Source organism: Pleurodeles waltl, chromosome 1_2 (assembly GCF_031143425.1).
Source record: "Pleurodeles waltl isolate 20211129_DDA chromosome 1_2, aPleWal1.hap1.20221129, whole genome shotgun sequence".
Taxonomy (NCBI): Eukaryota; Metazoa; Chordata; class Amphibia; order Caudata; family Salamandridae; genus Pleurodeles; species Pleurodeles waltl.
The window spans coordinates 489,678,928-489,967,285 of record NC_090437.1 but is presented as its reverse complement, the minus strand read 5'-3'; the positions used below and the strand labels follow the sequence as shown (position 1 = coordinate 489,967,285).

General features: G+C 44.1%; 1 protein-coding gene across 2 annotated transcripts; it reads left to right on the top strand.

The window, feature by feature from the left end:
- The first annotated feature begins 75,071 nt into the window (after positions 1-75,071).
- NPNT (nephronectin) lies at positions 75,072-287,026 on the top strand. 2 transcript variants are annotated; one of them, XM_069241273.1, is made up of 13 exons: positions 75,072-75,472; positions 87,365-87,465; positions 114,051-114,098; positions 174,612-174,704; positions 197,749-197,868; positions 200,619-200,738; positions 211,988-212,122; positions 213,214-213,336; positions 214,458-214,931; positions 265,784-265,879; positions 269,025-269,123; positions 272,896-273,155; positions 282,659-287,026. In XM_069241273.1, the coding sequence occupies exons 1-13, from the start codon at positions 75,405-75,407 to the stop codon at positions 282,752-282,754; spliced, it is 1,833 nt and encodes a 610-aa protein (XP_069097374.1). In that variant the 5' UTR covers positions 75,072-75,404; the 3' UTR covers positions 282,755-287,026. The 2 variants fall into 2 exon arrangements, with proteins under 2 accessions (XP_069097374.1, XP_069097383.1); XM_069241282.1 differs by lacking the exon at positions 114,051-114,098.
- The last annotated feature ends 1,332 nt before the right edge of the window (positions 287,027-288,358 follow it).

The window sequence follows — 288,358 nt, the reverse complement described above, 5'->3', positions numbered from 1 at the left end:
CCATTGAAATAAACTTCCTCTTTACATCCGCTCCTGCTCTGATTTCCAGATCTTTAAAAAGAGAAGAAATCCTGGCTGTTTTGATTTGCCTGTCTGTGCCTGGCATCGCAAGCACCGAGATACTCCCTTAGTAGTGAGTTGGTGCGCTATACCAAGTACGGAAAAAAATAAAAAAATAAATAAACATTGGCTCCTATGTCTTTGTGAGAAACACTTGGGCAGTTTGAAGGCAGTGGGCATGCATTCGGCCTGAGGGTCTGCAAAATGTATAAAGATATCTGGCCTTGTATCCAGTGCTTAATGTGAACCGGTGGTTTCCAGTGAGGGGCACCAGCACTTACTTTAGATGGCTGGCACTTATTCCTCTTCCTCAAGTATTTCATGCAAGCAAAAGGCACATATGGAAAAGACTGAAGAAGAGAAAAAGAGTCCCAAAGGGAGAAAACAGAAAGCTGCAAGAGTGAGCTAAAGGGACAAGGAGTTGCTGTAAATGAATTAAAGAGGCCCGAGATGACTTCAGGATTAGGCTTCCTCAATATTCCGTGCTCACACATTTAATTGCAGCAGCCGCGAGTTTCAGATCAGGGTTTTGGGGCCTGGCACATTTTTATTTACAAATTAAGCACTGCTTGAATCCCAATCTGCCCTCCCGTGTATCAAATTCCAATTTCTATATTAGCATACTTGACTGTGTACATCTGAAGATGCATACCCACCAAGTGCTTTTTGTGACTCACTATATTATACAAATCTTGCAATTTACTCTTGCTTTTGCGCAAATGTATGTATGTGATATTTCCATGTGCAAACCTATCCAAAAGGCAACAGAGTGCTGTACAGGGTCAAAGAAAACATAAACTCAGTGAGTGATGGAAGAGGTAGCTGGTTTAAGGACAGTTAATGCAAATTGTTATATGCATGCAAAAAAATGAAATGTGTTCTTTACGATGCAGGTACGAAGTGTATTATTCATATTTGGCCAATTTTACTATAGCCCTAAGACCACATGCAGTTCCTTCACACTTACATAGTTACAGCTGTCAGCTGTATGGTTTAATGCCAGAGCCCATACCTTTCATTTCCGAGAGGCTCTTCCCTGTCCTCCCTCTGCTTTCACACGTTACACTGGCTTTTCATTTGTGGGTTTCTGCATCAACAGTATCATAATGATCTTGTTCCTCAAGCCTTAGTCATTGAAATAGTTTTAAAACGTTTATGTTCCAAGTCAAACATTTTAGAGCTTCTAAGGTGTATTTTGAATCACTCTGTTTGCTTCTCTTGATCTCTGACTCTCTTTTCTTGGCTGTAAAACGTCTTAGGACTGGAATGCGGTTGTTTGCTTTTGTACATTCACAGTTAACTTAATTATTTTTATTACTTTGATATGAAAGGAATGTTTGTGAAAACGTTTACCTTGAACTAAAATCATTTTGTGATATCTCAAGTCAAGCCAGTTTGTCAGAGAGTGAGGGGGCATGGGCTGTCCTAGGAATTGTCTCCAGTAAGAAGTATGTGGTGTGGGAAGCACCTGTAGACCTTTTGCTTCAACCTGGTGAGTAATCAAGGAGACTTTTATAGGGTACGTTACACAATAAACAGTTTAAAGAAATGCTTCACTGATTCTGTTTGTATACCAGACCTAGATGAAGATGAAAAGGCAGACGTATGTGCAGCTAACGTCCTAGAGGCTAGCCTGTCTCTAAGATTAGGCACATTCTGTGCTCTCCGACATCGACAGAGTTACAGGGAGATAAAAGATATTCCGACATTGCCTCAACAGAGCCACAGGGAGATAAAGAGTTTATGTTAAAATCAGGAGAGTGAGGGAAGTGGGAAACGGAGGTTGTGACTCACCCTCCTCGTAAACAGTGTCACAATGAAGAGAGAGTCAACTTCGAGTCATCAAGGGTGGTCCTTCTGGATGTAGGGGAAAGACCTTTTTCTTAAAGGAACTCTCACTCACTGAATGTTATCCAGGGACATGCTTCACCTTCGGGTCTTCCAGGCCCTCTGAGAGACCGGCATGCTGTGACCTCTTTTGTTACAAGGTAGCACATTTTAAGGAAAAGAGTGTGGGATCTATATGAGGTCATCTTTAAAATTGCCTAGGTGGTTACCAAATCAGTACTTATTCACAGGTCCGTCTGGCAAGGTTAAAAACTGGGGGAATCCGGCTAGTTGGAGTTACTATCACTCCTTGACCCTTAAGTGTGATCATCTAGTTTCTGCCATGTACTCCAATCCAGTGGCTTTCGTCTGGATGAGTATGTTCCTATTAATACCCTTTTGAGAAAGGGTGGCTAGTTGTTTATTTAGTCATTCATACCATGCCACGCACATACACAATCCACTACTGTAAAGATCTTTCTTAGAAATGGGTTCACCTGAGGATAAAGAACACATTTAGTCACAGAAGGGGACCAAGATTATGGTCCAAAACATGGTTCTGGTATGACCTGTATCAGCTGAGAAAACAGAAAGTTACTGTGTGTACTGTGAGGCCGCAAAGATAAAATAGAAGCTGGTACATGTGTCAATGTGTTTGTGCCTATACAAACATGGTGAAAACACTGTAAACGGGCAACATGTGAAAGGTTCAGTGCATACTACAGACAAATACCTGTGGATAGTTAAATTAAATGGCTACTTATTTAGTGGATGTCTAGTGCCCCATAGGGATCTCCAGAGGGTACTGTGCCCAGTAGTCACACTGTAGGGAGAATTGCTATTTTAAATAGTGTGCCATAGTTGGTAGTGCTGGTACTACACTGCCGCTTCCTCGGGTCAGTTGCCATGTACTCACGTTATCGTGAGCCCCCACTCGACCCAAGATCTATTCACCACCTCCAGAGCCTGTATGTTACCGATTGCAGGACTGAGCAGGGATTAAATGCACCCTCATGTTTCCCAACCAGTCAAATCCCCACCCTGGAATTGTTCAGCACCCTACTAATGGACCCTCCAAGTGAGAGACTGACAATATGGCATCGAGGCTTCCCAGATTATGACCAAACTGGTAAACAGCTTGATGAGTGGCTGGAGGGAGTTCTAATGGGAAACGTTGGGGGCAGGAGGGCAGGTGAGGCTTAGGAGTTCACCTATTGGTGATATGTCAGTGGAATTTTTTTTCATGACTGCATGTAGTGAAAATCATAATAAATAAGCATTGTAAAAAAGATTCAACTTGTTTTCCTTCCTGTCCTGGGCATCCACTTCCTTAGTCAACAGAACACTGCAGAATCTACACTGAGTCTACCCCCAACATAGAAATCCCCCCTCATTGCTCCAAAATGATCCTAGTCCTAAAAGACATTAATGAAAGATTGGCTACTAGTTTTGAGGGCCTAGAGCTTCCTGTTTGCATGTGGAACACCCAAGAGCTTTTCTGTCATCATTTGCAAGAGCCCCACCAGGAGAGCCGCTGGATCAGGAACAAGTAGCAGAGACTGGTAAGGATGATGCGAAAGAGTAGATGAGTAGCCCCTGTCCCTTCTATGATGCCAAGTATGGATACCTTCGTGTCTATGATTTATGGGTGAATGTGGCTAGAATAGGAGATGGAACATCCTTGAAAGGTGTCTTTCAATTTGTGATGTGAACCCAAAGCCTGAGAATTAGACATGGTCAACACATACACAGAACCTTCTGTCCAGCACACATAGAGACATAAGTGGGCTTCTTTTTCCACTCTAGAAGCATTTGGCAGGCTAATAAATGGACTGTCATCCATCCTAGAACCTAAAACTGCATTCCTTCTCAGCCACCTACTGGGTGGGACATGCATAGCGTGGATAAACCTACTAACATCAAGGTCTCAGACATCCGTCCTGTGTGCTCTTTCCTGGTGAATCACCTGATTGTCACTGCACCTGCTTAAGTAGGGCTTCTTTCACCTATCCAAGTGGACCACAACTCACATTACCACATTCTATAGAAGCTGGCTTTCAGAGACAGAAAACCAGAGGACCCTGTAAGGCATAGCCACATTTAGTCTTTTTGTGGAGGAGTTATTCAAACATTAAAGAGGTAAATGGTTGTAAACAATGGAGTGCTGTGTATTGTATTGTTTTAACCTCATATGATATAAAAGTTTAATGGGGATAAGTAGTCCTGGTGGTAATGGTGGGATATATTGTCTACTCTGAGTTTTCACTTCCAACGTTTTTGTGCTCCCTCAATAGATAAGTAATATCCTTGCTCATTTTTTTTTTACCACACCTAGTATTGAGACAGCTTCAAAACAGCTTTACATTTTCATCTCCACATTGCTAACAGGAATGTTACACTAACTCAAGGAACCCTCCACCACCAACTAAGCACAGATGTAGTGTCTCACGTACAATGCCGTTAATCAAACCACTTCAGCTTGCGGCTCTTTCCTATGTCCCAAGTTATCAGAAATTAAGGACCTGATTTAGAGTTTGGCAGAGGGGATTACTCTGTCACAAATCTGATGGATATTCCATCTGCCATATTACAATTCCATTACAGTCTATGGAACTTGTAATACGGCGGACACAATATCCATTGCGTTTGTGATGGAGTAACCCCTCCATCAAACTCTAGATCAGACCCTGTGTCATTTGGCAGAAAGAATCTTTTATGATTGATACATCTTCTTGCAGACATATTACCTTAGGAATATGCTTCCAGGAATCAGGCTGATATCAAAGGCTTTTCCCCAGGTGGTGACAGTTCATGTTTTCTGTGGTTCCTGTTCACTTTCAGTGCTTCATGGACTTAGATTCCACTGCATTTTCGCAGCAGCCAGGTAAAATGTGTCCTCCAAATATCTGAGGGTTAAACCATGCCGCAAGTAAGTGCCCTAGTTGGACACACAACATATGCATGTCATGTTTTGGGCTCAGAAACAATTTCTGTACTTCGATGAACCTTATAACCATCAGGGATCAGGAGGCAACTTATTCTTAGCTAAGGCCCACGGGTATGTGCCAAAGTAATACCCTTTGCCTTTAGGTAAACTTCTTGACAGGAAACCGTTTCTGAAAAAAAAAGTTGTTTAAAAAAACAAAAATGCTCCATACGAAGAAGAAATTCTCCTCTTCCTCAAGGAACTGGTTAGCTACTGCGATCACTCACTCTTAATGCAGTTCCCCAATGCTAGACTTCTTCATCGTCAAAAAGATCCCAAAGTCGAAAAAGATGAGCCGCGAGTTCTTGATTCCATCTGCTTACACTGTTCAGTTCGAGGCCTTCGGCTGTGATGCTGGACTAGTTCAGGACGGCACCAGTACCCTCTGGGCAACACCTCAAAGGTGAGCACGATCCTGTGGAGTTGGGTTTGGTAACTTTGGCAACTTCAACTCTTACACCTCTGAACACAGTGCCTTTATCGTCTCCAGCCCCAGTGCCAAAGAATAAGTTGAAGCCTGCCAAGGTGCCATTCCCCAGTCGATTAGAGCCTCCTTTGGTGGCAGCTGAGAAGCCATTATCAAGGCTGATAACGCTGACATCGCCTTGGCAAAGCCTTGAAGTCAGCTGCGATTATCCATGTAGCAAATGAGAAATTAAACACATCTTTTATGAAAATCCTTTAGTGTAACATATTTCCAGTGATCAGCGATTTGCCTGGGTGAAAGAATTGGTTGGCTCTGACCTTTAGAATGCCTAATGAGGATTCAGCCTACCAAAAAGATGATGATTAAAGGTTTAGCACCTTTTTACCCCACTATAACACTGATGCTGGCTTTTACCTGGACATACAAGATGTCCCCTTCTGGACACTTCGCCAGAAGGGGGCATCCCTTACTCCTAGTCCTCTTTCAGTGTAAGTATCCTCAATAACCACTGTGGTTCAAATAATTCTATATTTGACCCTGCCTATTGCTGATGAAGCCTTAACATTTTGGCAGATATCTCACAACCCTTCTCAGTAGTGGAGAATCTGCTTCCATTTAACAAGCCTCTTGTGGAACCTGTCATTGTTGCATGCTAAAAAATCTTTCCAAACCCAGCAGTCCACAGTCAAATAGCCATACATCACAGACCTGCCCTTCGTAACTCACAGTTTTTGATCCATCATCCTTCACTGGAAAGTCTGGTAGTTCCAGAAACCAAACCCAAATGCCTTTCCCACAGAACTTCTAAAAAGGAAGGTGAAAAAGCTGGACCCAACCTTGCTGGGCTTGGGTGCACATTTAGGTAACATGACAGTATGATCTCTCTGGTCCACACTGGAGCAATGTCTGCAGATAAACGTGTTGGAGCTTCTGGAGGTCCACCTTGCTAACAAGCAATTTCTCCCTTTTATTTCAGGGAATGTCATTGAGGTTCTGTTTGACAACACCTCTACAATCCATTTTATCAACAGCTAAGTTCCATGTGGAGCCATGAATCCTGTGTTGGAAGCCAATTTACCTTCAGCAGCGGGTGCACCTATGGGCTATTTTCCCTGTAGCGGCTAACCTTGCAAGTTCACCTAACTTCAGAGATGACGCTCTCAGTGGCATCTCACATGATGATCACACATGGGAATTAACCCCCAAAGTGACATTGGAGATCTTCTCCATAGTGGGATCTTCCTATGTGGATCTGTTACCATGGCCAGAAACTGGAAGTGTTATCCATTTTGTGTCACACACTACTCCCTGAATCCTACTCTGGGAATGCCTTTAGGTTTGGCTGATACCCTGGCCTCCAGTACATGTTTCTGCCAATTTCACTTCGGCCAAGAGTCTAGGGAATTTTGTGAGAGGATTGACCACAGCTGACTGTGATTGCCTCAGACTGGGCTGATAGGATCTAGCACACCGATATGTTGGAACTCAGCATTTAGTCACCTCTTCCCCTCCCTCCCACTTAGGGTTGACCTGCTCTCACAGCAGGATGGTCAGTTCTTCTAACACAATCCTCAAAGGCTGTGGCTGCATATATGGAGATTGGGTGGTGCCATCTAAAAGTGCTTTAGCATTCCTAATTAAGTTGTCAATGTCATCTTCACAGCCAGGAAAACTGGCTATGAAATTCATCAGCACAGGTCACTGTAACAAATTTGTTCTGCAGCGTGAGTTCTTAGGCCCGAATTCCCTGCCTTTCTGACACATGAAATTCCTGTTTTATCTTGGACAACAGGGTTGTGGAAGGCCACAGTCAAGAGCTATTTGGATGTCTTGTCCATCTATCCATGCCTACCTAATTGCTTCCTGAATTAAACTGTTGCACAAGTCCCCAGTTTGACTCTTACTCTAAAGACAGTATTGTTGGTGGAAATTACTTTCAGCCCATAGAGAGCTTCAGGTCACTCTCCCCTTGTCCACCTTCCACTGTTTCTACCCTGATTGTTGGTCCATTGAACCTGCCAATCCTTTCTATCTATAGTTGTTTTTTCCTTTCACTTGGGCCAATCTGTTACCCTTTATTCTTTTCTCTCCTCTGAGTCCCACCAAAAAGAAAGACGGGCTCACAGGTGTGCTGTATCCTATCACAGTGATCACACTCAACTGGACATAGTGGATGATCAGTTCTTTGTGTGCTTTGCCTGAGCTAAAAATGACAAGTTAGTGAGTGACCAAACACACCATTTCTCATCAGGTAATCTTCTGAATTAAGATCTCCTAGCATTGATCAAGAAACATCCTAAGGAGGGTATTTGTTCCTTCCCCACTAGAGCTGTAGCTGCTTCCGTGTCTCTTTCCAGGTCATCCTGTGACTGACATCTACTAGGCAGCCATGTTGCATACTTTTACCAACCATCTCTGCTTCACATCTCAGGCATACCTTGGTGGGTTATTTGGTAGAACTGTGATGCATGACTTTCTTGGTTAAGCAGCACTACTCATTCCCACCTCCCTGGCAGGTATGTCTTTTGGGACTTAATCATAAGGTGAGGAGTCTGTGAGGAGATGTTTCCATTAGAAGAAAAAGTTGCTTATCTTTAGTTCAGGAACAATTTTTGTTCTTACAGATTCCTTGCTGCTCGCTCACCTTCCTGATGAGCTAGTGCCATGATTAATAAGAGCCCATTGTTTGCAAAGAGTAACTGGAAGTGATGCCATTGTATTGGTTGGTGCTTAATATATTCCAGTGATGTCACTTCCGGGTGCAGGGGCATGGCTGGAGCTGTGTGGTGCCCCTTGGCAGCTCTAGAGAGTCATTGCTGAGAAAACAACTTCTGGACTGGCCTAAAACTAGACAGGGATACTCATAAGTTAAGGATCCTGCATGAAGATTATTTCAAACCGAAATATCACTACCAAAGCTAAGTAATGTTTTTAGAACCAATGTGGTAGCAAATGAGGAGGAAAGGGAACAGTGATTTCACCAAGGAGAATGCCTTTAAATAGTGCAGTTTAAATGTTACCATGTCTGTATAAGAGTCACAAGTCACCCCTCTGCCCCCTCTTAAAATATAAAATTAGCACTATTTTGAAATTGGTCAACCAGCACCCTATAACCCTTGAACACCCCTATAGATACAGTCCAGCTAAACGACACCATAAAAGTTATAAAACTGTAACTTAAGCACAAGTTAGATACCAAAGAAAGCACCCACTGCCAACGTGTATGAGTAGGATTCTGGAGCATTATGCTAACAATTTCCACAGATTCTTAACTGCCCTCCATCCTCCCCTAATGAGTTAGTACCTGTAATAAGAAGAACTCAGTGTATGCAAACTTGGGCCTTAATTGCTGCTGACACTCTGGGTTCCTCTCCACGTATCTTGACCGGGTGTGGAAAAAACACAAGGAACTGAAATTAGCACAGCTGTTGTAGTCAGAAAGATTGTTATGTGGGTGGTGTTCAGAGTCACAAGAAAAGCTGCACAGCCCTGCCTCGTGCTACGGGAGAGCTGTTGCTGGGGGAATATTTTCTGGTTCTTTTTGACACCTGTAAAGATATTCATAAGGTGAAGAATCGGCAGGAAGATTATGTATCCATCAAAAATATTGTTACCAACTGTGAGTAACGTTTTCTATTCTAGCATTTGAAACAATAAAATACTGTGTGGAGTACATTCAAAGGTGGCGGTGGCTACAACCATATGGGAGGCAATTTAAGCAATCGGGTATACACTATGTGGAGTCTAGTTAGATGTGTCAGAGTCACCAACCCGCTAGACTTACAGTTAAACAATACACTATGCTATGTATGGCGTCCATCCGTAAGCAGTAAAGGTCCCAACCCTACTGGAGGCACTGCTTAGCTTACATTTTTAAATACCCTTTATTATTTATGAACATGATTATTTTTCTCTTAAACACGTACAATTACATTTTTAAAGAATAGTTTCTCAGTTTTCCATGTTTTTTTTATATGACAAGTTGTCTGTTTTTTTAGGTATTGTCTGAGACAGTGTATGCACTGTCGCTTGCAATGCATGTTATTTACTTATAAGGGGCTTACAGGCCATCATAGCTTGCCATTGGTTGACTTCATCTTCACTCTCATTTGCTTGCTTCTCTTTGGTCAGAGCATGCTGGCTTTTCTTTGTCTTTTTCCAAGTGCTTCTTTGTTCAATGTCCTTCCACTGCTCGTGCTTACGGAGCCACGTTTTTGCTTGTTGTGGAAGCATTCATAAACGTGCATGTGTTTGCCCTGTTTGTCATGATGCTTGCCCCTTCCCACCATTCTCCAGCTGATCTTCGTGTTGCTTGCCCTCTTTCGCAGTACTCCCACTGTAGGTTGTGTTGCTTGCCCAGTTCTGCTCTCTGATATGTTGCTTACACCCTCCTGTCATCCTCCCACTGTCTGATGTGATGCTTGCCTCCTCCCTCTATCTGCCAAGTTGCTTGTCCCCTTCCGCACCCTTCTCACTTTCCATTGTGTTCTTTGCCACCTCCCATCTTCCTCCTGGTGTCCATCGTGTTTCTTGCCCCCTCTCACAGTCCTCCCACTACCCTTGTTAGCCTTGTCCCCACCCGCCATAACAAAATAAAATCGCTATGACACAGCCAGCTCTTCTTGCATCATAGCGCTTTTTTCCCTAAGCTTCATATTTTTTTTGCCTTCAGCTACAGTGCCTTGCTTGCCCCCTCCACTCTCCTGTCCCATGAAACATTGGCAAAGCTGATAGCCCTCACCTACATGAGAGCTGTAGGCTCTCTTGCGTTTTATTTGCCATGATGCCTGAGAGTTAAAAAAACAGTGCTCTGATGCGGCCAGCGCTGATTGCAGGTGCGCCGCTGTACAACATGGCTAAAAAACATTGACAAAACCAATTCTTCTCAGGTAGGTGAAACCTGTTGGCTTTGAAAATGTTTGTTTATTTTTTACCAGTGCCATTCTTTTACCATTGTTCAGTTGGTGTGTCTTGTTTTCTAGTTGTTTCAGTGTTACGGTTAAAGATGGTGTTATCCTACTGTTTTGGACAGGTAGAAATTTTAACTCTTATTATAACAACACTTAGGGGGTCATTCCTACCCTGGCGGTCATGGACCGCCAGGGCAGGGGACGGAGGAAGCACCGCCAACAGGCTGGCGGTGCTTCAGGGGCCATTCTGACCGCGGCGGTAAAGCCGCGGTCAGAAAAGGGAAACCGGCGGTTTTTCCGCCGGTTTTCCCCTGCCCCAGGGAATCCTCCACGGCGGCGCTGCAAGCAGCGCCGCCATGGGGATTCCGACCCCCTTCCCGCCATCCGGTTTCTGGCGGTTTTCACCGCCAGAAACAGGATGGCAGGAACGGGTGTCATGGGGCCCCATTGAGATTTTCAGTGTCTGCAAAGCAGACACTGAAAATCGCGACGGGTGCAACTGCACCCGTCGCACACCAGCAACTCCGCCGGCTCCATTCGGAGCCGGCTTCATCGTTGCTGGGGCTTTCCCGCTGGGCTGGCGGGTGGCCTGTTGGCGGTCGCCCGCCAGCCCAGCGGGAAAGTCAAAATGACCGCCGCGGTCTTTTGACCGCGGTACGGTCTTCTGGCAGCTTCCGCCGCCCGCGGGGGTCAGAATGACCCCCTTAGTGCCTCAATATGAGTGTGGCGGTCCGTGGACCTCCATACTCTGGTTGACGGCCCGACTGCCGCACTCCAGGTGGTCTGACAGCCCAATTACAACCCTGTTAGGCAGACCCTCCAGGGGACTGCTGTTCCTGCCGGGAACATTGTTCCCGACGGCATGACGGCGGTCAGAGTTGTACTCAGCCAGGATGGCGGTGAACTCAGTGCCACCTTGACTGATTACAATTCCTCTCACCGCCATTCTTTCCAAGGCGCTCTGACTGGCATGGAAAGGCTGGTGGTGAGGGTGTGCTGGAGACCAGAGGGGGGCTTCCCGCACTCCCCATACTCATGGCCCCCTCCCCAGCACCATTGGCAGACAGTGCTCATTCTGAGGGTGCTAGTCGGCCCCCTCTGTGCTAAGAGATTGAGCCGAGTGCTATCTCGTAGCACTGTTCCTTTCGGTCTGATCGGGGGAATGCTCTATTGCAATGTTCCCACCGGTCAGACTGGCGGGAACGTTGTAATGGGGGGGGGGGGAACGTCACCACCGTGGCGGTGGCGTCCTCCTCGCAAGTTTGGCGGTCCCGCAATGGGACCGCCAAACTCAAAATGAGGCCCTTACAATGTGTACTCTTGTTGTAGGGGAAGTGTAAGGGTTGTCAGTTTTGTTAGTAAATGTTGTAGGATACATGATTTGTATGTCATTTTAAAACTTTTACCCCATGTGGGTTATCTGAGCATGTCCTGGGTGGGACATGTTACATTTTTTCTCAAGTGTGTTTAAAAAAAAACACAAAAATTAGTAGACGGTATGGTTATTTTTCTATACCTCTCAACTCTACTTTCTATTTTTTGACTTTTTTATGTGTTGGGTTATTATTGGTGCAATGGCAGTATTAGTAACTATAGAGCTAGCTACTACGTGGTTTGGCCTTGATTGTAGAAGGGTGCTGAGAGCAAATATTGACTCAAATTCCTCTGCACTATCCTTCCTCCATTACTAATGGGCATTTTTTAATGTAATTTTTGAGCAACTATTAGTTTTTAAAATCTTGATGGGCTTTTTTGTGGATGCTGTTTTGAAGGATTACCCACATTTTCTTCCAAATCTAAAACATCTGATGTGCGCTCATAGCTAACTTAAAACAGAGCGTTGTGTTTAAATTAAGGCTTTGGTCGATATTACTGGAACATTTTTTCTTTTGGAAGATACAATTACTCAATGTTTTGTGTCTGTAAGGTGTTTCCAATGGAATGTGGATTTGTGATTTGAAATTCCTTGGAGTGGGGGTGGAAGTATGGAAACATTCTATGATTTCAAAGAAGAAAGAACATTCCAGGTAGGATTTCTAAAAGAAAATGATTCTGTATTGTTGTGAGGAATGTCGTATGCAGTTGTTTTTACTTAGGGGTAAGTGCAGAGAAAATTGGTATTTTTAGTTTTGGGCAAGACAAGAGAGTAAAATAAGTTAGTTAGGGTATGTATTTGTTACTAGTATGCAGTTTGGTGGTAATACTGGAGAATGTATGCAGTGTTTACCAGATAGCCTCTTCCCCCAAATGTTCCAGATTATGAAACCTTCGAAAGGAGGGGTTAATTTGTTTCCTTTTTTTTATTTATTTTTTACTAACTTTGGGTTCCATACTACCATGATTGTGCTTGATGCGTTTCCTGGAAACCCTACTTCTTTTTCAAAATTTCCAGGAAATTTAAGAAAGTAGAGTGTGCTTTTTAAATAGATGAGTAGAAGGAGGTATGCTGTCCTTCAATGCCATTCTTATTTTTTGCTTACCTCCCTAAAAAGGTTGAGTAGAAGGGCAACCAGTCAACGTGGAAACATGGTATTCTTTTGTAACCCCGCCTATTTAGATGGCCAGTCCAAGTTTCCTCAGAATAATTAGCCAAGGCACCAGTTTTCCTCATTTTATGAAACATATTCTGATTCATTTATTGCAATGTAGAAGCCAGCTACCTGCTATAGGAAAACTAAGCTAACACAGATGTCTTTTTTTATTTTTTTATTTCAAATTGAAATTTACTATCAGTCATGAAGTCTCTAGCCAAGGATTTGTTTTAGTATTCACACCAAAAGCCTGAGGAAAAGAATCCCTGAATTTGAGTGTCAAGATGAGCTTTTCTGATCACTCTGATCATTGCCAGTTCAAAGTCAAGAAATATTTTACTGGGCTTTCAGGTGGTTGTTTTTTCTTCACTTCCAATAAAAACTCATTGTAGGTAAAGACTGCTTGTCTAGTAGTAAAGAGCAGAAGGGAAGCATCTCAGTATTTTTTTTTATTTAAGAATGTGTAGTGTAAATAGGGGTGCAATGCTGGGGAGTGGTTTTAAAAGTACCATCCATTATCCAAATTTAATAATTCCTACTGTAACTGTGTTATGGAGAGTGTAAAAAATTATATTAGTATGGATCTTAGAAGATTATTATTATTGTAAAGTAGAAAGGGTTCATTGTTAAAGGTCTGTGTTAGTTCAAAACGAATTTCAATGTCAATAGATGGGTTGAGGTAGAAGTTCCTTGCTTACCTGTCTTTGTATGGAAATAACTATTTTCAAATTTGAGATGGTAGGTGTTTGTCCAGCAATATGTATAGGGACTTTGTATGTTGCCTCTGTTAAGGCTGCAACATAGAGCTCATTGGAATTGTTAGCTAGCTTCTTAAATTATTAAACAGTTTCCATAGTCGCTACTTCAGTAGCCATGGCAGGGTGGTTATGCTTAAGGTTCTTTCAACAAAGTCCGCTAGAGTAACTGCTCTGCCCCTATAGTACCTAAAGAAATAGATGACACACTTCCAATGAGCCCTAGTTTCAGTGTGTCTTTCCCTACTATAAATCTATCCATTGTGCTTCACGAGTTGGTTTTCCATTTTTGACAGCAAATACTTGGTTGGTGACGTTTTCCCATTGTTTAGTTACTAATTTCAACATATTTTAAAAAGAAGAGAAAATTATGTTTTAGAATTTGTTGATAGCTTTCTATGTCTGGATTGTGATTGTTTTTACTTTGTACATTAATTACCTTGCTTAACAATGAAAATGTGTTATAAAATTTGGTTCTGTATATTTTCAAAGAATCTTCCTAAAATATGAAAAATTAGATTAAGCCGTTTTAATCAACTTTATTTATTTGCAACAGTTTCCTGTTATTTAAAATAATTAAACCTATGTATTGAATATATTTTAGATAATTTGCATGAAAAACAAAAACATACTTATTACATTTCCAATCTGTTTTGACATTTTCACATTTTCCTCAAAAATCACTATTGTTGAAGGTAGAATAGTGTATATAAATGGCATTTAGTGCTTATTTTGAGTTAAAAAAAAAAAAGTTTGTTTAATTGGCTCAACTTGCTGCTTTGTTTGGTAGAAGTAGGTAGAATAAACACAATTCTAAATTAGCTGCTTTTCAGCTATGTTTAACACTGTAAGTAAATCTTTTGACAAATAATTTTATAGATGTTCCCTGAAGAAAATTGGTTATTAATGTATTTTTATGTATTTGCCTTTTCCTTAGTTATTTTTCACATAGTCATATGTAATAGTTATACAGCTTTCCAATGTTCCACATTTTCTATATACCAAAAAGTTCCTGATTTGATAGTTTTTTTAGCTGTAATATCAATTTTAAATCGGACACGGGTTGTCAATGCCAGCCTCAGTGCACTCTGACAAGAAAATAAAAGTAGAAGAAGATAATTTAATGTATATTCTAATATTTATACATACTAGTGATAATTGTTTTAATAAATACTTGTTTTTAATACCCGTGCTTACCAAATCAGGATGATAGGAGGCAATGTTGTCTGAGGCTATCGCAGCTTTTCGCAGTCAGGTCTTGTCCCTTTAAAGATCCTCAGACGAGTGATCAAAAAACTGATGTGTCAGTGTTATGTAGGGCTTATTGGTACCACTGTTTGTTTTATTACTTTTTTGTTAGATGTCTTCATATTCTGGCTAAAATATATTTTTAAATTGGAGTTTTAAATACAGAGGCTTTGTCGTGTGTTTATTTTAAGGCTCCATATCAGTTGGGGACATTTTAGTCTGTAATGCATGAAAGCTTTTAATGTTTCAATGTATGTTTTCTATAGATAGTGTTCAAAACGTTATGTTATTATAAGCAATGTAAAACATGGTTGTAATGTATTAACATGCATTGAGTGGTAAATTACATACAGGTACATTACAACATGTTGCAAAGCCATGTGTGATTAGAAACGCAATGTCAAGTACCACAATGTAATATACCATTGTGTAATAACTGACATTCTAAGGGTTGAAGTATAAGGTAGGAAAAAAGAGGAGGTGAGTAGAAAAGGCGCAATAGAGCCAAAAAGGGGAGATGCCTCATGAAATAGTCCAAATGCTTAACAGTAATGTGTGTTGCTCATTCAGAACCATTGGAGATGGTGCAAATTAGAACAATCAAAAGTATGAGTCCTCCAATTTACCATAAATGATACACATGTTTATAAGACGTTACTGGTACCTGCACATTTTCTGGCTTCTGTACTAATCTCTTTTTAGCATTTTAATATATTTGAAAATGCATCTCAACACACCCTTCAGTACGTTCTGACATTTTTTATTTTATATAGCAATCATATGTGATTGTTTGCTAATTTTGTGCACAAATATTAAATTATGCTAGTATAATATGGAACCCTAATTTGTCAAGAATAAACAATCAATTCCCCACCAAAGTACTATTATCACATTCTGGCCCTTCTATATTACTGTAATACTTCAATGTAGTTAAAATGCAGGGCCTGTAATTCAAATTGTACACACAGTACGTAATTGTTACAATTATCAAGATGTTGCCTAGGGTGCCCTCACTTGTGCTAGACACTTTGTGCCAAATAATCAGTAGTTCTTTTGGTTGTCAACTAACAGTTAATGAACCCTATTGTCTGTTCAATAGATAATGTATTTTTAGGTGTTCAATAGAGGTATGTTCCGATTTTTATATTTCTCATTATTCTGACTATGCCTTGCATTTAGACCTATGACTGGGGAAAACGTAATTGTCGGCTAAAGGTGGGACCTCAACAACAGTTTAGACGGCCATTACAAGATGGATGCCACCCCTCCTAGGAAGCCCAGTGGTTCCAATTTAGAACAGACAGAAAGGCATAACCAGAAAAAAAGATTAAATCCCATACTAGATAGTACAATCTACAAAACGCCTGTACAGATTTTGCAATTTTGCACAGTGTTGCTGACAGGGGTTTGCAGAGGAGGCCTAGGACTGGCAGTTACCTCCTGGACACCTCTTGCTGACAGCACAGGGCTCCTGGGAAGGACTTACCAGCTCCACCCATTGATTTATCAGCCAGTTTGATAAAGGATACTACCTAGCCTGCCACAATCAGTGCACACAGATGGGCTTACCTTTGATTTACCTTCAGTATGTTCGCTGCCTATATTTGGAAGCCTTCCTCTCATGTACTGATTCCTCTGCTCAGCTAGCTGTGGGACGAGACATGGACTACATTAGGAGGGCATATGTCAGGAGTCAGGATTTCAGTGCTGCAAGTGGGGCTTGCTTTTTACTCGACTGCTGTCATCTTATGGTAAAATGGAGATGCCCAAATTAGCCACTCATAGCACCACAGTCAGCATTTCCTCCTTCTTAATAAGTCCAGAGATTGAGCATAGGGCCTAATATGTCACAGAAGATGGTTGTGAGACACTCCGATCACACCATACTTGAAGAGGTATCACATACCTCAGTGGAGAGTTCTTCCTATTATAGTCTTATAGGCCACCGTAGCGGGCTATACTAGCCATTAAAAGCCCACTCCAGCATTAAATGCCTGAGCCAAAGTTAAGGGCCTTTAACAAGGGAGCAGGACTTTAATGGCAGTATAGCTCAGCTACGGAGGGCTCGAAGGCTATTAGAGCATTCTGCCCCTAGGGGGCAGAATGTTCTAATAAATACAACACAGGTCTCATGGAGCCCAAGGGGATTGAAATCCCCTTGGGCTCCTTGACGCTCTTGTTCACAGTAACAGCTCTGATCAAAAACATTGAGATGTTGAAGCTCCAGCCATTAGAAGCCCAGAGCACTCCATTGTTTTCAATAGAGCTCCCAACATTCCAATGTTCTAATAAATGAGGAGGCGTCCACTAAGAACCCAGTGTGATTGGTCATCAGAAGACAAAACAAACACTGATGAAAAGCTCTCCTCACTAGAAAAAAAGCATAGAAGAGATCCAAGCAACAAGTTTGATCTTAAATGGTGGACTGGCTCACAGCTCCCTCCGTGATGGTAATGTTCCAATCCAATCCATTACTAGCTGCAGCATCTAGACTCTTCGAACGTGAAATCACCAACTAACCGACGTTACCCCCTTTCAAAATGACCCGGGGGAAGGAAAATGTTAGGTGTGTAAAAATAGGGGTCAGTCACCTGCCACCATCCGTATCATTGTCAAGATTGTCCAACTCCTTCAGGTCTTCTGCATGTTTGATCGTTGGCTGTGGGGCTGGCATTGGTTACACTGGAACAGCAAAGTGGAGCTCATTGGATGGATGCACCCAGCTGGCAGGAAACCTTCTGTCCTTTCCTTCTTAGTTACTGGAGAAGAAGACAACATGAAAGTTCCCTGATCAAAATTAGAAACTAAAAGCGGATGCCTGGTAGACTCCTACCTTGGCTAAAGCAGTTAACAAGGCAGAGCAAACGTTGTTATTTCTACAAATGTGTGTGATGATATTCGTAGAGCGCAAACTTAGCTTGAGAACAATAGCACGCTGAACAAGAGGTATGGCTGCTGAGAAGATGCAGTAATTGAAAGAAGCTCAAGGGTAATCTGTCAAGTCAAGGGGAGTGCGCCTTGAAAAGCTGTGTCCTCAGCTTTTTTCTGAACTGTAGGAGAATCGGTGCTGATCTGATGTCAGCGGGATGCTGTTTCAGTGTCTAGGAGTATGAAGGGAGATGTTTGCCTTCTGTTTTTTACCTTTTTGCAAAGTTTGGTTTCCTATTTGGCAATATCCAGGCTCCAGGTGTTGCCATTGTTCCCCAGGCATGGCTAGTGTTTTTTTGCAGGTAAGCTGGGCTTTTGTTTTGGAAGGCTTTCTAACTGATACAGCTGGTTTTGAAGATGATCCAACCCGGAAGAGGGAGCCAGTGCAGGTTTTTTAAAGTGGGTTGATGTGGTTGAATTTCTTTTATCGTTTGATGAGCTGTGTCACTGAATAGGATACCTTTAATTGGTGCCATGGTGCCATCAAGGGCTCCGCTCAGTAAGGCATTGCCCCCATCCGGATAGGAAATGACCAAGGCTTGTATGTTTGTTCTGAAGTTGTCTTCTGGGAGAAACAACGTCACTTTCTTCAAGTGGGGAGTTCAAACCAAGTTCTCTTGGTTTTCCTGGTGATGTGTTACTTGAATGGAAGGTCTTTGTCTGGGAATCCCAGAGATTTTGCATGGTCTGACAACTGAGGGGTGAAGCCTGTTAGTAGGTATATACCAAGTACTTCCAAAACTGCCAATTCTAGAACTGAAAAGAAATACAAACCTTCACATGAACAGCGGCAGCTCCTCCGCTATGGCGGAGGAGCATCTCCCCCCTCTCGCCAGCAGCAGCTGCTGCAAACCTTTTACAACAAAGTGATAATAAACCATGTTTATTATTAGTTCATTGTTAAAGGCGTGGGACATTGGGGATTAGGGCAGTGCATAGAGCACTCCCCTCAGGGCACATTTATGTTTAGCCAGCCATCTCGGGCTGGCCAAACACACATGCGCACTGTGCTCTTTCCAGCCAGGCACTGTGTTGCCGGATTGGAGAGAGCAAGCCCAGGCTCCCAGTCTGCCATGGACCACCCAGCCAGGGCGCTCCAGCCAATCCTAATGCTACTTTCAGCAGTGTCAGGATTGGTTGCAGGGCAGGCTGGGAGCATGTGCCTCCTGTCAGGAAGAAGGAGCGACGAAGCGAGGCAGGTAAGTTTTTAATTTAAAAAAAAAAAAATATATATGTTTATCTCCTACCCACCCCCTGCGTGCCTCCCCGACCCTTCACCGTGCAGCGAACCGCGACTGCACATGAAGGCTCCATTTATATTAATAAGTGTCATGAATGCTGTTGACTCAATACGGCATGCCACAATGCCAGTCTTGAGCAGCTTTATGGCTAGATTACAAGTCATTCTTGGTAGCAGGCTTGAGTGCCCACTGACATCTCTTCCACAGCTTCCTTCCCGTAATCTTGAGGATCGCCACGTCACTCAGCAAGGATGTGCCTGCAGTGGCTTGGTTTAGACAACTGGAGCAAAGAATCAAGGTCCATATTCTTCCCACAAAGCTCTCGCTGATGGTACAAAATGTATAGAGCAGAACAATATATATATTTTTTTCTTCTGAGATATAGCAGCTAAAACAATACAAAGCACAATTAATTACTCCAGTAGAAAATAAACAAATTAAATAAGAAATTCATTAAATACAAGTCAGCCCCTTTCCATAATCAGAATATTACTAATACATTTTCCTCCCCACCCTTCTCATATAAAATGTACTCGTACTTTAACGGCAGAAACAGCAACATAATAATTTATGGGGTATAAAAGATTTTGTAAGAAAAATAAGTTGTGCATCAATTAATTAATTAATTGTGCTGGGATATGAGGCAGTGTGCTCCCAACCCCCTTCCTGTTTAAAAGGCTCCCTTGAGCCAGTGAGCTGACGAGCTTTGGAGATGCACCTTTGTGCATGTGAGTGGTACTTGACCTGAGAGGATTTTGGCAGCATTTCCAGCAACCCCAGATTAATTTTCTTTGTTTTCTGCTCTCTGCTGATGAAGGGCTAAACCCGAAAACACGTGCCTAGAGATATACAGCAATGTCTGCACCAACTTTGGTGAAAACTACAGATAATTTCCAAGTAAGCACTAACTGTGAACTGCATTTACCAGGATGCAAAGGGGCGAACTGTGCTGGGATGTGAGGCAGTGTGCTCCCAACCCCCCTTCGTGTTTAAAAGGCTCCCTTGAGCCAGTGAGCTGACGACCTTTGGAGATGCACCTGTGTGCCTGTGAGTGGTACTTGACCTGAGAGGATTTCGGCAGCATTTCCAGCAACCTCAGATTAATTTTCTTTGTTCTGTACTCTCTACTGATGAAGGGTTAGCCCAGAAACACGTGTCTAGAGATATACAGCAATGTCTGCACCAACTTTGGTGAAAAACTACAGATAATTTCTAAGTAAGCGCTAACTGTGAACTGCATTTACTAGGATGCAAAGGGGTGAACTGTGCTGGGATGTGAGGCAGTGTGCTCCCAACCCCGCTTCCTGCATCAATTAATTAATGTAAGCTGATATTTCCTAACCATTCCCAATTCTTCCATAATCTATTTCCTTTGACTGTGGTACCCAATCTTTTTGCATATAAAACTTCACGAATATGGATCCTATGCATCTTCAGAATCCATTCGGAGACTAAGGAAATTTTATCCAACCTCCAATGTGGTAAAATCAAAGAACTACCTAGTACGGTAGAGATAAAACACCAGTTGCCACTTCCCAATGGACATCTCGGCCACAGACGCCGTGATTCCAAACAGAGCAGCATATGCATCAGGAGAGAGACTGAGTGGCAGTTTTTGACCAACTTCACCAAAAAGTAGAATTTTATAAGAGAAGAGCATGTAAACATTGTCTGAAGCCAATTGCCATTGGCCTGATTACATCTAAAGCAACTTGACTCTACCCATGAAGACATTTTATGACATTTTGCTGGGGTATGGTACAGCATCCATTTGCTAAAAAGGCTATTCTCCTCAAATTATCCGGACTAACAGCCTTATAATTAAATTGATTGAAAAACTGCCAAAGGGAGATATCTAAACAACATCCTGTGGAATTTTCTATAAACTGAAGTGACCCGAGACAAAGGCCTTGCTTTTCTTTGAGTGGAGTAGTCTATACTAATTTCCTATACCCTGCATTTTGGAAATGAAATAAGCCTTTTCAAGTTTTTCAGCGACTGTCACATGACCCACTGCATACTCCGAGCAAAATTGCTCAATCAGAACAAAACTGAAAAAGAAGGAGGCATTGAGATTGGAATTTAAATTCACCAGCCTCTGCCATTGTGGGAATTGGCTGTTGTAAAAGAAATCTTTCAGCCTGCAGAATCACATGTATGATCACCAGGTACACAAATGAGTGGACAAGTGTAGACCCAGAAGAATGCAATCCGTTAGTTTCAGATGAATATGAAACTCAGGGATTTGAGATTCTTCCCAGATCTTATGAAAATGATCCAGGATGACACGGGGAGTCTTATACCCCATACCTTGTTTTTTTGGGTAGCCTGGGAATTTTTAAAAAGGGGAATAAACCAATCTCTGAATCTTTTATCATATGTTTTAGATAGGAATTTGCTTTGTTTGGGCTTGTGGAGGAGGACCTAGTTAACCAATCAAGTAATGACGCCTGGTAGTACATTTTTTAATTAGGTAGAGCTAAGCCTCCTTCTTCAGGGTTAAGCTGTAAGGCTTGAATTTTAAGTCTTGGTGTTTTACCTTTCCACACAAAATATCGAATTTTCATGTTAACTGTATTGAAAAAGGATTGTGGAATCTTCTTTATAATATTTGCAAACAAAAGCAGAAATATTGGAAGAATGGACATTTTAATAAGCGCCACCCAACCCATAGTTGACAACTGGAGATTTTGCCAATGATTTAGGAGATTAAGGGGGTCATTCTGACCCTGGCAGTAGACTACCGCCAGGGCCAACGACCGCGGATGCACCGCCAACAGGCTGGCGGTGCATCCCAGGGCATTCTGACCGCAGCGGTACAGCCGCGGTCAGAAACGGAAAACCGGCGGTGTCCCGCCGGTTTCCCGCTGCCCTGAGGAATCCTCCATGGCAGCGCCACCATGGGGATTCCGACCCCCTTACCGCCAGCCTCGTTCTGGTGGTTTTGACTGCCAGAACCTGGCTGGCGGTAACGGGTGTCGTGGGGCCCCCTAACAGGGCCCCACTAAGATTTTCAGTGTCTGCATAGCAGACACTGAAAATCGCGACTGGTGCAACTGCACCCGTCGCACCCTTCCCACTCCGCCGGCTCCATTCGGAGCCGGCATCCTCATGGGAAGGGGTTTCCCACTGGGCGGGCGGGCGGCCTTCTGGCGGTCGCCCTCCCGCCCAGCGGGAAACTCAGAATAACCGCGGCGGTCTTTTGACCGTGCAGCGGTATTCTGGCGGTTCCCGTTTGGCTGGTGGCGCCCGCCGCCAGCCAAAGTTGGAATCACCCCCTAAGTATCTATGTAGAGTTACCTTAAAGTTAAGTTCAAACAAATCCTCTAACTTTGAAGAAACAAGGATCCTTAGTATCTTATTGGTTAAATCAGAGATAAATGAGCCTGCATTAATGATGGTAATAACTCTGAAGAACAGTTAAAGAGTATGGCCTCTGATTTCAAATGATTTATCTTATAGCCTCCTATCTCCGTGTACGCACTCATTTTTGGAGAAAACATGTTTTATATTTGTCTTAACAGCAGCCAGGTGAAGAAGCATATTGTTGGTAAATAACTTCAGTTTAGCCGGATCTGCTACAGGAGCCTGGACATTATTGTCCTGGCCAAGGGCACGAGCCAGGGGATCCAAAAACAATGCAAATAAAATAGGGGAGAGAGGGCAGCCCTGGCGTGTCCCATGGCTTTTAGAAGTCCACCCTCCTGAAGTTCCATTAATGATTATGGATGCCTTAGCATTAAGGTGCAAGTTTTTAAACTACCTGTGAGAATTTGGACAGGAAGGCAAACTTTGTAAGCACAGAGAAGAGAACATTCCATTGGACCTGATCGAACGCCTTCTCTGTGTGTAGCATTATGATTGCTACTTTAGTTTTGTGTATGGTAAAATAGTCAATAGCTTGGATCAAATAGTGAGTATTTGTTGCCATGCTCCTGTCTTGAAGAATATCATTGTGATCACCATGAATAATCGAGGAAACGACGGAAGTAAGATGATTAGCCATAATCTTCATAAAAATGTTATAATCACAGTTAAGTAAACTTATGGGACAAAAGGAGTTCGCATCTTTCTCTGACTTGCCTTTCTTCAAAAAACTGACCACTACCAATTGAGTAAATTAATCCGGAATCTCTCAACCCTTCAAAATACTGTTAAATAGAACAACGAGAAATTTGTTAAGATGGGGTGAGAATAGCTTATATATTTCCTCAGAGATCCCATCAATCCTGCAAGGTTTTGCAGTGGGAGATGCGTTCACAGCCTGTGCTACTTCGGCTCAGGTAATTGGGCTAACTAAGGCTGCTCCCTACTCCAAAGTTATTGAGGGAATATCTAATCCTTCCAACCATTTTTCGACCATCTTCATAGGTGAATTATGTGGGACTGAATATAGTTCTGTATCGTGATGAAGAAAAATGCCTGATATCTCTTGTGGACACAAGTCTAACAAGCACTAGATTGTATATCTGTTTAATACAATTAAGATTAAATCTGCGCATCACTGACCAGGGCAAGTATTTCCCTCGACGTCTTCATAACTTTTCTGTAGGACTGAGTTATGATTTGATATCTCTCGAGAAGTAAAGTAACACTTATGATTAAGTTTAGCATGAGCCAGTTTGGACTTATTCTTTCACAGGGGATGCTAGGTATACTGCAGTTGCCTGATTAGGTGCTGATTGCAATTGCTGGGCTTCAGTTTTTTCAACCTGCCTCAGGTTTGACTGAAAGGCAATCACCTCTCCCCTAAAAAAAAAAAGCCTTTAAAGTGCCTCAAACTGAAAACTCTTGTAGTGTGTTTATGTTATGCTCTAGGAACTCCTCTAAGGCTTGCGACATCTGAGTGACCCATTGTTCATTGACTACTGAAGATTTGTTGAAAACCCATCTAGCCTGGTTGCGTCGCTGGTCATGAAAGAAAACATTAACAGTAATTACAGCATGATCTGAAAAAAGATTTATTATTATTTCTGACGGTGCTCTTGCAAGAGAATGTGAAATCGGAAAAAAATCAGTGGAAGAAGAGTAATGACATTGTTTTGAGTGGCAGGTATACATCCTGTCCTCAGGATGATCACTCTGCCAGGTATCTATCAAGACAAAATCCCGTGTTAAGGTATGCAAAAGCTTGCTAGATTGAGGTTTCTTCTGCAGTTTGTTAACCAGAGAAGAGTCTAAAACTGTGTCAGAAAGAATATTAAAATCTCCCCATATCACAAGAGGATACAGCTCCTCTTTAGCATAGTTATAAAGGGATTGAAGAGTCTGAGTCAAATTTTCAATGGGGCCATAAAAGCTCACAAGATTTATCAATTGACTTGAAATTCTCATTTGGACCCAGATCCATCTTGCACCCAAATCACTATGGACCTTGATTACTTCACATCGAAGCTCCTTAACAACTAGAATAGCAACTCCCCTAAGAACTGCATTCGAAGAAGCCTACATTTCTTGCTGAATATACCCATGGAATTTTAGAGGAAGTGCCTCAGATTTCAAATGCGTCTCTTGCAGCAAGATTATATTCACCTGAAGCGATTTAAACCAAGCAAGCATTGCCCAATACTTCAATTTATTATTAAAGCCATTAGCGTTGCAGGAAAGAATTTTCAAACGTCTAATGGCCATGACCTAGACTGAAAAAAAGGAGGAAAAAATGTTATTCCTTCATCTTGCTGACTGACACAATATAAATATCCTACTAGTTAGACTGATACATCTTTTTTTATCCTCACACCCAGGGCTGGCTTTAGTGTTTGTGGAGCCCTGTGTGACAGTCTATTTTTGGCACACCCCCGCCACCCCATGAACACCTCCTCAGATCCCTCACTACCACCCGGCAAATGTGCCACTCATCTCTCCATAGCCCCCCTTTCACATACATTCATTTGTTTTAAAGCACTTGTAAAGGCTGGCTTTACTAAACCACTCAGCTATCCCCACAAAATATAATTCTGTTCTTTGCAGCAGGCATATTAACCCTCTACACTACTTTATGGAGAGTCAAAGCTGCCGCTAGACTAAACTCCCATCTCTCTCCCTAGCAGGGACATTAATCACAAGAGGTATCTTGATATTTTAATTGCTTCCCTGAAGGCTGAACGCACACAGAACTTTTAAGCAGGTGCTTTTAAATCACAAGTTTCGTACCTGATTGCTAAACACAGCGCCCCCCTGAGATCAGCACCTAGGGGATGCCACACCGCTTGCACCTCCCTAAAGCCAGCCCTGCTCACACCCCCACACATCTCCTCCCCCCAAACTTCCAATCCCTTTATCCCCATCTCTCCTCCCTTGAAGCAGTGCATCTCTGAGCTCCCCACCCTAGTCCTCAGATGGAGTCTGCAGGCCTCCTTGCACACCCATCCTTCCCTTTTAGCGAGTGACTTGGAGTGGTGCCCAGAAGCCCTCCTCCAGGGATAGCCGCCAAAAAATCAGTGCAACATTAGCAGAGAGTTCCCCAACAATCATGTCTATGACATTTCAAACTGAAATTATATTCAAACAGCCGGGTTTAACATTGTATCCCAACCGCTCCTTTATTTAGAACATCCTTTTATCTGTTGCAGAAGTTCATAACTTGCTCGATTGATCCCAGAACATGAAACTGACCCTCTTCCAGGAGAACAGAGTGCTATCTGTACACCAAAAGCACTTCAGCATCTCGTCAGAGGTAAGAAATACAATGTAAATGCAATTGCAAATTAATTGCTTAAATAACTAACACAGAGGAAAGGACCCTAAGAAGGGTCAGTGAGTGATGCATAGGTAGGACCAAAGAAGTGGCTGCAACAGATGGAGTCAAAACCCAGAATAAGGAATGGTGCTAGATAAAGGTAAATCATGGAAAATAACCTCCAGCTCTCACTATCGAGCTCCCTAACCCTTCTCTGTCTGTGTACAAAGTCAGAAAAGTCTGTGCCCAAATTAATTCTATATAAGTCCCTAAATGCAAAACGCTGTTAGCCTAAAGGTCTGGCTGAAGGTGACTTGGATCCATTTGACAACTAGGTCATTGTATAGTTAAAATGATTACTGTGCAGGTCAGAATACTGACCCAATCCCTTAGTCCGTGAAGCAGTCAAGTAGAGCACCAGCCAGCAGGTCATACAATTAGAGGAAAAATATTTTATATATAATTACATTATATATAAAATATATTTCCCATATATATATATATAAATAATTAATTCTGAGGTAACAGCAAAATACCACTTTCCTGATGGTGCTGAAAATAAATGCACCAGCTGTTGTGCCTGCATTGTCATCACACAAAAGCAACACTGGACTCTACCTGCTTCTGTACTGCCTAGTGCCTTGTGTTCTAACCTCCTGTGCCATCTTTTGTATGTATCTATAGGGTATTTCTATAGCATAAACCTAAGTAAAATGCAGCGGACAACTGTACAGGTTCAAAGACAAACATAAAGTCAATGAATGATAGGAGAGATAGCTGGGATGTTGATGGGTAACATGTTGTGATGTAGTGTTCTTAAACAGTTAAAGCTTGGTGATGTGTTTTGAACGAGCTTACAAAAAACCTTAGATTTATGGGTTTCGTTCCATCAAAAGGAAAGATGAAAGGAGTTAGCTCTCAACCAGATCAACATTAAATAACATTGTAACTAATTCAGCCACACAATGAGGACTCAAATCTGAAATGAAGTTGAGGATTTTATTACAAATGAACAGTCAAGTTGATATATGAACACATCTGAAACACATGGTGTAGGGATACAGAATAACAGGATAATCAAGGCTCCTGGAGACACTTAGGTGAATTAGCATAAGAAAAAACAAAAATTCAGTTACAGCAATACAGAAAATTAGCACTAAGATTTGGTGTTCAGAGAACAATATTCACTTTTCTGTCCTAAACATGAGTAATGTCTAAAGTCATCTGTCATGGAACCTAAATTAATCGGGATTTCTAACTCTAAGAAAAAAATTCAAAACATTGGGGAAAAGCTAGCAAAAAAAGGAAAATATGGTCATGCATGTAGAGAAGGTGTCAGCATTTCAGAAGCTCGATCAAGAGTCTTCTTAGGATCAGAAGATAAGTGTTAGCCAAAGCTACACTCAGCGTGCATAGGTATAATGGAAAAAGTCTGAGTTCTGTACCTCTCAAAGTTTAAACAAAAGGAGAAACGTCCAACAACCTGTGCGAGCACTAGTTAATATCACACAAATTATTCTAAGCAACGCCCCTTGTTCGCACCATCAGGGGCTCCATTGTCCTTTTCCATCCTCACGTTGTGAGCTGCAACATCTAAAGTTTCCCCCACAGCAGTCCTGAGAACGATATCGACCTTGGTCATTTGGACATCACTGGTAACAAATTCTGAATAAGGGGCTGTCAGCTCACATTCGGTCTTTCCAAGTCCTTCTATCAAGGTTTTTTTCACACATTCTATTACTAAAACAATATTACATGTATTTCAAACTAAAATTCATATGGATGCACCTGCAAAGAAAAGACAATCAAGCAGCAATAGAAAACAGCTTCTCATGCTGAAAAAATACAGGCCTAGTCAGGTCATCTTAAAATATTATTCACAAATGCACATTTAGTTTCGTGTTATTTATGCAGATTTTAATTTCAAATAAATGTAAATGTCAGTTACACGATCTCAAAGCTTCATGTTACAGTTAGAGTAAATGTAATACATTTTTAAATACACAGGCATAAGTGTCATTAAGAACTACATTTTAACATTGAACTGTAAAACATTAGTACACAATTCACATAAATTGCTCTCCATTCCAATGCAATTACGCTTTGTTAATGTAAGGATGGTTTCTAATTCATTTCAAATGATTACATTTCATTTAATAAGGTTAAGGCACACAGTGTATATGATTCCCTAGTTCTACAGTGAATGTGCTTCATTACTGAATTCAAGTGCAACATTTTACATTAATAACGTTAGAACACACTTTATATGAAATGTTATGTATACATTAAGGTTGAAGTTGTGACGTTGGGGTGAAGAAAAATTCATGCTGCACCAGTCCTCAACTCTTTCTTAAACTGAAGCAGCATTGTGTTGTTCCCGATGGATATGAGAATGTTGTTTCAGATCTTGAGTGCATAGATGGAAAGGCCTGCTGCTTTGTTTTTCTTTTTTACACTTCTGAGACTGTAGTCTGACGGTGCCATAGCTGTGGGTGTGCAGAGAGTCACCAGAGATGGTGAGCTTGTCTTCTAAGCAGAACAGGGTTCTGATTGTGATAGCTTTGTAAATGATACAGCTGGTTTTGAAGATTGTGCAAGCCTGCAAAAGTAGCCAGTGAAGTTCCATCAGGTTAGGTGTTATCGATCACATTTCCTCAGGCCTTGGATGAGACGTGCTGTGGTGTGTAGGATGCCATTAAGAGGTGCCAATGTAGAGGCTGGGGTGCCAGGGAGTAAGGCATTAACACTAACCAGATGGGTGAGTACAAGGTACATTTATGTTTTATGTTAGTGTCATATTGTTCTTATGTTAGTATGCTGCTGCCACTATTTATTATGCTTGTGATTAATAGAGTATTCTTATATCGTTCTTAAATTTGTGTATATTGTCTTTTGTTTGTGCATTACGCTTTTGTTTGCTCAGTTTTGGTTTTGTGTGTTTTGAAGATTGTCATGAAATTGTACATTACACATATTTTCTGTTCAATTATAGTCTTTCATTTGATTTCTACTTGTACCATATTTCCTTATTTGAATTTCGGGAGATGATGTTTTTGCTGTGTGTTTGTTGCCGGTGTGATCTCCTTTGTATACTTCACCAGTGCTCTTGATTTGTCCTCTGTGCTACTTAGGCATGTGTGTTTTCATTGTTTTTTTGCATTCAAATTTATACATTGCACTCTTGTTGGACTAAGTTTGCGGGTTTGTATAGCAGATGTCAGTGTACTTTACAGTGATGAGTAAAGTGTAATAGAATATAATACGACACTGCAACAGCAAAATTGTAAGACAACATGCAGAAGAATTTTTGAGATACTTGTGTTGATGTATATATAAAACAATGCTACACACTTTCATAAGTATCCAAATACACATTGCATTTGTCATAACACAGTTTTGTTAGTCCCTGTAAACATAAACCTGCGTGGAATCTTCCCTGACTTCCCAGATCCCCAAGAGTAGGAGGCATAGAACATAAGTCTCCAGATACTGACTAATACATCTTATATTACAAATAATATCAGATTGCAGTGGATAGAGCAAAGCAGGAGCCGATATCTTCAGTTTACACTTCAAGCTGTGGACCCCATAACAAATAGATTGGCTTTGATGTTCTAGGTCAGAAAGCCTTATGGAAGCACTTCTCAAATAATCAATATATTTCATATTGATTCAACTTGTGTCTAACACTTTGCAGTTCCCAAGCCATTTCCGTAGCCATTACAGATTATACAATTATACATTCATAGAGTTTTCAATAGGCTGCAATTATTTGTTTGGCTGCTCGTAGCAAACATGTCATTTTTGGTCATCACTTTTATATCGGGTGGTTTCAATCCCAGAATCACAATAACGTGGTCAAGTGGGGCTGGGTATTCCAAAGTCCTTTTAATGAGGCTCGGCACCTATTTTCAGTGGGTTTGTAATACTGGATGTCCTACTGGTGTTTCCTCGAACATTTGCTATCTATAGTAGTATACATATATTTTCCGTTTATTTAGGGTTGAATACCAATTAAATATTGACTTGTATGTTGTCTTCCTATTTTGAGCATCTTCAGGTATGTTTGGGATATTCATCCAAACCTTTGGCATTAGGGTTGCATAATATCTTTACCTGTTAATTCCCCCACCTATTCTTATAGGGTCAGGAAGTTGAACATCCACCACTTACAATAAAGCTAATACAGCCTTTAGTTGCATCAAACATGTTAAAGGCCTTTATAAATGGTGATAGTCTTTCAGCTAGCCTCTCTAATGTCTATGGACGAATCCGATGTCTAAACTGGCAGTACAGTAGCCTCTCCGTCTCACCTACTGAGATGTCTTTCCTGGAAGTCTCAAATGTGTTAATTTTCTCTATCCAAAAAAGATCTCTTAAAGGCCTGCAAACTCCTCCTTTTTATGTGTAAAAGAGGTCACACACTTGTGCTGTTGTAAAATCAGAGTTAGGTTTATAGCCCTGGGTTATGTAGCATTTATTTTTTAATTTCCATCTATATTTATCCAAATGTATTTTGTTGGCAATCTTTTTTTAAACCTATTTTTATGAATGATTAATTACACATTAATCATTCAGGAAATTATTTATAGAAGTTACATCCAGTGAGGCCATTGCATTACAGTGTCAGTCCGTGGTGTATCACACATATAATAAGTGTCCCTGCGGACAGCCTTTATAGGTAACATATATAGTTGAGTACAGAATTAGGTGTCACAACAATATCTACCACCCTCAGTGCTTAGGTCTGCTCTACCTATAATGTTGTGAGGGTTCGTGCTATCTGTGGTCTGTACATGCCTGCTGTGCTGCCATGGTACAGGTCAGTTGTTCCCCATGACTATTTGGGTCTCTGCTTGATGTTGATTGCTTCTATTAGTTTATAAGTGTGTACATTCAAACCTTCTATGTTAATGGTAAGGGAATTTTTAGTGGCCAAAATATGAAAATTCTCAAAACTAAGATAAGAACAAATTTAATCAAATTGTCCCAGGGGTCTACATGCCAAGCTCATGCACTCACATTAGGGTGTTTTATAATAAAAGATTCAGGGCATCTATCTCCATCTCCCACAAAGAGAGGGGGTGATGTGGGTTAGGGCCCTTACTCTGTCTCTGTCCAGTCCCCTCTTGTGAAGGAGGGAGGGGGGGATCTGACCGGGAGGTAAGGGAGAGCAAAGCCTCCCTCTTCCCTCAATCCTGTGGCCCTGGGAGAAGACACCTCCACTTTCGGAGGTCACTACTATCCCCACCGATTAGTGCATTAGTGCACATCATCTACTCCGTCCACGTTTCCCAAGAGATCACTACCGGCCTCCTCAGTTGATGTATCTTGTTCCCCTCCTCTCTCCGGGAAACTCCCTCTGGGTGTTCCCAGGCCGCTAGTACTTCTGCCCACATCCCTGCTATTGGAGGTTCATCACACTCCCTGGGCATCCTCTCTGAGCAGAGCTCTCTCTTCAGCCCTAGCCCAAGTCAAAATATATGTTACCCATGTTCTCACCACTGGGCCTCTCCCCGACTTCCATGTCAGTGCTGTTCATCACTTGGCCAATACCACAGCCAAATCCAGGAATCTAGTGCACACCTTCCATCCTGGGAGCCTAAGAAAGAGTCCTAACAAGCAGGTTTCCGCTGTGCAGGCAAGTGTGTGACCCAGGGTGGTATTAAGTGTACGAATCACCGTGTCCCAGAACAGATGCAAGTTAGGGCAACTCCATGTCATGTTGCCAAAATCTGTGACTAAGAATGAGCATCTGGGGTAGGTTTGTTGCTCCCCAACATAGATGTCCTGTAATCTATGGGGAGTCAAGTAGGTCATATGAACTTAGTTGAATTGGGTGTATTTCAGCTTCATGTTTCCAGAAATACCTTTGGGGTATGCCAAGACCTTTCTCCATTTGGAGTCTGTGAGTTCCTGACCCAACTCTGCCAGATCCCCAGTAGTGGTTTCTGGACCAATAGTGATATTGATTGGTATAGCCATTTCACCAAATGTCTTGCAGTGCCATGGTCACCACTAGTTGGAGCACCGCATTTGTCTCTGGTTCATCTCGGCTACTGGGACAAAGGTCTCCGAATGTGCATATCAATGCTTTGTACGTTAGAAATTAGCCTGGAGGCAAATAGTAGTAGATGGACACAAAGGCATCTGGTGGGATCAGTGTCCCAAGTTGGTAGCAGTCCATCACTGTCACAAGGCCACTGTCCATCAAGGCGGACAATTGTGCCGGGTCACCGTGGGAAAACCGCACCAGAGACAGCACCGGGGCATTTAGGGGGGTCCCAGCAGTCCTCTGCAAGCTCCGATGTCAACATTTCAAGGCTATTGGCAGTAGAACTCCCGGTCGGGGAATCATCACTGTGGGCATAGTAGCTTTGCCAACAGAGTGCCTTGATGATCAGATAGACCTGTGGGTCCCACTTCCTGTTGGAGTGCTCCATCAAGCCACTGAGTGATCTACTGGAGCTGTGCCACTAGAAAATACAATTCGTAATTTGTGGGACCCAAGCCTCCCTCATCCATGGGTCATCTTAATGCCTCCAGGGAGACTTTGTGGCATCCTCCATCCCAAATCAATTCCCTGAGAAGCGTATCCAATTGACAGAACCAAGAGCAATGTATCTTGACCGGTAGGTTAACAAAATAATCTAATAGTCTCTGTGGCATGACCATTTTGGGCACATAGATACAAGCCATGATGGGCAGTTTCAGAGATTGCCAGAAGGGGGCATATGTCTTTGAGGGATCTGAGCACTTTTCCCAAATTTACCTCCTGTAGGTCCTCCAGTGAGTGTAACACTTGTATCCATAGGTACCAAAATGTCACTGGGGACCAAGTCAAGCCCTGGGTATATTCCATAGTCTTTGTGTGCTTGATGTCATCGGGCAACAAATGTGTCTTGGCCTTGTTGACTCGGAGTCCAGAAAGGGCTGCAAATTCTTCCAACAGGACCATTGCATTCATGGCTCCTGTGGGCCCATCAATAAAATAGAGCAGCCTGTCATCAGCATATAGGGAGATGACATGCTCTGTGCCCCTCACCTCGTCGCCTGCTCCCTCCTGATGAAAAAGCTCCACCAATGGCTCAATGAGCAAGGCAAACAGGGGAGAGGATAAAGGGCATCTCTGTATGGTGCCTCTGTGGGTGTCATGTTGGGTGGAGATGGTGGGATCCATTTTGACACGCACTGTGGATGTATACAGCAGTCTGACCCTCTTAACACAATTTTCACCCAACTCCATCCTGAGCATTACCTCAAAATAAAAAGTCCCACCTGACAGAGTTGAAGACTTTTTTGAAGTCCAGCAACATAACAGTAGCATTGGGGCGGAGCTGTACGTCAGGGTGATAAAGGATATGATATATCCTATGGAGGTGCAGAGAGGTGTTCCAGTGCGGGATAAACCCGTTTTGATTGCTATGAATCAGAGCAGTCATATGTGGTAGCAGGCAGAGGGCCAAGACCTTAGTAAGAATTTTAAAGTCCATGTTTAACATGGACAAGGGGGTGAAATGCAATAGTGGGTGCGCCCAGGACCTTGGACTTGGGAAGTGGAATCACCAGCACATCCCTAATAGATTCATGTAGGAAACCCAATCACAGCGATTCTGCATACATGATCTGTAGTCGAGAGGCCAGGGTTCCAGCGAAAATGATGTAGATCACTACTGGTAGGCCTTCTGGGCTCAGGGTTTCCCAGAGGCCATTTCCTTAAAGACATGTTTGATCTCCTGAGCTGACCAAGGGTCTAAACTGACTCCAGGGTCTAATCCTCGCAAAGGGAGGCTGTCCAAGAAAGAGGTTAGGGCATCCGGTGTGAGGGGAGCTCTGGGTGCTTGTAGAGCATTTCATAGTATTCCTTGAAAGATGTGTTAATTGCTCTGGGGGAGTGGAGCAGTGTGCCCACGTGTGGCAGAATCTGCGTAGTGGGTGTCCCCCAGAATTCTGGTCTAACAAGCCAGACCAATAGTCTGCCTGGCTTAGCCTCCTCATCATATGCCCTAGCCTTATCATTTTTGTAATCATGGCAGTGGAGACGTTCAAGTGTAGTGTTGTGCTGTTCCTTGGTTTCCCAGATTGTGTAACCTACCATCAAGTCCTCTAAGTTCCTCATTGAGCTCCCAATCTCACCCCCACCGACTGCCTTAGACAGTGACTATGTATCACCACTTTGAATGCATCCCACTCAAGAAGGGCAGTGGTCACCGTGCCTTGGTGATGATCAAAGTATTCAGAGATAGCTGTATGTAACTAGTCCCTGAAGCATGCATCTTCCAAGGTCAGGAGATTAAGTCGACATGTGGGTATGTCTGAGCGCTCTTCAACTGGGGGAAGTTCAACAGTAATGGGCTGTGGTTGGACAGTGTGCGTCCCAGGTGTTCTGTATATGTTATGTATGGGGTAAGCTTGTATGAACACACAAACATGTCTAGCCTGGGGTGTAGTCAGTAGATGTGGGATTAGTATGAGTAGTCCTGTGTCTGCCCATGTTGGACCCTCCAGATATCTGATAGTTCCCAGTGCCCAACCAGTCCCAGAAGCCCTCAGACATCATAGGTGCCGAAGCCCCAGGTGGGGGCGGGAGGGTAGAGCTGTCTAGTATAACATCCGCTATGCAGTTAAAGTCCCCTCCGAATATAAGGTTGTCAGCTACTAGGGAGGCCATTGGGGCAGCAAGCGCCTGAAAGAAGGCTAACTGATCTCGATTCAGGGCATAAACAATCCTCAGAGTGACGTCTCTACCTAGCAGTGCCCCTTGGCATAGGCCAAGTAGGAGGTGGCATATAATTACCCTTGCTATCTGTACCGCAGGCGCTCCACTTCTCCTCCCATGAGGTGGGTTTCCTGTAGCAGGTTTACCTGCACATCCCGCCTCTTTAAGTATTGGTGTATGTTATGCTATTTGGAAGTGGACCTCATCCCTCTAATGTTCCAGCACATAAAGGTTAAGGTGTATGTAAGATCTGCCATGGGAGCAAACAGTGTATTTGTGTTGTACAACCCCCTCCCCAATTCCCCCACTAACTCCCACTAGAAGTGTCCAGCGCCTCATCCCCTGGGACGGACAAACAAAACCCCAATTACAAACTCTCCAACCCAAAAGCAGTCCGGCAACAACCGGCCATCCATACCTGAAACATAAAAGCATTGTTAGTGGAAAGCTGTCACCAGAGCCCTGGCAGGGGCAAATCCCTGTGGGGTGGGCTAAGTAGGACAAGATCCCGGAATTCCGCGCCATCCTTGTGTTCTGTGGATATCTGAGCATAGGCGCCAGAACCCAATGGACTGCCAGAGGGTCCCCCGGGCCAAGTTCACTGTGGGACTTGTGAATGCAGCCTCATGCTCACAGTCCCAGACGGGAGACGCATAGTCATGGTGCTCCCTTGTTCCAAAGCTACTCAGTCTCAGTTCTTTGGAGATCCTGCAGTGGGTGCAGTGCCATCCTGTCATATCAGATCCTCTGTAGTTTGGGAAGTCACTTTAGGCAGACCTTCCTCACTAATGATAGATGTGTCTGATTTGGGGCCAGTGATCGTTGTTCTGAAGGAGTTTCAGTCTCAGCGTCCATCTGTTGCATCACCGATATTTCAACTATTGTGAGCAGTGCTGTGGCTCGTTCTCGTGTGGTTTGGGATGAGCAAGGCTTCTTCATGGATCTTTCTCTAGAAGAGGCACCCCTGGTCCTATTCTTGGGTCTTTGTCTAGGAGCTCTTGGCCTGAGCCGGGCTTTGGGGAGCGGCATCCCAGCACGCAATACACCTCCTGCCATATCCACGCTGCGTCCGGAGTATCACAGAAGTGATTAGAGCCTAAGTTTGGCAGGAAATATCAGCGAGTATTGCAGTCCTTCTTCACAAAGGCCCATTTTGACCTCCAGGAACGATGCATGCTGTGCCTGGAAATGTGCCGTAAATATTGGGAACACCACCACTTTTCCATTTTTCACAACATAAGGGCAACTAGTGCGTGCTCTCTAGAGAATAATGTCTCTATCCCTGGTGTGCAGAAGCCTAGCCACCACCGGGTGGGGTGGATGTCCAAGTGCCAGCTGCCACACCGGCACATTGTGGACTCTTTCCAGTGAAAAGAAAGGCATAGGATAGTTTGGCACAACTTCCGTATGGAGACTGTTCTCCAAAAAAAGCACCATATCAGCCCCTTCAACTCCCTCACGGAGTCCCACCACTTGGATATTGTTGCGGTTGTTATGGCCTTCCGCATCCTGGGCCCTTCGTTCAAATAAGCATACCTTTTCTGATAGGTCCTCCACTTTATGGGTCAGTGTCTTCTGTTCAGGCTTTAATTCCCCTGTTGAAGTGTCCATGCCTTTAATGCGGTCAGCCATTTGCGATGTTCAGCCTGCAGTAAACCCAGACCCACTGACACTGCACTGATATCCTGTTGGAGGGTAAACTTGGTGTCCGCTATAGCAGCAAGGACTTTATCTAGATGTGAGTGTATGGAGGCTTCTGGGGGTGTGGGGCTTTGAGGTCTTAAAAGTTGTTAACCCAGTTGTTTTGGGCAACCTAATGTCTGCATGTCATAGCCCCAGGAGTCTGGTTATTGACCATTTGGTTTCCTCTCTAATGCCTCCTAATCTGTGGTCATCAGTGGGGAAGCAGGTGAATAGAGACAGTTTATTTTTCTTGCCGGTCCCCTGCACAGTAACCATACCTGGTGGCCAGACTCTCCTGTGCCCCTCTAGCCCCCACGGTCCAGAAGATCAGGCAGCAAAGTACAGAGGGGTGGGGTATGGAAGCCAGACAGAGCCAGAAAGGGGTGTATCCAGTAGGGTTTGTGGGAGCAGTCCACACCAGGCCCTAACCTAGGTGCCAAAATATCTCACCCTGTCACTCATGGTGCCATGCGCCAGTGATCAATCATAGGATTTATAAAGCGCACGACATACCCGTGAGGGTTTCAAGGCGCTGGGGGGGATGGTGGGGGGAGATACTGGTTGAAGAGCCAGGTCTTGAGGAGTCTTCTGAAGGTGAGTAGGTCTTGGGTCTGTCGCAGGTTGGTGGGGAGGGTGTTCCAGGTTTTGGCGGCGAGGTATGAGAAGGATCTGCCGCCGGAGGTCTTTCTTTGGATACGGGGGACGACGGCGAGGGCGAGGTTAGAGGAGCAGAGCTGATGGGTGGGGGTGTAGAAGCTGAGTCTGTTGTTTAGGTAGGCTGGTCCGGTGTCGTGGAGCGCTTTGTGAGCGTGGGTAAGAAGCTTGTCATCCACCTGTTGGTGCTCCTGTGTTTCTGTGGGCCAGGGTCACCAATTTCCCTAGGAGTTTCACCATCTGCCACCACTTCACAGCTGGCAGGGCTGCAGTCATCCCAGGGGCATGACACTGAAGGCCGCAGCCCACAGTTTGCAGGCACGTGCCTGCAATCAGGGATCTGTGGAGCTCGCAGAGGGTGCCCACTCCTATGCAGGTCAAACAGGCATGGACATCATCCAGGGCTAGAGTGCCCTGTATTTTAGCGCTCTCTTCTACCCTCAACTCTTGGCACCAACACTGGGCTCCAAAGTCGTCTGCGAGACCTGCAGCCACAGTCCAAGTCACAGGAGGCAGGTGGGTCTGATCACTCAGCATCAGCTGTCAAGCACCAACTCCCCTCTCCTGCCTACCAGTTAACAGCGGGGTTGCAGGCCTTCTCTCACAGGGCTCTGCTTCCAAGGGATGCCTCAATGCTTCTGAGGAGTGTCTGTATCATGGCGGAAGCGGCTCACTCTAGTTTGAGTGCGCCACCTTATGGGGGCTCAGCGGCGAGCTCCTCCTCTGCAGCCGCAGTTATTAACACTCCCTGGGGGTCTCTAGTCCTCATGTATGCATTCGGGGGGACTGTTTCACCTCCGTGCCAGGGGCCTGTTTATGACAGGCCCCCATGCTCTGAAGGTGCAGGATAGATGTTGGGCTGTCCATCCGCCATCTTCGGTTTCCAGGCCGTGCCCCTATTTTTTGGCCATCTTATTGGTATTTATCCATACTTATTTTGTATTTTGAGAATAGATTAAGTTGTAAAATTATAGATTTCCACATTTATTTAACTGGCAAACATGCACTCTTTCTCTGATGTCTGTCATGTTTTGACTAATTAAGTAGCCAAATATATGAAAACTCTAAACCCACGGGTTAATATTGGCATTATAATACAAATATATGTTTATATATGCCTGTAATTAAGGAAAACTCATCCTGTTTTTAGATCCCTATGGTGTCTTTCTTCTCAGCTGATGGACTGGCATTTGTGAAAGACAGCATGGAGAGTCCATCACAAAAAGCCCACTTTTTTTGTATTTTTCCACTTTTGAAAATACACACAGGAAACATATTGTTTTCTGTTTGTATTTATCTGTAAAAATCAGTAAAAACGAGAAACTGGAAAAACTTGTTATGATGTAGTGGTGTATAAGGTGAATGAAAGGTAGGTATTGCTGGGCCCCTAGTTATAGTAACCCAAGTTGCCAGGGTTGTATGAAACATAAGCCACCACAGCTCTAGAATGTTTGGGGAGCCAGACCAAATCCCACAACAACCTACCCAACAAAACAAAATCCTTATGACTCCATTACTTTCCATTTCTCTTCTATACCATTCAAAAGACAATCTTAATTGTGACACTTTTTAACAGCTTGCTAGGTCTGTAAGTCGTAGTTCCACATGTGCGTCTGAATGCCCTCATTACTATCCTAGAAACCTTGGGTTTCTTAACCCTCTGATGGAACTACCACACACATATTGTCAAAGGTCCATATCCTTCTGAGGTATCAACAAAAGGCAGAGTGAATATGGTAAAACAATCATATTTAAAGTAGCATCCTTCCGTAATCAAGAAATAAAAAGGAGACACCACCTCTCAAACTCCGCTAAGGCACCACGGGATAGGCAGAGGTTACAGGGCCTCCCCAGCCAGATGCAGAGAGGCACTTTGTCACGCCAGTTACATCCACCTGACTGGATCTTCAGCTAGCGTGCATTTTTGGGCCTTGGGCCTCAGGGCCTGATAGCCTGGCTGAGGTGGCTTGTGTTACTTCTCAAAGGGGACCTGGCCTGGCAGTTCAGGCTGAACTGTTCCTGTTGTAACACAACCAAGGGTGAATTGGGTATGTCTGTGGTGGCAAGTTGGCAAAAAGAAAACGGAGTGTATTGTGGTGGCTGAGATCAAATAATTTATCCAGTACTTTTTTGTTGTCTACTGAGCTGATCAGGGCTGCTGTATCGGCGGTGACAAGTGGCCTTGAGCTTCGATATCAGGCAGTAGCAGCACCAGTCTCTTGGGCACAAGGTTGAGTGCCAGAAGACAGGTCGCCTCGGAGAGAAGGGGGCCTATCACAGCACAAGTCACTCCTCTCTATGTTCAAATAATTCTCAGTGCAGTGTTCAACAAAAACACTGCGGAGACTGGAAGACTGCAAACAACAGGAGTCATTCCTGCCTTTGCTCCTTCTCTCAGTCAGCTTCCTCTGGGTGCTTTTCGCTCTGGAAACATACCGGAATTCTCCTCCTGCACAGTCTCTACTCCTGCAGGCCAGGTACTCCAATTCACTCCCAGGAAGCAGGCAGGCTTGTGGGTGCTAGGCACCCCTCAGTTCTTCTATCAAGAAGTACAGACTTGAGGTGATGTCCTTTCACCTCTGAGAGGCTAGCTATCATGGGGGAACCATTCATGGTCACCTAGCAGTCATTTGAGTACTCTGCGGAGCTTTCCATTCCCAGGTCATGAAGAATTAGGAACTGGAGCAAAGTGGAGTGTTTTGGGTCTGCTTTTGTACTCATTTTCCAGGCAGTGGATGTGGGTTCTCTGTCTAGGGTTTCAGGACAGGTTTGAGTTGGTTCCCTTTCAGGCTGTCTCTCTGACTCAGCCTTTGTACAAGCTGATTGCTCTCACAGCAGGAAGCAATGATGCTGACTCCAAGCAGGAGTGTCCACAGCAAGGGTGCAATTAAGTATGAGATCTTTGCACCTGGATGTCATCGGCCTTTCTGAAGCAGTAAACAGTGGTAGACAAGGACAGTGTGAACAACGGACACTGCAGACCTGCCCATATCAACCACCAAATGGTAGTGCTCTAGAAGAAGTATCAACAGCCCTTTGCTAACAAGGTCCTCATAGAATTTCTAAGGATAGTCATGTCTTCATCCTCCCTCACTTGAGTGCCTGGGTCTTCACCTTTCAAACACAGGAATGCAGTCAATGCAATCCCACTGTCAGAAGTCTGTCACAGAGTCTTACTATACCACACACATACACACTGCACATTGTACACACAGAATGTTAGTGCAAGAACCTGGGGTTCATATATATGGAGAACGTTACATAGAGGGGTCAAGTGTCTGCACTTTCCTTTGATACACAAAAAAGATCTGGAGATACTATTGATTTATAAAAATAAGTACACTAACACCACTGCTTAAAGTGATTTCACCCAGGGAGTGGACAATAGGCCTGTGCCACCTATGAAAGCACTCTTGTTGGGCCCATTCAGGCCAAATAACAGGATTCTGGACCTCTCCTTGCCATGGACAGGCCTAGGCATCTGTGTACTGCTAACATGTTACTGGGGCCAAACAAAAAGCCAGGATAATAGTTATACATGCTATCGGGCACCCAGGCTAGGGTTAAATGTCTGTTTACCATGCAGGGCATTTACCTGTTTAACACCACAGAATCAGATTCCTCTTAATTTCAGCTAGGGTAGTCAAATAGCTAACTTTATATAGACCCTTTATCACAGATGTAATATTAATTCCCAAGCCTTTTATCTAATCTTTAGCCCACGTGAATGGTGACAACACCTACACTAATTTCCTTACCTCGTGTTCCATCCCCACATTCAGCAGTTCAGATTTATTCAGGTTGACTTTGAATACCGTGATCTCTCCACATAACTCTATATTTTCTAAAAATTTGTGGTTCTTGAGAGTCAACATAACAATGTCCCTAAACACACGCATTTGTGCCCTAAATTGTGAACCCTTAATCCTAATCTCTCTCCTATTCTTTAAGACTATTGTCCCCACCACCAGGGCAAAGAGAAGAGGTGACAGGGGGCACCACTCTCTTGTTTCCCAATTCAAGCGGTTCTCTTCTTCCACCATTCACTACTACTCTTGATGTGGGTGATACAGAGTTTGCCCTTACAAAGAGAACTATCCCTATCTTCTGTAAAACATAAGTAAGAAAGATCAATCCACCCAGTTAAAACGCTAATTTTCTCCTATCTCTTTTTCCACCGATTGTTCTACCCCCCCAACATTATCAAACATCTGTTGCTGCTTAAGAAAGCCCAGCTGATCAAAATTGATTAAAACTAACCTAATATCTTCTATGAAATTAGCAAAGACTTTTGAAAAAATCATGGAGTCTGTATTCAAAAGAGAAATAGACCATAAAGAGGTGCGGTTGTCAGTTGGCTTTCCTGCCTTATGCAACAGTGTATCATCTCTATCATGCTAGGAGTAGTACGTCTTGTCTCCAGAAACACCTGGAATGTTTAGTCATTCTGGTTGGCAAGAGACAGCAAACATGTTTATAAAATGAGATAAAAAGCCAATCTGGGCCTGTGGCATTGTTATCTGCAATTTCTTATTCACCTGAGAATCAGAGATGGTCATCTCCATAGCATCAATTCACTTCTTTCCCCAGCTTAGATCTGGTGATATTCAAAAAAAGTAAATGCCCAAAAACACTTATATGTTGATTTGTTCTCCTTTATCAAGGGTGCTACAAAAAATCCCAAAGACATTCTGTTTATTCTTCTCTAATGTGGTAAACTTGTTATTAGAATCCTTTACAAATGAGCTTTTCACATCCTGAGAATAGTTGCCAACATGTCTTCTGCCTTGTTAGCTCCTTTGCAAAACTTCTGCTTTAAACTCAACAACACCCTTTCTGACCTTTTGGTATGTAATATGTTTACTTGTCCTACTTGTCCTATCCAGGCCATAGTTTTTTCTTAGAGAAGTGAATGACTGGTTTGCTATGCAATTCTGATGTCATAAGATTCTGTTCCAATCTTCCCCTCATGACCATCCAGTTACTTTTTTGTCCATCTAATCCAAATGCATTTCTGCCTAACTACATCCCGGAAGGTTTTAGAGAGAGCTTCTGATCACACCTCCTTATTGACATTCAGTGAAAAATATTCTCGTCATTTAGCACCTAAATTCTGAGCACATGCTCTAACGTTTAAGAGAGTTGTGGGAAGCTGCCAAGCTCTTCTCCTTCTTGGTAGAATCCCCACATCCACGTCCCACAACACTAATGAAGTGTACAACCGTGCAATAGAACCTACATTAACCTATGTGGTTGTGTCTTCCTCCATAGCTCTTTCTAGTTGTACCAAAATTGGAGTTGGGTAATGTGTATAAGACATCAACCTCATAAACATCCCTGGTCGTCAGAGGTGTTTCATGTGAGCATATTATTGCGGAGGACTCAGAGGTAAGGGATTTCCAGATACTATGACGTTTTACAAAGGAATTAAGTCCCCTGACATTCCATGTAATCAAACAAACTGTTATTGCTCGAGTACAAAAAAAAGATTAGCTCAGTATTACACCTTTAGAATATAAGTAATCTCTATAAGTCCATCTAACCATTGTGCACAAGGCTGCCAGATAAATTCTGCCCTATGTAACTCTCCATAAATAAAATACTGAAGTGAAATCAAAATTGCAAAAAAAAAAATTTTTTTAATGAACTCAGTAGTGGGGAGAAGAACCTCTCCAGTTGTGGTGATGAAGTCACACCCATGGCCAACTGATTCCGCAAGCCCTTATCAGACCATTAATCGTATCATTTAAATCCTTCTAGATTCCCATTACTTTCCTAGCTCGATATACTTACAGATATCAGAACTGCCAAATACACTTGAGCAGTCATTGACTGTTAAACAAAACAAAATGAGCATATGCCAAAATTATTATATTTCCAAACATGGATTTTCAATCATGGTAATGAACACCCTGGTATTTTTCGTTCATCTTTCTCCTTGACCCTCAAGCCCTCCACTACCTGCCTCCATCTTCTTGGGAATAGCCTGATTTTTGTGGGTTGGTTATTGACGATTTATCTTCACACATCTCCAGAACAAACTGCCCCTCCTCCAAAGTTCGGATCATAAGAGATTTTGAGTGCAGTAGAAATCAGAGAGCAAATGGGAATCCACAGTAAAAATGGACCTGTGTCTTCCTCAGTTTCCTGGTGATAGATAACAGAGGCTGGTACTTTGAGAGAGGTCTTGAAATACTTCAATATCATTGTCTCAGCATGTAACTGACTCTGAACCTCTTGCCTCTTGAAGAATATTGTCTTTCGCTGATGCAGAAGCTTCACTAGGATGTTCCTTTGGGGTCTTCCCAATGACCTGAAGAGTGCCACCACTTTGTGAGTCCTCAATATGTCCAAAGGGAAAATCTTTTCCTGCTTGAAGTTTTCTGAAGTGGTATGCGCAGAAGACTTCCATAATGGCTGCTCCTAAGTTTACCTCACATTTTTCAGTCTGATTTTATCTTGCCTCAAGCTATCTTCAAGATCGTCACACTTGTCCCTGAAGCTCCTTATGTCCTCCTCCAGATGGGGCACTGTTGATTGCATGTTTCCACGAAGTTGAAAAATTTTCTTCATTTGTGTTGACCCTATCGCCTTGACCCTGTATATTTTTTCCAAGTTCTCCTGTGGCTGCGGTCCATTCAGATGGGACCACCTGAAGTTGAGATGTAAAGGAGTCGGTCAATTTAACTTGAAAGTCTGAAGGCATGATAAAAGATCATCCTTGGTGAGTGGGGGAAGGGTACCTTTTTTAGCTGCCATCGTTGACATAGGGCAGCCTTGAGAGGTACTCCAAGAGTCCAGCTTGGGGCCCTGTCCTGCTCAACCTTACCAAGATCTCGTGTTTCTTTATGGCCTGCAGGATTTTGCTCTTCATATCAAGAGGCCATGATACAACACTTGGGACGATTGACCAGTGGTGGCCTCATGGCTCGCCCTTTCCCATCGCCTCTCCATCTCTTCTGACTAGGCCCCCTTACCGCTAGACTCCGCACCAAACTTAGTTACCTCACATGGTTTCCCTCTGCAAGTACTTCATTTCTCTAACGCTGAGTGGACTCCCCTTCTCACACTCGCTGTTTCGGTAGTTTTGCACTGTTTTGGGGATCTTCTTATGGTAGCAAAGGGGCGCACCGAAGGGAGCTCATTGTCAGGGCTCCCTCCAACTTCCATACAAACGATTTTTGCGGAATATTGCATGTATTTGGAAAAAAGTGGTATAATCAGAAACTGTACAAGAATAACATACACAATTGGTATTATACAGTCAGGTGTTCACCACGTATACCTCATAAATAGGGGTACAGACACAGAGTAAGTGCAGTTTTGCAGCAGACAACGTGCCTAGGACCAGAGCGCGCACCATGTACACTAAAATCTTGGGGCTCTGGCATTTCTCTTATTTGGTTCTTTATGAATTTTCTGCGTGTGTTTTGAGATTGCACGTGCGTGCTATTTTATTTAGCGTGCTGCACGTGTGTGCACGAGCGCCGTTGCTGCTTTTCCTGTTGCCCTTGTCGGCGCCTGCAGTCCATGTGTTGGCACCTTGTACTAGACGAGTCTTTTGAGAACGAGTCCTCGAAAAGCCAGACAGGATCGTATTGCAAAACTGTCCTGTAGAACAGTAAATCTTTCGTGTGATTGGAAGGTTTGCTTTTTGCTAATTTGTTGCCCTTTCTAATGTGTTAATGTGTCAGCTGTGAGAGTTTATGTGTTGGACTTTTGGCCTCTTTTCGCTACACTGTAGCTCCGCGCAGGCTCCAGCACTTGCTTTCTGTCTCGGTCACGTTTGTAGCACGTTAACACGCATACCACGCATACTTTACAATGCTCAGTCTGAGTACTTGCCACAGGGCTTCCATGCCAAAAAAAAGTTGTTGTCGTGTAAATAGCAGCGCTTTTAAGTTTTCGGTGCATTTTATGTTCTGTATTTTAGCATAATTAACGCATTCTAGGGTTGTGGGAGCGATCAGATTCTCACACACTTGCTGGTAAAGTGCCAATGTGAGGTGAAAGCTGAGGATATTTGCTAACGATAATTGGCTGCTGAGAAAACATGGTTTCCCATTGTACTTCAGCCCGCTGTTGCTCAGGAATTTTCCCTTAGTCTTCTTTCGAGGTTTGTCTATGTAGTTCACTCCAGTCTCAGCAAGTGGGAATAGCACCCTTACAGCTTGTACTTTCATATTGGCTCGTCCCCCCAACATTGGAGCACCCCTAAGGGGCCCATCCTATCTCCTCTGTTATGCAGTCTCTATCTAACGCTCTTACCGGACCTGGCTAAATCATTCAACCGCATCTGTTAGAACTCTACAGATTACACCAAATTCCTCCAGCAGGTAGATGTAGTAGGAGATATCTATAACTCAAAACTTAACTTCTTCTTTTGCGCCATAAATACATGGATGTTGCATAACCACCTAATGCTCAAAGACAGGGATCATGACCTGCGGACAGTGGCAGAGATACTGCCCACTGCCATATGTCCCAAGGAACTAGAGGCCCCTCCAACAATAGAGGTCAGAAATGGAATAACCATAGATTCAGACCTATTTTTGATACCATATGCCAATAGTGTCACAAAGAGTGCCTTCTCCACAGTGAGAAACCATATCACATCTTCCCATACCTTCAAGTATTAATAAAATTGCAAGCTATCCTCACACTTTTAATCTCTGAGCTTGATTGTGCCAATAAGAATAACTTGGCACGCCTAGTTTTATCATGCGCAAACTACAAGTTCAAAATGCTTCCAGACGACTCCTTTTGTGCCTTCACCCAAGGGAATGCATGATCCAAGTCTTGCAATTGCTCCACTTGCTACTATAGCTATAACAGCAATGTTAACCACACTTTGAATTGTCCACAGAGGTTCCCAAGGAAAAGGACCTCTGTACTTACATGTTAAATTCAAGCAATACAAACCAAACAGGACATTGTGCTCCAGGCTTGAACCAAGGAACATCATATCATCTTACTATAAGAACGCCAGAGGAGGCTCTGCTTTGTCCATGCAACCAGCCAAGCTTGTTAAGTAATTACCCGCCAGGATTCAAAGCATCAGGAAGCATACACTTCAGAGAGAGTTGAAAACCTGGCTATTTCCAAGATACCTACATCATCCTACTACCCTGGGATAAAACCTTAGTGATAATTGCACTTTCCAGTACAATCTGCACATTACAGCCCACAGATATGGAACAGCGCAATCCACACATTACTTTCAATATTCAGGTAGGTTATAAAAAAGCTGGCCGAAGGCTACCGTGGCTATTATATACTGATGCCAATCCACATATAACCCTCCTCCCCCACACTGCACCTAACAACACCGGCAGTAGACAGTTGATTGCAGTCCGTGCCTCTCCCATAATAACTCCCTTGTTCTGCTTAATCCTCTATCACATAAGACAGATCTGCTGCGGCTCTTGTCCGTCGCCCTGTGACTGTAATAGCACATGCACCAGATAGTGAACTGAACGGGCACAGAATAACTGTAGAGATATGCCCCACACTGCTGGACCATTTTGAAAACTAATCTAGACCATCACTGCAGGTTCCAAGTAGCCACAGACTATGACCGCTTCTCTACATCTCACAATGACAATCAACTATGGGATGAAAGTAACCAAGTGCATCGCAGCAGATCTCTCACCCATTTCTCCGTCCAACCACACCGGCTCAGGACCATTCACTTTTAGATAAAATATCCCGGAATGGACAACTCAGTGCAGTAATCGGACAAGTGGGTTATGACTATAAGAAATGTACACGCTTTTGCTCTGCTTCTGTATGCCCCAGCCTTCTGTTTTCTTCTGCCATGCAATATATTTGTCAAGTCTGAGACCTTTGGCCAGTTTTAGCTTTACAGGCTCGGATTTCTAAGCCCATGCACTTTCCATGTAGGGTTTGGTTTACACATTCATACAATGTTAAAAGCCAAACTACAAGTATCAGGATGCAACTTTATGTTGGTTGAAATGTCAGGTGTGGCAGAAGGTCTGGAACATGAAATTGACTCTCTTGACAGGTATGCTTACTAGAATTGTATTTCTGCTGTCAAAGATGTTAATATTCATTAGCCAGTTTTGAAGAGAATTTCAGATTGAGAAGTAATGTTACGCAAAATGTTCAGGGACAAGTGTGGGGTTACCGGTTAATCCCATATCATATGTTTTCCTGTTCATTGTTTTTGTTATGTCATGTGCGGCCAATCTGTGTGAGGTCGCTCCCCTGCCTCCACAGCGCCACCAGATCCTCTGTGCCGGCCTCTCTATTGTGCTGCTTGTCCCCCTGAGTGCTGTCTGATTGTTGTGTGATCGCGCTCCCCCTTGCATTCTGTACCCCTGAGTGCCTGCTTCCCCCTTGTCTGAGTGTTGTGTGATCGCGCTCCCCCTTGCATTCTGTACCCCTGAGCGCCTGCTTCCCGTGTATTCGCGCTCCCCTTCTCTCTCCCGTGTATCCCGAGTGCCTGCTGTCCCTCTTGCCCCCGCCGTCCCCCTCCGTCCTTCCGCCGCTTTTTGTCGTTTTTACTTGTTTTTCTGGCCTTTTTGTACCCTTCTAGGTACTCTTCGTTTTTCTGGGCCTCCTCGCCTTCCCGAGGCCAATCGCCGCTTTTTCCCGGTCTTTTTCCCCCTACCCGCCCTCCTCCCGCCTCCCAGCTGTCCCCGGCTACCCTTAAATGGCGGCCACTGCGAGGCAGTGGTAGCGACCCTTGACCCCAGGGTAGGTCGCTCCCCTGCCTCCACAGCGCCACCAGATCCTCTGTGCCGGCCTCTCTATTGTGCTGCTTGTCCCCCTGAGTGCTGTCTGATTGTCTGATTGTTGTGTGATCGCGCTCCCCCTTGCATTCTGTACCCCTGAGTGCCTGCTTCCCCGTTGTCTGAGTGTTGTGTGATCGCGCTCCCCCTTGCATTCTGTACCCCTGAGCGCCTGCTTCCCGTGTATTCGCGCTCCCCTTCTCTCTCCCGTGTATCCCGAGTGCCTGCTGTCCCTCTTGCCCCCGCCGTCCCCCTCCGTCCTTCTGCCGCTTTTTGTCGTTTTTACTCGTTTTTCTGGCCTTTTTGTACCCTTCGAGGTACTCTTCGTTTTTCTGGGCCTCCTCGCCTTCCCGAGGCCAATCGCCGCTTTTTCCTGCTCTTTTTCCCCCTACCCGCCCTCCTCCCGCCTCCCAGCTGTCCCCGCCTCCCCGGCTACCCTTAAATGGCGGCCGCTGCGAGGCAGTGGTAGCGACCCTTGACCCCAGGGTAGGTCGCTCCCCTGCCTCCACAGCGCCACCAGATCCTCTGTGCCGGCCTCTCTATTGTGCTGCTTGTCCCCCTGAGTGCTGTCTGATTGTCTGATTGTTGTGTGATCGCGCTCCCCCTTGCATTCTGTACCCCTGAGTGCCTGCTTCCCCGTTGTCTGAGTGTTGTGTGATCGCGCTCCCCCTTGCATTCTGTACCCCTGAGCGCCTGCTTCCCGTGTATTCGCGCTCCCCTTCTCTCTCCCGTGTATCCCGAGTGCCTGCTGTCCCTCTTGCCCCCGCCGTCCCCCTCCGTCCTTCTGCCGCTTTTTGTCGTTTTTACTCGTTTTTCTGGCCTTTTTGTACCCTTCTAGGTACTCTTCGTTTTTCTGGGCCTCCTCGCCTTCCCGAGGCCAATCGCCGCTTTTTCCCGCTCTTTTTCCCCCTACCCGCCCTCCTCCCGCCTCCCAGCTGTCCCCGCCTCCCCGGCTACCCTTAAATGGCGGCCGCTGCGAGGCAGTGGTAGCGACCCTTGACCCCAGGGTAGGTCGCTCCCCTGCCTCCACAGCGCCACCAGATCCTCTGTGCCGGCCTCTCTATTGTGCTGCTTGTCCCCCTGAGTGCTGTCTGATTGTCTGATTGTTGTGTGATCGCGCTCCCCCTTGCATTCTGTACCCCTGAGTGCCTGCTTCCTCGTTGTCTGAGTGTTGTGTGATCGCGCTCCCCCTTGCATTCTGTACCCCTGAGCGCCTGCTTCCCGTGTATTTGCGCTCCCCTTCTCTCTCCCGTGTATCCCGAGTGCCTGCTGTCCCTCTTGCCCCCGCCGTCCCCCTCCGTCCTTCCGCCGCTTTTTGTCGTTTTTACTCGTTTTTCTGGCCTTTTTGTACCCTTCTAGGTACTCTTCGTTTTTCTGGGCCTCCTCGCCTTCCCGAGGCCAATCGCCGCTTTTTCCCACTCTTTTTCCCCCTACCCGCCCTCCTCCCGCCTCCCAGCTGTCCCCGCCTCCCCGGCTACCCTTAAATGGCGGCCGCTGCGAGGCCGCGCTGCGAGGCCACGCAGCGGGCGCGCCGCTGGCGCGCCGAAGGCAAGCCCGTCTGCGCCCGTCCGCGCCAGGACCGCGCCCAGCGCCCGAACCCCTGGCCCCCGCGCCTCCCGCCTTACTGACGACTCCGCCACCCTCGCCAACTTCAACCCCGGCCGCACACCAGGCTGCTACCGCGCCACCCCGAATCGAACCCACGGACCCTTCACCTGCAGCAACTGCCGCCTCACCTGCCTTCGGACCCCCACCGCTCCCGCCAAGAACAACTCCCCCGGAAGCAATCTCCACTGCATCCTGGTCAACACCCGATCCGTCCACAGGCACGCCATCGAACTGTGGAACCTCATCACCTCAACAAACCCGGACATCGCCTTCCTCACCGAGACCTGGATGAACCCCTCCTCGGCACCCGACACCGCCATAGCCATCCCCGACGGCTACAAAATCATCCGGAAAGACTGCACCAACCGCATCGGAGGAGGCATCGCCATCGCACACAAGAACTCCATCCGCATCTCGACCCACACCGACGACTCACTCCCCGACGCCGAACATCTCCACTTCACGATCCACAGCGACCCCAAGACCACCCTCAGAGGCACCCTCATATACAGACCACCAGGACCTCGCACCAAGTTCAGCGAAGACATCGCAGACTTCGTCAACCCTCACGCACTCTCGTCCACCGACTACATCCTCCTAGGAGACCTCAACTTTCACCTGGAGAACCTCACCGACAACAACACCACCACCTTACTGGACAACCTCGCCAACCTGGGACTGAAACAGCTAGTCAACACCCCCACCCACTTCGCCGGACACACGCTCGACCCCATCTTCTCCTCCAGCAAACACATCACCTTCAACCACGCCACCGAACTCACCTGGTCGGACCACAGCTGTGTCCACTTCAGCTTCAAGAAGACCACTGTGCATCACCACACCCAGCAACCACCAAGAAGACACTGGAATCGAATCACCACAGAACAGCTCGCATCTACCCTCTCCCAGAACCAACCCACCAGCACCACCGACCCCAATGAAGCCGCCAACAACCTCACAAGCTGGATCTCCGACTGCGCCAACCTCCTGGCCCCCCTGAAGACTCAAGCTATGACCAACAACCACAAGAAAAACTCCTGGTTCACCCCCAACCTCAAGGACTCCAAGAAAGAATGCCGCGCCCGCGAGAAGACGTGGCGCCTCAACCAGACCAAAGAGAACATGTCAGCTCTCAAGGACGCCACCCGCCAACACCACCAACACCTCCGCGCCGCACGAAAAACAGCCTACCGGAACAGACTTGGCAACAACGCCCACAACAGCAAGGAACTATTTGGCATCATCAAAGAGCTCTCCAACCCGGACGCAGAAAACAACTCCATCCCTCCCTCACAGGACCTCTGCGACTCCCTCGCAACCTTCTTCCACCACAAGATCACCGATATATACAACAGCTTCACGACCGCCCCCGGAACCCGCCACCGACATCACCACCATCCTCACCTGGAGCCCAACCACCACCGAGGAGACCACCCGCATCATGAACTCGATCCACTCCGGATCCCCATCGGACCCCTGCCCGCACCACATCTACAACAAGGCCGACAACATCATCGCACCGCAACTCCGAGACGTCATCAACGCCTCCCTCACCACCGCCACCTTCCCGGAGAGCTGGAAACACGCAGAGCTCAACGCCCTCTTAAAGAAACCTACAGCAGACCCCACCGAACTCAAAAACTTCCGACCCATCTCTCTCCTACCGTTCCCCGCCAAAGTGATTGAGAAAATCGTCAACGCTCAACTCACCACCGCCCTGGAAACCAACGACTCCCTCGACCCCACACAGTTCGGTTTCAGGGCCAACCACAGCACCGAAACCGCCCTCATCGCAGCCACGGACGACATCCGAGCCCTGACCGACAAGGGAGAAACCGTGGCCCTCATACTCCTGGACCTCTCTGCAGCCTTCGACACGGTCTGCCACCGCACCCTGATACGCCGCCTCAGCAACGCCGGCATCAGAGGCAAGGCCCTGGAATGGCTCGTCTCCTTCCTCTCCGGAAGGACTCAGAGAGTCCGCCTACCCCCCTTCAGATCCACAGCCACGGAGATCATCTGCGGCGTACCCCAAGGATCCTCCCTCAGCCCCACTCTTTTCAACGTCTACATGACCCCCCTGGTGAACATTGCACGCAAATACGGACTCGACCTCATATCCTACGCCGACGACACCCAGCTCATCTTATCCCTCACCAACAACCCCACCTCAGCTAGGACCAGACTACATGAAGGAATGAAGGAAGTAGCAAACTGGATGACAGACAGCCGGCTGAAACTGAACACAGATAAGACAGAGGTCCTCATCCTCGGCCCTACTCCCACCGCATGGGACGACTCCTGGTGGCCACCCGCCCTAGGCAGCACTCCCCAAGCCACCGACCACGCACGCAACCTCGGCTTCATCCTGGACTCATCCCTCTCCATGACCAGACAGGTTAACTCGGTGACCTCGGCATGCTTCAACACCCTCCGCATGCTCCGCAAGATCTTCCGCTGGATCCCCACCGACACCAGGAAGACCGTCACCCACGCCCTCGTCACCAGCCGCTTGGACTACGGGAACACTCTGTACGCTGGCATCACCACCAAGCTGCAGAGGAAACTTCAACGGATCCAGAACGCTGCCGCACGTCTCATCCTGGACATACCCCTCCACCACCACATCTCCGGACACCTGAAGAAACTTCATTAGCTCCCAGTCAGCAAGAGGATCACCTTCCGACTCCTCACCCACGCACACAAAGCCCTCCACAACCTCGGACCCAAACTCATCAACAACCGCGTCTCCTTCTACACTCCTCCGCGCACTCTACGCTCTACCGGACAGGCCCTGGCAGCCGTACCCCGCATCCGCAAAGCCACCGCCGGAGGAAGATCCTTCTCTTTCCTGGCAGCGAAGACCTGGAACTCTCTGCCCAGCCACCTTCGCGCCATACCTGATCACCTCACCTTCAGAAGGCAGCTCAAGACCTGGCTCTTCGAGCACTGACCCCCCCCTACCCCCCCCCCCCCCCACCCCCGAGCTCCTTGAGACCCTTTATGGGTGAGTAGCGCGCTTTATAAATGCAAATGATTGATTGATTGATTGATGCTTTATTTACTTGGGGTGGACTGGATAGACTGAAGTGCTGCAAGTGTTTCATTCCTGGGAGCTGGGATGGACTCAAACCCCTCGGGCATCCTGGTCTGTCCTGGGGTGAATGCAGCACTTAATTTGTAATAGAATAAGTCCTGGGGCACAAAGGTTTGCTGAGAAGCTATTGCCAGTGCTATAAAAGCTCAGGCGTGCTGAATACCAGGGGTGCATAGTCTTGATTCCACGTCATGCACTTTTAATTCATCACCAGACACTCTCTGCCCCTTTATCTCATTTTATCAGGTTCTTTTTCATCCATGCTTTCTTTATCATTAGTTTTCCCTTTTCTCTTTATTTTTTTTCGCTTTAGTGTCTGTTTTTCTCTCTCTTGTTGTGGGCTGGAGGCTGATGAAAAAACATAGGTGTCACTCTCCAGAAATGAGTGCCAGTGGGCCCCACCTGCAACCACCATCTTAAAATTAAGCATTGGATAGATGTCCCTTGGATGCTCTGTACCCTGTGAAGGTGAGTTGTGCGGAGGTGCCAGTGAGGGCTCAGTTTATGCTTTCAAGGTAAAGAGGAGGGTCTGAAACATAAAGAATAAAGTGCCATATGTTAGTACATCTGCACATGTGGACCTTCTTGAATGTAGTATTGACCACAGGTTGAGCCAGAGGACAAGCGTACTACAAGGAAATTAATCTGATGTCAGAGCCAGAAGATGTTTCTCTCCCTTCCCAACCATGTCACTGGTAACCATTATGAAATCCTCTCAAGGAGGAGAGGATGCTGCTGTGTATTGGATTGTGTCATCTGTATGGTGTTTTGAAAATGGAGGCTGCTTTGCATGAGTAGATGAGTAGGCAGATGGATGGCTTCAGTCCTACCAGCATATGCTCGGCAGCTAGAGACGAGATAACTCTAGTGTGTAAACTGTGTAGAGGGCAAGAAGTTGTCCAGGAGAAATGTCCATTGTGGGACATTCTTTTTTTTATCAAAAGAGGGACATCGAGCCTAAGGGGTGCTGGATGGCATCCTTGCAGTTTCCAGCGTGGGATGAGATAGAAATAAGTAGCTAAATGCTGTGGAACCTAGAGGGAGCCGAGAGCACATGACAAGGTATGACAGTGTGAGCTTGTCCAATGAAAGACCACGTGCAGGAGAAGCTGAGGAGCTTGTCACTACTGCATGCCTATGGAAGGACAAGCTCATGGATACGCACTGGCAAGAGGTTGCCAAAGGGAGAAGCCAAAGTAGACATTCTTCACTCCAAAAGCGACTTAATACAGTTTAAATCAGTGACTTTAAAAAGAAACTCACGTACCAGTGCAGATCAGTTTGGTCCAGCAGGTGACGGGCTGGGGAGCTACTACTCCTGAACTAGTGATTCTATCCGTGATGAAGTTGCATGGTTCTTTCGTTGAAGGACTGCAATCAAAGAGGCACTTTTGTGTGAATCAGTGTAAAGTTAGAGAGCAGTGTCCATCTCTCTAGTGAAGTTATAGCATTGTAAATCTGCCATGGACACAAAAGTTGTAAAACTTAGAATAGTTTAGCAAACGGGAGCTGTTTACTTTGGCCAGAGGTCTGAGTCTAGCATGAAGAAGCGCAGCTGCGAAATGTATACAGTATATACCTACTCGGAGAGGCTTGAGACCTACTGTGATGTTTGTCGTTGGCACAGTCCATGGTGTTTGGGGTTGTTTGTCATGGGTACAGTGCACAGTGTGTTGGTGACAGTCAACGCTTTCACCTGAGCTTAGGACATTGGCACATAAAATAAAAGAAAAGGAAATGTTTGATAAAGCTGTCATAACGGGATCCAGATATTCTAGCACGGTGTCTGGGAGTTGGGAGAAAGGTTTTGCTGATTTTTAATCTTGGTGCTGTGCATATATTTAGTTTGTGAATACAATGGTTTAACTCTCTGTCTGGAGATCGAGGCCAGGCACCACCTACTTGACCTCTCTGTTTTTTTTTTTAATTGTAATAAACTAGTAAGGACCGTTTGATGTTGATTATTAATTTATTTACAGATTATTTCATCTCATAATTTCTTGCGATCTGATTTACTGGTTGTTTTTATATTACATCCAGCTTTATGAAATATTCCCAGTGCTTTTCAAGCTGATAGTTCTTTGTCAGGGGAAACACTCAAACACATCAAATCTACAGAAAAAAACAATTACTTTGTTTACTGAAGAAGATATTTTGGATCTGTATTATTAATGATAAACTTTCACCAAAGTCAAAGTACATTTGCACCCAGTGGCCACCACATTATTCGTGGGAGTTAAGGAAGCAATCTAAAGGGTAGGCCAAATACATCCCTGAAAACTCAAATTAGGACTATTCTGTTACCAGGGCTTCACGCCAATTTCAGTGAAAAGCAGTGCTCCCATCACCTGCATCAACCACCTTTTGATACATCTGACGACAATGTTACTCTTAGTTGTTGCTAGAGGTACAAGCTTTACTAAGATTTTATGGAATTTTAGCTAAAGAAATACGGTGAAAATCAGAACACAACTATGAATGAAATATGTGGTGCAAGTGCCTCCTCCATGCTATTCTCACGGTAAGCTTACCAGCCTGTCACTTTTAAGAAGTGCTGCCTGCCAGGTGATTCACCTTGGTATCAACTGAGCTGCCTGTTAAATCTCTGCTGTTGAATCTTCTGTGCCTGCCAGCCGAGAAGACACCCGGGTAGTGGAAACACAGTGATCTTTCTGGCATAGTGTCCTTAAACGTGCCCTGTGATCTATGTGTGGTGGTGTAGTCCCATCAGCTGCCCTTATTAATTTCCACCATGCTAAATTAGTATGTCTCGATGTTATTATCCCAGCCTGCATGTTCTAGTAGAGCTTGTCTCTTCATGGAGCAATACATTTTTTTTTTATAACTACCCATATTTCGACGAGGAACATGTTTACCTATGTTGTGTCTACATTACTTACAAAGCTATACTTTTTCTTCAAAAAATGAAAGAATTCTCCAATGCAAACGCTTGACCTTGGGAGAACAAATCCCAAAACAAATACCGTTAATTAGAATGAAAAATACAAAAGATGAAGACATTCAATCTATAATGGTTTGTTCATTGTTAATATGTTCACTATCTCTCATTCTTTTCATGCCCCACATTCGGACCAATCTCCAAAATTTGAGATGCACTGTGTTATTTTTCAATGAAATGTGCAATAATCCTCTTTTAGGATCTTAGTTTCCAATAGTGCTTTTATGTTGATTTATTGAAGCCTTGATCTTATGTTCAGCCTTTCCATGCATCCTAACCCACATAGTGTTTAATCATATTTACATAAAAATTGTGTCATAAGGTTGCTGTCATTCTTAACATGATTTTTTGGTCTGTCAATGACTGCCACATGCTTAGTGTGGGGATGGATACGTTCCTTTGCATGGCTCAACTAAGTGTACCCCCCTCCCTAAGATCCTCTGGCAATATGTCTCTGTAGAGTTTTGATTTTTCTCTTCTGCATGCATGGCAGTCAGGCGTATGCACTGAGGACCCCCGTGAAATGATATGCGACACATAGAGGAACTCTGATGTGTATGCTTTTTCTTGTGAGTGTTTACTGTCAAATCTCTGGGATGGGGAAAACTGGAAGCAGGGGCAGCAACTCGTTACAGAAGATGGGACAGGCTTTGTCTTTAGCGTGAAAGTTCTAAACCTGCCTCTCCGGCTAACACTTCTTCAATTCCTTTTCAAACCGGGTTCTTCGCTCCATATATATGGGGTATGGTTGTGCAAGTATATTTGATCTGCATGCATCAGCATGGTGTATGCACAAGAAGCTTATTGTGTGTCAGCAGGGATCGATTTGGGGATTCCTGTAGAAAGATGGTTAACCAACAGGGATGTAAATTTATAGAAAACTAAGGAACATTACTAGGCCCTTTGAAAATAGCCAAGCTCACATGACTGAGGTTGGAGGACAGAAGCTCCCTTTGATGTGCAGGAACAGCCACTGCCACACTCCTGCTTTATTCTTTCCCAGAGGTGACAGTTTTGTGTATCAGTTGGCATGGAGAAAGCCTCTCATGTGGGACATTGTTTTACATTCCTTCACAGGGACCAGTGAGCCCCATCCCCTTGTGTGAAAAAAATATGGCTAAACAGCCTGTGAGAGAAGGGTCCACCATCCTGAATATAGCTCTGACAAGAAAGAGAACTTGACTCTGAAATAAACATCTGTGTCTGGAAAAAATAAGCTAAATACTGAGGATAAATCCCAGGATTTCTCAGTGACTGGTGTCAGGAGTCACACACTTGTGGAGACAATGGAAGACTTCTGAGCTCCAGGTTTCGGTCCTTGACAGGTTTGAGAACTGAAAACTGGAATGTCTTAATTTCGTGGGGAAGGAAACACTTTGAACTACCTTAAATAAGGAGTCTGCTGTCTCCTGTTGAGTGCCACTGGCACAAAGTAAACCGACACAGAAGTTTGGAATGAACTGTGTAGGACGATCTGGGATGTACAGGCTGTGTGGGGAGATCTTGTGATCCTGGTCCCTTGCACTGTGTCCAGCAGCAGAGTAACTTGCTTCCAGAACTTGTGTTTGAGTTTGGACACTGAATTTGCTGACTAGAGAAGGCGCAGGTTGCTATTAAGCACAGACCAGAAAAAGAAGTGCCTCTTTATGGTTTTGTGCAAGGACACATTGTATCCACATTGGCAGTTTCATCCCCCAGAACAGAAGGGCCTTTGGCTACTTGGCATGTTGAAGAATTCAAGATGCATTCAGCAGTTTCTTTCAAACAGTCACCGTGATCCATGTGGGCTACTCATTTGTTTGGGTTGTGGACTTGAACTTTGGTGCTGGACAAGGTCTGGAGAAAATGTCCCCTCCCCCTACTCTGCATGTTAGTAGCCCTTCTTTATGGGGACAGGAGTAGGGTGACTAGACGTCCCGGATTTCCCCAGTCAGTCTCGATTTTCAAAGGGCTGTCCTGGTGTCCTGGCGCTTTTCTTAATTTTAAAGACATGTCCCGGTTTTTGCTACACAGGTCAGGTCATCCTGCAAAGCAGAATTAAAAAGTATACTTTCTTTTCATATGCACATCCGAACTCTGAAACAATTTAAGTAATGTATTTGTTTCTTTCAGGCAGCACAAGATAAGGTCTACTGCCTTCTCCCAGCACAGAGACAGACTGGAGAGGAAGGGGCAGAGGGGGCACAAGGTGGCGGTCCTGTCAAATCTATATTATGCAAATGTCGTTTTGTAAATGTGTATATATATATATATACACACACAAACACACATACGTAAATGCTCACATTTACAAAACTACGTTTACACAATGCATATATTTACAAGACACCTAGCATATATAGGACACACATTTACAAGGAACCACAAAAACCGGGACAGGCCAGATAGTCCTGCGGCTAAAGGCTTTAGTCCTACTTTTATGTCTGGCCTGTCCCAGTGTTTGCTTCTCAAAATATGGTCACCCTAAACAGGAGGTGTGCACCTGTGCACAAACTCACAGCTGGAGGGCATCATTGAAGTTGTGTACTATGATTATTGTACTTTTAATTTTAATGTAAAAGCAATGGCTATGCAAGGATGTATTAATTATGTTTACACACTTGATAGAATCTGAGTTTCTGTCTCACACCACCTTCCCGGGAAAGCCATGGACCACTTTGAATAGCTACCCTGAGAGTCATGCGCTAAAAGGGCGTTTAAGTGTTCAGTTTTGGATTCAATAGCACGTAGACCACCCTAGGTACAAGGCTCTCATTGTTAAAATTGATGTAGTGTTTGTTACTTAAATAGTGGCATAGTTCCACGGCGTAAGAGGTGTCCCGGTGCAAAAGGAGACTGCTGGAGCTGTTGTGATCTTAGCATGTTGAGATTCTGGCAGGAAATTGTGCTACTATGAATATGTGTGTAAGGGGGAGGCAGGGTGTACCTGCTCTTCAATAGGTTTGCGGGTGTGCAGACCTTGGCCTGTGAGAGAACAATAATTTTTGTTACTGTATTTCATTTTGTCGTTCATTTTCTTGCCTGATAGACAGCGGTATGATTATGGAAGCGATTTTGGGGTTTGAGAGCAAGTAGGTAAATGTGAAGCTTATAGGTTAATTTATTAGATCTTCGGTGTTTGATTATGTTTACTATTTTTGTGGACAGGACGATGCGTAGTATCTGCTTTCGTTCAGCTATGTCTGTTGATGTTGCATCTGGTGAGAAAGGGTAGAAGTGTTTTGTGTTAGTGTGCTGTGTGTATCAACAATGTATGTGCTCCAAGTGTTCCATCCCTGGGAGCATTCCAGCTGTGAAAGTTGGGGGATGTCTGTGTGGAAGGATAGAAATGCTCCTTTTGTGGTGTGTTACTAAGAGCCTGTCTACTTAGTGCCTCTATTCTGAAGCTTGAAGAGTAAAGTAAGCTGTGTTTGCACCTAAAGGGTGGAAGTACAGGGCTTCAAGTGGAGTGTCCAAGGAATCTTCTTGTAACCAGAACCCTGAAGTGGGAGATGCAACTTCGTTTTGAGCAGAGCTTGAGAAAGGCTAGAAAGGCTATTGAAATAGAAGTGTATCTACTTGTTGGTGAAATTGATCAATAACACTACAGTTAACGTTTACTAAGCACACTTCCCCGACCACTATAATTGGCTATGATGGCTAAATCCTGTTTAGAATTGAGTTTCTTGACCTCAAATTATCATCGCTTCTCTTTAAGTGTAATTTTCGTTTCGTTTTATTTTACTTACTGCATTTTCAGACAATGCTCGAAGCCCTGACTTTTACTCGTCAGCATATTGCATTCTCATGGTAGTGTGCTGGTTCTAGCCAACTGAGCCACTTGGCCTCAGCCCATTCAATGACTAGGTTCCAGTGGTGGGAGAGCCAGTCTTCAAGGCTGGTTCCACAACCAGCACCTATAGTTGAGCTGATCCGAGATCCAACATCAGGGTCAGTCCCAGCGATTTCTGCAGTCATTGCCTAGGGACACCTGGGCGTAGCACATCAAAGGCACCAGCCACATTCTCTGTGTGTTTCGCGGCAAATAGTCTCTGGAGTCCACTAGGATAATGCACATTTCTTTACTGATGGCCAATCAACTGTTTTTGCCCTATCTGGGAGCAGCTGGAAGTCATACCGAGCAATGTCTGCACATCAGGTGAAACTGAGATACACCAGGATGTTACTTCACAAGGTACAAAAAGGTAAGGTGAGGGCTGAAAGTTTTTTTTCAGATGTTCTTAAACTCAGTATGCCTGCAGGTTGATGCACGCTCTGAGACAGGGCCAAGTACATATTTCTATGTGTGTAAGTAAAGCTATGAATAAAGCACACTATGTAAACTGTATTTGTTACAACCTACTAATGTTTAGCACTACACATCGGAGCCCATTTTATCATTCTCTGAATAATGACACATTGAAACCTACAGTATTTCAAACGTGTGCCTTGCAGATTGCCTGGAGCTTTTTGAAGCTGCCACATTACTCGTTCAACTATTTTACTATGTTGCACCCTTGTGACCTGCAGATAACACAAGTATCTCTGCTACAAGCTAATTGAGCTACTGACCTTATCTTGTGTAACACAAATCTGTGACCCATCTTTCGAACTTAAGCCTTCACATCAACCATCAGTGATGCATCAAACCTATGGCCAGAGATGGGGCATACATCTCTTCAGAAGGAATATTAACCAGTAGATACCTTACCTCGGTTATACCACGTAGATACACATAGACTTTTACAGGAGCTGTCTTGCCCCTAGTGTTTTCAGTAAGCAGGTTTTAAGGAAATGGCTCCCTGTTGCAATTACCCCCCACTTTTTGCCTGATACTGATGCTGACTTGATTGAGAAGTGTGCTGTGACCCTGCTAACCAGGCCCCAGCACCAGTGTTCTTTCGCCTAAAATGTACCATTGTTTCCACAATTGGCACACCCCTGGCACACATATAAGTCCCTTTTAAAAGGTACCAGTGGTACCAAGGGCCCTGTGACCAGGGAAGGTCCCTAAGGGCTGCTGCATATGTTGTGCCACCCTAAGGGACCCCTCACCTAACACATGCACACTGCCGGCAAAGTCGTGCACTTGCCATGCACACAAAATGCTGCCTGTAGTATAGGTAAGTCACCCCTCTAGCAGGCCTTACAGCCCTAAGGCAGGGTGCACTATACCACAGGTGAGGGCATAGCTGCATGAGCAATATGCCCCTACAGTGTCTAAGTCTATTCTTAGACATTGTAAGCACAGTGTGGCCATATTAAGTATATGGTCTGGGAGTTTGTCAAAAACGAACTCCACAGCTCCATAATGGCTACACTGAATACTGGGAAGTTTGGTATCAAACTTCTCAGAATAATAAACCCACACTGGAGGGCATCTTAGAGATGCCCCCTGTATTTTACCCAATCCTTCAGTGCAGGACTGACTGGTCTGTGCCAGCCTGCTGCTGAGAGACGAGTTTCTGACCCCCTGGGGTGAGTGCCTTTGTGCTCTTTGAGGACAGAAACAAAAGCCTGCTCTGGGTGGAGGTGCTTAACACCTCCCCCCTGCAGGAACTGTAACACCTAGCAGTGAGCCCCAAAGGCTCAGGCTTCGTGTTACAATGCCCCAGGGCACTCCAGCTAGTGGAGATGCCCGCCCCCTGGACACAGCCCCCACTTTTGGCGGCAAGACCAGGGGAGATAATGAGAAAAACAAGGAGGAGTCACCCACCAGTCAGGACAGCCCCTAAGGTGCCCTGAGCTGAGGTGACCCCTGCCTTTAGAAATCCTCCATCTTGGTTTTGGAGGATTCCCCCAAAAGGAATAGGGATGTGCCTCTCTCCCCTCAGGGAGGAGGCACAAAGAGGGTGTAGCCACCCTCAAGGACAGTAGCCATTGGCTACTGCCCTCCCAGACGTAAACAGACCCCTAAATTCAATATTTAGGGGCTCCCCAGATCCCAAGAATTCAAATTTCTGCAACCTAAAGAAGAAGAAGGACTGCTGACCTTAAGCCCTGCAGTGAAGACGGAGATGACAACTGCTTTGGCCCCTACCCTACTGGCCTGTCTCCTAACTTCGAAGAAAACTGCAACAGCGACGCAGCCAAAAGGGACCAGTGACCTCTGAAGCCTCAGAGGACTGCCATGCACCCAAGGACCAAGAAACTCCCGTGAACAGCGGCTCTGTTAAAAAACCTGCAACTTCTTTGCAACAAAGAAGCAACTTTAAAGACTTCACGTTTCCCACCGGAAGCGTGAGACTTCCCACTCTACACCCGACGACCCCCGGCTCGACCTGCAGAAAACAAACACCTCAGGGAGGACTCTCCGGTGACTGCGAGCCCGTGAGTAGCCAGTGACGACCCCCTTGAGCCCACACAGTGACGCCTGCAGAGGAAATCCAGAGGCTCCCCCTGACCGCGACTGCCTGTAACAAGGGACCCGACACCTGGAACCAACACTGCACCCGCAGCCCCCAGGACCTGAAGGAACCGAACTCCAGTGCAGGAGCGACCCTCAGGCAACCCTCTGCCCAGCCCAGGTGGTGGCTACCCCGAGGAGCCCCCCCTGTGCCTGCCTGCATCATTGAAGAGACCCCCGGGTCTCCCCATTGCTTTCAATACAAAACCCGACGCCTGTTTGCACTCTGTACCCGGCTGCCCTTGTGCTGCTGAGGGTGTACTTTCTGCGCCTGCTTGTGTCCCCCCCCGGTGCCCTACAAAAACCCCCTGGTCTGCCCCCACGAGGACGCGGGTACTTACCTGCTGGCAGACTGGAACCGGGGCACCCCTGTTCTCCATTGAAGCCTATGTGTATTGGGCACCTCTTTGACCTCTGCACCTGACCGGCCCTGAGCTGCTGGTGTGGTAACTTTGGGGTTGCCTTGAACCCCCAACGGTGGGCTACTTGGGACCCAACTTTGAACCCTGTAAGTGTTTTACTTACCTGTGAACTTAACAATGACTTACCTCCCCCAGGAACTGTTGATGTTTGCACTGTGTCCACTTTTAAAATAGCTTATTGCCATTTTTGTCAAAACTGCACATGCTATTGTGATTATTCAAAGTTCCTAGAATACCTGAGTGAAATACCTTTCATTTGAAGTATTACTTGTAAATCTGGAACCTGTGGTTCTTCAAATAAACTAAGAAAAGATATTTTTCTGTATAAAAACCTATTAGCCTGGAGTAAGTCTTTGTGTGTGTTCCTCATTTATTGCCTGTGTGTGTACAACAAATGCTTAACACTACCCTCTGATAAGCCTACTGCTCGACCACACTACCACAAAATAGAGCATTAGAATTATCTTGTTTTGCCACTATCTTACCTCTAAAGGGCACCCTTGGACTCTGTGCACACTATTTCTTACTTTGAAATGGTATATACAGAGCCAACTTCCTACACAGGTTCTGATGATGTTTGCTGACAACGTGTTGAGATGAGTTCCTAACTGGCTTAATTTTTCTGTACTTTATTTTTAAAAATCTGAAGGCCCTAACAAAAAGAAAAACAAAAACCTGAGTGACAGGTTTTAAGGCTGTATCTGATTGTGCTAGGAGGAGGAGCGGATGAGGAAGAGAGCGAGCATTGCTAGCAGGACCAGGACCATTAAAGATAGCCAGAGTACAAGGAGAACTCAGGGAAAAAATATAAGGGTCAGATGGGCAAGCAGGACAAGGAGAACCAGAACCAGAAGGATCAAGGCCAGGAGAACCAGTAGGATCAAAGCCAGGGAGACCTGAAGGACCAGCAGCATGCAGACCCCAGGAGGCCTAGGACGATTAGGACAAAGAGGAGAAGGTGGACTAGAGTCAGGTAGACTAGTGGATGACCAGGAGGACCAAGACAAGGGAGACCTGCACTAGGAGGAACAGCCTCAGGAGGAAAAGAGAATAGGCCTCAGGTGGGTAAAGACAGAACCAGGGTTTGAATGGACCGAGAATATGACAGAGAGCTGGATGAGGATATATATATATATGAGGATCTAGATCAGGAGACCAATGACCAGTTGTGTCACGATGACGAAGTTCAAGACAACCACAACTTGGAGGACCAAGGAGACCATGACAAGGGAGACAGTGAATATGAGAGCTAAGAAGGCCAGAATGATGCAGGGCCATTAGGGCTAATAACAGAGCTAGGACCTGGAGGAAGACCAAAACCAGAAGGTCAAGGACGAAGAAGACCTACATGGCCAGAATTAAGAAGACCAGAATGATCAGGACCTGAGTAATCAGGAATAGGAGAGCACGCAGGACGAGGACCAGCAGGACCAAAATAATAATGGCCACGAAGGTCAAAATGACCATGCCTAGAGAGACAAGGACATCAGGGTACCAGGAAAAGGAAGATGAGATTAACCAGTGGTGGGAGGGCCCAAACCCAGGAGACATGGCCATAGAGACCAGGACCATGAGGACCAGAGTCTGAAGGATTAGGAGAAAGAGTTTCAAGAGGAGCTAGAGTAGCAGGGACAAGACCAAGCCTAGAAGAGCCAGTTACAGGACCAGGACAACCATGATCAAAAGGATCAAAACCCTGTGGACCAAGACCTTAATAATGAAGAAGATCATGGCTAGGGGGTTCAGAGCCAGGAAATCTAGGGCCGGAAGACCAGAGACACCAGGGGCAGGGTAAGGTGGGGTTAGGGTCTGAAGGAATAGAACCAAGAGGAGGAGGAGGAGTCAGGACCTAAAGTGACGAGAACAAATGCAGGGCCTATGGGAGGATGGGGATTATGAGGATGGACAGGGCAATGAGGATCAGCACAGTGTCAAGACTGAGCAGAGGACTAAGACCAGGTGGAAGGGCAGGAGCAATAGGAGGAGGAAGACGAGCCAGAAGTAGCAGGATGAGGAAGGCCAGAAGGATTATGATCACGAGCAAGAAAAGAATAAGAAGAGGGAAGGATGCGATGGGCAGAAAGGAGGAGATTCTAGTTCCCACAAATAAAGAAATGCCCTTAATTACAGAGATCAAACCTTCTATAAATAATTCTTAGTTTCTCTTCTTAAGCCACAACTGCTTTGGAGACCTTCCTACATTTCAGCCCAATTCGACAAATGTTATCTGCATTAGCTGCCTTACAATTAGTCTTTGACCAATTAAGTTAACCAGAACAGATTCATTATGAAACGTATCCTTGCTGCCAGTACTTTGGGAAGAGAGTTTGCTAAAAAAAAATAATGTAAAGACTGACTGTAATGCTGTACATACATGACTGACGTGGCTTGTTCTCCATTCAATGCTCTGCTCTAGCTTTGTCTCAATTGGCTGATTAGTACAGATAGTTGTGTCGTGGACTCTGGTGCAGCATTTCCTCATGCTCCCTCTATGATCGTTTTGCTTCACTAAACCACTGGTGTGCGTCTCTTCACTCTAATGCTGCATTGCTTCATACAATCATCTGGGGGTCTTCTGCCCTGTGCAGGCATTCACATTAAAGGATATATCTGGATTGTGTCGCCGGTATTTTTTACCTACCTGCTGCTCGTATTTTGCTAATTTGCTGCTCCAGTCAGGCGGCGTCAACTGATCTTCAGCTCCACGTATATGATGCACACTTCTGGACATGTCAAAGCTGTTTCCTCTCTCTGATGTTCCTTGTCCATTGGAGTTAAGATAGAAATCAGCATGCAGCCACTGATGCTGTCTAACTACCCTGAACATGTCCAATATTTCCTCCTCCTCTGTCTTGTGAGTAGTGGCACTTTTCATGAGGCTGGGTTTCACAGAAAATCGAGAAATTGTGTGAAAAATATGACAAGGATAGAGAACGCTCATCGACTGTTGTGTTCCATCAACTGTAGTCCTTTGGGTGTGTTGGTTTGTCTGTACTGTTCTGAGCACATTGCCTCTGCTCTGAAGCAGTCCTGTGTGATAGTCTTTGCCTTCCTTCGGCCATGAGTGTCGCCAGATTATTTTGTTTGGTAGTGGTGGTGGTGGGGCTACGTCTCTCACCCTAATCAGCTACATTAATGGAGATAACACAGATCTCCCTGGGGAGTTCTTGGTCTTCTATGAATGAATGCCCCCTGGCTTTGTGTTTAGTACATCCAGCTCTTGGATTGTGGCAATAGGGTGTATTGTGGGATTTGTGGTCAAGGAGTAATCCTGTGTGTGACTTTAATTAGATAATGTACATGGAGAAATACTTTGTTCTGTTGGACCTTGTGTGGTTCACCAGTAGAAGTGTCAAGTAAAGTGTTACTTGGGGAGGAAGGGCTATTATTGGAAGGAGTGCTTCACCAGTAGAAGTGTCAAGTGAAGTGTTACTTGGAAAGGAAGGGCTATTCTTGGAAGGAGTGTTTATGGATGAAAGTGATTGAGAGGGTGATTTGCTCACTGTAGATGACCTTGTGTAGGTGACCCAGTGTGAGTTTGGAGTCAAGCAGCTCATTTTATGGGAATATAAAAAGATTTGCTTTCTGCTTGTTTTCTGGTCAGTAGTTAGTGATTGTAAATAACTACTTTCAGTGTGTAATTGAACCTCTTGTGAACCATGCCTATGGGTGGCTGGTTCGATATGAGGAGAGTTAGTTTGTGTGATTTTTTGGTGTAGGTGGATTGAGAGGGAGGTTGATTGTCAGAACAAGGCAATATAAGGGAGGGGGAGTGGTTACTCTAGGGCTCTAAGATTTGGTCCATATGAAAGGTATGGGGTGCCCCCAACCAAAAAAATAATGTTTCTATTTCATTATGTCCAAGGAAGCATTGACAAAGGGAAACCTAATATCTCAAAGAAATCCCTGTTGGCCAATCGAGTTAATCACAATGTGAACAAACATTAACATAATCACTAAATTAATTTAGTTTATTTTTTAATCTCTTAACAAATTGTTAGTCATTACGTAGAAAAAGAGGATTATCGAGTGCTTTTCTTTAAAACCCTAGCAATTACTATGGCCAGTTAATTCATACCTCATGCAATCAAAACATCTCAAACAGACCTCATTTCCAAAGATACAGATCTATTAGTAAATGAATTGAAACACGAAAAATACAAAGTAACGTCATAAATAGATATGCAGTTTTTAGATATTTGATTGCTGTAGGTGGTTTGAAACAATGTAGTTATGATGAAAACCTTGCTTGTGATGGTGTCAGACAATAAATAAGTATGGTTGGTGTGCACTTCAGTGCTGAGAATGTAATAATGTGCACTTTCTTCAGGACTACAGTTTATTCAGACAAGACTGCATCACCTTACAAGCAGGCATCCTAGTTATTACAGCTAGATGCTAATTGTCCTCTAGGGGAGTTTATCTCAGATAATATTCTTGGAGTTAGATACCAATGGTAGTCTCATCCTCCTGATTAAGAAAAGGAGTTTTCCAAATTACATATCCAGGATGGTATTTTTTTAGGATTAAAATATGTGTCCTCTCTGCATTTCATATAGGCTCTTCTTTGGTAGTACCAAACTGGGCATAGTTATTTGTATTGCCTCTCCATCTGTATCGCCTGGTACACAACTCGTAGGCGGTAGGCTTGATCCTTGATGATATTTCAGACAGTGTCAGTGTAGAAGTAACCTTGCTTAGATTTGATCCCAGCTACCTCTATAGAAGCTGAATGTATGTTGTCTGTTTTGGTTCCCTGAGGAGTGGGTGGTAATGGAGAGCTGGGTGAATGGAGAAGGGTGAGCTGGCAGTCTTGAACTCGGTAGAGATGGTTAGCATGCAATTAATGGTGATGTCTCTGGACATTTTAGAAGGTTCTTTTGGCACCCAGGATATCTAACAAATTAGCAAAGATATGGAGGTTGAAATCCATCTGACTGGACCTTCCCATTTTAATACAGAGTGATGTGCAGCTAACATTTCTGATTGTGGTCATCTGAGACAGGAATGTTTTCCCATAAGGGACTTTTGAGTTCTTTGAGACTAAGAAGAAAAGGAAAAGTGTATTGGTTCAAGAGTGTAGGTTGACTTTAACAGAGCTCAGTGTAAGACTATGGTATTTGTCACTGACTGAGGTTTTCGGGATGTCTGTCAGGACTGTGTTTAGTAATTGAGGAGAGATCGAATATCTGTGTGTTGTAAATCCATCCTGGAGTCTGATCTGGTTTGGTCTGGTGGCCATGAGAACATAAAAAGAAAAACATGTAAGCTATTGGTGTTGAGTGACCGATTCGTTCGTTCGTTACTTTATTTCGGCAAATATTGCCATAAAAGTCAGGACAGGAAATAAATACGACATACATAAATACATTATACAATAAAATATAAGATACAATACATACAGTTGGCAAGAAGTATATGGATGTCCCCATGATTAAGCAGTATCATTAAGTGTATAAAAATATAAATAACAATTTATAAAATAATTAAAAGCCAGAACTAAGAGGAAAGAAAAAAAAATAAAAAATTAATTAACTTGTCGATAAAACAGTGCATCATATACCTTTGCAAGGAGGGGGATGAGCGGGCCACCTGACAAAGCGTTACAATTTGTGACCAAGTCGATTCCTGATAAGGTACACATTATATAGGAATCTGCTTGTGCCAAACACCACTAGTTGTGAAGTATTGGACTGAAATATGCGCACTGCTTCTTTATAGGATCTGACCCCCACATATTTACAAACGGGTTTGATCCACCGATCCCTTGGTTTCTTGTATACTGGGCAAAAGAAGAGTAAATGAACAACGTCTTCTTTAGCCCCTAAGGTACAGAGAGTGCAGAGTTCACAACCTTTTACCCCTCCCCAATTGCATGTGTAAGCATTAATCTGTAAGACCCCGTACCTAAACTGTAAATAAAGTGTTTTTGCCAGAGGAGGGCCGACCTCATCCAAAAATTGTTCGAATTTAGGTGTATCTTTTATGTTTAAAAAATTCAAAGTCAGAGTACCAATCGATGAACTATGCAATAGCTCTCCGTTGACATAAGACCAAAAAGTGTCCTTTACATTTTTCCTGGTACATGTTGTCATATTCTGTGGAGCTTCCCATAGGTGTGATAAACCTAATCTCTCGTACCACTTAGATACATATTTTAACCAAGGGGTATTCATATGTCCATCTATCTGAGTTAGTTCAGTCAGTCCGTTCTTGTAATCACTCAACTCCGGGGTTACCCATAGCCTGACCCAATACAGCAATGGTCTTAATAATGCTTGATAGTCTGCTCTTTTAAGATTAATATCAAGGAAAACAGGGACTAGGGGGGTTCTTGTCGGTATTTAAAGTAGCCTTCGTACAAAATGGTTTTCCGTTTTTCCAAAGTTGTTATTGCAATGGAAGCCCCAGAGTTCAGCACCATAAAGGGCGGTCGATTGGGCCTTTGCTTTATATACTTCCAGTGCTGGTGAGATTGCTTTAGAGTAACTGGCTCCGTGTATTTTTAAAATAGGCATTGAGTTTTGTTTAAGGGCTAGGATGCTTTTATCCATCTGCCCTTTCCAGGACAGGTTACTATCCAGCATCATCCCCAGATAATTGAAACTCCCTACCTGTTCCAGTTTTTGGTTATCCAAGGACAGATTATTCCTGAGGGATTTCTTGGAGTTTATTGACATATACTTTGTTTTGGTAGGATTTATTTCTAGCCCCTTCCCCACGCAATACTTCTGGAAAGAATCCACCAAATTCTGTAAACCTCTCGGAGTTTGAGAAATGAGGATGGTGTCATCGGCAAATAGTAATGCCGTAACCGGCTCGCCACCTAGCTTCGGTGAGTCATGTACACAATCCCTTAAATAGATTGGAATATCATTAACATATAGTGAGAAGAGTGTAGGAGCTAACACGCAGCCTTGGCGCACACCACGGTCTACAGGTATGGCCCTTGAGGTCTCACCTTCTTTACCCCACCTAATTTTTGCATAGTTCCCTGTGTGAAGCTTGATAAGTTCTTTAAGTAGTTCCCCAGGGACCGCCATGTTTCTTAATGTAGACCACAACAAATTGCGAGGAACAAGGTCAAAGGCGGCCCTTAGATCCATGAATGCCACATAGAGGCTACCCTTCCTTATGTTTATATACTTCCAACAGATGCACATGAACCTAAACACCTGGTCAACCGTACTTACTTTTATTCTAAAGCCAGCCTGATATTTGGTTAATATTTTAGTCTCTTCAATCCAATCTAAAAGCCTGTTTAAAATATGTCTGGCATATATCTTTTGAAATGAGTCTATCAAACTTATTGGGCGGTAATTACTTGGATCGTAGCGATCACCTTTTTAAAAAATTGTCATAATTTCTGCCCCTTTCCAGGAATCGGGGATTGGTGTGCCTGCCACAATGGAATTACTCAAGTAATTTATGTAAGGCCCCCACACATCCACATCATATTTTAGAAGATCTCCGGGGATTTTATCAGGGCCTGGGGCTTTGCCCAATTTCACAGCTAATAAAACCTTATTAGTTTCTTCTAAACTAAAGGTTAATGGAGCAACACTTATCTCTGAATTTGTCTCATGGTCCTCGAAGGGCAAATTCTCCTGTTTGTTAGCATAGAGCTTAGTGAAGTGGTCGCACCAAGTATTTTCATCTAGGAAAATATCCTTTGTTGATCTGCCCTGCTTATTTCCATTAGCGATTAAATTCCAGAACATACTCTGATCCCGTAGCTTAGCTGCATTCAAGAGATCCTCCCAGAAATTTTCATCCCATGTTTTTTTAGCTTGGGCCAACATTTTTTTGTGGGCTAGTCTATTGTTTTTTATATCCAAGCTGTTCCCGGATTTTACTGCCTGGATTAGTCTTGATTTTGCTATACGACAGTCTTTATTATACCATGGGTTCGCTGCCTCAAGATCATTCCGTTTCCTATTACCATCTTTTTTATAGATTTTGCTCAATAGTGGGGTTAATGCGTCTACCAGCTTAAGATGTATGTCAAGCACACCTTGTGTTCCCACTAATGCTGTCTGAAGGCCTCCTACCGTGTCAGTAAATACATTGTATATATTTATCAGCGTTATTTCAGTTCCCAAGATATAGGGCCATCTTAGGGCACGCCTGTTATTAGTTACCTCTAGTTCCGCGACCGTGGTATTTAATAGGGTCTCTTCTTTGGATTTAATAATGAATGATTGAGAATCCAGCCATAGTAGGAGGGGAAAATGATCACTCTCCGTCCTAAGGTCTATCTTGAAGTCGGTTATTTGGTCCCATATATTCCGGGTAGCCATTACAAAATCTATATGGGATCTGGAATTTCTCTTAAAATAGGTTGGGGCTGCTGGTCTGTCTGAGCGAAATCGACCATTACAGGCCCTTAGGTCATGCGCCACAGTCAACTGTAAAATCTGTAAGGCGGCTTTTGTGCCTTTAGCTGCACTTACAGATTTTAAGGGCAGGATGTCATTAGCAGCATCTTGATCGTCAAATAATTTTTCCAACCCCGGGATAGGCTCATATTTACAGTTAAAATCTCCACCAACTAACACCTTTGCATTATCTCCTAATGAGTCTAGAATGGAGTCCAAGAGTTCTACTACCTCTGATTCCTTGTTAGAAGGGAACGGTCTGTTATATATATTTATTAGATGTATAGTTTCTTTCCCTCTTGTTTTGATTTTAAGGCCTAGTAGGTCCGGGGAGGGGATGGGTAGCGGGGTGACATCTATTTCTAGGGTCACTTTAACCCAGATGACCAGTCCTCCTGAGGCTCTCCCTCTAGTTGATGGAATAGCATGGGAACAATAGGTTTTATACCCCAGCCTATGGGGGGTTTCTACCATCCAAGTTTCTTGTAGGAGTATGATGTCGTAGTTCTCAATATAGGAGCACCATACCACATCCTCAAGGTTCCTTGCTAAGCCAGCTATGTTCCATGATATCAATCTAATACTTGATTTTCCTTTTACTCAGGGAGGATCTAATACTGTAAGTAGGTTGTCTTTTTCTGTAACATCCTCCAGCTCAACTAAGGGGTTTGGCTCTTTATCTTGGTTGTAGTTTTTACTAGTGTCTTTACTAGTGTCTTTACCCTCCATGGTCACTGAGAGGCACTTATCCCGTACACCCGAACTAGTTGTCTTACTTAAAATAGAATAAGGGGATTTAACGTTGCCTACCAATTTAACTGTCCTTGTATTTCTGGGACTCGAGGGTACTATAAGTTCCGGTTCAAGATCTTCTATACTCTGTTTTTGTTCCCACGTCTGGGTATATACTAACGTTTCTGTGATGGGATCCCCTGCTCGTGGGAGTCAATCGTTTTCGTCCAAAGTGCTCAGTACCGAAAAGGTATTTCCAGTTGGGGTATAAGAGCTAGTGTTTCTTCTAATAGTCAAGGGTCTGTGTTTTTTAGAAGGTTCTGATGTACTGGCTAAGTGTCGATAAAAATAACCCAGAGGATGCACACCCACGTCAGATTCCTTTATATCCAAGGAGGCTGCTCTAAGAAGGACAGTCGCAACATGTTGAGGGTGCCTAAAATTGACAATTACACAGTCTCCCTTACATTTTTTCCTTGCGTTTCCGATCCATGGTATCCGTCTAGTAGACAGTATTTGATCGGATAGGTGTGGGGGGAAACCACAATTTTTGTTTAACCAGGCAACTGATTTCCGTTTGAGAGAATCATGTGATTCCTCACGGAAGTTCACTGCTGTTGGGTCTAAGGGAGGAATGTTCGAAAGGACTATGACATAGGGTTCACAATCAGGTGGAAGGTTAATAAAATTTGGTCTGTTCACAGGAGTAGTGTTCCTCACAATATTAGATGCAGCTGCTTTCATATGAGGGGTACTATCCACCATACTTGGTGGCTCCCTATATTCAGGTAAACGTGGCGTCTGTGCTTCAACCAATTGTTCAGGGTTGCCGGATTGGACGGATAGCTCAGACTGTTTCATAGTCTGTTCCATATACATTTTGTCTAAAAGACCACCCAACCTAGATACCTCCGTAGATAGTAATTCAATCTTTTCCATAAGAGGTTTAGTCATATGGACTAGTTTTTCCTCAAATAGCTTAGCGATGTGGCCCAAGAGAACACCATTCACATCGTCCTTGTTAATTGTAATCCCATTTTCAGCTACATTACTTCTATGACCATATTCTATCATTGGTTCTATTGTTGGTTTGAAATGAGTGTTACCCCGCTTGGATAGCATTTTTCTGCATTTTCTAACAGCTCTCTTAGGGGGAGAGTGAGACGATGCAGGCTCACTCGGGGGCTCCAATGGGACTTGATTTGGTGGCTCTAAAACTAAGGGTAAAGCGGCTGAGTTTTCCAAAGGGAAAGCTTCAATATTAAGGGGGTCCATCATAACAGAACCGCTACCATTGTTTACAGGAGAAAACATTTCTGGGGTGGACTCCTTCCCTAAGGACTTCCTTCTATCAGTGTTTATCTTGCACACCATTTTAACCAGGTAATTATCCAGGGTGGAAATATTCTTAGCCATTCTACACCGCCTTCACGAATATGACGACCACTACTAGTTTTTGATAAATACTAGACTGTCTAGTTTTATGGCCCTGCACTACACAGAACTTTTATATCGTTTACAAAGTATAGGGCCTCTACATATATCAGCAATAACACAGAACAGCAAGTGTATAACACCCAGAAGACACAATGAATCAATTTAAATGGAGCCCAGGTATACAGCTTACTAAAACGTTATCAGATTCAATAAAAACAATTACAATTAACTGCTTAGTGAACTTGCTCAACCCGACCCCTTCTGGCCCCCTAACGGCTCCCTAACGGACTCACAATGGCCTGTCCTTTGCCCGACCCCGCTCAGCCAGGGGCAGGATCAGTTTGATATCACCTTCGGGCGTGTGAGATCCGTTTGTTCTGCTTCCGTGGTGCTAGGGGACCTGGCTAAAGTAGTCCCGTCCTGGTCCGTCAACGCTCCTCCCACACAGCGGTCGCAATGTCGGGCGACGGCGGGGGGGAGACGTGGAGGTCAGCAGAGGGAACAAAAGGGACAGCACCCCCCGAGGACCACAAGGGCACACAGGTATGCTGCACGATACAGGTGTAATTAAATTACAGCATTAATATGTCTGTGACCAGATATTAAAGAGGGGTGGCCCAGCCCAGCCTCTTCCTGTCGAGGACGGGCGAAGGACGGGCCCGCCCTTGGCCCGGGCTTTGCCCGCGCGCGCCCTATCAGCAGCTGAGGCTGCCTCCGACAATGTTTAAAGGGCTCCCGCCCTGGAAAGAAGCTGTGCGCGTCCCGCGGTTGCGGGCGCGCTGTGAAGTTAAGAAGGGCTTCCCGCCCTATCAGCAGCTGAGGCTGCCTCCGACAATGTTTAAAGGGCTCCCGCCCTGGAAAGAAGCTGTGCGCGTCCCGCGGTTGCGGGCGCGCTGTGAAGTTAAGAAGGGCTTCCCGCCCTATCAGCAGCTGAGGCTGCCTCCGACAATGTTTAAAGGGCTCCCGCCCTGGAAAGAAGCTGTGCGCGTCCCGCGGTTGCGGGCGCGCTATGAAGTTAAGAAGGGCTTCCCGCCCTATCAGCAGCTGAGGCTGCCTCCGACAATGTTTAAAGGGCTCCCGCCCTGGAAAGAAGCTGTGCGCGTCCCGCGGTTGCGGGCGCGCTGTGAAGTTAAGAAGGGCTTCCCGCCCTATCAGCAGCTGAGGCTGCCTCCGACAATGTTTAAAGGGCTCCCGCCCTGGAAAGAAGCTGTGCGCGTCCCGCGGTTGCGGGCGCGCTGTGAAGTTAAGAAGGGCTTCCCACCCTATCAGCAGCTGAGGCTGCCTCCGACAATGTTTAAAGGGCTCCCGCCCTGGAAAGAAGCTGTGCGCGTCCCGCGGTTGCGGGCGCGCTGTGAAGTTAAGAAGGGCTTCCCGCCCTATCAGCAGCTGAGGCTGCCTCCGACAATGTTTAAAGGGCTCCCGCCCTGGAAAGAAGCTGTGCGCGATTCAATATCGTACAATCTCAACATGCAGCCTTAAGGTCTTGCTCAGTACAGAGAGACAACACAGTAGTAAGATGTCACTTGTAGAAGGTGTACATTAGCATGACTTTACATTTGGTCGATGGGACATTCAAATGCATAATCATCCTTGGTGCGACATCATAAGTGTGTAAAGCTTTTAGGCATGCACGTCCCATTAAAGTGCAAAACCATTCTTAGTTGGAAAATCATCCTTACTGCAAAGTAAGAAAGAGTGTGGTATCAGATTTAGTAGCAAAATAAATTTAGATTCAAAACCTCCTGTATATAATATCAGTAAGAGTGGCAAATGTCTTTTAGTAATTCAATTCACATGTATAAGAGAAATGAGGCACATGAGTGTAAAATGTTCGTTGGTACAACATTTAATGACTATGAGCAACCATCACATTTAAGTGCCGAAACACATTTGGGTAAAAAATCACCCTTAGTGCAAAATCAAGAGGAATGTCCTAAGACCTTTAAGAACACAAGTCACATTTAGAAACCAAAATATGTTTAGACCAAAATCGCAATTTTTGCAACATGAACAGGAGTTTGAAAACATTTGTGGGGCAACATCACACGTAGACCCAAAAGCAAGAAACGTAGGTTTAATTAATGTTAAATGATAAAACCATGTATATGGGAGAAAATGTAGTAGACATATGTCGCATTGGGTTTAAATTCTGTCCATCACACCACATTTAGGTGTTAAAAAAAAGCTTTTAGATGCATAATAATCCATGGTGCAAAGTCAGTATCACATTGAGGAGCAAATCACATTCCCTATCTCTGACACCTTATTAGTGCAATTAAATAGAACTGCTAGCATTCATAATATATGGACCCTTACAGCGCTCTCCTCATATACTTTTTTGTGTTTCTTCATTGTTTGAAAGTAAAACCGCGGTCACAGGGATGGCTGCAGGGAGATGTTTACATGTAATCTGTTGTAAAGCCTGAATATGCTTAAAATAATGTGTAATTGCCGGTAGTCCTGGGTAACTCCGAGACCGGGTTCTGCCCTATAGTTTTGTGCGATCTGCCAGGTGTTGGATCGGACTCTGTCCTGTAAGGTCTGTGAGAGTAGGGCGCGTGGTGCTGTCCAAGCGCTGTGCGGGGGCTTCTGAGAGCTGTGGGCGGGGTCTGTATGGTGGTTTGCTATCAGACGCCGCTTACTTCAATGCCCTGCTGTGCCAGTGGGACAGGGCTGCAGGGTGCTGTGCGGGTCTTCTGGGAGCAGTATGAGGGGTGTGTGCGGTACTGCGCCATAGGTCCTCTAGGTTTTCAAGGCGCTGTAGCCGCGGTGGGAAGGTGTGCTCTCCAGGGTGTCCTCGCCTCTGCAGTGTGCGGGGTACTTCTCCGCGGTGGGTGTGGCGGTGGGCGGGGTTGGGAAGTGGCTGCCTGGGGGAGACTTCTCCCGGAGGAGGCGGCGCTCCTCAGTGCGCCTTGTCTGAGGGCCGCGGTGGGTGCTTCAGTGCCGGGACGGGCTGAGCCAGAGAGAGCTGTTGCTGCACCATGGAGCTGCTGCTGGCCCTGTGCGGGCTCTACCTGCTGCCGGCTGCACTGGGAGACTTCGACGGCAGGTAGGAGGCGCAGCCTGTCGGGGGGACTGCCGGGCTCTGTCCCAGGCGGAGTGGTGCTGGGTTGGTACTGTCAGGGGCGCGCTGTCTCCCGGAGGAGGGTGGGTTGGCGCTGCTCGCCTGCAGAGGACTCCCGGGCTCTGTCTTAGCCCGTGTGGTGCTGGTTTGTACTCTCTGAAGTGACGCTCCCTGGTGGCAGGTGTGCGGGGCCAGCGCAGCACCTGTGCCCAGGGCACGAGACCGGCCCCTGAGTGTGGAGTCCTCCCTGCAGCAGGTGCGCCTGAGGACCGCCTCGCGCTCGCTGGAGGAGCGGGGTTTGTCAGACTGGACGAAGAATTCCTCGGTGGAAGGGTCTGCCGTCGTGAGGCTCGGAGAGGGGCCCAGGGGTTCACGCCAAAGACGTCCATCTAGCGCGCACCTGCTCCGCGCCCTCCTCCTCAGAGGGACACCGCAGTCACCGCCTGCCATGGAGCTGTGACTCTCATCATTGACAGTGGCGTTACTGGAATAAAGCTTACGCCCCCTAGCCCCCTGCAAAGTACTTGTAGGGACCTCCTCGCCCCGGACCCAGTCAAGGAGGGGCCTGCCGCTGAGCTGCGCTGAGAGGGCCCCCTGGAGCTCGAGGGCCACCCAACGCGTCGGGGGAGTTTGTTACGCCCCTGATCCTTGCCTCGCCGAGCTTACGAGCCTCGTTCTCTCCCCGTGGGCTCCACTTCAGTCCTCCCTCGTGTGCCCCAGCGCCTCCCTTGCCTATCTCTAGCCCCTGGACTTCACTCTACCGTGCCCCCTCAGTCCCTAATTCCCCTTCACTCTTTAGAGTGAGGCGTGACACCCTCTGCGACTCATTCGACAGCCCCTGCCCTGCACCTGCCTTTCACCCAGGGCCGACTCCTTTTCTACGGACCCGCACAGGATTCCTCTTTTGGAGGGGGCCAGCTTCACACACAAATCTACCCACGACTTGTAAAACAATAGAATACCGCTCTGACAATGCATTTTGTGCAGAGGTCAGATTCTGAGAGCATCACCTCGGGTGGCTCTTGTGGTCAGGTGCTCTGTGCGCATTTCTTGCTGCCTTAACTAGCATTGACCTCGGAGTGCCCGCACTAGTAGGGGTCCTTAGTCGGGGACACGTGCCATTGAATACCTCGCTGCTGGGGACCCCTGGCGCAGCCTGGTACAGTTAATGGGAGGGACTCCCCGATCTGTGAACCCATCTGCCCGAGCTGCTCTTGTTTCGGGTCCCGCGGCTGTGTTCGGCTCCACTTAATGTTGCACCTTCCACTAAACGCTCCACGGATGAGTGAGTAATCTTACTTCCAGGATTAGCAGCTAATGTGAAATGTTCGCCTCTATCCTCCATGGGCTTGCTGTTATCTTCATTTACTAATCATTTAAGCGCTGCGGTTACTATGCACGTGGTACTATGCGCTTTACAAGTGCATTTAAGGTAACATTTCCCCACTCACTCTGCAGGGCACCCAAGTGCCCCCGGCTGCCAGCATTCCGAGGTGTTCTCGACGTGTGGTTTTGAGATGTGCGATATTGAGTTAAGCTCTGCCACAAGACATGGGGAGGGCACGACGTGCCCTCCTTTCTGAGGACACCCGGGTGGGTGCAGCTTCCTGTGCCCCCTGTCTTCTCGGGTCATTTGCGCTTTCTCTTAATTTTGAGTTCTTATGTCTCCGCCGCAAGGTCTGCGGTTTGCAGTGTGCTAGTTCAGTGCCAGTGTGTACAGGGCGAGGCGCTCGAGGAGCAGGTTGGCAGATAATCGATGCCTGAGCTGTGTCCTGAATGGTAAGGTTGGCTCCGTGGCATCTGATTCCATTGACTACCAGCGTATCGTATACTCGGCGCTGAGATCTTCCATATACAGCTGTGTTTACCCGATGTTTTAGAAATAACGCGGTGCTGGCTTTAGTATTCGCTCGGTAGGGCACGAGGGGTTTACAAGTGGGTTTTTCGGGGTGCACTGTGGATCCCGAAGGCGTTTCAATTTTGACTTTTTAAATTGACCTCACGTGTGATCGTGAGAAGCAAGCTTTGGCCTCAACTAGTCCAGTAGCGCAGCAAGGAGCTTTTGCCCCGCCCCCCAGTTGGAGGGAAAAGACAGCCCCTCTTTGGGGTGCACGGGAAACCTCCGACTCTAGGAGGCTGTGCCCCTGCGGGTGACGCTCCTGATCACCGGCTGAACCCCAGTGATTGTATCACACCGACAATGCACCCGGCCCAGTGGGGAGCACCGCGCACAGCAGCTCATGCCCAGGGCGAGGCTCCTGTTAGTGCAGCAGGTGGAGTGGCACCGGGGCACACTGAACCCTGATGATTGCTGTCTTTCACAGTGGAAACACCAGCTGGGGATAGGGTGACCATACCTTGAGCACCAAAAACCGTGACTTTTGCAAAAATAGAAGAATGACTAAAATTGTATACAAACAGAGCGTTGTGGCATGACAGCTCTCTTCAACATAGGAACACAGAAGAGGCAGTAAGAAAATAAAATGTCGTTTTGAAACCAACACCATACCCCTTAATTATTATAACACCTGCTAACTAGCACAGCTTTACAACATCCCAAAAAGTGCCTCTCGCAGTTTTTTTCTGTCGACCCTCTCCAGAAACCGGGACATGATGAGCCGAATTTGTTGAAACGTGCAGGGCAGCCAGCGAAAATCCGGGTCTGTCCCGGCGAATCCGAGACGTCTGGTCACCCTAGCCGGGGCGTATTCTCTTCCCCGCGCCAGGGCCCGTGGCACACCGACTGGTCCCCCCTCAGTGCTGGGCTCGGAAGGGCCGCCCCCGCCCAGTGAGTTCCCGTAGGCGGGGAGTGCCGCAGCTCAAGTTCAGGCATGAACTCGTCGAGGGAAGGGGGAGGAAAGTGCCAGAGAGCAGGAATGTGTGTGTTTATAACGAGGGTAGAAGAGGGGCTGTCAGACGCGAGAGCAGGCGTGCTCGGCCAGCCCTGGGTATTTTATGAGGGGGGCTGCTTCCGTGTGCCTGTTTGCTGAACTCCGCAGACCCCGCAGCTCTGACACAGCTGTGCTCTCCCTCAGAAGTAGGGGGCAGGTATACAGGACGATATCCACCGACCTAGTCGCATTAAGCCTCGCCGCCCCCCACCATGGCCTGTTTGAAAGATGCCCCAGTCCCAGCACCAGAAGTTACCTTTGTGAATGTGTGAGCTTGTGTCTGTCATTTAAAGTCCGCGGTTGTTAGTAGCCCCAGCTCAATATGTGCAAATGTCTGAAATTACCAAAAGGCTGTAAGAGTCTGAACCGATCTATAGTTAGTCTACTAGGTGACTTTAGGTTGTCACTCAACCTAGATTAAGCACATACGGTAGTTAGTTTCATGTGGGACTCTGGGCTGCTGCGCTGTGCTACTTATGAGAGGTTTCTTTGAAGTGGTGGGCGTATGTCTTTAAAGCTTGTTGGAGCCAGCTTCCGTGCGCTGCAATAGAGCTGCCGGTGCTATGTGCAGAACTGCAGGTGTTCTGCTTGCCAGGCAAGGGAGATACCAGAAAATTAAAATAACCCCACTTTGAACCAAAGTGCAGACAAAAGCAAGAAAGCGAGGCAAGAGCGCACGACCCTTCTTATAAAAAACTCTTGTCTCTTCAGTCCAAACATCTACGTATCCACCAATTCACCTTACCATCCAGTTATCCATTCATTCTTTCATCCATCATTCAGACTTTCACCTATCCACCTTCTTGCCCATCCATGCTTTCACCCAGTGCTTGAAATGGGAAAATAGAAGTGCAGGAACTCTATACCAGAGCTCCTGCTTGGTTCTGAGAAGTGCCGGCACTCACTAATTATAAGTAATACGTTTTTCTTGAGATGTGCAGGTACTCTCCCTCGCAAAATAAAAAAAATAGTGCCAGTACTCGGTACTGCACAGTACTGGCCCATTTAAAGCCCTGCTTTGACCCATCCATTCTTTCACCCACACATCCTTTAATCCAGCCATGCATCCTTTCACCCATCCACTCTTTCACCCATACATCCTTTCGAATCCTTCCATTTATACACCTACCAATGCATCCTTTCACCCGCCTCCTTTTACCCATTGTGACTCACCCAATCATCCTTTCACCCATCCATCCATGCATCCTTCTACCATCACACACTCGTGCATCTACCTTCCACCCATCCTTTAACTCACCTATGCATATTTTCCCCCAACCCCCCTTTCCCCATCTTTTCAGCCACCCTTTCACCCTGCATCCTTTCACCCATCCTTTTACTGACTCGATCATCCCTTATCCTATCCTTTCACCCCCCACTCATCCCTTATCCCATTTCGCCCACCCTTTCACTCACCCATGCATCCTTCTACCCATCCTTTGACCCACACATGCATCCTTTCATCCATCTCCCATTTCTGCCATCCTTTCACCCATGTACCCATTCACCCATCTTTTCACCCATCTATCCTTCAGCTATCCTTTCACTTACCCATGCATCCTTTTAGCCATTCTCCCACACATCCATGCATACTTTTACCATCACCCTTTCACCCATTCTTACACACACACACACACACACACACACATATTCTTTCACCCATCCATTCTCCCACTCTCAAAACCTTTCACCTACCCATGCACCCATCCTTTAACCAAACCATGCATCCTTTTACCCATCCATCCTTTCACCCATCCTTTGACTCACTCATGCATCCCTTTACCCATTCATCCTTTCATCCATGTTTTTACCTACACAGGCATCCTTTCACGCATTATTTGTCCCACTCAGACATCCTTTCGCCCATCCACCCTTTTCACCCACACATGCATCCTTTCATCCACCCAGCTTTCACCCACCATTTGATTCACCCATGCATTATTTCATCCACCCAGCTTTCACCCATCGTTTCATTCACCCATGCATCACTTTCACTCATCCTTCCTTTTAACATTCTGTACTTTTTTCCCTTTTCTATCAACCCATCTTCCTTTGGTTAATTAAGAGCTTTTAGCTTTTATCTGCTAAGTTGCAGACAGAAGAGATCAATAAACAAAACTACCCCCACTGTAGCTGGAAAAGCAGGAGGGGTCATGATGCTCCTGCTTCCAGGAGTTTGGGGTTACTGCACTGTGAGGCAGGGAGGAGCTATCGCTACTGGGTCGCTTATGTACCAAGTGGCCCTTGGCATTTCTTATGCTTGGGGCCGAGCTGTGTGTTACTGTGATGGGTGACAGAACTAGGCTACTACTATGTTCCAGAGCTGTTGTGTTATTTGCTGGGTGTCTCGGCTCATCTGGTCGCTGTGGCGACCAGTCTTTGTGTACATCTAGCCCCGAATACCTCCTCATTCTAATAGAGCAAAGCAGTACCCCAAAATTGACACCCCAAAATATACTTCAATCAGAGTTCCCATATTTCACTATGTCAGAGACGGTGTTAAGCCTTAGTTTCACGAGACAATGTATCCCTGCGCTAAGGCACCTCCCAGCATCAAAATCTGAAAAATACAGATCATTAAGTAATTGAGACCACTCAATAATTAAGTTCTAGATCAAATAAAAGTTAATGGATTTTATTGCCAAATGAAAAATAAATAAAGCAATGAACTGTCAGTGCCATGAAGGCTCTTAATACAAATTTATACAGAGAAAACAAAAATCTAACATTATTTTCAGCCCCACCTGGGGGGCATAGTCAGGATTAAAACAGATAGCGTCCCTAGCAGCCTCTAAACTTCAGGAAAATCTTTAAACTCGCCCCCACATTCAAGGGTTTTTCTACCTTATTCTCGCATATGAAATTACAGGATCTGCTGATTCACTGGGTGCGCAAATGTAGCATTTCATCAGCAAATCAGAGCACATGAAAAATAAACATCACATTGCCTTAATCATCAAGCGCTATCCCACTACATGAATAATTATTCAGCACCCTCCATACTAGTTTATATAGTTCAGAGATGCTTGAATAAAACAGGCTTCATTAACAATAATGTGTTATGTGATAAATAGGACACAGTGTGCAAATGGAAGGCCCAAGGACTTCGTAAATGTTTCAGGTTGTCACTGAACTGGGGAAGGTTCAGCAAGAGCAGCATAACAATAACAGTGGAAAGAAAACCAGTGCGTTTCAATTTGCCTGTGTGCTGCGGAGCTTGCAGGTGAGGAGGGGGAGGTGAGCAGGATGATTGACAGATGACTTCCATCTTGGGCAATATTTTGTTTCTATTAAAATGGGGCCTAGTTAACATATACCAGAAAAACACACTTTTAAACATTAGTGAAAATTAGTTCCAAAAGAAACAGTAATATATCAGCGTATACATGTTAAATCAAGTGTGAAAATGCATTCTGCACATTGTTAATGATGCATAAAACATAAACCCATAAAAATCTTTCACAGTGCTATTGTTGGTTGATCTGCTGCCCAAAAACGCCTCTTCACTATGGGGGCGAGTCCACTAGCACAGGGGCCTTTGCCAAACACGCAGATGGAGAGGGAAAAACCAGGGCTCTTTACTCTGGCTCAGAAATAGATTCCATATGCATAATGTGTTTTTGTTCCTGAAACTTTTAGTTATGGAAGTCCCCCCCCCTTTCCTTTTTAGGTATGGCCTAGTTAAAGCTAAAAAAGAATACTCCTGCTATCTCTCTCTCTCTCTCTCTCTCCCTCTCTCCCTTCATCTACTTGCTTGTTCAGGCGGCAATCAAAGTTTGCTTTTACCCATCGCAGCTTCTGGCAGTGGGTCGGCCCACTTTGACTGTGGAAGATGGCTTTTGATTGTGCACATTAGCTAAACAAGAAGTCCACTTCAGTTCCATGGCGGAAGGGCTAATCTCTGCTTTTATTCCTGCATCAATTTAATGTTTTTTATATTTATTTTTGTTACTGGCCATTGTTTACTTACTTTTTGGTGAACATATGAAGTTGCACCCTTACAACACAGCACTTATACATTTTATTAGTTTTAATGAGTTTTGCATGTTTGGGGGAAAAAATGCACACTTACAAAGGCCAGGCCTATTGTTTTTGCCAATACTTGTATTTTCTTGTTGCAACCACATCACTGGGCAAGGAAGTGCATACAGTGGCATTTTTTGTTTTCTGACTGGGTCAAAGAGTTTCTGTCCAGTGTCAACCTGGCAGGCTGTCACTCACTGCCCATAATGTATATAGTTGCATACTATCCATCCACCAAAGTGCTTCAATGCCTTTTTTACTGATATGAAGCTCTAATGTAAATGCAATTGTAAACAATGCTGGAAGTCGGCAGAGGGCATCACGGACACAGTTGCTTGTTTGACCGCTGGCCAGTTGTCTAATGGAGTTCATTTAGTGGTCAGTCTAGTGAAAGGTCAATTTGGGATTGAGAGGTGTTGAGTTGCACATCCGCCTCACCCCGGATTTTGCAGTCAGAAGCAGATTTGTTTTTAAGTTAATACTGACTCCACTGGCCCATGCATTCAATGAATATAAGCACTTAGAAGCCACTGTAGGGTCGATTGGAGCGCTTTACAAACACCCCAAATAAAATCTAATAGTATCTTGTCAGTGGCAGTATCCAGTCAGCACCTTTGAAAACGTAACTCACTTTCTGTAATTTATGAGGTTTTCTATAGCGCCAACATAGAGTGCTTTAAGTGAAATGGAACAAATCGTTTTGAGAGAGATGCATCCCTAGGGTATAGATATGTTAAAACAGAGGTACGTTGTGAAGTACATTTTAAAGTCACAGCTACTACGTGTCATAGAAAACTGGCTTAGCCTTCTATTGTGGTATATTGTCTTTAAGGAGAGTAACCTTAGACACTGTTAAAAGTTGCCATAAAACCAGGAGAAGCTCGCAGGTCTATGTTGGGGTGGGGCAGCGCAGGGGGATTGGGGAGGCAGACTGGGAGCCTGTGCATGGAGAGAGCCTACTGTGCATGTATATTTGGCTGGCCCAAGACGGCCGGCCAAACATACATGCGCAGTGAGGAGAGTGCCCTCCCCTCATTTCCTCATCCCCAATGCCCCACCCCTTTAACAAATGAAAAGATAATAATCATGGTTTATAATCTTTTTGTTTGCTAAAGGTGATTTGCAGCGGCTGCCGCTGGTGGGGGAGTAGTGAAGGCGCTCCTCTGCCCAAACGGTGGAGCCACACCTGCATAAACCCAGAGATGGGCCCTGCATCACATTTGCAATCTAAGTCTCACAAAAGCTTCTGAGAAGCCTGCTTGCCTCTTGGAAATTAAGCAGTTTTGCAGTGTGTGTGCTTCATAGTCGCTGACGCCACCATTCCGTCTCCCATTAGCGGTGACAAGGAGGTTGGCTTATGCCAGCACCAGACCCTATGTCTAGCTCCTCAAAATGGTTATTACAGTGATTTAAGACAGGGAGTAGGCTGCCTTGCTGACTTAATCTCCCAGCAGTCTCCTGTTTGATCCATGTGTTCTGCTGGCGTTCACCTTCTATTTGTTACTAAGCCCCCCCACTGCTTCTTCCACTGACACTCATCCTACCTGCTGGGGTTACTGACGGGATCATCCTCTCGGCTGGTCTCATGTCCCTCCACTCAATGTTTAAAGACTTCTTTCAAATCCTATCTCCAACTCAGAGCCACTCCAGAACGCCTGCTAAGTTAACATGCTCATAATGTAAGTGACTGCCTGCATGGTGCGGTGGTCACCCCCTCTCATAACACTTGTATACGATCAATCGATTCCCCCAGCCCTATGGAACTTACTCACATTGAGAGCCTCTGTAATTATGTCCTTTTTCATCCACTGAGTTTTTTTTCCACATAATTATGGATAAAAAGTTACTAAATGAAATGCCACACGTGTTGCGGGCAGTGGCTGGTCATTTGCAAAGGTTATCTGGTCACCTTTCAGTTGTTGATTGCTGTATTTAAATAAGAAACTGATTCTAATGAGGTGAAACCTTTACCCAGACAATTAACATATATAAAAATGACAAAAGTAGTGAAGTAATACTGCAACAAAATGTGCTGTATTAGATGACATAATGTTTTTGTTGCTGTATAATTTATTCAACCTTGCTGCATAATTAAGTTCTGTCCTACCACATAATTCCAGTGGCCCTGTCATGTCTTGTATTGTGAATGTCTTCTCCCTCATCTAATACTCTCCGTCCCTTCACCTGCCCATGTCATGACCTATGCTTCACTACCATGCTGTGCATTAATGACCTGAAAGCAGGTGACTAGCTGAGTTGGGTGTGGTCCTTGCTTTCACACGTTTTTGTGGAGTTGGCCTTTAGGGTGAAACTCTAATTTGGTGCTAATACTGTGGTCAATCAGTTTATAGGCGTTGTGAAAATGTTATCCTCACTGTTACAGTGGCTGAATGTTTATTTGCACATAATAATAGTTTGATTAACATAAACCCCAAGCCATCAGTTTTGTAGTCCTTAAAGAGTGTTACTATAGCGCTTTTCAAACAGGCTTACTTTATCAACAGCAGAGCGATGAAAGTCTTAGCCAGCCCTGCTGAGGTCCAGCTGAGGTCCAGTATTTGTAGCTGCAGGTCATGAAGAGATAGTTGCTGTCGGAATTTAACCTGCAAAGATTCTTCACCATACCAAAATTCCAGAGATACCTTTTTATTTTATTTTATTTTTTTAGATTTTATATCTGGCTTTTCCGCTAATAGAGCCCTACCCAACGCTGCCTAAAATTGAAAATTTCTCATACCACAATCCCCTGTAAAAGACCACAAGCGACTGACAACTTTCTAAAGGTCTAAGACACAAAAGAGGTTGGAGAGGTGAAGCTCATTTACCTTTCGGCTCTGTGACCAAGTCTTTGAGGCATGGTGTCCCGCAGGGCCCAGCTTTGAACCCTTCTCTGTTTAATGTCTGTTTGGCTCTTCTGGTGAATATCGGACAGCCTTTGACCTAAAGGTGGTGTCATATGCAGACAACACCCAGCTCAGGTTCTCCTTTCAGGAGGTCAGCGGTGAGCTGCATGATGCCTTTAAATCCTTCCTAATTAAGGTAGCCGAACGGATGAAGAAAAGTTGTCTGGAGTTTGTCAGAGAAAAACAGAACTACTTCTTTTTATGGGTTGGTTTTCTATCCTGGTCAAGTGCTTGGTGGCCATCTGAACTAGGGACTTGCCCTGCCCTAGAGTCTGTGGCAAGAAATCTTGGCATAAAACTTAACAAATGTCTTTCTTTTCGCCCTTAGGTGAGGGAGGTGACTGGGTCTAGTTTAGCGCTTCTAAAAAGACTGAATAACATTCTCAAAGGAGTTCAGGAGCACATTGGAAGGACTGTTGTCCAGGCCTTGATCACCTCGCACCTGAACTATGCTAATATTCCATATCTTGGCCTTACTGACATCTGATCCGCCGACTTCAAGTTATGCATGATGCAGAGCTAGACTTCTTCACAATCTTTTGTGACTTGGACCTAGAACCTCCCATCTGAGGACCATACACTGGCTCCCAGTGCGTAAAGGCATCTTGTTTAACGTTGACGGTTAGAGCCTACCACAGTAGAGGCCCCAAATACCTGAAGAATAAAATCGTTCCCTATCGTCCCTCAAGATCTTGCAGATCTAGCCTGCTTATGCTACAGGTTCTCGGATTGCAGCGTACTCAGTGGGTGTGAGTGGACGGGCTTTCTCTGCCCTGGCTCCTAAAATGTGTAATAAGCTTCCTCTTTCCATCTTCAACTACCTAGCGCCAGGATGCCTGTTGAGCAGCTGAGCGCTATATACATGGTTCATTCATTTGGGGCATCGTCACGTAGCCGCATTTCACCCATGTCCTGGAAAGAGGGGGGCCTATACTGACAGGTGTCCAGGGGTGTAGCAAGTTGCAGTGCAGCAGGCGCAGTCACACCGGGGGTCGGCGCCCTCTGAAAACCAATTATGTCTATATTTCACGACTCATCCGTCTGACGGGTCAATTTTCCTCCCTTGCACTACCACAACCCGTAGTTCCCTTGGCACACTAAATCATGCCTCCCTCCTAAGGATGGAAGTGGCACGCAGACCCATTGGAATTAGCCTCAGCAGGACATTCCACTCATTCCCCAAAAAAATTTGCCCACTCAGTGCTTAATTTGTACATAAAAACGTGCTGGTGCCCACAGCCCTCCCCTTAAACACACGGCTGCTGCATTTCAATGTGCACACAGAGAATACTGAGGCAGCGTAATCCTGAAGCCATCGCGGGACTCTTCAATTTATTTAAAGCCACTCCCTGCCCCTTCAGCTCACTCTGCATCTTTCTGCTTTCTCCCTTTGTGACGCTTTTTCGTTTTCCTCTTCCTCCGTCTGCCCCACATTTGTCTTTTGCTTCCAGTAAATGCTTGAGGCACAAAAATAGGCGCCGGCCCTCAAAAATAAGTATCAGTGCTCCGCACTGGAAACAACAAGCACAAATTAAGCACTGTGCCCACTAAACCTTTCAGTTTGTGCTCGGGGCTTCGCCGGCCTAGGCAGCAGGATACAAAAAACCTGAGAGCATACATACACGTTTCAAACAAATCACGTCATGGGGTCTAGATTTATTGTATTTTTCCTTGTGTGTTGATCCTTACTAAGCAGTGGTGTGAGTGCACTGTATAACAGGGAAGTGTGCCCCGCATCGAGTGAGAGTATCGGTTTCAGGGAAGGTGCCTCTGGGGCAGATTGGTTTCAGTGGCAGTGAAAGGTGAGGGGTTGATGGCTCTAGAGGTCAGTCACCCGGGTCAGTGCTGGCTAGCTCACAAAGCCTCGGAGCCCCACGCTTCACTGTTGCATGACACCGCGGCCCTCCTATACGGGGAAAATAAGTGCAGCTTTTTGCTCGAAATCAAAGGGCAGGCCAGCGAAGGTTGTTAGTTCTTTTAATATTGGGAAAGTCGGACGGTTGAAAATGTTATCTTTTTTTCTGGATTTTTTTCTAACTTCCGTAATGTTGTCTTCACAGGTGGCCCAGACCAATGGCTCCTTCGGCAGGACTGTGTCGGTATGGAAGCCGGATTGACTGCTGTTGGGGTTGGGCGCGGCAGCCATGGGGCTCGTGCCAGCGTGAGTACCACCACCGCTTGGGGCTTGTAGCCACTTAGACGGGGCTTTACACACGTAGACACACGCGCGCGCGAACGCAGCAGGGCCTATTGGGTAAACAGAGCTTTGCACGTGGCTTATTGTCTGGTCAGGGCGGGTACCCTGCTTCACGCAGAGTCCCACGCGGCAGGGGCATCCACACGGTGAACGTGACATAGGACACTCGCCACCTAGAGCAGAAGAAGAGGTAGAAGACTCGGGGTGTGTGTCTTATTTGAGGCAACCTAATAACTGCTATTTAGTACTGGGGGAGCCGTCTGTTAACAAAGCACTTAAAAATATGGCAGGGAATAGATTTTAGGCCACAATGTTCTGCACAAGCTAGAAGTCAGGACAATGCATTTGGTATGGTGCTGATGCTTTCTAGGTAAAAAAATTGCTTTGAGACATAGAGGCATAGATTTACAAAGAGGTTGCATTACTTTTTTAAAGCATCCCACACAAAATCGCCTGCTGGGATTTATAAACCAATGCAAATAACGATTTGCGTCTGTTTGTAACCCAAAGTAATGCAGTGCAATATATTACCTTGCATTACTTTGCATCAATAGGGCATTCCATCGGTGGTTCATCTGCAACCACATGCAACCACTCATGGGCTTTGACACAGAACCTATATCAAAGAATTGTCCAACAGGATGTGCACCAGAATTCCACACCTTCATGAGGCAGGTATAACAAGGAGAAATGTTTTCATCTGCTTTGTTTTGCCTCTTTGCATGTGCCCTGCATTTTACAGCACACATAAAAAGTGGAAAATGCTTTGGAGCATAGTTTTTGTGCAGTAATTGTATCTTCCTGCACAAAAACTATTCTGAGTACGATATAGACATCTTTGCAATGTGGCACATGGGTGACTGCCTTTGTGCATGACAGCTGCAAGTGGGCCAGCGCAGGGAGAGAGCACAACTGTACCAAACTTCTAAATAGCTATGGCACAGTTCTGCTTTCTCGCTACATGCAATGCAGAAACATTATTTGCTGGACTGAGTTGCATCACCTCTTTGTTAATATGCCTCACACTTTTCCTCTCTGCACGCATGGACCAAGCAGATCCAACAGGTAACCTGTGTTATAAGTAAGCCATTTAATAGTTTACTCATGTTTCAGATACAATATCTCATAAAAGCTGTCTTGAGATTGCCATAGTAGCCAAAACTTGAGCTTTAAGCTCCGCAAAGAATATTAAATACATCACAGTACCAAAGGGGATGCAATAGATTTGGTTTTATTAAACATTTTTCAGAGATGCCTATCTTTGGCTTATGCTGACATATTTGAAGAGATACAGTCCATAACGTATGACAGTGATTAAGAGATTTTGACTGATACGCCTGAATCTAGGAAGTGGCAGAATCCTGATGAGAGCATGCCAATTGACAGCGTTTTTGCCTTTGTTTCAGTCCAATTGCTTGATGCACAGCAACAGGTCGGCTCAGTGTGTAGACTTTCATGGCAGATGTTTCTGTTCTAGAAAATGTTAGGCCAGTTTGATTTAATGAGCTTGCTCAAGATCGAAGCTTTTTTTTTTAACCGTGAGATTGCCTTGCTTTTTTAAATTTCCCTGTGGATCCTTAGTATATTCTAGAGATGCTTCCTTCATAAAGTGCAGTGTTCCCATTCTGAGACACCACAGAAAGTCACCGCAAGTTAATACATGGTTGCTTTTGGGAAAAAATAGTCTTGCAGACTGAAATGATGAAGTGATCTTTCAACACCATCGCTTACTAAGTAGCCACATTTTACGGAAAGTGACTTGAAATGTCACTTGCCCTGCTGTTTTTGGGTGCATTGTTCTAGTGCAGGAAATAAGCATTATCTGTGGACAGCTGTACCAGATAGATTGTGAAATGAGGATTCATTAGTTATGTACTCAACAAATGCCATACTTCATCTGCAATTAATTGACCACATGTGAAAACAGGCTAAAATCAAATATCTAATATAATCCAGATGATTCAAGTTGAACCTCCAATGATCCATATGCCAAAGAAATTCAAGCCAGATATTTATACATGTCTTTGCAATCCAAAAAACAATAATTTTCTAATTACCTCCCCCTCTTATATGACCTAAAAAATGACGAGTGCCCACTGGGAAACAGTATGGGCCTTATACCATATATTACTGTAAACAGTACTGATGAGTAACACAAACAGTTCACCTACAAATGAACACTCCCACTCCTAGTAGTAAAATATTAAAAAAACGATTTTCATTTTACCAAGTAGGGGAAATCTTGCTTAATTAGAATAAATACACATAAGCATTTTCTTTTTATCGTTGACAATGTGGTGATGGGTCCTGGAACCCAAGTCACTGCAAATGGCCCTACTCTTAAACACGTTCTAAGGGATGGACCAGGTTGGCATGCTTATTGATGGTGAAGGTGCAATACCCGCTGGTCCTTGCTGAAGACAGGGTGCTGAAAGCCAAGATTAAGTATTGCTGATATTTAGCACTACACAGGACTGAGAAGGGAGAATGATTTACGACTAGATGTAGAATCAGGCCAGTCAGCCCTCCGGGTTGATGTATTAGGCTTACAGTGTCAGGGTGGGAGCATGCTGAATGGGGTGACAGCAACATAGTACAGTTTTTAGAAGTCTAGATGAAAGTTGGCTTAAATTCCTAAAGTTGGTGACCCAACGTCACAGCTGTAGCTCAGTGCCACTGACAAAATAGGTGGAAACATTGTCTTCAACTTTAATGCATCCCATGTGGCAGCCTCATCAAAAATGTTCCATATTATATATACAAATTAGTTTGCACTGGAGCTTGAAACTTTATAAGGGTCTTAATAGGCATAGGAACAGTGCACCCACACCATGACGGTGAGAGAAGAGATGATTAAGGTCATAAATTGTCTGAGCTGCACCTGTTGGTCCTATGGATGATCCTTGGATTATCTGGCCCTAGTAGTCCATGGTGTGAAAGGGTGGCATGTCGGTCAGTGGCCTTCCAGCAGGAAGCATGCACAGTGGCAAGTGCTCAAATACATTCTGAGGAGGATTTGTGGCTTCCCAGACAACAACTAGCACTATAGCAGCAGCCCGAGAAGGACTCAAGCCTGAGCAGAAAACTCATAAAATCAAAATCCTTTCTGTCCGATGGACCCACGGTAAAAGCTGACGGTACACCTGCAGAAGTCTCCTGTGTGCTTTTACTTGCTTAGTGACTGTCACATCTGTCCAGCCAAACCTTGACTGGGGAACACCCACTCAAAAAAAAAAAAAGAAATGTTTTGGATACTTGAGGCAGCACCCACCTGGTCCCTTGACTCTGTTTAAGGTCACCTACCACACTTGACCAAAGAAACCAATGTAGACCCAGCACCTTTCTATTCCAGGACCTACAAAGTTGCTCTCTTAAGAAACAAGGCCTTTCAGTGGCCTAACCTCTTGTCAACAGATCCTTGAGCCAGGGGTTAATTAGCACAAACGCCGATCCAGGCGACTACCCTGACAGGCTGCAAAGCAAGGTTTCTCTACTGGAGGCAACTGGTGCACACCACTACTCTTCTGTTCACACTCTCCATTGTGGCCTTTGTTGGGGAAGCTCAAATACGTTCCGAAATGTGTTGTGCCTGAACAGACTGACCTGCCTATGACCTGGTAGTGGCAGCGGGGTAATTACACAAATAATTGGTAGTGGCAGGGGGGAAATTACACAAATAATCAACCCCCTGTTTCTAGGCATTCCCTCCCACCATTCTGCTGAACATGTAACCTACCCCAGATTTACTGTGGAGTTGCTGCAAAGCCTGTGTCTCTTCTAGGTTACCTTCATTGTCAGGCCCATAAGGTGGCCCATGCCATGTCCTTAGGATGGGGTTCCGAACATGGTTTTGGTGTGGACCACTGGCACTTCCAGCTGCAAGCGCTTTAAGCCTCAGTGCCTCACCTTTGTACAAATACTGGGTGACTCCATGCTGGGTGAGTGTAGTATTACTGGCCCTCCCTGCTGCCAAACAAGGAACTGTGTGCGGCTCCAGAGGTACAAGGAGTGGTGGTGGCTGGGGCGTCTAAGATGAATGGTTCTCCCGTTCTCTGTGGGTGCAAAACCGTGAAAGGAGGTAAAACGCATGCACATCCAGAAACGCAGTGGTAACGCGGGCTGACGAGTGGTCTTGGTGGTCCATCTGCCAAGACATAGGCCTCCCATTAGGTTTGACCTCCTTCAGTGCGATACTTTCTATGCAAGAAACACAATGAGTCCTGTTTGTGCTGTCACTGCTGTGCAATACGTCTGCTATGACAAGATGAAAGAACAGTTCACTCCCTTATTAATGACTGCTTTATACAGGCCCCTTTCTTTGCTCCGTGTCCACGTTTTGTCTTCTACGGAGCCACATTTCCCCTTCAGCCCGCCAGAGGGTAGGCCGTGCTTCTCTCCATGGTGTTACAAATATTCGTCTGTGAACAATTGCTTACAAATGGAAAGTTACTGGCGGCCTGACGGTTACATGTCTCCGTGTCTGTTGTCAGGGATAAGTTGAAGTGTCCCTGGCATGCTGTTTGGTTTCCCGAGACCAAGAGGGGTTTGCAGGCCCTGAAGGGGGACCCTGTTCATCGGATGGCATGTACTGTGTTTCACATCGGCTTCCCGTGCCCTGGAGAGTGTGACTGGACCAGCCTCGGCGACGGAGACAGCTATGTACAGCAGTGAGCCCCGGCAGGATGCCCTCAGTGAGACTCAGGAATGGAATTCCCTTCTGTGGCCTCAGGTTTCCCGGCTCTGGGCCTGCACGCAGTTGTAAGGCGTAGGTCTGCATGTCCAATGCAAGCGGGAGCTGGGACTTGAATCAAAGGAGGGCTTTAAGCAGTGCTTAGTTTATAATATCAATAATATTCAGTTCATGGGCCCAGAGATTTTGTGCCCCATCAGCTACCTGTTTTTGATTCCACCTCATGTTTTTTTCTTTCACCACCCTCCACTTTTGCCTCTTTTTTTTTTTTTTTTTTTTTTTTAAATTATTTTTAATCCCTACTTTCATTCTGTTTTCCTATCCTCTCAGTGCTGCTTTCTCTCTTTTTTCGCCGTTCTATCTCTCTCTTGTTCCGGTTCAAAGACTGAGGATGATGGAAAAATAATTCCTGCTCCTCCAAAAGTCAGTGCCCGTGCTCACCATGAGCAACCACCGCACAACGCAAGCACTGGCTGTCAGTGTGACTGTGCTTCCACGCAGTTTTGTGTGCTCCGGCAGTGGACGGTTTGTCAAGGCAGTTTGTGTGTGGACTCGGACTTGCTGAATGATTCAGTATCACAGCTCATGCTATACAGGGCAGGGATCTTCTCTCGATCCAGTCCCGCTCAACCACCCAGTCCAAAAGGCCATTTGCCTTTCCTCTGTGCCACGATCAACTCTTAAGACCGTCATCTCCTCACAGTTGTTTACATCATCGTCTGCGGAATACTCCTAAGGAAATCTCACAAGATATTGTTCGGTAAGTCAATATTTCTGGAATCTTCTACTGAGCCCGAGCAGAATCTGAATCCGATCAATAAATGTATTGAGCTGAATCAGCCTTGCTGTGAAACGCTTTATATGAATGCCAATGTTGCCCTTCTTAAGCAGCCACCACTGCAAGGCAAGGAAGGTTCATGAGTTGCTGCTAAGGAATTTGCCCTCAGACATTGAAATATCTATTGGTTATTATTTTTTTTTTTTGCAAGGCTCGTCTTGCCCCACTTTATGGAGGACTGAAGCATCTGCCCGCACAGAACGAGGTCTGTAACTCCTCAGTGTTGGACCTGTGTTTGGCCTAGCCACCCTGGGGCAGGGTACTTCCCACTAAGCGGTAGCAGAACGAGTTACTTGTATAAAAAGAGGATGGTCAGATGTTTTCCAGTTGATGACTTTTTCTAACAAAAGAACAAGCTTGATGTCTGAAAGTAAGACCTCTCCAGGTGACACCTGCCCTGCTGTCACCATATTACCTGTTATTCAGCAAATCTGTGTCTTTGAGTGTTGTAGCTGTTAGAGGAGACACTGTCACAGCATTTGTGTCCAGGGCAGTCCTGTGGCATGGAATCGCAGCAATCCTATACAGTCGCCCAGCGTCCCATGGGCCACTGGAGCCAGACTGTACCCTGAAAGCTGCAAATATTGACTTCTTTTGCAACCGTGGGAGGTCAAAAAGCACTTTGTTTAGCGCAAGAAAATCTTCGTACCTGCCCTGCGGTTTGGGACCAATTGCCATCAAACACTGCTAGGTGTCTGCCTGGAGGATGAAATACCGGAGAAAGGATGTCTTTCAAGACCCAGCATTCATGAAGTCGTACCTGGAAAGTGGCTTTGTCTAACTGTGCATGCGGAGGAACATCCCGCTCTACCCTCCCTCCATTGTCACTCAGAGTAACTGTCTCAGGAAAGAAATGTCAGCGCTGCTTTTTTGGGTTCAGCTAATATTTGAAAAGCTTTATCCAATAATAATACAAATAAATAACGATTTGCAGTGATGTGTATTTAAGTGACAGTAACACATTCCTAAGAATACAACATACCCCTCGTGAACAATTAATTTTACACATCTTATATTACTATTAATAGTCCCAAAAAGCTTTTTTGTGTGCAGAGAGAACGTCAGTTAAAATATTTCATAACTATTCAATTCACAAATAAAACAAGCACATTTTAAAAGTTCCCAGTATAGACAATCTGTACACCTTCCTGATATACATCTGACGATGCACATTCTTATGATGCTGCCTGTATTACATCCAGTTTGATTTTAATAAGGGTCTTTGTTCGAGGTGCGGTTCAGCGCAGGATTTAATATAATGCCAGTCTGTCACATACCCACTTATCCTTGCTGCCGAGCTGAGGCGTGACCGCGGCAGAGCCAGCAAGGAAATATAACACTCCCTACTGGAATAGGATCAGAGGAGGGGGACCCTACAATAATCCCATTTAAGAATTTTATAACATTCTGTGACTCGTAAAAGAAAAGCTTAACGTTTTTTACTTCGGTTTACAGATACTCTAGGAGGAAAATAATATTTTAGTTCAGTGGCATTTTCTGTTTGGTTCAGATATTGAACTTAAGTTTTTTTGTTTTTGTTTAATTAGATAGACTTCATTATATTACTTAAGCCATGCAGATGCCTAAGTATTTCGAAAATAAGCCAACATGATAACCCTGCTGTAAGTGAACTGCGTCATAACTGACAGGAGTCTTTATCATTCGGGAAACATTCCTACAAATGATGTGGAAAAAGCTCATGTTGTAAAAGATGAAAATCCATCCCTTGAATATAGTAGACATAAAATCAAATTGTACCCAATTCCATCTCATTCACCTAGGTCCCCGCAGGATATCGATCACGGTAGCAACAACAGAGTGCCACAAATGTGACAGTTTTCTATAAAAGGTCGCAGCTAAGAACTGTGTAACATAATGTAGTTAATTGCTACATAGGGACAATTTTGTGTGAAACATAAAAAAAAAAAAAAGTCCCACATCGAGATCCATGTTGACATTGCCATCTACCAACAAATACTAAGTTTCAATGGGGCATAGTCATAGGTTGTACCACTAACCCCTTTACAAAATGACAACCAGGTCTGGGTCTCAAAAGGATACAAGTACTATCTAGCGCTACTAACCGAAATAATTAAGTAATATGTTGCCTGAAATCATAGGGCAGACAATATAAGAGGAATAAGAGTTTTGTGGCTACTTCAATCAGTGCTGAGAGGCAAGAAAGGCTCGGGGGAAGATATGGCAGATTTGCGGTCATCGAGCTACACCAATTCAATCAATTGTCTCCAAGACATAAACAAAGTAAAATAATGGATGAAGCAGTGATTCAGCGTATTATGGCACAATTTCTCATCTGTAAAAAAAAAAAAACAGTGAATTTTCTAGGCCATTCTGGGGGAAATCTGTGATGAATTTAGGGCCTTCAAATGTAATAGCTGGGTTAAAAATGTTCTGACTAGTCTACTCTGCAGCTCGTAGCTTTAGGTCTCGGTAACAGACAACCTTCCTACAGGTGTTTCCGATTCTTTGATTATGGGGAATGTAAATAGGGTGATTAGGACCTGAGTTTGTAACCACATATTAATAATAATATTAATAATAAAGCCATTTGTAGAGCACATAGTTACATTGGAAACAAAGCGTTCCAGCACTGGGAAGTGCCCAAAAGCCGAACCAACTAGCATACTTCTAGAGTAGCACAATTAAGCAAATCTTAAAAGCCATGTTTTTTACTTTTTGGGAAAAGATAATTCAGTTTTTTTCCTGTCTTATTTGCAGGGGCAGGGAGTTCTATCATTGAGCTGCTAAAAAAATTAAAAGAGCATCCCCCCAATGCGTGCTCTCATTACTGCGGGAATAGATGCCAGCAAGGCCCCAGCAGATCTCAAACTCCTAGTAGGAACTTAGGGCCATATGTACGAACACTTTTTCCCATAGACACAGAATGGGGAAAAACCTTTGCTACATCTGGCCCTTAGGTCTTAACAAAAAGGGTACAAATAGCGGGACCCTTGTCCTTAAAGACTGTATAGCAATAGCGCATGGTTTTAAAGGTAAGTCTTTCCTTCAGGGGAAGCCAGTGCATTTTTAAAAGTGCAGAGCTCATAGAGGACCGTCTGGGGAGATTGAACAGCAGATGGGATGCTGCAATCTTCACACTCTGAAGTCTCATCAACCGAGACTGAGAGACTCCCAGTTAAAGAACATTGCAGTAGTCCAGCCTGGCTACGACCAAGGCCTGAACTACTGTCATTCTGGCAGCTTCCGGGAGAAGTACAAGGACCTCTGTGAGAGATTTCGAGATCCCAAAACACTTGACGACTAAGACTGGGATCTGACTGTCAACGGAGAGCTTATCCTCAAACCATATTCCAAGGTTCTAGACTTTTGGCTCTTGGAGAGGTAGAGGACCGAGCGAGTCTGGCCACCAAGTGAAGGAGCAAATTGATGGCTATTTACATAAGAAAAGTGACTCTGTTTCCCCAGCATTCAATTTGAGACAATTGGAGTCCATCCAGTTGGCCACCTCTGACAAACAGTTCCTTAGCAGGGCCGCTGTGTCAAGTTCCTTCTACGACAGGATGATAATCAGCTGCGTGTCAGCGGCGTACGATATGATGTTAAAAATGTGCCATTCGATGATATCAGCCAGGGGGCGTATGTACAGATTTTGTAGTTTTTTTTTTTTTTTACATAGGATAAACTTAACCCGAAGGTATTGGAACACTTTACATGAGCACCAGTTACGTTACACAAGGACACATTTATTTTTGGGAGGCACAGGGAGATTGAGTGATTTGCCCAGAATCACAGGATGTTGAACCAATGCTGAGACTTGAACCTGGTTCCCCAGCTCTGAAGTCAGCAGCTTTGGCCATTATGCCACATCCTCTCCCCTGATTGAATAATGTAGGGCTCAGTGGGGAGCCATGAAGCACCCCCTGCTTTAATGGTAAAACCTGAGATTGAAAAGGTTTTAAAGACACCTGAAAAGTGCAGTCCTGCAGAAAAGAAGCTAGCCACTGCAAAGCTTTAAAGCCAACGCTACACTTACACAACCATTCAAGTAAAAGGTTGTGAAATATGGTGTTGAAAGCTGCGCTGAGGTCATATATCAGCATCGCTTCAGTGTCGCCCCTATCAACAATTTGAATGGTGGACCCCCATGCAAGCAATAACCAGACTCTGTGCTGTGCAAAGGGCGAAAAAACCGACTGAATCCTATGAAGAAGAACTTTTGCTTCAAAGTTAGAGAGCTACTGATTTACACATTTGTCAGCAACCTTGGAGGCAAAGGGGAAGTAGTAAAATCGGCCTAACATTTTCAGGCTTAGTTGGATCTAAGAGTGCTATGCAGTGATCTTAAAGTCCTATGCCAGAATTAGAAAAGAACTTTCCTTTTACATAATTTTATATTACTATACCGTGTGGAGAGTGAGTGCAACTAGGTCAAGTTTAAATGAGCATACAAGTGGTGACAAATAACCTTGCAAGAGTTCTTGATAGCTGTAAATTCCAAGAGCTGCCTTGGAGGCTTTGCTCTTTAAGGCCTATCCCTCAAAGTGTAGAACAGAGCTTGATGAAGGCACAGCTCTTGTCTGAAATGCTGGTCACTGTGCCCCACACTTAGTCGGTCACAATTGCTTCTGCACATAGTGCTATGCTTCACTCTTTTAGAAAGCCACTGCCTTTGGCCCATTTGTCACAGTTTTAGACAGGCCTTCTGAACTTCCTTGACTTGTTAAACATCAAGCACATCTCCTGTGTGGGCAAGAAATTTGGAAACCAGACAATCCTCGCCTTCCTTGCAAGCCAAAGTTTTACCTTTTCACAATAACTCTAGAACTGATCTATGACTCCATTAATATTCTCAAGCTGTCAGTCCCACTATCTACATCACTGTCACTCTTCTGCTCATTGGCTATTTCTACAACTTTCTGCAGATTCATATTTATAAAAGGGAAATTCGATCACACCTCACCAGTGTTAAACACATTATATTGGCTCCCGGTACAGGCCAAAATACAATTTAAATCTGCTGTCTGGCTTACAAGACTCTCCATTTAGGTAACCACCAGGGCAGCATTGCTTACCATCTCTGTAGAACTGAGGGTAATATAGAACAAAGGCACTATTCAGCTGGAAACCTAAAACTGAAAACATGTTGGGCACAAAACAATTCTTCACTGGTGTCACAACCAGTTTGTAGAGCGTCCTCCTACCTCTTCTCAGGACACAACCAGATCCTCTTGCCTTGTTCCAACTTCATTTCAACTAAACGCACTCTTATTTACTCGATGTTGCATATTGTCTTCTACCATCCCATAAGATGCATCTGCTATTATCATCCCTTCCACTTGAGAAACCCAGAATTATTTAACTCTTGTAAGTATTCATTGCTATATATGAAGTGTTGTCACATTTTAGGTAAAACTACGCTACAGAAAAATGAAAATAAATAAAATTTTCAGGCCATGGCTTTGGGTTTTATCCTGTTCTCCTTTGGGAATAGATTTATATGACTATAATATTTGTAGAATGCCCATTACAAACCAGAACCTTTCTGGACCCACCAAAACTCAAGTGTCTTCAGTTTCTCTCCCAAGGTGAGCAAGACAATCACTATCAAAGGATCTCATTGTATCAGGATGGCCACAAAACTGGAAACATTGCCACACAAGAACAGCCTATTCGGCTGATCCAGGCACTTAAGGTAGTTGCTGGATAGATATGTTACCACATATTTTGGACATTAGTCGGTCATATATATATTTCAGTTGGGCGTAAGTTCTAAATCTGTGTGGGAAGGCTGTGGCAACACATGCCTACGCCGGACAAAGACTGAAATGATTTACCTGGTGACTTTACCAGCATAAATACACAGCTAAAGTCTGCATCTTTTGTACATATGACACACGTCTAAGGCAATCCTGAATGCATTATACCTTTAATTCCCCTGAAGGCATACCTTTTTGTGTAAAGTGCAGAAATGCTTTTAAAGAGACTGCAGATCATGCTGGCAGAGGCACTGGCAAGGGCATGCATGCAGCTGTAGTGGAAATATTTCAAGGCTAGAGGAAGGCCAATGGGTGAATAGGTAGAGCTCGTGCGCAGCCCCTCATGCTTCCACCTCCCCCTTGATTCCAACAAGATTACAGTTACAGCGAAAAGCAGAGCTCGACAATGCCATGGACTTGGCACTGGGAATGCAAGATTCAAGAGCAGTTACGTTTGCTGCCTGGGGGCATCATAATCTCTACAAGTCTGTTTCCATCATGCTGTAACGACATTTAGTGCCAACAAGTTTGACTTTGTAACTGATTAGAGGGCAAAGGAAAGCCTGTGCTCCTTTGCTAACCCCGTGAGTCATCACTCCTCATAAAGTCTCGGGCACGAACCATTCCTTTTAGACCCTTTGGAAGTGCTCTGCTAAGCAGCTCTACGCCTGCAGCGGGGCAGCAGCAAATAGCTCTGCATTGTACAGCGTTGTTAGCAGCTGGCATTAAAGGTTTTCTCAGGTGAATGCAACACTTGTTTTCCTTTCCTAGTCACTTTTTGGCTGCCATGTTTTTCAAGTCCAGCGTTCCCTCACTGAAGTGCTATGGGATAAGTTCTTACTGTGTTCCTAGATTGCGACCTAAAGGAGAAACCGACTGTCTAATGTGCTGGTCTGAACACCTATTTTGTCTATCTGTAACCATAACGCTTTCATGATAGTTTTCTTTCTGTAACTGAAGACGCAGGGTCTACCTTCTTCCAATACCTTGCAATGCTCTGAATAGGCAACACCACCTTGACCCTGTCCCCATTGTCGTGAGTTCTTTCTCAGATTTTGCTGCTATTCAGATCTCCCACATTGTACGGGACCAACTGGCACAAATCCATATTTTGAGACTGCATTTCAGAAATATTTTATTGAGCCTAGTTTAAGACCCGAATGTGATATAATACAATATGTGTAAAGAGCGCTTGGTTAATAATTCTCTCTACTGGGATTTCTTTAAGGTTATATACTACTTATGCAGTTCTGCATACGGACAACCAATGTATGAGCCTGTAACAAGAGGATAAAAGGTGGTGTTTAACCGCAGATCCCATGATTTAACACTTTGGAAAGTGTTTTACCGAGGTATGAGGAGATTCCCTTTCTCTGGGAAGGAAATTTAATTCTCACTCTTTTCTTATCCTACCACGGTTTTATCTACAAATTATTCTCTACCTACCTGCTTCACCTGACTCAATTCATTCAAAACACCATACACCTTGTACTCTGTGCCTTCACTTGCTTTGAGTCTTGGTTTTATCCGTGGTCTACTCCACCTTGAAGGAAATGAGTATCTGCAGAAGACTTACTACCCTGAAAAGAAAAAAAGAAAACAATTTTCTCATCTCACATCAGTTTTTCCAAATCTTCTACCTTCTGTACCTGTTTATTCTTTCCTTGCTCATCCTCACACTAGGCATTCAGGAGTCTGCGTGTCTCTTGTACATGGCCCTGCACTGTACATTGAAATTGCCATCTCCTCCACTGTGTTCACACTTTTCACAAATCCTCAACATTTTCCGAACCTACTAACTTTGTAATGACTTCCCCATTGAACTCATCCTATTCCTAATTTGATAAGCCCTTCCTCCACCCTCTAAATTCATTTGCTCTCCAAAATCTCATTAACCCGCCCCATACACATGCACATTTATTTATACTCTTTAGACCTTTCCTTCTATGATTTTATCTATTCTGTAATCATCCCTCTACTATGTATCCATTTAGTAGCTCCTCTTTTTCTAACCAACCAAACCTCATCTAGATCAGGGACTGTTGTCAGTAAAGTGCAGCATGAGTCCAGCTCTACAGTGAGCAAGAGACTCAGAGCTGGACATATATGTCACATTTAGGACTCCTCAATTAGAACAACAACAAAAAGTGATTGAAGGAATGCTTGAATTTATATCAGCTACTGGTAATATCTATGGCTACATTTCAATCCATATTTTTTTGCCCAATATGCCACTCTGGACAGATACCTTAAAGTAGGGACCAACCATATGCAAAGCACTCTTGGTCCTGCTCCTATAGGAAAAAGTCCATCCCCAACTGCCTTGCTAGGTCTACTCCTGAGGGGAACACAAGAACTTGCCCTTAATAACGCTCTTGAGAACTTAAGATGACTTCTCTTTGTGTCTGGTGCCATACTTATCCTTGAAGGGTGGAGCCTGACAGTGCTTACCCCTAATACCCAGCAGGAACACAGGAAACTTATTTCCAGCAGATAAAGTGAATTCAGTATGAACAAAGTAACAGCAGGGACCAAATTGTGTGTATGAAACATCCATCAAACATATTTCCATATTCTTCTTCAACACTTGAAAAGTAGAAATGGCGCAGTGCTCTGCTCTGCAAGTTAAAATCACACTGATTGCTGAACCAAGGGCCTGAGCTGCATCATAAATTTAAAAAAAAGAGACCAAAAAGATTCATTCTGGTCTTATGGGGCCCTCATCTCATTGGTTTCCTATACAGTTTCAGTGTATCCATATCACCGTTTCAACCCGTTAAGCATATATCAGTGGATCTCATCAGATCAATACAAAAAAATGTAGTTTCCTCTTGCCTTTCTACTAAATAGATTAGAATTCAGAATACTCCTTGTACATATTCGATGAATGAGTAGATCAGAGCCAATGCTAGTATTTCATTTGCGTAGGGGAACACACATTCTTCTGGCACCAGCATCCACCCTGATCTGCCAATATTTATGTCTTCTAGAGTCATTCTGCTGACCCTTAGCTGACAAACTAAGATTGTCTTACTGCAATACTGGAGAGAGAGTTGGTCTTTATAAAATAGGAGGTTTTCATATTCATAAAAAGGCATTGTATGGTGGGCTGTAGCTGATTCAATAATTGTAGAATCAGCAATTCTTTGTCTACCAAATAAATCAGAATATTGCTATCAGAAGATTTTCTTTTATGTGTAGTACAATGTAAATATAAAATAAACAAATTACTCTTCAGTGATGCATTCACACAGCTATGCAGGGGGAAATGTGGCTGGCTGCAGGCTACTTCACCCCCAGACGGAGCCGGAGAGACACCAAATAATGTTTCCTAACCGTGCATTTTGAATTCTTTCAAAGTATGGAAACCTATAAGAAAATATCTCATCCTACCTAACTTAATTTCACTCAATACATCTTTAAGAAGAACACTAGTTATGGAGGACTACAAATAAAACTGTTCATATCAATTATTTTTATTCCTCAAATTTAGAAGTTAATATTAATACACATATGGTTTTAATAACACAAAACTAGAATAGTAATGTTATATTTGAGTCTGCCAAGGGAAGAAGTGCACAGTGCAAAATGCATGATATTAAGTAGTTCTGTTTTTCAATCGGTGTGGAGAAAAATTACTCAATAGCTAAGATTTATTATTTTGTGTGGCCAACTATCCATGCATAGATGTGCAAACCATTTGCAAATGGAGCACTATCTGTGAAGTTTCAGTCCTTTGTATCCAATCCTCTGCGTCTTCATTAAGACACGCAATTGTAGTTTGACACTGCTATTTTGGTAAAACAAATAAAAAAACAGACAAAAAACTGGCCTGTTACTCATTCTATACACAGCTTGTTTCATCAGATAAAAAAAAAGGCTCTGGTAACATAAAGCAAATATTGAATCCCTTGTTGTGGCACTCCAAATAAAAAGGTCTCAGGCTGTGTTAGTCAAAACACCAAAAGCAAGGAGATCTTACAACTGCACATTAATTGTGAGTGTCCTAAGGTGCATCTCACCAGCACAGCAACAGAGGAGTGAAAATTGCTTTTACATTTCACATTGTACGCGCTTAGTTATGCAAGAGAGATCACATTTTCAAGGTCCTTCTTTAAATAACATTGAGTTCAGTGTAATTTAAAAAAATGTAAGTTGCAATATTCATTACACTCACTGTTTAGCTATGTCCTGCAACTATTACAGGTTCAATAAGGCTTCCCTATCACTCTAGTCAAGAGATAAGTGCTGCCTGGACATAATCATTTAGGATAAGAAAAGATCTGCTGTTCCACTACCTTCTTTTGGAGAGTTCTACTGTTGGAGCTACAACAGCATGTTCCGACTGAGGTGCTTATTGTAAGATGACAGACATCCATGGACTGCCTGATGCACAGCTAGCTATTTAGTGATCAGTTGTTTTCAGTGGCTCCACGAACAACAATAAACCAAACTGCCCTCTGAGTCGCAGTGGAGCTTGTGCGTACTCTCCAGGTGCTTATTATTTTAGGGAAGATATTTTAATACAGTGCTCTAAAAGGTGCTCGAAACACCTGACAAACATATACAGAGAGACATATCCATTAATAAATCAAGGAAGAGAAGAATTTGGGGATTCATTGTAAAAAGTGAGTTCAGAATCTGAACACCTGCATCTGTATTTGGAAAACTATGATGTTCTGTCTGATTGTGATGTTACAATCTAACTTTCTAATAGGTTTTACCTAATGTTTGTTTATGTTAGCTTGAGGGATTCTCTTGGGTATTCTATTGAAGCTAAAAGTGGTACCTGACATACCTAATAAACTGTGTGCACTGAAACCTTATCCCAGGTGAATTTAACAAAGTGTCAGAGGCATAGAAATCTAGCTTATAATTGAAATCCTAATATATTACAAAATAAATTATTTGTAAGCAAATGTGTTTATGTAGTGTAGCAGCATGGCTACTTTAAATTAATTTTACATTCTGGAACTGCCTTCATTTAAAATGTTAAACCCTGCTAAGGAGCTCCAATAAAAAATGCTACCTTCCTACTCTCCTAGAATGGCTGGCTGCTAGTAGTCAAACCTGTGTCACTTTTCTAAAACAATACGCACACTTGCTTTTCCCCTGGTGCCCTATGGGAGAGTGGAGAAGATAGCGCCATCACCTGGGAATTGGTTGATAGCAGTAAAATATAGCAACAACAGCTACAACTGTAGGCAAAATCAAGAGGTTGACTGTGAAAATGTAGTACATGTAAATGTTATGGCGAGCATATTTTCAAAATATCCTTGAACTCAACTTCACGTAGAGCTGAGGAAAGACTTGTATATTATTTGAGACTAGTAAGTGTACTGTAAGGGAAGGAGGTGGATTGAGTGGCTTGTTGATCAGCACTTTCCAGGAATCTTAGAATGGTTTCTATGGGGTCCCAGGTACTTTTCGCAAATAAAACACAATTGAAAGGTTGTAGTGTGCCATTAAGTGGGTATTGAAGCACCTGTGGCTAGTGTTTGGACAGTGCTTCTAGCGCATGAGGGTAGTTTGCCTTTAGTTATCTTCATATACCACAGCGCTGTCCACTTTTGGTCACACATCTTAAGCTTTCTAACCTTTAGCACTGCTAATGTTGCAGACTGATGACCTAATGTTTGATTTAAGATGTGGTTAGGTGCCAAAGGGCTCGAAGATTTTTGAGAATTGTTTTACAGGCACAATTCACATCATCGCTATGTAATTTTGGTTTGGTGCTGAGGATGAGTAGAACCCGCAAACATTGTCCGCTATAAATGATGAGCACAGATGCCATCCCATTATTGACAAAAGAAGGTGCAAGTTAGTTTATATTGGAAGTGTGTAGTGTCAGTCAAGAGTAATTAGGGTAGTGTGCATGCTGGCTGGACCTACTGGTCCTCCACTGTGGTCCCACTTTGATTTGTTGACATGCGAGACACGCAGGCATATTGACCAAGAAGTGTGATCACCAGCCATACCTGCTAAAAAGTGCTCAGTTGAAGGTCTCATCAGAAGCTCTGCTAGTCAGGGACTAATGGAATTCCAGCAGGAATTGCATAAAAGCATAAGACGGGTGACAGGAAGGAAAGAACAATTAGCGTACAGTGCCGTCACATTACACCCAATCGCACCTAAGCACAGGTGAATGCGTATTTTGTTAGGTGTAACATACGCTTAAGCACTAGTGGGGCACATTTAACATAGACGCTTAGCTGCGCGCTTCCGCCACTGCTGCTTCTGGTGCTGCTTCCTCACACCACCGTGTAGTATGCTTTTGCTCCTGCCTCAGCCCTGTACTAACCTGATTAAGTGAATGTTATCCAAATGTTATGAACTGTTGTAATGTCTGTTATTGGGTCTTGAAGTAAATGGCACACAAACATTGCTTGTAGTAAATCTTTCTGCTTTCACTTGGGCAGCGGGCGGCAGCACCTCGTGAATGGCGATGCCATGTTTCAAAGGGGAGGTGTCCTGCCTCTAATCTCTTAAAATCCCCAAATTAACCAATCTGTGCCAATGAAGGAATGTGAACAGCACTGGTTGTTGCAATGCTTAGAAATGGGCGGCCTGTTGAAAATGTGGTATTAATGAGTTCCACATTGCTAAATTTGAGCTCTGGTCTTAATTTGGAAATCTCTGATATTTAATTAATTAAGCAGTATTGTTTAAAAAATCAGACTGCATCTCGATTTTGACAACTATAGTACACAATCAAAAAGTGGAGCGCTTTCTGTTTGTGACCTCCATTATGAAGTAGAAATGGGCTCCTTTGCAAATGTTTTTGTGCATAAAAACATTTACTGAGGACTTTTGATTTTGTTGTTGCATGTATTTGTCCTTATGGCACATCAGAAATATGAGAGCCAAGCGGGTGTTAAAGAAACAGTATCCTTTATGTTATTTTGCTCCAGATTCGTATTTATTTCCTTTAGTGATAGCGAGCTATGCCTTGCAACTTTGTGCAGTGTTTGTGTGTCCTCTTCTCATGGAGACACAAATCCTAAGGTCACATTTGTACCTGTGTAGCAGGGACAGTCCAAATGTTGCGACATAGGATTGCTGATTTTTTGCATGTTACCCTCGTATTCTCAGTTCCCGTTCCTTCATATATCTGGGGTACCTTACCCTATAAGCTAAGGCACTCAAGCACTCGTCATAACAGCACGTAGAGGCAAGCGGGCATGCTCAGCCTCATGCCAAGGTCACATGCCTCCCCTTATATACTTTTTTAGGGCTTCTTCCTAACATCTCCTCTGCTGCTGAAGAAATCAACAACATTTTGCCTTCGAACGTGCAAGTTTTCCCATCAGCTTCCTTATCGGTGGGTTTGTTCCTGTCTTGTTGCTTAGTGTCCAACATAAGAGGGTTTTCTTTACGCCACCCTGAACAGTTGTCAAGTAATGTGGTTCTGAATGTCTCCGAGTCAGAAAGATGGGTTTCACATGCCCAGTTTCTAGTCCCATTAAATCCACTACTTGTGTGCCTCACTTACATACATGGCTAGGGCTTCAGCAGGATTTTACTGCTTGGTACATTCAGGACGTTGTCTGGAGGAATCAGAAGATGGCTGAGTACGTATCTTTTAAGAGGCTGTCATCTCTGGTGACCCCTTCTTTCCTCACGGACCAGACGGGGAAAGGAAACTCTGGGTCAGAAGGTAGTCCGCGTTAGTTGCTGGTGCACTTTGTGTGGCTCTAGGTGCAAGAAGGGTCTTGCACTGGGGTTATTCCCGAGATGTACATTGACCCTGGCATCTACGAGTTGGCAAATTCTCTGAGACTAATTTGGTTCTGGATTTTGTTACAGAACCTATCTCAGCCCAAGGTAGCAGCCAGCAGTAGTGGTGTGAGGTCTATTCACCGCTCCTGGTGCACTCAGCAGTGCTGCAACTGGCTTCTGATACTTCCTCACATAATGGTAGTTTTGACCCTTGCAGTGGTAGTTTTACTGGCACCAGCAACCCTGGTGCTGGATGCTCTAGTTTTTTGAGCAAGAGTGTAGTATGGAAAAATCAAGGTACTACTCCTGAGCTTATAAAAGTCATCAGTACCAAAAAGAAGCACATGGCAGAATTCTTCAGAGTTGCTCAGTGGACCAGAACTACCTCATTTATCAAAGGTATCTTAAATGCACACCGGAGACCCTTGGCGTGTGGTGGAGAGACTTGAGAACGCCCTGGGATATCCTGACGAAAACATCTCCAGCTAAATATCTAGTGTGGCACCTTCTTCCTTTGAGACACTATAAAGAGATTGGTTTCTGGAGTTGTTAGTCTCTCTAAACACAGCTAAAGCTCACTCGGAAACTACAGCAGTAAGGGAAGCCCCGATGTATCTATTCTGTAGGGATGACCAGGCCCTCTCAACAGACTCGAGGGCTTGTGGAAAGGCTCACCAGCAGTTGTGCCATGGAGCCGTAAATTTTATTTTAATTTAGCTTTATCAAGCACATTATAAATATTTGAAATTCAAACGACCTGTAAATAAATGTTAATCACTTAAATTGTTAACCATATATAAATCGAAATCCATGGAAACAGCATGAGGTGTTCTTGCAAAAATCGTCTTCTACTCATAGCACGCCTCTAAGACATCTAGTAACAGCGGCACAAGCAGCGCCATGTCCACCCTTGATTAAGAACAGAGAATCTTTTTTCCTGCTTCGTATGCTGTATTGGTTGAAACTGATTTTACTGTGCAGTGTAGTGCATTAGGTATGCATTAGGTTCGTGTTTCCTCATGTTAAGCAATTGTACGTATGTTAATTCCTTGAAAGTACACCCCCACTCTATTTCTGAAAAAATGTAATTTGCCTTAAAGGAAAACAGAAATTTAAGATGCAAGGAAAATGATGGCATCTTTATCAAATATCCTTCCAAAGAGAATTTGAGTTTATTCTTGTTGAGGATGTCTAAACTCAATTCAGGTCTGACTCATTGCAAGACATCTTATTTCTAACTGTGTTCCAACTTGGAAGAATCAATTTCTTCTACTTTAAAAAAATATATATATATCTATTGTATTGAATTTGTTATGTTCAGTTTTTAAGTAAGTCTGGACCATGTCATTAACGTTTATGCAGCAACAAAGCAGTTTTTTTGCACTGAATAAATTGTATTCGCTCTGGTAGTTAACCTTTAGAGCTTGAGCTAGATGTGTTATTAGTGTTTGCCAGAGCAAAATCAGCACCACCGTTGATCTAAAGGGTGTCCGGCAGCACCCCTCTACCGCATCAGGGGCTAGGTTAGCTCATGTTGTCTTCCCTGTATCCCACCCTAATGTTAGTTCATACGTTTATATTTGTGGAGCATCTTAATTTTCTCCAAATGGGTTATTAAATCTGAGCGGTTTCTTCAGAGAAGAGGCCCTCTCTTGATAGGAGCGTGTGACGTACCACACACATAAAAAGAATAAGTGCCCCTTGCAGTTAAGCTACTCATGGATTTTGGCTTCCTTTAGATTTGCTTTACTAATAGTGCAACCATGTATTTATTTCTTTGAAAGGATGTTACATTTAATCTTGTAATTCATTAAAAATGTTCTCATTATAACATATTTTTCATTGGCATGCTCAAGAGATTCTCAAAGGCATCCATTGCCTACTGGATAATACCCTACATGTTGGAGTTTTAGTTGGGATCATTTTCTTCGGCAATAGATGCATGTTTATGCTGCCAGGTAGAACAGCATCAGGCTTTTTGAAGACATTCCTCCAGATGTAATCTGCAAAGCAGGCATTTGAGTGATGCCTCATGCTTGCTGTAATCTATATTCATTGGATGCTAGAATTATTGCCTGTTCTCTGAATGGCGAAGTCATCCTTGGGAGCGCGTTGCCTGATCCTAATTGGCATCTTGATTGCAGCCGTCTATTCAGTGTTATTCAGCTCTTGTGAATGTTCCTACGATGTGAAACAATGTGGCGAGGAACTAAAAGTAAGTTACTTTGTCCATCAACCTCCTTTTACACAACACACTTGCCAGTCCTTGGCATAAGTCTTCTGTGTATACTACCAGGGTAGAGCGAGTAAAAGGAAGCAAAGGCCAAACACGATTGCAGCGTGACAGGGTCTTAGCTTGTGATAGGGTTATGTATGATCTTGGACCTTCCATTGGTTCTGTGGGACGACAGCCCCGCCTTTTTTCAACAGGGTAAGGCCACTGCAGAAACATTGAAGTAGGTGGGCAGAGGCACAGTGAGTACAGGACATACAAGCAGATAAATCCTGTTTCTTTTTTTTTTTGGTATCTGTTACAAACCCATGGCATCCACCACTTCTAGAAGGAGTAAATGGCTGCCCCCTTTCTGGCCAATAACCATTTCTCCTTTCTGTTTGCTACTGCTGGGATTTGGGGACCTTTGTGTGGGTTTGCATTTCCAAAGGTTGCAAAGGAAGAATGCACAAGAGCACATGCCTCTGGCAACCTCACACTGAAGCCTGCGCACTGGTCATTCCAGTTGAGCATTTGAATAGATTTTTCAAGTTGCAGACTGCTCCATTTATGCAAGTTCTTCCTTACATGCAGTTGTTTCTCTGTCTGCAGAGATGTTTCCCAAAGTGTAATCTATGTATGTTGCCAACATAACACAAAGTGTCTCCCAAAGGCTCTCAAATGTTGCTTTGAATTGTGCCTGAATTTGTTTGATACTAGGCTTGTGCTGTGACGTTAATGCTCATTAATTAATGCACATAACCGCATGAAAGAATTTTATGTACATGCAAAGATTATATTTGCATATGTTAAAGCGGTTTAAAATCCCAGAGAATCCTGCTCAATTTGTCATATATTTTCCTCTCTAGTAACATTAATCTCTTAACATATTTGGCTTGGGGTCCATTTTAGGAGATTTTCTCCACAGTACAGAGCACTGCAAAGTGGTATGCATAGCCTGTATATAGGTTACCATTCTCACTGACGACTATCTTTCTAAGATGGAAGATGACTGTGACCATCTCACGTTTGCTACCATTCTGGGAAAAACTCAAATCTGTCTGGGAATTCGATCCTCTGCTTGAGAAAAGACGGAGCATTATTTCCACACATTTCAGACTGACCCAAGTTGAAAAAATTGCATTTGCTTTTATGCTCAATATATTGCTGTGCTTTATACTCAGTCTTTATTTTCCACTGACAGTCACTCTATTATGCAAAACTCCATATGCTATGGTGACTGAGTCTTAATATTTCCGTATTTCTGTTCTATTATGGACTATGGTTGCATGATGTAGTCGCTTACCTGTGTTTTGTTACTCCATCTAGCGTGCCCTGGTAGCTAGAAGACGGCAAGTAGAATGCAAATCCTTGGTACCACATATTTGCATCCTGTGAACACAGTGACTGTGAAAATGTAAAACTGCAGTTCACCAGTTACTTGCACAAAGTTACAGAAATAACAAACCCAATGTCCTTCAAGGATTACAGTCAGCATGTCACACACTATTCTTGTACCAAAGAATAAGATCTAAACTTCTGTGCCATGTATGGTAACTGCAAGACCTAGGAATTCGGTGGGGAGGTAGGTTTAAGACTAGCATCCTGACATCTCAGCTAAGTTCTATGCATGCTATTGCACAGCATTCTGAGAGGAGGTCAAGATCCTAGTTAGTGGTGCTGTAATTCTCATCCACTGTTTACCATAGGTGATGGTTTATACAAGCTAGAGCATACCACAATTCAAATCAAGTGAACTACTGTTCAACAGACATTAATTAGTGCAGCAGGCAGAACAACATCTACCTCTCAACCCTTGCAATGAATCGCCATGTGATGTGCCCATTAAGGGTGTAAAAATAGTGAGTACTAGAATGCTGCCTCCGATTTTCCTCCTCCTTGAAGGAAGCTGTTGGTGAACAGGTCAGTTGCGTTTTAGAAGGGTAGATCAACTGTAAGGACCAGTTCACGGCAGATCATTTTATTAATGTTCGTGTTGTGCCTTAACCTTCTAATGACATATGGCAAGTTGTTGTATTGGGTGCACTTTCTTAACGTCCTGAGCAAGACTTTTAGCGGCTGGCTTTGAAGAGAGAACCGTTCCTGTCTATTACCCTCTGCCCAACTCTGCAGTTTCCTCACCCTCTTCTCACCCTTGGATAGCACCATGCGCGGTGCCAAACACCTCTCACTAAATTATGGCCCCCTGGGACACAGTGGGCAAATTGGCCTCTGGACTCCCACGCTGCTAAATGACTGCTAAATAAATGGCCCAAGACCCAAAGAAGATACGGTTTTCAGCTTTTTTATGCAGGCACTGATCTTCAGGGTAAGTGTAGGTTTCTGGATTCAAATGCAACCATCACAGAATCTCCCGGACTTGGACCATCTTACCCTCGTTCAGGGGATGGGTAAATATTTCCCAAAAGAGGTCTCCTCTCTTTAATAGATATTCCTTTCCCATAACCAGGCACATTCCTGTGCTGCTGTGAAGGGCGTCCGGTATATCTGGTGCTCTTAGTTCATCTTTCTATTCTATGGGGACATATTAATTTATCCTTCATTATAAAACTGACTGACCATTAGGACAGGGATACTGGTAGCAGTGACCATCAAATAGTTCTTAGCAGTGCTTTTTGATTAATAAGTCCTTCAGATGTCACTACTAGACATGACTTTGATCGCACTTCTTAGTCGGTGTACCCTGCATATAGCAGAGCAACTTCATCCCTTCTGCATGTGTGCCAGATAGCAAATACATATTTGTTGGCTAATTAAAATTTGGGGTAAAGTATTTCCACACACTGTGTGCTCTTTAGACGCTTTATTCATTGAACTGTTTAACACATTTTAACAACGTTTATAAATTTAAAGACATTTCTGCCACCGTATGTCAAAGCATGCATCAATTTTTGTCTTGACATTTTTAAGTGTCTGAAAATTAATCATTTAATTTAAGGTGGAATCAAAAAATCACTCCCACAGTCATTTCTGAGACAGTGATAGGTTTTGGAGCAAGAGTGGTGTGCTTAAGGTCTCAGCAAATACCTTATGTGTGTGTTCCAAACGCAAGATATAGCATACAAAATAATTGTTTTGGACTTCCTACTAGTAGTGAGAGAACGGGTATACCACACAATGAATAGTACTAATTATACATGTGGCACAGAGAGGTATAATGTAAGTTCAGAAGGACCAGATGTTTGCATATCCGCCATGAGATAAATTTACAATCAATGTTATGGCAACCGGTAATGTGCCTGAGCACGGGAGCAAGTGGACAAGACGCACACACATACTCATCTACATGCACACTCGCTGACATCCATGCATTCACAAACGTGCCCACATACAGCCACCATTGACAAGCAAATGTGCACACAACATTTACAGCATACATGCACAAATATTTATTCATACATACACACTCCCCCCAAATGTTTTTAAAAGTTTAGCGGACTACGATGGTTACAGTGGGTGGTGGGGGGGAAGCCTCTTTGGTTCCTGGAGGCTTTGGGTAAGGGAATGCTTGAAGATCCACTGTTTCCTCTCATTTACTGACATTATCAGAGGTCAGTGAATGAGAGGAGGATCTTCCCTTTCTCGACACAAAATGGGCCTGGGTTAGTGAGACTTGCTGACCCCACCCCACTCTTTGATGAGGTGTCAATGATGGACAGTCAGCTCTGGATACTTCAGAGCTTAAAACTGAAGTGCCCAGGTCTGATTCTGTCGGTGATGCGCCCCACTCATCGTGAGGGGGAGGACCTTCCAGCGCATTGCTGTGCTGAGAAGGTGATGTCCATCAGTCCGTGAAATCTTCAGTCCGGTGAAGCTCAGCTCAAGCAGCCAAGCACCTGTGCATGTACAGAACCTGGCTGCCTAACTTGAAAATGAAGAGTGTCTGTCAGGCTGACCTTTGCTCTGCCTGGGATAGACACTTTGTGCTTTGAAAAAGGTCAGGGATGGGGCCTCTCCGCCCCTAACAACGGGCCACACATTATACAATGAATCTGAATGTACTTAATTTACAAATAAAGTGATTATTCTATGCCTCCAGTATGGATACAAGTCATACGTTGGACATACCTGTCATAATCACATCCATGCCACACTTTAAGAACAAGTAATTAAAAACATGCATGTGCATTACAATAAAAGTACAAATTATTGTCTTATACTATTGTGAAAGGCACGTAAAATGCAGATGCTCTTAATGCCTACCCTTGTTTTAGGTCGAGGTTGGGCTTGCTTACATAGTGATGAACATTGATATGTGCAGTCGTTAAACTAATGTTTTCTCAACATTAGTTATAAAGGACAAATGAGTGTGCTGGGTGATGCAGGAAACTCACAATATCTGTTTGAAGACAGATATCGTAAGTATTGTGGTGTGGCTGGCATGTCCACTTTCTGTTCTTCACAGTAGCACGTGCAATGAATGGTCTTGGGGGTGTGTGTGTGTGTGTGTGCGTGTGTGCGTGCGTGTGTGCGCACACACTAGAGCAGTGGTGTTTAAAGCAAGTCTTGGAGTGCTAGATCCATGAAAGATTTTCATGATATCAATGTAAGATGCATATACATACACTAAATGTAAGTGGTAATCATTTACAAAATAAAGCTTATCTGGAAAATTAGGCATTATCGCAGCTCTCCTGGACCTACGAAGGGGACGGTCGTCCTATAGCATGTCTTTCGCTCCCCCGATTAGATATTTTGTCACTGTGTTTCCTATGTTTACACTTGTCCCAGAAGAAGGAGGGGGTGTTCCGAGTGCAAAAGAAAAGGTGTAGCCCATCAAGAAAAGCAGCCAATTTCTGCACCTGCAACAAGAGTGGAATATAGCCATTTTTGTTTTCCAACGTGCACAGAGTATGTCATTTTAGCTTTAAACTTTTCTGAGTCACATAACACAAGTAAATGATCACCCTTGTTTTATGACCAAAAAGGATACTGTCTCTTTAAAACAGCATTTACATTCCAGTGGTTGATACAGACTTTAAACACTCATTTTCAAGGCAAAACCAGACCAAAAATGGCAAAGAACGTGTGTTTGAGCACGCATTCCGTGCGTCCTACGTGTATTTTGGAGGACGACATTTAACTGGTGGGTACTTTACTCTAGAAAACCGTGATGAGTATAAATCTCATAATGAAAGTGCCAATGGTCTTGTTTTCAAATATCTTCCAGTTTTGCTTTTCTTGTTACAGAAAAGTTCTGAAAACTGAATAGTGTGTAAGGCTACTGGAATGTAACATGTTGGTAGGAACCCAAAGTCTGTCCTACTCGAACGAGGGGAAAAACGAAAATAAAGATATGGAATTTCTTTTTTTTGGACATTTCTTTTACAGCATTCTACGTAAGCCAAAGAATGGCCAGCATAAGGTGCCGGCCCCAAGGTTAGCCGAACAATATTTCTTGAATTCATTGTGTCTTAAAATGACTTGAAGGTACCATGGTCTCGACATTGTAAGGAACAAAGCAGAACTGTAAATGAACTGGTAATAAAATGTTTCCGTTATTACTTTTCATGTATGGGAAAAAAAGTGGGGCGCCTGTATAGACACACCCGATGAGGTGGTTTAAGATTATTTGTTACTTTATTTGTATTTTTGCTGCATCTTCTGTTTTCACTGTTGACTCTTGCATCGGTCCTTGTGTTTAAAAAGGGTGATGTGCTACTGAAATGATTTTCCTTGCAGAGTTTGTGACCAATGTTTCCTTTGTTTCGAAGCATGATCCTTTTTCCCCATCCCTCTATCGGGATCTGAATGTAGAATGGCAGCCACTTGGGCTTCTTGTTTGACCTGCCTACAGTTTCCAAAGGTGTTAAGTCAAGGAAAATTCGGATTTTAATAGTGCTCGTCAGAATGCTTTGGTGTTCTAGTGAGGGCATTCTTTCTCCTGTGAATTCTTCATTGGAAACTATAGTCCTCCCCCACCCGAACATTACTGCTGTAGCTTAGGCACCTCCCCGCCCTGACCCAAGCGGGTCAGTGGCATCCCATGCCAGCCCCAGGCATTATTGAGTTGTTTCTCAATTCTGTGATGCTGTTGAGAGCACTGCGTAATGAAGTCCCTTTTGAAACTACCACCTTCTTGCACATATATTTACCCAAAACATGTTAAGTCAAGAATTAAAGAACTCATTTTTGCTCTGTATACTCAATCTGAGTACTATGTTGTGACACTATGGTGCAAGCCTTTTGTTACATGATGTATAGTAGATATGTAGGGCACACTTATTTCACATGATTGATCATGTGCTGCAGTATCCAGTGGCTGTTAGTGTGCTCTCAATAAAAATGAAATCAGATAGACTGCCTTTAGCGTGCAAGATCTATGTATAAATGGAGACATATCTTTTGATTTGCTCTCATGTCCTCCTATAGTATGGATCGCCCCGGAGCAATAACAAGGGGGTGTTCCCTCATTTGCATGGGAGCGTGACCAACATGGGTGCAGAGACAAAGAGGCTGCTAGCAGGCACGGTGACTGTGTGGGACATAGAGGTGGCACAAAAGGCACCCTTTGGAAGGGAAAATAAGGATCCCAGGAATTCCAGAGGCATCCTCATGCAGGCAGGTGCTGTCACTCACGGTGCTCCCCAGAAGAGGGATCCCACCTGGGCTGGGTTACCCTCTGCTTTGAAAGTCAGATCAGTGGTTTCAAACTGCTTGTGCGCCCAGTTTGTGCCTGCACTGTGAAGAGCACATTTATTGCGATGGGGCACGCTGTCCAGTGTCTCTGTGTTTCTGTCTGTCTATACTACCCTGTAGCTATATTTTTGAGCTTGTTATTGAAATATAACATTTGCCCCTCCCCCCAAAAGTAATTTCTTTTCTGAATGTAGATTAATTGCTACCCAAAACAATGAGGCACCCCATCATTAAACCCAGGGCAGGTGTATGTTTTTTCCCCTGGAACACAATCATTTCATAGAAGCTTTATAGAGACAAGAAATCCGACACAGAAGTGGACTAATTTGCTGCATCTAATTCATTAGTTCCATATCCCGAATATGTTAGTACTCTCAATATATTTTTATTTTTGGTAATGTTTCTTCTACATTTTGAAGGCATTTTTATAGAAAATCTACATGTAGAGCAGAAAAACTACGAAGACAAATACGGGAGCAAGATGGTAGCAAATTGTTGTGTTCCCGATTGACATTGGATGTTGGATACATGGAGTATTATTATGGCAAATGAAAAAGAAGGTTCAAATTCATGGCACAAAAGTGGCATGTTGAGCAATAGCCTAAACATTGCGATGCAGAGGCTCCACTGCAGAGGAGGAAGCACCGCAAAAGAATACAAATGGGGGCGTTGTGGCACAGGAAGGAGGCAGAAGAGTAGCAGTTTGGAAGCTGCTTGGAGACAGTCGTAAGCGGAAAGTCAATAGGAAATGTGATTTTTGGTGGATGGGGTGCTGAGGGGCTTTGAAGGTTGTCTATGCCAAGAGATGTAGAGGTGGATCTGATAACAGCCCCAGAGATCCAAAGAAAGTGTTGCCCACAATGTCAAGGAGTGCAGAGAAATTCAGTAGACCAAAGGTAAAGGTGATGAGCCGGAGGAAGAAAAGGTAGGTTGTTGAATCAGTGTTGCCAGAAGAATGACATCTTGACTCAGATACGCATAACAAGTAGTGCAAGGGAAGTTACAATGCAAGTTGACTGTGAAAAAGGTGTTTGGCGATCTTAAAGTCTGATCCGCAGAGTCAAGGTTTACAAAGTCAGAAATTCATTCACATAGAAATACTCTCACATTTGGAGTAGATTTCCAACTGTTATGGGGTTCAGAAAGAACAACGCAGGCATTCCTAAAATTATAGCAGTCATAGATTTCCAGAAATCTGGGACTCATCAAAATGTATTTGTGTGGAATTTTCAGATAAGTTCTGCTGGAGTAAATGATGCTAAAATGTGCATTTACATACTGAACATTTTCTTTTCCGGGTGGGAAAACATTTTTCACTGTAGAGAGCCTCTCCCAGTTAAACCTCCCAGATGGTATTGTGTTTTAGGTGAGATGGGAGGGAGTGAAGGAGAGGGGGAGAGAGAAATGATGAATATCCATAAACCTGAACGTTTGTGGATATTAACTGCAGGATACGGAGCCGCTCCTTATGGAATGCCCCCATTGTTGCCCATACACCAGTCAGTATGACTGGACATTCTATATTCGGAACTGCATTTTACAAGAATACAATTCCTGATTCTGTGACAACTTTGGCAAATTCTTTGATTGTGCATCGAAGTAGACCATAGGCTCACAAAAAGTATTGCAAATCAGGTCCTTAAATAGGAACAGTAGAAAATTAATGGGGACAAACAAGTAGTAAAGTATTCCAAGCCAGATTTTGGAGAAGGAGACTAGACAGTACAGTGCACATCAGAATGGAAAAAGTATTGAAAAGAAATAAGAAAATGAAGAAAGAAGAATATATGTTGCACGTAGGTCAACCACTCTAACAGAATTTCTTTCACAGTGGGGTTTAATGAAACCTTAAACAACAGTGATGAGAAAATGTCTGCTCTTTTTGTCAAATAGATATATACTTAAGACCAGGCGCGGCTCGGGGGAGGGAAAAGGGGCGGGGAGGGTTGGGGGGGGGTGGCACAAAAAAAGAAAAAGAATAAAAATGAAACTTACCTTTTTTCCCACAACGCTCTATTCGCTCTGCTCCTCCATCTCAGGCTGCAGGCAGGCACAGGCTCCCAACCTGCCCTGCCCTCCCCGGCAGACTGGGAGCCTATGCAGGCTCTCTCCAGCCCAGCAACTCTGTTGGAGAGAGCCCTGTGCGCATGTGTGTTTGGCCGGCCCCAGACAGCCGGCCAAACATACTTGTGCAGTGAGGGGGGGAGTGCTGTGCACTCCCCCTCCGTTCACGTCACGCCTGTGCCCCCGCCCACTTTTAAAGAAACAACATAATAAACTGAGTTTATTATGTTGCTACTATAACATTTTTGCGGCTCCTGCTGCTGGCAGGGAGGCGACGCTCCTCCGTCCTAGCAGAGAAGCAGCCCTGTTTAAGACAACTTATGGTTCTTTACTAATATCACATAGTAACCTACATTGTATACTGTGCACTTATGGTGAAGGAATATTTCAGTTACAAACCAGCCCCTGTTAATAACTCAATTTCGTCAACAATGTTTAAGTACAGCGCTATAACTACCATATCACTCATTACAGCTCACATGACCTCATTGATACTCCAGGCAGAGCAAAGGATGAAGAACCTGTTCTATCCCGTTTGTACTTCATTGAGGGCCTGTGCCTCCTATTCTCATGGGCTAAAAGTGCACCTGTATGGATGGCACACTGTGTATGACATTCAGCATTGTCCTTTGCCCTCTGCCTATATGGATATTGAGCATGGCCTTCATCAGGGCTGTTTAAGATTCTTTAAGTGCACAGTTTTGTGTGCTACATATATGTCAACAGGGTATTATGAAAGCGAAGCAGAGAATGATGAACTACATCCAGCGCTATAGGGCATAAAGGTTACAGCTTTAGAAAATGTCTTGTGAATTTGACATACAAATGCAGTGGGCATCTAGTTCATGGTCTGTTTTGTGAATGTTAATTTGATGGCCTCAGAAACGTGTGATTGCATGGATACAAATAAAAGTGGATTTCAATAATGTTTAGATTTTGGATCCTTACTACCGTGTCCCTTCAACTAAAATTCTATCAGGGAATATGCAATTTATTTAGGGGTTCGGAATGAAATATTTTGTTCACAGTTTGTAATGCCAATAGAACAAGTCCGGAGGCATTCGAGGCTGGCACAGAGCACATGCCATTGTTCATAGCCTTACCTTTTGCCTAACCCACAGCATGGCAGTAGGCAAAAGCCATTTTTTCTGGGTACCAGGGACAAGGGATGGCGTTCCACGATGAGAATGCATGAAAAAAGCGCTTCCTGGAAGTCCCATAACTGCCTGCAGCTTAACAGTGATAAAACTGATATGTTGCTGTTCGGCAAAACCTACGCATACCGGTCGGACGACTGGTGGCCATCCAAAATGGGCATCACCCCACAACCTAAAAAGGTAGTAAAGAATTTAGGCATCTTAATTGATGATAACCTCAAGAATCACGTTGGCTCCACAGGCATCACCTGTTTTGGAATCATGCAAATGCTTGGAAAAGCATTTCACTGGTTACCTCTTCACACAAGAAGACCCCTTACTCAGGCTCTGGTGGTCAGTCGCCTGAATTATGGAAACACCTTACTGGTCGGAGCCAAAGAAATACTACTGCCAAGACCTCAAGTAGTCCAGAACACTGCTGCATACCTAGTTTGTAAACTCCCTCAGAGTCTACTCTTAGATCTCTGCATTGACTTCCTATGGGGAAAATTGTTACTTTTAAGCACCTATGCTTGGTACACAAATCCCTATCAGGCAAGGGCCCTGCGTATCTCCAGAATAAACTTCCTCACTATCTCCCTACAAGAAATCTGAGATCAAAAGATCAGTTCCTGCTTTGCTTCCTCATTTGCACAGTCCAATACAGTGGCCGTTCTTGCTCCTATCTTGTTCCATACCTCTGGAACAAACTTCTTCTGCACATCTGTGCTTGTCTTGAATTTGCCTGCTTCAAAATACTTCGAAAAACCTGGCACTCCTAATTTCTCAGATCCTTCTGTACATGCCTTACCTGTTCTGAGATGTTCCTTCGGGTCTCATTCGCAGCGTTATATTAAGTACATGTATCACAGCATGCCCTGTGTCGAGTGTGCATATGTGCTGGCTTTCAGAAATGATTATAGCCATTTCTTAAAGGCATTTAGTACAGAGTATGACCCAGTACTCTCGGAACATTAACTTATTCTACGTACCGTGGATCCATGATCATTTTTATTTTAACGTTTTCTGTAATCTGTGAACCATGATTGTAATTCATAGGTATCTATACACGTCTTATGTGTGAAACCATGATTAAGGTTGCCACTTGGATGCCATGTGTCTAGGAATGTGAACAAGCCCACAAATTAAGCAACTAAAATGCAGTCACTTTTTGGGAATTGAAGGGACAACTGAACTCCCTCTGGTATATGCCTTGTCCTTCCTCGGTGTTTGGGTATGCTTACCATGTCACCTCATGATCCTATAAAATATCTTTTTTCAAAACGAGTTCTGTGGATCTCATCTCCGATCTGAGGACTTCGACACGAATGTCTGAGCAAAATTGTCCAGTTCCTGGCATCTAAGTAATGGCAAGCATGTTTTAATGTTTTGGCCACCAACTCAACACAAAAGTTTATTATTTGTTTTACAAAAAATGCTAAATAAAGTTTTACTACACCAAAAATGTTCGCACAGCAGTGCAACCTCTTTACTGGAGGTATGCTTGTGTTGATGATTAAATATCCCTGTAGAATTTATAATGAGAAACCTTACCTTTTGTGAACCACCTATGATAACAACCACAGCCAATCACTATTACGTGGTTCAAAATCAATGTTAGGTGGCTAGATGTTTTTTAACGTTTTGTGCACATTTAGCAAACAAGGCAAAAATTATAAGGTGGCACTGGAAAAGAGTTATTTGATAGCCACTGCCTTTTTCTTGTAAACATGGCATTGCCAGTCTTGTCAGAAAATCTATGACTTGCTCCATAGTTCTCTAATTTAAACATAAAGTGTTTAGCTTCAAAGTTTCAAAAGTTACTAAAATCACTGACCTCACACTCTCAATTATTAAAAGTTAACTCCTCTGTTAAGTGTCTGTCTGTTTCAGGCATTGAAAGAAGTGGTAGGTTTGGTAAACCTGGTAAACCTACCTAGTTGATGGACTTAGGGAAACTGAAAACTAAATTTAATTCAAGCAGGGTAGAAATATAGTTTCCTTTCTTACCATGAAATTGTACTAAACCTCCTGCTTCCAGAGGCCTCAAAGTGTGAACTGATTGTAAACTTGAAGTGTAATACAAGTTTTAGAACATAATTGGGATGCACGAGCCATCAATGACCTTTTTAATGATAAATGCATAAGGTGGTTTTCTGCAGAGTGCAACATCATAAATGTTTTACATAATGTATTTTACTCTGGGGGGAAGAAAGGAGACGGTTAATAAAATGTTACTCTTGTGATTCCATTCAAAGCAAATCTATTATTTTCTTTTTTTAAAGAATCCTACATATTTTCATGGTGTTTGGATATCTCTTGTAACAGTGTAATAAAATGGTAAACAAGCCAGGCTGTGTGCTACAGCACGATAGCTGAAGTGCTGCAGAGGGTTCCCACTTGCTGTTGGTATCGGGTGAGTACCAGCATGCCCTTATATCCTCGTGAGCAGCCTTGATCCACTAGCGCAGGCATGCTGATACCTTCAGATCAGTGAAGTCTGCAGCACCATGCAATGGACTGTGACAAGGGAAACCGGGATATCCGCAAAATGATCGTTAACAAAATCAACAAGCATTTTCATTTTGAAGGCACAAATGAAATGAGTAATGCCGGACCTCAAAATGACTGAACAGTAATCAATTGTTACTTCCACATGCATGTCGATAGAAAAAATCAAATTAAGAGAAAAGGAATACCATCAAAGTTCTTTGTAAGAGCTTATTTGTATCATTGCAGCTGTGACATCTACTAAAAATTAGGACTGGTGGACAGACTTACCCGATGTCCATGTGTAGCACATATACCCGATTTTCCAAATTCTTATTAGTATGTTCTGAAAAATGAGCTGGTTATGACCATTGAAAACAATTGTTTAGTTTCTGTGTCGGTATAAAAACATATGTTTTCGTTTTTAACTTTGTTATTTTAGGCTAAATGGTAAAATACGAAGGACTATACAATAAAACACACACATGAAACTATAGAAATAAAAAATGTTCCACAACGGGCTATTTAAAAAAGCTATAAATATTTATGATGAAAATATCAAGCATGTAATTCATGTAGAGCTTTGGCTTTACTGTGGTGCTAACCCAGCTTACCAACTAAGTGGTAATGTTGGTTTTGGAGCTGAAATAACATTACTCTTTTACGAAAAGAGGTAGCAATCCAGAGAGGGAAATGCCATGCAATGTCCATGGTCACTTGTGTGAAATGTAACCCATACAGTAGGAAAAGCCTCTAAACGAGGCCCTACCCACCTGAAGGGAGAGGGAGACCTGCCTATTCAAGAATTGAGGCCCAAAAGATACACTCTTCCTTGAATCCAAATATTATAACATATAGGATATCCCTTGCCTAACAAAAACCAAATTCCATGTGGATGCCCTATCACCTCAAAAAAAAAAAATATATATATATTTTTTTTATATAGGACCCTCACCCACTAATAGTGGCTTACTTCATCATCAGGTCTCATCCTGGCCCCTAAAAACCAGGATGGGCTCTACAGTATTTCAAGAAGCGCTTTTGATATAGTATATGACTGGGGAATCAGGAAACTAAAAATAACAACACCAGACCCAGGTATCTCTTTATTGATGGTCTAGAGGAATATCAATAAAAACTTCTCTCCAGGGGATTCTTAAGACTTAATAGTCCTATTACTCTATGCTCGTCATCTACATGTTTTAGCCTCTATCCTACGCCTACTTTGGTCCAGGGCTTTCATCAGGACGAACCCTGATAAGGTATATTGAATTTTTTTTGCCTGGCATGCAACCCTACTTTGCAGGCAAAATGAGTATATTTAACTCACCACCTCACAGGCCACTGCTTCCACTCGTACTACTCAGGGCAACGAGCTGGGCAAGTGCGGGGCCATTTTTGGTACCCTGATGCTTAGTACCCTTGATGACTGTGTGACAATAGGGACATGCCCGCCCGTATGTTCCCATGGCTTCCATCCCCTCCCCTTTTAATGTGTCCTCTAATTGCCCCTCCATCTGCCTCCTAATATTCAATCAATCAATCAGGGGATTTGTAAAGCGCACTACTCACCCACGAGGGCCTCAAGGTTCTGAGGAGAGGAGAGGAGGGGGAGGTGCTGCTACTGCTTGAACGGCCAGGTCTTGAGAAGTTTCCTGACGGTATGGAGGTCTTTGGTCTGGTGCAGGTGGGTGGGAAGAGTGTTCCATGTTTTGGCTGCAAGCTGTGAAAATGATCTATCGCCGGTTGTAGTTCTGCGGATGCGTGGGATGGTTGCGAGGGCGAGGTCAGTGGAGCGGAGATGCCGGGTCAGGGTGAAGGAGAGTCGTTTGAGATGTTCTGGTCCGGTGTTGTGCAGTTGTAGGAAAATGGCTCCCTGTTGCAGTTACCCCCCACTTTTTGCCTGATATTAATGCTGACTTGACTGAGAGGTGTGCTGGGACCCTGCTAACCAGGCCCCAGCCAGTGTTCTTTCACTTACAAATGTACCATTGTTCCACAATTGGCACATCCCTGGCACACAGATAAGTCCCTTGTAAAGGTACCAGTGGTACCAAGGGCCCTGTGACCAGGGAAGGTCCCTAAGGGCTGCAGCATGTGTTGTGCCACCCTAAAGGACCCCTCACCTAACACATGCACACTGCCATTGCAGATTGTGTGTGTTGGTGGGGAGAAAAAGACAAAGTCGACATAGCATCCCCCTCAGGATGCCATGCCCACAAAATACTACCTGTGGCATAGGTAAGTCACTCCTCTAGCAGACCTTACAGCCCTAAGGCAGGGTGCACTATACCACAGGTGAGGGCATAGCTGCATGAGCAATATGCCCTTACAGTGTCTAAGTCTATTCTTAGACATTGTAAGCACAGTGTGGCCATATTAAGTATATGGTCTGAGAGTTTGTCAAAACAAACTCCACAGCTCCATAATGGTTACACTGAATACTGGGAAGTTTGGTATCAAACTTCTCAGAATAATAAACCTACACTGATGCCAGTGTTGGATTTATTACAAAATGCACACAGAGGGCATCTTAATAGATGTCCCCTGTATTTTACCCCAATCCTTCAGTGCCAGCCTGCCACTGAGACAAGTGTCTGACCCCCTGGGGTGAGAGCCTTTGTGCTCTCTCAGGCCAGAAACAAAGCCTGCACTGGGCGGAGGTGCTTAGCACCTCCCCCCTGCAGGAACTGTAACACCTAGCAGTGAGCCTCAAAGGCTCAGGCTTCGTGTTATAATGCCCCAGGGCACTCCAGCTAGTGGAGATGCCCGCCCCCTGGACACAGCCCCCACTTTTGACGGCAAGTCCAGAGGAGATAATGAGAAAAACAAGGAGGAGTCACTTACCAGTCAGGACAGCACGTAAGGTGCCCTGAGCTGAGGTGACCTCTGCCTTTAGAAATCCTTCATCTTGGTTTTGGAGGATTCCCCCAATAGGAATAGGGATGTGCCGCCCTCCCCTCAGGGAGGAGGCACAAGGAGGGTGTAGCCACCCTCAAGGACAGTAGCCATTGGCTACTGCCCCCCAGACCTAAACACACCCCTAAATATAGTATTTAGGGGCGACCCTGAACCCAGGATATCAGATTCCTGCAACCTGAAACAAGGAGAAGGACTGCTGACCTGAAAGCCCTGCAGAGACGACGGAGAAGACAACTGACTTGGCCCCAGCCCTACCGGCCTGTCTCCAGACTTAAAGAACCTGCACAGCGACGCATCCGACAGGGACCAGCGTCCTCTGAAGCCTCAGAGGACTGCCCTGAACCAAAGGACCAATAAACTCCTGTGAACAGTGGCTCTGTTGAAAAACAGCAACAACTTTGCAACTTTTAAAGACCTCACTCTTCCTGCCGGAAGCGTGAGACTTCACACTCTGCACCCGATGCCCCCGGCTCGAGCTCCAGAGAACCAACACTACAGGGAGGACTCCCAGGCAACTGCGACCTTGTAAGTAACCTGAGACAATCCCCCCTGGACCCACACAGCGACACATGCAGAGAGAATCCAGAGGCTCCCCCTGACTGCGACTGCCTGTAACAAGGAACCCAAAGCCTGGACGAAGCACTGCACCCGCAGCCCCCAGGACAAGAAGGAACCAAACTCCAGTACAGGAGTGACCCTCAGACGACCCTCTGCCTAGCCCAGTCAGTGGCTGGCCCGAGAAGCCCCCCTGTGCCCTGCCTGCACCACTAGAGTGACCCCCGCGTCCCTCCATTGATTCATATACAAAACCGACACTTGCTTTGCACACTGCACCCGGCCGCCCCTGTGCCGCTGAGAGTGTGTTTTGTGTGCCTACTTGTGTCCCCCCCTGTGCTCTACAAAACCCCCCTGGTCTGCCCTCTGAAGACGAAGGTACTTACTTGTTGGCAGACTGAAACCAGAGCACCCCTGTTCTCCATAGGTGCCTATGTGTTTTGGGCCCTCCTTTGACCTCTGCACCTGACCGGCCCTGTGTTGCTGGTGCGGTGACTTTGGGTTTGCCTTGAACCCCAATGGTGGGCTGCCTATGCCCAGGAACTTGAACTTATAAGTGCCTTACTTACCTGAAAAACTAACCAAAACTTCCCTCCCCCAGGAACTGTTGATTTTTGCACAGTGTCCACTTTTAAAATAGCTTATTGCCATTTTAACTAAAACTGTGTATGTTACTGCTGTTATTCAAAGTTCCTTACTTACCTGTGTGGCGTACCTTGCATTTTACGTATTTACTTCAAATCTTGAATCTTGTGGTTCTAAAATAAATTAAGAGAAGATATTTTTCTACTTAAAAACTATTGGCCTGGGGATAGGTCTTTGAGTGTTTTCCTCAGTTATTGCCCGTGTATGTACAACAAATGCTTAACACTACCCTCTGATAAGCCTACTGCTCGACCACACTACCACAAAATAGAGCATTAGAATTATATAATTTTGCCACTATCTTACCTCTAAGGGGAACCCTTGGACTCTATGCACACTATCTCTTACTTTGAGATAGTATATACAGAGCTAACTTCCTACAGCAGTGCTTTGTGAGCGTGGGTGAGGAGTTTGAAGGTGATTCTCTTGTTGACTGGGAGCCAGTGCATGTCTTTCAGGTGGTCTGTGATGTGGCATTGGAGTGGGATGTCCAGGATGAGGTGTGCGGAGGCGTTCTGGATGTGTTGCAGCCTCTTCTGGAGTTTGGCCATTGTTCCTGCATAGAGGGCATTGCCGTAGTCCAGTTTTCTGCTTACGAGGGCTTGGGTGACTGTTCTTCTGGTTTTGGTGGGTATACATTTGTAGATCTTTCAGAGCATGCAGAGGGTGCTGAAGCAGGAGGAGGAGATGGCATGGACTTGCTGGGTCATGGATAGTGAGGGGTCCAAGATGAATCCTAGGTTGCGTGCGTGGTCGGTGGGAGTCGGAGTGGTTCCGAGAGTGGCAGGCCACCAGGAGTCATCCCATGCGGAGGGGGTGGAGCTGAAGATAAGGACTTCTGCCTTGTCCGAATTGAGTTTGAGGCAGCTGCTCTTCATCCATTCGGCGATGGCCTTCATTCCTTCGTGGATGTAGGTCTTGGCAGAGTCCTTGGTGATGGAGAGGATCAGCTGGGTGTCGTCTGCGTATGAGATGATGTTGAGGTTGTGGGATTGGGGGATGTTAGCGAGCAGGGCCATGTAGATGTTGAAGAGGGTCGGGCTGAGGGACGAACCCTGGGGTACGCTGCAGATGATTTCGGTGGCCTCCGAGCGGAATGGGGGGAGGCGGACTCTCTGGGTTCTGCCGGTGAGAAAGGATGTGACCCAGTTCAGGGCTCTGTCGCAGATTCCAGCATTGCTGAGGCGTGAGCGTAGGGTGTGGTGGCAGAAGGTGTTGAATGCGGCCGAGAGGTCCAGGAGGATGAGGGCTGCGGTTTCGCCGCTGTCTGGTATGGTTTTGATGTCGTTGGTGGCGGCGATGAGGGCGGTTTCGGTGCTGTGGTTTCTGCAGAATCTGGATTGGGAAGGATCCAGGGTGCGGTTCTCCTCTACAAAGTCGGTTAGTTGTCTGTTGACAGCTTTCTCTATTACTTTTGCCAGGAAGGGGAGCAGGGAGATAGGCCGGAAGTTCTTGAGGTCCTTTGGGTCCACCGTGGGTTTTTTGAGGAGGGCGTTGATCCCAGCGTGTTTCCAGCTCTCCAAGAAGGTGGCCGACTCGAAGGAGCTGTTGTTGATCTTCCATAGTTTGGGTGCGATGACGGAGCTTGCTTTGTTGAGGATGTGGTGAGGGCAGGGGTCAGATGGAGAGCCGGAGTGGATGGTGTTCATGATTTCGATGGTGTCATTGACGGGGGTCCAGGAGAGCAGGAGGTTGGTCGGAGGTGAATCTGTGGTGTTGGTGGTTGCCGGTGGGGTCTGGGTGCTGAAGGTATTGTGGATGTCTGCAATCTTGCGGTGGAAGTAGAAGGCTAGGGAGTTGCAGAGGTCTTGGGATGGCGGGATGTCATTGACGTTGGAGCTGGGGTTGGAGAGTTCCTTCACGACATTGAAGAGCTCCTTCTGGCTGTGTGCGTTGTTGTGGATTCAGTCTTTGAAGGCGGTTCTTTTGGAGGCTCAGATGAGTTGGTGGTGTCTGCTGATGGCATTTTTGAAAGCTGTGTGGTTGTCCAGAGTCTGATCTTGGTGCCACATTCTTTTGAGTCTTCGCCAGCTTTGCTTAGATTCGTGGAGGTCGGCAGTAAACGAGAAGGCCTTTCTGTCAGTGCATCTATTGGAGGGATTCTTGATTGGGACGAGAGTATTGGCACAGGTGTTGACCCATTGCCTGAAGTTGCGGGCAGCTGCATCAGTGTCGGTGGTGTCGATGGGTGGGTTCTGGGATAGTGTCACGATAAGTTGGTCTTCGGTGACCTTGTTCCAACTGCGGTGGGGGATCCGTTGTGGGTGGTGGTGTGTTGTGGGTTTCTTGAAGGAGAAGTGGATGCAGCAGTGGTCTGTCCAGTGGAGGTCTGTGGTTTGGCTGAAAGAGACGTGATTGCTGGCAGAGAAAATAGGGTCGAGTATGTGTCCTGCGGAGTGGGCTGGTATCATGACGAGCAGTTTGAGGCCGAGGTTGGAGAGGTTGTTGAGCAGGGTGGCGGTGTTGTTGTCATTGGTGTTCTCGAGGTGAAAGTCTCTGAGGAGTATGTAGTAAGTGGTTGCGAGAGTGTGCTTGCTGATGATGTCGTAATGGAGTCGCTGAACTGCTGTTGCAGGCCGTGGGGCCTGTAGACGAGGGTCCCTCGAAGGGTGGTGTTTGGGTCAGTGTGGATTTGGAAGTGCAGGAATTTGGCGGTGCTGAGGGTGTCTTCGGTGTTGGTCGTGATCCTGAGGGTGTTCTTGTGGATGATGACGATGCCTCCTCCTGCTTTGTTGGAGCGGTCCCTGCGGGTGATCTTGTAGCCGTCTGGGATGGCTATGGCGATGTCAGGCGCTGAGGAGGGGTTCATCCATGTCTCGGTCAGGAAGGCGATGTCTGGAGAGGCTGAGTCGACTAGATTCCATAGCTCTACTGCGTGCTTGTGGACGGAGCGGAAGTTGAGGAGGATACATCTGAGATGGTTGCGTCCTGCCTTGGTGAGTGTGTCATTGGTGTGGAGGCTGGTGAAGGTGCAGTTCCTGCAGGAGAAGGGTCCGCGGGTGGTCTGCAGGAGGCTTGAAGGCAGGCTGGAGAGCGGCCGGTGTTGAGGGTGGCGGGGTCATAGCGAAGACGTGCTTGGCAGCGGTGGAGGGGGACGGGAGCCAGGGGTTCTGGCGCTGGGCGCAGTCACAGCACGGACGGGTGCAGACGGGCTTGCCTTTGGCCACGCAGCGGCCGCCATTAAGTAGGGAGGTGGGGGGGAGGAGGGAACAGCTGCGAGGTGGGAGGGGGACGAAAAACTGCATGAAAAAGGGGGTGGGGCCGGAAAAGGGGGTGGGGGCAGAAAAGAGGCACGGCCACGGGGTTGCAGGGGAGACAGAGAGAGGGGGAGAGTGAAGGTGAGAGAGAGTGGAGTGAGAGCGAAACAAGGAAAAGGAGCACTGAGGGACAGTAGTGGAGCAGAGCAGAGCAAAGCAAAAGGAGAGAGGCAGAAGGTAGCCTAGTAGGAAAGCAGAGCTCTCCCACTAGACACCAGGGATGAGGTGCAGGCAGAAGCCTGCGGGTGGAGGAGGGCCTCAAACTCCTGACAGGTGTCAGGAGTTCAGAGGAGCCACAGAAAGGGCTCTACTTAGACAGTAGAGCCACAGGAGGCCAAGCAATGCACGGACCATTCTGTTTCCTTTGCCCAACCTGGCTTGTCACCGCTGCCTGACCATTCTCCACTTGCATTAACTTCTTCCTGAACACAATTTTGTTCATCATGTAAACTGCCTTCGCCCTTATGTTTTCCTGGAGCCACAAGAGTATTTTCTGCTGGCCAATGAGACGCACCAGACTATTTCCCTACAGTCTGTACAACACTGTCCTCCTTTTATATAGTTTCCTTTTATTGATTTTTTTGTGTTGTGGGTTGGCTGACTTTCTCATGGTATTCATAATTCTCATTGTCCTCTTCGGTAGGCTAATTTGCTTCATTGTACCTGATCTATTCCCTTGCAGCTTATTTCCTCATTCTTACAGGTTACCTAACCTGGTTATTTGTTTGTAACTTGCCACTGTTGTTATGTGAAGTAACTTTGGGCAGTGCCCGCTCTATATAAAATTACATAAATCATGAAGCATCCCACATACCAAATCCAGGTACAGGCTTTATCTTGCTTCGATTATGCAAGTAAGCTCCTTCTGGAATTTCATGCTGAAGTAGCCAGATTACTTTCTTACAATGAAGCAGCCTGTCTGAATCTAAACCTGGAAAGGAGTAACCCCTTCATTCCAGCATTCAGAAAGCACCATAGGGTCTCTGTTCTTGAGTCTGCTAAATTAAAAAAATATAGATTTCTCTAAATTCTAAAACCCTACGATTTCTTTAACAAAACACAAATATTTTGCAACTGGTTCAAAGTGTATTCAGCTCTGCTACTCTGCTCAGCTACCACTGTGAAACTAAGCACTGCCCTGTTTTGCATAAATCATTTAGAGCCTTTCATGCCGAAGCTGCCCTTATTTGCAATAAAGATTACTGGGTCTATTGGGGGAGCTATGGTTCAGGAGTGGGGAGCTGAGGATGTCCATGTATTGGGGATTCTGTTGCCAGGCCAGCAGAGCGTTCCATGCTACTCCTCTTGTGGAGTTGCAGGTATGTATGTGGAGGGCACCCTGCTGTGCTAGTGCCTTCAATAGCTGGGGTTCCCAGGCCCGCAATCTGGTAGCAAAAGGAAAGCTGTGATAGGGCCCTTGTTTGTGCTCTATAAATATTTTAGTGATATGTTTTTGAAAATGTTAGCATTAGAGACTAGTGTCAGAAACCTTTTGCTAACAGCTGTCACACATGTTTCACCTTAGTTGTATTTCAGTAGATTAAAATGGTGTTGAGGGTATGTTAAACATGGCATAGATATAGGAAGCTGGGTTCTAGTTGCAGTACCCCCCACACAGTTTTTTCTGTTTTTTTGATGCAACTTTGACTGAAGTGCACTAGGTTCCTGCAAACCAGGTCCCCTGTGCCAGTGTTCCTTCTCCAAAACAAGACACCTGGTCACTTGATCCCCACGTGGCCAGGCCCTTTAGCAACTCAGTAGATCCCTAGTAAATGGTATCCATGTTACCTCCGGCATGGGTACCGAAGAGGGCCCTTAAAAGCTGCAGCACAACTTTTCCCACTCTAAGGGACCTGGCACCAACCTCATGCAGACTGCCATTGCAGGCTGCGTGACAAGGTGCTCCCAAAAGTGAAAACACTACATGGCACACAGCCTGTGTGCTATGTCCCCTAAACACTGCATGTAATATTTGTAAGTTACCTCTCCAGCAGACCTTACAGCCTGTTCATTATGTTACCTGTGTGGACATATCTGTAAAAGCAGATATGTCCCTCCTATGTCTATGTTGATTTTTAGACATAGAAAGTGAACCGGGAAGCCATTTTAAATACAAATGCTGGACATTGGTCAATAGGAGTTCCTCAGCTATATGATGGCTTCATCGGGATAAGGATGTGTGGTATCAAACATCTCATATTAATAAACCGTCACTGATTTCAGTGATAGATTAATTAATACATGCACCCAGAGGTCATCTTAGAGGTGCCTCCTCAAAACCTACCAGCTACCGGTGAGCTCACTGACTAGTTCTAGCCAGCCTGCTACCAACAGATGAGATGCTGACCCCTAAGGGTGAGAGCCTTTGCTCTCTGGAGGTCAGAAATAAAGCCTGTTCTGGAAGGGGTGTTACACCACCCTCCCAACAGGATGACCTGTAATCTGAATTCCAAGGTAGGAGGCTTCAAACAAGCCCACTGCCTTTGGTATGCGGACCTAGCCTTCCTCAGGGGAGGATGCTGAACCCCCATCCCACCACCCCCACCTGAGGGCCCATTTGGGACCTGTAGAGGTGGAAAAATTAGCTATGTAGGAGGCATGCTGCATTTTCAGGCTGGACACACCCCTAGACTGACCAGCCTGAAACTGACATAGCCTTAGGAATTCCGCCAACATGTGTGTGGTGGAATAAGGAATTCTGGGACAGAGTGATACCCACTCCCCAAAGGAAATGGTAATCTAGCTGGGTGTAGTGACCCCACAGGTAAGTACCCAATTTGCTACTACCCTGCACTCCCCTTAATGCCCCCTAAATTAAGTATTTAGGTGACCCCCTGGTACCAGGATCTCAGATCTTTGCTGGACACAAAAGGAGTGATCAAGGTTCCCAGGCCCTCCAGAGATGAGGCCCACCTTGAGTTCGCCCTCTGTGGACTTCACAGCAGTGTCTGCAGCCTGTTTCTGCAGGCTCCTCTCTTCACTGCGACCACCTCCGGCGACTGATATCCGACGGTCCACTGCACCTCTGCACCTGGATGCCCCAGACCAAGAAGAAGAGGACCACTGGTGTCCCTACATCTCCCAGGCTCGTGAGACTTGGACCCACTTGCTGGTTTGGCTGGACTGGGCCCCCAGTCCATGCCTGCAACCTGTTTCTGTGGGCCCTCTCCACCGTGACCGGCACTGGTGACGGTAAGCTCGACAGTCCAAACCATCTCTATACCAGGACACCCTGGACCGAGAAGAACAGGACCACTGGTGTCCCTACATCCCCCACCATAGCAAGACGTGAACTCTCTTGGTGGTTCACCCGGACTGGACTCTGCCCACCTCTGCAGCAACTTTGTGACCGGACCGCTCTCCATAGACTTACACGGAGCACCTGGCGCTGAACTACAGCCCTGCACCCAGCCGCCCCATTGCCGTCTGAGGTGACTTGGTGTGGCCTTGGACCTTGCCCCTTACTTACCATAAGTCCAGGAGATTGGCCTTGTAAGTCGCTGTACTATACATTGCTACATCTGAAAAATGCACTGTCAACTTTTGCAGACTCTCAAAATTCATAACTCGAAAAGTACGTGCCTGGTTCAGGTGATCTTGGCATCTAAATTTATATACAAATGTGTTATTTTTATAAATTGGTGTCGGATTTCTTTGAGTGTGTGTCTCACTTATGTGTGTGCTGTACATGCTTAACACTATCCTCTGATATGCCTAATGGCTCGTCCACATTACCACAGAAGAGAGCATTTGGGATGTCATTTGTGTCTCTGTGATGCATTTGGGGTATGCCTGGACTCTTTGCACAGTATACCTCTTTTTGGTCACTATATAAAAAGCCACCTTCCTACACTAGAATAATCGGATATTGGCCACTATAAGGCATCAAACCCCAAACGTTTAAATTCTCAATACACCAGCAAATAAGGGGTATTAATAATTACTAAGCAACTGACAAAGACAAATGTCTAGTAACGCTGCCTTTGTTTTTGATTTTTAAATGGGAGTGTTGAGAGCATGCATTTCAGATGTGCAACACAGAAGAGCGTGGGGTGACCGAGTTGATTTCGCTACAAAAATTCTGCCCATTGTTGAGAGTTGTGCCAATATTTATAATGTTCTTTTTCGTTCTCTAAATCTTTTATGGTTTCTGAGAAGCATCCACTAGGAGATCTAATCTTCAAAATGGATAGAAATATTTTTCGTGGAAACTATTACCCAGCTACAAAGTAGCAAACTGCAGGTGAAATTTCTTGGCATTCTGTTAATACTAGCTTATGACTTAAAGGTACCACCCATATTTGTGTAAAATATTTGCCCAGTTTTGTGTCTGTGGAAATGGTTTATATAAATCAACCTGCTTTCTTACATCTAGAGGGGAGGTTGCATTTTTGTTTTACATTATAAACAGCAACCACAGGTTTTAACGATCGAATACTGTTTCCGCTGCTTTTTTACTCTGATAAATGTTGATTCTGTTAGAGGCACAGCAGTTTATTAAGTTCATCAATTAGATTGGATTACAACGTAGAAGGGTACAAGATTCAGAGTTCTTTCATTCAGTGACACATTGACCAAGAACTATTGGTTGAACTATAGATTAATGAAGACATGCACTTGTGTATCGCAGTTGAATGCGGTGGCAGTGTGGCTTGGGGCAGTGAGGGGGCTGTGGTGTAGCTCCTACTTCAAATGAAGAGGCTATTTTCATCACCAGCTGGCATCCTGTCAGTTTTCTGGAAAATTAATGGTGACATTTCATATGTGAAAACGTGGACGTCCTTCCAATATTTTGGAAGTCGAGATACTTTGTTGCTTAGTTTTTCGAGTGATTCATCTTATGACAAAAACAGAAGTTGATAGTTCAGTGGTAGCTGTCTCTAAATTATTTTCTCTTTTTGGGCTTACAGTCTTCAAAAACAGACACTGAACCCAGGTCCCCCCCTGATAAAGCAGCAGTGAAATTAATCACACATTAGAAGACCTAAGGTTACTATTTTACTTTTATCCACAGAGTGTCTGTTATAGAAATAAAACTAGCAAAATGTGTGATGAAGGGGACGTAGTCTGCACAGGAACCAATGCGGGATGGGTTTTAGAGTGAAACCTGTAGTTTGTCATTGCCGTGAGCATTCTTTGGGATTCTTCCTGCCCTAGGCTTTCTAGTGCAGCGTCTTTCTCAGACTGGTACATGCTGAATAACTAGGCCACACACACAGTTGTAAGTCACACATTTATTTCTCTGGTGTACATGTGAACTCCACCATTCTAAAACCAGCTTTCATTACATTCTATTCTAGCAGTTATGTCACACTAATATGGAGTCTTCGGGGAGCCAGAAAGGTTTCGTTCTAAATCATGCAAGACATAACATGGCACTCTCTTTTAAATGAAAAATTGCAGTTTTTTTTTTTAGAAAATCATTGGAAATACATATAGAAACATTGTACAACTACATCTCTTCGATTTACCTTCTTGGCGCTTTCATCACTTGCCCGGATCTGGTTACTAGAAGTGGTAAACTGTCATTTACAATGTCAGGAATCAGCGACAGTCACTGAGTTTTCAGAATCAGTCTTTTACCATCTTGAGTTGAACACCAATGGAATATGGGCCTGAAATTAGAAGAATCTCTGGTAATAGACTACCTAGGGTGCTGGGCAGTCACCATCATCATGAGGAGCATCAGATTTTCTTTTGCATAACTGTCGAGTGATCACCAAACCTCCTTTTCGGAAAATGAGAGCTTTTGTATGTTTCCTCTTGTCTGCATACACTTTAATTTTTTGTTTTTGAACCAAGTCCCTTGTAGTCAATACTATCTCTTCCTGTGGTCCATTGAGGTAACTTGGTTGTCATTGCTGCCCCGAACATCAAAGTTGCAGGACTTCCACCTTTGGTCGAGTGGGGTGTTGACCGATGAGCTCGTAAAGTATAATTTACTACTGTTTTCTAACTGAGATTTCCAAGAGTTGCAGGCTGTACTTCTTTCTTTGGCATACTCCTAAAACGCTCAACAAGTCCTTTGGCCTGTGGCCATAAAGGTGTGATCTTTTGATGCTTTGTGTTCAGATGCTCCAAAGTTAAAAAATAAAAAATTCTTTATTGTTGAAGGGTGGACCATTGTCAGATTTTACAATGGCTGGCATGCCACATGTTGCAAGTTTTTTGATTGCTCACTTATGTGTCATGAATGAAAGATCTTTAACCAAAGGAAAGCGTGAATATTCATCTACAATCACCATTAAATGATGTCCATTATCAAGTGGATCAAAGGAATCAATGGCTATTCTCTCCCAGGCATGTTTAAGATGTTCTGACATGTTTAGAGAATGTTGAGTAACTTTGGTTGACAGGCAATTGCATATGTGACAGGCCTTGAGTTCAGTGGCGGCCGGTAATTTTAGGAGGGAGAGGGGCAGGCAGCACACTCATTCATTCACACACGCACGCACACACATCCATTCACAACACTCACCCACATTCAAGCATACATGCACTCTTACCCCATTTCTGTAGCATTTTCAATGATGTGTTTGATTCTTGTGAAACTCTTTTCACATTCCTGTGACCATTTAAAAGAAACTTTTCCTTTTGTTTACTCTTGTAATGGAGCACTTACAGTGGCAAAGTCCTTTATGTATCATGAACAGTAGCTGGCCATTCCAAGAAAAGAACGTACTATTGAAACATCTTGTGGGGGTTCAGCATTTATCAACGCTTGAACTTTTGCAGGATCAGGCATCATACACCCATCAGAAAAGATATGGCAGAAGAGAACCAGTTTTGTCTTATTGGACTCGCACTTGTCTGCATTTAAGGTTAAACCTGCGTCATTGAGTAATAGACATACTTGTGTAAGGGCTTTACCATGCCCCTTCTGTGTAGCTCCAAAAATGAATATCTCATTACTATAATTGAATGCATTCACTACAGGGTGTATGATGCATCCTATGACTCTTGGAAAAGTTCTGCAGATGATGTCCTGGATAAAAGCTATGTCTTTTGTGTCTACACAAGCCACATCTGTGTAAACATGTTTAGAAAAGGTTTTAACATATCTGCAGCTTTCTTCAAATTCCAACCAACCTTTATTCAAATCAAGTCGAGAAAGAATTTGGCACCATTAAGTTGTGTAATCATGTCAGCAATATGCGGCCGTTGATATAGTTCTTATTCAATCATTTGTTTGCCTTGCATATGTCAACACATATGCGTAGAGGTCCTTCATGGTTCTTTTTAGGCACTACTACCATGGGAGAAACCCATGGGGTTGGATCAGTGGAACGTTCTATAATGTCATGCTTAAACAAGGATTCAAGTTCTTTTTCTACCGCTTCTTGTAAATGAAAAGCAACTCATCTGTCTCTGAGCAACAGGGCGGACATCCTCATTAATATGCAGTTTTACTTTCATAGTCTTTAAATTCCTAAACCATGGAACAATGAAGGGAATTGACCTACTATTTCATGATGAGCTTTCATGTTGTAATTCTCTAAAATCATTCCCATGTCATCAGACGTGTTGAAATTGAGCAAGAATAGCACTTGCAGCTGTACCTTGAATCACATGGATTGGTGCTTGTACTTTTGTTTTCTTATGTTTCACTGTCGCTATGAATGAACCTGAACTCTTCCTGTGTGCCGATGCAGCCCAAATGTACACTTTGGTCTAAGCTGCGGTAACGGAGACGGTTCATTGTACTTTTCTTCAGGCATTATATTTATAGAGGTCACTGCTATTGATAATTAGAGGTATTGAACATTAATATTGTTAGAATTGGGGTCTTTGGTTGGCAGTCAGGTTACCCCCTGTCCAAGCAAGGACCCTCACTCTAGTCAGGGTAAGTCACACACAATCCAAATTATCCTGTGCTCACCCTCTGGTAGCTTGGCACTGAGCAGTCAGTCTTAACTCAGAAGGCAATGTGTAAAGTATTTTTGCTATAAATCATACAGTAGCCCAATATAACACCACAAAAATGCACCACACAGTGTTTAGAAAAATATGATATTTATCTGAATAAATGCAGGTCAAAACAATTAAAGATGAAATAAGCAAAGGTAGAGATATCACTGAAAGTGATATCAAGTGTCTTTAGAGTTAAAAGATTACTGTAAAACAAATAAAAAGTGTCTTAAGTTCTCCTAGAAACAACAAGTGTATCTTGCAGGGCAAAGTACCTGGTTTGCGTGGAAGAGGAGGAGATGCGTGGAAAACAGTGAGTGTGCGTCGGTTTCGCCCCATTGCTCACGGACTTGCGTTGTTATTTTCCACATGGGGAAAACATTGCGTTGATTTCCAGCGCGCGGACTTGGAGCCTCTTCGGGTTGCAGGGTTTTCAGACGCCCCGGAGACGATGCGTGGAATCCTGGGCTTGCGAAGCGAAGTCACAGCGACTGCGTCGATTCCAGTAGGCGATGCGTGGAATTTTCTTCCACACGGCAGGCAATGCGTTGATTCCGCTCAGGAAGTCGGGCGTCATCATTATGAGTCGGCTTGCGTCCGTCCAGTAGGGCTGTGTGTTGAAGTTCCGGTCACGCCGCTGGCACTGCGTCGGTCTTCTGTTTGCGAAGTCGGGCTGCGTCGTTCCGGACTCGGTGTGTGGTGAAATTTTCACAGCGAGCAGGCTGTGGGTCATTCTTGGCAGGCGGTGCATTGAATTTTCGCCGCACTGGATATCAGCTGGAGTAGAGAAGTCTTTTTGGTCCTGAGACATCAGGGAACAGGAGGCAAGCTCTATCCAAGCCCTTGAAGAGCACTTCTGCAGCAAGGCAACAGAGCAGCAAGACAGCAGAGCAACAGCAAAGCAGCAGTCCTCTTCAGAAAGCAGTCAGGTGAGTCCTTTAGGCAGCCAGCAGTTCTTGTTGTCAGGGTGCAGGTTCTGGTTCAGGTTTCTTCTCCAGGAACTGTCTGAGGTGGTAGGGCAGAGGCCCTGTTTTTATACCCAAATGTGCCTTTGAAGTGGGGGAGACTTCAAAGAGTGGCCTAGAAGTGCACCAGGTCCCCTTTCAGTTCAATCCTGTCTGCCAGGGTCCCAGTAGGGGGTGTGGCAGTCCTTTGTGTGAAAGCAGGCCCTCCACCCTCCCAGCCCAGGAAGACCCTTTCAAAATGCAGATGTATGCAAGTGAGGCTGTGTACCCTGTGTTTGGGGTGTGTCTTAGTGAATGCACAAGGAGCTGTCAACTAAACCCAGCCAGACATGAATTGTAAGGCACAGAAAGATTTAAGTGCAGAGAAATGCTCACTTTCTAAAAGTGACATGTCTAAAATAGTAATATTAAATCCAACTCCACCAGTCAGCAGGATTTTGTATTACCATTCTGGCCATGCTAAATATGACCTTCCTACTCCTTTCAGATCAGCAGCTACCACACAAACAATGTATGAGGGCAGCCCCAATGTTAGCCTATGAAGGGAGCAGGCCTCGTAGTACTGTAAAAACGAATTTAGGGGTTTTACACCACCAGGACATGAAAACTACACAGGTACATGTCCTGCCTTTTACCTACACAGCACCCTGTTCTAGGGGTTACCTATGGCACATCTTAGGGGTGACTTATATGCAGAAAAAGGGGAGTTTAGGCTTGGCAAGTACTTTTAAATGCCAAGTCGAATTGGCAGTGAACTGCACACATAGGGCCTTGCAATGGCAGGCCTGAGACAAGGTTAAGGGGCTACTGAGGTGGGTGGCACAATCAGTGCTGCAGGCCCACTAGTAGCTTTTAATCTACAGGCCCTGGGCACATATAGTGCACTCTACTAGGGACTTATAAGTAAATTAAATAGCCCAATTGGGTGTGATCCAATGTTACCATGTTTAAAGGGAGAGAGCATATGCACTTTAGCACTGGTTAGCAGTGGTAAAATGTGCAGAGTCTAAAAACCAGCAAAAACAGTATCTCAAAAGTGGCGGGATGCAGGCAGGCAAAACGTTAGGGGTGACCACCCTAAGGCTGTCAGGTCTAATAAATATATTTTCAATTTAATCTTTGGGCGGTGTTTTCATGATTTTCTTGATTTGACGTTTCAACTTTTCTTTGTCTGGCTTTTCTCCTCACAAGTGACCAGTCCAATGTGCAAATTTTTCTTAAGTAAGCATTGACGGGGCACAATCACTTTCTTCACTTCCATTTCTTAAGGGGGAAGAACTGTTACAATTATTTAGATGATGATCAACTTTGTTTAGTATCCATTTGCCTCAATTGATGTCGCCACCTGGCCCTGTGGTCGTGCATCGAAAGTTGCTTCTGGAACGTTGTGGTGGCCATTTAATCTTCCCGCCGCGGCACACTTATTTTTTCCTTCATTCTGCACATCGTCACAAAATGGTTTTGTTTACCACAACCTTTGCATATCTGACCAATGGCAGGACACTTTCCTTCATGTGGAAACACAAATCCACACCTGAAACACAACTTCTTTTTGTGTTTGAATTACTTTTCACATGCATGACTGACTCTCTGGGTACCTCTGGCCTTCATGTCGGCAGCTTGTCTCTCACCATGTTCCCCAGCTCTGGCAGCCATCAATACTTGCTCCAGACTTAGAGTTTTTCCTCAGCATTGGTCATCTGAATGAATCGGACAAGCATCCATTGATAACTCTAAATCACATGGCTGATTCATCATTCAGTTAATTGAACTTAGTGTTTGAGTGTGTTGAGTCTTTCCGTTAACTCATTGATTGTTTCGCCAACTCTTTAATATTCTTGACTGAAAACATAATGCTCATAGTCAACATTTGGTAATGGATTAAATTTGAAATTCAACACAATCGTAATCTGACGGTATGTGACTTCTTTGTCAGTTCTTGGCATTTTCTTTATGATTTCTTTCACACCACCACCAGCAAGATGTTTGAGAAATTTGATCATGTTCCTGTTATCAGTCTCTTTAAGTGCATCTATGAAATCTTCAAATGTCTGTATCCAGACAGTCCATCTATGGCCAATATTTTGTTTTTTGGCACTGTCAAATGGAGGGTAGGAGTGGCTTGAGGAAGGCGGCAGCATGGTAGACCAGTGTGGAACTTACTGATGCTGAGAGTAAAGTGCTCTCTGATGCTGTTGAACGACCATGTTTGTGAAACTCCTGTTTAAAGTCTTTTGGCGTGTGAGTCTCGGAATCATCTTTAATGTTAATGGAAATTGTATTGTCTTTCTTAGTTGCCATCTTCAAGCTCCACAGATTCAACTGTTGCATTTACCCTTTGCTCTTAAAAGAACTATAAAGTTGTTCTAAACCCCACTTGGTAGCTTAATTACCAACCGCTTCGGGTATGGACAGCTCTGTAAGCGCAACCCAAAGCACCTCTCCCTGAGACACTTCAGTGACTGCTGTGGCACAATGACTCTCTTTAGCAGGCTCTGTAAGTTACCTATTTTTTTCTTTTTACACTTCAGTTTGTATTGTCTTACAGCTGGTTGATCTGCCTTGCAGTGCTATTCTATATCTGACAGTTGTCTTTAACTGTGCTTTGTAAACCTGGTACGTTTCGTATACTGTATAACTTTATTTTGCATGGTAGCACAGTACCTTTTTGTAAGATCTTGGTCGTAGTTTCTTAACCAACGATGCGTAGACTTTTCAGTGTAACTCTTTCCATTCACATGCCTCGCATCAGCTGTGGTTGTGCTTTGACTCTACATACGCCAACTGTCACCTCAGCACTTCGACAATGGCATGTGTGGTACACATGAGCAGTTTGCTTGGACCAAGGCAAACACTCCAGGAGAGCACTTTCTTCTTCGAGTTACTTATTCCCTATCTCATCGCCAGTTGTAGCATCTTCCCCAGCATGGTACCACCTGAATAACTTAGCCAAACACTGAGCTATAAATCACATGTCTTTATTCCTCTGCATGTACCTGCGAACTCCAACATTAAAAACCTGGCTTTCATTACATTGTATTCCAGCGATTACGTCACACTGATAGGGAGTCCTCGGGAGCCAGAAAAGTTCTGGTCTAGATCATGCAAGACCCAACACCTAGGAGGTTACCACAGAATAGTTTTGGATAAATGTTAGCGGTCTGAAAGGCTGCAGTGTCAATTTAGCATTTCAGCTTTGAGGTACATTCCATGCGAACTGATGCCATCTAGCACAGCTGACCAATTCAACGTTTTTGTGTAGAGTTTTGTGATCCTAGTGTTACAATACAGCGTGATGTTGTAATGTTTTTAAATTTAATACTGCACTTGTCATTTTACAATTAGAGAAAAGTCAAAGTAATTAATTTTGGCTTTGTCAATAGTCAGTCAGGCAAATCTCAAGGCAATATACCATCCTAACTAAACACTTGCCCGCCATCTCTGTGGTTGTAGGCCAGTACCTGCCTCTGCATCAAGCACCAGCTCTCAGATTCCAAAGAGAAAAACAGAAAAATTGAGTTCAAGAAAACACATATGATCGTGGGTGGTAGTTTTTGACCACAAGATCCAAGGGCAAAGAGTTGTAACAAAGACCCTGATGGCTTCATGGTATTTCAAAGGACAGAAATGTCTAATTTTGAAGCGTTACTAAGGTAGAGACTTACAAAGAAAATAAGTACACTCGCAAGTGTCCCCAAATATCAGACATCTGATAAATAGCGCCTTTGTAATTGGACAGAATACAGAAGAGCAGGGAATATACTTGTGTTTGTAGTCATGTTTGAACCCAAGGGGAACCCTTCACCTGACAATAAGGACGGTTTTCCAACCTATGCATTTCAAAGATTCAGTGCTTCATTTCCACCCTCTTAGTTTTTAGGTTTTGCATGTTCGTATGCGCTTACATGCTGTGCTTGCGAAATCTTTTGTGAATTTAAAAAAATCTCAAAAGGAGCTTAGAAGCTGCCCCTTACTTACCTGAACATACCATTGGTTTAGTCCAACGTCGCTCTAATTTACGTGCTTCTGATTGGCTTGCACGTCATCTGCTTTCACTTCCTGCTGTACTGCTGTCCATGCTGCCGGTGGATTCTGGACCTAGTACTCCCTTCGGTCACTGATATTCACTAATGGCCAGTCTCCTTTCACTGGCAACTTCACTGTTAAGGTTATTTTTGTTATTTACACAAGAGGACTCCGTCTGCACTCTCGCCCTCCTCCTACTCTCCCACAAGACAAAACACACTTCGCTGTGCTGCCTCTCCCTGCCCCATGCTTCCCAGAGTGTTCACTAGAGAGCTCTTGTTTACTGAACTCCGCTTCCTCTAAAAGGAGGTTACCTATTGCACCCATCACATCTTGAAAAGAATGCAGGAAGGAGCCTAAAAGGGGCCTGTGGGGCTGATGTTCTGCTCGCTCAACAGATCTAGTGGGACAGCGGCAGTGATGTCCTTGTGTAATTGGAACTTTTCGCCTTTGTAACAGATGTCGCAGGAACTATCAAGGGGTCTGAGAACAGTGCGTCACCTCATAGCTGGTAAGATAAGTACAATGTGTTAAAATGGCCAGCCCTGGCTCCCTGTGCCATTTGGTGAATTCAGTCAAGAGGGGAGACTCAAGTTTTGTACTGTTGAGATCAGCAAAGCAAGCATGCCCCCACCCACAAAAATTGTTGTTTGGCTCCCCAGTCTCGACTCTCGGACAAAGCCAGTGTTTCACTTTGTCTTTCTGTGGACAGATAGTACCTCCCTTCCCTCGTACTCCCTGCTACCACTTCCTGTGCATCTCTCTGCTGCTGCCTGCATGTTCATCAGATGAATTGCACATTATCCTGGATATCAATAGTGCAGGCCAATCTCATTGCAGGACTGGCCAGACTGGACCCAGCAGGTCTGTGGTGCTGACAGGTAGCTACACAGATACAGCAGGCCCAGCCACCCAGTGTGTCAACCCTACTCCATGATGTACCGTCCCCGTTGTCGAAAGGCATTGTTTCCAGTCTCAGCTGTATCACAGAAATGGATATCACAGTTATGCTGGAACTTCTAACGATTTCTTCCATTGCTGCTGTTTACCCACCTCAGGCCTTTTTTTTTTTTTTTTTTTTTTTACTTTAAGCCATATTGCATAGTAGCTCAACTGCAATGCAACATGTAAAAAACATTGGCAAATCCAACAGAGCTCACATAGGTGAAACCTATTGGCTTTGCCAATGCTTGTTTTTTACCTATGTAATAGATGACATTTCCATGCTTCACACATGGTCAAATTAGGACAGCAAATATGTTCAGGTACCAAATAACTGCAGCCACGTTTGAAATTTTTTTATTCAAGGGGCACCTGTTTGGTAGTATGTTTGGGGGCCTTGCTTGATGATAATTTGTTGCACACATGGTACATTGCAAGGCATATTAGCTGAACCTCATTGGTCAAAATTGGCCACTAGTTAAAGGCACCTTTAAAGACGCAGTGTCATGGCATAAACCACAAATGCAGATGTGTGGAATGTAATATGCTACTTATTAACCAATGTTGAGTGTGTGGCGCCCTTCCCTCTCTGACATGTTAATAAATAGCATATTGTACTCTAGGCATCTGCATATATTGTTTGACATGACATTTTTCATATGTATTCACTTTAACATAAGGTAGTTAGCCAAAACCACAATATATATTCTTGGTCTTTCAAAGTTACATTAAAACATATATTTGTCAGTTTTACACACCACTAAAATATTGCACAATATCTATAATGTTACAGTAGTACCTATGTTTTCCCAGTTTCCACAGGGCTGCAGTAATTGCACGTTTGCCCAGATGCCACAGTGCTATAATAAATCACACATTTGCTCATATTTCACACTTACCTAATAAAACATTACAGGTATTCTACAATGTAATTGTTGAAAGTTGGTTTACTGGTTAACTGGGGTGTGAGATGTGGACAAGCAGCAACCACAGTCAGTCAGAGTAACGCACAACAAAACCCCAAATTCACCTATGGTCAACCCCCTGGTAGCTTGGCACAGAGCAGTCAGGTTTAACTTAGAGGCAATGTGTAAAGTATTTGTGCAATACCTCAGACAAAAAAACAGTGAAAACATCACACAATGTGTCCGCACCAGGGTAGAAAAATAGAGCTTATTTAATAAATGAAACAAGACCAAAATGATAAAAATCCAATCAGTAGAACCGGGGTTATGAATTTTTAAGGAATGAACTGCAATATAATGCCTAAAAGCATAAAGCATCAACAATGGCTATCTGGTCACTCTGGACCGGGTTAATGTCAAACATTCAGGCTGACCACAATTGAACACAGGTTGGACACAGTCCCAGATTAGTCCAGCTGAAGGATTTCCTTCTCAAGTATTGTGCAAAGAGTCCCATTCGATATGGAGAAGGTCGCAAGGAGAGTGTCATGGGCGGCTGTCGGCATGGTGCGAAGAGCAGGCTCGGCATCGTGGGAGGGCAGGCAGGAGCTTTGCGTTGGCGGTACCCCGTGGGCTGATGATGCTGCTGTGTGAAGAGACGGGCTGGCAGTGGCTTGCACTGATTTTCGGCGCAAGCGGCACGGTCTCATTGTGAATGCGTCTGGTCTCAAAGAGCCCAAAAGCTTGATTTAAAGTGCTTGAGGGACGCACCACGTGTCCAAGACCTGAGAGGCACTGTTTGGGGGACAGGGAATCGCTAAAGACAGGACTAGAAGTTGTTGGGGAGCCTTTTATGTCACAGAGGATCAGATCAGGAGGCCATCAGATTAACCCTTTGAGTATCCCTGAGGTCCTGGGTTCAAGGTGAAGTTGCATGTCCAGTTCTTCTTCCCCAGGCAAGAAGGCAGCAGACCAGCACATAAGGGCACTGGTTCCTTTAGAGCAGTAGTCCAGCACAGCTGTGCCGCTTCCTGGCAGAGTATCCATAGTTCAGAAGTGCACTAAAGTGGTGGTGGTGTCTGAGGTACTTCTTTTATATACAGTTGTGCTTTTGAAGTGGGAAGAAGCTCCTAAAGGAATGCCTTTGATGTGCAAAAATGCTCTGCCTTCCTGGCTCCAGAATAACTACAGGGGGTATGCAGCCCTTTCTGTGGAGGCAGGACACATTCTATTTAGGTGTAAGTGAGGCTGAGCCCAGCTCCTCCCTCTCATCTTGCCAGTCATGGTTCATCCAGTCACACCTAAGCTACCATTATGTATGGCTTTCTAGAAGGTCTACACAAAGCCCAACTGCCAACTACACCCAGTCATGTGACCAGAGTCAGGTTGCAGGCGCCAAATGGCTAAGGCAAGAAAATGCCAGCTTTCTAAAACTGGCATTTTCTGAATTATTTAAAATCCGACTTCACCATAAGTTAGGATTTTAAATTGATTCCAGAGACACCAAACATAAACTGGTTAGCTCTTTCCGTTTGGAAATTACACCTATAAAATCTAATAATGCAACTCCAATGATATCCTGTGGGAGAGATAGGCCTTGCAGTAGTGAAAAACGAATTTAAGAGCTGTTCTCGCTACCAGGGCACGTAAAAACTTAAAGGTTCATGTTCCACCTTTTAAATATAGACACCCTGCCCGCTACGCTGTTCAGGGCCTACCCTAGGGGTGACTTGTATGTATAAAAAGGTAAGGTTTGGGCTTGGCAAACAATTTATTTTGCCAGGTCCTAATGGCAGCTTAAAACTGCACACACAGGCTCTTCAATCACAGGCCTGAGACATGTTTAAAGGGCTATTTTAGTGGGTGGCACAATCAGTGCTTCAGGCCTACTAATAGCATTTAATTTACGGGCCCTGGGCACATGTAGAGCCACTTTACTAAGGACTTGCAAGTAAATTAAATATGCCAATTGGGTATAACCCAGTTCTGCCATGTTTTTAAGCACAGAGCATAAGCACTTTAGCACTGGTTAAAAGTGGTAAAGTGCAGGGAGTCCTAAGGCCAACAAAGCCTAATTCAGCAAAAAGTGGAGGGAAAAAGGCAAAAGGTTTGGGGATGACCTTGCAGAACAGCAATCAAAATGTCCCTCTGATGGCAACAAACCAAAAACTAAAGCATACATATGTCCTCTGGTCTGACCCAACTCGTTTGGAGATTAGTGAACCAAGCTGGCCCGTGGTGCATGTGTACATTGGTTGCCTCCATGCTGCTCGTGCAACACCCTGTGTGCTTCTTGCTGCTTTGGCCCATGAAAGCTAACATTTATGCTTGGCACAGGTGTCAAAAAACATCCCAGGTATGGCTTACAATAATGACCTACAATAGTGTTTTGAGCATGTTCATCTGGCAGTACTTGATTTTCAACACACTAATCCACGGCAAGCGTCCTCTGTCCGACATTTTTCAGTAGGGAAAGGTAAATTGCCCTGCCCAACAAAAAAGTTGCAGTTGTAGTGAAGACATTTGGTTACAGAGAAATCATTACAGCAACAGGACATTATGCTGAACGAAGCAAAGGTGACTTTCAACATAGTGAAGTGCAAAGTTTAGAATCCAGAACTTAAATTGTATGATCATCTTTTTATTCTGATAAATACACAGTCTGATACAGAGAAGGCTTGCCTGGCTGTCTCCAGCAATGTGAACAATTTGAGGTTATTCATTGGCATGACCTACTCTTGTGTGGTTATGCAACTAAAATACTGCAACAAGTACTCAAACTTGTAAATACACTCAGATTGCTGTCGATGCACACAAGGAGAAATGTTTTAAGTTGGTTTCAGCCAAGGTTGACCTGAGGCCATACTTTGACCTTGCCTTTGAACGAACGTCTAACAGCAGTGCAGTTGGGTTGAGAATAATATTTGCCCCCAGAAGCCTAGAAGAGTCTGCACAAAAGGTTGCTTCATATTTCATAAGACGTCTGCCAGAATCGTAATATATTTTCAGCTGTAAAAGACCGTTTGACAGTGGCATGGGCATCAGTGTTACCATATATTCAATTATCTACGGTCTATAAAATCAGTACCGTCGAGTTGGGTAATGGTACAATCTGTAATTTACAGTAATATGAAGCAGAAGCAAGTGTCAAATTAAAAAAAAAAGTTATGTAAATTAAAGACAAAATTGTTACTATGCGTGGAGACTACACTTTCAGAGATCAGATTTAAAGATTATGCACACAACTTGGGAGGAGAGCTGGTGAGTCAAATGTCCTACCTCAAACATAGTAATGCCCACCTCAGTAGCAGATGAGGACATCAAATTTCGGGTGAGTTATGTACTACTCGGCCCATTGTCTTTGGAGGCACAAATTCTCTCTCTTCCTCCCTGCTAACCTGATCATGCAAGAATAACTCATCAAAGATTGATGGTGTTGACATGTGCCTTTAGTGTGGCAAAAAGGCTGTGCTGCACAGCTACACGGAAAGCTAAAAGTTGAATATGTATTATTCCGTACTACCAGTAGTCTGAGGAACAACAAAGACTATTGTGTTATCCTTGTCAAAAATAACTTGACAATGGTAAAGCTGTGGTTGCCATTCTTGGATACCAGGGTGTGGGCCACCCTCGGAACATGCACCTTTTGCCAATGCACACAGAAACGTGACCGGTCTGCCCACGAAGCATGTTTATTTACTTTTAACATGCTGGCATCCGTTCTTGTTAAGGGGAGCCAGAGTTGCTCTGGGACAGGGCTGTTTAAATTACTTGCTTACCATTGCTTTGCTAAACGTAATTCCAACACTGAAAGCAAAATTCTATAAAAAGAAATAAGATTTGGCGAGAGTTTAGAGAAAACAGAATTGTATCGCAGTGACCTTCTCTTGTAATCTGTATTTGCCTGTGGTTTATTTTTATTTGAAATTAAACCATCTCTGTTTGGCTGGACATTAAGTGAAGGCAAAGCTATTTCGGTTACAGGACTAAAGGCAAAAGGAAACACCTGACCAGGGATATGAAGCGCTGTGTACATGTTAATATTTAATGCTCTGCCACAAGATGCCTCCACAGTAGAGTTCCTCTGATTCAGCCCACCCTCTCATTAGTCAACGATGAGGGGCCAAATGACACATCTTGGCAGCAGAATAGTGTTTTGACTCGCAGGCAAGTGTGTCGCTCGCACGGCCAGCACAGCTTGTCACGTATTTTTGCTGCCGACTGGCAGTTTCACGGCGTGTTTTATGCAGATAGTGCAGGCTTTACTTCTAGGCGTTTTTGCACATGAACCTACACGAGTGCAAAGCGCTGCTTTCCAGATAGGCATGCGTGCCTACATATTCTGTGGAGTGAAGGTCCTTTGATAATCTCCTGCCAATATTTTCTTTTCATAGCGCCTGCTACCGAGTATTTTTTTAAATTTTTGTAACACTGATATCAAGTGTAAGCTAAGTTAAAGGTACTGATTTTATTGACGCCATAAGAGGGATTGCATAAGTGGCGTTAGTCGCTCCCAGATGCAGAACATATAAGGTGTGGTGAGGAGAGGGAGAAGGACAGTAAGAAAGTAGCAATGAGAGAATAGAAGGATGGTGGAGCGGATGTGCTGTTGAAATTACTGAAACAGTATGAAGAGAGGTATGCCACGTAAAAATTGAGACGTGGTGTAAAATGGAGAAGTAAGAGGAAAGGAAAGAGTAAGCACAGAAAGAAAGGGAGGGCACGAATGACGTAGAGGAAAAGGTGCCGGTGTCAGAGCACCCGCCTCTTTTGTATTTCTTTATATATTTTTATTCAACCTAAGGTGGTAGAATAGTCTGTAGTTGCCTAAATTATTAAACACATCTTGGTCCATTGGCCTCCAGTGGGCGTTTTCATTGATCTAACCGTCCTCTAGAGCCATTGCATGTTGATTTAGTGTAATCACTGATACTAAAATGACCATCACACTAACTTCTTCTGGGATCACGGCTCCTGGAGCAGCCGTCAATCTCCCAGCTCCATTTGGTAATAGAAACCTGCCTGTGGGAAGCACTTGGGTGTTATGAGCTGCTATAGGTAGTATCTTGAGCCCATGGGCACAGCGTTGGCAGAGTAACGCTTAAATAATATTTCTTGTGACGTGCGGAGCAGTCTATTTTTTATTTCAGTGTCATTTGGATTTGCAGCTGATATTGTATCCATGATCTAATCAGAATAGACAACGAGCTCTTTTTGCTGTTGCGCATGTTGCATGTCCGCTCACTTTTACCGTCGGCTCTCCTGTGTTATTTAGACTGTTTGTGCCACCACTCTCCTCGGCAACGCAAATGTTTCTGTTAAGCATTCAAAGACCATTCAGCAACATGGTTGATGAGAGTTATCCAAAACATAAAGTTTTGTAACTCGATTGTATGCATTAGCTTTATTAATGGCTTCTAATTACATGAAATCCGAATTTCTGCTCCTCTCGATCCTACATTTCTTGCTCAGGGCTTTGAGTGACTGATAGCCCGATATGAACATGGTGAAAGGGTGCTTGGACGTTAGTTTTAAATTCTTCTTAACCAATGGACAGATCATCCAAGGAATGAGAACAGATGAATGACTATATTGCTAGAGCATTTTTAAAATATACCATGAGTAAGATTCATTGGAAGAGGACACCTAACAATGCATTGAGGAGTTGTGCCTGTGAACAGTCCACTTCGAAATTCTAATCAACATTTTAAAAGGTTTTTATTCATATAGCATAGGTCTAAACGTGTCGCTGTGCACTGTGCATTTTAGGGAATGACAATGATTTATTTGAGCAGGTAGGGCCACCATCACTTGTTGGGAACCAGCACTTATTTTCCCTTATCAGACATTTCTTGAAAGCAAAGGACAATGGGGAAAGGAGGAAGAGGAAAATTGTGACAAAGGCAGAAAGCACGAACCTGCAAGAGTGAGATAAAGGGGCCAGGAGTATTTGATAGTGGATCAAAAGGCATGAGGTGGATTCAGGACTACAATACTTGTTGTTCAGTGTGCTGAAGTTTAATAGCTACAGCTGCAGACTTCAAGGCATCACTTTGGGCACTGGCATTCATTATTTTTCAAACTAAGCAGTGGAGAATGATTAGAAAATGTGCCCAAAACTGGGACACTAAACTGTGCATCTCTGAGAAGTGTGCCTTCCTTTTAAAGGAAAATTAGTGCATTGTAAAGCACTTGTTCTTAACTAGTGGACCTATTCCAGGGCTACTGAAATTATGATACTGCAGCCACAATTTCATGGATGGTCATGCACTTGTCATATAATCACAGAAAAAATGTTTTTAGCTCAAGAGTTCCAAGTATTACTAAAAATAAAAAGGGTCAAACCTAGTGCTACATAGTGGCAGACTCTTTACACATTTTAACTTGTCACCTTTTAGGTGCCAGTTGCTTAATTCAAGTGGTACTAATAAGAGTAAACCTTTGCCCAGACACTATTCATGTATGTTAAAATGAATAGTGTAATAGTACTTCCGCAAAATGGGCTACATTAGTCTGAATAAGTTTCCAACTCTTTGTACATAATTTAGTCAACCCGCCATATTATTTGAGTTTAAAGCAGTTTTTCAGTCACAGATGCTCCAATTTGGAGTTGGCATCTTTTTACTGACTCCTAAAACAGGTTTAGAAAGTGATATTGAATTGCTATTTGAAGGGGCATGTTGTAGGTGTAACTTTCAAAAAGTGATTCCCATCGAAATGTATCAATGGTTTAGGACTGAAATAGCAGTTGTACACCATTAAAGAGTTACTTCCCCCGAAGTTGTGGTAGTAACCCTTTCACGAAAGAGAAGGTGCCCCTTAGTGAAACTTTCCACTTTGTAATAATTTAAAAATTGTTTCAGTAGTTAGTAGTCTGTCAAACAAAAAAGTTAACTTTTTTCTTTTCAAACGCAGCTGGTTTCCTTTAAGAAAAAGGTGCTGCATTTAAATAAATAAATAAATTTGCAGTCTCGGACATGGTGGTCTGCTGACACCAACAGGTCACCATCTATGTGATGGCATCTAACCATAGTGAGTCACAGTTTGTGACCTGCCTCATTAATATTCACAGGGTAGGTCTGAATCCGAGCCACTACAATTCGGATTTTCAAGAACCAACCTATCAGTGCATAGGCCAGTTCTTAAAATCCTTACTGGTCTCACAAATAGTGTTTGCTAACTGCGACCAGTATTTCATAACTAGTCAAAAAAATATATCTAACCATTGGTCCTCCACAGGTGCACAATTCCAGTGGGCCTGGCTTAAGCCCAGTAAGAAAGTAAATTCCTTCTAGAAATTCAAGCAGCTGAGTACAAGAACGAAAAATCAAAACTGTTCAGTGAATGATGTAAAAAGAAAGCAACCCCATTCACTATAAAAACTCAGTATCAACATAAAAAGCAAACCATACATAAAATAACATCAAAAACCATGCAATAGTCGCTTCTTACTGAAGACAGTAGTATAGCCTTGAGGTATTACAAAAGTATGCCACGTAGTAGGAAATGCACAAGTCTTGTTAGTTCATCCTATAGCACTGTTTGACGCTTGTGACATGGAAAAACTTGAAGTAGATTTACCTGTGACTTGTTCTGTAAATCAGCCACAAAGGCTATGGATTCGTCATGAGTCTTTGTAGCCATTTTTTGGAAGGAATCTTAGGGATTGTAGAGTAGTAATTTCATAGAATAAACCAATTTCAGATATCAGCATCCCAAATCCACCTCTAAATATGCTAGACCGATTGCAAGTTTCCTTAAAGACATTTCCATTTGTATCTTCGGATACACCATTAGTGAACTATCTTTGCTAGGTCTCTCATCTCATCTTATCTTGGTAATGCTGAAGTTAAGGCAGAATGGAGACTATTAAAAAAAGAAATAATTTCATCTTTTCCTTAATTAGTTGTAAAGAAACTGCACACACCTCCTCACAACCAGGATTGTTAACAAATGTACTTGTTATGGGACTTTTATCCTTACAGTTTCAATCCAGGCCCACCTGGTTTAATTCCTGGATCTGCCTACGCAGAGAATGTCTATTTTCAGGCTTTTTCCTTGAGTACTACATCTGTGTATTCTTCCTTGAACAACCTCACCAGATAGCTGAATGATCCCAGACCACAAACACCGTAAGGGTATTACCTACATGCCTTTTCATTCTTTTACTATCACAAAGAATGCAGAAGCCCTGTGTCTTCCTGTTTAGAAGATGTATTAGGTTTCTTTTTTGGTGTCCCACTTTTCATAAGCTCATCAGATCATTCCAACATTTTAATAAAGGTAGCTGTTGAGTCTGAAATCAAGGGTCCAGGTTGTATATTTGCCCTGCCCGTAGACTCACCTCCAAATCAGTCAGGCTGTCCTTTCCATGTTTTCAGTCTAAGGTCATGTATAATTGTAAGCCTTCTATCATTCTTCAAAAATATATACTTTCAACATTTCACAGCAATTCAAGTTTCATGTGTTCCATTGCTGAATTTGTTAGCAGCCCCTGCCAGTAGGCAATTTATTTAATGCAGGTAACATTGTATGCCAAAGCTGCATTTATTTACCTTTAATGCTGCATTGTTTTCTATGTTGTGAGCGCTGTCAGTTGTGTCCTTCGGTACTCCTCGATCGATGTAGACTTGCAGTCCTACTTCTTTTTCTGGAATGTCCTAGTTTTTAGTTTTCAAAATCTGATCACCCTAAACATAGTTTATCCAGCAGATATGGTGCACTTTTTTTTTATTTTTATTTTTTACCTGATATCAGTTGCTGATGTGCTGGCATTTAGGTGTGTTGTCTCATGTTTATCCCTGCCATTGGCTACTTTCTCTGCCTTCCACATTCTGTATATTGCTTGCATTTAATTCTCAAAGGTGTTTAGTTGCTGTGGGTGAGCATGATCTTGTAGCAAAGTGCAGCAGGAATGGTCATCTCTCAAACTGCAGTGCCCTAGAGGCTGCCATCTTGCATTAGTCACTTGACTTACTCGTGGTTCAGGGCAATGTTAAGTTAAACAGCCTAAACATCTAGTTTGACTATTTTCAATCTTTATCCTTCTCTAGGCACTATAATACAGTCATCCTTTCAGACTTTCAAGTTTTTGTAGCACATCCTTTATCTACAGAAACCCATTAAACCCCCTACGTTTAACAATGAACCGCAAAAAAATCACTCTTAAGATTGTGATTGCTGAGTTTACAGATGGCCTTCAGAGCTTCCAAGTTTCTTACACTATTCGGTTCAGTTAAGATCGGATATTGACTAAATCACCGTCTCCTACATGGTAAATAAAGGGGCTGTTGTACTCGAGCGGCAAGGACAACCTGTGTTTCCACACAGGCTTTGCATCCACCAGTCACGGGCTCTTTCAACGAGGTTTAAGGCTTTCCTACAAGACTGTAGTGAGGACCAACATTCAAAACTGCACTGGAAAGCTACAGTATATAAAGTTTCAGGCCAGTTTTTCTCTTTGAATAGACCAGCAGGACTACTAGCTTCAAGTTGCGCAGTAGAAGACTGGACAAGATCAGTTACTTGCGCCTGGAACTTGAGAACCTTGTGCGTGTCTTTTGCAGCGCTTCTTAGATGTTCATTTTAATAGGCACTAAGTTCTTGAGCAGTGGGTTACCAGCGTCCCTGAATGTGAGAAGCTCATCCCAGTCCATGTTCTTTCTTTGCTTTCTGAGGTTTGTAGTTCTGCTTATTTCGTTATAAAATCTGGAGTACAAGTCTCAGAATGCAAAGAAAAACTGGACGGGTGAAGTACTCACCTTTGGATGTAAGAAAACCCGAGAGCTCCGTGAGCGTATTGCCCCAGTCTTTCAAACTCCTTTGAAGAGAAGCTGCTACTTTCTGTCCTCCTGTTTGAGCCGGCCGTGTATTTTCTCTATTGGAATTTGTAAGGAACGCCTGGTGTCCGCAGCGTGTCCTGCTGCCAGCGGCGCTGTAAATGTGGCGCTCGTTCGTCTGCTCCATTAGCCCGCTGACAGCGCGCCGCATGCCTCCTGCGCCTCGTCGCCAGTCGCTTCCCCTCAGGAGCAGACGACAAGCAGCTGCCGGGCAGCAGGTGCCCGCGTGCAGCCGCGCAGGGCCTTGCGCGCCCGGAGAGCGGCTCGAGGCGAGGCGGGAAAGGAACACAGGCGCTGGGAGGCCTGACGAGAAATCTAGCTGCCCTCACTCTGTCCCGCTCGTGCCTTCACTTACATTCCCATCTCAAGCACTGCACCTTAATGATGGTTACATCCCCTCCACCCTGCAGATTTTTTTAAAGAAAGAAACTGTCTTCCAAAATAGTGTGCGTCCTCCTAGATATAGCGATATTATTAGGTTTGTGTTAAAGACATTGTATGGGGGATGCTGGAGATTGAAACGTTTTCTTTCCTGCCGATATATTGCAGTTGTGGTGTGGTAAAAACGTTTTTCTTTCCTGCCGGTATATTGCAGTTGTGGAATGGTAACGAGAGCTTGGCTGGCACCTGTTGGCCTACATCAGCTCCAAAATGTAAATTAGCACTTGTATAGCGCACTACTCACCCGTTAGGGTCTCAAGGCGCTGTACTCATACCGCTATGGAACCCCTCCTGGCTTTTCCCTGTGAGGCGCCCACTCCTGAGCACCCCCAGGGTGAAGCCAGGCATCCAAGCGCTGTTGGGGCCGTTGTGGAGATTAAGCAAGCTATTGCCCAGAGTTGCAGAGTGGGACCCATGAATTAGATTAGGCACCGAGGCGAGAATTATCTGGTCAAGGGGAATTGAGCCCAAGACCTGCTGAAGCGGGACTTGAACCCTGGTCTTGAGCCAGATCTCTGCTTCAGGGTCTGCCGCTCTAACCATTGAGCCACACTTCTCCAAGAGAACACCTACGCAAAACTTTAGTAGATTTGGTCCGAAGAGTGCAGCTTCATGGTTGTGTTTGTTTATTTTTATATAGTTTTGATAGGAAGCTCCTACCTGGTGATGGGATTAGATCAGCGTGCCAGATAGTGTGCAAAGTAGTTCCAGGAAGGCCGTTTCATAGATTTTCAGTAAATAATTTCCACTGAGATTCATTGTAGGGAGATGCATCTACATTGGACACCGTGAGGCAGAGCAGCAGTTTACAAGCATCATTTTGATGGAGAGCAGTAGATGAGCTGAATGGGCCTCCGGGCTGCTATGCCTGAGACGCACTGAGTGCGCTGTGGGATATCGTTGTCCATGATAATTCTAGGTACGTAGTGCATGGGGTCCACTGTCCATGTAGTTGGAGGCTGCTCATGTGGGTGTAAAGGTGCTGCGCTGAGATGAGGAGGGCAGTTGAGGCTACCTTAGTCACTTGACACATTCCAACTGCGGCAACTACTTACCAGTAACTTCATTACTTCTAGTCCTAGTCGTACTCGTCATAATTCATAACTGGACTTTTCTTGTTACATAAATTGGTCAACCCTGCCTCATAACTTCATCTTTTCCTGCCATATAATTCTACTGGCTCTGCAAATAACTAAAGCACTTCCATTTACCTTCTTCCTCTATCTGCAGCAAAAAATGAAAATGTTGCCATTTATTGTCCTAATTTAGATCTGTCATACTGAGTCCAATAGAATACTTCTTTCACCACCCCACCATCAGAGTTGCTGACTGACTAACACAATTCCCCAAAAAGACACAAAGCAGCCACAGAGGTGAAATAAACTAGAAGGATCACCCAAACATATCAAGAATGTTCAAACAGTCATAGTGTAATAAGGATGTTAAGTTGGCCTGAATCATGGTCATAACTGTAAAATGGAGAGATTATTAAAATATATACAATCATCATATATAACCTTTATCAGAAATACACTTTTGACATTAGACTGTAATCCTCAAAACACCATAACAAAAATATCATTTGTAAGAAGCATAGTGTTAGCTCCTAAAGGGCATAATCCCATGACAAAACAGATGAAAGTAATACAGTGTAACCATATATTTAGCCCCTAGAGGACATAGTGCATTACACATTTTCAAGGCTAGCAGGTCTATTGCAGTGATATTACAATGATTACGTATGAATCATTACCTCGCATGTGACGTCATTTAAAATTTTCAGTGGATTTGAGTGCTGGTTAAACTTAGCATGTGTCATGCTAACAGATTGGACACTCTGCTGCTTCAGTCGTGTGCCCAGACAGTTCAACAGAATGTGTCTAAAATGAGCCAGTAAGAACCTACACAGCACCAAGGCACTCCACGAGAGTGAAAGCTGCATTAAACAAATATCCCAAATAAATACATAATTTAGCAATAACATTTCTCAAGTTACTAGTGCAGAGAGGCATCTGTATTGATCTGATGATTATTAGGAGCAATGGTTCACTCAGCTTTGAGGCACTAGGGAAGGATGAAAGGCTCAGTTGGACCCTTTCTTCAAGGTTTCAAGCTGAGCTCTTCCGCATGTGCATTAACCCACTGATTTATGGGACAGGCACGAGAAAGATGAGAGGCGGAGGCCGACGATCATGCATTTGCCTGCCAGCATGCCCACCACAAAAATGGAAAGAGAGAACTCCGCAGTAAGAATGCAACCTACCAGCTATTTGAATGGATGTTTATTTGAGGCAAAAAATCACTTTCTGAAATCCGTTAAATGGTGAATGTCATGTTCTCCCTCGTACAAGCTTACTACCTCTTGCCATGTGCGGACATATTTGGCAGTGTTGCTCACAAACAAACCCAGGCTGTAAACCTGCGAATGCATCTGTCAATGCAGCTTTGAGAAAGAGGGGGTTTAAATAGGCCCCATTGCCTCTTCCTGGCCCTTAAAAGTTGAGCTGCGCTGTGGAAGCAGCGAGGCCGGGCACAGCCTGCCATGTGTGCTGTGGCAGGATGATGGATGCGTGAGGGGGAGCAGTGTGCAGTTTGACTGCACTTGCAGCTCTCTGGTGGAGGCCCGCTTTAATAAAGAGAATTCCCCATAAAAGCAGAAGACATGGTGGGAAAATAACAGCAACCCCAGGAAAGAAGGGGGCGAGCTGAATGCATCTCATCTGTGAGAGTCACAATCAATGAGAGCTCAGTTGGGCAAAGAACAGCAATGGGGCGTTTTACATAGAACACCTGGGTAATGAGGCGCTGCTGTGCTAATAAATGTTACTGTTACCAGCCACATCGGCATGCATGCTATCCATCGGCGAAGGATAACATTCAGAATTTTGGAGCTTTTTGGAGTTCTGCATACAAACATGCACAACTCAGAGGTAAATAAAGGCGTGTTTTTGTGCATTTGAGTGTATGGGGAGGGGCAGGAGCACTTGGGGGGGCGGGAATCTCCCAAGCCCACTGAGGACAAACAACACTTTTAAGACAGTATATACAGTTGTTTACCAAAAAACACATACACAAGAAAAATATAAACAGAGCCTCAAAGCGATTAGGTGTGCCTAGTTGCGATACATCAAGTGCACATAGTATTTAGCCTTAAAATACCTTACAGCTCTATTACGAATTATGAAGCCATACCTCTTGAGGGCACTCATCAAAAACACCGCCCACCTTACTATAAACACAGTACCAGAAAAGTTGTTTAAAAGAAAGCTGAAGTTTGCAACAGCTGCGGCGCCTTGGTGCAGCCTGGCACAGGTACGAGCTCTCTCAGGTTTTATCCTAAGAAGGCACAGAGAGCGGCAAGGATTATATATAGTGCCGCTTCAGAGAATCCCTTGCACAACTCACCACTTACACAATGGTGACAATCAGATGGAAAGTTTGCTGTCCTCTACCCAAGTGTCGGGGCACACACAAAGCTGCCCCCACAGGGTGTGGACTGTTCGGCCAGCCCCAGATACGCACTCAGGAGATCTCCTCACTTCAGTGCTGAGCACATCCGCTGGTAAGAGCTCTGCGACTCTGGTGGAAAAGTTGTGTTTTCACAGGCATGTGATGGCCTCCAGATGTGATCATTGAAGTAAAAGCCCAATGGTGAGACTTGGGCAGCAAGCCAACGAGGGTCTTGACGGATATGCCATTTATTACAAGTGATTAACTAAACAAGTAATTAAGTAAACAAGCGATCCTCCGCCCTTGTTGTCAGCCCTGGGATCACAGGCATGCACTCGGTAGGGCAGAGAATGCCCCCAAAGAGGGCATCAAGGGCCGGCGCCTTAATGGGCGCCTGGGACCCAAAAGAACTGGTTTGACCAGCCTGGTAGCCTGGAGAAGCCACTTCAAAGGAAATGACACCTTCATGTCACCCCCTCCAAGCGACCCCGAGCGCCAAATGCAGCGCAAAGGTGCAGGGGCCAATGGGGGAACAAATATTGGTTTTAAACCCCCAATAAGGTGGTAGAGGAAGTGGAACTGGGGGTGTTCGCTGGGGTATAAAGAGCCCTGTCCCCCCACCTTGGGATGCATGCGGGAAGACCTGGGGGACAGCGCACAACACAACAACGATCGGTTGAGAAGAAGAAGAGCCTTGAGAAGCGCACTGCCACAAGTTGGATCATAATGGCCCAGCAGCTTCCCACAAGGAGTTTCACCAGGCTTCCTGTTTCGGTATAGGCTCGGGGGACCACTGTTTTTGCAGTGACGCGACCCTGTGCCGGCCGGAAAGCCTATCAAGCAACTTTGGTACCTTTCGGGGGAGCTCTGGAGTTCCCATCTCTTCTGGGATCCACGTCGTTGCAGAGTTGGAGGAATGTCGAGAACTTCCCATGAGTTCTGGAGGTAGCGCGAGTGGCCTGGGTTGGCTGAGGCATGGGGGACCACTGCAGCGGTGGTGACGCGACCCCATGCGGGCCAGTGAGGTTTTGAGGCGGAGCAGGAGCGAGGCACCAAGGCGTTGGGCTTGAGGACCGCTGTGCAACCAGGCGACGTGTCTCAGCCTATGCTATCACGTTTCCAGGACCAGTGCAGTGACATGTTCCTAGGAACCCGGAAGTCAGGCAAGCAGGTGAGGAGAGGCAGAGCAGAAGTAAGGCAGCGGGCTCAGTGGACCGCTGTTTTTTTGTTACAGCGACGCAACACTGAGGCATCACGTTTGACCCCAAAAGACAAGCAGGCTGCTTTTCAGAGAACGCTGAGGCAAGCAGGCGTGGAGAGGCAGAGCAGAAGTAAGGCAGCGGGCTCAGTCGACCGCTGCTTTTTGTTAGTGACGCGATACTGAGCCGTCACGTTTGACTCAAAATAAAAAAGAGACAACCAGGCTGATTTTCAAAGTAAGGGTGACGTGGTGAGCAAAATAACGAGCCTGGCTGATGAAGGGTGATACTCTGAAACCGGTCCCAGGATGCTTGTTTCCTGTCCAGGGAGGACCTGGCTTGGCAGTTCTGGCTGGACTGTTCCATGGGGAACGGGGTCAAGGCTGATTTGCATTTGGCTGGGTCCAAACTGGGGTGACGTGGTAAGCAAAATAACGATGGATTAAACCGAGTGTTTGAAAAGTTTCAACACTCCGTCCATCATTTTATTTTGTTTTGTGATGTTGCTTTATGTGCCGTAAGTGGCAGGGATATGCCCAGACGTAGGTCCCTTGCTCGCTGCGCCACTGAATTCAAGCTAGCCTGGCTGATGAATGGTGATATCCTGAAACCGGTCCCAGGAAGCTCGTTTCTTGTCCATGGAGGACCTGGCCTGGCAGTTCGGGCTGGACTGTTCCCATGGGAAACAGGGTCAAGGCTGATTTGCATATGGCTGGGTCCAAGCTGGGGTGACTTGGTGAGCAAAATTACGATGGATTAAACCCAGATCTGTGACTGGGGGTGAGTGTTTGAAAAGTTTCAACGCTCCATCCATCATTTTATTTTGTTTTGTGATGGTGATTTTCAGAGTACGCTGTAGCCCGGAGCTGAATAAAAAAACGTAACAGGGGAGCAAGGGTGCGTGGCCAAGCCACAACACCGAACCAGGGAGAGTGAGGAGCTTTAGCTCAGCGGCATGGTCATTGGTCTTTCGTCTGAATACACTCCTTGAGGCAGATTGAGTCAATATTGTGGTGACTTAACCAGTTGTGCATCACATCAGTGCAGACAAATCAGGGAAGAGTAGCACAGGAGCAAGCAGTCTTGCCATACAAAAAAAAAATCAATCATGCCATCAAGCATGGAGGACTAGGCCCAAGTTCAACAAACTGACAACATTGAGTAGATGATCGCCAGGATAAGGAGGGAAGCGGAAACGAGGGACAAAGACTGGCTGCGACAAAAAATGGCAGAGGATGGTGATGACACAGCAACAGGACCAAATATGGAAGAAATCCCCCCCACAAAACCCTAGGAAGCGCCAGAGGAGTGACATCAAAGTGTCCAAGAAGGTCACCAAAAGGAAGGAGCCGCAAACTGTCGCCAGTGCAACAGCCGCGGGGCCCAGCAGTGGGGGAATGGAGAAGACGGCAGAGGGTGGGCATATTACCGCAATCATAAAGGAATGCTTTAAATCCTTTGCCCCTTTGCTATTTAAAACCCATGGCGCAGTGCAAGGTCAGGCTACCGAGGGAAATGGAGTAGGCAGTACAACCCCCAACGGTGTGCATGACATACAAGGGCAGGGGGGCAGAACTGACTAGGATCTAACAAGGTCTCCCACACTGGCATGGGATGCAGCAGGCAGTAATAATGGGCCCATTACCAAAAGCCGCTGGCATCAGGCCTGGCACCTGAGGCATATGCAAGGCCCTCATTAGGTCATCCAACAATGATCACAAGGGCAGTGGGGCTAGCAAGCGCAATCCCGCTAGCGGTAAAAGAGAGGATATGGAGGAGAGAATTCATTGACATATTCACCCTGTTGGGGATTCAGGTGTGACAATAAAACAGGACGATAGGTGCAAGAGGGAGAAAGCCAGGAAAAAGAGGAATTTCGATAATTGGTTGGATGCATTCAGAGTGATGGCATGTGTGACAGTCGAGAAATTCCCCCATTGTGCAGCAGATCTGTGGTTGAATGGGTCCAAAATTCATGAAGCACATAAACAGTTTCCAGGTGATGCATGGCTTGAGTACGATAAGGGTTTTGGATTAAAGATGCAGGCTCATTCAGAGATGGAATGGAGTGAGGACGACGTGTCTAGCTACATCCATAAAATGATGGTAGCAAAGGAAGTAAAAGCATGGGCTGGCAGAGGCGAGCAGCCCTTTTGGAGCACTTCTTTTAAAGGGAAACAGGAGAAGTTTAATCTAGCCCACAGGTATAAACCAAGCAACAGTTAAAAGGCCTCCAAGGATATGGGGTCGCCAGCCATATGCTGAACATACGAGTCAGACCAATGCACATTGGGGCAGGATGCAAATTTAGGCATGCATGCTCATGTTGTGGGGGGGACAACCCGGCATAGGGATGCATTCTTAGAAAACACCGGTCAGACAAAAAAGAGAAGCGGAAGAGGTCTTAAGGAGAATAGGTCACAAAGGGGGGTGCAGCAAAATGGACAGACTTTCAGCTAGCCAAATCCCCCATCAACACGTACTTGCTTAGGAAACTTGCAAATAGTTGCACTAGTAAAGAAGATGCAAGGCTGTTAGAGGAGGGCTTCGAAGAAGATTTTAAGAAACCTTTTAAGGGCAACATCACAGGGAGCTCTGGCAAGAACCTGAAATCTGCAAAGGAACACCCAGAGGTGGTCCAACAAAAGATAGAAAAAGAAAAGGGCATGGGTCGCATTGAAGGCCCCCTGAGCACGCCGCCTCCCGCGGACTTGGTAATCTCCCCCACTGGGGGTTGTGCTAAAAAAAGAATCGGGACAATTCAGACTGCTTCATCACCTCTCCTTCTCAGAGGGGTCATCAGTCAATGACGGTATAGACCCAGAGGCTTGCTCAGTACGTTATGCTGCAGTAGATGATAATATTGACATAGTGTAAGCAGCTGGCAAGGGGGCTTTTATGACAAAGGCGGACACTGAGTCTGCTTTCCGCCTTTTCCTGGTTCACAACAAACAGTTTCCATTTACTGGGTTTCCAACATAAAAGCCAGGTGTATTTCGACAAAGCCATGCAAATGGGTTGCTCCATCTCATGCGCATTTTTCAAGCGTTTCAACACGTTTTTAGAATGGGCATTACATAAGAGACGCCCACGAGGCGGCAAACTGCATGTCCTGGATGACTTCCTATTCATAGGTCAGGCAGGGTCAAAGGAATGCACAAGCACATTAGAGGCATTTCAGGAGCTAGCAAGAGAACTAGGAATCCTGCTAGCGGCTGAAAAAAATGGTGGGACCAACCACAAGACTAGTTTTTCTGGGCATTGAACTAGACACCGTAGCCGAGACTTCCAGATTGCCACAAAACAAGGTGTTGGATCTGAGAGAGGAGATCAGGGCCCTATCCAGCATAGAGAATACCACCCTTAGAGAGTTACAGAGTATGATTGACAAGCTCAACTTTACAGCGGAAATCATAACTGCAGGGTGAGTTTTTGCAAGGAGGTTAACAAGACTAACGGCAGGGCTAAGGGAGAAACACCACCACATCAGGCTGGGAAAAGAAGTGAAGAGAGACTTACACATGTGGAACACTTTCCTAGCCCATTTCAATGGCCTCGTCATATGGAGAGAGGGTTGGGTGATGGCAAAACAAATTGCCTTATTTACAGATGCAGTGGGCAACTGAGGTTTTGGTGCCATCCTAGGTGATGAATGGTGTGCAGGACAGTCACCAGCCAGGTGGCTCCAGTTGGCTATTACAAATAACATTACATTTTTGGAGCTTTTCCCCCATAGTTGTAGCCCTCACTGTATGGAAGAACAAACTGCGTGATGATAAAATCACACTATGGTCAGATAACCAGGGGGTGGTGCTAGCCATCAACAGAGGGACAGCGGCGTCCACAGATATACTGAGGCTCATGAGGTTTTTTGTTAGATTACAACTGGAAGGTAATTTGGATATTAGGGCCAGGCATGTAAAGTGCAAAAAGAACACAAGAGCGGATGCACTCTCTCGTTCACAGATGGACAGGTTCAGAAGTTTGGCGCCTGGGGCCCAGCCGACAATCACATCCTTTCCAAAGGAACTATGGGAGCTCGCCGAGCAGACCTGTCCATACTAGTGGAGAGTGCCCTCGCACCTGACACCGCCAAACGCTATAACACATACATCAACAGAGTGATGCAGTTAGGGGGGTTAAAGTCTCTCGGAGACCTGGAAGCCACAGCTCTGGCAGTTGAGAGATTTATTGAGTGGTCGTACCTTAAGAAAAAGAGCAAGTCATGGGCCCAAGGGCATCTAGTGGCAGGAGCCCATTTTTCAAAATCAGCCAGAGGTAGGGAACCCACGGCTTCTCATTACATCAAGACTGCCATGAAAGGATGGAAACTGCTTGAGGGAAAGAAACACTACACAAGGCACCCCGTAGATTGCAAAACCGATGGGAGTGATCAATGTATTGGAAGCAGTGGCAGACAATCGCTACGAATGAGCATTATTCAGGGCAGCCTTCTCAACCGCGTTCTTCAGGGCTTTCGGGATCAGCGAGCTAGCAGCACCGGCAAAGAGGGAAGGAGGTTCATACTTCCATCAGGCCCAGGACATTAGGCTGGAGGATGGAAAAGCCCATCTGCTGCTTAGGAGATCCAAGACAGGCCAGGCAAGTAAAGGAGTGTGTGTGCCGCTCAACTGCATAGAGAATATAAAATACTGCCCAGTTTGCTGCCTTCAGGAAGAGGGAGGGACCCCTCTTCATACATAGTAAAGGTGAACTGATGAGCAAATACCAATTCTCAGCGGTCATGAGCAAAGCTCTAAATTATGCAGGATATGACCCTTCAGTTTTTGGGCCCCATTCATTCAGGATCAGTGCACCCACAACAGCTGCCAGAAGAAGACATCATGGCAATTGGCAGATGGCACTCCACCGCCTACAAAATATAAATACGACCCCAGTGGCTATGAGCACAGCATGGGCCTACGCCTTGACAAGTGAAAGCATTTTGTTTTGTTCGAGAGGAACTTGGTCAAGAACGGTGTGGATGGTCGGGCATTCATTCATCCATAGAATGGGGGCATGGTGGAACCAAGGCGGCAAACAAAGGAAAGGCCCAAAGGCAACAGGCATCAAATGGTGGGGATACCCAGGCATGAAATGGGCCCAGCTTTCAGCAACCCTCAAACGGCTACGGGAGGCAGCAAGGAAATGCCCAGAGGTTTTGATCATTCACTTTGGGGGTAACGATCTGGCTCAATTGGGTAGAAAAGACCTCCCCAACAACATACGGTTGGGTTTGACAGTGACAATGAGGGCTTTTGGTGAGGCCACCATAATGTGGTCTGAGATCATACCTAGGATCATTTGGCAAGGGGCCGTGTCCAACAGCACTGTAGATAACTCCAGGTGGAAGCTAAATATTGCAGTTAGCAAATACTGCAAAGGCAATGGATTGGAGGGCATCAGACACGGCCTCATTCACCCAAGGCGCCTGGAGCTATGCACCCCAGATGGGGTACACCTATCCGAGAAAGGCAGGGAGATTTTCTAGGAGAATCTATGGGCAGCCATGGTCCAGGTGGGCTTCACATAAAAAAAAAATTTAAAAAGGAAAACGATGAGGAAGAAATAAGAGACAATTGCGGGAGCCGCCTGGAGACGTGAGCCTCACAGGCGGCGTGGTGAAAAGAAAGGAGGGAATTGTTGGTAATAAGGCTCACCTAGTAAGGTGGTGGGCCAAAACAGGGGGGACTCACCTGGGGATGCCTTACGGCAGGATGAATGTGGCCGGCAGGGGGAGTAAGCAGAGCATGGCAGTCGCAGCCCAGACCCACGGGATGGACGGCAGGGCACAGACACAAAACATGGTAGCGAGTTGGGCCTAAACAAAACATGAGGCTACCCCCCTCACAAACAGGGACAAAACCAATAATATGCCAAGGACATCCCCCCCAAGCGGCATGTATGATTGCCTAACAAGGAAAGTGCCAGAAAACAGGCCAAGCAGAGGTTAGGACTGGACTGAGCTGTGTCACCTTTGGAGTTGTGACCTAACAGCAATGTATAATTTTGATGGCCTGTCACTTCTGTTGATTTAGGACCTTGTTGGCAATGATTTATGACTTGCATAATTAATTTTATTTTTTTCAGAACTCCCTAATGTTGATAAGTAACGTTTGCGGTGGTACTCATGCATGCTTACATAAAATTGAAGCTTTTGTACAACCCAAAAGTATCTGAAAAGTTTTCTTATTAAGATAATACTTGTGCACCATAAGGGGACTGGAGTATTCCAAGTGTGGGAGTTAAAGAAAGTCCAAGCCAAGGAAGGATGGGAGCCAGGCAGCTGAGAGAAGGTGCAGAGACCCCACAAAGACCAAATGTGACCAAGATAACAGCCTGATTTATAGCCTTGTTTACAGCTAAGCTAAACTCTGAGCATGAAGCTCTGCAAATAAAAAGGGAAGCTTCCCTGGACACAAGCAGGAAACAAAGTAAAAAAAAATCCCCTACAGACAAGATAAACAGGACAAAGTGTAATTATACAGTAGTTGGTCCCTGCTCCCACACAGAAGAAGGAGGGACAAAGAGGCATGACTGACCACTAGCAAGAAAGGATTTTTAAATGAGACTTAAACTAACAAATTAAATAGCTGGAAGCCCACAGAAGGGGTATACTGAAAAGTATACAAGAGGTTGTATGCTTAACTTGACATAAAAATACTTTGGGGCAGGCACTCGGGCATATTAATGAAAGAGGTTCAATGTTTTGCACGATCACTGAAAAAGGGCACTTTCCCTGACACAGTTAGCAGCTGCTTCCTACAACACAATTGGCTTTCTCTAGTCTGGCTCCAGCAAGGGAAGTGATACTTATTTAGGGAGTAAAGAAACAGTTGAGGGAACCCTGCCTTCGTCTTCAGTCACCTGTTTCAGCTGTAAGTAGTAGTATCTGAGTAAAAATAACCAGTGGTGTACAGGTGAGAGAATGGGAACAAAACAGCAATGTCGTCCCGGTTTAGCAAGACAGAAGGAGATTTTGTTTTGTTCAGGATCACATAACTTCCTCAAGTGGGGTGGAGCTGTGATTTTAAATCGGCTGTCCTGGGTTTCAAGACTCACAACCCTGCGCTGAAGTTGAATAGGCAATGTGCCTTTACAAAATTATAGCAAAACCCTTCATGAGATTGACACCCACATAAAAAGAAAAAAACACCTGTTCTGTATTTATATGGAATCACGCAGAGCTGAAAGAATACTGGTTCAATAGCTGAACTGGAATAGTGACTTGAACAAAGCTTCCTTCGGCAAGTGGAGTATAACTTCAACTATATTTGCAGAATCTGAAAGGCATTATTTGTCATAGAACCTAATATAAGAAATCAATCAAAGCTATATGTTGTATAATGTTAAACTGGTTGATCATTAAAAACTATAATCCGAGCAGAAAGCGTTACGTCTGGAATAAGTAAACAAAAGATTCATGGCACAAACCAATCTACACACACACTAAAAGTCGACTTTGCTTTAGCAGTATATTTGTGTGCATTGAAAACAGACTGTTCGGCCTGTCCTAGTGGAAGCAAACGAGAGCCGAAGGATGCCACGGTTTGTACGCAGGGGAACAATGCATACCCTTTCCTGGCCACTCTTTTGGGCCGCACTGCCAGTTCTATCCCCTAAGACTCTGCGTGTCAGTAGTTGAGCCTGAGAAAGAAGCCAAGAAAAAACCCACAAAGTAACGCTGTCAGGTGTTTGTAGTTGTTGAAGCGGTTGTGGTTTGTCTCCCTGGGCGTTCCGTCGCGCCCTCTTCATTATTCCAAAAACAGATCCCAGTTTATGTGCCAGGGCCTGTCTTTTTCCAGTCGTGGTTAGCAGTAATTGCCTTGTGCTGTATGGGATTCCCTGGTCTATGCCATGTAGTGATTTGTACGTTAATCGTAATTTCTTCTGGTTTTAGTAGCATCGTCCTGCATAAAAACACTGGAAACTTCTGGCAACAAGACACGTTATGTGTTATCCAAGACTGCAGGAGCTGCTAGAGACTGCTAGATGGGCCCTAGCTGTACTCGCATTTCAAACACAGAGTTTTGAAAATGCTTAGGGGTGACAATTGTTCAATGACAACAAAGGAAGTGATGTCAGACAATCATTGAGACGACAGGAGGTAAACATTGGTGAAATGCTAATAAAAATCAGAGTGACTGTTAAATGAATAGATGAGAAGAAAAATCGCACTAAAGTAGACTTAAGGCTTATAAAAAACAGCGAAGAAGCAACTGGTGTATACCATGCAGCTCCCCCATCAAACGAAGGGTTCTGTAGGAAGGCGCTCCCGGGGTGGAGCTGCTTTCTGAAGCCTCTACCGTTCCCAGGAGTGAGTCTGCCCATAACAGACCTCTGTAAAGAGACGCATTTACAGTTCAGGTTTAGCACTGCGTCCTGATGAGGCATTACACTTGCCGTGAGTTGAACCTCAACCCCAGCTCTAAATGTGCAAACCTTACCCGCGTTTAGGGAAAGTTGAGGTCTCTGAAATCAGTACCAGACCGGCAGTGCATCACCAACAGGGCAACGTTACTCGGCATGCACTTTTAATGAAGTAGAAAGCAGTTCTGTATTTTCGCTAAGGTAACAATTAACACATTATAAGTCGAACGCGCTTGAGCTTCCCTTGCAGGAGTTCCAGCAGTCCTTGTATGTGACCTATTGCCATGTCCGGGGCTTCTCAAAAAGGCTCCTTGATATATCGCAGTATTCCTCCCACAAGCCAAGTTCAACCCCCGTTTTCAATCTGACCGAGATGGTTATGACGTATAAGTTATTCCTCTGACCCCATCACAACCTTTGGACTCCACTAGAAACCCCAAATGCTGATAGTAAGCTGTGTGCTCCGTTGTAAGATTTGTCTCTTAAACAATTTTATTTGTTTTATATAAAATTAGCTTTTTCCCTGTTATCCTCCATTGTCATATGTATATTTGACTTAAAATGGATTTTTAGTTATAGAGATTTATTGCATAATTCAAAGTGTTGCATGCTTGCTTGATGACCCAGAGGTCTCAAATTGACCTTTTTTTTCATATGTAACCCAGGTGAGCCCAGTGTGCAATTGAGGAATGTATTGTTAATACTATTAAAGGTTCTATTGTGTATGCTGAATTGTTTTATTGTCTGCGGGTCAGTGCTTCCTAGGTTTGTCCTCGAGTGGATGCCACTGCATCCAAGTTTAGGCTCCTCTGAAATCTGAAACAAATGTGCTGTCATGGTTGAGCAATGGCATCTACTGAACTGCCAGATGCAGAGTAGATACTGAATGATGCCCGGCTCCCTGCAGGTGTTTATGGGCGGGCTGACATGGGCAAAGGTCAGAATCTATTTGGAGTACCGAATCTCACTGGTGTGAGCAGAAAGGTGGCTACGAAGAACTGTAGAAAGGTACTGATATTCGAGAGAGCACATCTTAATAGGCCAAGCCTGCTTAAGCACTCTGTTTAAGTAATCTACACGAGATGGGCACTAATACCATTTGTGAGACCAGTGAGGAGAGAAAATTAACTAGGCTATGGTATATGTTCTATTGCAAAAGGAAAGTGTACTTAAGAAGCATGTTTCGGGACTGCTTAGTGATGGTAAAAAAAAACCGACATAAGTGTAGGAAATGTGGGGTGAAACGAGTCACTCGGGTGCTTGCTGAGAGACAGTGGCACGACCAGAACTCACTTTCTGGAAGCATACCAGTCGCCTATGAACGCCACTTGAAGGAGATGGAAACTTAGGTACAGACATCTCACATGTGAGCAAGCTGTTACACAAGGAATACAATTTCTGGAGGAGTGTCTCATTTCTAAAGTCAGATTAAAGTACCCCAATGAACTTGAGTGCAAGGATGCAACTGGCTTCTTTACAGATCCGGAATTGTTTGGGGGCAGAGGTGTGTCGCCACAAAATGTTACCTAGTGACTGTAACAATGTGCTCAGGGTTACAGCATTTTGTTGAAACCACAAGTTAGGTCTCTTTCTAGTATAGAAAAAGAGCATAGAGCCTGATTACGACTTTGGCGGAGGGGATTACTCCATCCCAAATGTGGCAGATATCCCGCCCGCCGGTTTATGAGTTCCACATGATATAATGGACTCGTAATTCGGCGGGTGGGATATCTGTCACATTTTGGATGGAGTAATGCCCTCCGCCGAAGTCGTAATCAGGCACATAGGGGGTCATTACGACCTTGGCGGGCGGCAGTAACCGCCGTGCGGCCGCCAATGCAGCCACACTCGCGCGGCCCCCATTATGACATTCTCGCTGGGCCGGCGGGCACAAACCAAGTTTGCGCCCGCCGGCCCAGTGGGGATGAGGCCGCAACATAGGAGCCGGCTCCTAATGGAGCCGGCGGTGTTGCGGCCGTGCGACGGGTGCAGTTGCACCCGTCGTGCTTTTCACTGTCTGCTATGCAGACAGTAAAAAGCTGGCCGGGGCCCTGTTAGGGGGCCCCTGCACTGCCCATGCCAGTGGCATGGGCAGTGCAGGGGCCCCCAGGGGCCCCAGGACACCCCTTACCGCCAGCCTCTTCCTGGCGGTGCAAACCGCCAGAAACAGGCTGGCGGTAGGGATGTCATAATCCCCAGGGCAGCGCTGCTTGCAGCGCTGCCCTGGCGGATTATCACCGCCGGGGCTAAAATGGTGGGAAACCGCCGGCCCCGGCGGTGCGGGCCGCGGTCGTAATGAGGGCCTCCGTACCGCCAACAGGCTGTCGTAATGACCACCATAGTCTTTTGAGTCTGTAGGCCCCCTTATACAGTTTCAGGCTATAGCTGGCAGCAAAAGGGCTGAACTAACTCTAGTCCTGAAGAAGGTCCCATTGATTTAGTCTTGAGACCCAAAACAGTTGTTGTCATAGTAATAAGAAACTCTTAAACACCTTGAGCTAGAAGCAGGAAGTTCACCATACTGGAATTGCAAACTTAGGTGTTCAAATGTACTATACACCTAGGGTACCGATGTTTAGTATAGGGGCAGTCTCACCTCCTCTTTCTGTACATATGCTGGGCTCCCTACTAGGGTGACTGACTTCGACACACGTTTAAAATTTTCTATCACATGAGAGCAAATAGTTATGCACAGTGTTTACAGAGAAACCATAAATTAAATGATTGTTTGTAGTACTTATCTTATGTTGTAGAATATACATTTGCATAGATTTTTTGCACCACTGCTTGTGGCATAGGCAAATCAACCCTCTAGCAGGCCTTACAGCCCTAAGGCAGGGTGCACTAGACCACAGGTGAGGGCATAGCTGTATGAGCAATATGCCCCTACAGTGTCCAAGTCCATTCTTAGACATTGTAAGTGCCGTGTAGCCTTATTGAGTATATGGTCTGGGAGTTTGTAATTACGAACTCCACAGCTCCATAATGGCTTCACTGAATAGTGGGAAGTTTGATATCAAATATCTCAGCACAGTAAACCCACCCTGATGCCAGTGTGGAATTTATTGAAAAATTCACCCAGAGGACATCTTAGAGATGCCCCCTGTATGTTAGCCAAACTGCTAGTGCACGACTGGCTGGTCTGTGCCAGCCTGCCACTTTCAGACAAGTTTCTGACCACATGAGGTGAGAGCCTTTGTGCTCTCGGTGGTCAGAAATAAGCCTGTCCTGGGTGGAGGTGGTTCACACCTTCCCCCCTGCAGGAACTGTAACACCTGGTGGTGAGCCTCAAAGGTTCAAGCCTTGTGTTACAGTACCCCAGGGCACTCAACTTAGTGGAGTTGCCCGCCACCCAGACAAAGCCCCACTGTTGGCTGCAAGTCCGGTGGGAAAATTAGGAAAACAAAGGAGGAGTGACCCTGCCCCCAGCCAAGACCACCCTTAAGGTGTCCAGAGCTGAGGTGACCCCCTCCCTGCAGAATCCTCCATCTTGGTTTGGAGGACAGGCAACAATAGGATTAGGGTTGTGCCCTCCTCCTCAAAGGGAGTGGGCACAAGGAGGGTGTAGCCACCCTCTGGGACCATAGCCTTTGGCTACTGCCCTCTGACCCTGTAATGCCCCTAAATCCATGATTTAAGGACCTCCCTGAACCCAGCTCACCAGATTCCTGGCAGCCTGACAAGAAGAAGGACTGCACAGCTGAAACTCCCAGCAGAGAAGAAGGAAGACGACAACTGCTTTGGCCCCAACCCTACCGGCCTGTCTCCTGCTCCAAAGAACCTGCAAAAGAACAGTGACGGCGCCAGCAGGACCAGCAACCACTGCCCAGCTCCAGAGGACTACCCTGCACTCGAAAGGACCAAGAACTCCTGTGGACAGCAGCCCTGTCCAAGGAGAAACAACAACCCAGGAATCCAACACCACTCCAAATGCGTGAGTCCCGGCCACTCTGCACCAGACGCCCACAGACGGTCTCCAGGTGGCCCAACCAGCTAGAGAGGATCCCCAGGCGATTGTGAGAAAGTGCCCACCCTGGGTTGACCTCGCCACCCCTCCATGATGACGCCTGCAGAGGGAATCCCGAAGGCCCTCCTTGACCGCGAAAGCTCCAGATGATGATAACCGTCGCTTAAAAGACCACTGCACCCGCAGCCCTCAGGCCTTGGAGAACCTGACCTCCGGTGCAGCAACACTCAGCAGGCAGCCGTCCTCCCTGCCCAGCGTGTGGTTTGCCCGAGACAACCTCCAGGATCTCACCTAAAGCCTCTGAGTGACCCCGGGGGTCTCCTCAGAGAGAATCATTGGAGCCCCAACATCTTGTTTGCACCCTGCTGTCCCAGTGCCACTGAGGGTGCATATTTGGTGCCAACTTGTGAACCCCCAGTGCTGCTCTAAACCCCCAGGTCTGCCCTCCAAAGATGCAGGTACTTACCTGCCTGCAGATCTGATTCTGAGTGACCCCTGTCTGTATATGAGCCCACGTTAAATTTGCTTCACTTTTGACCTCTGCACCCGGCCGGCCCCATGTTGCTGGTGTTGGGTGTTTGGGGTTAACTTTCCCCCCAAGCGGGGGGAATGCCTAAACCCCGGAGACTGGAACTGTAAGTCAAGTACTTACCTGTAAATCAAACTAACATTGCTTCCCCCCAGGGAACTGTTTCTGAAAATTGCACTGTGTCCATTTTTAAAACAGATTATTGCCAATTTTTCACAAACTGTATAACTTATCAATTTCAAGCAAAGTACTGTTGATATATGTGTGAAATACGAATCTAGTGAAGTACTTACCTGCAACTTGAATCTTGTGGATCTAGAAATAAATTAAGAAAACATATGTTTGCTATATAAAAACCATTGGTCTGGAGTTTAGTCATTGAGTGTGTGCTTCTTCTATTGTCGGTGTACAACAAATGCTTTGCACTACCCTCTGATAAGCCTAACTGCTCTACCACACTACCACAAAAGAGAGCACTGGTATTATCTACTTTAGTCTATGTTAAGCATCTGGGGAACCCCTGGACTCTGCACACTATATCTCATTTTGATGTAGTAAATACAGAGCCAGCTTCCTACAATTTCTATTTCAGAGACATGTGTAGTGGGAGCCTTAACTGTGTTAACAAGTGTGGTCTTTGTTGTGAAAGGATAGTGGGAATAAAGGTGATCCTGTGCCTTATGTAAATGATAGCAACAAAAGAACATAAGAACAGAGAATTTGAGGAGAAGCAGAGGCTGTCTGGGATAAAACGTCAATTAGAGGCAGGCAGAGTAATTGCTGCCTTGGCTTGCCCTTTCACCATGTTTGTTTTCTAGCCTTTTCTCTAACGCTACTGCAGCAAATAGGCTCTTGAGGGACAGAGTAGGACCAAATGTCATCTGTATGTAATCAGCTGTCAAAGGATGCAAGACCACCATAGTCAAATATCCTTAAGATAAGACAGCAGCCTTAGGTTGTGTATTTGCAGTTCCAAATCGCCGAAAAAGGTCTGAAAAAGTGTTATTTTCAGGCTATCGGGACTGCTCTCGCAGCACTGAAAACCCTTATACAGTTCATGCATATTACTTCGACTACCCTGGAAATTTGTGAATTGTCATCCAAACTCGCTCATGGTGAGAGGTGTTAGGAATATAAATCATGCTCTGGAAACCATTGTAAGTCATTTTTATTAATTATCACATACACTGTTCGATATATACTCATTATCCATATTATATTATTTTTGATGCACTGTTGCCATTAATCAATCAATTTTTAGCCTCATATTTAAAATTCCTTCACTCTTACAGAATTACATTTTCAATTGTACATTTTGCATCTTTATTTGTATGCACTTTTTAATCTATTAATTTTATTAAATTTTCTAAGCAGCTGCGGACCCACGAGTAGGACGAGGGGTGGAGGAAAGGAAAGAGGTACTAGGGTGTAGGATGGGTAGGGATACAGAGGTCTATGGAGGGATAGAGTGACTGAGTATAGGCCAAGTAGATGTGCTAGGGTATAGGATGGAAAAAAGGACTGAGGTAAAGAAAATAACGTACTTAAGTCAGAAAGTGGGGAAACCAACTTGAAGAGGGAAGAAGATAGGATGAAAGTAAAGAGGTAAGAGCACTGGACTGGGGCTTCCTTCCAACACAAACAAGGAAGAGTAGACAGGCTGATGGACGAGGTGGAGTAGAAAGTAATTTTTTGTATAAAGGAAATAACGTCTCTCAACGTGGAATAAAGGTCTGCAGGGGAATTTCTTCAACATGAAGGGTATTCAATGGGCTGGTTTCAGCATTCCGTGAATTCCATTCATTTGTAACAATTCGAAGGTGCAGGTTTATGTGGAAAGTTTCTTCGTACTTTTTATCTATACAATGGCAAACGGGTCCACACAAACTACACTGAATTTCAGGAGAAGCAACTTTACAAACTATGATTTTCCAAAGATGACTCTAACCGAAGGAGGGAGACTTGGTTATGTGAAAATTTGTTACAAAAAAAGGTGTTTGCTGCAGAGGTTCCAACCACCTGAAGTAAGCAAAAATTCCGAGAAAGGAAGCCATTTTGATAAGACAGGTGCTGGGAATGGTGATGTGGGCATGGGACAAATGGACTGGGAAAGTGGTGATAAAGAAACAGGTGAAGCCTTTTTGTGTATGTATTGTCATGAAAGGAGCACCTACCAGAGGAAACTGTAAGGCTCACTGAGAAAGATGTATTCAAAGTGACCCGCAAACAAGCGGAGTTGTATTGACAACAGAAAAGGAGATGCAACAGGAAGCCCCACCAACGGGAGGTGACTGGCATCATTTATAAAACAGTCCTACTGCAGCTAGCTGAAGCTGCAGGGGCAAATGGACCACCTGGGATTCATTCTAGTGCACTGTGGTGGTTAGTGGTGTAGAACGTGATATGCTGCAGTCATACAATTAGGGCACGTAGAACAGACAACATGGCATGAGAGGAAGGGATTTTAAAGCCACCACCCAAGTCTAGGTTCTGATATTTTGGGATCTCAAAGTGACAAAAAAGGTGTGTTATGGCACTCACAAAGAGCAGTGCTGTAAAGTGTGTGCCAAGGGAGAGGAATAACCTGCAAAAAAAAAGGATAACCCACAAAACGGGAAGGCATTGTAATTAATGTGTCTTTCTGGGTGGTGGGGGTCGTTTGGAGCTTTGCATACCAGTACTGAATATTGGGTCTTAAAGAGAGTTCTGTGGATCTAATTACAACAGGGAGATTGCTAATTCGATTTCAGGTGTAAACTTCAATTTGTGCCCGAAAAGGAATTCCAAGTTGGATGGTATTTGACCATATGTAAATTGTGCTACTTGCCTACTACTTTAAGGCGGGATGGAATTGATTTTGTTGGCACATAGTTTGAATTTCAGATTTGCAAGTCAGTCATTAACCTTTATTTGGCTGAAAAACCAAAAAAGTTTAAAAATTGACAACTCTGATTTGTGCACCCCTCCTGTGGACTGCGCACCCTTGCTGCGCAAATCTGAATTTTGGGCTGGTTGCCAGCAAGAGTTTCCCAGAAACAGTAATGGATTCCCGGACCAAATAAAGATAACCTACATTAAAGGGACTGGCATAATCGAAATAATGTTGGTACAGAGTGATATATTTTGTATAAAACTGGGGACGTTGTTAGCTCTATGGTTATAAATTCAGGTAATATGCTATTCCGACCTTCTCCTTTGTGTGCCACCGGATTATGTTTCTGCTGTGGGAACAGGAAATGTAGACACATTCACAAACAGCAAATTAGCCCCTGTTTCCTGTGGCAAATGGTACTTGGAACATTCCTCAAAAAGTAGAGGGAAGCAGTCCATATATGGTTGTTTACTAAAGTAGAAATCGGCGGGGTAAAGGGAATGAAATTCTTTTTTTGTGGAAAAATAAGTCTGTCACCAATAACAGTTCATGCTATGTTTATGCCCTTCTTGCTGTGCACCTGATAGTATGTTCACACAGCCGAGCATGAGCTCTATATGCGGTGCAACGAAGGCTGTGTGTGATGACAAGGTCCACCTCTGAGAATGCTGCCACCACTTTACACTGTTAAACGAGCTTGTTTGGATTGGCAATGTTGTAAATGTGGGTCTGAGTCTATGTGGCTAACTTGCTCCCACCTTCACTTCACAGCTGTCTGCCATCCTGGGTGCAAGCATGGGGAATGTGTAGGACCCAACAAATGCAAATGTCATCCGGGATACACCGGGAAAACCTGTAACCAAGGTAAGAGAACCATCTACATGGCCAGTTATCTTCTTGCTTAGTGCTGCGTTGGAGAACTGTCTATGTCACGACACGACCAACACCCATCATTGTGGCATGTGTCTACTTTTATGTCTTTACTAATCTCAGTCTCTGTAGTTGACTGGTAATCCATGTGTTCCCTTTAATTTATGTCAGACATAACAATAGACCATTGATGGGTCCCATGGTTTGAGGGTGCTGTTCTGTGACAAACCAGCAGCTACAGTTAGAACCCAGCCCGGTACATTAGTGCTGGTTAAAGGCAGTATCCTCGAAATACACCCAAGAGGGCTTTTTCAGAGGCAAAAATTGGATTTTTGAAGGAAATGTGCATGTGCAAGCTAGTCATGTGTGCTTTCATTGTATTGAATGTCAACGCTAGGGTAAGGGCAGCAAGCGCAGTAAGTTGCGGTAACGTAAAACCAGTGGCATATTTCTGTTGCCTGAAGCATAGGAGGCATGTTATTCCAGTTTACCTTACTCAAAAGAAACTTGCCCGATTGATAAAACTAGAACAAGGCAAATTATTTTGCATATACACAATGAAAAGCAACTATTGGTCATGCCAGTAGGTTTTACATCAGCATGCTGTGTAGATTGGGAAAACATGCAACATACTGGCTTTGCAAGAGCTTGTTTTTTTCGCAGCACTGGGAACTAAGTGTAGACAAAAGCAACTGAAATATGTAAGCAACACCAAAACAAGGTTGCTTTATTTTCTGTAGCTTCTATTTCACAGGTGCTTTGTCAGCACTTGCTCCCCCTGTGCTCCCTGCAGGTCAGCGACTGATTTTAGGTGTGCTATAGTCCCTCATGCATTCCAGTGGCGGTGGAAGGTGGAAGGACACAGAACAGCCAATAGAAAAAAAGGTGAGGCCAAACTACTTCTGGAAAAGCAAAAGAATAGTCCAGGTTGGGCAATCTGGAAAAGTAAACAACGTCTTAGGTTTTGCTTATCCAAGTTGTGATTGACAATGTTTCAAGCCAATGACTGCAGTTCCCATAGCAAAGGAAGCCAGTGGTTGAAGGAGGCTTACCCATTGTTCCTTAAAGTAAGCATACAATATGTTTGCGATGAATGGTTCGAGCGCCATACAAGTCAAACCTAAAAATCATCCCTTGTAGAAGAGCCTTCAGGCTTAGACTGGTTTATTCCTTGGTCTAGAAAGTGAGACTGTACAGCTCCATTTCTCATTTCTCCAAACGCGAAGTCGGATTTTTTATTTTTTAAATTGATGCATATTACTTATAAAGGCAGTTTTCTTAATGGAAAAAGAATAGAAAAAATGTACATCTGAAACACATTGTTACCAACTCTAGTGACTCGTGTACCAGCTTGCTTAGGAATCCCACAACTGAGAAGACAAAAATCCTGACCAGGGCATTTTAAGTTACTGCCACCAGATCGTAGATTGCACGCTAGCGTCACGATGCCTCAAACATCTTTCTTACAGAAAAGCACCGAAAACAAGTCTGTTCAGAACGAGCTTGGAAAAGAAACGCCCTCGGTATTTGCCTGTACTCATTTTTGCGGTTTCTGAATTCATATTTAATTCTTTTAAACTGTGTTTTATATGGCAATATAACAACTATATTGTATTGCTAACGTGACAGTGCCTTGTTCAGACACAGCATCCTTCTATGGCCAAACGGCGAGGCTCATTGTGTACAGGTGTGAAAAATGAACTCGTGGAAAGCAAGGCCTTGGCCCCTGTGAGGACAGTGATGCAAAAGGAAGCGCTGTATTTGTACAGCCGAGCTCTGGACAGGCGTATACGGAAAAGACACCCCTGGACTTTTCCCAAATTACTTGCACATCTCTCGATTTCCATGTCGGCGCTTGACGTGATCAATGCCCTTGGCTGAACCTTCACTGAAGCGGTTGACCAGCACCATGGACAGCCTGTCCTGTCAACCAGCAGGAGGTGAGTCTAGTTGGTATCAGATAACTGCACAGCAGGAAACTGCCATGAATATTTTTATAGGCGTTCCACCCGCGTATATTTAGACACTGACAAGCCTATTTTTCAATAGTTACCATATAGCACCAGAAGCGTGGTGTGTGCTCCCTCAGCAACTCAGTAAGCAAAATATAATTTGAGCTTCCCATGAGCAGGTGACTCCCCTTGCGGTGTTCTGGAAGCGGATGACGTTTTCAGTCGGGTCTTTTAGTCACGACCATCCTTCAATCCAACAAAGGAAAGTAGGGAATACTGTATTTAAGAGCAACTCTTCATGCGAGGCCTGAGGAACACCACTGTTGACCGACTTTCTGGTAGAAAAAAATATAGCTAAGGGGCAGCCTGCAGGGTAACAAATGTGGAAGAGTTATCTGCTCTCGGCATTTCTTCATTAAAATTCTCTGAAGTTGTTTATTGTTTTCCAGTGTCTTCATTTGTTGTGAAACATGCGTTGGAGGCTAAGGTTTTTGGCACACACCACCCCTCAGTATTAACTTGTAGCAAAAGAAAAACACCACAGGGCGGCCAAACGGTCATTGTTAATAATCCTTTCTAAGAGCTACAAACACCACGCAGCCTCTGAGCATCGAACATGGCCTGCATGTTATGCCCTGGCATGGGAGTCTCACTGCCTCGTGATAACTGAGGCTGAACACTCACTGCTGACTTTTACTAATCCTCAGCTCATGTCTTCAAGATGCTGTCAGTTCTGGTTCTTGAGTATGCAGTATCCTCAGGCAGCTTCATGGTAAATGCAGCTCTAAGAAGGATGTGCTTGTAAGGTGCTCACTCCCAGCTAGAAAATTACAATTCTCCTAAGTTATGTCGGTTTTCAGCTTTTTATACCTTTCATGTGACTTACTCAATCACTGTGCAGCTAAAAGTCAAGTCTACCTGTTTGTGCCTTTCCCCCATCCCGGGTCATCGTGTTTTCCAGCATCAGCCAGTGAAGTATAAAAGGCACTAGAGTAGCCGGAATGTGTTTAGAGAGTTGCTGGCATGTACTCAAGAGTTGCTTGCATGTACTGGTAGTTATCAGCATGAGCTTGGGGTCGCCAGCCTGTATTCCGAGTCGCTATCATGTTTTTAGGGGAATGCTAATCAGTCACTTGCATGTACTCAGTCAGTGTGCCTGTAGAGTTGCTAAAATGTACAAGGGAAGTTGGACGCATGCTCTCAGTGTCGCTTTCTTGTACTCAGATGCACTCAGCGTTGCCATCATGTGCTTGGAGCATCATTGGCATGTACTCTGAAGAGTTGCTAGAATGTACTCGGAGAGTTGCTATGATGTACCCAAAGTTGACAGCATGCACTTGGACAGCTGCTAGCATGTACTTAGAACTGCCCTAAGCAATGTTTTGTGCTAGCTGAAGCCCCGAAATCTTTAACACCAAAATGCATTTGGCTGAGGTATTATTGCACGCTGTCATCACCAGAACACTGATATAGGTCATTGTCAAACAAGGGTAGAAGAAAGCATCATGCCTGAGGGTTAGAGTTGGTCCTTTGTGATATGGAATATATCTGCTTGCGAGAGCTGACGCTGAATGGGAACCTATTGGCCCGAAAGACCACTCAGTTGAGAGCTGGAAAGTGGACCCTAAGATGAAGGAAAGACTAAATACGTTTTGAAAGTATGAGGACATGAGAGAATTGAAATTGAAACCAACCACGACTCCAAGTTGGCACAGAGACCACGTGTCAGATCTTGACTGCCACGGACACAGCCCCTCGTGGGATCAGGCCCTCCGCCATTATTTTTGAATGCGTATGTGAATCCTTTACATTACATTTTTCCTGCCCACCTGGCAATAGAATGAGTCCTACGGGTCATTTCAGACTGGCCAGTGAAGAGTCACTTCCGGAGCGATTTGCTGGAAAGTGCACTTTGAGTTTCATCTGTGCTTCCCATGAAACTTAAAAGATGAAGACTCTCTGAGGCCTGGTCCGGAGCAGAGAGCTGGAGCAGGCCCTTCAGTACTTTCCGTGCCAGCGCGCCTTGCTGACTGAACTTTACATAGTGAAGAGGAAACGAAGGTTCGGCCCGGAATGAGCTGCACTAGTGATGCGGTTCCAAGAACAACCTGGGCGCATGAGTCACTTTTTCTTCCTCATTGACCCCGATTGTTAAACCTCGCCCTAGGCGGTGAGAGAAGCACATTTGTATTCAATGCAGAACCTCAGCGATTTTTAATGGGAACTGAAGCTTCATTTCTAGTTTTTGTGTCCTTTCATGGGTCGTTTTTTTTTCTGCCCTGAGAAACTATATCTCCATCCTTGAATATGCATCCGGAAAACACAATCAGTCTTGCAGTTTGTTAGCTTTGTAAATAGGCTTTTCTCTGTTCTGTCCCAATTATACCTACATTAACATCCCGGGGCTGTAGTACACTATGTGCCCTCGTGACTCAAGGGGCGTGTGCCCTCTTGTGCGGCCAATTAAAGGGTTTTCGGGACTAGAAAAGGACACAAAAAAAACCTGAGCCCTTATTTAGAGTTTGGCAGACAGGTACTGTACTCTGTCACAAAGATGGTGGATGTCCTGACAGCCACATTACAAGTGCACATTAGTCAATGAGGGTTGTAATGTGGCCAACAGGTCATTCGCCAGCTACGTCTACGGCAGAGTCCCTGTCTGTCAAACTCTAAGGCCATTCGTTTTTAAAACGACTAGGCGAATGAGTAAAACACAGAAGAAAAGGAAAAGGAAAGGGCACACTTTAAACTAAAAATTAGGCTCACTGGGCGTTTCATATTATTGTGGAAGAAGTAGGAGCTTCTGATGGGTAACGTCGACTGTCAGTGCTCTAAGGTAGTTTGTCATTTGCATTTCCTTTGTTAAATTTCAGTTCTTCTCCAGAGTCACTTTCTGATTGTGATGCCTTTTAAAAGCAACCTACAGTAGCTGTCTGATATATGCAAACTCAAGCTAAAAATCACCTGTGTGTAGCTAATCACACTCCAGAAATGCTGCTGTAGGTGATCTCTAAAGCCTTCAATGATGATTGACAGGTAGCAAACAGCCACTTCACCAGGAGCATTCATCTCTTTGACTAGTTCTCTTGTCTTTTTATTATTTCTTCTCCCTTTCTGTGAAGATGAGCACCTGCACACATCTCCGCCTGAGTTGCAAGGTGGCCTGCCCCCTTTCGTCCTCGTGGATCCTCATCCAGCATCAGCAGGTTTACCAACGAGGGGTGAGAAAAGCCTTCCTGTTCTCAGGTGGTGCGTTCCCTCCACCTGCATGGCTAGAGCAATAACAACCAAGATCCCACTGCCGGCCTGCCAAAGATGATGGTTATGAATCTGCTGCCTGCGGCCTCAGAGGCAGACCTGCAGTATTGCAGCATGCTTAGCAACCCAGCACTGTGCCTTTAGTGCTGGCTGCTCTATGAAGCATGATTCTTCCTCTGCGCTCTCTCCTTTCTTCTTGCTTGTCTTTCCAGTTTCACATTTTCAACCACTCCATACCTTTTGTCTTAGTTTAAGGTAGACCATACAGTTCATTCAAGTTCAAGGGTCTGTGGGCTCGAATACCAGCACGGAGAAAACAGGGCTGAGAAAGGCTCTTAAGATGCCTGGGACAGTTATGTTGTATTGCAAAGCTACTGTTGTTAGGATAAAAGGAGATACTGGTTAATCATATTGTCTATCTGAGAATAAACCTCTTGGATGGACACAGTGTCCTCATTTAGAAATGTAAATCAATTTCAGTACAATCCACATCATTGTTAAGCTCAAAACATTGAAAGCCTAGAACAATGAAATCCGCAATCTAATTTCAATTATTTATTAAAAATATCTTTTTAACAGTGTTTGTCTCTGTTTGATCCGCATACATTTTTCTCAAAGTTAGACATTTTAACAAACTAGTTACATACACATAAAGGCATTGTTTGTGAAAGGGTATGTTATATACAACATGAAAAGAAAAATCCTAATATCCAACAATTGTATCTTAGTTATAAGATATATTCACATTTTCAGTACGTATCAGGAATATGGATTAAAAATTGACACATAGGAGATTGAGACATAATTTATATAAACCTTAGAACAAAGATTTTTGATAAGATTTTAATACTGACATTTAAAAGGGATATGTGCATAAAAGTATTTAATTTGATGTGGCCCTTGCCTGCTTTCAGGATCAGTGGGAATAATGGTATTTCTGTAGACTTTGTTACCAATCCCCTCTCAATTTCATGAAGATGTAGCCGTTTTCCCACATGATAACATGACAATAGTGAAAAGTCTCAAATTTGCCAGCTTAAAGTGATTTATTAAACTTTATATGTCCTATTGCCACAGCTGTCTTCTGAAATTTAATTTTACTTCATAAAAGATCAACCTCATCAACATTTAACTTATAAATAAAAAATAAATACAGGACTTCAACTTATAATGTGTTTCTCACATTCATCACACAAAGATAAAACCTGTGTAGAATTGTCAGTTTTTGTAACCTTATTGCCATTAGTTTACCTCTGCTTTTAAATTAATTTCAGGCTAAGTTAATTCCTGGCCAATTGTAACATCTTTAATTCCTCTTCCATTTGGCCATCAGTTTATATGTAGTTTTTTTTTGTTTTTTAAAGATTTTTTTGCAGTTGTTGAATTTCAGCTTTTCTTTTTTCTTGTTTGGGAATCTCTAATATTAATAGCCCATTCTGTGATAAAGTACTAAAATGCTTCCCATGCCATAAAATAATCAAAGACATGCAGGTTAGGTTGAAAATAAACCTGCGTCACTTTCTCCATCCCCTTCATCGTTCGAAACATATCACTCGTCCATTGTTGCCAACATTTCTAGTGATTATAGCATACATGGAAAATTCATCAAGTCCCTGTAGGAATTACTAACATAATTTCTGCCCGATTCCGTTAATCTAAAACATAGTCCACTGTTATGTACAAATTGACATCATGTCTGAGTAATAGCAGGTAGCAATCACAAATCAACCCATTTCAACGAAATTTGACATATAGTGGCCTTTATCACGTCTGCTTTTCAGTGTGGTCAGGAGTAGAAAATATTGTTGGGGGAAAGAGTTGACTAGGATTTTAATCTGTAAATGTCCAAGACTAGTAAAACGCCTATTTGTGAAAGTAACCAATTTACAATAGAGAGCCTTGACTGCTAATGGGTTTAATAAAACATCTGGCTGGCTGCATGTGTTACCTGTGTGACATACTGACCTTACTGCATTACCCAATGAGGCAACTCCTCTGGCAAATGTTAAGTAAAGCAAAGCCATACCAATTGTTTCTCTTATCAGTGTTAAATTAGAGGACACGCGATGTTGAATGTCACTGGGTGAGTGCTATTTTTTGTCAGTCAGGTCAGTGACAAATTCGGAATAAGCAAACAATCGTCTCTTTCAATTTAAAACCCGTGAAAAGGCTTTACTTCCCCCAGTTTATAGATAAATTCTAATTGTTTTTACTTCCCCCAGTTTAAAATGTTTTCGTGACCCTTGTTTTTTTTTTGCTCTTGTTCATAATGTTACAGAGAAAGACTGGCCGAGTTTCGCATTTCTGACCATGTTCGATCATTGTAAAACAACTACCCGCCATGGTTCTGATGTCTTGAATAATCTCTCAGCATATTCCACAAGGATATCACAAGAGCTAGAGACTCAAGTGTACCCAAATGAACATAATTAAAACGTAAACTAAACTGCAACACCTGACCCATCACAGACGTTCCTCATCATCATCCTCCAAATAGATTGCTCTCTTCTGCTGTTTTTAATGAAGAGTGAAGTACTCCTTGTGTTCATCAATCACTTCCATTATTTGTGTTCTGTTGAGTCCCATTCCAGTTTCTTTTTTCTTTGAAAGCTACCTCCATTTCTGTTGCATGAAGCATTATTTTAGCATTGTAATTCATTTGCTTAGTCATGAATTCGTCCACTTACCCCATGCTTTTGTAATGCTTTGTTCATAAGCATCAAGCCTGGCATAATATTGTACCATATGGTGCACATACTTATCTAGAGATGTATGTGTGCCACACTGGAGTAGGATCTGCACCTCTGATTAACTTTGATGTGTGCAGATTCATTTAGAGTCTAATTCTAGCATTGTCTAACCATCCCATGCTCCACCCTGTTCTGGTCTTACCAGCCTCCATCTGTAATATTGCATTCTCGCTTCATGAACCCAGCCTTTGCTTGCATCGAGGTCCTGCTTTTCCTCTGTGCTCCAGTGTGCTTTGCCTAGCTTACATGTCAGTGGTTTTACCTTGTCTTATTTCCAGCTCACATGTCCTTTCTGCTGCTACAAGACTGTGCAGGTGCGGCAAAAGGATGAGATGACAGATTGTGGTGTGAAGTGGATGGAGCCCTTCCATAGTATGGTGTGATTTACACTTAAGATTCTCAACATGAAGTACTAGAGTTTGGTGGATTTAGACGTGTAGTATCTTTTTAAATATATATATGTGGCTTGGATTTAGATATACATGTTACCCCCAATCGCATAAAAGGTTTGGAAAGAAATTACTATAAGGCCGAAAGAGCAAAGATGATCCACTGCCCGGGTAGGATAAAATGCTCTTATGGTGGAGATTTTATTTTTATTTTTCATTTCTGGACCCCATTGCTTCCCAGTTTATCAGTGATGGCGAGGGAAATAAGTCTGAATCGTATTCTCACATCTCACAAAACAGTAGGGCTGGTTTGTTCTTAACTGCTGAATTACACATTACGTTCCAGTTTGGGACTGGGCTTGACAAGTTACCCAAATACTAACATCTAATCATGTTTTCTGAATGATCGACAACCTAACAATAAATCCCCAATCATATTCATGCTGTGTAAATTGGCTTCATGCATATTTTTTGTGGTTACTCTGAAAACATTTCTCCATTTTATTATTAGCTGATTGGCAAACCCAGCCCACCAATACATTCACAGACATATGAGTGTTAAATGTTACATGATGTAAAGATTAATTAATCATGGATGATTTGTCATTTGTTGATTTAAAGGTGCGTTGTCAGACGAAATTTGACCTTAACGCAAATGCATAAAATAGGGGATTTCAAATTAATTTCTCACTCTCCATTCTTTGCCTGCTGCTGTGGGAAATTGACCTCTTGCATATCATAATGAAGAACAAATGTAGCTGCTAGAGGTGCGATAAATGTGCGTGATTATGTTAAATTATAACAAAATTATGCAAAACTATTTGAAATGTGAATCCATTATTTTGTGCTATTTTTAGAGAGTTGTGTTATTTTTTGTTTTAAGGATGCATTTAAACAACAGCACAACAAACAGCTACTGTTGTAGAAGGGATTCTTTAGGGATTTATGATGACCTAGGCAGGCCTTATAATTTGAGGGGGCATTAATAGTTGGAGTATGTACATATGTAGTGATTACTGAAAAGTGTGAGTCATTCACTCTTATAGACTGTGGGTGAAATCATCACCGAACTACAGTTTCACCAATGTGATGCCTAGAAACTTGGTTGATGCACCAATATTGTGGTAGATCATGATACCAAATTTCCACATATAGGCGCTCCTTGTGGCACTTAAACATTTGTGATTTTTCTATGACATAGTTCTTAACGAGATTGAGGCACTTGAATCACCCTGCTGGGCCAAGTTATTTACACTGCTAGCTGGCTGGAGGATCAAAAGGGTCTTCATTCAATAGGGCAGTTAGCCAGGAATTAGGCCAGCTCCTGGGAAAAGAGCGAATGGGGACGGAATATACATGGGCTAATTTCCTTGACACTGCTCCTGGCCTGGGAAGGCTCAACCCCATAGAAACAAAAGAGAATAGCCAGACCTCTGGAGCCAGTCACAGGAGGGACTGCCCTTTGAAGTTTTGGAGGGAAGGGACAAGACACAGGGCTAACATTGGGCAGAGGTGCCTGCCTTCTGGAACTTTCCATTTAAACACCCTTGCACTAGGGAGACGCTTTAAAGAACAGTCTGGACCTTGGGGAAGCAACGTAGGAGAATTGTCCATATGGAAAGAGAAGACAGTACCAGACCTGTACTACAAGGATGGATTCAAGGACTTATGATTTCAGATGGAACCCAGGGTCTAGGATTTGTAAAGGGATGGACCTGCTCCTCTGGACATTCTATGGACTGATTTTGCAGGATTATGACCTCCAGAAGGACAGGGATTCTGATTTCCCCTGACCCAAGTGCGCTGCAAGTGGTCAAAGGAGGCTGTGGGACCTGGAGGGTGCATGCAAGAGGAACACTCTGCTTGAGGTCTTGGGGTGCTGCTCATGAAAAGTTGAGGCCCAGGAGAAATACCAGGCACTCTGACAGGTCCTTTGTAGGAAGGGAGAGCAGTGAAGACTAGGCTCCCCAAGAATTGCAAAAGTTAGAGGCCAGCACGTCTGATGAAACCTCTCCTGGTGGCCAGAGCATGCCACCAGGAACAAAACACGTTTCCATGTGCAATTAATCATTTAAGGTATTAATGAAGATCATGGAAAAGATTTAGTCGCAATGATAGTTATTAGTGAATCATTACATGTATTATTAATGAATATCATTGAAATTATTTATGACAATCAGAGTTAATTCTGAGTCAGTTCATGTTGTAATGAAGGTAATTGGAAGATGGACTGATCTGCTTTGCCTCCTTGAAAGAGTTACTTGCTATAGTGGGGGACTTGGTTTCTAGTAGCTGGAAGGTTGCAGACTTATGACTCGTGAAAGACCTACATACTCACCAAACTATAACTTTCTCACAAAGCATTATTGTCAAAAGGAAATGAAATGAGGCAAAGGATCATCATGTTGACTGTGAAACTCCATATGGAGTTTGCCAGTAGACAGTATGTGGGGATTGGTATTGTGCGGGCAGTGGACAAAGTGGTACAAAGATTTGGTTTGGCCATGTAAGCAATCTGTGAATTAAACCAAATCTAAAGACTGACTACTCTGCTGATGTTGGCCCAAAGGTTATTGTGAAAGAGTGAGGAGGAATGCAACAGTATATTCTGGTATGACCTTTTCACACTGGCCAGAAGCGCCTTCTAATAAATATTTCAGGATGAGGAATATAATTAATTGTTGGAAAGGGCGATTTAAAGAGGTTTTGTCAATGTTGTGTTGATGATCAAGTATCCTCAGCTCAGATCCTTGGATATGTCTCGAGGTTTTAGAGAAAATATACTAAACATCATACCTCATCTCTACATAATAATGAAAGAAAAGAATAATTCATTTATCCTAGGATACCATTATGGATGTCTAGCATTGGCAGTGTCCATATGACAAAATTGGTGGAAGGCGGCCAAAATTAAATTTGTGGTAAATAGATTTTCTTTCTGTGCCACCATGGGTGCTACCGCATTTAAAGTAATGAAGTACTGCACAGATGCAAACCAAATGCATAGATGTTTCTTAGTTGGATACAAGTTGCAGGGTGAAAATTGTTGAGCTGAAGCAAACCTGACTATACACAGATACGTTGAGCATAAAGCTGTGAATGAACTGGAACTGACTATATGTGATTTGTTCCTGTAGAAAGTGTAGTGTGCCAGGCATCTGTCATCTTTAGATCCAGGATGCCGTCAACTAACAGTGGGAAATGGTTGTTGTGTTATGATTTGACATGTCTGAGTTAGGACCCAGGCTTGCAGTCTCAATTATTTCCAGTAAATATTCTCCCTTTGCCAGGATGCTTACAGGTAGGAATAAATCATCGTTAAACTAGTTTTGGGCATCTGAGGATCTGAGCATAAATTCAAGAGGTCACCTATTGACACCAGCAACATCACATATCTGGTAATGCACATTTGGGCACCATGGAAGTTCCCATTGGTAAGAGTGTTGTCAGGGTCTGCTTTAGAGGGGTGCAGCCGAACTGGGCGCTGACCTGGGAGGTGCACACTAACCACAGGAAGGATGCTGTCTTGAGCAATAACTTTCCATTGTGAAGCACTTGCTGCAGAGTTCCTTGTGCATCCAGCTTTCAGGCGGCAATACAAATGTCAAGATAACTCTTGTGATTAATGTTCCTGCTAGAGAGAGTAAGAGAGAATGAAGTGCTGTCTAGTGACAGTTTTGACTTGCCATAAAGTAGCACGGAAGGTTAATATGCCTGCTGCAAAGAACATATCTGTATTTTATGTGGATAGCTGAATAAATTAGTAAAGTCAACCTTTACCAGCGCTTTAAAAAAATTTATGTATTTGAGAGAGGGACTATGGAGAGATGAGGGACACTTTTGAGGGGCGGTAGTGAGGGAATTCGAGAAGAAGGTCATTGGGGGGGCGTGCCAAAAAAGACTGTCACACAGGGGGCCACTAGCACTAAAGCTGACCCTGAGTGTTGTCATTGCCTGCGACTATTCCCCACCCCACACCAATGCTTCATCTATCTCATTACCTCGTTTACGATCCATACCCTCCTTTTCCTCTACTCATACCTTTGTCATTAATGTAACATGCTAAATAGTAGTTTTGTCACTCTGGGGTAAATAACCACCTTGGCTGAGTATCCTTAGGATGCCATTTCATCCATTTCCTGGAGCCAGACCTCAGTAATGAAGTCAGTCCAAAATGCTGAAATGAAAGTTTAAATAAGAGCAGCAAAGAATGGTGTTGCTTAGGGAAGCATGCGATTTTGCTTTTTCACAGTATCAGAATGCACTAATAATATGCCTCATGCACCCTCAACATTGACAAAATGAAAAACTTCCACATATTACACAATAAACGCAACACAATGCTTACATTATTTAATACCCATCAACATGAATCAAGTAAGTAATGATGTTGAAAAGTCTGCACAGCGAGAGTGTTCTGTGATTCTGAAGTACAGACAACACTCCCTTTCTCTTGTCCATTGCAGTTGTGGTGGTGGGACACAGTGGTTAGTTTTCTCAGCCACAGGTGTTTCCCAGGGCTCCCACTACACAGGTAGGATATTGTTTTTCATGATTAATGACAATTTGGAGGAAACTGTGAAAAAGCTCTGGGCTATCTTTTTAGATACTGCTCGGTTGAATTTGGCATTTGACCGTAGCCCTGAATGGCATGTGTGATGTTGAACACCTGATACATATGTTTAAAATCCTCAGTGTTTGACAAATCTTTCACTTCATGGAGGCACGTTCGTTGATCTCGTGAACGATTCAATCGACATGGGAATTTGTCTGCAAGGAGCAAAAATCGGGGACAACAATGGTATAAATTTTACGATGCACTTGATGAACTATAAGAGAATGAGAGCATTGCAAAACATCCATCACTCGTCCATTCCTTCTTTTGTATATGATTCAAACAAAATTGACAGGAAAAGACAACTCCATCTTGAGGTGGGAGCTTCAGTCAGTAGTATTTGTTCAAGCCATCTTCTTGGAAAGAGCCATTCAAAAGCCTTGACAACTTCTTTTGACCGACACACACCATTGACTAAGGTCAGATGACAGAACTATCCGCTAACGCAAATCGCTGCTCTTCATCCGCTGCCCTTGCCTGCCAACGTGCTGTGGAAGTTGTAGGGCACCCGTCTGGGTGACTGCAACTGCATAAACACTGATGCAGTCTAGCCAGCAGGGACTGAAGGCCGTGAATTGAGCGTGGGGTGCAGAGATGCATTGCCTGACTGCAATCATTTCATCATTTTGCTCCCAACACTTGGTCTGAGGTAAACTCTGTGTGGATATAACACCCTTTTGTGGTAGTGATTGAAAGGGTTGTTTCTGCCTAGCAGGGTGTGTGTCTTTTCACTGTTCAAAAAACCCTACTGTGATGAACACCCCTGCAATATGCAGTACCCGCAGCATACTGTGAAAGAATAATCTGACTGTTTAGACAGTGGCGCTGGTCATGGCATTGGCAGAGACGCTCTTGGGGTGGAACGAAGAGTTGAGGGCCTGTAGTTATATTTACGTGAGGACAATCAAAATCATCTTTTATTATGCTATTGTCCTTAGGGTGATGTGTTTCACAGCAGGAATGTCCTACCTGCCTTTTTCATGTAGTGGGTTATACTACATCTTCCCCACTGACAATACTCTAGATTATAGTTACGGTGTGCTTTGTAGTGAAACCTCCACCCGTTTCTCTTGACTAGCTTGCACTTGGTTTGAGGACAAACTCAGTCGGTGCATCCGATCTGGCTTTTCAACACTAATGTTTTTTGTATTTAAGGGTCAAGATCTCTGAAGGCAGTTGCTGAGTTGCATTAACTTTGCTTTTCTAAGTAATATTTTGCCAAATGCTCAGTATTACTTCTAGCACTTTAATGGAGTTTTACAAAGCAGCTGTGCTTCTGATTTCTGTAAGGGAAAACAAGCATTGTCAAAACCAATGTCTCGTCTTTAGCCCCTTTTGACAAACAGATTTTGTGCATGCTTTTTTTGCTGAGTCTGTGCAGCATTTGCAAAAAGAATTAATTTTTGGAGGTGCTTGGCAGTACCGGCAAATGACTTGACTAAGTGCACGTGTCATGCCTTGTCATTCCATGTGCATGAGTGATGGATGACTTGTATATCCACGAGTCACCATGATCGCGAGCATGCACAGAATGAATAGGGCCCAAGTGTATTAATTTTTTTATTTACCATTTTAAAATGGTGGATGCCAAGGCAGTAGACCGAAAAATAAAGTACTCCCAACATTGAACCATGTGGCTTCCACTGAGTGAGTGTAGCATGTGATTCCAGTCCTTTCAAGGAAGGTCCTCAGGAGTTGTTTCCCCAGTAAAGGTTTCTTCCTTCTTTCTTCCTTTCCTTCTCTTTTCTCCTTTCTATTTGTCTTCCCTTCTTTCCATTTTTCTGTTGCTGCTGCCAACCTTTAAGTTTACCTTCCACTTTAATTTCCAACTTTGCATTCTTCTTTACTCCCTTCATTTGCACTCGCACTCCATTTGCCATTCCCATCCTTCCTCTCTGTGACCATGTTTTATTACTTCCCTCTGGGCAGCCCCCACAATTGTCACGGTCTTTTCTTTCTGTTATTTATCAGTGTCTGCTTCTGTCTTGTGACTCTGGAGACACAGTTCAAAGTTAAGAAGGGCTGTAGAAATAATTTAATCTGTTCACTGGCACCGCCCCTCAAGCTGATATAGCAGTTGCTTCACTACGCCCCGGGCGGAAGACACTCATTGCAGTAAATTATAAATAAAAAAATATATATACATGTGCAAACACACTTTTAAAAAAAACCTGAAGGGAGCACAGCAGCAAGTGGCAGTTACCAGGTCCTCTAAAAAAGGGAAAAAGAGAACTTGTGGGGTGGAGGAACAAGTAGACAGAAACAGCCTGCAGTGGGCGAGGGGAGCAATGCATGGGCTTCAGCCAAGCTGGGGGTAATAAGTTGAAAAATAAGACTGGTGGGTTAAGCAATGATAGCGTGGTGCTTGGAGTGAAAATGGAGTGTGTTGGACAGGTGTAAGAAGTGTATGTGTGCAGAGCAGTTGGGGTAACCATGGACGAGTTGGGTTTTGGGAGGAGGGAGCAACTTGAAGAGCCTGGGTGTGGGTATTTGACAGTGGAACAGCACCGGAAGCACCAGAAAACTCTCGCACTATTATGGTCCCCTAAATAAAAATAAAAACATAAGTAGTTTGCTGAGTGTGAGCAGTGGAAGGATATAGACCATCCAATCAAAAGAGGAATAAAAAGGCTGTGCTGCAGGGGAGGGGCGAACACAAGAAAAGGGAGGAAAGCTGTAGGAGTAGGAGACAAGTAAGTGAGAGTGACAACAATGCCAACCAACAGTAAGCATTGGGTAGCTTTATCTTTCAACAACAGACAGCTTACAATCTGCCTGTAAAAGAGACCGAAAAATACCACCAATGCAGACTTAGCCTTATACAAACTTTTATAAGTTGGAACATCTATCTACGCTAGTCATTCATAGCTTAGAACACATTTTTAATAGAGGGGATTAGTCGATAATCTTCTAGCTCTTTCTTGAGTGTGTGACTGTTGTAAGTGGCTAAAGATGACCACAGCTTGCAAGAAATTAACATTGTATTGGAATGTAACTCTCCACATGGCCATGATTTAATTGAGATTGTATCGTTCATAGCAACTAACAGGTTTCAACTAGGGTAGGGAGAGAACCTGAGTAAACACAGCAACATATTCTCTGCAGCACTCTGAATCATCTTCCTGTCACCCTGACAACTTTCACTAATGCACAGGCTAAACAGATTAGGGTGTCACTTTTCCGCAAGCAGTGCCACAGGACTACTGCAGGAAGGCGAGATGACAAGATGAAGTAGTTGTGTTCTCGCCTTCCAGTGGGCGGCACTTAATGTGGATTGGTTGGTATTGAAGAACTGTAGCATAGTTCAGAAGCACAAACCCCTCCACACCCACCCCTTATTTTTAAATGTAATGGATCTGCCTGGGTGACCTGATGCACATTTCCTCTCCACCCCTTTTTCCAGGAGGGATTCTGGCAGCATGCCAGTTATGTCCGTGCGTGTGCCGGACAGAAATATCTGTGTGATTGAGCAAAGACTGAGCAGTTGGCGTACATCTCTAAAACTGAAATTTCGGGCATTTAAGGAATGCCCTTGCAATCACAATTTGGTCACCAGAAGAACTGTGAGTGAGTAAGAAACCAGAGGGATCTCTCCCAATTTGCAATGGAGGGTAAGCACAATCTCTGCATTTGGAATGTCTCGGTGGCATGCACCCAAGAATGTGGGTTGCTTGTTATTATTAGGACCTGCTAGTAATAGTGGCCCATTCTCCAGCATCGTAGTCATTCCCATAAATGTTTGATCCCATGCGGTGTCATATTCTCAACCATATGAAAATACCCTCTTAAGATTATTATTTGCAGCACTTAGCACCGGCGACCATGTATCAACTGTCACTGCACAACTTTCAGGCCCTTGCATCAGTCGCCTGCATGTTGTGTTCAAACATAGCTTACACATGGAGCACTTTTCACACCTTATTGCTTTTATGTTTTTGAAAGCAACATTTTCCCCAAACACTATAAGGTTTCGTGAAGACTTGTCAAAGAGCACCAAAATTATTAGAGAAACACAAAACTCTCTTCCTATGGAAACTCTGACCTAACTAGAACTACAAAGTGCTACTGCTACCGTGTAACATATATATCGGCAGTTTAAAATCTCTAAAATCCTTTCTCCCGTAATGGCCGTCCTCTCCTTGGAGGCATTCTGAGGGAAGTGCACGTGGCCCAAATAGACACAGGGTTTCAGACGTAAGCCCACACGTGAGTAGAAAACGGAGACAGGCAGACCTCGCGTGCGGCCAAATGTTTTGTTTGCACGAATCTGCCACTAACTGCACAAACACATAACCTTATCGCCTGCGGTGACTTTGTGTACATTAGATCACTGCTCGTGCTGAAAGATAAAGCTGGCACCACGCGTTGCCGTGGGCGTGAGGACTAAACGAGCCTATTCTCCTTTCGTAGTGTGAAATCAGAATTGGCAACACACACTATACTACTTTTCAAGCTGTATGGACATGCATCCATATATTACAATTAAAGCTACCTAAAGTGAGATGCAATGGAGAAAAAGAAATACAAATGTGTCTTGTTTTTTATGTCAATCTTCAACTGTACTTTTTCAATTTCATTCTAATTCTCTTTACAATCTTTCGCTTGCGCAGGTCATTTTTTATCCCTTTACAACAAACAGAACACTGCTATCTCACTTTATAAAGTAATTATTTTGAGGTGGACACTCTCCTACGTCTTCAGCATAGTTAAAAAGTTAAAGGCAAGAGAATGAATTAAAACAACTAAAATGGTTTAAAAAAATGCGGAATGAACTCTTCAAAGAGCAAAGTAAAACAAAGCGAATCAATGTCCCTGATTTACACTATTGAAAGGAAAAAGTAATTTATACAGCAAAGTGATAAAATTGCAGGTGTTCGAGCCTTTATCTCTAACAGGGTGTCTGTAAATGGTATTACCCCTTATCCAGAGGCCTGTTCCCCAAATGTGCCTCTATGCGTCTAAGACTGGTGCAACCGTGATAAGCACAAAGAGTGAAATAAGGCAGACCAATTATGATACTAGTCCATACCAAGGCTCTTAAGTGACACCAACTACTGTTTGTTAGAAGCGTGATTTTGCTTTTAGGTATCACTAATCCATAACTGAGATCTGGGTGGCCCAGCTAAATGGAAGTCAGAAGTCATACAAATATCGCTCTTAGTAGAACTGTCTTCTGTGTTCATACATAATGGTAGGTTTCTATCTATTAAAAAAACAAACCTAAGTTATCCCCCTACTAGGTCTGTAAGACCTAAGGTTGAAACTTTACTATAAAAAGGAATCTGGCTGCCCACTGCTGTTAAGACTGGCCAACCATCAGATGAATTAACTTCCCCTTCCATGTCCCTAACACCTAATATTGATCCAGTCACAGTCTATCTTTTGGAAGGGTAGAAGGCTCTGATTGCAATGCACAAACTGAACCATCACCACAGGCCAAGGAGCGCACTTGTCAGCCGTAAGAGCCGGCTGCTTAAGGCCTTCCTGAACTTAGGGTGATGGTTTCATTCTTAAGGCTTGTGAGCAAGGAGTTCTACTCCCAATCGCTGTCGCTTGCTTGTAAATCCTAAGAATAACTAGCAAGTGTTGATTCGCCAAGAGCAGGTTATAACTCTGTTATCCAAATTTGTAGATCAGGTACTATGAGTAACTCTTTGCCAAAGATGTATGTACAGAACAGACAGACTTAACACACTTTTTTACTGTCTAGCAAAGGAGGACAACAAATGCTGCCCTGCATGTTAAACTGTTTACATCAGTAATCGAAGCCAGGATCGATTTATTACCATAGTAAGGGGAAAACGAACATATAGGGAATCCTGTGTTTCCAGATATTAACTTTATCACTAGTGAGACATTCATGTATGTAACACATTAATATTCCTAGCTAGTTTAACTCGATTCCAGTATGATCCTGTAGTCGTCACACGTTTTTAGAAAGCAATGGAAAAATATGTTAAATGACTTTCAAATTATACACACCGAGAAATAGCTTATTCAAGGAAGTCTGTGCATGGGTGCTCAAGACAGTTGTTTATCCTTTGCTAATAGTGGGCATAGCAGTCTACATGTCCCTGTGTGCAGAAGCAGCCCTCCCAGAACTCACTCTTACCCGTGGGAGGGGAAGGTGCCATTCATTTGTTTAGAGTAGGTTTTTCCTCAATCTTTTCCTCCATTGGAAACTATCGTTTAACAAGTACAACCTTCTGCTGGCCAGTCCAAACGGGTCTGGTTTAGGACTTTCTGCTCCAGAAGCCAGAGTCAACCGTGCACAAAGAAAAAATTTACATTTCTTTGATTGTGAGAATAGTGGATTCCTATTGAATATATTTTTTCCTTTATAAGGCTCAGTGCTCTGATCACCAAGGCTGGATAAATACTGGCTCACTGGAGCGCTTTACGAGCTAGCTTCAAGGGCCCCGCCCCTCTGCTCCGTGCTTGGCTGGTGGCCCAAGAGGTCCAAAACAGGGCAAAGCGAAGGTGAAATATCAGTCAATTGTTATAGAAAATATATTGCCTAGCAAGTAAAAGATATACACGTTTAGAGTCACACCTCAGCTCTAAAGGTGGTATTGCCTTCTGTTTTTCAATGTATTTCCCATTTTAACTGCTGTTGTCTCTCTTGAAGATATAACACTGTCTGGGCATTGAGTATTGTACATTGTGTCTTACTCTTTCTTGGTTTATAACCCTTTTCATATTACTGTTTCCGAGTACATAACTCCTAAGCTTTGACTCCATAGTTTTACTACCGGTTGAGAGTGAAGTGCCTAAAGGAATCAACTTGGTTATCAGACCGTTCCCTCCATCCTTGCAGGGGGAGAGAAAACCTAGCAACATTTATATGATTGCAAGTGTTCTCCACTAAACAGGACACTGGGTATGTGATGTGCGATGAACAGTTCAAAGTCCAAGTCTTTTTGACTTTCCAGTCAGTTTGGTCGTGCAGTCATGGTCTACCAAAAAGGAGTTGGTGTGAAGATTGTTGAGGTAAAGGATTATCACAGCTGCAACAAAGATCTACGGGGCATATTTACTAATCTTACACCCAGTGCAGGGCAGCAATTAAAGTTTCTGCACTGCATTGTCTGAAATGGAGAGCTCAGAAAAGCTCCATATTTACAAAGATATGGAGCAGTTCTGCTCTCTCTTTGTGCTGATGCTCAATGTGTTGCATTGCACCAATATAGGCACCCTTTCATCATAGTGCAGGGGTGATTGTTACAGGCAGAATTGTTTTTCTGCACACCTTCCTACACAAAAACAATCCTTAGAGGAATTTTCCTTTTTCTAGATGTGCTGCATTCTGCAGGACACATGGAAAGAGGAAATAATGAGAAGAAGTAAAGATATTGCTCTTCGTTACGCCTTTCTGGGGAAGTCATAACCTTTTGACGCATTCAAAAGCTTACTAGCTTTAGTAAATCTGGGAATGCACCACAATCCTTGGAATGTCCCCCAAGTTGAAATGTAACATAAAACAGCTCAAGCAGTTGCATTGCATTTCTTCACAAAAACTCGCAAATCAGGCCTTGCATGCCTTTTGTAAATTCCAAATAAGCATTTGCATTTGCCTGCGCTAACTTGGGTGCCTGAAAGGCTTAGGGAATCTAGGCCTAAATGTTCAGTCAATTTTCTTTTTTTTTTTGCTTGAACACTCTGATAAAACATCTCTCCATTAAAATGTGTTTAGCTATCTACATACATATATACATAAACAGAAATATGTTTATAAATGGTAAAGTGAACAAGTAGCAAAAACATGGAAATGTAATACACAGTGGAGCAGTGAAGCCTGCTTGTTTTATGCCCTAGCTTGCTATCAATACTACTATTGTAATTTTGTACTTGGTGTAAGAAGGTGCATCTTTTATTTGTGGGCACTAATATTTACTCTGCCTGGGACGTTATCTATTGTCATTGGGTATTAGTAACCCTGGTTGGACATTTTAGGTTCAGCAGCCTCACATTTTAAAACGCATGTATTATAGACGCCTGTATAGTTATTGGCATAGATCATCAGGGAGGCAGGGTAAGGAACACTGGTGCTCCCAGCAGCAATGGCGGCTGCCACTGAACGGGTGTGGCGGGACGGGGATTAAAAAAAATAAAAATGTTTTTAAAAAAAACACTTACCTGGTCTGATCAGGTCAGGAGACATGTTTGTCTCCTTCGCCCTCCTCCTTGTCTGAAAGCACACAGGTTTCCACACTCCCCTCAGCCAATCACGATACTGCTGTCACCAGCATGACAGCAGCGCAGCAATTGGTGTGAGCGGCTTGGTTCAGCGCTCACAGAGGGAGTGGCACCCTGTGCACTTTCTCCTCCCTGCTGTGAAATACAGCCAGGTGGAGAAATGCAAAGTGCGCATGTCTGTTTGGCCGGCCCAACACGGCCAGATAAACAGACATGCGCACTTAAGGTGCACATACCACCACAACTCCCTCCAGCCCTGTCCTATCTTGGCTCAGCAAAAAAGAAAATGATAATAACGATCGGTTATTATCATTTTATTTTTCTTCTGCTCAAAGCAGCGGAGGGGGCGCCCCTGCCCAGCGGAAGTGCTAGTGCACACCATTTAAGCACTAGTTTATGAAAGCTATGTCTCAAACTTCAGAGATAAAAATGAAAATGTCTGTCAAAATTATTGAGGCTACATCTGCATTCATAATCCCCGGAAGTAGGCAGGGAGTGTTGCAGCAGCTCTTGCTAGATTGTGCTTACTAGTACAAATCTGTGACGAAAGGTATGTCAATGTGTGGTTTTAGCTGCATAAGGTTTTTTGTTTTAATGCCATTCAACCATGCTTTGAATGTGTTTTCTCACATTATGGCGCTGTACATTATAAACGCCCAGTAAGGGGTATCATCTAATCAGTAATGTACAATAATTCCTGGCCAGGAAAAGGCCATTCATCTTTGGTAGAAACCAAAGACCAGTTATTGATGTGTCCGGAGCACTCCTATTTATCATTACTAATCACTCATTATATTTTAAGCAACCGGAATATTTTTTTTTTTTTACGCCGATGAGGTAAAAAAACATTTTTGGAAACTATGATTGGTTACTACCAGTTTGGCAATAAGCTTGGTCAAGGCAACATCTTCGGAGTATTAGTCTCATATTCAGATGGTTAATTGGTCATTAGCCTGATGTATAGGTGGTGATTCTTGTTTTACCCTGCACATATGTGGTTAATGTGGCTTTAACTTAATTTATGTGTGGCTTTTGTGCCTGGTTTTATCTCACTACACAAAAGTGGGACCTTAGTCTACTGTGCACAAGTTTTTATTGGGGGCATTTACTCCCCATGCAAGATGGTTATGGTGACTTCAACTTCATGAACCCATCATTTTGAAGATGAACCCTTTCCAACGATAAAGACTCTATTTGGATAGATGATGTGTTCACTGACTGGACAACAACTCTTAAGCAGTGTAAATTGGTGCCTCTGGAAAGCCAGGATTGGAACCATTGTCAGGTACCTGCATCCAGTTGATATACATGTGGCACCCGCTCTATGACTACTCACAGCACGTGGAATCATGCCAGAGGGATTTTTCTTTTCTTTTGAGGGTTACCAGCTAAAAGAGGTTAGTGGAAACGACACAACTGTGTCCATTCCGAATGGCATAAGTCAGTGGTTCACAACCTTTTGACTTCTGTGGACCCCCACTTTATCATTACTGGACCCCGGGGACCCCCAGTAAATCAATATTGGAATCTGGGGTGCCCCCCACCCCCACTGAGTCCTTACTAAAAGTTGTCAATCTAATCTGTTAGTATTATTTAATTTTCTAACGAGTCGCGGAATCCCTAAGGAGGGTTCCAGACCTCCAGGGGTCCCAGGACCACAGGTTGGGAACCACTAGCATAAGTCATCAAGCCAGAATTTAGTGGACCCCCATCCCACCGCCTCCCTCCCTGGTTCACACACAATACACCTATGCAAGCGTCCATGCCAATCCCTCTACGAAAGACAGAAGAGCGTTATCTGCGTTAGAGGTCATAATCTGATGCTCACTCACGTGTATGTCTTGTTCTTCTCCATCCCATGCTCCCAACTCTGGCTAGATCTCAACGAGTGCGGCCTGAAGCCCCGCCCCTGCAAACACCGCTGCATGAACACTTTCGGCAGCTACAAGTGCTACTGTCTGAATGGATACATGCTGATGCCCGACGGGTCTTGTTCAAGTAAGTATAGGCCTAATTATGCTTTCTGGTTTGCTTTTTCTGTGTTTGCTCTTTTCTTAAATATTTTGATTAAAGCTGCTCGGGAAATATATTTACTGTAGTAGAAGGAAAGAATAGCTTTAGAGGTAATTTTACCAAAAAACTGCCCCCCCCCCCACACACACACACAAGATATGAAGTTGCCCTTTTCAAAACCATATATCCGAATATTATATGTATGCACATCGACTTGTTTCTCGCTATTGAGTCCCGGTTTTTTCGTTACATGTTTCGAACCTCTGAGCTTTGTGCACGATAAAATAAATGTATTACTGAGATACAAAAATGAAATGAAAACCAGGACAGCTCCCGTTGCTCATACCGGGCGTGGGACAACTTGAGCTCTCTGGAACGGTCTAAAAATGTCAATCACGTTTACAAGGGGATGGGGTGCTGGGGAATGTTTTTATAAATCACGTTCAAATGTAAGGTGCTTCACAGTTTCTTCTTTCAGGTTCCCTGAGCACTGCGACTTTCCATTGCCCGTGGACACACATTCCCAAGGCAGATGGAAGTCGGTAACATGGCCGCCCCGTGTCGTAGGCCTGCAACTTTTTAGCCATTAACACCAACAGGTGCCTCGTGGCTCCCAGGTGGAGGAGGCGGAGCTGCGTATGGCTGCCGCGCCCGCAGGTTGAAATTCCTGCCTCACAAAGGGAGATATTTTGAGCACCTGACGAGATAGAAAGTTCCCCCCGAGGCGTGAAAGCTGGGAACCCGGCCCACAGGTGCTTGGAAATTGCAGTTTGGAGTGACTCATTTTCAGTTCTTGCTGAGAGGTGGAAGGAATCCGTCAGTGGAGTGTCCTTTTCTGCAACGCCAGTAGTGCGCTTTGCGAACAAAAACTCAAAGAAGTGCCCACAATGGAAGAGACTTTGGTCGGACAGATTCAGGTTGTCGCTGTGTCTTTAAATAGGACATTAGGGCCAGTGACACATAGTGCAGGAGCTGACATAACTGAGACACGGGGTTTAAACAACAAAAATTGAATGTGTTAATAGGAAACCAAATTCACAGGTTTCAATGTGGCCATTGCAGCTGAACAAGAATTAGGCTGTGCTCCGTAGTATGAGATAGAGACTTAGGGCCACATGTACGAAAACAAGGTTTTGCGACTCGCAAATTGCGAAACTTACTGACTTGCAATTTTTGAGTCGTAAAACATGATATACAACAGTGTCAATGACACTGTTTACAATTCGCAATGGGGTCGCAAATGACCTACCTCATGAATATTCATGAGGTAGGTTGCAATTTGCGACCCCATTGGTAATGGTGACACTCACAGGGATGGTGGCCTGCTGAGGTCAGCAGACCACCATGTCTGTGACTGCTTTTAAGTAAAACAGTATTGTTTTTTTTTTAAATGCAGCCCATTTTCCTTAAGTGAAAGCGGAATGCATTTCGAAAACAAAAATGAAGTTTTCTTTTCACCACTGCCTGCTCTGAAAAAATGTTTTCACATGCATTCACAAAGGGGAAGGGGTCCCATGGGGACCCCTTCCCTTTTGCGAATGTGTTAGCACCAATTTGAGACTGGTGCTAATTGCGATTGTTTTGTGACCACATTTGTGGACACAAAACAATCATACATCGGACTGCGACTTGCAATTAGGAAGGGAACTCCCCTTCCTAATTGCGACTCGCAAACCCTTTTTGCGATTTGGTAAATAGATTACAGAATCGCAAAACTGGGTCTGTACATACCAAAATGCTTTTTTCTCATCTCAAATAGCCTGATTCTGTGAATCGGGCCGTTTGCAATGAGAAAAAAGGTACGTACATTTGGAAGAAAAATATGAGTCCATTTTTTCATATATACCCAAATACACATGTATAGATGGTACACGGAGGGAGTGGAAGTGATTGGGAATTGAAAACCGAAATGTAGTTAGGAAAGTGAAACCCAGAGAACCAAACAGGTTGGGGAGACATAAGAAAATTCTCACATGCTACAGCTGTCTCTCTTTGTTCTTCTTCATGTGTGTATCTGTTATCTACTCTGCAGCGTGGCTTTCTTTCAAGCATTGCCCTGCTTTCAGTGTGACAAACCTGGCTACTTCACATTTCCACACTAGTCCCGACTTTACTTACCAGTTGTCGTACAGTAGCAGACAGTATAGAGTCTGAGCAAAATGCAGTGCTGACCACTTCGTAGGAGTACAGTGGACTCAATGAGATGCCACCCGTGGAACACATCTGTGAAAATTGGACAGTGCCTCCAACTTCTCACATGCAGAAGTTCACGGAATGTGGATCACTATTCCTCCGATGACCCTAAAGCTAGACACATGGAAGAGCTTTCGTTGTAAATCCATGGTGTGTGTTTCATGTCTTTACGGTACCTAGAGGCCTTTTGTGCTGTAGTTCGTACTTGTCAATATACTGAACAGGTAAGGCTTCATTGCAAATTCAAGCACTATTGCCATTCAAACAAAATCCACAATAATGTGTAAATCACTGCTATCCTGTGCTAAAGGAAAAGATAGACTGCTGTGCCACTTCCTATGAGCCTGCTGCAAAAGCGGAAGGAGGCCAGAACCCCCAAACCCCCAGCTCTGTAAGTAGAATGCACAGTAGTCTTCTAGGCTCCTAGCAGAGCCCTCTCCGTTAGATACCCAATACTAGCTCTACACAAAGATAGCAGAACAATCTTCAGATCTCTTGGTGTGTTCAGTACTTGTTTAGTGATTCACATTTCATTTCCCCAGATGCGCTAACGTGTTCCATGGCAAACTGCCAGTATGGATGTGATGTTTTCAAAGGGGAGGTGAGGTGTCGCTGCCCTTCTCCAGGACTGCAGCTGGCCCCTGATGGCAGAACCTGCTTAGGTGAGTAGGGAGATGCACGCCACCATACAATGCATGTTTGGGGTTGAGAGGAGCATCTGAAGCTAACTTTATGCCAGCGACTGAGACTTTGTTGAGTTATATATGACTAAGACTAAGCTCTTTGTTTTGATGTTTCTGTTGTCAACCAGAATTACCAAATCTGTCTTTTTGCCCAAACTTTTCTCAAGGGCATGAGGCATGAATATCTGCAAAACCTTAGCTGTGTTTAAAAAAAACATTCCAAAACCTTAATTGTCCATCTTATAGTTCGCTCGACTACATGATGTTGAAGTTCCTTATCAATTACTGGGTTTACATGACTGGTAGATCCTCTTTTAGAACTGCAAATTGGTTTATGGACGGCCAAGTCACTGAAATCTTGGCTGTAGGAGAAGCGACATCATATATGCTTTGAGCCCAGCGGCCATCTTATGTTTGGCCTCTTGTCCCGCCCTCCTCCGAGACAGACTTCATTTACTATGGAGGGACGAGAGAGGTGTCAGCTGGGCAAACTGATTCCTTCTTTTCACCTGAGACCAGGGATAGTAACCAGCAAGGGCCCCGCCAGTGATATTAAAGGTCACACAAGGGGTATCATTTCATACTGCTGGCTAAACATTATTGTAACGTATGGATTGTATATATTTATAGTTAATCGTGTAATTCATCACATCAAATTCAGGAAATGCTTCCAAGTTGAAAACCCCTGTCCCATAGCACAGTTTCATATTAAGTACAACTACGTCTAGAAGGGAACATTCGTGTTTCCAGGCCACCAGTTAATGTCTGGCATTTTATGTCAATCGTGCCTATTCTGCCATCTTGCCACAATTTCTGCTTCACTCGATTGGTCCTGCATATATCGTGTATCAAAACATAATAGTAATAGTAATGTTCAGTATTTATAGTAACTCTGGTCACTAAACTCCATTAAATTGTGGTAAATATTTTGAATTAAATATTTGAAATGAGTTGCCCTGGCTCTTCACATACATTTAGTTGTTAATAAAACTTGTTCCAGATTAACGTGCTGCTATTATTCCACCATCCAGTGCGTGGGTCCAGAAAGCTTCTTCAGAATAAAATAGGTTAATTTTGGGCGTTGACCTTAGGCAAAGCCAGTTTGACTCAGATCATGTCTCCAGTCGTGGCTAGCATTTGGGCAAAGTAGCGAGTTGGGGCTGAGGGGGAGGGTAAACAAAATAAATAATATATATTTTTTTTAAACTTACCACCGCTCTTCTGGTCTCCAGCTGGACTAAAAGCTCCCAGGCACAGGGTCCCAGCCTGCCTTGCGGTCAATCCTAACGCTGCTGTCTTGCTGCTGGCAGCATTAGAGCAACAATAGGATTAGCCGAGCGCCCGGCTTTGCACTCCCAGGCAGACTGGGCCTGCAACACAGTTCCAGGTTGTAAAGAGCTCAGTGCGCATGTGTAATTGGCCGCCCTGAGATGGCCGGCTAAACACACATGCGCACTGAGGGGAGTGCACACAATTCCCCCACCATCCCTGTCATCCTCTATGACCCTGACCCTTTAAAAATAAAATGATAGTAAACATTGTTTATTATCGTTTTATTTTTAAAGATTTGCAGCTGCTGTTGCTGGCGATGGGGTGACGCTCCTGCGCCACAGTGGGGAAACCGCTGCTGCCTGTTTCTCAAGCCAGGAGGTCTCTACTCTGACTCCCGGTCATTGGCCAAATCAGATCCAAACTAGCATTCATGATGTATAGAGGATGTTGCCACATTGGACCTGATTCCTTTAATCAGCGAGTCTCCCTGTGCTCCTCTGGTCGGACCATACAGTCAGGGCCAAGACCTGTTAAGGCTCCCCAGCCCTACCCTCTCTCTCTCCAGCTTCAAGACCACTCCAAATTTCAGTATAAGAAAGGCGCAGAGGGGATCATTTTTTAGGTTGTATGTTCCTAACCAATATTACTCATTCATTCATTCATTTATTCATTCATTGACTATGAGTTATCACTCTTACTTCCTCTGTCTGATTCCATTGTAGATGTCCCGAACCGATACTCAGACATGTTCATCCGTTGTAGTTCCATTGCAGTTTTTCAGAAAAATTGCTTTTTCTTTGTTTCGACCTATGTAGAAGTGGTATTACCATGATAAGTTCGGCAAGTAATACATTTTTTCACGGTAGTGCGTCAGGAATCGTTGCTGATGTTGTTTGAGTCGGTGCAGTGTAAGGTTTCTATTTTTTTCTCTTGCACTCGCCTTACAACATTTTCAGAGTACAGATAGTCTACAACTTCCTACTGGTTTATCCTTCTGGAGTTTTGTAGAAAGTGCGACGTCTGCTTGAGTCTTTCATTGCACGTGGTCATCATAGGACGGCTTTGCTCTGGCATTTGCAGATGTTAATTAGTAACCAAATGTTTTCTTCACCAAAGATAAAGTGCTGGGCAGCCCAGTCAGTTATTAATCTTTTCCTATGAAAGTGTCCATAAGTTAATTGTAGCTTAGCGAGTCAATTCTCGTTCAAATTAGCTGTGGCTGGAATGTTCTGAGGTCGGTGGCTATAAACATGAACCATATGCGGCACATACTTTGCAGATATCTTTATTAAAAATAATAGAGTAGAGGGACGTTTGCCAGAAGAGATGGGTGCTGCTGAAAATGTGCACGTTCCCCACAGCTCAGCAGTGCGGATGGTTATCTCTGGCATTTGTAAAGAAGCGATGATGATAGCGGAGGAATGGGGCGAAGGGAGCAAGAGGTCACTGGCAACTGGAATGTGAGCACTGGCCCCGGGCCACGCTCCTCAGTGGGAAGAAGCCAAATTAAGCGCCCGCTATGGAGCGCTCGGGTTCGCGCAGGCAGCCAGGCGGATTAGTGTCCGGGCATTAATCACTGTTGTTGGCCTACATTCTAACTCTTTCTCTGATGAGTGAACACGCATAAGCGGGGCAGGAGGCAGATAGTAAGAGTGACGTGTTTCCGGAGCATGAGCTTCGGGGCGGCTGCTTATAGCCTTACTGTCACAAGCTGGGCTTTAATGGTTGTTTATTGCCCTTCCTCCATTAGGCACGCTTGTCTTAGGGTTGCATGAGATCTGAGAAAGCTTTTTCACATACATCTGTGGCGGGGAAAGGAAGTAAAACTATAAGGGCCTCTCATCTCTCCATAGCCTCTGTCACGTGTAACTCATGTGTTTTATAGCACCTCTAATACCAGTGTAGGGTGTTGGAGCACTTTACAGGGTACCCAGAAGGTGTATTATTGACATCATCCATACTGGTAGACATTTTCTAAGAGTGCTTGGTTAGGAGAAGCACAAATCCAGGATTCAGAACATAACACAGTGGTTAGCATTGACTTTAATAATAAGAATATATTTATATTCAAGCAAACCTTTTTTAGCAGCATGAGGAAAATGAACGACTAGGGAAGAAACATAACTTTTTAATTTGTGCCATGCAGCTCTTTGAAGCAGTTCATAGCTCACTGTGCTGGATTACAATTGTAATTTATGAACTGCACAGTAACAAAACAATCTCTGTGACTAAAGCAGTAATCCATTGTGCTTTGCACATCAAATATTGTTATTTGCATGAAGTGGCTTCTTTGCAGCAGGCATACTAACCCTCTGTGCTACCTCAGATCAGTAAAAACTGCCACTACACAAAACTCCCATCTCTCTCCTGCAGGTATGTTAATCACCAGAGTTATCTTGACGCTTTTATTTTTGCCTGAAAGCTGCTGGATGTACAAGGAACTTAGCAGTGCTTTTAAAACTGGTGTATAAAGGAAGTAATGCATATAAAACTACGCACATGTTTTGAGAGGCCCCAGTGGGAGAAAGTCCTTCCTGCCAGCCCAAGCCTGCGGATCCCCTGGGAATGAGTCATGGACCCCAGAGGGGCCACAGACCACAGGTTGGAAACCGCTGCACTATCATGGTAGGTATGCCCCCTCCACACTCTAAGCCAGCTCAGATGAAGCGAGCAGGAGTGAAGAAGTCTTGGTGGAGCCATGCATCACCTAGTGTCCTATCAGCTACCGACACCACCATTGCCACTGAGTACCTCTCCTCCAGTGAGATACAAAGCACGCATTGCCAAACTCCTTATGACTTCCTTTTTGGATCTGTTGGCTTTGCTAATGTTTTTTTGGTGATGCTGCACATCAGTGATAAAAAAACATAATAGATTTTGGGTTGTTGTTCATCATCAGCAAAACAAAAAAAAACTGAAGATGCATGCATGAGTCATGAAGCTGCTAGAGGCCACGTGAATCAGGAGACATATTTATTTATAATGACGTTTGCATCTATTGGATGACGCAGAGGCCATTTTCTTTCTTTCTTTTTTAATTGATCGCCCAAGATGGTGGCAGTCACTTTAAGTAGTAAATAAAAAATAATTAAGAAAAATAAAGATAACTTTGATGAAAATGTTTTTTTAAAAGCAGAGTGGGGAGACAGCAAAAGGTGCCTCCAAAGAATGACATTTATTTAAAGACTCTGAGGGCTGAGGGAGAATCAAAAGGGGGGGGGAGGGGCGATGGCCAACCTTGAAGGGGTGCAGGTGGAATAATTAAAAGAAAATTAAAATGCCAAGGGGATGGGGAAGTAATTGGTAGGGTACGGGCGGAAGGAGCAACATGCAGCGCACAGGGTTGAGGATGTTTATGGAACAAAAAAGCAGCATTCAATAAAGAGAAGGGAGCAGCTGGGGGAGGTATTTGAGGGTAGAACAGCACAAATGAGAAAGAGCAAGAAAACGCATGCACTGTCATGGAGTGCTTAAAGAAAACAGTAGTTCCCTAAACTTGAGCAGTGGAAGAGTACAAGTCAACCAGTCAAAAGGATGGTAAAGAATCTATGTTCCAGGAGAAGGACTGACACAAGAAGAGGAAGGCAAGACCTTGAAAAAGATGCAAGCAAATGAATGTGACAATATAACCAACCTGTAGTAAACGGTGGGTGAAATCTAAGCCAGATGTAAGTTTTTGGTTTTTGGTAAGGTCCACAAGAGCTCTTTCACAAACTGACATCTAGAAGCTGTCTGTAGGCGATACCTAAAAATCCAATACCTGCGATCCTGCCACCTCCCCAGCCATCTTTGTTAATGCCTTCCACGTACCCAAGAAATAAGCACCCGGCATCCTGACACTCTCCCCATCAAGCCTCTGCAGTATACTCCCCGCATCCTTTCACCTACGTACAAAACATATGCTTCCTGGCATCCTACCACTCTCCGCCCTAGGCTCTACACATTCGTTCTCCCTCCCAATCTAAAGCCATGCTGTGCACTCTCACAGTGACTGCAGATAGATGATGCCAGACAGACTGCATCTCTATGAGAGCTGTTTGCCAGCGCAGTGTGCTTCTCCCTGTCAGCGTGAGTCTGATATCCGCGGTTGACAGTGAAGGTGGGGGTTGCAGGTGCAGGATCATTTTTCCACCTACCTCAGTACCTAGAACTCTTTTTTAAGGTTTCTCCTGCATGGAGCGCACTTTCACGCTGTGCTTGCAAAGTGTTTTATTTGTAAAAAAAAAAAAGAATACAGGGAGTGCAGAATTATTAGGCAAATGAGTATTTTGACCACATCATCCTCTTTATGCATGTTGTCTTACTCCAAGCTGTATAGGCTCGAAAGCCTACTACCAATTAAGCATATTAGGTGATGTGCATCTCTGTAATGAGAAGGGGTGTGGTCTAATGACATCAACACCCTATATCAGGTGTGCATAATTATTAGGCAACTTCCTTTCCTTTGGCAAAATGGGTCAAAAGAAGGACTTGACAGGCTCAGAAAAGTAAAAAATAGTGAGATATCTTGCAGAGGGATGCAGCACTCTTAAAATTGCAAAGCTTCTGAAGCGTGATCATCGAACAATCAAGCGTTTCATTCAAAATAGTCAACAGGGTCGCAAGAAGCGTGTGGAAAAACCAAGGCACAAAATAACTGCCCATGAACTGAGAAAAGTCAAGCGTGCAGCTGCCACGATGCCACTTGCCACCAGTTTGGCCATATTTCAGAGCTGCAACATCACTGGAGTGCCCAAAAGCACAAGGTGTGCAATACTCAGAGACATGGCCAAGGTAAGAAAGGCTGAAAGACGACCACCACTGAACAAGACACACAAGCTGAAACGTCAAGACTGGGCCAAGAAATATCTCAAGACTGATTTTTCTAAGGTTTTATGGACTGATGAAATGAGAGTGAGTCTTGATGGGCCAGATGGATGGGCCCGTGGCTGGATTGGTAAAGGGCAGAGAGCTCCAGTCCGACTCAGACGCCAGCAAGGTGGAGGTGGAGTACTGGTTTGGGCTGGTATCATCAAAGATGAGCTTGTGGGGCCTTTTCGGGTTGAGGATGGAGTCAAGCTCAACTCCCAGTCCTACTGCCAGTTCCTGGAAGACACCTTCTTCAAGCAGTGGTACAGGAAGAAGTCTGCATCCTTCAAGAAAAACATGATTCTCATGCAGGACAATGCTCCATCACACGCGTCCAAGTACTCCACAGCGTGGCTGGCAAGAAAGGGTATAAAAGAAGGAAATCTAATGACATGGCCTCCTTGTTCACCTGATCTGAACCCCATTGAGAACCTGTGGTCCATCATCAAATGTGAGATTTACAAGGAGGGAAAACAGTACACCTCTCTGAACAGTGTCTGGGAGGCTGTGGTTGCTGCTGCACGCAATGTTGATGGTGAACAGATCAAAACACTGACAGAATCCATGGATTGCAGGCTTTTGAGTGTCCTTGCAAAGAAAGGTGGCTATATTGGTCACTGATTTGTTTTTGTTTTGTTTTTGAATGTCAGAAATGTATATTTGTGAATGTTGAGATGTTATATTGGTTTCACTGGTAATAATAAATAATTGAAATGGGTATATATATATTTTTTGTTAAGTTGCCTAATAATTATGCACAGTAATAGTCACCTGCACACACAGATATCCCCCTAACATAGCTAAAACTAAAAACAAACTAAAAACTACTTCCAAAAATATTCAGCTTTGATATTAATTAGTTTTTTGGGTTCATTGAGAACATGGTTGTTGTTCAATAATAAAATTAATCCTCAAAAATACAACTTGCCTAATAATTCTGCACTCCCTGTATGTCAAAAGGGGCTTAGAACCCGCCCCCATACTTACCATTCGTAGGCTTCCCGATCTGTCACATTTTCTGGCTTCGGATTGGTCAGCAGCCTCCAGGTCGTCATCAAGGTTTACTTCCACTCACTTCTGGTGTTCCTTGGAGCCTTGACTTAGTAGTTTCCAGCTAACAGCAAGTAGTTGGCTGCCAGTGTCCTTCCATGGCTTCATGCTTCTCAAGGTACTATTTTTTTTATTGCGTCCATAAGAATACCCTTGTTTTCAGAAGGTTTGCCCTCCTTTGCATTCCTTCCGCATAGTTGCTTGATTGTTTTTTATTGCACTCTCCTTGCCTCCCTCGACTCCCTCGTCCTGCTTTTCCCACACCACCCACTCCCACCGTCTGCTTGTTGGTGCGCCCTGACACACCTCCTTCCCCGCTGTCTGCTGTTGCTCCCTCTTGTTCAACAACCCTTTCTTCCCCCTCCCCTGCTGTCCCTTCTTCTCACTCCCTCCTCTGCACCTTCCTAGGTGTGGCTTGCTTTCTATGTGATGTCTGACTGCTCCCTTTCTCCCCCCCCATACTTTCCTTGGTGTGGCATGTTAGGCACTCTTTTGTAGTTTATGATGGTAATGGCTGCCTGAAACCTGACCCTGAATGGCACCAAATACAATTTCATGGCCCTCAGGGAGGAAGGTTTTATTATTTTCAGCTGCCCACCGTAGAGATTAATTCTGCGAGTTTCTCTTTCAATTAAGTCCAGAAGTATATTGAACATATTTGAAATAAACAACTGACATGAAGCTTTTGGATTTCCCCGCCTATTACACACACACACGTTTAACTATGAAAATATCAGGCCTGACGGCGCAGAAGCAGTCGTACTGAAGATTTACTCACTGGGCGCTCAGTATAAAAGCCCCAGAGCTGTGGTCCTCATTACGCCATATTGGCATTTCTCCTCTGTGCCAAAGCACTCTGGCAGTGTAATATGTTCTTTGGAGAGGTAATGACCTAGGGCTTGTTGGTACAATCTGAAAACCAAGGATGCAACTAACACATGAAATATCTTCAGGCATGCATGACACTACCTGGGCTGGTTTTCTGTGGCTCTCGCTCTTTGAAAACGAGCTGTGTATAAGGCAGCATTCGACTGCGCAGAATGTGCTCTCTCAAGAAGATGTTCTTCTATCACACAAGTTAACTACCTCGAAGTACTTGCAATATTCAAACCCATGAGGTGAACATCTGCACCAGATGTCTGCGGGGAGCATTTAAGTCATGCACTCCTGACGATTTTATTAAACACTGCTTTTTCCTATGTTACTATAAAGATAATAGATTCTCCCTAGAATTGGAAACCACAGCTTTAGTGTTTGAATGCACACGAGCAATTGAAAAAGGAATAACTAAACAATCACATGCGATTATTAATACTCACTGTTGGTGATGGCTGACGGAACAGAACATTTTTACAGCAAGTGACACATTTGGAAAGCAAGAGTAACACTTTTTTGGTAAAAGTATCCTGGGCATAAAATGAATTTTTAAGGCTTTGGTGACACATTGGGAGGTAATCCTGCCTAAACAGAACCAAAAACAAAGTACAACTTGAGTCTAGTTCTACAGGTTAACTCCGCAGTTTGTGGATGATAAATGTGTCACAAATCACAGGTGTGAAATGCAGGTATTTGCGGTTTGTTTATTCCCATGTGTAAATTGCACATAATTATCCTTTCAGGGAGGCGCAACTCAAAATCAGGTGCAATTTGCACACTTGCTAACTAACTATGGGCTAGTGGTGATTAGCAGGTGCGCAATGTGCAGCCTGCAATTTTCAGCCCTCTTGGAATGGGGACTAACGTGGATAATTTAATCCGAAAATATTTTTCTCTCAGGGAAATCACTCAATAAGCATCAACAAAACATTTCACGCCATTCTTCTTTATGCTGTTCTTCTTGAGCATCAGAACAAGGAGTACTTTTTTGTGTACACATGAATAAATCTGCACACAGGGAGAATCATGCGGCCGATTCACAAAGATTATGTAATGATTTATTAACCCACATTGCTAAGGCCTGTAGGTTTTGCCTGTGCGAGATCTATTGGCTTTATCAATGCCTTTTAGATGTGTTGCATAGCAGCACAGGCTAGTGTGCTAGATGGCTTAAAGTGAAGAAAAAGTGCTATGACGTGGCCATTGTTGAACGCCTCATAGTGCTAATACTTCCTTTGCTTTCAGCTATGTTGCACTGCAATCCCGTGCTGTTGTGCAGATGGCTACAAACAATGACAAAGCCAATAGATCTCGCATAGGCGAAACCTATTGGCTTTGCCAATGCTTGTTTTCACTTTCCTACGATAACAGCAATGGATAATCTGGTTTCGAAACCTGTTTTCTCCAATCATACTAATAGAGCGCTTTACAATAAACTGTATAAAGAGCAAGAATGCATTCAGACAGAAATATTTTGAACGGAAATAGGTTTTACAACTTGGATCTGAGGGACAGCTTACTCTTCTATCGCTTGTCTTCTAATGCTTGCGGAAAGTGTCCTTTCTGGAATCCTTGCACTAATATCGATTAGTACTGTGAATGAAAGTACGTGCTTTGGGACGTGTGCGTGCGACACGTGCATGCTCCGGAGGGGTCGTAGGGCACCGATAGAAAGGCAGCTTCGCCATCTGAAAGGCTTGTGTTCCCGGATATTTACTGCAGTCTGCGGGGGTTATGGCAAAGGACCGCCCCCGCAGGGGGCATCAGGGGCCGGCGCATTAACCACTGCCGGGGACCCGGAAATTATATGTCAAAGCCGCCTCAGCGGCAAAACCAACGAAGGACGAAGGTCATCTGGCATTCCCCCTCAAGGGAAAGGGAGGAGCCCCTCTCCTTTGAGGAACAAAGAAAAGTTCAAACCCCCAAATGGGATGGGGAGACACCGCCCGCCCTCATGTTGTAGGACAGATGAAAAGGATTCTGCTGCCCAGGCAGAAACCACTTTGTGGGCAACAAGGGACAGCGCACGGGATCGCGAAACCCACCCACCCACACCGGTATAACAGCATTGTCGCAGGGCTGAGAGGACAATCGGACGGCGGCGGCGGTAAAAGGGGCACATTGGTTGGTAAAGGAGGCACACCGGTGGGCGGTGTGCCGGAGAAAGGCTACTTACCTTGGGATGCCTTACGGCAGGGTAAGGAGGCCGATGGGGGAGTAAGCGGAACACGGCACTCGCGGCCCAGACCCGCCGGTTGGCAGGGCACAAAATGGACAGACAAGGTAGCGAGTTGAGCCTAACAGCACTAAGAGGCTACCCCCCTCACGATCAGAGAAAAGAACCAACAAAAATGGATGACCCCAAAAAGCAGCATGAAGGACGACCTCAACAACAATAGGGGTCAGAATTATGACAAGCAAATGACAAGGACTTGATTGATTTATAGCTGAGATGATGTCATGCAGCAAAGTTATGATCCTAGAGAAATGATTTATGTATGGCATATCAACTGTGATTTATGACCCGTCTCCAAATTACGATTTACAATCATAACTAATGCATGGGCAGCAATCAAAATGATTTATGACATTATAATAATGTATGGCCTTGTCATTGTGATTGATGGCTGAACCTAATGAGTGATGAGGTCAAAGATTGTCGCAAGAATCTATGCTTGTAATAAAACTGCGGCCCAATATTCCCACAAGAGATTGCAAACACACTTGGTTGTTGTGAATTTGTTTTTAAATGTGTATGGGGAATTACACTCATTGGAGTGGGCCAAGTGCGGGGGTTACTGTGAATGAAAGTACGTGCTTTGGGACGTGTGCGTGCGACACGTGCATGCTCCGGAGGGGTCGTAGGGCACCGATAGAAAGGCAGCTTCGCCATCTGAAAGGCTTGTGTTCCCGGATATTTACTGCAGTCTGCGAGGCCAGAGTAGGTGGTGGTGCACATGCACGCAGGGCCATTCCAAACACCTTAATCTGAGGATCTCAATCAAGGATAACAAAGGTTTTGACGAAAGAAGGCTCCTTGTTTACCTGCAACAAGGATACAAACATGGCGCCTCTGTGCTCAGAATGCTTCGGTGAGGGTTGTGTCATTAGACTAGTGCCCGCAGGCGTGCTCTGTGTTGTCCCACCACATCCTTTCACTGAACATTAACTTCTCGTTACAGATGTTGACGAGTGCGCCACAGGAGCAGTTGTGTGTCCCAGATTCCGGAAATGCATCAACACTTTTGGCAGCTACATCTGCAAGTGCCACAAGGGCTACGATTTAATCTACATTGGAGGCAAATACCAGTGTCACGGTAAGATCAGGGTGGAGGCGGGTTTTATATTGCCATGGGTTACCGCAGATTTAGTTAGAATGGCGACGCATGCCTGGACTGTCCCTGTGGAGCTCGAGAGGAACATTCTAGAGTGCCCTGCTGTAGAGGGATGCATGCTCAGCTCAGTGCTTAATTTGTGCTTGTTGTTTCCGGTGCTGAGTACCTGCACTTATTTTTGAGGGCCGGCGCTTATTCTTCGGTCTCAACCATTTGTTGCGAGAAACAAACACACATGGGAAAGACGGAAGAAGGGAAACACGAAAAAGCGTCACGAAGGGTGAAAGTAGAAAACTGCAAGAGTGAGATGAAGGGGCAGGGAGTGGCTTTATATGGATAGAAGAGGCCCAAGATGGCTTCAGGATTACACCACCCCAGTATTCCGTGTTCCCACATTGAATTGCAGCAGCCGCATGTTTAAGAGGAGGGCTTTGGGTTTTGGCATATTTTTATTTACAAATTAAGCACTGGCTCAGCATCTGGGTAGAAGTGGAAGTGAAATCCCTGTTGGGATCTAATTGCAAAGAGAGCCGAGTGCCCCCGGGCTTAGCATGGATCTTTCAAGGTCATACTCTTATTTCAAGTGCCTCTGGGCAGTGGAGGAGAGATTCCAGAAGCAAAAGTACGCAGATGTTGTAGTTCTCAAGCCACGCGTGGTGCCCCAGTGTCTACCTGTCAGTCTGGCCATATTGATAGAGTACAAAGGGGTTGGCTGGACAAGCTGACAACCTCATTTAACTCAATTGAAGTTTGTTATTGACTGACTTACAAAACCAATAGCTGTTACAAGTGCGTTGTTTACCTACCTTTTATGTCCAAAGACACGCCCTTGTTATTTATCTGGGCAAACATGACATGAAAGTCAGAGCAATGCCGAAAACGTCATGTTTGTCCTTTGAGCTAATACAGGTGAGACTGTATAGCGTCAACAGGAGAAGGCTGGGAGAGTGCCTTTATTGAATTAAATAGATGACAGCTGAACTCAGTCTTCTAAGCATTGTGCGTGGCAGGCTTGCATCAGAGCATGTGCGGTGTGTCCCTGCTCACCTAGATTGTGCTTTCTTCTTTTGCAGACATCGATGAATGTGCATCTGGAGCCTACGACTGCAGCGGTCTCGCCCGATGTTACAACACCCAGGGCTCCTACAAGTGCAAGTGCAAAGAAGGCTACAGGGGCAACGGCGCAGACTGCACACGTATGTAAAGTTGTTGTGGTTTGAATGTGTAAAGGTCATCTGAGCATGGAGCCTCAAGGAGAAGGACATTACTCATTATTTGGTAGTGGTTAAGACCCTTCACCCTCAGGTATAGATCATGAAAGTTACAATGATTCGGGGGGTTATTCAGTGACATGTGAGAACGACCATTGAGCTGGAAGGTACCACCGTCAATGAAACAAAGATCTGCAATGGCACCACGTCTAATGGCAATGTTTACAGACCGGTCATAGAATTTTAGAACTTGCCTGTAGGAAAGTACCTCCAGGCCCATCCAGTCTGCCCAATCCCCTCACTTAGTACTTACTCATGACCCACTAGGTTTACCAGCCTGGACACTGCTTCCACAGTCAATGGAAAAGGCACACAACCCAAATAGCTCCCTAAGCCTTGTACCTCATGACACAAGGCAAGAACATATATGGAGGTATTGCAGGCAGTGCCTTTGAATATTGTAACACATGTGGAAAACAGCTCCTACATCAAACAGGCTGTTGGCAATGGGGCACACGAAGGGACCTGGCACATTTGCAGAATTAACCAATCACAGCTGCACTAGGGTCAAGAGAATGGGTTCAATGGAATGTAATATTTTCCCTTTTTCCCCCTTTGGACTCCTTCCCTCCATCTGCTTCATCAAATTGTGTTCAGAATTGAGTAATGGACATCAGACTTGCTTGTGTTTTAAAAAACAAATGTTATGGGTTCAACTATCTGCCTCACTAATTGTCCCCCGAGAGGACCCTCTGCCTCAGACCTAACTGCAACCAATTGAAGAGTCATGTCCGAGCTGGGAGTGGGAATGGCTTGCTGAGGACAGAAGGTGACCGGGGCCGGGAAAGCGCCTGGTTATTTGCTTGATGGTTCATTCATGTCAATTACTAAAAGAATATATTTAAAACACATTTCTATTATTAAAAAAAGATATATATTTTAATTATGAAAAAACAAGGCATGTAATGTGAGTCATTTGAGCTCATCACTAAACTGACACTTGGCTTTAGTGGGGAAAGTTAACTTACCTTGTGCGTAATTAATTTGAGACAAATTGTCTTCCTGGAAGTTAAACTAACCATAGCTGATCTTTATTTTTTTTGTAGCTGTTCCACGAGTTTGGGTTGATCCATCTAATCCATTTGTATTTGGTCCCAACAAGGATAACAGCAGACATATATTTAAGGGCAATAGTACCTCCTTCAAAGGCAAAGGAGGGCAGAGCAATCGAATCCCAGACATTATTGAGCGAGGAACAGCAAGGCCTCCAGTCAGAACATATGTACCTCCAGTTATAACACCAAAGCCGGCACCCAGAACGACAAGGCCTCCCCCGTTAACAACCACCAGGCCTGCACCAGTTACCACTACCAGACCAGTGCTGAAACCTGTCACCAGACCCCCACCTAAGCCCTTCACAAGGCCAGCACCCAAAACAACTACAGCAACGACAAGGCCAACTCCAAAGCCAACTCCTAGAAGCACTCCCATTGTAACTCAAGCACCATCACTCCCAGGGGCGATCACTGTGGACAATAGGATTCAAGTGGATCCTCCGAAGCCACGAGGAGATGTGTTCAGTAAGTAAATTCAATTTCCTTTTGTTCATTGTTTTGGAAAAACAAGTTTATGTGCATGTAGTTGGGTGTAAAATTGAAGTGTTCTGACTGCTTGGACTGTAAAAGCCTATCCCTGTTTAAGAAAAGGGTGACAGGTTTTTGAGCTTTGCAGGTTGACAGAGCCCGGGTTGTGCCTCAGTGCTAATGAGCAGTTGCCAAATCTCCCACTCTTGCCTTTGCAGGACATTCCTTGGAAATCTGCCTCTAAGGCACGGTTGAAAAGCTTGGGAGAGATTGTTGTTTCCCGGCCCTGGTGAAGGCCACATCGCCACAGAAGTGAAACATAACTCTCCCAGCAGTGCTCCGAGGCACTGATAGCCAATAAAAAGCACATTCCCTAGGCAAAGTGGGAAACTAGGGCGCCTGCACGTGCTTGGTTCCTGCTCCTGGAAGATTGGAGATTAAATGTTCTGTCACTGCAACAGAAAGGAACAGCCTAGTGTTAAGTGCACACATTTCATGCGGGTGGGAAGCTATTGTGCTGGAAATCATTTTCAGATTATGCAAACTAAGGATCTTGAGTTGCTCCTCATTCTCAAATTAGGTGTGCATTTGAAAGTCTGGTTTTAAAAAGAAATGTATGTAAACATTTGCTACCTAAGTAGAGGTCCTCAGCGATGCAGATATTGAAACTGGTTTAATTTCAGTGTTATCATGGCTCAACAGCCTGATGAAATTGCTGCTTGGTGCTTGCAGCCAATGTCAGATTAAAATATGAAAGGGACAAAGATATGTGGCTGGGTGGATTCGGAACAGTTGACACTGCTTCTGTGGGAGAATGTGTATTGATTACTTTCAGCCCAGATTTTTATTAGTGAGTGATCACTAATAATAACTGGGTCCTTATATAGCAATGTGTCACCCAAAGCCATCGTCCTGTGCAAGCTCTGCATGCATACCCATCACTTAACAAACTATAAAATAGCCTGGCAGATGATACTGACTCTCTTTAATCATTGTCTCTTATTTTTTTTACCACTTTTGAATCCTTGCTTCTTCATTTTTACCACGGTTATACAAACCTCCGAATGCCTTCCAGCCTGGAAGGCAGAAACTTACTTTAACTAAGGATGTTGCTCTGTTGTTGAAATTCACTTTAACTCTAATTGCACAAAAATAGCCTTGTAGCTGCTACTGATTCTTCTTTCTTAATCTCTGTCTTCTTAATTTTCACGATGGTTACACTGACGTCCCAAGGGGGAAATTTTGATGAAGGGAAGGTTCAGGGTTTGGCTTGGATTGCCAGCGTTTACTGGAGTTGGAAAACCTATTCTATGTTGAAATGCACTTTAACTTTAGTTGCTCAAAATAGCCTTACAGATGATACCGATTTCTCTTTTTAATACCCGTCTTTTAATGTTAACGATTTGATTTGATCAAACATAACGTCATTCATTTTATCGACCTCTGGAGGATGGCATGTTGAATTGCCCCTACATGAGATCGCCGATTGCAGCTAATAAACGAATCGAGAGAACTCTCGCTATCATTTCCTTAATCATCTTCTTACTTTCAGCATAATTCAATCAGAATGCCATGCATGTATGCAAACAAAAGTCGTAGGGAAAGCAAAGATCGATACACAACGCCAAGAAAAGCACTGGCTACAGTTTAAAACTATATTTTTTCGACTTTATTTTTGAATGCATATTTGTCTATAACCCTAACGGGTCGACAGAAGGGAAAACAAAACAGATTTTATTTCTGAAGCCAATTCCAGCTGAGTGACTCTCGAACCGGGCAGAATCCTTTTTCAAAAGAGTGGTACATTGTGGCCACAGATGGTGCCCCAAAGGGATGTGTGGATAGATGTGTGCTCACTCTCCAAGGATGTATCTCAAAATTAACAAGTATTAGCACAGCAAATAGGTCTGGCATACATTTTGAGCCATGACACAAAAAACCTTCGTCAGTTTAAAAACAAACCCAAAAAATACTTGCATTTTGTATACAATGCATCTGAGATAAAGAATTTCGTGTGTGTTAATTCAGTGTTCTTTTGAGTTTTAAACTAGACCCTCATGCGTTGCTAGGCAAGCCATCCATACGAAGTGGGATGATACACCAAACAGCCAATAAGATGAGCTGAGAGAAAATCACTCCAGGGAGAGGAGCCAAATCAAGTCCAATGTATAGTTTAAAGAATTGATAACAATGGGTCTTGTAGACAACTGCACTGTCAGACCAGATCTTAAAAACAGAGCAGAGCCAGTAAAAAAGAGAGCTTCAAGATGTTGAAAGATCTGCATTAGGAATCTTAAAAAGAGGGAGGAAAACAGGTCCATATTTATACTTTTTTTGTGCCGCTTTTACATCATTTTTTGACGCAAAAGTGGCGCAAATTTACAAAATGTAATTGTATTTTATAAGTTTGTGCCGCTTTTGCGTCAAAAATGTACGCAAATGCGGCGCAAAAAAAGCATAAATATGGGCCTTAGATACGAATTGTAGGGAAGAGATGCAATAATTGTGATAGAGCCTTCATATGGAAGGAGGTTGCAGTTATTGTGAGTTAAAATGTGTGAGCGTAAAAGTGAGGTTACTAGATGAGACTCAGTTTGCTGCCAGGAGTGATAGAAGTTTTCCTTCACAGGAAGGATGGTAAATATACGTAGCTGCCTTCCTTTGGAAGCCTGAAAGCAAAATCATCTAAAGATTTCAAAAAATGAAGAGTAACCCAAGTATAAACCCAAAGACATAATTTGAGATTTAGTAGATTCTACAGTGTTACATTAAGATGAGATTGGGCCGAGTTCCAGAGTCTGTAAAATCTTGACAGCCATCAGTATCCCTATATTTTTGAATATAGAGATGTATATGTTTGTGAAACCTTCAAAATCCATTTTGTCCTATAACACTGAGGGGCATATTTATACTTGTTTTGCACCAAATTTGTGTAACATATTTTTACTCAAATTTGGTGCACAACTAACTCCATATTTATACTTTGGCGCTAGACCCGTCTCGTGCCAAATTTATGGCGTTAAAGTAATTTTTTGGATGTGGAAGCCTACTTTGCATCAATGAGATGCAAAGTTGGTGTTCCTTTGCAAAAAATGACTCTATGGCCTTAGCGCCATATTTATCCCTCTGTGCTAAAATCACGCACGGGAAGGAGGAGGGGTCAGAAAATGGTGCAAAGCTTGCTTTGCACCATTTTTTCAACACCTGGGTCAGGGCAAGTGTTAGCGGACCTGTGGGCCTATTTCCATGGTGGTACACCATGGAATAAGTCAACAGGTGCCCTACCCAGGCCCCAGGGACACCCCCACCCACACCAGAGGGACAGAGGAGGATTGGGGACCCCATCACAGGTAAGTACAGGTAAGCATTTTTCTTTAAGTGCCATTGGGGGCCCTGAAATGGGCCCCCCCTACATGGCACTGAGCGCAATGGCAATGCCCAGGGGATCCTGGTCCCCTGTGCTAGATAGTGGGGTGGTGGGCATGATTCCTGTCTTTGCTAAGACAGGAGCCATGTGGTATGGATGGTTTTGCATCAGAAAATGACTATAGGCAGGTTAGAGTCATTTTTTTTTTACTCTAACCTGCCTAACGTCATTTTTTGGTGCAAAACCCCTTCTTCCATACTACCAGCCCAACTCGACTAAAGTCTTTTTTTTTTTTTTATGCTAGCCTACCCTTTGCACCGGCTTGCATCATTCCATAAATATGGTGCCTGGCTGGTGCACAGAAATGGTGCAAGCCGGTGCTAAACTTTTTGGTGCAAAACTGCATTAGTACTCTCAAGGACAAGCATGGTCCTAAAATAGCATAATAGATGGCTTTTGGGAATGTTAAGATTTCAGCTTTTAGGCTGTAGCTAGAGGTGATGGATTTGAATCCCTGTGCTGGCCAATGGTAACCCAAGTCCTCTTTGTATGTGGGTTCATCCACCACTGCATTTGCAGAGTGACATCCCTGAAGGTTCATTGAAGGATGCTTGTCTGTGCTTCAAAGCTCTGGGATGGGGTGGAAAGGATGGAAGATGGCTCTGCCAGACTCAGAGGGCAGTATGGTTTGTTGAAGCTGTTAGCTAGCCCAGCAGGATCACAGGTTGCCGCAGTTGGCATGGAAATATGTAGATTCAGTGGAGTTGGTAGCTTTTCCGATGACAGTTAAGAGACAGCCTTGTACAATATTTATGATAGGACGTCTTGTCTTAAAGTTAATTGCCATACTTGCAGAAGCAGTCCCCAAAATATATGTGCACCGGCTTACAACTTTAATATGCTATTGAGGCATTAACTATCATCTGCTGTAATCGGCTACTTACACGGATACATATGCCGGCCCCCGACTGCAGAACCAACTGTGGGAAATGCTTAATCATTTCACCCACCAAAAACTCAACTTATTAAAACTAAAACACTGGCTCCACTGACTGCGTATCTCCACAAACCGAAGCAGATTCCTCTCTGACATGAGAACATATGGAATGGCATCCCCCGGACTACTGAACCGCCCTGCGATGCCACATTCATGGCGGATGGTTGTGATACAAGTGCTAATGAATATCAATAGCAGTATGGAAGCTTGCATAGGGCAGTGGGGCTACCGTACCTTGCTCTAGGGTAGGCTACCTTGCCATTGTATTAAGTAGTTATGCTTAGATGTGGATGGTAGGATTGATTACTTTTTCTGTGTAGGAATACCGGGTGGAGCATATTACTTGAGGACTGTTATTGCTACTATCATTTGATGATGTACGAAAGCGATTACATTTTGTTTTTTATAAACCATTTTCTTAGCATTTTATAACAACAACTATAGCAAGGCAGTACATCGTTGTTTATTTGCATTATAGACACACAACCAAAGGGGAGAAGGAGGTGATTGGGCTAAGTCTGTTCTCCTTATAGCCTGTGTAATATTGCAAACTAGAGACCAGCCCAGAGAAAGGCCACAGGATGGACAGGGTAAGAAAGGAAAAGTTTCTTTATTAGAAAAACTTTCTTTAGTAGAAACATATAAAGAAAAGTTTCCTTTCTTCCCCTGTCCATCCTGTGGCTTTTCTTTGGGCTGGTCTCTAATTTGCATTATACCACAGGAGGTCTAAAGTATGCCATTGTTGTTGGTGTTACACCTTTATCGTTACACAGTTTGGCTTCAAAGTCCCAAAAAGGATTCGTCGCTTAAGTATTCACTTAAATGCATTCACATTCTCCACATACAGTCATGTTTTTGTGGGCACCCGTGCAGGTCAAACCCGCTGCTCAAGTGTCCTACAGTGGTCGAGCCTCGCTCCATTTAGGCACTCTTGGAGCCCCGATTGTCTCAAGGTTTGTGCTATATCTGTTTTTGTTGCCACAAAAATCAGGGTCGTGATGGCCTCCATATATCTGTTCGTATCTAACTCGTCCAGTATGTTTGTTAATGCTGGCCGAAGGTTTAGGGTGATGCTGTGTTTATTTGTGATCATGGACCAGGCAAGTGGTTACTGTTTACATTCTTCGCTATCTTTTGAGCATGGTTTTGGGTTTGATGTGCAGCGAGTGGAGTTGTCGCTGTGCTGTGAATGGTTGTAGGTGTCTGTTGTGGGCTACCCGGGAAGGGTGAGGGGTATTTTGCAGAAAGCACGTGCTCTTCTTACATTTAGGATGATGTATCTTGCCCTGAGTAAGTGTATGCAAGGTATCCGTGCTTTGTCTGCAAGACATTTGTTTGAAGGTTTTACCCCAAAGTTCACAATTAATCCTTGAAATGGGTGCACTTTTCTTGTGTGCCTTCCAAGCAAGAAATTGGGTTCTGTTGTGTTCGCTCTAAAGAGAAAAAAAGTGCACAACCCTTTGGTACTTTCATTGTGCAAATTAGATTTTAGCACCGTCAAACTTTTCCCATCCAAAGATTATTGTGCATTAGTTCACAGTTTCATTATTACAGATTTTACCCTGCGTTATTCTTTGTTTTATTTATTTACTTTACTGTTGTAGTTTGTTTCAATGCCATTCACTTCAGTATTTCCGAAAAGAGGCGCCTCCACCGTATACATAGTTTCCAAAAAGAGGTGCCACCACGCGTTTCCCATGATCATAGCTTCTTCAGGACTGAGGGTAAAACGTCGTATGAAGATCTTAGTTCAGTGGATATTGAATGTTTTGTTATAGCTGGTAATATTCTAGTACTTATAGAAAAACACATGTTGTGATAATGTGACTGGCTACGTGTAGGCCAAAGAACTAATGGCTTGTTATACCTCTAAACTTCATTAATAATAATGATCCCCGTGTCTCGTTATTGCGCCGTATGTCGGTGTGTTACAGTATGATGTTGATATTTTGTAGCAAGGGCTCCAGGTTTCTGGTATTTTTTCACATGTATACCGACAATTAAGCATTCCTACTTTACCGACAATTAAGCATCCCTACTTTACCGACAATTAAGCATCCCTACTTTACCGACAATTAAGCATCCCTACTTTGCGCACCTTTAGTTATCCATACCCTTTGCTTGCTGTTTAAAAGTAATGAAGCTGTAACATGTATATTTTTATTTTACCGCTAAATGTGTGGTCACCCCCGAATGGCCATGGATGTCTATTCCCCGGGATGCCAGGGGTAGTGGAATTTCATGGCACACCCTTCAGCCACCACTGGCTACGTCTTGCCTCACCCTTGTACATCCACTGGCCTACGTCTTGCCTCACCCTTGTACATCCACTGCCCTACGTCTTGCCTCACCCTTGTACATCCACTACCCTACGTCTTGCCTCACCCTTGTACATCCACTGGCCTACGTCTTGCCTCACCCTTGTACATCCACTACCCTACGTCTTGCCTCACCCTTGTACATCCACTGCCCTACGTCTTGCCTCACCCTTGTACATCCACTGCCCTACGTCTTGCCTCACTCTTGTACATCCACTGCCCTACGTCTTACCTCACCCTTGTACATCCACTGCCCTGCTCGCCTCTCAGGACCTGGAGGAGTGGCAATGAGTGGAAACTGCAGAAACAACCAGGGCCTCGATAGCAGGGCTAGATTACCCGAGGGGCAAGCCAGGGGCAGCAGTTACTACTTCTGACAGCCCCAAATTGTGGTCCATGGTTTTAGAGCCATAACCATTGGTGTACACTGCAGCACTGTGCGCCTGAAAACAGTACCATTGAAGGGCGAACACGCGTGCTCATCCACACACATGTAATGCTTGAAGGAAGTCTTGTTTCTGTCACAAATGCTCTCGTTTTGCAGCGCTGTTCGCCGTTGACAGATCTTAAAAAACATGTATACGGTTTGTTTTTTACATAAAAAAATATAGACTGAAAACAAATTGTTTTCTTTCTGTATTGATGTGTAAAAAAAAGCCCAGTAAAAATGTAAATCATGCTGTCTTTCCCACTGTGTTGAGGGCGTTCCTTTAAGGAGTTATTCTGTGTCGGGTCTTTCACTGGCAGTAACTTTTGAAATTATGAGTTGGGAGTCAGCATTCAGTGAAGGGTCAGAGTGAAAAACCACACTCTTGGTGGGATGCGTCTATATAAATAACTTACTGCTCCTGAACTCCTTGTCCTACCTGTGAGTCTACTTACAGGGGCATCTCTGAACGCTATAGATGATATATGTTTTTTTTTTTCTGGAGCTCGGATTTTAGGCAGTACAGGAGTCGCCTACAAGTGTCCATTAGCATTTTTTGCAGTTAGGTTGGATACCCTGGAAAGGCATTGCGAATTATAGAGTGCCGTTTCAGGTAATATTCTGGGGAAACTGGAGGATGCCTTGTCAAAAAAATTAATGTTGCCTCTAACAGAACGCGTGCACACCAGGCGACGTTTTGATTTAATATTGCGTTCTATGCATCCTGGATCTAATTTGCATCTTGGAGTTTCTCCTTAGATTCAGGACGTTGTGTAGTTTACAAGCAAAGGGTTGGTAGTCAGGGCAGCATGGAAGGCTAGGGTAGAAAGGGAAGTTTATTCTTGGATGACTAGGGTGAGATATTGGCTTGCGGAAACTAGCTATAGCATCATCTAATTTGGATCCAATTCTGTTCTCATTCAGAATGAATACTAGGGACAGGATTTTTCTATTTGATGTCCTTTCTCCCTGTTCTACACAACATCCCTGTTCCCCCGCAAAACGTTATTGCTAGGCAGTGGCGTAATGCAAAATGACACCGCCCCCCCACCGGCATGTGATTAGGGGCCCCTGAGTCTCCCATATCTCACAGATATTCATAGGCCTTAGGCTGAATGGGGCCTCTTTAAAGGGTTGAGGGCTTTTGATGGATGGGGGCCCCTGCACCACAGGGTCTGCATGCGCCTATGTTACACCCCTGTTACCAGGAGCCAGGGGGGGGGGGAGGGGTGTAATGATTACGGTACTTTTTCACCCACTTCTGTGACTTATTTGGAGATGCGTTCTGCCATTGGTCACTAGTGCAGAATATCTACGGAATTCATAGAAAGCAGCGAGTCAGTGAGTCTCTTTTGGACAAACTAGGAGTGCGTCTTGACCTGTTGCCCACTTGCTGACACCTGACAAAATTGGGTTTGCTTTTGTGTAATAGGTACGAAATAGAAGCCTCTGGTATTAAAACCACAGTTTTCATTCTGGGCGGTGTTTTATTCTCCAGTACACATTTCGTTTTTAAAACCTCGATGGACCCTTTGCGAAAGAAAATGTATACACTTGACAAGGATTGTGTTGGCTGTTTTGCCCATAAGCTTTATTTGTGTAAAATTGTTTGCACAATATGAAAAAATCATCATAAATGACTGCTAATTCAACCCTGATAGTAATGAAATGGACCCTTTTTGGTTCTTTGCTTGACAGAAACAGGCAGTGCACATGGAAGTAGCATTGACATTTGCTATTGGCCAGAGCATTAATAGGTTGTCAGGTGGGGATTAATTATGCTGCATGATCCATTTTTTCAGACTAACCTCGTTACTAAATGTAGGTTTCTTCTTTCAACGGTGATTATTTTTACACATCAGTACATCGCACTAGCTTCTGTTTGCGCGCTGCTCTCATCCATCTCTTGCGGGGGGTTCAGTCAGGCGCGCCGCTGAATGCAGCGTATAAATAGTGTGTGGACTCCCTGGTGGGACTGCGCTCACAAAATGGAAACCCAGCTATGGCCTGCAAGGGAGATGCCCAAGGCATGAACAGGTGTGGTTTTTCCAGGCCTAGCAACCTCAGGAATATTTCCGAGTGGTTCTTGGCACACCTCACCACAGGACATACCAGAAATGACACGCAAGTACTTCACTTACTCATGCTCGGCAAGAAGCCTGGCTCGTCCTATAAAGTATGCACCCAAACTGTCTTTTATTATGTAAATATCTAATTAGTCACACAGTGCTTCATACAAATATTTAGACCATTTTAAAACACTCACATTTTTGGCAGATTTGAGGGCTGAAAAATGGGCAGATGAAGAGAATTGCTTAGGATCATAAATTGTGGCTAGGTGTGGGCGCTGGAATTAGCACCCAGACCACCTAAATCCAGAGTCGTAAACGTAACCACTAGCACATTATTTCTTTTAATCTAGGGGCCGCGTGCATCCTTAAAGAAAAGAGGCGCCTTGAAGAACCAGGCCAGACAGGACACTGGCAAAAGAATGTCCTGCATTACTTATATGTGCAGCACCACTGGATGAGAACCAGACTTCCACAATGCAGGTTCTAAATTCCGCATTCTGGGATTGACCACTGTTATGTTGCATCATATTTGAAGCAGGCAATAAAAAAACGTGGTGTCTGGGTCAGCACAGACTACTGATGTTAGGTTACCAAAAGTAACACGTAAGGGGTCAAGGAAGTTTTTGGTGATTTGACTGCCTTCTAACTTTATACATTGTTCAGGACTTTCTCAAATACATGTTGATTTTACCTGTAGTCCCTATCAGACCTAAAAAATGGTCATACCGAACTAATGGAATAAAAAAAGAATTATCCAGCCATTTTATGGTGTCGAGTTTTAAAAAAACTAACATATTGAAAAAGTAACAATCATGACTGAGCAAACAAGAAATAGCTACTATGACTGTATAAACCCCAAAACATACTTGACCTAGGATCCTGTTCACTGCAGTGAAGCCCATAGTTTTTCATGTTACCAACATTAAATTGGATTGGGGACTCTAATAAACGAAGAACATTTTGGTGGTGCCTGATGCACAATCTGCATGGACAGACCTGGGTAAAAATATAGGCCCGTATTTATACTCCGTTTGCGCCGAATTTGCGTCGTTTTTTTCGACGCAAATTCGGCGCAAAACTAACGCCATATTTATACTTTGGCGTTAGACGCGTCTAGCGCCAAAGTATGAAGAAAGAGCGTCATTGTTTTGCGTGAACTCCTTCCTTGCGTTAATGAGATGCAAGGAAGGCGTTCCCGTCAAAAAAAATGACGGCGACGCAAATGCGTCGTATTTATACTCCCGGGCAAAAATCACGCCCGGGAGGTGGCGGGTCAAAAAAACCCGCATTTGCGCCTGAATTTAACGCCTGGGTCAGGGTAGGCGTTAAGGGACCTGCGGGCTCAGAATGAGCCCACAGGTGCCCTCCCCTGCCCCCAGGGACCCCCCCTGCCACCCCTGCCCACCCCAGGAGGACACCCAAGGATGGAGGGACCCATCCCAGTGAAGTACAGGTAAGTTCAGGTAAGTATAATTTTTTTTATTTTTTTATTTTTTTATTTTTTTTGTGGCATAGGGGGGCCTTATTTGTGCCCCCCTACATGCCACTATGCCCAATGACCATGCCCAGGGGACACAAGTCCCCTGGGCATGGCCATTGGGCAAGGGGGCATGACTCCTGTCTTTACTAAGACAGGAGTCATGAAATGGCGTCTGGGCGTCGAAAAAATGGCGCAAATCGGGTTAAGACGATTTTTTAGCATCAACCTGACTTGCGCCATTTTAAGACGCCCTAACGTCATTTTTTCCCAACGCCGGCGCTGCCTGGTCTACGTGGTATTTTCCACGCACACCAGGCAGCGCCGGTCTGATTGCGCCGTCTAACGCCATTCCATAAATACGGCGCCCGCATGGTGCTTCAGAATGGCGTTAGACGGCGCAAAATTTTTTGACGCTAAACTGCGTTAGCGCAGTTTAGCGTCAAAAAGTATAAATATGGGCCATAATTTCTGGCATATTCATCTCTATGAGCAGGTTTAAAAAAAATAATTTTTCCCGCCTATCTTCCCTGACTCTACTATACTTTTCATGTATGGAACAATGTGGATTTAAAAACTGACGGCCAATTTTCCCTAGTAGATGCAAAACTGTCTTTCTCCGATCTACAAGGGGAGTTTGTGCTCCCTGCTAAAAGTAGTTTTTTTTTCAAATCTCCAGATATGGTATTACTTAATTACGTATCTGCATCGCGTGTTAGGGGTGATAACCTATTGGACTTAATGCCAGTGGAATGGGATAGGATTCACATTCAGAAACCATGCACTTGTTTTAATTAGTTAAGGGAAAACAACTTGGAGAAATTGGCCGCAAAAAGGTCTAATGCATTAGGACAAACAGTGGATTCTTTAATGATCGTCCTGCATTTACACTATCTTCCACACAAGTAATTTCTGCTAGGCTGAAGCTGCCACAATTCAAAAACATTTGTATGCTTTACTATACACCGGAGTGCCTTGCGAAATGGGCGTGTGAGAATCCGAATGATATCGAGTGCCCAAGATGCAGCTTGAATACTGCAGATATTCTTCATATAATTGCTGTATGTCCCTCAATCCAAAGCTATGAAGGTGAAATTTGCCGGTGTCTTGCTAAAATATTAAAGACTGAGATGGAAATCTATGTGAATATTATGCTTGGTATTAATTTGAAAGTATCTCGCCGGAATATGTTGAATCTTGTTTTCTCCACTATCATAGCCAGAATTTGTATTGTGCAAGAATGGAAAAGTAAGCATCCACCCACTTTTGACTCCTGGTTTTTTACAATGCATCATTTATTTTGAACTGGAATCTGTAGCATTGAAAACTAAATGGAAAATAATCTACCTAAGGTTCAGTTGTACTTGGGGACAAATATTTCAGTGTGATTTAACTATGTATGTGCACTTCTCTATAATACAATGGTATTTGTGTGGATAACCCTTTTGTTTCTCTAATTTTTGTTGCTTGTGTAGTTCATGATCTGTGAGGCTATGTACTTGTTTTGTCTTTGGATTTTTATAGTATATCTATTGTGAACACTTAGATTTGATATATATTATATTATGCACACTATCAAATGAATTGAAGGCCCTCTCTGAATGAACATTTAAAAAAAAAAAGCTTTTAATTGGGAAGATGACCATACAATTTGCTTAACATCTACCTGGCTCTTTAGAAGGTGGACTAGCCAAAAAACAACTGAAATGCTGCGTTTTTCATGTTTACCATCTGGGCTCTCAAAACCAACGGATACATGAAAGACTTACGGGTTCTGTGTGAATAGGTTTGAACATAATCCTGCTTGATTGTGTAATTTTGTTTTATTTCTAGGTTTATTGTTTTTCTGTATGTACTGTATTTTGAGACATACCTGTTCTTAAAACATGACAATTTCAGTATGCTTCCTCCCGTATACAGCGCATTGTCATTAATTTAACTTAAACATATCCAATTTTTATAAGTATTTTAAAAAAGTACTTTGGGATTTTGTACAATCATCATTGTTTCTGTATATGAGATTTAAATCTTTTTAGAATCATTTGATTCGTTTGAGCTCCAAACAATAGTTTTGTTAAAATCAGAAAAGTATACTACAGAACGTGAAATGTGTCCCAAGCGGGGTATGTGCATAGATTCATTACATTATTATCTCCACTAACTACAAAATTGAGCTCAAATGCATGGTGTTCTATGATGGGGTTTAAAACACGGCTCGTAAATGGGTCACATCCTTCTCTACCAACTAGAATTAGTCATGGGTAGAAGCCCAGGGTCTTCCTAGACCACCAGAACAGAATATTCAAAACTTTGGAATCATTTTTGACTGGAGTCTCATCTTCATTCTTTGTGTAAATGTTGTCAACAGCGTCAGAGCCAGCTGTGTAGCTTAACTCTTCCACAAATAACAGCCCTGGTACTCGCTATGTTGTGCTTTTCCCAGACTACTGCAACAAAGATCTCAAGGTGGAAACAATTAGAGAACTGGAAGGGGTTCAATGCCATTCTCCCTTGCTTCATTTTCCTTGGCCTTGTATCTCTTCTCGGGCTTTTGGTCAAACAGGACTCAATTTAAGACTCAAATCCCTCCATAGACATGCTCATGGATACCTTCCCAAACACTTCCAGCACAATACCTAAAATGTGCTGCTTCCAACCTTCCAGCTATCTGTCGAAGTTAAAATGGTTTGGTTAAAAATCTATCTACACACAATGCTTTTCTTCTTGAATACTCTCTCTTTCGTATAGAAGAGGTTTCAAAACACATCTCTTCAATTCCTGCTTATTACCCATAGGCCTGAGCCCACAATTATTCCCTAGTTAGGTAACTGATTCCTACAGCTAAATTACCAATGTAGGTTAAATGTCTGAGATTGATTCATTCCTGTTGGGTTTTTGTCATAGAGCTTTACATCTAAGGGGACACTCAAGATCTTGCTACAAAAAGGATTCACTTGTGAGGACCAGGGCAAGAGTTTGAGGGTCGACACCCATTGCATTTTGACGCTGCCTCAGATTTATTAAATTTCGTAATTCTAAAAATCTAAAGGCACCCCCAAAATCTAAAGGCACCCTCAGGGGTGGCGTTAGCAGGGCGCAACGAGGAGGAATACTTTTATTCCTCCTCGTTTTTCGCTTTTTCTATGCGTGCTGTATTCTGGTGCACACATAGAAAAAGCAAAATGCCAGATATGATTGTTTATGTGTGAGAAGGTGTCCGCTCCTGCAGATAAACAATCATTTGAAAATGACACTGTGGTACTTCTGTGTGTGCTGCATTGTGTAGCACACACAGAAGTGCCAAAGTGCCATTAGTGATTGTTTATGTGCGGGAAGGTGTCCCTTCCCGCACATAAACAATCACACCTCTCAACACAGACATCCTTGCACGATGGTGCAATGATGCCTGCGTTGGCGCGGGCAGCTAAATTTGGCGCCAGCGCAGGGGGAAACGCAGGGGTGTGTTGTATTCCCTTAAATACGGTGCATCCCTGTGTATCTAAACTGACACAGCGCAGCACTGCCAATTTTGGGTCAGCCCCGCGCTGCGCCACTTTTCTTTAAATCTGGCCCTAAGAGTTTTATTTGGGGTCAGCGAACTCTGGCTTTGCACAGTATCTCCTCTCTTGTTCTACACTCTGTCGCTCTAAGGTGGTCATTTTGTGGTGCTTTTCAAAAATCATAAATATTAAATAAAATTAATGATGTCTGCTTCCTCACGCACGCATTTAATTCAATTCCGGTGACTCATTTTCAAGTGTCACGGTGTAATTTGATGAACATTGATGGCTGGTTGGTAGATGCAGCTACTTCTTTAAAGCTTCCTACTTTGGGGTATTAAGGATCTGCCATATTTCCTTTGTGGGAAAGTGGTTTATTTGCTGGCACAAGCAGGGTCAGACTCTGTCCACAGTCCTTCACGCATCATTCCTTTAAACCTTAAGGCGCTTGAGTTCAGGTGGAGCGCATGAAAAGTGGCCAAACCTGTAGGCAAACTGTATATTTCTTTTACGTGATATGTCTAGGAGTAGGACAGTAAAGAGGCTGCATCAATGCCAGTAGCTGTTAGGGGTAGAAATAATGTTCCCCTTTCTGCACCCAATTTACTCTATGCAACCCTCATGAGACTTTCTCTGAGCACTCTGACTTCCACTGTAAAAGCAATGAAAACACTTTCGCTTACCCCCTAGAGATGCCACTATTAAACAATCCACATCAGAGGTGGCTACCTAAAAAATAAATAAATAAAAAGTCCACCTAGTTCCCTGAGGGCTAAGTACAATGCCCTTGCTAATAGTTAAGATGCCAGACAAAGACTCACCAGAGACTTTACCGCAGTTGGTGACCCATCTGAGCAGGGATGAAGCTGAGCTCCATGAAGACGGCCACTATGGGTGATACTTTAATGAATGCTGTTGGACCCGAATTCAGGCAGAATGGGGAGGCATTTGTGCTGACAATAAGTACCCACTGGTGCCAATCTCTGACATTGTCAATGCTTTGTTCGATGAGAATATGTGAAGGGACACTTCTCTGGGATCACATATAGAAATGGATTCAGGATATCAAGGTCTTAGATTAGTCTTATGACACAGGTCCTCGTTGGAAGCCGCTAAGTATCTTCAGTAAAAACCCAGACATTTAATCTCCTTGAGCCAACAATTATGCCGCTCAAGCTTCTGCAGCTCCTTCTGGAATATCAAAGCTCCCCGAAGGTGCAGAAACAGATGCAAGAAAATGTCCATTGTGCCTCATTGGGCCTTTCTGTAAAAATATCTCTAATTGATCGATCAGGGGTCTCATCTTTCGTTTTCCCAGATGTCTGTCTGACACTTTTGTTCACCACCATAGACTTTCAGATATGCAAAATTCTTAAATCTCAGCTTTCTATGAACATTTCCATTGCTTTCTTGTGAGAATACGCTAGAGCGAGAAAGAGAGTTTAAAAGAGATCTTCTACAGTGCTCCATGTTTTCATGAACTAGAACTCATCCAATATACTTGGACTTTTGGTTCTGCGCATTGATGCTTGTTTTCTTAGTCAGCTGCTGGCCGGGTCCACACCTCTGCATGAGCCAAGTCTGGAGTAATCGGCCCTGACTGCTGCTTCCATTCACTTAGTCTACAGAGTATCTTGGCTTCAGTGCAGCTCTTAAGAAATATTAACCACACTACTTGTCGGAAAATAGACACCAAACCACTTTACAAATAGCATAACTTCGCAATAAAAACAGGATTGATGTTTGGCATCAAGCTGACATTACAACATACAAGAAAAGCAAGGAGCTACCCTTCCAAAACGTTTGCACAAATATCTGCCAGCTGGCGCATTGAGATGTATTTTTTGTTGTAGTCCACTCTTGCACACTTTTTTTCTATTTCTTGTTAATTGCACAAAATAGTAACACAAAGCAAACTAACATGTTTGTCTATTTGGAGGGCCGTCAGGCCATACTGTCCTTGCAGGCATTGCTTGATACCTCAGACAGTAGCAGAGAAACTGCGCTGCTTTGGTATGGGATTGCACTTTTTTGGGGAGCTGTGATTCAGATGAATTATGGTTGCAGTCTTTTGTGTCTGTTTTTGAAAAGGGGCTACACTCTGTTGTGTTTTGCTTAGGGCTACACACCCTGGTGTAACTACGTCTCGTTTGGATTAGAGCTGCACTCCTTGGTGGAGCTGCAACTGTTGGATTAGGCTCTCACCCCCAGGGGGCTGTGGCTGCTTTGGATTAGAGCTGCACTCCTTTGTGTGGCTGTGACTGTTGGATTAGGCTCTCACCCCCAGGGGGCTGTGGCTGCTCTGGATTAGAGCTGCACTCCTTGGTGGAGCTACAACTGTTGGATTAGGCTTTCACCCCCAGGGGGCTGTGGCTGCTCTGGATTAGAGCTGCACTCCTTGGTGGAGCTGCGACTGTTGGATTAGGCTCTCACCCCCAGGGGGCCGTGGCTGCTCTGGATTAGAGCTGCACTCCTTGGTGGAGCTGCGACTGTTGGATTAGGCTCTCACCCCCAGGGGGCCGTGGCTGCTCTGGATTAGAGCTGCACTCCTTGGTGGAGCTGCGACTGTTGGATTAGGCTCTCACCCCCAGGGGGCCGTGGCTGCTCTGGATTAGAGCTGCACTCCTTGGTGGAGCTGCGACTGTTGGATTAGGCTCTCACCCCCAGGGGGCCGTGGCTGCTCTGGATTAGAGCTGCACTCCTTGGTGGAGCTGCGACTGTTGGATTAGGCTCTCACCCCCAGGGGGCTGTGGCTGCTTTGGATTAGAGCTGCACTCCTTTGTGTGGCTGTGACTGTTGGATTAGGCTCTCACCCCCAGGGGGCTGTGGTTGTTTTGGATTAGAGCTGCACTCCTTTGTGGGGCTGTGACTGTTTTGCATTAAGGGTACATAGCTTGGTGGGCGTGTGAATTTGCTCTATTATCGTTACACCCCCTGGTGGAGCTGCAGCTGTTTTCTTTCTGCTTGAGCATCTATCACCACAGATTACAAGGTGCTGCTGGTCCTGTGGTTAGCTTTGGAATGACTCCAGCTTAGATTGATGTTTCACTCAGGGATGTAGAACAAAGGTCATCACTTTTTTGTTGTTGTGAGAGGTGTATGTTTCTTGATTATGGAAGCTAATGATGTGAGAAACTGACAAACAAAATACGTGTTTTGTGAGAGGTGTTTTTGAATGTTGAGAAGGGCATAGTGAGCCCCAACTCCAGTTCTAACTGGCAATTGGAATTACAGGCATGTGAGAAAGAAGAATAGTGATACTAAACTAAGTAATGTTATCATGTCCATTCGAGGACAGTGATAGATGTAAACCACTTTTATTTTGACCGTTTCAGGTTCATAAAAGGGAGAACCTGAATAAATCACCAAGGCAGAACTGGTAAATTAACGATACAGAGGACGACTCACACGACACCATTTAAAGTCTCATCTCCTGGCCTTTTCAAGACATCAAAACGTGCACTAAACTGACACTAAAAGTTTTTTAGGTTGAGCATAGCAGCGCGCAGGTGCTGCTTTTCTGACGTGTTGGTGTGTATCTGGGCTTTTATTCACGCCGACCTCAAATCCAACACTAACACTCGTTCATGGGCTTGCCTTTCAAAAATCCCTTGTTTTCATTGGTAACTGCTTTTTGTTTGTCCCTTCTTAGGGCGGTTTTGTTACCGACTTTGCCATTTACCTTGTACATGGATAATTGCATTATTGCCAGTAACTTTGACTGCGAGCAAACTTTTTTCCTTTTGTCTCTATCCTTTGCGCTCACGGCAGCACTTTGAATCGGCTTGCTTATGTCAACTGTTTCACTTTTTTTTTTTTTTTTAGTTTGTGTGGCAAAAAAGTTCCAGTTAGAAATTTACAGCGCCAATAGCTCTAACTCGAGGACACGCGAGACCCATTGCATTGCAAATGCTTGTCTCTGAAGAAGGTGGCAGCCCTAGCTTCTAATGGCCTTTCTCTTCCTTGTAGATTTGCCAGGGTCCTTCTTTAGTGAACTTTTCGCAGCATGTTCTGGGAGTGGCCGAGGGAGCTCAGGGGCTGCCGCCACGCATGGACTGGGGCTAATGTTTTATCTCCTAGAGTGCAGAACCCTTTTGAATTGGGGCTGCAGATTTATTGCTTTTTTACTGCTGTGTCTCAGACACCGCATTAGCCACATTTCATGGCTAACATCACACAGTATTTCCCTCTAAACGTGCATGAAATTGCTCCTTTTGTTACTTTTGTTGGTATTCAGCAGAGCATGTCTCCAAGTCTTCATTATGCTTGGGAGAGAACTGAGCTAACTTGAAATTGGGGTGGAAGAAAAAGATTTTTGTAAAGTGTATAACATATAGTTTTTATAATTACGTATGCAGATTGGCGTAAACCTCTTTTATTATAGGTTTTGTAGCAAAACTTTGAGAGTTTAAACGATTTGGAAAGTATTGACTATGTAGAATTTTCGCTCTTTTGTTGTCATTTCCAGAGTGCTCTGTGAACGTTGTATTTCAGCCAGCCCTTCTGTGTGGCCTCCCACTTGCTAGGCGCTAATGTCATGTTTTCCTTCCAGTTCACAAACTACCCTGTATTTTTTTCAACCACTATTCTAAAGTCAATTTTCTGTGAGGTTAAGCCATAGAAAATTTGTCAGACTGCCTCACCACACGCTTTTGGATGTATATTTAATGTCTGCACTTCTTTGATTTAGTGTCCTAGCACATTGTTTTAGAACCTTAGGGGTGCCCCAAAAATCAACCAAATGGTTGTCCTTGTCTTCTAGCTAGAGGTTTCCTTCTTTCTTCTGTTGGAGAAAATTCGTGTCTGGCTTTGCCCTGGTGGTGTAAAATACTTTTCTCCCAGATAAACATGTCAATTTAAGGAACTTCTGGAACAATTAGGTCATTCATCAGTCTGTCAAATGCAAAACTTCTGCATGACATGGAATAACGGTCGTAGATTTTTCTACCTGGCTTACTGTGGCGACCTGACCATTCCCAGCTGAACTGCCCTTCTCACTTCCTTTCATAACAGAATTAGCCCAGGACTATTTTCTTTGATGATATCGTTGATGAAGAAGGCTACTCCTTACACCTGACACTACATGCATGCCTACCAATTATGTTTGTTCCAATATACATCTCCTTTATGATTTCCACCCAGTGTCACAGAGATACTCTAAACAGCTGCTTTTTTATATATAGAGGTCTTCATCGTTGAAGATCAGATATTGCCAGAATGACCTGCCGGAGGCACCACCTACTTATACCCACTGCCTAAATGTTTAAAAGGCCAGCTCTTCTCTTGTTTGGCAGGGCATCCTAGGAAGTCAGGAAGCCTACTGCTGTTTAGTTATTTTCTTTCTCTTTCTATACAGATCCACTCCTGCCCAGTGGTTTTAATGACCGAAGTTGTTTTGTTCCTTAATCTCATCAGGGTTATATTTTCAAGAACTCTGAACTAGAAAGATCTATGCCACGACCAGAGCAGCTCCTGCCATATTCTCTCTGTTGGAGCCCCCTCCTTGAGATACCTGGCAGGAGTGTTCTGAAAATGGCGGCCTCAGTCTGCCAGGAACCTAACATGACCTAAAATGTACTGCTTCAGCGAGACCTGGACAGAATACCTTATTTTCACACAGTGTGAATATTCTTTCATAACTCCTACAGGAAGATCTGCAGTGGATCGAACAATGAATATCACTCGGATACTAAACTCCAGCCAATAAGAACACCGGGCCTGACATCCCATTTAAAGTTCATCTCAAGACCGTAACTAACTAGAGTCATTTGTTCTAGCTGTGGCTAGGGTTGGTTAATTGGCGACTGTTCAGTTTTCTTTAGTTCAGGCCTAACTTTTCGAAGTTAACCAAACTTTTTACCTCTAGAAATGTCCCTTAATTTCAGTGGTGAATTTGGGAGGTAATTGGTAGTAAAAAAATGCGATCTCGACCCCCCCTCAAATGTTACACATGATATTAAACAAGAAATATGTATTAAACCAATGTTCAAGTGTTAACATCACACAGCACTAGCTAGGGGTTAGTGAGTGCTGTACATTAATGGGGGCAGTATAGAGACTATAGAATATCGTACATCAAGCAAGGATTTGAACATGTTCGTTCTATTTCACATACGTATAAATTGCATTACATGTCACACTTTTGTAGTTCCATGCGCAGGTGGGTTGTGTGCTTTACTCAGAGTCGCATAATAAGCGTAGGAGCCAGGGTGAGACACCAGGTTCCAAGATTCCGACAATGGAATGGCGTGAAAAGAGTGGAGTACAAAAGTAAGTCTGGCCGCTCTCTCCTCTTCCACACATCGCCTGTTTCCACGTCACACAGGTAGTCCCGGGCACTAGTGTGCATTTTCACTGAAGAAACTGGACACGCCAATAAGCAATGGAATCTCTTGCTATGCATTTCTGCTAGTTCTTAGTCTTGAAGGTGAAGGATTTGTTCGCAGGCCACTCTCTTAAAAGTGGGACTAGTGTTTGGGTATGAACAGAGGGATTTCGTTTCTGTCAGCATATGAAGCTCGAGACCCTGTCGCAATGTAAAAGGCGGAAAAGTCACATTAGCAGTTGTTTGTTTGGCTAAAGGTGTTCTGGGAGTCTGGTATTTAGCACGCAGGAAGGGGGAAGTCGTTTCCTGCAGGTGTGCCCGTTAATCTGTGTGCAGTCTCCATGCTCAGCCTCCTCTGCTAAGATTTTAATAGCCGGGTGTAAACTTTTACTGATGTTATGGGGGAGTTCACCTGTTTGTATATTGTGTATGAATCTATTAAGAAAGTTCGTTTAAGGTTTTTGACTTCAAACTTCAGGCCCCCCTTCCGTTTCAGCCTGTCCTGGAATTATACATGCATCATTCCGTAGCTGAAGAACTGGTAGTGTTCATGTTCCCCTTTACCTGACCCGGCAGCCACTACATGTTACCACAATTTCTTTTATTGGATTGTCAGTGACCTACCATAGCATGGCTTTTAAAAAAGGAAATAAAGCTCTTTCTGTCGGACGTTTGTCTTATAAGCACATTTTGTGATTTCTGTTGGTCAATAAAATAGATTTTGATGACAATCTAAAAGCAACTTATAGGATTCATGTCGAGGAAGCCAAATGGAGAATGCTGGGAGATGTAAAAGTAAGTGGATAGACAGCAGGTAGTAAACCTAGAAGGCCTAACTAGGGGCTGGAGACGGACTGGGCTATCTCTTATCTAGAAACACCCACATTTACTCTGGTGCACTGCACTACTAAGTGTGGCAAAGTCATGTGAAGGGTTGAAGATCGAGACAGAGGAAAACGAAGGGCCTGGACAATGAATGGGGGGCTGCAGGGGATTCGGGCAAATATGATGAGAGAAAGAAGTAGTCGAGGAAGAGGTTTGATAGAGAGAATATGGTGCTTTTAATGGAACTACAGGCTCAGCTCTTCAAAGCAGTAAAAAATGCAGACACAGAGGTCTCGAAGCGCCATGGTCATTGAAAAAGGACTACATAAATGAGCTTGATGGCCATCTTGTCATGGCAAGAGAGCACTGTATGCATAGACTGTAGAGGATATCCTCTTTGGTGGAGGTTTGTGGCAAGCCTGGCAGAAGAAAGAGTAGACAACATGTGGTGCAGTGACCCGAAGGCAAGAGCACCCACGCTTATGTTATGCTTATATTGGAGTGGAGCTAAAGTGAAAAGGTACAAATGTCCCAGGCAGTAACAGTGAACCCCATGATTCACACCGCATACTGCAATAAGAGGGGATATTACGAGCAAGAAGAGTGCAAGTCAACAGATCATCACTGTTTTGAGCCCACAAAGTCTAAGTCCAAAAAGAGGCAGGCTCATACACCCTCAGCAACACCATCACAGGCAAGAGACCCAGTACTCCAAGCACTAGCACAGACAAAATAAAAACTCAGATATTGACAACTCGGTCAGTAAGATGGACAGAAAACTCTACAAGGCCAGTGACTGTGTATCATTGGATGGTGTGGTAGAAGTCCTCGAGTAAACATGTTCTTTCTTTTTTCCTTCCTGGGTTGCTTTAGCATCTTGATTTTTGATTTAGTCTCGTTGGTTAGGTGTGCACTTTATGTCAATGTGGATGGAAGTTGTGTTAATTTTTTTCAGATGTCTGTGATGTCCGGTCAGACAATGAAGACAAGTGCTCTAAACTCTGATACTACAGACTTATTTCCTTCTTGGCCCTAACAGTCGGTGCTACCAATACCCAACCCAGTGCTACTTATGTAATCTTCGGGTGAATTATAAATTATTCTGTTAAAATGGTATTTAGGTTACACACATATTTCTGAGGAAGGTGCATTAAGTCTCACAGAGCTAATTTCTTATCACCGGAGATGGTGTTAAGTGCTGAAAATGCCAGAGACATATGATCAACTGAATGGAAACTGGTTCATATGCTTAACGTGGGGTTATGTGTATCTAATGGAAGCGTCTGTTCTGATATATTTGGGACAAATTGTTCAGTTATGGCTATTAAACACAGGTCTGGCTGTGACAGTAAAGCCTTTCTACTGCCTGCTCTCTGCCTGGCTAATAGGTGTCCTGGCTTCTCACCTTGCATTCCAGAACTGCACTGGAAGGATTTTGCAATATGACTTTCTGCGCACACACACAAGGCTGGACAGACAACTCTGAGCAGGACAAAAGAATTTAAGGGCATTTCTCTCACACAATTCAATAGCTTCTTAAATATAAGCGCCAGAAGAACCCTAGACTGCCACGGCAAGCATATACTTAGATAAAGAGTATTTTTATGAGTGACAATAGCGAACAAATGCATCTGATGGGCTTAGACTTGAGGTTGGAGGTACATGTGCAAGTCTTGGCACGCTTGTAAGTCAGACAGGCATATGCAAACCTTAGCATGCGTGTGAATCTGATCCTAGGCATCTGCAGGCATAGAAGTGCTTGCAAGCCTTGTTGTCCTTGCAAGCCTGATAGGCATTCACACACAATTGGTGTGCTTGAATTCTGATAGGCATGCACAAGCCATACAGTTCTCCTCAATTAGCTAAGCATGCCTATGTCGTGCAGAGCTTCTGCTTTCGATCGGCATGTTCAAGCTTTAATGTAGTTCTACGCCTGATGGACATGTGCAAGCCTTGGCGTGCTTGTAAGTGTGACAGGCATGTGCAAGCCTGGATGTGCTTGTAACCCTGATAGGATTGCACAAGCTTTGCAGTGATTCTACGTTTGATATGCATGCATAAAGCTTGCAATCCTCTAGGTTTGGTACAGAAGTGCAAGCCTTGGTGTGCTTCTAAGCCTGATGGGCATATGCAAGCCTTGGCATGCTTGTAAGTCTGGGAGGCATGTGAATCACTTGGTGTGCATGTAAGACTGATAGGCATAAGACGTGATAGCATCCTTGTTCAACCCCTGCTGTGTTTTTAAGTATGTTAGACATGTCCTTGGTTAGGCCTTGGTTGCTTGCAAGTCGAAGTGGGACATATAAACCCTTGATGTCCTTCTAAGCCTGATAGACATTCATAAGTCTTGGCATACGTGTGTCTCTAAGAGGTATGTACATGCTTTCAAGTGCTTGTAATTCTCAGTGGAAAGCACCCGTTTGGGATCAGTTGTGCGAGTCAGATGAGTTATATTTGATATGGATTGTAATGGTCAAGGACGCTTGCATCGGCAGTCCTGTGCCAACACTTTCTGATAATTATCCAAGGTTCCCACATTAAGAGTACCCAAATTATGAGCTAATCTTCCAGAATATCGGATTCAGCCTTTTACTTTGAGCTGCTGTTTCGGTGTCAGGTGATGAGAGGTGTTGATGGCTTTCCTGTTATCCTCCATTTGACGGTAAACACAACCGCATTCCTTTACAGGCAGTGGGTGGGAATCCCGTTGGGTAACGTGGTATGTTTTCTTCGGGTTTGTAAATTGCTAGGATACCTTACCTATATGCACGTATCTGATGCTGTGACCTTCAGCACGGATTTTCTAGTTTCCACGCTACATAAAGGGAGTGATATGTTCCTCCTTTGTTGAGTGGAATGCACAAAATCTGTAAGCCACTGAACCTGACCCAAGCTGTGGAATGTTGGCTCCTTCAGTAATCTCCTTGTGTTACTGAGATGGTGAGAATGGCCGCTCATGGAATTTGACCATGGTGTGAGTTGTGCTGTCTCATGGGTGCTAGTTGACTGTCTTTGTGCGAAAAATGAAAACCTGCTTTTGGCTTTGCTCCTGGAAACTGTGTGTTTGAAGCAATGCCCAGCTAAACCTTAGGTACAACTGACCAAAGTGTCATTTGATGGATGTTGTACGTGTTATGTCTTCCAGCCGGGCGAGGATGTGTTCCCCTTCCCTGCAAGAAGAAATCTCAGACCACTGTTATTTGGCTATACATTGAGTTGTATTTATTATGTTACAAATTGTGTACAGAAAGTGAGAAAAATATCTTTAGTATTAACTTTGGCATTTCATCGAACATTTCAAATAAATCATATGGGAGACATAACTGTACAGTAATAGTGGAGAAAAACAGCTAAATCAACAGTCTGAGTTCAAGTGCCTACAATGTCCTTGATTATCATAGGGAACGCCCCTGCGGAATTACTTGCTCCATAAGGGTTGCCATCAGATAGTCGGGGGAAGTGTCCCTTGCCCTTTAAAACGAGAAACACCATTCCTGACCCAAATCTGAGCAGAATTTATGCAAGTTATTAATCTTTAACAACCATAATTTGGAATGTTAAACCAAAATGAGTAACTAGATGCTAATTTCACAGTTTAAAATACATGCGAACTATTTAAAGCAGGAAAGAGGGAGATACTGAAAAGAAGATTGCAGGAATCTATTTTCCCCATTTACTAAGATTAAAACAAAGGTAATTTTAGGCGTGAGACAGCAAAAAACATAAAAAAACATTAGTGGTTTTAAAAATCTGGAGTTCTCCGTCTGAATCGGGTTTGTTAGCATATATGGTTTAAAGAATTCACAGAACATAACCCATCTCTCTTCGATAGACAGTAAAAATATGCAAGATAAAACATACCACAACAATAGACAAACAGAAATAAGGCTCAAATATCCCACATTAATCCTCAGTGGACAGTAACACCTTCCCAATTGACCCCCATAACAGTGTGCAGTTGGTCGGAAATCAAAATGAGCCATGCCCAAGAGCCACGAATCAGTAAACCCTCTGGGGGTGAGAAGCAAAGAGAGGTTGTCCTGGTGCATGGACGTATATCTTCTCACCCGCTCTTTCACTAGAGTCGCCACCTAACACAGGTCACTTGCGGCCTCTGTAGCTGTGACTCTGGAGTATTTGCTGCTGGACTACAGCGTCAGGAAATGCCCTTCAGTGCAACTTGGTTGCCGGGGGTGGGGTTATGGCGGCAGTGCTAAAGCGCCTCATCAATCCTAGCTCAATCGGGCTATTCACTAGCTGGGGAGTGCGCAACAATTCTTGCTAATATTTAGGCTCCAACTTCATTTTCTCTGGACGGAGCCAGCAGTGTCTTTAGAATAGACGGCTAGCTACATAAAAGGATCTGTGAGCAATAGTGGCCATCTTTTGAAATGCGCTGCAGACTGTGCACAGCTCAGAAGCATTGTGCAGATTATGGGTTTGCTAAGCCTCTCCCAAGCTGCTAGTGACAAAACTGGCCTAATGTAGTGCTGGGAGCACAGAGTAGAACACCCAAGGCCGGTCCCATGACATGACTTTGCACACACACAACTATAAAGAATACAAAAAGAGCTGCCCCTCAGAGGATCGGGGAACAGGGCAAACACAGTTCAACTCCTAAACCCTGCAAAAAAACTAATATCCTGAAAAAATGCATACATGGTTCGAGAAATCCTCTAATCGATCAAATGGCCTGAAGCTAATAATATGCTAATGACTGCAAAATAAAATGGGCACTGGCAGTACCGTACTTTGTCATGCATCAACAAGGCTAGTGATGGTGAATTGACAAAGCCAATAGGCGACACATCAGGCATGTCTTCGTAGAGCCCAATGCTACAGGACATTAATGCTAACAGGACTCAGCCTGGTGCCGTTAGGACGAGGATTTTATCACTGAGTTATACATGGCTCGTTGCCCCTTTCTCTACAGTTAGACTCGATCTCAGACATTTAACATTGACCCTTAAAGTATGTTTTTCTTCCCTGATGGCTAGTTGCAAGAAATCCTTTCCTGCGAATCTCCTTATCTAGTCTATTCACAGCCCCCGTTTTCTTCACCTTCCAAGTACCAGGAAAAGAGCCTCGTTGGTGTACAGCACTTAATGATGCATAATAAACGTCTCATAGTTCCCAATTAGTGGAAGAGTATCTACCCTGTTGGTAAGCCCATATCTGGATACTGCAATTTCTTCTTCTAAGTTCCTTACACCCCAAATGGTTGAGTTGTTTTCCTGATTGGATACCCTTATTTGACACCCAAACACGGATCACCCAAAAAGCCATTATTATTTAAAGTATATTCATAACAGAAGCTGAAATGTTGGGCTTTATGCTTTACAATGGCACCTGAAGGGTGGAGCGGCTCCTGATACCCAATTGCGCTAATTTTAAACTCCTCACAAACATTCAAGGCACTACACAACTTAAACCTCACTTAACTGTATAGGTGCATCTCCTTCCACCAGACATCTACGGTCCTACAGGACCCTCCTTACATACATCCCACGCATACACAGAACCAGATCAGGAGTACAGCGTGGGACAGCCTCCCACTCCACAGAAAGCCTCCTCCTCGCTTCTTGAATTACGCAAGAAGCTGAAGACTTGCTTTTCAATTAACCCAGCATTAGCAGGGCTAGGCACATCACCCTGCTCTGTGCCAGGATACCCTTGTGGGTGCACTTTACAAATCGACATAACATAATAGATATGTTTCCCATTGCCTTCGATCTTGAGATGTACACTGCTAAATCATCTTAAGGCTACACCACGCTTAATCTTCCTGATTCTGTGCTGGCCCCCCTACTACAGCCACATTTTAGCAGCAGCGTGGGGCAGATGGTTCATTACACATTTTTATGCCTGTTCTGGATGAGCCCCAGGACAACCCAAGCTCTATTTGATTTTGCAGAGGCTGTACCGATGCCAGCCTCATTCCAAGTGCTGTTCTTATTCACCTTCCAAGAAAGATAACTGGAAAATCTTGGCTTTCAAGAAACTAGTTCATTTACCCACAAATTCCACATCGATGAGCTTCATTTAAAAGAATTCGAGAACATTATTCTTTGCATAATATAGCAACATGTAAGCTGGTGTTACATTGTAAGAATTACTTTCAGTGCTCTAATATTTACACCTGCCTAGCTCATTGTGTGTACTAAGGTTGTTTCTGTTTCCCTTTGACCAGTAGTTGGAGTATAAATTATTTGTTTTTTTGCAACTATAAAACTTGAATCCTCTACCTGTGTCACATAGGTTTATTGCTGAATACTAATATTATGAAATATTAACTAAAGTTTTAAATGCCTTCCCTCCAACAATAAAAAGAATGCGTTATGAAGGTGCCAGCGCTAGCCATGTTACATAGCTTTTTTTTATATCCTTTTTTTTTTTTTTGTTTTTTTACTTTCATCCACGCCGCACGGCAGCTGTGCTGTTATAAAACATTGACAAAGCCAATAGCTCTCATAGGCAAGACCTATTGACTTTGCCCATGATTTTTTTTACCGGGCCACACTTTCATCATTCCACAACCCTTCCTTGATCAGATATGTAGATCCCCTATTCCAGGTAGCCATCGAACTGGCCTAGATGGGTATGTTCTGATTTGTTCCTGTGGCTGGTATACTTACCCACAACAACAACCCGTGGTCTGATGAACATTCTGCTGTGAGGTAAAATGTTCTGTGGGATGCTGAAATAAATCAGTTGATTATGGCTTACTAGTTATATTCTGTTTGCAGAATGATCTTCCACTATACAGTCACCAATAGCCGGCCAGATCATAAGGATCCACAGAGAGTACCATTTGGAGTTAGTCTGCTTGGTATGTAGTTAGTCGGTCAGGCTTACCACAGAACAGCCTGAAATTCAACCCCTTCTCATATGGATCATAAAAGGGGGCGAGGGTCTTTTTCATCCCCTCAGTCTGCCTAACCGAGTTATGACACCCAGGTCCGATCACCATAGTCATGCGCAACCCTCAGAGTTCTGCTCCATGCTCTGGCTGCGCCTGTGCATGAAGGCAGATCTAGTCTATCCGCCTTGAGGACATTCTACAGGTCATATATCTTCCAAGTTTCAGTTCCAGTCACACAAGATTTAGACAGAAGAAGGCAAGTGTGTAACGCAAATGATGGGCCCCTCTGCTGATTGTGAAGAGGGGCCCTTTGTCTCACAGATATTCAGTGTCCTTGGGCTGAATGGGGCCCCTTGGAAGGGCTGGGGCCCCTAGAGGTTTGGCCTCCCCGTGCACTGCAGGGGTACAGGGGCCTCTGTTGGGGCGCTGCAGTCAGCAGACCACGGGTGATGGTTGAGCTGAATGAGGCCTGCTGCTGGAGCAGAGGTGAAAGTGGAGTAAGGGGAATAAATAGACAGCAGCCAAAGGCCCATATTCATACCTTTTAGCGCCACATTTACGTCATTTTTGGACGCAAAAGCGGTGCAAACTTACAAAATACAATTGTATTTTGTAAGTTTGCCCCGCTTTTGCGTCACAAAGCGGTGCAAATGCGGCGCTAAAAAGTATAAATATGGGCCCAAGTGCGTAGAAAGAGAGAAAATGTACGTCCATACACAAGGGACGTAGAACAGTGTAAACGTTTTTCGAATATCACCTGTGAAGAAAGTGAAAAGGGAGCGGAGAGAAACGCGGTTTACAAAATGCGAACTGGAGAAAGAGGAGTCGTGCTATGAGGCAGGACAAAGGAGTGTGTGGAGGCCGCAAAAGAGTGATTGGCTTGTAACGAAAGATATACACTCGACACTTCCTCTCTGAAGTGTTATGCAACATATATGTTTTTTAAGATTTACACGTGAAAAACAAAAACGGTTGTGGCTGGGTTCGTGCTGCACAAGTCACTGATAATGTGTTTGTGTGCAGGTAGAAAAGGTATTATATCGCAAATTTACACAAGCCTTTCATTTTGTATATCAATCAAGAGTTTTAGCAAAGCTGCGAGGCACCTTTCTAAGCAGAAAATAAATCACTTAATTTTTTCTCTCGCAATTGTTTAGTTAACTTTGAGCTTGAAGTGATTGCTTCCACTCATTGTTAGCACAAAGGTGCCCTCTATAGAAATGCAGGAAGGCCCCTGGACCAGACCCAGTCATTGCCATAAAGCAGTGACCACGCATAGATACCATGGGCATACGGATCAAAATGTGACTGCACATCAGTGGGTGAATTGGAACACATTCAAGCCCTTGTCAATATGAGGGTTGTGAACTAGGTGTGATTTTCAACAGAGGAAACAGATGCTGTGGGAGGCAGCCCGTGCGCACAGAGGGAGCCGATGACGCACTGATGTGGTAAACGTCATGACCGAGGAAGGCCCCGCCTAGGAAAATGGCAGTGTGCTCGTCAGCGACAAAAGTGTGGCTGCGAGTGTGCGGGAACAAGTTGATGTCATTTAGACTTCTGGAGAGGATTGGACCTGGAGAGGGTCGGCTCATATATGATAGCTAGTTTACTCGGTTATTTAGGGATAAACTAGATCTTGTTCTTTTTGCTTAGAATTCTACCAAAATGATACAGTGCATGGCAAGTTAAAGATGCAAACATATATTGATAGTGTTTTTTAAATGTTTTATTGGTGTTTATTGACGTAGTAGCATATATACTGTACATCAGCTGATGGCATTTTTGGGTTACTTGGCATAATGGGGGAAAGAGAGGATATATTTTGAAACAGATGAATGGCACGCCCCTTCTGGACTGTTTGAACCTACTGAAAAGTGATAGTATCCCACATTATACACCTACTGGGATCTAAGCATAGTTGTTAGTTGTAATTGTTAGTAATGCAAATATAATTACAACAAATCCTTATCCACGTGAGTTTGCATTCTTCATCATAGGTTTTGCTCCTTGTGACAACCACTGGGACATTTGTGGGATGTAAGGAAACTAATGATCTCGGGCAAGTCATGAAAGGGGCTCTTTAGAAGTGTCCGTGGCTTTACCCTTTACGATCGCATAACCTGCCACTAGGTATACTGCCTGGTTGTAGCCAGACTTTTGACTTCACTCCCTCCTACTTTGAGTATGTAAGGGTTGGTGTCCCTAACTTGATCGTAACCCCCATGCCATAAAGTTAAAAGAGCAACCTGTGAGCACTTAACATGTGCCTCTGATGTAAAAGATATGTCATCTTGTAACCGCATTAGGAACAGTCCATTTTGGGTACTGTGCATTCAACAGGACGAAAAAAGGGCAATGTAGAGTATACAAACCTACCAGGTTAAAGCCTTTCGCACTCAATATAAAGAAACATTGGCAAAGCCAATAGGTCTGACTGAGGCTGCTGGCCTCTTGGTTTTATCAATATTTGTTTTGTCATTTTGGGGGAGGTGCAAGGCCCTTGCTAAAATAAAGGGAAGGTTTGGCTAAGAGTAAAGATATTTTTTGGTCTCAAGAAGCAAAAATTACCATACTAGTACCTGCCACTCAAGGGAACTTTGTGAGTGGATATGCTCCTAGTGGAAGAGCAGAATGCTGTCACTCACAATGAAGTTAGACGGTGGCGGAAATGGGCTGACCCCCACTATCTTGGGTGGAAAGTAAACAGATGGAAATGACACAAAAATAGGCAAACGAAAGAAAAGAGTTGTCTGAAAGCCCCTCTAAAAATATGTCCTTTAGCTGCAATTATAGTTATAGATATATATTACAGAATGTTGGTAGCTACTCTGTAGTTATAGTTAGTTATAGTTAGGTTTACCAGAAATAAGAATTCCTTAGATTTTTCATCATTAATAACTATGTACACATTTGAGTACTCTCCACAAAACTTTGCAGACCTATTCTTTCTCCTACATGACAGATGATGCCAAGTTACACAGAGAGTAGTCAACAGGGTGCAAAGGTTTTCCACCAATTCATTTTTCCATAGACTTTTTTGGGTACTTCAAGAAAGTAGGATAAGTATTTTTTGTTATCTTGGTGATATCTGTTGTTGCAGTAATTTCATGAAATTGACTGAAGTACCGCTGTACATAGTAATATCAAGTCCTAATGTGATTGTGAGCCAACAGTGGATCCTTTTGTGCACAAACAGCAGTCCCCCCACCTCTAAATAGGGCACAGATCAGTGACATTGGGGGGACATGAGCGCTGCCTATTTACAGTGGGGCTCCTGCTCTGACAAACCCTAAATAATCCTTTTTGTTCTCTTTACCAGTCAGATAAATGAAACCACTGAGTTCTATAGGGGTAAGCTACACTGTTCTGCCTTGACCTGGGTTGACATTTCGACCTGCAGGTACTAATGAGTGCCTGAGTCGTTTTTACATCAAGGAAGAATATATAAATGTTTGGATGTTTTTGGAGTTTTAAATTTGTGTTTTTGTCAGTCGCAGCAGGCAGCGGGGGGAAATGGCGGGCAGATAGAGGGTGAACAAAGCAAAATAAATTGAAGAAGAAAAAGAAAAACTTAATGCACACCTCACTCTTCAGGTCTCCGGCTGGACTGTAGGCACCCAGGCACAGGCGCCTAGCCTGCAGCAAATCATAACGCTGCTCTCATGCTGCTGGCAGCATGCAAGCAGCGTTAGGACTGGCCTGAGTGCCCTGGCTTTGTGCCCCCAGACAGACTGGGAGCCTGGGCCTGCTGTCTCCAACCCGGCAACACAGTGCCGGGTTGGAGAGAGCTTAGTGAGCAAATATGTTTGGCCATCCTGTGACGGCTGGCCAAACACACATGTGCACTGAGGGGAGTGCACACCACTCCCCCTCCGTCCCTGTCATCCCCCATGACATTGTTTATTATAGTTTTATTTTTAAAGTTTTGCAGCTGCTGGTGGGTGGTGGGAGGCGACGCTGCTGGTTTTTGTTGGTTAAACTCCATGATCCTCAGATTTTTTAACAGCTGGTTATGTGAGTAGATTCACAGGCTAGATAACGTGTCTGCGCCCTCTCACATTCTACCATTTGCTAATAAAATGCGATGTGAACTAAAACACTGTATGCGCCCACTCAAATGAGGACAACGTTTCTGTGGTGGTTAATCAGTTTTGAGATGCCTGTTTCTGTATCTGAGTTTTATGTTTTAAGTGGGGAAGTTTAGAAAATTAGGCCCAGTTTTCCAAATAATGAAAGAACATGAGGTCTGATTTAGTTTGATTGTATGCTGTACAGCTGATAGCTTCTCAGATTTTTTCCGCTCCATAGTTTAAAAGCTTCTTAGTTAATAAACTGAATAAAAGATTCACAGTGATTTTTTTTTTTTTTAGATTTTTTTTTTAACTTGTCTCAAACAATGAACAGTAACGCCATCCAGCTTTGGGCCATTCCCTGTAGCTTAAGGGTGATGGTTGAGGAGAGACCAAAATTCAGAGGTTTACAATTAATTTAAAAGTTAAAAACAAATGATTGGTCTATATTGGGTGATTTTGACCATCATACAGCAACCCCGCCCTTTGGTAAATGACGTGTGTGCAGAACACAAAGATTTTATATCGGGTATTAGATGTGACAGAGTCAAAGTTATGGCACATGTCGCTGTTGTTCAAATTATGGATCACTTAAGTATTCTGCACATTCAGACTCTGAGGCATGAAGAAGAGGATAGAAAGCAACCTGTAGGTGTGCTACAAACGAAATGAAGTAAAAAGATTTGTAGGTGACTTACATTGTGCTATGATGTGAATCAGCATGTCTTGAAGAGCTCTGACCTGCCAAGGAGCTCATTCTGAGTCCCCACCAAATGTGGTGCAGCACAGCCTCCCATAATTTGTGATACCACAGGTGTGGTATTTATTAAGTGCACATAATTACCACACTGTTCCAAGTTTTGGACTTCAGAATCGAGGATAGCATGCTTATTTGCGCACGCTTTCCCACATTTCAGGACACAAACTCAAAAAGTGCATTGTTAGCTACCACAATTTGGTCCAGGCTGTTCCTACTGCAAATCGTGCAGGCAAAAACTCCAGAGTGCTCAAATAGTGCACTATTTGTATTCTGCATTCGGGCACCAGTTCCTATTTGCACATGAATCAAGAATTGCATGGGACTTAGAATCAGCCCCTAAAGATGGCACAATGTTATGTTATCATAGAAATATTGTAAAGCACCTAGTTACTCCAATCAGAGTGTCCCCCGGCTAAGGGTTCGCCCACCAGGAAGCCTGAAGAGTGCAGCGCTCTCATCTGTACTTGACTGAAAAAAACATGTCTTTAACTTTTTCCAGAAGGTGGATTCCAATTCTTCCTGCCTTAGATCAAGCAGCAGAGATTTTCACAATTTAGAAGCCAAGAACCTGAAAGAGCAGCCCCCCAAATGTGCTTTTTTCACTCTAGTAATTGTCATTAATGCTGCGTCCGCGGATCTGAGACTTCTGCTAGGGTGATAGGCGTTGATCAGTAGATGTAAATAGCGAGGACTCTTTCCCATCAATATTTTGTGGCAGAAACATAGATCTTTGAATGCTGCTTTTGCTCCAGCGCCAAGAAATCCTAGCTGTTGTCTCAGACCAAAATAGTGGATCTCGCGCCTTAGGCCGATGGACTGACACAACATTGATTAGAGAGGATGTCAATAGTATATGTCATAATCATCGCAATAAACATCGCAATAAACATCAATAAACAAGAAATCGAAAATCTGATTACACAGCAACGTCCACACCAGTTTATAAAGAAGGCTTGTAAATTTATTTCCCTATATTAACAATGCTAAAGTCCCGAAAATAATTCTCAAACACAAATGATACATATAAAGAATCATCAATGGCTGGTTAGAACGTCTTATATATCTGAATTTAATCAAAGCAAATAAACAAATTACCTCATGAGTTATGACACAACTTAATAGCACCAAAATCTACACCAGTGAGAAAATATTTTGAAGCAATAGATCAAAGAACGTCAATATAAATCATGAGCATGTAAAGACAGGCTCCCTCACTAACCTCTAATTAGCATTAACATGTTGGGCTTCATGTAAAAGTTTTCGAAACACAAATTTAGAATAACATACTAACTCGGTTTATATAAAAAAATAATATTATTATTATACAGCAATTAATTCACGAGCTGCAGCAGGTGCCTGTAAAACAAAAGACACATATATCAATTCACAATTTATACATTACCCATAAGATCAATGAATAACAACAGGAATCACTTCAACAATGGGACACCATCAGTAGGCACGATCTGTAAATCCCTTAAGTCTACATGACCACAAAACTCCCTCATTAATCTAAATCTGAAAATATCTCAGAAAAGTATCTGGAAAATCTCATAAGGTTTCTGCCTCAAAGAATAAGTGACAGAACGTTAAATTCATTTTCACAAAGCTCATGATTGATCAGGAAATGTGGTGTTGTACATTCAGCCAATAAAACTACTGTTAGATAACTAAAAGTTACACATTCAGAGTACACTAACTTCATTGATGAAATCGTTAGCTAAACACAATTTATAACCATTTCTTTTTCTCTTCCGTCCATTGATCCATCTTGTCAAAATCTCATGTTCAGGAAGAAACGTCTAACAATGTTGCATCTACTTCCATCCTCGAGGGGAAAAAATACACACGTTAGGGATGTTTTCTAAACAATAGGACAGTCAAACTCTAGCAATGACCTAATAAATCTAACCTTGTAAGGCATAACACAAAATTCCACTAGGGGTAGATTTTTACATATCTATAAACTATTAAACACACTCTTTTTGAGTAAGCATTGAGCAATGAAAAACAACTGCATTATAAGCTAAAGTTAGCCTAAGCAGAAAACAAAATGGATTATGGTGGCCATTTACAAAAGTCACCTGTTTTTTTAGCATTCATTAGAAAATCACACATTAGTTCATCAATAATCAGTACATTAATAATTATAAATTTCCTCAGTAAAATCTCTGCTCTCACACTCTCAACCTCATTGGTATCCAATGAAGCTTGCAAGAGCCTGGCCCTTTGAGGAGAGTCTGGGGATGTTCAGTAATAGGCAAGCAGCAGCATTCTGCACCCTTTGAAGTTTTCTTAGTTTGCCTGTAGTGGAACCTTATTAGAGCACATTACAGTCATCTAGCCTTGAAAAAAACAAGGCCTGAACTACAGTTTTCTTGACAGCTTTGGGAAAGAGGCCTAAGATCTTCCATAGCATTTTTAAAATGTCAAGACAGTGGCCAGCCAGGCTGGAAAAGTGATTATCAAGGTAAGATTAGTATCAAACCAAATGCAGAGATTCTTTACTACTTGTTTTGGAACCAGAACATATCCCAAAGCATCCTGCCATCAAGCTGGGGACCTGTTTCCCCACCACCAGCACCTCAGTTTTCTCAGCGTTCAATTTGAGACAGCTGCGAGCCATCCACTCAGCCAGGCCAGTCACACAAGACTAAAACGAGCAGCAGAAAAGTCCTCATCCTGAGAGAGGGTAATAATCAGCTGTGTCATCGGCCTATGCCACGATTTTGTAGCCGACACGCTCAATCATCTCAGCTAGGGGGCACATGTAAAGATTAAATAATGTAGTGCTCAAAGCTGAGCCCTGAGGCACCCCTTCGGCAGGCAAAAGACTTCAGAAGAGCATGGTTATTGGACTAACTGGAAAGTGCGGTTCTGAAAAACTGAGGCTATCCATCTTAAAGCAGAATCAGTGAGACCATAAGACCACAGTTGTTCCAGCAGTAGGCCGTGGGACACAGTGTTGAAAACCATGCTTAAATTCAGCATTATTAGCACTGCAGTGTTTCCTTCATCCACGATGAGTCTAAGAGACTCAGAGGCTAGCAGCAAAGCGGATTCCATGCTATACTGAAGACGAAAACCTGTTTGAGTCTCATGCAGAAGATCATTGGACTCAAAATTCCTAAGCTGCTGATTTATATATTTTTCAGCTATTTTAGAAAAAAACAGGAGGAGAGAAAACAGTCTGAATTTTGCAGGTTTAGCAGGATCAAGCGTGGGGTTTTTTCAGGAGAGGAACAACAGTAGAATGTTTCCATTTCAAGGGGATATGGGCTGTTTGAAGGGACATGTTCAACAAGTCACAGAGTACCGGAAAGATGGCCTCTATGCCCCCTTCCAGGATCCTGGGTGGGGCAGAGTCCGTCGGTGCACCTGATTTGATCTTAGGTGCCACCGTCCGCAAATCATTCAGAGACAGTGCTTTAAACCTGGTAAGACTCTTCCTAGAATTGGAGGGGGTGAACCACGATTCAAGACCGCTTCACTGAATTCCAGAGGGAAATTGGCATAGATCTTAGCCACTTTATCAGAGAAGAATTGGGCATCCAGTTACAGTTATTCACTGAGGGATCAGTGTGAGCTGAAACGTGCTCCAGAGAGGATAAGGATTTCACTAGAGCAAAAATCTTGCGTGAAGAGTTCTGAGCTAGCTCAATTTTCTCAGCATAGAACTGACTCTTAGAGACTCTGATCTGTTTCTGATAGTCCTTCAGGGCCTTAAGGTATTTGGCTCGGTCTGTGGCATTACAGTTCCTACGGCACTGGCGGTAGAGCCGCTTACAGATCTTTTTAAAAGCCAGAAGTTCTTCATCAAAGCATTCCTCCAAGGTTTTAGAATGAACTGCAGTGTGCGTAGTCACTGGTTGCAAGACCGTCCGGTGCCTCGCTAATCCAACACAAACAATGTCAAACAATTTGATTGTTACACTGTCCTTGTGAAAAGAGTTATCAGCTTTCATCAAATTGTATGCAGTAAAATGTGTTTCTGTCCTTACACTTCCCCTAAAGCCATCTTCATAGCCTCCAAGCAGCCCCTCATTGGCCAACTTCTATACTGAGGTGACTTTCTTGAAGTATGGGCACTCGTAGAAAGAGGGCAAGCTTCGTCTTAGGGTCTTCAAGGTGCAAAGATGTTTTCCTGCAACCTTGTCAACTTACAAATGATGATAGAAGCCTATTAGTGCAAGAATGTTTTTAGGTGGACTTTACTAAAGAAACATGAACTCATAGTAAATCCGGAGGCAGATCTGTTCCTCTAAATGTTTTTTCATCACAATCAGCTGCCCTTCTTCCAGGGTCTGCCTCCACCCCGCCGCTCTGGCCACCCTGCTACTTTGAGTGCCCCAGGGAGCTAACCAGGTAGTGGACAACAAATTAAAGATAAACTGCACAGTTGATTCTCGAAGTTCTCTGTGAAGTCGGCATCATTTCATCTGCTTACGCTTTGCTGGTAAGTTGCAGTTCTGGGGATAAAGATTGTTACATTCTCCAAGTTTTCTTTTACCACATTTGGGGCCATTTGGTGGTTAAAACTACAAATACAATTGTAGGATAGTTTGTTTTTTTTGGGGCAAAAAAAAAAACAAATAGCAAAAACACTAGTTCTTTTATTGTGAGTCAGATGCAGCAACAATGCAAAAGTAATCAAAAGCTCAGCTCCCCTAGAGTCTGAGGCGTCCACCAAGGTGACAGGCAGGGGGATGTTTCTGATGATGGGTTGCACATCCGCGCGCCTCAAACAGGACGTGCTTCATTGTTAGCTGGAGTGAGCTCAGTAATCCCCCCCAGCAGCAGCGTGCATTGGTCTGCACCCCACCCATACTGATAGCTTTAAATTATATGTTTTAATTTACACACAGCGCCCATACGCTGCGTTGGGGGGGTCCACGTGCATGTAAAGGGAAACGTTCTAATTCCATTGTTTGCCAAAAGCAGCATGCCACGTGACACAGGCCCCGTTACGTTCTGATGACTGCGGGCGCAGAAAGGAAGTTTTCTTAACAGTTTCCAGTGCAAGCAAACTACACCAATTTAGTATGTTGTTTAACAAAGCATGCACCATCCTGTGAAATTGCCTGCAGTGGGTGGTACTTGGTTCTGTATTTTGAGTCAAGTCATGCACATTGATTTCCAAAAGTAAAATCAAAACACGCGCCCTGCAACCACCTTTCTTCTGAATACTGGGCTTTATCTGGCGCTCATACCATATCATCTTGTTGCTTAAAAAAAACCCTGTTTTTTGCCCCATGGATTGTTTGGAGTGCTGCGTGCTGTAATGAACCAGCACTCTTCAGAGAACAGACAATATCTGCTGCATGTGCGAGAACCAGCTAACACTGCACACATTTTTAGGTTATTCTTAACGCGTACTGAGGGCTTAGTAATTACAGGTGTCATCAGCATACTGGTGCCAATGACACCATGTAAGCCCATGGTGTGTGGCGCTACGCTTAAGTAAAACAAATGCTTAATGTGCTATCATACACCTCATACTCATCACACCACTGAAATTCACGAGTTATGATTATTAACAATCAAAACACACTCAGTTTGTGCCACCTGCCATTGTGCCATATTTTTCCCTTGATTGCTCTTTTGTTCATTTCTGTACTTTTGCCAAATCGGTGTTTGTATAAAAAAAAAAAGTTTTCTCGGTTCCAATGGTTCCCTAAACTTCTAAAGCAGGAGTGGAAGATGTATTGCTCATCTATGAGAATAAACAGCATCTTTTAATTACTGTCAAATCATATCAACTAGACCGAAACCTAAGCAATAAGGGGCATATTTATACTCCGTTTGCGCCAAATTTGCGTCGTTTTTTTCGACGCAAATTCGACGCAAAACTAACTCCATATTTATACTTTGGCGTTAGACGCGTCTAGCGCCAAAGTTCATGGAGTTAGCGTCATTTTTTTGCGTGAACACCTTCCTTGCGTTAATGATATGCAAGGTAGGCGTTCCCGTCTTAAAAAATGACTCCGATGCTATTGCGTCGGATTTATACTCCCGGGCAAAAATGACGCCCGGGAGTGGGCGGGACTAAAAAACCCGCATTTGCGCCGGATTTTAGCGCCTGGGTCAGGGCAGGCGTTAAGGGACCTGTGGGCTCAGAATGAGCCCAGAGGTGCCCTCCCAAGCCCCAGGGACACCCCCTGCCACCCTTGCCCACCCCAGGAGGACACCCAAGGCTGGAGGGACCCATCCCAGGGAAGAAAAGGTAAGTTGTGGTAAGTTTATTTTTTTATTTTTTTTTGTGGCATAGGGGGGCCTGATTTGTGCCCCCCTACATGCCACTATGCCCAATGACCATGCCCAGGGGACAGAAGTCCCCTGGGCATGGCCATTGGGCAAGGGGGCATGACTCCTGTCTTTGCTAAGACAGGAGTCATGTTAATGGCGTCTGGGCGCCCAAAAAAAATGGCGCAAATCGGGTTAAGACGATTTTTTTGCCTCAGCCTGACTTGCCCCATTTTTGGACGCCCAAACGCCATTTTTCCCTACGCCGGCGCTGCCTGGTGTACGTGTTTTTTTTTCACGCACACCATGCAGCGCCGGTCGACTAACGCCGGCTAACGCCATTCAATAAATACGGCGCCCGCATGGCGCTTCAGAATGGCGTTAGCCGGCGCTAATTTTTTTGGCTCAAAACTGCGTTAGCGCAGTTTTGCGTCAAAACGTATAAATATGGGCCCAAGTTCTCTATTAAATGGCGCAGTGAAAGTGATTAGTGACATTGGTAAATGCTGGTGCTAATTACAAAGGACAATCCATCAACATTGTTGACTGAGGAATAAAACAATTTCCAAACTGGAAGACTGAAAATCTGAGTGACTTATGGGTACTACACTATTTAGCAGGCAACAAGTTAGTATGTCAAAGTTTCTACCCCTAAAGTAACTTAAATATGTCTCTTCATCGGGATAAAATATAGAGGAAGGAACTATGAAACTGAAAACATCAAAAACAATTCTTTATTTTTATGTGTATGCACAGTGAAGTGTGATTGTTCAAGTGTATTCGGTATTGCCCTACTTCACTGACATCACCCATGAGACCCCCATAAATAATACAATATATCTGCCTATGTTCGCATTAACTATCCCTTAAACTTATGGATTAGCATAAAACTTGAACTACCAATAAAAAACGAATCCTTCCTAGCTTGTGCTATATATTATCCAGTTTCATCACACAGTGCCCACCTTATTAGCATAATCGTCAAACAACGACAAAGTTATAAGCAGATTAACAAATGGATATTCAACTGACAAGGTAAGAAAGCGTAAACACTTTAAAAACTGGCAACACCTTTTCAAATGCAAATATCTCAAAAACTGAACTACTGAACAAATTTACACCAGATCAAAAAAGCGCGAGTAAAGTTTTACTTTTATGCCTATTTCTGTGTAAATCCATTCAATGTTTTTTTGCTGTGTCTTTTAGCAAAATTTCCTTTGGGAGCTAAAATAGGAGATTATACTTTTTTCAGTCACCCATAAGTTTATTTTCCTGTGGGTGAATTTAAATGAAACGTGCCTTGCCAAATTAGCGAAATGTGGTAGTAGATTGGAAAGTTTTGTGCAACTTGATTTACAAGGTCGAAAATTATTAGTAAGTCTATAAAATGCCTTTTAAATGGAAAGAACAGCTGAACCATAACTACACAGGTTGTATGCAGAGATCTCACCGACAAAAATGATCAAGGACACAATATTGACTTTACATACATTGTATTTAAAAAGTGAAAAATAATAATAAAAATATAAAAGAGCAAAATATCCTCAAAAAATAAAGTATATAAAAATTTAGCTATTTACTATCTTAACTTTACAATGTATATTAGCTTTAAACATATTGCGTTTCTAAAAATATACTTAAAACATATAAATATTAAAAGTGTATAGCTCAAACATAAAACAAAAATATATAGTTTAAAATATTTACAAAAAATGTTAAACAACATTAAAATGAAAATTATTATTTAAACACATCATAAAACGTAGTATTAAGCATCATTGTAACTACAAACTCTGAATATTAAAAAACTAAAGTATACAAAAATAATAAAATACAAAAATTATAAAAATATCAAAAAAGTACACTAAAATAACTTAAGAATTAAACCAAGAAAATTAAAACAATGAAAGTAAGATAAAACCAAAATACACAACTTGGAGGGATCAAATTCACTACTCCCAATTCTACAGAATGGAAAGTGTTGTACTTTGGAGGGGTCGGATTTGCTATTTTCACTCCAACACAATCAACATAAGGGAAAGCCTTGGAGGGGTTAAATTTACTATTCCCACTCTAACCTGAACAGCAGCAGGGAAAGGGTTGGATGTTGGAGAGGTCAGATTTACTTTTCCCATCCCAACAGGAGCAACAGTAGCAAAAGTACTGGAATATGGAGGGGTTTGACTTACTGTTCGTACTCCAGTATGAGCAACAGTAGGGAAAGTACTGGATTTTGGAAGATTTAAATTTACTATTCACACTCAATCATAAGCAACAGTATGGAAATTGTTGGATTCTGGAAGAGTCAAAAATACTATTCCCACTCCAGTACAAGCAAACATAGGGAAAATATTAAAAGTCAGAAAACTCAGATTTAACTTTCCCTGTCCTAAAATAATACAAAATAAATAACATTTATAAAATACAGAATATTTCCATAAATATATTCAACTATGTTATCATGGTACAGTTTATATTAATAATTAAAAACTAAAAAGAAAAAGCTAACATATAACAGTATACATGATATTACATTTTAAAAACAAACTAATTAATAAAATATTTCAAATATTTCTTACTCTATTATCCCAAAATTCCACAGCCACAACAACAAATAAAGTTGGTAGCAGAAAAACATGCACACTATTTTAAATGAATTTTTATACAAAAAAACTAAATATAATTAATAGTCAAGGTATTAAAAATAAACATTTAACACAATTATCTAGTTAGCCAATCAACATATAAAACATACAACCATATAGCTAAAATTATCTGTTTATTAATTGGAAAATATTTTACATAATTATCTAATTAGCAAATTAAAACATAAATATTTTTAAATAATTAAACAACAAACCCTATTTTCTATAAACCCAGCAACCGGCCAAAAATAGACATAAAATAAACAAAACAATCTATTGCCAGATTAAAAAAACCAAACCACACTGAAAATCAATAAAACATGCTTAACATTAAAACAATAACTTATTACACAAAAACTATTAAAAAAACAGCTATATAATGGAAACACAATATTGTTTGTAACCATTTTTAAAATGAACAGTGTAAAAGACTTCACCGGAAAGAAAACAAAGGTTAAAGTGACATTATAGATAGCTAAAAATGTCATTTATAACAGCATTTTAAAAAACACACAAATACACCATTTGTAGTTTACTGAACTAAGTATAATTTGCACCCTCGCCATGCACTGCCTATAACCTCACATATTACATCACTCATGACATGTTCAATGACTTCTCAAATGACATAATTGATGGCATCACTGGTTACAATCCAGTGAGTGTGACAGTTTGCTATACGCTTCTGACACTGAAAGTTATTTAATGAGCTACATCTAGAGCAAAGTTTCTATGACTTGTGCACAGCAATGAGTGTAATTTTTTGCAGAATGCTTGGCCTTATAAGCAACCCTGTCAGCACCCACCCCGGGGTGCTGGCAGAGCTGGCCACACTTTTTTGGGTACTTTATTTTTTTGAGTGCCCCGGTGTGGGAGCCAGCCATAATATTATGTGCTCCCGCAGGTCGAATGTCCCCTAATCATGCAGGGAAGCATCATGTCTTTCGTTTTCAAGAGCATTGTGTCCTTAAAACTCTATACCTGCGTTGTGCCCCAGGGATGGGCTCCTGTGGGCCATTATATGACTTGGGGAGGAGATCCATACACAAGCACCCCTCCCCTCTGGTTGATCGGGTAAGTCCAGGCACAAGAAAAAATCCAAGAAGTTTAAGGCCCTGATTTATACTTTTTGGTGCAAAACTGCATTAACTCAGTTTTGAACCAAAAAGTTTAGCACCAGGCACTAACGCAGTTTTGCACCAAAAATGTAAGCACCGGCTTGCACCATTTCTGTGCACCAGCCAGGCACCATATTTATGGAATGGTGCAAGCCGGTGCAGAGGGTGGGCTAGCATAAAAAAAAAAGAAACATGCCGTTAGTCAGGTGGGGCTGGTGCTATGGAAGAAGGGGGTTATGCACCAAAAAATGTTAGGCAGGCTAGAGTAAAAAAAAGAAATACTCTAACCTGCCTAGAGTCATTTTCAGGTGCAAAACCATCCTTACCACATGACTCCTGTCTTAGAAAAGACAGGAGTCATGCCCACCACCCCAATGGCCAGCACAGGGTCCCCTGGGCATGGCCTTTTTAACCCAGTGCCATGTAGGGGGGCCCATTTCAGGGCCCCCAATGGAACTTAAAAAAATAAAATACTTACCTGTACTTACCTGGGATGGGGTCCCCCATCCTCTGCGGTCCCTCTGGTGTGGGAGGGGTGTCCCTGTTGCCTGGGAAGGGCACCTTTCCACCATGGAAATAGGCCCACAGGTCCCCTAATGCCTGCCCTGACCCAGGCATTAAAACATTGGGCAAAGCAAGCTTCGCCCCATTTTTGGACTCCCCTCCTTCCTCCTGTGCACAATTTTTGCACGGGAGTATAAATATATATGGCGTTAAGGCCATAGTCATTTTTTGCACCAGAACGCCTACCTTGCATCTCATTAAGGCAAGGTAGGTTTCCACTTCCAAAAAATGACTAACTCCGTAAATTTGGTGCTAGACGGGTCTAGTCCCAAAGTATAAATATGGAGTTAGTTTTGCACCAAATTAGAGTAAAAAAGAAACTGACGCTAATTCGGTGCAAACAGAGTATAAATATGCCCCTAAGTACTCTTTGACTTCTCCTTGTCCATCAGCCAACAAGACAAGGGAGTGTCAACGCTCTAAGTATTGTTCTGCAGAATCTGTGCCTCTGCAAACTCTGCGCCTCTAAAAGTTTCCTGGAGCTGGAGCAACCCCTGCCTCACTTAAAGAATTTTATGAGGTCATGTGCCACATTTTTGGGCAGTCTCACCCTGCTGGAGGACCTTTGGGCCAGTGGGTTGACCCTAGGAGTTCTGTGCCAGCAGCTCAGGCCCCGCAGCAAAGGGGCTCCCAAGAATTCAGTCGTAGATCCAGTCCGGCACTGGTCTTACCACCTTGACTTTCCCTGATGTTGACGCTCCAGGTGCCATCCCCATTGTATTCCCTGACACGGAGCCAGATGGGTGTTGCCCGATGAATACTCTAGCGCCAGCAGGAGCTTTGCCTTCTCGCTCAGGTCCTGAGCCTATTTCTCTGGGCTATGCCTCGGGGATGAATGGTAGGGGTCACTGAACCCTTTAGAATACCAGTCTTACAAATCTGAAATGGACTGGCGTGAGAACTTGGGTGAAGCCAACGGACTGGACACTTCTCCAGATACTGGCATGATTTCTGCCCTTACCGTGACTATGGAGGAGGGAGCAACTTATGCTATGGTGGTGAGGAGGGCAGCTGAGGTCCTGGACATTCAACTACCCTCAGTGGCCATCAAGACTAATCTCTAGACAGAGGTGCGGCAACTGGGAGCGCCACCTCATAACCCCTGCTCCTCTTCACAGAATGGGAACCCACCACAGAAGCTCCTGTGAACCGGACGATTGCCCACTGCCATTGCCCCACACCTAGAGACTGAAGTTTCCTGATGCAACACCCCACCCTAAGATCTTGGTGGCCCAAGCCTCTGCCTCCTAAGGCACGTTCCCTACCGCTCTCCCAGATAGGGAATCCACAAGTTTGGATTCGTTTGGGAAGAAGATATTTTCTTCCACCAGCCTTGTGTTGCAGTCAGTGAACACTGCATGGCTTTTGGGCTATTGTTCCCAGACGCTGTGGGATACGGTTACGCAAGTGCTGCCATAGGTCCTGGAGAAGGCCTGGGCTGTAATCTCTCAGGCTGTTGCTGATCGGAGGGATGCAGCAAAGTTCACAATTCTTTGCAGACTTGACATGACTGACTCGATAGACAGAACAGTTTCCACAACAGTGGCCCTGAGGCACCACGCCCGGCTGAGGACATATGGCTTTTTGTGGAATGGCCAGGCTTTTTTGATAGACATGTCCTTTGATGCCACCCATCTCTTCCGTGACAAGGAAGACTCGGTGCTCGAGCGCTACAAGGATTCTCGGGCTATGGTCAGGTCCTCGGGCCTCACAGTGGCTCCTCATTCCTCCCCGCCCCCCCAGTCTGCCTTTCTTCCCTTTTGAGGCTATGGAAGGGGTCTCCCATTGTGCCATTTCCTGGCCAACCAATGTGTCACACATGCTGCCCAGCCTCTCTGTGGTCAAGGGTACGGGACCCACTGACCTTGTGGGTCAGGTGGCCCGCGGTCTGGTCAGTCCACCACCCCCTCTCTGTAGCAGCCTCTAAACCCTCCTAGTCTGTTTTCTCCACCGCCCCCCCCGTCCCAAGGACCAGTTGGCAGCAGGATTCACCATCACCTGCCCCACTGGCAATTCATCACTTCAGACAGGTGGCTTTTGCAGATAGTCCAAAGGGGCTACTTCCTTCCCTTTGAGACTACCCCTCCAACAATGTTACCATCTTATGATCGAATGATTGAGGATCATTTGTCCTTTCCCTGCGAGGAAGTGATGGCTCTCTTGGCCAAGGAAGCCGTAGAGAGGGTTCCAGTACCAGAAATAGACTGTGGCTGCTCTTCCCCTACTTTCTGCTCCCCAAAAAGGACAAGTCTTCACCCTATCCTAGACCTCCGATCCCTCAATCTCTTCCTAAAGAAGAAGTTCAAGATCCTCATGTTGGGTCATGCCTTGCCTGCCCTGGACTCAGGAGACTGGATGGTAGCGCTGGACTTACATGACGCTTAATTTCATATCCCCATCCTGCCTGCCCACAGGTGTTACTTGCGGTTACTAGTAGGCCAAAAGTACTTTCAGTTCACCATGCTCCCTTTTGGCCTATGGTTGACTATACATTTTCTTAAGTCACACCTGGCTCCCTCTCAGATGCTCCCTTTCATCAGAGCTGTTCTGGACACAGTGCAGTGTCGTGCTTATCCTCCAGAGTGGTGAGGCCATGATAGCCAGGCTATGATATTGATGTTACAGCCTCTATCCCGGATTTCGATGAGAGTGACTGAGGCTGTTGGCCTCACGGCCTCTGGCATCCTGCTGGTGAGTCATGCCAGTTGGCATATGAGGGCTGTGCATGGGACCAGACGTTTTAGTGGGTGCAGCATCAACAGAATCTCTCTGACATGGTCCAGATCTCAGAGGAACCTGCAAAAGATCTGCGTGATCATTAACAAATCATGATTGGGCCAGCGACAGATCCCTCTCCCTCCCCCAACCAGATGTGACAATAGTGACAGATGAGTCACTCCTAGGATAGGGTGGCCCTCTGAGAGAGGTGGAGAGTAGAGGCATCTGGTCTCCAGCGGAAACGGGACTCCACATCAACATGCTGGCGCTCCATGCAATCTGGCTGACATTGAAATCCTTTCTTCCCTCTATCAAGGGAAAGATGGTGCAGGTGTTCATGGGACAAGACCAACGCCATATGGTACTGCAACAAGCAGGTTGGGGTCGTAGACCCTTTGTCAGGAGGCTCTGCGCCTCTGAACGTGTCTGGAAAAGCAGTGCATATCCCTGGAGGTTCAACATCTGGTGGACTCCCTGAATGCCCGAGTGGACAAACTCAACCGAAAATGCCTAACAGATCACAAATGGTGTCTCTATCCGGAGGTGATGCAAGGTCTCTTTCAACAGTGGGAACAGCCTCCAACGAAATTGCACAACATCAGCAGTTTTGAGTGCTGGAGTTTCCACGGCAGCAATCGCTCAGAGACTTATTTCGTCTCAAGTGGAATTCAGGCCCCCTGTAAGCCTTTCCACCCATACCACTCCTGCCCAGAGTTTTCAAGAAGATCAAAAACGACTGGGCCCAAATAATCCTTGTGGCTCCGGACTGAGCACAGAGAGTCTTGTATCCAAAGCTGCTGAGCATGTCCATCTATTCGCCAATAAAACTACCTCTTTGGGAGAATCTTCTGTCACAGCAGCAGGGGAGGGTTAGTCACCTGAACCTGTCCACTCTTCGCTTTCTTGTGAGAAGATTGAGCAGTGGCAGTTGACAGCTTTTGACCTCCCTCTAGAAGTCTGTAACATAATCTTGGCAGCCAAACTTCCATCAACTAAAATGGTATTTGCCTGTTGTTAGAAGAAGTTTATGGCACAGACAAGTCTGTTGACTCCCTTTCTGCCCCTCTCTCTGAGGTCCTACTGTTCATTCTTTTCCTTGCCCAGCAGGGCTCTGCTTTGGGTACTTTTATAGGATATTTGTCTATTTCTGCTTTTTTCAGGTTGCCTGATGAATTTTCAAGTCTCCTATTGTACATAGGTTCCTCAAAGGTCTTACATATCTCTTTCCTCCATCCACATTCATTATGTTCCAATGGGATCTGAATTTGATTCTGACTTTTTGTGATATGCGCTCCTTTCGAGCCTCTCCACAGTTGCCTTCTCAGGCTTCTGACATTGAAAACAGCCTTCCCTGTAGCTATTACATCTGCCTGCAGAGTGAGTGAGCTGCAGGCCTTATTATCTAAGCTGCCCTACCGTTCCATCTGTCCTGACAGTTGTGCTTCGCACTAGGGCCTCTTTTCTACCAAAAGTGGTCACGCTCTTTCATGTAGGCCAATCCATCAACTTGCCTACTTTTTTATGCACACCCACGTCCTTCTAAGGAAGAGGAGAGACTCTACCGCCTGCACCCAAAAAGTGCGTTGGCTTTCTGCCTTGATCGTACAAAAGAGTTTCTTGGTGGATGATCAGCTCTTTGTTGGTTATGAGGGTGAGAAGAAAGGTCAGGCAGTGCAAAAGAGGACCATCTCCAGATGGGTTGTTCTCGGTATTAAAACCTGCTATGCACTCGCCAAAAAAGCAACCCCCGAAGGTTTGCAGGCTCATTCTACACGAGCTATAGCTGTGACCACCACTTTAGCACACAGAGTTCAAGTCCTGGACATCTGCCAGGCACCAACGTGGGCATCTCTGTACATGTTTACCAAACACTACTGCTTGGACAGTCAGGTCCATTGGGGCAGACACTTTCCAAATTTGGTCCTGCAGTACTTTCTAGTTTGAAAGTTTGCAGACCCACCTCCTTGGATGGTATTGCTTGGGTAGCTATTCAAAGGTAAGGGATCTGCAGCTAGAAGTCTCTAACAGATGGACAAGTTACTTACCTTCAATAACACCTTATCTGGTTGAGACTATATCTAGCTGCAGATTCCTTACCAACCCACCCATCCTTCCTGCTCTATGAACTGATTTCTAGGGGCAGGGCCTCCCCTTTCAGGACATTAGTTTGGAGACACCAGTAGTCAGTGTTCATCCTGGCTCTGCAATTCTGGTGTGTAAAGTTGTGAAAGAAACTGATGTTGGCGCACCTGGGTGGCGCCTGTATAGGACCTGTGACATCATCATTTCTGGTGCTGATGATGCTGTTGATGGCCATGGAGCCGATCAATGCCACCTACAGGTGCGCTGAGGTACTGCTCATGAAAATCTTCCAGATCTAGTCTGACGCCCAGGGAGAATTTGAAGGTAAGGAATCTGCAGCAAGATATAGGGCCTGATTTAGATCTTGGGGGACGGGTTATTCTGTCATAAACATGACAATTATTCCGTCCACTGTATTACAATTTCCATAGGATATAATGGAATAGTAATACAGAGGACAGGATATCGGTCACGGTTGTGACAGAGTAACCTTGTTCGCCAAGATCTAAATCCGGCCCATAGTCTCTACCAGATAAGGCCTTACCAAAGCTAAGTGTCTTGTCCATTAAGGGTGCTGTCCACCCCTGGTAGATTGGGCTGAGCGCCTAGCTGAAGCCACAGCCTGTGACCAAACCTCCAATCCCCGCAGCTGGGGATGCCACCTGCAGAAGGCGTGGTGCAGGGACCTCTTGGATCTAAACATTCACTGGAAAAAAAAAGACAAGCATCAAATTGAAGTTATGGTTACCTTTGTTCAAAACACCTCAACACAAGATTTTAAAAAAGTCTGAGAAATTTGCCTAAAAAAACATAGTTAAAATGCAGTTTTGGTTACGAATTTGAAGTGAAAATCCATTGAAAATCGAAAGTTACGGTTAGGAACACAATTTGGAACTTAAATAACACCTAGCAACTCACGTGTATAATAAGGAGGACGTTCTGCTGCCACTTTTGGAGCAGAATTGTGGGGTTATGTACATACCAAAGAGCTGCAAATAATTGAGAACTTTTTCCCGCGGTCCCCTTTGCAGCTTCGCCCAGGCTGTCTCCTGACTGCTTTACATCTATAACTTGATTATTAAGCGCATTGCTGAAATCATAGCACTTGCTCCACTACTTTATTGGAACTGTTTCTAGAGGAATGGAAAAGCAGGAGTGTACTTCAATGTGCTGCACGAAATAGCTTCCTACAAAGGGGCCTCTGTCAGCAGAGGATTTGGAAATCTGTGATAATCCCTCCTTGATGAAAGGTTTCACCATAGATTGAAGCAAAGAGTAGTACTGGCTCTCTAGATATATAAAAAGCAATTGCTAGAGCCAAAGCGGGTTTATTGATTTGTAACTATCTGTTTTGAGGTGGGCCTATATCGGATGCAGCTTGATGCACTATGTAAATTCAGGATTCGGATTCTTCCCACTGATTTTACAAGTTTATATAGGATTCACTCAGGTGTAATCGTGATTCTTGTGACTGTAGTGTTGTGGGTTTGGAAACAATTTTGCACTTCATGCTCCTCTGTGTCAAATGTGCTACAGCGCATAGTAGGTGGTTGGTACTGCATATGCCCTTCAAGTAACCCTGGTGAATTGTCACCGATAAACCATGAATATATTTTATCTGTGGCTACATGCATCTGGCCAGGGTTAGCATGATAGGTATTTTACATATAAAACTACTGTGCTTTTATCATTACTGCACACACTTTTTACACTTTGCAATGTTAACATTTATAGTGCCTGGCCTTAATGATTTTATTATTTTATTGTTTTATTGGGAGATATCCAGCTAGTTACATTTTATACATTGTTGTGCCTCTTATGTAACTTGATGGAGGTCAGCCAATCGGTTGAATGCTGTACTGAAAGCAATAAAGCTTACTACTACTATCTCATACCTTCTTCCACCACCCTACACTTCCTGGCTCTGTTTCATTCTTGCAAGTTTTTTTTCATCCCTGCATTCTGCATTTGTCACTGATTTCTTAGTTTTCTTCCCCCTTTCTGTTTCTTTTACCCTTCTCCCTCTTACTCCGGGTCTGGTGATTAGAAAGATGTCCTGGTCCCCAACAATGAGTACTGGTGCCCAGCCCCTGCAACCATCTGTACAAATTAAGCACTGCCGTACCACTGCATGCAACATTCCGCTTATACAAACCCACAGGTGCAGTTATTGAAGCTTAAGCTTTCTGGCCAGCGGCCATCCAGCTCCATGGGGATTGTGCACTGAGAGACTGCTAGCCTCACACGTGGAGCTGTACAAAGCCCCCGCAGCTTTGGAAAATACCTTTTTTATAGACTTATTGAAGTGTGACCTCGAAGGTCATGGGCTCTTGAGGTGAAATGTAATTACGGGAGCTCTCTAGACCCTGTGCCCTAGGGCCCTGTTGAACACATTATTTTAAAAGATGGGGGTTTGACCTATTTCCGTTTTTATTTGCTCTCCCCATTTTTTGACGTGTCTTATTTTGTCTTTCAGTCCCACGCCAGCCTGGAATACACAATGACCTGTTTGATCTATTTGAGATTGAAAAGGGTGTAAGCGCAGACGAGTATGAAGCGAGGGATGACCCAGGTAAGTCACCCCTACATACTTGCAATAACAAAATGTGAGCACTCCCATAAAGTCTAATTTTTGTTCCATGCGGCTTTACATACTTCTAGTGAGCACACAGTTCTGTTGCAACCCATGGTTATTGCCCTGTGTTCACAATGGCTAGCTTGCGACCCAAGCATAGCATGTGAGTAAAGCAAAGCTGAGACTTTATATACAATTATAACTTTTAGGTCTGCCACAAAATGTCGATAGTTTAAAAAGTGGGTGTAGAAATACTTGTATTTGTGTAGGTTTCGAAGTCAAAACTATAACAGAGGTAGTCCAGTGTTGCGCAACAGTCTTTAAGTTCAAAAACGCGTGTTTCATGGAAGTGTCCCGCCGTATGATTATTGACAAACAACGCATATGGAAGTCCATACAGAATTCACAAATAGCTTAACCTGTTTCTAGTATTGATTCAGTGTCAAAAGTTTGGAAGCACAAGCGTGCGAACACATCCAAGCCAACGGCAACACCGATATGCACACTACCCTTGTGCGTCACTTGATTCTGGGGCCGATGAGAAACAGGGGCTACAGTTGGCATTGTTAGTTTATAATGACTGGGTTGCTGCATCGATTGCTTGGGGTCTGAGATTTTGCCACTCAAGCCTTTTGGAATCCTACTGTATCTTATGCATGACTTGGTTCATTTGAAACAGAATCCTCCACTATTCAGCAGTCGGTGTCGTTTTTTCAAAATGTGTTTCGATGTGAGACCATTTCTAGTCCCACACAGTGTCGTAGCTTCGGAGCTTTGTATTTTATGTGATTGCCTGGTCACCTCATTTGAGGGGCTTCTTCAGAGTTATTTAGCCTATTTTTCCCTCACTCCAATTCTGATTTACCAGCTGACCTCATGCCATCAGGCCCACTCTTAGCCAGACCTCTTCTGATTAGCCAACAGCAACTGATAGTGTCTATGGTTTTTTGGTGCATGTATGGCATGAGCCAGCATACTTAGGCCCATATTTAATAAGGGGCGTATTTACAAGCCCCATGTGCAACCGGAGTGTCGCAATTTTTGATGTTCTGGAAGTGCAGAGCGCAGACCATTATCTAAGACGCCACACAAAGCTACTTTGTATGGCTTTTCATGGGCTCATAGATATGCTGTAAGCAGTCGTGGCACCCGATAACATCAAGAGGCGGGGAGGCATGCGCGGGGGGAGGAGAGGTGCAAATAAAAATTCAAATTTTAAAAAATAAAAATAAAAACACTTACCTTCTCCGCCGCTCCTTTGTCTGTCGTCGATCCAAACCAGGCTGGCAGGCACAGGCTCCCAGCCTGCCCTGTGGCCAATCCTGAGGCTGCTCAAAGCAGTGTCAGGATTGGCTGGTATCGCCCAGACAGGGCGCTCCCAGGCAGACATTGAGTCTGTGCAGGCTCTCTCAAACTGTGTTGCCAGGCTTGAGAGAGCCTACTGCGCATGTATGTTTGGCCGGCCTGAGACAGCCGGACAAACATACATGCGCTCTGAGGGGGAGTGCTGCACTATTCCTCGCTGCTCTTCACCCCCATGGCCCCGCTCCTTTAAAAGAAACGGATATATCCTTTTCTTTTAAAGGTTTTGCAGCTGCTGCTACTGGTGGGGGGGGGGGCAACGCTCCTCGGCCCTATTGGAGGAGCCGCCCTGGCTGTAAGGCAACGCAGTGCAAGTCGCTGTGTTGCATTACTGTGCATCAGGGGGGTGTTCCATGGGTGTTGCAGTGGGTTTTCCCACACAGCCCCCATGGGTTTTGATGCATTCTCAGATTTATGAGGCCCTGTAAACCTTGGAATGCGTCAAAAACATACTCCTCCCCAGGGGAGGCATAACGGGGGAGAAATAGCTCTATTTCTCCTCGTATTTTCCTCTTTCTATGTGAGCTGCATTTTGCAGCACACATAGAAAGAGGAAAGCACCTTCATGGATTGGTTTTGTGTAGGAAGGTGTACCTTCCTGCACAAAACAAATCCTGCATGCAATGCAGGCACCATTTCTGTCCCCTCCCCCTGCGTTGTCGCTAGGCAGCCAAAAGGGCACCAACACAGGGGGAGGGGACAGAAATGCACTATATTTTATAAATACAGTGCACTTCTGCCCGTTTCCTGTGGCACAGGGCAGTGGAGTCTCTTGCTGTGCTGCCCTGCTCCACATTATTGTAAATATGCCCCTTAGATTTCATGCAACACTGTGCAGTGTCAAATTAGCTGTGCTGCTTTTTGAGAATTGGAGAAAACAGCACAGAGCCATATCTACTAAAAGTGGCCTGCTGCTAATGTCTTCCCTTGTGCTATCGCAGAAACAGGCGGCCTTGTGTAAAGTGCAGCCTCACAACATGGTGCAGAGGCGAGTGTGCTCAGTCTAGCATGCGAGTTTTACTGGAATCCTAACCTTCCAGTACAATTTCACGTGCATAGACAATACCAAAAAAAGTTACATATTTTAGATGTGTGCTGTGCACTGTAGCATACCCGCAGTGTGCCCTTTTCTGGGAGGAAGCAATTAATTTTTCTATGTTTGCACCTGCTCCCAATAGGCTTTATTGTTTGAGGGAAAAATGGTCTGGCTAGCTTAGCAGACTGGGCTTTACGTTACAACCTATGGGTCTTTGTGTTGATCCACCCTAGTAATGCCCCCTTTAAATAGTTTTGCACTGTGAAAAGTGCACCTTTCTAGTGCAAAACACCTTTGGTGATTGATGTACTGTTTTGCATCACACTGGAGCAAATCCTTAGATATCTGGGCTTTGCTGTTGTTATCTAAAATCAGGATTAGGTAAACATGCTCCTTACTGACATGAGCTCTTTAGTATTTACACTGATAATGTCGTGGATAACTTTAACAGGGCATGTTTCCATTGATATGAGTAGCTATTAAATGTACATAAGTAGGCGACGGTTAAAAATACTGTTCAAAATATTCAACAATATTGTGAATGTCGTTGTAAGAAGAGAGTAAGAATACTGTTCGAAATTATAGCTGAACAATGCACAGCACTCTTCACCTTTATCCCTCAGCAATTGATTAGTAGAAAGTTTACCCCAGCATGGGCAGGTTGATTTCAGAATCAGACTAGGTTCTATGCTCTTAGAATATTCTAATGTTGCCAGAGTTCATATTCTGCCTTTTTTTATGCAGGGGACTTGGTTCACAGTTGTAATTTCGACAGTGGTCTCTGCGGATGGATCCGAGAGCGAGAAGATGACTTGCATTGGGAGCCGGCCAGAGATCCATTAGGTAAGCCATTATTAGATCTTTTCATGTTAAGATTTAGAAGATGGGCTCATCAAGGAGAGGATAGCTTCTGTGGAAGTTCATACCTAAAAGAAAGTCCCATAAAGAATGCTCATTCTTGACCCTAGAGATAGCGAGTAGTTAATTTGTGCCAGTGGGTGTCGTTGGAGCCCCATCAGCACTTACATGAGGGGACTTGGTCTCACTTAGACATTCCCACAGGCATTCTCTTTTACCCAGGTTGTATATAGTGCTGGTGACCTCACAAACTGGGAGTACAGGTGCCAGGCGCCCACTCAGTCTAATCACGCAGACAGTTTATTGGTGGTCACTCGCCTCGGCTTGCCTCTGTTGTCTGCACTACCTGAGTTGGTTCAGCTGAGGTGAGGACAGGCCATGCATGTGCACTTGCGTGGTGGCTGTAGAGAAAAGGCTGGTGGTCTCTGACTCCATTCTCATGCTGTGGACCGCGAGCTACTTGGAGGCAGGCAGTGTCTGAGCCAAGCTCCAGCAGCAGCCTACAACCACTACTCAACTCTGCACTAGCTACCAGGCTAAAAAGGTTCAGTGTGTTGGTCACTGACTTGCCACCAATGGCCACCAATGCTTACGTGCAAGTGTTTTACCATTGCGCGGTTGAAGCACACTATTGTCCCCAACTTTAGGCAACCTAGTAACAATATATTACTTTGTGTTATTTATATTGTATGGTATTTTACTTTATATAATGTTATCTTAATCATATGTCGCCCCCCCCTGGTCTGAGACTCAAATTTCAACGTGGTGTTGAGATTGACTCAGTGGAAAGACTGTGCTCCTGGAAGTGAAACTTAAAGCAAGTGTCAGCGAGGCACGGAGTCTTTCCAAGTATGCACTGTGAGGTCATGCACATCTAAATATGTGGTAAACAGGCCTCTTTAGACAGCCCGGTGCCTTTTTTAGGTCTAGCATGCAAGTGCTTCGACCTGTTGTTTCTATTGTGGGCTTTTAATCACTCCCACCTCACGCCCATCACTTTCATTTGTTTGTGGGCTTTCCTTTCAAAAATCCTTTTTCATTGGTAAATGCTATACGTTTGTCCCTCCTTGGGGAGGTTTTGTTACCACCATATAGACTGGATAATTGCGCTATTGCTGATATGTTTGACTGTGAGCAAAATTCTTTTTCCTTTTGTGTCTCTCCTACGCGCTTATGCCATGGCGGCCGTGGCGCTTTGAATCATCTCGCTGTTGTTAACTAATGTTTTATTTTTCATTTTCAATTTATGTGGCAAATAAAATCCAGTTAGGAATTTACGCCAGTAGCTCTAACTGGAGAAAATGCTTGTTTAGTTTTTTTTTATTCAGTGGGTTCTGCTCAGACCATAGTTGGACACCCACCAATATGGGACCTCAGTTGAAAATATTTTCTGCTCATACAGAGGTGCAGCAACATTTCGGGGTATAGAAACACAGAAGCACATCTGACCCTGGGTGGGTAAAAAATAAAAATCTAATTTGAATTGAATGATGGCTTTAGCTTAAATGACAAGAGTTCTCCTTTAACTGCCTATAACTTTCAAGTCTCCTCCTTCTGCACAGTGTTGGCACAGTACGCAATAATGGTTACTGGACTGACCATGTACACGGAGAGGAAGAGAGTGCAGAGCCCCCACACTTTCTCTTCCTTCAAAAGGTTGGTGCAATAACCAGTACCATTTATTATACTGTACCAACCTTATGTCGGAAGAGAAAGAGTATCTTGGCGCTATTATTCTCTCTCTGCATGGGGTCTATGCCATAACCTGTGCTGACAGCGCTGGTTACTGTATTACACTAACCTCAGAAAGAGACATAAAAGTGCAAGGCCCCCGCATTCTTTCCCCCAAGAAAGAGGTTGGCACAGTTACCAGCACTACCAGTCCCGGGACTTTGTCCGAAAGGGGGTCCCCGTGCCAGGAACTGACTATATGTTCAAAATGTGTTGCACTGAGGTGAATCTCAGCCTGTCACCAACTGAAGCCCTCTACCACCACCCACCAGTTAAGTGTTTCCTTCAGGTGTGCTCAAATATGATTTCTATCAATGTAATTGTTCTTAGTGTGATTTTGGTTTTTTTTATCTCTATTGTTACACAGTATACACAAATGTAATCATTTATTTTAAGTAGTGGTACAAAGGACAGGACACCACGTCACGTACCCATCCCATGCCCTCTCCTCAAAACCAAACCATGGAAGTACTAGGATATTTCATAAGTGCCCTCTGAGCAAATGAAAATTGGAGTATAAATACACTATATAACACCATTTTTTCAAACAGTTCTCTGGGGTGGAGACCCTGAGCCCTTAAAAGGTTGGCTTGCTTGTTTCGCTCACTCACTTTTGTATGGCTTTTGGGCATTGCCCATGCAGGCAGTGGGCAGCACCCTCGGGGTAGTGGTGGCACCAGTAATGGGAGTCAGCAGGGGCTTTCCAGGAATCATTTTGGCCACTTGATATTATTTATTTTATTAATTACAAACTGAGCACTGGGAATGGCCCTTCTTCAGATATTTTGTCTGAATTGGACATCTATATCATTGATAGCTGAAGGAAACGCTTTCGAAGGTGGGTGCTCATAGTTGCAAGAGAGCTGCATGCAGATGAAGTGAGTGAGCCTTTATGAGAGAGCGGCTGGCCTGAAAATATATGTTAAAAGAACTTTTTCTTGATCATAGGCCGCATTCTTGTTGTGTCTCTGAGCCAGCTTGGTTTCCTTTATTTGCTAAGGTGCGCATTAAAAAGACATAAAATGCAGAGCAGATAACTTCAGAGTTGCCTTGTACAGATGCCTTCAGAGAAGAGGCCTTGACCCTGGGGCGTCCCATAGTCATGCGCAGGAACCCTTAATCCTGCAGATGGTGTATTAAAGTAAAAGAAGAAAGTAGTTCCAAATTACTTTAAACTTGTAATGAATCCAAGGCCCAGACTTACTTTGGGGGCGTATTCACAAAGGCTTTATTGTGTAAATAAAGCAGTGGTTCTGTAGTAATCTTTTACGTACTCTCACATGCCTTTGTGTATAGGCCCGAAAACAACTGAAAAAGAAATACAATGAAACTATTCGTGGAATATTCATATACCATTAGCACAAATAGAAGTGACTGTGCTGTCCTTGCACTTTTACTTATAGAGAGTTGGACGTTTCAAGACCAATTCGCAAAGGCATGTAAAATATTACATCTGCAGCACTATGTCCCATACTCCTAACACTTTTCTGAATTGGCCCTAGTATATAAATCAGCTTCTGTTAACAGTTACCTTTTCTTAGTACTTTTTTGAAATTGCTTCAACAATGCAGTTATTTATCCTTTGATTGCTTTAAAACCTTCTGTCTGATGTGATTTGAGTATGCACGTTGGTGAGTTAAATGAGGCCCACACAAAACATATGCCAAGTTTCGGTATTTTGTGTCCAAGTGTTTGTTCTCCTGTTTCTGATACCCAAGGTGTATGTTTCTTATTTTACATGCCCACCTAACACTATAAATGTATGGAAATTTGCAGAACATGGAAGCTAGTTTTGTAGGTGTAGTGCCTGTCTGCGCGTGTGTTTTCGCACCTGGAAGGAAACTGAAGCATTTTGTTTGCCCCTGTTATGTCCCCTCTACCTAATGAAATGTGTGTTGTGCTGACACTGAATACCCAATTGCGAGATACTCTCCATACACAATCCGGGCTGCGGGCCGAGGTCTCTGGGACTCGCTCTCCACCGCCCTCCACACACCACTGTTTAATGAGTCTTGTTCTCCCACAGGTGGACAGTACCTGCTGCTCTCTCAGTCAAAGGGCAAAGGCGGGAGAATGGCCCGCCTGGTTCTGCCTCTCGACCAGTTGGCACGCGGCGGGGACCTGTGCCTGTCCTTCCGGCACAAGCTGTCTGGCCTGCAGTCCGGCACCATCCAGGTGTTCGTGAAGAGGATTCACACGCACGGGCCGCCCGTGTGGGGAAGAGACACCGGCTATAATTGGAGACGCACACAAATAACGTTGAAGGGGGCTGGAGACATAAAACATGTAAGTAGCTCTGTTAGTGCTTTCTTACTGCTTCGAATGTGAAACAAGGATTTGAACAGGCCTGGGTGGAGGTCGCAGAGTTCTGCTAGACGGAACTCTGTGAAGTGTCGAAAAAACTCCACCACGCTACGTGAAATTCCGCAAGCAGCAGAGCTTTGGTGAGTTGTGCTGATGTTCAGTGCCAGGAGTTTCTCTCGCAATGTAAACCCACGTGCAGCGCCAAAGGATGCAAACTTCTTGCTGCCGTTCGAGTATATTTTCTACTCGAGCAGCAGCTTTCTTAACACTAGCGGCAGCTTTCTCAACGTGAGCGGTAGTGACCTGTCGCAACCGCCCACCTTCAGAAATCTTGCTCGCACTCGGCAAGTGATTTCTCTCTTGTTTGCCAACTCAAGGTTGGTGAGCCGCCCAATATTAAAAACTCTGTGCCGCTTTGCGGAGTTTTTCGGAACTCCATGCAGAGTGGGGAAAACTTGGCGAACTTTGCCAGCATAGCAGAATTCTTCGCCCACCCCTAAATTTGTGTCTTTTACAATGGCTCAACACTTTGTAGTCTATTTGGGAATCAGCGTCAACTGAACAAAGGTTTATGTGGAGTTAACATAAAACACTGGAGTATCTTTTCTTGTAACCAAAACTACTGCCATCTGCATTCTATTGGCCCGCTGCTTTGATTGCATCCAAAATGCCAGTCTCTGGACGTCTATTTGCCTTATCTGGTCTTTCTGTATTTTTAGCACAGGTTCACAGCCACCCAAGTGAAAAATTAAACAGAGTAATCCGTGGGATGAAACGAGTCTTACACAGACCATGGAGGAGTTTGTACACCATCGTGCAGATGTCTGGTGAAAAGTAATTGCAGATCATGGGAGCGGTTCACGGGAAAGCCTAGTTATCCCCTCAAAATATTGTCTCAGGCCCAGAAAAATAACATTTCAAAGCTGCACCGACGTCAGGTTTATCAGGTTTCCGTTATGTGGGGTTTAGATGGAACTATGAAAATATATTTCCAAAATCTTTAAAAGGTGCAATAATTTGCTATCACATTAGGCACAAAATGATTAAATGCGCAGATCGCCACATTGTTGCGGTAATATTATTTGGGCCAATATCACAGTGTATAGTGGCTTAATCATTCTTGTTGCTGAGGGAATGTTTAACAGAACTAAGGGCCAGATGTATCATTCATCTGGATAGTGATTATATAATTGCGATTTTCTGTGAATCGCAATTAGGTAATCGCTATTTGAATGTATGAAACTCCAGGAGTTTCATTTAGCGATTCCCAATGGCTTGCAAATTTACCTACCTCATTAATATACATGAGGTAGGTTGCAATTTGCGACCCACTGGGAATGGCTACAATCACAGGGATGGTGGCTTGCTGGGCTCAGCAGACCGCCATGTCTGTGATTGCTTTCAAATAAAGCACTTTTTATTCCTTAAAGGAAAACGAGATGCATTTAAAAAAGAGAAATTGCAAGTTTTCTTTTAATTTTTTGAGTTGGCAGTGGTCCATGCGACCACTGCCTGCTCTTAAAAAATGTTTTTGCATGCATTCACAAAGGAGAAGGTGTCCCTTGGGGACCCCTTCCCGTTTGCGAATGGGTTACCACCTACTTGAAGTATGTGGTAAAATGCTAATGTTTTGCAACCGCATTTTAGTCACAAAACATTCCTACATACTGTTGTGATTCGGTATTAGGAAAGGACGCCCTTGATACGCCCCTTCCTAATACCGAATCAGTATGTAGTCGCAATTCCAATTTGCGATTCGGTAACAAGTTACCAAATCACAAATTGGGATTCATACATACCAAAATGCATTTTTGCGATGGCAAACGGCCATTGGCCCATTTGCGATCGCAAAAATGTATGATACATCTGGCCCCAAGTCTTTTGAAGCCAATAAGTGTTTTGTATTATGCAAGCAGACAGTGTGGTAACAGAGGGATTCCACACGTCCCACACACACTTTCATATTCCCCTTCAGGTTATCCATGTACGTAGGCGAGCACACACATGCACACACTCAGGGTGACCACACCCATATACACAGATAAGACATAGCCACCTGCACACACACAGCTCACAGACAACAGGTTTAAATGTGGATTCATGAGTAGGCTGGATGAATGCTGGCACACACAGGAGGAATACGTTGTTGGGGCGGATGGATAAAATAATGAAAAATCCAAACACATCAATTTAGTATCTATTTAGAAAACTCGCTTGTTATTGATGCATTACTTTCAAGGACTGTGATGCATTTCCTAAACTCGCAGCTTTCAACAGTTATTGTTGCTATAGGCATTACAAAATTTAGGTAAGATTCTCTACATTCTGCACAAAAATATGTGCCAGAATGAAGCAGACTTCCCATATACATCCTGCTCTGAAAACCTCTAGTGGTCAACACCTCTAGCACCGACATGATACTCAAGTGTTATACACTGAAAATGCATATGACTATGTGGAAGTTAGTAAAATGGAAACTCCTATTTTAGTACCCCTGACCGTCATCATGTACACAATGCATGCCAGGGGTGGAAAGTTGCAATGTCATGATTTATTTAAACCTTGGACAACTTTCTTGCAAAATGTGAGTTGCTATTACATATAGTTTCCTCCTACTAACATTGTGTTAATGCTGGACTAATTTAAGCACTTCATGTTCTTTTCTGTACATTTTGCACCCTGAGGGATGTAAGTTAAAAGGTCAGGAAGGTCAAGCATGTAAATTCCCAAGCCTTTGGGAATTCTAAGAAATATACCACTTTGTGAGCTTAAACCAAATGTGCATAGAACGTCCTTGTCAATTACTCATATTCCCTGGACATTTCTAAGTCTGTAATGTATGCAAGCCACTGCTTGTTAAACATGCTTATTACGCAGGTGCCAAAACTGAACCCATCCCTGGACTGTCTACTCTTACCTGGCTAAGTGCATACATTCTTCATCATCGATATACAACTACAGCATTGCAGGGCCTATCGTCTCATAGCACAAATTGCACCTCTCTTCCAGTGGAGAGCATAGATTCTCTTTCTAAGGTCCCACACTTAGAATCCAGCTTCCAGCCTCGTTTAGAGTCATCGAGGACTACCGCATACTCTGAAAAGCACCTTCTGACACACTTGGTTTGACTTTGAGTCATAGTTTTGGTTCAGCCTCAGACTTGGTTGGCAACAATGTTTGTTAGTTGTAGCACAATAAGCTGTAGAAGTGCTATGCAGCAAATAAAGTGAGATTTCACCCAACCACAAAGGTTCTTTTGGAAGGGAAGACTGATATGTTGGTTTTTACTGTGATTGGTCTGTCTGTCAGAGAGAGCTGAAATCCTTTACAAGTTTGTTCATTTAGCCAATGAGGTACTGAGCCAATTAGACACTATTAGGGTATTGGGTGTTTGCTATATTCTCTTGTACTGTATAACCAATAACCAAGGGCACCCTAACATCACAACTAAGAAGTTTTCACCAGTGACAACTACTTTCCCAACGGCTTGAAGGCTCAAGCTGTCCCGTGAACCACTCCCACATTCTGCAGCGGCTTTTCAGATGGTACCCAAACTAGGTCCATATGATAACAAGTATTGTATAACATAATGTGTCCTAAAATACAAAATATCTGTCAATTGGGTGTACGTTTTTTGTTTTTAACTCGAATTCTGTAAACAATATTTAGGACATGTTCTTGTGAGACAATATTTAGATCCTAATATTCAGTTGTCATACCCCACACTGCATCTCCAAACACTTCTGTATGTTGTGGAAGACACTTTTACCAGTTTGGCTCACTACGATTAGTTACTCATCCATAAACAAATGATGTGAGAAGTATCTGTTCGAAAAAGGACTGCTCCTTTTCTTTATGTTGTATATTTATTTTTACCACAGTGTTAATATTTACAAGATGTAGTTAAGAGTCAGGTTCCTACGCCTTCATCATTATCTTGCCACGTGGCTTGCGTTTTGTGGCATGATTGACACAGGGCTCATTCCTGCATCACCCTTGATGCATGATGTTAAGGGAAGGCTACCTCTGTGGTGTTCCTGAGACTTTTGTCACTTGCAGAGTTCCGCAAAGCTCTACTTTGGGTCTCTTTTCTACGTATACTTTAATTACTGTACCAACACTGATCCAAGATGGAAGCCTATTTTCATCCATCGGTGCTGCAGAAACAAAATACAGGAAATTAATTTTCATGATATTGATATTTTAGCCAGCTACGAATGGTGGTGTGTTCAAGAGTGTGGGTTCCATGAGGACCGCGCTGTATAAACATCCCACTACTTCCTCCCCCTGCGGTTACGTAATGTGGCTTGGGAGTAGGCAAAGAATCACAAAGACTCCAGTCACAATGCCATTTTCTATTGTATGAATTTCCTCTCTAATACATTGTTCCTTTATTTCTTGAGCACTTACCTCCACTGATTGCAGTGTCTCCTCTATCCGACACTGGAATGCACTTTGTTCCCCCTACTACTTGCCTTTCCTCAACCCCACACTGGAAGTATTGTCAAGCTGGCATTCCCATGGTCCAGTGTGCTCCCGACATGACGGAATGGTTCTAGAAAGAAGGTCCTGAAGATGAATCCATACGATCTCCCATACTGCCTGACAGATAGCCTTCCATTACCATTTTCCTGGTTACAAACAAGCAGGACGCTTAGTTGCTGTGGGGGGCAAAAGCTGTGTATCCTGAAAGAGTGGTTCTTCTGGGGATAAGTGGATGTAATTATATCTCTTTTGTTTTTAATTGTTCAGAGATGCTGAAAAAGGCAGGTGGTGGATTAAAACATGGTTCTCTGGAGAGCAGTGTAGTCATTTGCTGGAAACAGAAGATAATGGGCATAATGTGGGGTTTCTCAATCTGTTATGCCCTTTCAAATAGTTAAGCCTTCCTGACAGGCTCAAATTAGCCAGTTCCTAAGCACTACTAACTGCAAGACACTGGTGAACTTAGGCACAGGGATGTGGAGTTAATCACACAATTGTGTTGGCTCGGGAAAGCTGCAATTAGAATGAAGATCTAGTTCTATTGGTAAAAATGGCAAGAGCTATGGATTTAGTGCAACTTTAATTTTGCCGCTTGAGACAGATTAAGGTGTTTGGTTGTTACATTATGTACTGTTGTGAAGTGATTTACCTCTGTGTTTCCCAACTGGGACTAGGGCGGTGGGAGTGCAGAACATGGCAACACGACTGAAATTCACCGGTTTAATATATTTTACAATCTGTAAAACTCGAATGGTAGGAATTTTAAAAGGTGTATCCACCTCTTTGTTTAAACATCATTTAGCCAAAGCAAGAAATACATTGATTCCTAAATAGATTCACACAAACCTATTTGGATGCTTTTATAACCAACGAATCACTTCGTGAATCTCTTAATTAAACTTCTTCAAATCTCACATAACCACTAAAGGAACGTTTCTTATCTACACAACCCGCTGCCCAGTCATGGGAACTATTCCTGTCAGTGAGGCGTGGATTAAAGCTACACTGCAGAGCTGGTTTTACACCTACACTCAGAGGGTTGTAGGAAGGAAGAAAAAGCAATGTACAGACTACTCAGTGTCAGTTGAATGTTAAAATATAGTAATCTCAGCTTCACTCTACAGACGTCTTCAAACTGGGGGGCGGTAGGGGGGTGGGCCCCCCTAGGGGGACCTCAAGTGATCCCAGGGGGCGCGCCAGACTCTGACCAAAAGAAGCATTACACAGATAACAGGCCTTTGTTTTAAGCAGAAGCTTGTTATTGCATTCTTAAAAAGGTAACAGTACTTAACTGCAATGTTTAAATAGGTCTAGACATATTTAAACATTGCCATCTTTATAAAATAATTGTGTGAAATTCTGAGGGGGGGGGCCAATGATTTTTATTTTTCAACTGGGGGGGCGCGGCATTAAAAAGTTTGGAGACCACTGCGCAGATCCGAGCTGGCCATTCTGCCACTGCGGCATCCCCTTGATAGGCTGCAGGCTCGGTGAAGCTTTCAGAGTAGGATGGGCAGCCATGACCAACCATGTCTCTGTTCTGCTCACGGCCTCCTAGGGTGTGGGGCTGGGTGAAACATTTTTTCAAAGGATGTTTTTGTTTTCAGTCGGCCGTCATGTCGCACCCCCACTTTCTTTGGTGGTTGTCACACAGTTTTACCCTCTTTAAGTATCAAGCCCTGTTTCTTCCATCCGCCTTAGTAATGACGGACGGATTGGCATCTATTTCGATTCTCCAAAGCCATGGCTTTAGGTATCTGCCTGTGGTGCATCTCTGGCTCACTGAACTGAGGAAAACCCAGAAAGCAGCAACAGCAGGATCAGAAGTTTTAAGCACCTTTCACACTGACTCAGCGACAAGCATCAGTAGGCAGGGCCCGCTAAGGGCTCCTTAACAATACCAACAAGATCTCTTGTAAATTATAAATGGGGTTGGATAAAACTATTGTTGTGTATATCAAATGCAAATGGGAATAACATCTTTTAAACTAATTTCAGATACCTCAATTCCAATGTTTAGATAGGGAGAGATTAAGGCCCGTATTTATACTTTTTGACGCTAAACTGCGCTAACGCAGTTTAGCGTCAAAAAGTTTAGCGCCGGCTAACGCCATTCTGAAGCGCCATGCGGGCGCCGTATTTATTGAATGGCGTTAGCCGGCGCTAGCAGACCGGCGCTGCCTGGTGTGCCTGGAAAAAAACCACGTACACCAGGCAGCGCCGGCGTAGGGAAAAATGGCGTTAGGGCGTCTTAAAATGGTGCAAGTCAGGTTGACGCAAAAAAATCGCCTCCACCCGATTTGCGCCATTTTTAACGACGCCCAGACGCCATTTACATGACTCCTGTCTTAGTAAAGACAGGAGTCATGCCCCCTTGCCCAATGGCCATGCCCAGGGGACTTCTGTCCCCTGGGCATGGTCATTGGGCATTGTGGCATGTAGGGGGGCACAAATCAGGCCCCCCTATGCCAAAAAAAAATATATAAAAAAAAATATATATACTTACCTGAACTTACCTGAATGTCCCTGGGATGGGTCCCTCCATCCTTGGGTGTCCTCCTGGGGTGGGCAAGGCTGGCAGGGGGGGTCCCTGGGGGCATGGGAGGGCACCTCTGGGCTCATTTTGAGCCCACAGGTCCCTTAACGCCTGCCCTGACCCAGGTGTTAAAAAGAGGCGCAAATGCGGGGTTTTTTGCCCCGCCCACTCCTGGGTGTGATTTTTGCCCGGGAGTATAAATACGACGCATTTGCGTCGCAGTCATTTTTTTAGACGGGAACGCCTACCTTGCATCTCATTAACGCAAGGAAGGCGTTCACGCAAAAAAATGACGCTCTTTCCTCATACTTTGGCGCTAGACGCGTCTAACGCCAAAGTATAAATATGGCGTTAGTTTTGCGCCGAATTTGCGTCGAAAAAAATGACGCAAATTTGGCGCAAACGGAGTATAAATATGCTCCTAAGTGATTTAGCAGACTGTGTGGAAGACGGAATTGAAACCCCGCTCGTTAGGTTCCAGTGTCTTCAGCTCACCCACTACACCTAACCGTCATCATGTATTGCTGCCTTGAGATTATAGATTTTAGCCTGTTTTTTATATAAGGAACATTAGGTTCCTTGAAAATCTAGGGGCAGATTTAAGAAAAGTGGCACTGCACCTAGGGCAGCGCCACTTTCCTTGCGCCCCCTTGCCACCACCATGTGTGCACTGTATTTAAAATATGGCGTAGGGTAGGGGGCAATAGCATCATTTTTTTTTACGCTATTGATGTACTCTGAAGGAGTAGCGGCAACATTTTGACGCTACTCCTGCAGAGTACTGGGCCCATTATAGATAATGGTATGTCCCTTTTTAACACCTTCTCTGAGCAGGCATTAAAAGTGCCAAAATAAATGGTGCAAGGAAATCTCCTAGATATCCTTGTGCCATTTTTTCAGCCCCCCTAATGGGGGAACAGCCCCTTTGCATACATTATGCCCTGCGCAGGCATAATGTGGAGCAAGGGTTTACAAAGTAGCACAATGCACACATTGTGCCACTTTGTAAAGATGGCGCAAGGAAAATGCCATTTTAGTGCCGCCTTAGCGTCAAAACAATGATGCTGTAGCGGCGCTAAGGTGGCGCTAGGGGCTCTTAAATATACCCCATAGTGATAAAGACTCAGTGGTTCACTTTATTTAGGTGAGCTTTCACCAGTGTAGCCAGCATAGTATTGCTCATGCCCCCACCAGATGTTTGTATTCTTGTTTCCAACACAGAGAGGGTAATGTAAGTTAGACAAATGGTAAGAATTCCCTCATGTCAATTACTATGATGTCAGTGGATGAAAGGTTATGTGATGTAATTTCCTTTGATGTCACAAAGTCAATGATAATGTGATGTCACTTCCTGTAATGCTGCAGGGGTCAAAGCTCTAATAACCTGTCTTTCACTCTCTAAGCTGTCCTGAAAGGTTCAGAGGTATGGGTCATGCATTTCAGTCCCCATAGTCAATGTGCAGGCACCCATTTTAACTCCACTGCATCACATTCAGTGGTGTAGGAGGGAGGGGGAGAGAGATATACAGGCGGAAGTCAAGTTCAGCTTCAGAAAGGCAGGGGCGGCTCCTCCATAAGGGCGGAGGAGCGTCGCACCCCGCCGGCAGCTGTAAACCTTTTCTCAGAAAACTAGAATAAACTATGTTTATTATAGTTTTGGGGGGAAAGGGGCAGGGCCACGGGGGTGACGAGCAATGATGGGGAGTGCTGGGCACTCCCTCTTACTGCACATGTATGTTTGGCCAGTCGTCTCAAGCCGGCCCAACACATGCGCAGAAGGGTCTCTCTAGCCCAGCAACATGTTTGCTGGGCTGGAGAGAGCCTGCACATGCTCCCAGTCCACCTGGGAGCACCCTGGTTGGCCGCTCCGAGCCAATCCTGACGCTGCTCTGAGAAGTGTCAGGATTGGCCACAGGGCAGGCTGGGAGCCTGTGCTGGAGCAAGACAGAAGGGCAGAGGAACATTGCATCGCAGAAGCGAAGGTAAGTGTTTTTTTAAATATTTTTTTTAATGCCATGTTTTGCCTCCCCCTGCAACGCGCCGCCCTGGCCCACCCCCTTGGAGACCCATGAGCTGTGACTGCAGAAAGGTCTGAATGTCTCTGGTGGGATCAGTCATATTGCACAAGGTTCTCTGACTGGCACGTGCCTCTGTGTCTTACTTGCTGGGAGAGTCTCCGAGGGCTATCCAGCCTAGGGACAAATACGTCACATGTCATTTTCACTGCATAGACTGTTATGGCTTGATATTTGGTCACATGTTCAGTTGGGATGTTCAGTTGGTATCTGTGGAGGTAGCTTGACCTGAATGGAAGCTTATCCCATGGCAGGGCAATGCTTCTGAGGGCAGAGCAAGTGCCCACTCAGTCAGTTCGCTTGTTGAGAGACTTATGTATGTGATGAAATGTGGCTGTGCTGTGTTTTTGTGAATTGACTTGGTTGTCCTTTCTTGCTTTTTTCCTCAGATAATCTTTAAAGGAGAAAGAGGACGAGACGGGGCTGGGGAGATTGGTCTGGATGATGTAAGCCTCATGAAAGGACCATGTTCTGAAAGACACTAGCAGCTGCTTCAAATGAGCATGACAACACACCACTTCCACCACAAACCCGCCTTCGGCAAGGGGGCTTACAAACTGACATATCTCTTGGGCAGACTAGGCTGCCCTGGCGATGCACAGCTTCTGTGTGTGTCTTGCGCTAACCCATGGAACGATGACTGCGGTAAAATCAACATTAGTACCCTTTCTGACGAGAGTCCTTGAGAGCACAGGAACTTAACAAGAGTTTTGCATAGTGCAACCAGCAGGAGCATCCTTACAGGAAGTGAGGCCTTCTTCACGGGCATTTCCGTGCCTGTTTAATAAGACAACAAAGGGACATATTGAAAAGCAGATTGGAGTTCAGAAGATGGAAGCTTTTAATAAGGACCTTGCTGGACTTTTCATCCTGTTATTTCCCTTTCCCATTCAAGTAATGGTGTGACGTAGCCTTCGGGGATTTTGGTTCATCCTCTGATGCTGGGTCGTGGGTGAACCTGCAGCTCTGCGAGGTACTGCCATGGACTTCAAGTGAGAGTGTGTGATGTCAGCATTTGCCGTTATTATCAAATGGTAGATGTTATTCATGAAAGAGCGCTGCGCAGTATGTCTCTGCACCTCTCCATATCACTTGGGTTATTTGTAAAAGCCTATCGACCACTAATGTATTTATTTGTTTCTTATTTTTGGAAACAGCAGTTGACGATTATTTCAGTGCAGCTAGTGCCTCGTGGATGCTTTATATGAACCCCCCTGAGTGCCCTCCCGTTGGTGGGTGGCAGTGGTGGAACAGCCTGGCTGCTGCGATTCTCATGTTAACAAGAAGGGTGTGGCGTACACGCCTCGGGTGTGATACAATGACTGGTGCCTTAATTCATTGTTTTTTCAATTAACCAAGACTGCATTGACCAATGTAAGAGCAACACAGTTAGATATTGTACAGGTTTTGTACTTGACCAGTCCACGACTCGTAGTCTTGGAGGAAGTTAGGGGAATCAATGTAACTGGGAAGAAGACAGTACCTGCGTGTAACTCTGTGAGCAGTACCACACAGTGTTCTTGAGAAAGCATTTTTCTTGGTTCAATCAGGTGAAACGTCTGTAACCTTTCTTCTCAAAAGAGATGCAAGTCTAGTAGGATTTGGAATGCAAGGGCTGAACAGCTATTGTGGGAGCATTGAGAATACATGAGAACTATCATGTCTTTGGAGGCTGCAGCACCCTTACCCTCCAACAGTTGTTGGTATTGGGCTGGGAACTTTAAATATATTGATAACACCATTGGAAAGGAGTAGAGTGCACTTCTAAGCATTAGGTGCTCTGATCTCCTCCCAGTCTGATTGTTTCCTATCTGGGTGTACAATGGTTCCTTGCACCTTTAGCCTTCCTGTCAGCCACCTAGGCTGTGAACATTTGTGGCACAGTCCTGGCTATCTGAAAGTATTTCAGCATCATCATCCTATTATGTTTGTTGCACCCTCTTCTCCATTTTTGTCTCCCATGTGGCTACCACCCCTTTTCAATGTGCTCTCAAGTGGCGTCTACGAGTAAGCCTTCGTGTGGCCTACGCATAGCAATGGTTCAGGGTACGTAAGACCATGTTACTCCGTTATGTCATGACACTTTGCAAAGTATGTGCATTCGGGAGCTCATTGAAACAGGCAGTGCCCTGGGATACTGCACCTCATCAAAACCCACACACCTCTTTTCACAGCTGCTTTTCTTTGGTCATTTTTAGGTATTCTTCAAGTAAATGTCACTAGACCTCTTGCCTTCTGGGCCATCGCTACTTTTCTTCAGCAGAATGCATAGTGATGACCATGGTCACTGAGTCTGGCACAACCTGATGCCAGCACGCAGTAAGTTTTAATTGGTTGGGTATGGAGCACCAGGAGTGAAGTTCTGTGGGTTTAATAACCGAAGAGTTCAATCAGTGCCTGGTGCAAAACCTCAGTACTTCAGGCTGCCCCAGAAAGCAACCTATGTGGTCATGATAGCTTGCAATGAAATGATTCCATTAGATTAATTAATGCATAAGCATGTTATTTATATTAGATGAGTGCTAATTATGATATACTCTGCTAACAGAGTAAGTGTAATTGCATTTATGTAGCGCTTACTACCCCTGACAAGGTGTTGAAGAACTTCACGCCAGAAGCACGCTGCTCCAGAAACCCATGGTTAGTGGATAATCCATGGTTTTTGTTGGTTAGTGGAGTTAGTCTTGTGCCCTGAAGGAAAACATTCCATGCATTTACTCCAGATTTTTGTGTTACTAAAAGGAGTCAGGCATGATGGGCGCCAGCAGCTTGGACCTTAATTTGGGCCTGAAAACCTTTATTGTTGGCACGTGTTACTGAAGTGCATTTGAAACCTATATAAGAAATGGGGATGGTCATTTGTAATTTCTGTAAAATTAACTATTACTTTTTGATAATTTATATCCCCCAAGAGGCAATGTGATATCAGGCGTCTATGATGCCTTCTCACATGATGTCATGTCACTTTTATTTTAAAAGGTTTTTTAGATCAAAGTTTGCAAAGGGAAGGTCACACTCTGCTTTGATTATACCCTTCAAAAGCAATCAAATAACTTTTGCGGGTTACTTTTTGGTTGAGCAATTCCCTACAGCCATCTCTGACTAGGCACACTGATCTGAGTGTGCAAGTAATAATTAACAAGGCTGGTTTGCTAGTTACCAAGAACTGCTTATTTTCTTTGAGGAGCTCGCTATTTAGTGAATTACCCTACATCTTTAATTTCCTGCTTACATTCTGCATTTAAAAATGCTGCTTGGCACAACAAACCCTTTAAGACTAAATAAAGAGAATTGTAGCAGTTTTGCACAATACCAATTCCTGTGGTATGAAAATGAAGATTGCATGAAAGCGATCACCTGAAAGTCAGAAGTTCCTATATTTTATTGTGACAGGTCTTAGAATGTGGGATGCATTTTGGAGTTTAGTTTTAGTGCTTTAGGGCTGTAGCAGAATGACATCTGCTTCCTTATCTGGCTGAGTTAGGTCAAACGTCCTGTGCAAGGGGTGGGCGTGTATGTCAAATGTACTGTGCAAGGAGTGGGCGTGCAGAGTCATAACTGAGTTCAGAATGCCATAAGACCGACTCCGGGAAGTATGCAGAGTGCAAGAGCAAAGACCGTGCTGAATACCATGTTGACTCTGTGGTCCTCCAGCAACATGCAGTAGGCTAGTTGGACATGGATCTATGGGAATTTAGTTGTTGCCACTGCTAATGTTTCTATGTTACAAAGGGATATATGTGAGGAGAGTCTGTGTGCTCGCTTTGTGGCAGTATTTATAACACGATCCTGCTGCAGAGAGTACAATTGCACTGTATTACCAACCATCAGTCTGTTTTCGGACAAGTCTACTAATTAGAACCCATTAATATTATAATAGTGATAGTGTTCCACTGGCTGACAACGTACTAAACCTTCAGGCGTCTACCAAAAGTGGAATACATACAGGGCCAGATGTACGAACCATTTTACCGGTCACAGAGCAGTAAAATGCATTTTGCCATGTACAAAAGGCAAAATGCGATACGGTAACTTGTTACTGAATTACATGTTGGGACTTGGTGTTAGGAAGGGGCATGTTTAGGGCGTCTCTTCCTAAAAGTGGATAGCACTGGCATGTATGAATGTTTTGCAACCGTGAATGTGGTCGCAAAACATTCGCAGTTACCACCAACTTTAAGTTGGTGGTAACAATATGTGAATGGGGGCGCAAAACTTTTTTCAGAGCAGGCAGTGGTCCCATGGACCACTGGCTACTCTGAAAAAAATAAATGAAAAGAACACTTTTCATGTTTTTATTTTGTAATGCATCCCGTTTTCCTTTAAGGAAAACAAGCTGTGTTAGAAATAAAACCCTGCTTTATTTAAAAAGCAGTCACAGACATGGTGGTCTGCTGTCCCCAGCAGGCCACCATACCTGTGAGTGGGGCCATTCCCAATGGGATTGCAAATTGCGACCTACCTCATGAATACTGATGAGGTAGGTCATTTGCGACCCCATTGGGAATCGCAAACAGTGTGCTTTACACTGTTGTACATTTTGTTTTGCGACTCGTAATTTACGGTTCCCAAAAGGATCACAAATTGCGAGTCGCTAACAAAATGTCATACACCTGTCCCACGGTGCTTAATTTGCACTTCTGGCTGCAGGTTGTGATCACCAGCACTCGTTTTTGGGGAATGGGATTTTTTTTTTTCTTCATCATACTTTGACCAATAGCAAGAGAAAAAAAGACTGAAAAAGGTGAAATGAGGAGAAAGATAAACACAAGAAAACATTGAAATGAGAAAGCAAAATTGAAAAGCACAAGTGGGATAAGGAGAAAGGAAGTGAGGATGGAGGAAGAAAGAGTCATAAGGTAGAAACAACACTAGACCGCCGTGGTAATCAGCAGGCTTGGCATTTGGCAGTAAGCTCCGAAGAAAGATTTTGGGCACTTGCACTTATTTTACATTTTTTAACAAGATAAGCAATGCATCAATGCCCTATAAATATGTTTAATATAATGTAGTCTCCCCTCTTTTGGGGAACACATCTGTGAAAAGCTTGTATGTCATAATATCGTGTGTGTGTGTATCTTGCTACCATAATATCACAGCAGAAAGTATCACCGACCAAACTATTGAGAAGGTAAGTATATTTAATGTAAGTATAGATTTGTTATTCTTAGCTCCACATCTACATATCTGGAAATGATATATATATATATATATATATATATGTGTGTGTGTATAACATAGCAAGGTACGTATATGTAGAATAATGAATAGTAAACCTATTCTTACCTATATATAATTATCTTCTCAATATTTTGGTTGTTGATAGTTTTCGCTACTATACTATGATAGCACAGTAGCGAAGACTCTATATTCTGGTACCATGCCTCATGAAAATGTTACCCCTATCGCAGAGGCTTAACATGTGTAGTAGTGGAACAGCTGTAGGGCACACCTTTTGGTAAACATCTTCCAGCAGTTGCACATATGCATAGAGAACACTGCTTTCTTTGCCCCAAGTGCAACAGCAGTTTTAGGAACATGGTAACAGTTTGGGAAAGTATCTTCCTAGCCTGATGCGCTCGATCTTACCTTATTTGTTAAACAAAACTTGGTCATTAGTCGAAAATCAGAACAGAATTTCCAATACACCTAACCCACTCAAGTCCTAGTGTTCTGCATGACACATAGAGGTCACATTTCATTTTGCAGTTTCAGGCATGGCAGTGCTCAACTACCTCCAAGAGCAAAACAGACACGGTTTCTGCTTTGCTGCTCTGTAAGTGAAATGCCCAGTTGTTTAGTGATAGTGCTATCTGGAATAGACCAATGAGGTTGGACCCATGCATGAGCTCTTCTTGCACGAGCAGAATGGGACCCATGAAAAATGCTGTAGTTCAGCTCATTCTGTAACATGCATACCTTTTTCATGTTGACATAGACTTGATGAGAAGGCAAAAATTCCCGTACACATTGTATAAATTATGTAGTCAGAATGTAAATACCAAAGGTTAACTCCATACCAGTTAAGAAATGATCGCCGTATCTGAAGTTCTCAAAGTATCTACGTCCAAATGTCTTCATCTTTTTCA

Excerpts from the sequence above, each read along its gene's own strand:
- NPNT (XM_069241273.1), top strand. The coding sequence starts at position 75,405 with ATGGAGCTGCTGCTGGCCCTGTGCGGGCTCTACCTGCTGCCGGCTGCA. Across the intron at positions 174,705-197,748 it reads CGGGAAAACCTGTAACCAAG|ATCTCAACGAGTGCGGCCTG; the intron begins GTAAGAGAACCA and ends AACTCTGGCTAG. Across the intron at positions 197,869-200,618 it reads GCCCGACGGGTCTTGTTCAA|ATGCGCTAACGTGTTCCATG; the intron begins GTAAGTATAGGC and ends TCATTTCCCCAG.